The sequence below is a fragment of the Pogona vitticeps genome, chromosome 9, assembly GCF_051106095.1.
Source record: "Pogona vitticeps strain Pit_001003342236 chromosome 9, PviZW2.1, whole genome shotgun sequence".
Classification (NCBI taxonomy): Eukaryota; Metazoa; Chordata; class Lepidosauria; order Squamata; family Agamidae; genus Pogona; species Pogona vitticeps.
Window position 1 is genome coordinate 19840898 of NC_135791.1, and position 285087 is coordinate 20125984.

A 285087-nucleotide genomic window follows, 5' to 3' on the forward strand; every position below is an offset into this window, starting at 1 on the left:
ATTTTAGAAGTCTACAGGAGGGTCCAAGCCCTGGTCAGCTGTTCTTATTCAGTTTAGCATCAACATGTTTTCAGGGAAGAGTAAGAAAGTGCCTCCCATTGCTCCAGTTGTAGGCAGATTTTTTTTAACCGCAAAGAGATTTTCCACTTGCCTTGATGGCTCATCTGATTTGATTGTCTAGTTTTAAATCTTATGAAATGTCATCTGTGGGCCCTAGGTAAAGGTAAATGTTCCCCTTGACATTTTCAGTCCAGTCGTGTCCGACTCTAGGGGGCGGCGCTCATCCCTCTTTTCAAGCCGTAGAGCCAGCGCTTGTCCGAAGACAGTTTCCGTTGTCACATGGCCAGTGTGACGAGGGAACACCGTTTTACCTTCCCACTGAGGTGGTACCCATTTATCTACTCGCATTTACATGCTTTCGAACTGCTAGGTTGGCGAGGAGCTGGGACAAAGCGATGGGAACTCACTCCGTCATGTGGATTCGATCTTTTGACTGCTGGTCTTCTGACCCTGCAGCACAGGCTTCTGCGGTTTAGCCCGCAGCGCCACCAGAAACATGGTCCCTCAGTTGGTGGGAAACCCTCTGCAATGGTTCTTGGTTATGGTCAGAAACAGGCACTTGACATATTATTCATTCATTCATCGTCCAGAATTAGAGCTGAAAGCATGTTAATGTTGGAGAGAGGTGACTGAGGCAATGCTTCTGTTTCTCTGAAATAAACCACCCATTAAACAGAGTAATTAAATCCTGATGGCCAATACCAAACAAGGCAAACTGATTGTCATAATAATGTCATAATAATGGCAGAAGGTGTGACAATCAGCTGCTCATGTTCGTTAAGACTTCCACTTTCCCAGTCATCAGCTATCTGCTGTGCCTCTTTCTGCCCTTTGTCTCCTGCAATGCAACATGCTTTGTTTTGTGATAGGGTCATCTGAAGGTGGACACGGGCTTAATTTGCAGGTCTGATGGTTGAGACACAACTTGTTGAGGAAACCCTATTGCGAGATGGATAGCAGAAAACACAATTTCTTTTGATGTCTACTTTGAGCGACCCATGATGACTGAAAAGGAGTTTGCCAAAGAGGAATTAGAGAATTTAAACTAGGCTTCCCCCTTTTCTGTGTCGATTCAACAAGGAGGAAAGAAGAATAACACCATTTAGGAAGACGGGCTTAGGAAAGTGCAGAAATGTGTTTGCAGGAAGTGTATACTTACAGGCGTGACAAATTCTGGAGAAGGCTAAAAGGAAAGGAAAAGGCCAGAATTATCTTTCAAAATAAAGCAGAAAAGGCAGGTTCGTTTTGAAGGAGATGAATACTCACCCATTCTGGCTGTTCTGAAAAATCCTTAAAAAAAAAAAAGAATTAGGAAAAGTTCATGTATCAAAATTATACAAAAGTTAACTGAAAAATAGAAAACAGTGACATATTCTGGATATTCTAAAACAGCGGTCCCCAACTGTTTTGGGACCGTGGACCGGCTGAGCCTCTGAAGAAGGCAGGGCACCCCCTGCACTTGGGTGCGTGCTCTCGGGTGCATGCATGAAGCAGTGGGGGAGCATGTGCCCACCCACCAGCGCCTGCATGAGCACTCCCTCACCCCTTCATGCATGCACAGGAGTACCTACACACCCGTCCACGCACCCACCCTTTTGTGCGGGCGCTCGGGCGCTCAGGCACATGCGTGAAGGGGTGGGGGAACGCTTATGCTGGTGCTGGCACACGCATGTGTGCGCAAAGCAGCTGTAGGGAGGGGATTGCTTGGGGGGGCAGGAGGTCTGTCTTCACGGCCCAGTCCAGCTCAGGCCACGGGCCGGTACCGGGCCGTGGACCAGGGGTTGATGACCTCTGCTCTAAAAGTTCCAGAAATGTGTTTTATTTTAGAATTATACAAATGCAGGACATCATTGTTTTATGGTGTGTTTTTAAACTGGTTTAACACTGTTTTGGAATTGCTAGTCCTCTAAATACTGTAATGGCTGAAATCCTGTCGCCTAGTATAGTAAGTCACATGCATGATAACATGTCTTTCTGAAACTTAGCAACTTAGCAATAAATACATGAAAAGACACAAGTACTGTAGGCAAACTAAATCAGTCACTCACCATATCATTGACGGGATCAGGACCAAAGAAAGGAGGAGCAAAGCCAGGATCCATCTTCAGAAAGAGACCAAAATCCTATTAGATCCACTTGCAAATAATCATCGTCATCTTAGAACTGCCGAACTGGAGGGGACCCTATGTATCATCAAGTTCAGCCCCTGTTAAGGGGGCAAAATGGGAAATCGAACTCCCAACCTCTATCTCTGCAGCCAGATGCCTAAACCACTGGATTTAGGCATCTGGCTGCAGAGCCAGAGGTTGGGAGTTGGATGCTATATGCCTGCACTGCCTTCTTAACTAGAGGCAGCTCACTAACACAACTTATGCTGACTGCATTATACCAGCATAAAAAATGAACAGGACCTTGGTCAACGATCCTTTTATTTTCCATAAAAAGGAAACATCACTAAGGCCATGAGTGGTGTGTGTGTGTGTTTAAGGTAAAGATAAAGATTCTCCTGGACATTGAGTCCAGTCGTGTCTGACTCTAGGGTGTGGTGCTCATCCCCGTCTCCAAGAGCCAGCGTTTGTCCAAAGACAGTTTCAGTGGTCCCGTGGCCAGCACGACTAGACACGGAATGCTGTGACCTTCCCACTGAGGTAGTACTTATTTATCTACTTGCATGTTTACATGCTTTCAAACTGCTAGGTTGTCAGGAGCTGGGACAAGCGATGTGAGCTCCCTCCGTCACGTGGATTCAATCTTACGACGGTTGGTCTTCTGACCTTGCAGCATAGAGGCTTCTGTGGTTTAACCCGAAGCCACACCATGTCCCACATGTGTGTGTATGGGTCTGTTTAATAGAACATTATCAGTTTATTTCACAGAGCAACATGAGCATAAGAAAATGAATAGATCTGTGCCACAAAGATCTGGTACATCCTTGCTTAGGATGTGAAACTTGTTCATTATATTCTTCATCCCAGTTTATACAGGCTGCAAAATGCATAATTTTGAACCTAAAGTTTAAAAAAATCAGATGGAGGAGAAAGTGAAATAGATTTTTCTTGTCTCTGCAGACTAGTCTCATTTTTCATACTCACAGGGCCATGGGCAAGGCCAAAAGGAAGGTAAGCAATATAGCCAGGTCCACCCTACACAAGAAAGAGAAAATAAACTTATCGTACTGGTTTTTTTAATGACAATAATTAAAAATAAGACAATAAAACCTCATAGAAGGCCATACAGGTTCTTGGAGTTATGAGATATTTGTTTATGCATTTTATCCCATAAGAGACCAATACCTTAAATCCTTAACAATTCGAATCATGAACACTTCCCTTTTGTGTATAGTTTTATTCCTGTTAGTCTGCACAGACTACTATATATCCTCTAGGACCACTAAATTTATTAAATGAGCTATGGAAAGATGCAATGTATTGCCTGCTTCACAAGTTGTTGTTTAGTCGTTAAGTCGTGTCTGACTCTTCGTGACCCCATGGACCAGAGCACGCCAGGCCCTCCTGTCTTCCACTGCCTCCCGGAGTTGGGTCAAAGATATGTTGGTATCTTCGATGACCTTGTCCAATCATCTTGTCCTCTGTCGTCCCCTTCTTCTCTTGCCTTCACACTTTCCTAACATCAGGGTCTTTTCCAGGGAGTCTTCTCTTCTCATGAGATGGCCAAAGTATTGGAGCCTCAGCTTCAGGATCTGTCCTTCCAGTGAGTACTCAGGGTTGATTTCCTTTAGAATGGATAGGTTTGTTCTTCTTGCAGTTGAAAGGACTTTCAAAAGCCTCCTCCAGCACCACAATTCAAAAGCAATCAAGTACTCCAAGGTAATTTCACATCTCAATTTTTTGTGAGTGCTTATTTTATTGTTTTATTACTAATATTGTATCATTTTATGTGCTTGTTTATATGCATTTACATTAGATTACAAATCCTATTTTTAAGACTGGTTTAACCTATACTCTTGTGTACAGCCTGATCAGCTACAAAGCAATAAAGTTTGCATGTATTGCAGTATATGTTTTTTATCCCATTAAAATGTAATTTATTTTAGACAGGCTTCACCTGCTAAAAAATTCATATATTTGTAGACAGCCTTCACTTGCTCCAAATCTTAGAGATGACATGTTTTAAAAATAATGTTTTTCTCGTGACTTTTCCTAAGTAGAAGGGGCAACACTGATAATTTCCAGCTAAGCATAGACCTATTGGTTAAAAGTTCCTGGCACGTTGCAAGAGTAATCCCATTGAATCAACTGGATACAAAACCGTTGATTCAATTGATTCAATGGGCCTACTCTAGTTGTGACTGAGTAGTGCATTTCAGCTAATGGAGTGATTGTTGAATGGTAAGTCAACATGTCTATAAATCAATTTAATTCCGTTTCTAGCCATAGACATTAAATAAATAACAATACTTACTCAAAAGGAGATCTGTTATATGCTAAAAAAACAACACTTACTATAATTACTCGGCCACCAATCCTGGGACGATCATAGGGAATATTTTTCTATATCAAGAAAAAAATGATATTGTTCATTGAATAATATTAATTTTAAAATACCACATAACTCTTGTCATAACTCTTACAACAGTTATAACATGTGGTGAACATTCAGTTACTTTCAGGCAATCAGGCAGTCATTCACAGAATAATATCCTCCACATTTCTCAATGGTGAACAGTAAAGAAGAAATAACCCCAAGTGGAATTTTAAAAATCATCAATAAAGCTTATGAAAACCAAACGCATAAAACTGTCTGCAAGTAAAAACCCACTAAGGGTCTCTCTGTGATGTGTGGAGCTGTCTGGCTGGGGCTCCTTTGCCTGCATGGCCAGAAGAGAAGGATGCAGGCTTCCCGCATCACATCAGGAGAGCAGGCTGGGTGGAAGCAAGCCTTTAAGAAGGCTGCCCTGCATCGCCTTTCCTGTTTGTTCCGGTGTTGACCCACCCACCGTGTGGGGTAAGAAGGAGATTAGCTTTGTGGCTGGATGGGACTTGTTGACTAGCACTGAAAGAGGCCCCGAGAGCGAATGATTTTCCGCCCGTCCCATTCTTGCCAACGAGAGCGGATACAGGCAAGTTTTAAATAGCACATTCACTAAGTCACAATGGTGGGTAGTGGAAAAGGAACAGGGTCCGTTGACTTCCAAAGAGGGCACCCAAGATGTGCAAAGCACCCCTCCGGTCAGAATGGCATCAGCAGAGGTTTAGTGGAGGGGAGGGGAGGTTGGAGAGCCCAGGGGACGCAGGGCTCGGGTGGAGGGTGGCCTTGGGTTACTACAACTATTGGAGACATGAAGGCATGCTGTAGGGTAGGACAGCATCCTTTTGGAAGAGGAACTCGATTGGCCAAGGTCTGGACCAGAAAGTCAAGGCTGACTTTGGTTACAGACCAGTTTTTGCACTAGGGTAGGCCCCCTTGGAAAAGGGGAAATCCAGGCTATAAATAGGTTAATAAAGTTGTGACCCTAATTACCCCATGTTACTGTCTCTCATCTTATTATTCTGGGCTGGGCAGGCAAAGCCCTATTCAGTATTTCTGAAATCTAACATCGTCAAGAAAGATCGAGAAGGGCAGCAAGACCTGCCACACCCCTTGTTATTTCGTTTCGGTGATGGCTCTGAAGAGAAGGATCGTCCTTGCATGCTACAGGAAAGTTACAACCCACATTTATCTGGTTTTCTAGTTTTTTAAATCATGTGTGGAGCCTATATGCAAGCAGAAACTTAACCTTTTCAGACTCATCACTGCTTTTATCAACAAAGCAATAAGACAGAGGGCAGGGCTAACCAATCTTCTCTATTCATGTTGACAGCACTGGGTTTTGAGGAACTGAACTGGCTTTTACTTTGTTTCCAAATTGTTCTATATAGACCAGATTACAGGCCCTTTCAGAAGACCTGTTCTGGAAGCAGAAAGGTATATTGATCACCCTTGCATTGTATGGTATCAGCTGTCTTTCAATAAAGCAGTGCTTCTAAATTCTAAATGTAGGAAGTTAAGGTTGTGGATGTTCTGTTCACATTGTGAACTGGAATTATTTTTATTTATTTTTTTATTGGACTTATTGGACTTATTATCCATGGTCACTCCCCATAATCTGTTCCAACATTTTCCCTATTGCAGGAGTGGGAGCGTTCCACTATCACCTGAGGCCTAACAACTGCAAGCAACAGCCACCAAAGGTCCAAAATGGTAGCTATTCGCATCTAACCGCACCTGTGCCTTAGAGACACTCCAACTTAACAAAGCTTGAAAACATTTATTTAAAATCAATGTGTTTCCCTTAATTCACTGACATTTTCATCAACATCTTAAAATGGTGTTTCCTTCCATCATTACATGTCACTTCTGGGTAATACTGCATGGTGCTGATCAACATTCCTTCTAATCTTCTGGAGCGCTGCATGGGGTCTTCACACCATGCACATGGGGTTCCAGCCACAACCAGAAGCAAATAGATGGAAACGTTAGCTCAATTGCGCAGCCCTGATGCAGCGCTGCACGCCTGCATGCCTGCACAACTTAGAGGGAATGTTGGTGTTGATTATTTTTATTACCAGCCATTTCAAGTTATTCATTTAAGCTCTTCAATAATTTAATTGGGGAACAATTTAGCAAGTCGATTTTATAATCATTTTTAACATGTAAATATAGTTTAACTGTTATGTACGTTTTCATTAAACTGCTTTTATTTAAGATTAACATGAATGCTATCGGTAATTTTTCCAAGATCTTGTTAAGAAAGTTTTATCTGAATATTATTTTAGAAACTTTGTCCATCAGAAGAGAATGGCAAACCACTTCAGAGTACAGTGGACCCTTGACTTACAGATGGCTTGACTTACAGACTTTTTGAGTTACAGACTTCTCTGGCCGCAAAATTTAGGTTTGACTTGCAGACTGAGATTTGACTTACAGACCAGAAAAAAACCAAAATGGAACAAAAACGGCCTGTTACGGGATTAATCGGTTTTCAATGCACTGTAGGTCAATGGAGACTTGACTTACAGACTTTTTGACTTGAGAACCGCCTTCCAATACGGATTAAGTTCTCAAGTCAAGACCCCACTGTACTCTGATAAGTATTGTTATACGTCAGCATCAACTTGATGTCACATGATTATTTAAAGAGTGGATCACATCCAATACTCCTTAGCAGTCTAACCCACCTGGTGTCACTGCTTTGTGACTTTTCCTTCCCTTATTGTCTTAGTGACTACAGCTGGGTGATTGAAGATATCTACTGTGGTACAGCGTATAAGGTATAGGACTGAATCCAGTTGTTGGTTGCCATGAGCAATGGATCCATTAAATAAACTGGACTTCCCATAGCACTAACTGAAGTCATCCCATTCATTCAACAGGTCTCCCATAACTGGAACTAATCCTTAATTTAACCTTGTCCATCATGAGAATAAGACAAGGCACTATGAATTATCCCCCCACTTTCCCTCCAGGACAACTACTCACCAAACTATTGAAAATTCTATCCAAAAGGTTCTTTAAACAAAGGAGAAAGAGAGAGAAAGTCCAGAATTATTATAAATTGTAACTTATTCCAGCATTGCTTCAAATAGCAGTGTTCTGTTATGCCTCTTTGAGACCTTCAGTGCTATTACTTTAACATAACCTGGTCAAAAACACACCGATCACCATAATCACCCATTTCCTGAAAAGGACAAAAGCTGATCCCACAGCTATCAATACTCAACTCCCAAACAAACTGCACCAGAGCACAGAGTGCTGTCCTCTAAAGATGCCGACCACAGAGACTGGTGAAACGTTAGGAAGAACAACTTTCAGAACATGGCCAAAGAGCCCCAAAAAACCCACAACAACCACAAGATTGCTTTTGCAGGCCCCAGGCATCTTCTGGCCTCTTGCGTTGTTTGTTTGACAAAAAGAAAGAAAGAAAAAAGCCGCATTTTCTGGAAGAGTCCCAAAGTGTTGATTTGCCTTTTAAATGGGTCACAGAGCCTGTTGCACTTTTTAACACTCCAGTGTGTAAATTCTCCAAAAGTAGAAATGCAAAGTTTTCAGAACTGGAATTTCCAGCCACTTCCCAGTTCTCTGTTTTGCTTTTTTTTTAAAAAGTGCTACTACAGTGTGCCCCTTCCTATGGCTTCTTTGGGCATAAAACTGACCTCTCTCCAGGCCTGTCAGAATGCTTACCTCTGCTTTAGCCCTGTTAATGCATAATAGTTCGAAAGCCTAGGTTTTGCATCATAGGAAATATATGAGCACACACACAAAAAAACTTGACCCAAATAATCTGCTTCCTGGAAGTCAATCAGACTTTGGGATAATGAGATAAAAAATTTGTAGCACCACTTGCAAGCATGTTTTACTAAAAGATTGCAGAGTCCCAGGGACTGGGAACCATAGGGTTCCTTTTTGGAGAGAGAACACTCATTGTGCAAGATCTGAAAGAGTCTAACTACAAAGAGGTTTCTGCTTTAAGATTATATGAAATAACCTACAAGGAAAACCTGTCCCATATACTTACTCTTATCCAGCCGAAGAGATCACCACCCTGCAAAAAAGAAAGCACAGATTATGTCCCTGGCCAAATGCACAATACAACTTGTTTAGGAAAACAATCTATTATACCAGGTTGCTCAGTAGCTTTTGACACTTCTGATCATAATAACTTTCCAGACAGCTGTTCAGGTTGGAGATTGGAGGCACTGTATTTCAGGGGTTCCATGATTATGCACTTATTTATCACTGGAAATGATCCAAAACAAACTTTTCTCTTTTAGTTTGCCATTAGAGAGAGAGAGCCAACTCAGGATAGAGAGCCACCTCAGGAAACTGGCAAATTATAAACTTCCTCAGCTCTATGGAGGAACAGGCTAGCTTACAAGGTGACGGACTGTCCTTTGTAGGAGCGTTTCAAACAGAGGTTAGATTGTGATCTGTTCAAGGATGCTGAAGCTGTGGATTTCCACCATTTGGAAGGGATTTGGAGTAGTTGGACCCTCAGATATCTTCCAACTCTCTATGATTCTCTGAAATCACACTGGTCATAATTACCGATCTAGGATTGTCAGAGTCACTCAAATTAGGAGGTGGAAATAGAGGAGAAGGATCCTGAGGTGGAGAGGAATCATCAAAGTCAAAGTTCTGTACAGGAAAAAGAGAAAGACATGCATTTATTGGCTTGTGTTTTTTTTCAATCGATGTTGCTGCTGTGTTGAAAAATCCTCCCATCTGAATGTTGACAATTTTACATGGGGTTTTCCATATCATGCAAGCAACAAAGTCCACTTATGTATCGAAGCTTATGAGAAATAAAACATGTTAGTTTTGAGAGTTTCCATGAGATGTTTTATTATTTCAGGGAGTGGCAGAAAGGCAAGGCAGACCTACTACTGTATTACCTATACACGAGGACTGCCATGATCAAATATTTAGACTCAAATCTCGGAACCCACTGTGAAAACTTGGACAGCAACTAGTCAGAGAAGACTTTGACATTGAGGCAGCATGGTGCCAGGAGTGGGCAACTTCTAATCCAGATCTGTTGAACTTCGTGTCCAGTCCAGCACAATGCCCTTATGGCTTTGATCTCCCAAGGAAAAACTGGACAGCGCTTAACCGGATCCAGATCACGGCAGGTGCCAATTTTGGAAACATAAATGGGGGCTGGCCGATAATCCTAATTGTGACTGTGGGTATGTCCCGCAAATTTTACATCACATTGCTTTGGAATGTCCCTTTAGAAGGTCCGCTGGCTCCCTGCAAGAATTACATCATCTTGAGGGCACTGCTGCTCAATGGTTAGATGATTTAGCTGCCCACTCTTAGGCTTAAGTCACTCTAGCTACTCCTCAAATATAATTTATTTCACGAATTATTTACGTTTCTTATTGTGTGTTTTTAAAATCTTGTAGAATGTATTATTTTAATGTTTTACGTTTCATGCATATTTTACATTGTTTTTGCGAAGTCCTACTCAATAATGTTGTACAGAATATTCTACTATGCCATAGGAAATAAACAAAGAAATTTATTTCAGATGAGACGGTGGCTTTTTGTGAGCCATTCGCATGACAAACTTGCTCTCCTGGCCTCCATCTTTAGGAGCTGGTCCTCAGTGACATATATTTGGAAGCAGACTGCATGAAAGTCAGGGGGGTCAGGGGTGATTTCCAGATGTTTTTCTCAAAGGGGAAGGGAAACATGGCCAAAAGATGCAAAGAAATCATCATACTCACTGGAGGAGGAGGATATTCTGGAGGACGGAATGGTGAAGGAGCAAGGTAGCCTTGACCACCGAAGCCACCATAACCTGGACCTTCCTACAGAGCATTTAAGAACATGTATGTTAATTGCTACTCTTTCTAAGCTGGTACTATTTGTTTCCATAATGAAGAGAACTATGTATGTGGACAAAGGTGAGCATCCTAGAACAGGGGATGCTTTATACTCCAACTCCCTGACACTCCAGCCTGCATGGACACTGAAGGGGATCATGGGACCTGTAGTACAAAACAAGTGGAGGGCCAGCTTTTCTGCACCCTTCCTCTGTGGGACTTATTGTACTTTTTAAATGTCCTTCCTGGCAGGTATGCAGATAATTGCAGCTTTTCTGTCACTTATAGAAGTGGGCTCAGTGGCATCCCCACACTTGGAATGCAACTTAAGCTACATTGTTTTTCATCTCTGCCATTCCAGTGGAAGCTGATGACTCCAGTTTCACTGGGCATACTGAATCTGCTCTGGGGTTTTGTCCGGACTTTAAAGGAACAAAGCAAAGCAAATTAAACCTATTTTGGAGATAAGATTCGGCAGCTCAGATAGCTGCCAGCAGGTCTGAACTCTGGAATAAAAGCCAGAGCAGAAATCCCCAGATCGGGGACACCAGCTTTGCCCCTTGTAAGATCAGCCCTAGTGATGTGGAGGTAGGCAAGTACCTTATGATCCAAGTTGTTGGCCTACAGTAAACAAGAAGTAGTAAAATAACAAAAAAATAACCTCAGTTTGAGCTGCTGTGAGTCAGAGTCCTTTATGGGTCTCAAATTGGTCCAGCACTGAAAATGGGGCAATGGAAAAGAGAAACAGCGATAATGGTTCACTTGCCATTGGAAGAGGAGAGCTTTTAAGAGCTGGTTTTGTGTGAGTGTCACAGCAGGAGCTTCTTCCATCTCCTGCAGATTGCAAATTAGCCTGGTTTTTTTTTTGTTTTTTTTTTGAGACTGGTGTTTAGGGTTTCAGTGTGTAATTTCTTTGAAGTCTGATTCCTCTGCCTGAATCATGCCTCGCCAACACTACTTTCCATTGGGCTGTGTGTGTATTACGTGCCACCAAGTCACCTCTAACTTATAGCAACACTAATAAGTTTTCAAGACATTTAAGGAGAGGTTGCTATCCCTCCAGGGAGCCTGCATGTCCAAGTGCAGATTCGAACCCAGGTCTCCTGAGTTCTAGTCCATCACTCTGTCCCACCACACTACACTGGTCTTCGTCTTCTGTTGTAGTGATGGGTTATCTATAAGGCCTCTTTGCATAAACTCATAAAATAGCAGTGCTGGGTGAATTGCGTCTGATTGATCATCCTGTCCTGTTTTCCTTACCTGCCTGTGTTGGGGACTTAGCTTCATAAAAAAGACAGCTCCTAATTTTCCACAGCAGCATGACTTTTGTGCAAATTATATTTTGTGCAAATTATATTTTGTGCAAAAATCATGCCAAAATAACAACACTTTGCTATCATGCTGGACTTGACATCTCCTGCTAGAGTTAAGATCTGTCAGTGAAAAAGGAAATCCTGTAAATAGTCATCATTAGATGAGTAGCTTGCTGAGGGTCTGAAACAGGAGCGTTTATGTTAAGGGGTGAAGACACAGTTGAAAAAAACAGTATGGTATAAGCTGTCAGACAAAAGACGTTATACTTACTGGGCCACCATACCTGGGACCACCATAACGGGGACCGCCATAACGGAGACGACCATACCTGGGATTTCCCTGTAGAAAGTTTTTTTTTAATACTGTTAGTTTTCATGTTTAGAGTAAAAGTAAATCAGGAGAGTTGAAAAAGATTAATTTTTATGAAATATGGGGCAAATTTTTGGAATATGTCCTAATAAGGGGGAAAGGGAAAGCTCCAAATCAAGAATCTATGCAGTTTTGGAGAAGAGGACAATAGAAGAAGAAGAAGAAGAAGAAGAAGAAGAAGAAGAAGAAGAAGAAGAAGAAGAAGAAGAAGAAGAAGAAGAAGAAGAAGAAGAAGAAGAAGAAGAAGAAGAAGAAGAAGAAGAAGAAGAAGAAGAAGAAGAAGAAGAAGAAGAAGAAGAAGGCAAGAGGTCCCGTACATGGTGGTGGGGAACACAGTCATTGTATTTGAGTTTTTATGTTATATGTATATGTTTTTGTTTATGTTATAGTTATAGAAAAAAAGAGTTAAAGTAAATCATTATAGCTTTTGCTAGCAGTCTTTTGAAAGAGCAGGGACTTGTAAACAGGATTTAACTGCTCTTCTACTGTTTGCTTTCTTTCTAATGCATTCTAGACCATCTGGAACTTTAAAGGCTAATAAAAATCTGTTTTTACTGCAGCTCCCAGTCACCCAGCCATTACTGGTATGCAAACTTGGGGTTTCCGAGGAGCTGTTATAGAAAAAGTAACTTCCTTCTGATTTGGATTAGATTAAGAAGAACAAGCACACAGCGGTTTCCCTTCTGGAATCCGGAAATTTCAGCTGGAGAAGACTGGCCGGTACGTTGCCTTGGAATGCAAATAAAGGAATGAATTTTGTTGCCAGTCTCACAGGGCCAACCGTCCCCCATAACTGGGGCTGCCATAACCGAATTCTCTGTACAACAATAAAAATGGAGGCTGCTAGTTTATATATGTGAATGTTCTGTGCAACCAATCAAGTCAGAACCAACTTAAAGCAACCTTAACAGGGCTTTAAAAGTATGTGAGGTATTTAAGGGGTGGTTTTACTAGTTCCACCTTCTCATTGAGTTTCCATGGCTGAGCAAGGATTTTTGGATCCAATCCTCATCATCATTCTCTCCACTACACTTGGTATTGTAACTTATACAGTGAAGCCTCGCAAGATGAAATTAATTCGTTCCGCAAGTCATGTTGTTTTGCGAGATTTTCGTCTTGCGAAGCATGGTGCGAATGGTTGTGCGATTTAAACAAACCCCAAAAAGGGGAAAAAAATTCATCTTGTGAAGCACGGCCATAGAAAAATTCGTCTTGCGAGTCACAAAAAAAAAGCAAAATGCTTTCGTCTTGCGAGTTTTTCGTTGTGTGAGGCATTTTTTTGCGAGGCATCACTGTATATGTGTTACACTTCAACTAAACAACATGGTTCTTACCAGCACCCTGTGTAACAACAACAACAACAACAACAACAACAACAACAACAACAATAGGCTGGCTCTGCTCGCAGGAGGAACAATGGGGAATTTTAAATATTGTCTTTTCAATGATATAAGCCACCTTGGGTCCTTTTTAAGAAGAAAGGCGGGGAGGCGGAGCTTCATCTTGGTGAAGCTAGCAGCTCTCGGGAATAGCTCCCGGGGAAAGCTAGAACCACTTCGGTCTGGGACCCTTCCAGAAATGGGGGGGGGGGGGCAAGGAAGAGTCAGGAGAGACCCTTCTGCAGCAGCTGGTGAGCCACAGAAGTTAGAAGATTGGGCAGCAACTCGATTTGTCTTTCTTCTGGAAATTCACATCAGCACAGACGAAGATGGGTGCCATTTTTGGCAACTAGCCAAAGACAGCTCCGTTCGCCGAGAATAAGAAAACAGAAGCACGGTGAAAGTATACATCAAAGTAAGTGGAAGCCCTTGTTCTATGAAAAACCTCATTAAATGAAGAACAAGTGATTGTGTGCAAATTTATGACCAAATGAGATAAGGAGCGGCATTCCTAGCATTCCAGCTTTACCCAAGCTGAAGGTCGGGTTATTTCGAAAGGAACAGCCAGGCAGAAATAGCTTGTGTCTCCATTAAAGAAGGAAAAATAACTCTTGAAGAATCAACTGACGGGCCTTGAAAAAATAAACTCTGTTGCAAACTGTTCACTTTGGACCCCTTTTCCTCTGTGGGTATATATTTTTAGACTGTGTGGGACTCTGCTTTCCGTGAATAATATATTGCCGGGACTCTGCTGGATCTCCCTGTTCGGGGGAGGAGAAGGAAGCCTTTGAAAGTAAAAGGAAGAAACGGACTGTGAGCTGTGAACTGGGGGCTATGTGGTTTGAACTGAACTGGGATCTTGACAAATGACATTCTAATAATAGAGTCTTGCCGGGTGAAGGTTAAAACAAACTTGGAGAAGAGAAAAGAAGGGGGGAAAAAAAAAGAAGCAACCGGTCTGAAGATATTAGCGACTACAAAGACACTTGAGAGATTTATGTTTTAGATTCCATCTCTTACTTGAATGTACCTGCTATCTTATTGCTAATATGGTATAGTTGTAAGGTGAAATATTAGAAATATTGGATGTGTACTGGGGTAAAGGGGAGAGGGAATTTTAAGTGAAAATAGTGGAAACAGAAAATGGAACCTCCCCCTGAGAAAAATACAGATCGGTGGCTAGACTGGAAAACTTCTTTTCAGATGTCACTGTTGCAAAAATTCATGCAGGTAAATTATTATATTGACCAGATGGAAGACGTGATTGGAGGCTCTAGGGGAGGGAAGGTAGCAGAGGTTAAATTACACCAAAAAGAGATCTCAGAACCGGCTGTATTGATGAAGATATCAGATAATATACAAGGGATAGAGGACCACCCAGTAAGAGATGTAGCGATTGAGGTTGAAAAGCAAACTGAATGATGTTGTTTCCCCCTTTAAAATATGGAAGAAAAAAGAGTCGCAGAAACAAAACAAGCACAGGGAGGAAAGGGGAGGGGAGAGCAGGATTTATATTATTTTGGGTCTGCTGAGTGCATTCTCAAGAAAAAAGGAGGGTGAAAGAGGGGATATATTTCACAATTGGCCTTGGTGTTCTGATGCTGTGGGAATAACATAGATTTAAGCTGTATTACACGTATAAGTTGAAAGCTAAAGAGGTTAATACATAGACAAAATAGTCAAAAGAAGAAGAAGAAAAAGAAGAAGAAAGATGAACCTTTATTGGAACATGAATAGATTAGATATTTATATACTTGATATGTAAGATTGAATGATTATGCATTTGATGTTTTCTTATTCTCAAAACCCTTTTTCCATTCCCCCCCACTGCCCTTTGCCTTTTGTATTCCTTCCCCATTACCCAATAGTTTTGAAAATAAAATTAAAAAATACTGGGAAAAAAAAAAGAAGAAAGGCGGGGTGAAAACATTTTAAATAAATAAATAATAAAGAAAGGAAGCCAGACATAAAAAAAGGAATAAGCACCCATAATAACATGATAAAATACTTCTTAATGCTTCCATCCCCCCCTTCTGCAAACTAGGACCCTCCAAATGTATTGGACTACAAAGCCCACCATTCCAGGTCCATGTCACTGCTGCTTTCTGGGAATGATGGGAATTGTAGCCCAACCAATGTTGGGATCCACTGGACTGGGAAAGGTGTTCCTCTCATCAAGGAAACAAAAATAATCCCAAAATATCATTTCTCATACTTACTTGACGTAAAGGTCCACCAAAATACCGCTGGGAGAAACAAAGGCAAATAGGTTATGGAAATAGGTTTCACCCACAACATATGGTCACAGCAATGCCACATTGAGCACAAAGATCTAAAGAGGACTAACTTGTGAGCTTCCATAAGCAAGAACCCCAACTGGGCAAGGATCCCAGTCACCAAAGTTGTGTAAATCCATTTAGCTCACCTGCATTTTCTCGAATTGCATAAGCAATGCCAGAAGGTCTGACTTACCCTTGGATCAACCTGGTCATTGGAGGGTTATATGTGTCCCTGGGCTTGCACAGCGATTGCAGAAGCAAATCCATTGACATTCAGCTGTCTATCATTTATAAAACTGAACAACATTTATGTCTTTTCAACTTAACTGTGTAACATCCTAACATAACAAATGCAACAGAAGAAGAGCAATCTCAGATCCAGCTGTAAATCTCTCTAATCCTCAGCTTCTGGACAGCTGAACAACTGACAGATGACTTAGAGATCCCGCTCCTCTTTCTAGCTGCCTCTTGGCTTGTAAAATACATTGCTGCCACCATGTGGCAATAGGGCACACAAAATGGTTTTCCCAAGAATAATAACTGAAATCTGGTGCGGTCAAGTCAAATCCAACTTAACCGCGACTCTTTCTGGGATTTTCTGTGTATGGATTACATAGACGTTATTTCCCAGTCTCTTCTTCTGGAGGTCTCCTCGGATTGTGCAACTTTCCTAAGACAGCACAGTGAAAAATCAAACTCACAACCATTACCTAACTCACTGAGCTATCCAGCCAGCGCATTCCCCAATTTCTTTTTTAAAAATACAAGCACACACACCTTTTTTCTGGAGGAGAATAATTGGCTTGCAATGTCCACAGATCACGTCTCCAAAACTTTCAGTGAGATCTTGTCTATTTTTGTCTCAAAGGGGAGATATTCCTCTCTCTGCGGTGAGAGGAAATGGGTGGAAATCACCTAATACAGCTTTCTTCAAACTGGTTGCTTCTTCAGTGTTGGGCCCGAATAGGCATCTTCCCAAGACTGCTTGACAACTTATGTTTTGTGGCAAACAACAGATGTGGTAGTCCAACAGAACTGAAGGGGCCTTGGATTGGGACCAATGTCTTAGTGTGTTAATACAACGAGTAAAGGAGAATCCTTCTAGATCATACATGATCAAATATCCATGGAAGCTACCAGCCATATGCCTCCAGAAGCCCAAGACAGACCCACATGGACTTCTTCTGATGCTGTTGCTCAGAGATAGTTGATACAGTATTTGCAATCTTCGGCACCAGTCTACCCCAAGGAAAATAGGACTGGAATGTAACTGAACATGGACTGGAATATGAACTAAAACCAACAGATCTTACAGCTGTCTGACTTTTAAGACATAGAGAGAATGGAAATGTCTTTAAAAATGAGTGTTTAGAGACAGAATGCATTTTGAAATAGATACAAATACTGTACTTCTAAAATGATCAATGAGCTCAAATATGTGGATTTTTATGCAGATTTTCGAATCCCAAATTCTTTCCATCCCACATGCAAAGAAATTAATGAATTTGAGTAAATGCATATAAAAAATGAACTGAAACTAAATTCATACCCATTTTTAGTCTAGATGTGTTCTGTGTCTGAGAAGTCTTAGTATGGTTTAAAACTTTAGCTGCATCAAATAAAGAAGGTAGTTATACAGATCACACCGATTATTCTCTGGTTTGGAAGCTAAACAGGGTTTAGGGTTTAGGCTTAGATTGCAACTGGATGACCAGTCCTCTCTGAGCAGGGTTAGGAAAGAATCTTATCCCAAACCCTGGAAAGCTGATAATACTGTACTAGGCTATGTTGATTAATGATCTGATACAGTTTAAGGCAATTCCCTGGATCCAGAGCATGTTACCTGCACTTAGTCCCAATTGAAATTAATAGATTTTGATTTTCCTTACTTTTGTCTGATTTTCACACTGGTTTTGATGATATCTCAGTGTGACTAAGGGTGTGCTCAGATAAAGGATGGCGTCTGGTTGTGCTGGGAAGGGTCCCTTTGCTAGGAGTGATCTCCATTAAAGCAATCTTTCCATGCACACAGGAATCCACTACCGCCCAGCTCCAAAAAAAGAGTAGCCCTGCTGATGAACCAAAATGTTCTGCCTTGATTGAAATTAATAGATTTCAATATACAGAACAAGGTTCAGGTTGGTTCACAATCTCCTGCATGGTATGTGGTTTCTGGAAAGCATCACACACTGGACCGTGCCACCAATAGTCCAAAACATGAGCAATATCGCCATCACCCTCACTTAATTTGGATCCACATGGTGAAACCTAGCTGCCAGCACCCGATCCCAATCAACAGAATGGGTACACAGTGTGTTTAGATTCTCAGTAGGTTTCCTCTTCTAAGCACCACCCAATACCCCAGACCAAAGCTGGCTTTCTCCTAGAAGTCCACCTCTGTCTCACCTGCGCGTCCACACAAAGTGCAGAGATGATGAGAACGGCAGCCACAAACAGGAGCTTCATTTTGCCTGGTTTCCGAGGTTCTTCCTCCAGGCGTGAAATGGTTCAAGGCGGGTAGTGTCTGGTTTGGGAACAGTTATTTATTGGCGTGCCATCGCAAGCCACATTACCCAAACTGAAAGCCTCTATTGAGGCCGTTGCCTAATGCTCTTATCAGGACGGAAAGGTCAGAACAGAAAGACACGTTCATCAGGGGACAGGTGTTGAGAGACAGGCTCTCCGCTGCCAAAGTCAACCGCAACATGGATTCTGGAAGCCCATGGGCAGCCCTTCACTCACTTGTGATGAGTGTCGCCACTGTGGCCATCAGGAAGGATCTACATTTTCAAGCATTCTGACTCCTTTGAGGATCCTGCAGGCAAACAGAAGCGTGGAGAAATCTTCTTTGAGGTATAGCTTTGCCCCAAAGAAAGCAATGATCTCAAAGGGCAGGGCAACTTAACACTCCAAATAAATCCAGGTTTGAATAGGGCTTCCAGATCTGGAGCCTCTTGGAGCAAAATAATAGCAAAACGGTGGCCCTCCCTGTTTTCAGCAACAGCAAGCAAACATAGGAATTGTCCTGTTTTTGGGGCAGCGGGGGAGAACAAAAACTATCTGTGATGGTTGATTATATTTAAATGTCATGTGATCAATTGTCTGAAATGCATTGGTTTGGTAAGTATATGATGGTACGACAGGAGCATGAGATGTTGGTAAAAGTCATTCTGAAGGCTGACTGTGTAAAGAGTATTATATGGGCCCGAGTACAGGAGCAAAGCCACACACAGAGAAACAGCTAAAAGTTGGTCACAGCGAAGAAGGCAGAGACGAAACCATTAAAGAAAACACGTTTATTTCTGAAGTTGTTTAAAGGGACTCTTATCTGAATGGTAAAGTGACAAGATGAAGGGAATTTTGAAGTTGGTATTGAGGGTAAGGGTGTGACATGGTTATGTTGGTAGTCCTGAGCTGTGAATCAAATTACAGAAAAGACAAATCACTCCAATTCAACTTTCCAGGATATTTGCACCCTGTGTAATTTTGGATTTGTCTCGATCTGTGGAGTAGCCCTATATTACAGCTTTGTAACAGTGGAAGGAGAAGCAGAATCTAAATCTATGACTGCCACCTAGTGGAAAAATTGGGAGATTGTTATTTGAGCATTGGGCTCCTACACTGTATGAGGCAGAAGTTGGTGGCAATACGCTTCTCAAGAAGAGTATTGGGTTGTGGTCATTTCCCACTGTTGGTTCCTGGGATATTCTCTCAAACCGGAGATTATGCAGAGAACTACATATGTGGATACATTACTCTCCATACTTAACAACATACTTCCTATGATACCTGAATAACCATTTGCTTTCCTGTGATGACACTCCAGACCTGCTCCTTGAGCAGATTCTTCCCTGTGACCAATAGTTGGGCCAACCTCAACTCTTCGACTGGACCCCTATCAGCGTTCCTCTCTTGTATTTCACGTGTGCATCATTTGGCCTTTTTGTCTCATTGTTCCTTAGTAGCCATTGGTTTTAGTAACCTGCAAACAGCATAAGGAGATGGGAGAGTAAGAGTTTCATAAAGGAGGAACAGGTGTGGCTTTTGAAGCAGCAAATATGGGTTCTTCTATTTCCTTTATTGATAGAGGAAGACAAAGGATCTGGTTATTGTTTTCCCAATACCATCTTCTTCCCCTTCCTAAGAAAGAAAATAAACAGGTCTTTTTCTCATTCTGCACCACTTGTTCGCATCACTGTGGTAGTCCCCCTTCTCCCCATTCATCTGTTGTGATGTCACACCAGGGCCATTGTTGTTTCCTAGGTGACTACAGTCAACAATTATTCTCCCACCCACTTCTCTCTGAAACAATGGCTTCCTTAACAGCACCGATTCTGGATAACCCACCTCAGCCTCCAGGTGAAAGAACTAGGTAGAACCCTGCAGGGGGATGAAGGGGCTCGGTCAGTTCCAGGAGGGGCAGAACGGAGGATATGAAGTAGGGATCAGCAATTGACCACCACCGGGCCAAAAATAAAGGAAGTGGGCCAGCTGATCTGAGGTGCGGATGCAGAAAAGTTTGAGGAGGCTGTGCTGGTGGTTCAAATTGAACTATTCAGCTTTGGGGAAAAGGAAAGCCGAAGGGGTCACCCAAACAGTCTTCAACCTCACCTTCGTGATCAGCAATGGCAAAGCTGTTGTTGGGGAATAGAAGGGAATGGCTGATAGTTCCCACGTGTATCTCAGTCACTTTGGTTGAAGTTGATTGCACAGCCCTGGTTGAGAACCACTGATTTAATTCACCTTGGTAAAGAAAGTCATCTCGACGTGTTGTCTATGAACCTCACCAGGGAACAGGTGAGCAGGGCTGGCACCGTCTCCCTTTGGCCCGAGGTGGGAAGCAAAATGTTTTCCCCCCGTATCACTATAAGTGTCCGTGCACATCGCGCATCCCCATCCACTGCGGCCATGCGCGGCAGCACGACCAGCAATCCACCATCCCTTTTACTGGACACGAACCGCCTTCCACAACCTTCCCCATGTGCAATCGGTTTGCACTAAAGCTAGCTATTTTGTGAAAGATCTGGCTCCAGAGATCCTTCGAAGTGCACGTTGGAAATGGTTGCTGCCAGCAACCAGAGGTGGAGGGCTCAAGTTTCGGGACTCACTGTCAAGTCAGACGTAAGTTGCACTGGTGACTCTTGACTTGGATCGACTCAGGAGGAAGGGGGTTCAATAACTCAACTCACGACGTGGAACCCACCCACCCACTCCTCCCTTAGTCCTGCAGAAAAATCTTGTTTTTAATAGGGATTCAGATTTGGGGCTTGGGACTCAAGACTTGGTACCGGAGACTTAGCCTTGGGACTCAAAGACTTGCCAACTTTCCTGCTAGCAACAGACATTCATAATAAGAATCCTATGCCATCAAGTTCATTCTGATTTAGGGTGACCCATTTCAGGGTTTTCTAGGTAGAGAATTACTCAGAAGTGGTTTCCTATTCCCTTCGTCTGGGGGTAGCCCTGGGAATGTGCAGCTTGCCCGAGGCCACCCAGGCTGGCTCTTCTAGTTAGGATAGATAAGAATTTCTGGTTCTATCCCTGCTATTAATAACCTTGGATCTGGGCATTTACAACCACTGGCTCTAACGAGAGTTTGAAGATCCAAAAGAAAGAGGTGAATGAATGAATGAATGAATGAATGAATGAATGAATGAATGGATGGATGGATGGATGGATGGATGGATGGATGGATGGATGGATGGATGGATGAATGAATGAATGAATGAATGAACGAACTCATTCTATAATGACAAGGTATGCAGGTCAGGAAAAGAGAAGGGTAAAGAAGGGAGGGCTGGTTGGATAGCTCGGTGAGTTATCTCACAAGGAAGCCAGAAGTTAGGAGTTCAATTCCCCCGCTGTGCCACCTGCAAAGCAAAACCAGCCTGTGTAGCCTTGAGCCAGCTGAAGTTCCAGGGCAACCTCAGAAAAGAATGGCAAACCACATCTGAATATTGTCTACCTAGAAAACCCTCAAAAGAGTTGCCATGAGTCAGAATTGACTTGACGGCTCATCATTATTATTAAAGGAGGGAGAAGCAAAAATGAAGAAGCTAACATAGGTGATGAATAGAATGAAAGGAAAGGAGGTTAAAAACTAGGAATAAATGAAGCAAAATAACTCCAAAGGGGAAATTGATGGCGTTTGAGGCTGGAAGGGTATGAACTTACTTGCCCCAAGTGTGTAGATTGCCTCCAGACACTCCTTCCAGGCAGAATGAAACACAAAAGCTGTGGTCTCTGAATAGAACAATATGACCGTGCAGTTGACTCAGACTTAACAAACAGAATAGGGAAGCCTCAGACATGAAAATTGCTAGTTGTTACTCTGATGGGAAGGGGGAAATGCACAATCATGGGGTGATCCTATTTTAGGGAAAGGGGGCAAAGGGCCAGGTTTGGCCCAGGAACCTGAGGTTCCATATTTCTTCAGTAAACTTTTTTTTAAAAAAACATCCCCCATAGCACAGTGGAAATGGGATCTCTGGGAGGCAAGGTGATGGATCTGCTTCCCAGAGAGTAAGAACCCTTATTTCTAGTGAGTTAAGTGAGTGGAATGTTGGCTGGTCAATCCTAACTCTGATGTTTATGGGTTCTCCACTCACAGGCGATGGAGGGACATCCGTTCTTCCTGCCCCACTGGCACTGGGCACATCCCTGACTGTTGTAGGAAGTGGTCCCAAATCCGGGGCCGATGCAGGAAACGGCACACAAGACTTCCTGCTGCCACCGCCCCTACCACCAGTTCTTCCTCCACTGCCGCCCCTCTTCAACCAGAGCGCTCCGTCCAACACGCCCCCTGGAATCCTCTACAGCCTCTCCGTCTCCCCGGCGGCCTCTTCTTCTCCGTGGCTGGTTCAAACTCTTCCGGGCTCCTTTCCTGACATTTACGACGGCGACATGAAAAAATGGGAGGAGCATTTCCGCAGCATCCAGAGGGCCTACAAAGAATTGGGCAAAGAGGACGACTTTGCCATCCGGGTCCTGACGGAGGATTTCACCCTTCCTTTCCCTTTTGCCTGGCCCGGTGAAAACGAGGCGTCCCGGCCGCCCGTTTATGATCCCGCCGACTGCTCTGGCTTTGACTTCTTCCTCCATCCCGGGCAACCTGTGCCTCGTCTTCTCCAACCTCTTCATGCCACCACCCAAGCCTTCTTCAAGAAGAGGCACCTGGAAGAGATGGCGCATAGCTTTGCCAACAAGACATCCTTTACCAATGCTTCGGGGCTGCCGTCACCACCAGAAACGAGCTCCTCCTTGAGGCCGGACATCATGGTCATCACCGGCATGCCCTGTGTGGCCACCACAGCGGCTCCCGCCGAGACCACCTTTCTCCTCCAAGATGGCAAAGCTCAACGGAACATCCAACCTGCCCCTGTGGTTATCTCAAGCCCAGCCCCAAGGCAGCCTGTCAACCTTCAGTTTATGAGTCCCACTCATCAGGGGCCCTTTTGAGTCCTTGTGTATATCCCAATATTAATAATGGTCCCCTAAATGGGTAACAATTCTTTGTGGGCGGAAGTGGATGCTGCCTTGTATTTTTCTCCATTATCATCATGACTTTCTAAGAGCTCCAACCAAGCTCTTCCAAACCTGGACGCTGTGAACATTTAATGAAAGCCAGATGCATCATGCTAACGAACTTTTCCCATAGCTACCAATGTGCATCTCAGAGTCTTGAGTCTGTCCCACTATCTAGGGAGGGAATTCATTAAAGACTAGCCTTTTTGACCTCATAGAGCTTTGTGGCTGAGTATCTAGGATGGGGAAAACAATAATCATGTATCAAGCTTTGCTTGCTTTCATGCTAATTTATAAATGACTTGACTACTGCTTTATGCAGAGGATGGGAACTGCCCTTGGAAGCTGCACCCCGGGTGCAGAATCACTGGTCACAAGCAGAGCATACAAAGTATAGGGAGTATGATGGTGAGAAAGGGAACAGAACACGTGTCCCATGACATAGATGTTCAAGCTGTTGATGAGCTTTCGGGCACTTTTTAAGAACCTGAAAGTCTAAAGAAACTGTGCTTTAGTCTCACACATTATCCTTTGTACTCTCAGATTCAACAATGAAACCTTGGTCCCTTAGAGATGTTGCATTAATGAACAGCATACATCCTCCTTGGTGGTACATCTGTACCTCTCTAATGAAGCTTGTTCTTCGCACAACTCATGCTTCATTACAGGGTGAAGACCCACCTATTTCCGAAAGCTTTCACACCTTCAATGACTACTGATTCTCACCAGGTTGTTTATTTTCCTCCAGCTCTTGTGAATAATGTAACTATGTACTTGTTGTGTATTTTGTAAATGATCTTGCTTTTATCTGGATTGCAACTACATTGTTCTGTTACTCAGTATATAAACACTCTAGAAAAGTTACCAACATGTAACAACAATTATGTGTTTGCTATACAGAAGGTAGTAGATAAAAACAACAGAAGCAGACCCTCAATCTGTCAAATCCAAAGATGGGTCAGGTTCCAAACAATCAGGTCTGTGGGGTCGACAGAGTTGTCATCAAATCTACAGGACAGTGAGTAGACTGGGTGGGCCCAAACTGGCACAAGTCACGTTCCAGAAGTAGCAAAGGGGCTAAAATCAGATTCTGTGCAGAATTTGGTGCGCATATATATTTCCAAACTCCTCTATCAATTAGCTATTGCTACTTCAATTTTTAATGCAATTATTTATTCTTTGAAAAACAACATATTCATGCTTTTTAAAAACCCCAGATGCTACATGTCGCTGGTTACCAATATAAAACTTTCCTCCCAGCTACCTTATTTAAGAGCAAGTAGGATTAATAACCACAATGTATCAAAATCGGACCTCTGGACAATTATTTCCTTTCCTGATCAAGAAACAAAACATGCTTTATCAAAGCTCATGGGTGACTTTTTTTTTAAAAAAGTACACTGCTAGTATACTCCATGTAGCTACTCTTCTTTACTCCATGCAATAGAGAAGAATGAAGCTATTTAGGGGTGACATTTTCCAGACATTTTGAACTACGATTCTGTCATTCTCTATTCTGGGAGTTCTACATGACTTAAGAGACACCTCAATGTCTCACTGGGAGAAAAGGCTAAACTGGAGGGCTCCAAAGCCTAGCTAGGCCTTACTCTGCCCAAGCTTCTAGTGCTGGCTGAGAGCTTTCCTTCTGAACAGGAAAGCTAGGAGAAGCTCCGATAGCTTGGCCTTAAGTCTTCTATTTTAGGCCTTTGTCCCTGGCGAGACACATTTAGGTCTCTGTAAAGAATCTGTGAATCGGGCAGAACTGCTAGGATGGAAAATTATGAGATCTGTAATCACCCACTCCCCCGGCCCAAATCTAAAACGACAATCCCTGTGTTGCTTCTCTAACTGGCTTGCTGGCCACCACCCATTCACATGTGCCCAAAGAAACTCTCCTTTCCCCACTAACACCTTTTCAACGTTTCTTACCCATTCCCGGCACCCGCTTACTGAGACTGGGTGCTGCGCCTGGGCAGATTTAACACGCCAGTCAACCACAAGCAAGTTTAGAGATCTATCTTGGTGCCTCTGCCTCCCACAAACTTTCTTGGGGAGCAGATAGGTGAATGGTGGCACCTGATCATACAGCTGTGGGAATGAACAGCTACGTGCAGCCTGGCTCAGAAAGGTGCCAGGTGTGACGTCTGCAGCCATTGTCTAGATCTCCCCAGTAGAGATGTGTACAGTTGTGCCCCGCTTAACGATTACCCCACATTATGACGAATCCACTTCACGATGTTTTTGCGATTGCAATTGCAAAACGATGTTTTAAATAGGGGTTTTTTTTTGCTGTGCAACGATCGGTTCCCTGCTTCGGGAACCGATTCTTTGCATTACAATGATCAAAACAGCTGATTGTTGGGTTTTCAAAATGGCCGCCAGGTGCTTAAAATGGCTCCCCGCTGTGTTTAGGGACGGATTCCTCGCTATACCGAAAATGGCTGCCGTATGGAGGCTCTTCGCTGGATGGTGAGTTTTTAGCCCATTGGAACGCATTAAATGGTTTTCAATGTGTTTCAATGGGCTTTTTAATTTCGCTTTACGTTTTCGCTCTACAGCAATTTCGCTGGAACGAATTAACGTCGTTAAGCGAGGCACCACTGTACCTGAAAAATTGTGGTTCGTGATGGTTTTATTAGCTGGGGGTGGGCGGGCGCAAGGACACAGGCAGCAGGCCTGGTTCCTGGAAGGGAAAGCTGTCCCATCGACTCTGGTGATGGCAGCAAGACCAGGTAAGGAGGCAACAAGGCAGTATGAAGGGAGCGGCAAAACAGGATTTCCAAACTGGGTCACAAACTGAACCACGAATTAGCCTGATTCGTCGGTTTTTCAGGTTCACAGTTTAGTTCATGCGCATCTCTACTCCCCAAAATGCATCTGGGCCTTAGGATGGGATGCGACTAGGGAAAAAGCAAATGATGGAAATTAAAACTCCTGAAATATGCAGCAGGGACAAACAGCCACAGCTGGAAAACTGATGCTTTCATTTAATTAAAAATAAAGCAAAAATATGTGCATTTGATGCAATATGGTATGATTTCATCTGATGGACAAATCAGCAACATCTATCCAAGAGTTTCCTCAGATTAAAAGAGATTAAAAATATAAATATGACATTAAACAAAAATTGATTAAGAATGTATAAATTCTCCAAATGCCAGCAGCCGTCACGTGCATTTTCCACCTGGAAAGAAAAACATTTTAAAGACATTACTTTCCACCCGCAACAAAGACAGAACTTGCTTCTATTCCTCTTCTTGTTTTGGCCGGTTGTTTTTCTTTCTTCTTGTATCTCATTAAGGTAAAGGTTCCCCTTGACAGTTTTTGTCCAGTCGTGTTCGACTCTAGGGGGCGGTGCTCATCCCTGTTTCCAAGCCATAGAGCCAGCGTTTTTGTCCGAAGACAATCTTCCGTGGTCACATGGCCAGTGCTACTTACACACGGAACGCCGTTACGTTCCCACCGAGGTGGTCCCTATTTATCTACTTGCATTTTGCATGCTTTCGAACCGCTAGGTTGGCGGGAGCTGGGACAAGCGACGGGCGCTCACTCCGTTGCGTGGATTCAATCTTACGACTGCTTGGTCTTCTGACCCTGCAGCACAGGCTTCTGTGATTTAGCCCGCAGCAACTCAGAATTAAAAAAAAAAAAAAAGAAATTGAGATGTACTTGCCTCCACCTAAACTTTTTTCTGGAACACAGGAGAATTTAAATAATAATAATAAGGGTAAGTAGTAGTTTTAGAAGAGTTTACTGTGTTATCCTGTACCAGCATGAGGCAAAAACAAAATAAAAAGGAAAGAAGGCAAAAACATTCTAATGTCTTAAAGATTAACTGCTATATTTTAATGTGAGCTTTTGAAGACAAGTCCACTTCTTCAGGAATCTTAATTGCAATAGCAAAATTTTTTCCTTCCCATATCTTGCTTTTACCAGGCAATGAATCAAGCAAGTTCAGTCCATCATCACCGCTGGCTTCTGCCTCTCCAGAGCCCTTGAGAGGTGGGCAAGCACTATCGCATGCCTTTTCCTGCTTTTTATTTTTGGACATCCAAGACTTCTTTAGCTGAGCAAGAAAAATATTGTCAAGTCTAGTGTAAGGCAATAACGAGGGAATTAGAAAATCTCATCAAGGGTAAGGATGAGCCACTGGAGACCAAGATCATCCTCACTCTTGTATTTTTGATCACCAAAAAATCACCAGCTTCACACGTACAAGTGTGAAGCTGGACAGTAAAGAAAGCTGATGGGGGGGAGCACCATATTTTGAAAGATGGTGCGAAAGGAGATCATTGCGAATACCCTGGACTGTCAGAATTCAAAGAAGTGGGTCCTAGAGCAAATCAAGCCTGACCTATCTCTGGAGGCAAAAATGCAGAAACTGGGGCTGTCCTGCTTCCGGCACCTCACGAGAAGGCCGGATTCTCTGGAAAAGACAATGCTGGGGAAGGTGGAAAGCAGCAGGAAAAAGAGGAAGACCAAATATGAGATGAATCAACTCCCTAAAGCAGGGGTCCCCAACCTTGGGCCTCCAGATGTTCTTGGACTTCAACTCCCAGAAATCCTAGCCAGCAGAGGTGCCAGTGAAGGCTCCTGGGAGTTGTAGTCCAAGAACATCTGGAGGCCCAAGATTGAGGGCCACTGCAAAGGAACCCACAAGCTTGAGTTTTCAACAGACGAGCAAAGCTGTTGAGTACAGGACATTTTGCAGATAGCTCATTCATAGAATTGCCATCAATTGGATTTGATGGCACATACGTAAGAAGTGTATGTCAATCAAGCCATCAGATCTTCTGGCTGGCTGCCCTCTAGAGCAGTGGTCCTCAACCTCAGGCCTCCAGATGTTCTTGGACTTCAACTCCCAGAAATCCTAGCCAGCAGAGGTGCCAGTGAAGGCTCCTGGGAGTTGTAGTCCAAAAACATCTGGAGGCCCAAGATTGAGGGCCACTGCAAAGGAACCCACAAGCTTGAGTTTTCAACAGACGAGCAAAGCTGTTGAGTACAGGTCATTTTGCAGATAGCTCATTCATAGAATTGCCATCAATTGGATTTGATGGCACATACGTAAGAAGTGTATGTCAATCAAGCCATCAGATCTTCTGGCTGGCTGCCCTCTAGAGCAGTGGTCCTCAACCTCAGGCCTCCAGATGTTCTTGGACTTCAACTCCCAGAAATCCTGGCCAGCAGAGGTGCCAGTGAAGGCTCCTGGGAGTTGTAGTCCAAGAACACCTGGAGGCCCAAGGTTGGGGACCACTGCTCTAGAGCAAGCTTGAGTAATTCCAGCTCTCCAGGTTTTATTTATTGTTTGGGGAGGGGAGAGACTACAGCTCCCATCCCATCCTAATGCCGAGGGACAGTAGGATCTGTGCCCCCCCTACAAAAAGACTCAAAGACCTGACAGATTACAGTCCCCTGCTTCTGCTTTAGAGCAAGCAGGCAGCTGGAATGAATGCGGCCTTCTAGCTTCTAAGAACACTGCATTCCATGAGACCCATATCAAAGTAAACCCACAAAGGTTTGAGCTGCAGTATCATAAGTCAGAAATATGTACATCAGAGATGAGACTGTGGTTGTCCAGATGTTTGTGGGCCACAACTTGAGTCTTCCCTATCTATCCATCTTGTTACAACTCATGGAAACTGCTCTCCTGTATGCATACATAAAGCCACATACTGTATTCACCACCCGGTAAATCCATGCTTTTCAGCAGAATAGGCTTTGCTGCCCACCTTCCGACCCAAACCTTTTAGAACAAGGAGAGGAAACGGATGGTCTTCCAGCAGATCCCATCCCTCACTGTTGGCTATCCTGGCTATGGCTGATGGGAACTGTAGTCAAACAAAATCGGGAGAGCCAAACATCTCCTGTCTGTCCATTTTGTAAAAAGACACTTAAAGCTACAACCCTGTACACAAGACAGGTGGGCCTTTCAGCAAATGTGAGGCTCTATGAGAAAGGTAAAGCGCTAGCATGTAAATTCCATCTGAAGGCGCTCTAGAGCATGCATGAGGATGGAATAGTCAAGGGTACTTCTGAGCATGTCCAAAGTGCATATCCTAGAATTCCAAAATCTAGGACTTCCCTGAAATGACAAATCTACTGATGGGAGTTGGAACACAATGGCAGTTGAAAGGGCAGAAGCTCCTGCTTCCTGGTCCATCTTTCTAGGGCACCTTTACCTGTCTGTGATTCACGGCTAAACAATCACTGCCTTCCTCCCCTTTTCCCTAAAAACAAGCTCCTCTTGGCTTCCTTTTAAGACGAAGCACAAAAACAGGATTCCATGGGAAAGCAGGTTTCTGTGGCCAGAGACAGAACATGCTCTGAATTACAAAGCAAACAATGGAGGTTTCTCATCTTAACTATTCAGCCATGAATCGTCTAGGAAAACGAACCGAGCACCTGCTCTCCTTAATTAAAAATCCTAGAGTATGAGAAAAATCCAATGACTTCGATTTCCGGTGCATTCAAAGCAAAGCGAGATTTGTTTGACGTCTCTCCTCACACGGAATTAGCTTGCGGGGAAGCGATTCAAACAGAGCGGATCACTCCACCTCCAAAAATAAAATGTCCGGTCATCAGATATACTACGCGGGGATCCTCTAGCCAAGGAGGCTTTTTGCACCTTGGGAACGGGAGGTGGGGATCCTACGGGCTCGCTTTCAAGGGCCGGCCATTGACAGCAATCGTAGGTCCGTTCACGGGCAAGGCAGTCCCGCAACACGCGAGGGGACTGACTCCCAGGTAAAGCGCGCACAAGACCGCGACTCCCCGTCGGCGGGCCGCACACGATCCAGCAGAGCCAAGAGGACACGCGCCGCCGCCGCCGCCGCCGCACCTTACGGGTCGCGTACTCACGGCGCCGGCTTTCTCGTGAACACCTCCGGTACTGCGGGTTTGCGTTACACGGACTACGTGCATCTGTCACACTAATCCAGGAATACGTAGGGAACTCCCTATTCTATTTTAATAAATATTACCCCCCCACTCCGCGCGAGCCAACACGACGCGCATGCGCCCTGCAAACCCCGTCGACGGTGGGAGGAGGGATTTTAAGAAGGGGGGGGTGAAGCCTCGAACTCGGGCTCGCTCCTGCCTCCCCACCCAGTCATCCACCCCCCCGCAAGGTTTTCTTCTCTTCCTCGGCCCTCGTCCACCGCCGGTCCCTTTTGCCATCGACGGCCTGGCGACACCCTTCCCCCCCCCCCCCGTCCCCAATCCTGTTTTTTGTCTCCGCCGCCGAAAACACGTCTTTCACACGACCAACAAAAGACGCGTCCGTGGCCGCCGCCGCCTCCCCTCCCCCCCCCCCGCGCGGCTCCCACGCCCTCCGAACGTTCGAACCGAAGCTCGCAACGTTCCATCCGCGGCGGCGGCGGTGGCGATTGTTCTCAACGTTCCATCGCGCTCCTCCCCCCGCCCCGGATCGTCGTCGCAACGTTCGATTCCCCCCTCCCCCTTCCCCCCCGCCCGCTCCGGGCTTGTTGCAACGTTCCATCCGCCGCGGCTGGTGCGCCGACGTTCCAAAAGCAGGCCGCGGACGTTCCATCGCCTCCTTTCGGCCTCCCGTTTTTCGCTTCCCCCCCCCCCGCTTCACGTGTCCCGGGTTCCCAGCTGGGGAAGGGGAGGGAGGCGAACCCTCGCCTGCCTGCCTGCCTGCTCGCTCGCCTGCCTCTCTCGCTTTCCTCCTCACATGACCCGAGTGTTTGTCCCCGTGATCAGCGCCTCGGCTCCCGTGTCTTCTCCGCGTCCCCTCTACCTCCATCCGGCGTGAGATTTAAAAACTCATCCCCTTCTTTTCCCCTTGCCCCCACCCCCACCCCTTCCCCTCTGGTGCTGCGGGGTCTCTCTTTCCCCCCCTCCCTCCCTCTCCCTCCCTCCCCCCTTTCCCCCCTCCCTCTCCCCCCATGGACATGCTGGATCCCGGCCTGGACACAGCCACCGCCTCCGCTGCTTCCAGGTAAGAGGGAGGACTTCCAGACACCCACCCCCCCCCCCGCCATTCTTTTTCTTCTTCCCGGGGATCCGGCCCTCCCTTCTTTGCACAAGGCCCTGCCGAGGGGGGGGGGGAGGGGAGGAAGGCACCCGCCATGATCCGCCTCCCGTGCTCGTCGTCCTGCGGTTGCAGCGAAAGCAGCAGTCGGGAGAAAAGAGGGGAGAACAAAATGGAGGACGAGGCTTAGCTTGGGAGACCGGTTTTCTGGGGGATCTTGGGGTGTGGGGAGAAGAGAGGAGGGGGGGGAGAAAAGGAAAGCTGGGGAGCTGGTCGTGAGAATGGAGTGCTGGCCCTTAAAATGTGTGTAGAGATTGCCCTAAGCTACCCTGCGAGCAGGGGCGCTCCGCAGGATTATAGGGCGAGGAAGAAAGGATGATGATGAATGTCAGAAGAGATCGGGGGTGACAAGGGAGGGCGAGAGAGCTGGACAAGGACCTAGATACATATTGGGGGGGGGGAGAGTCCATAAATCAGTGGATATGGATGCATCTGTATCGACTTATGGGGGCAGGAGGGAGGAGAAGTGGCGTGACGCCGCATTGTTTTGGTGTCAAACGGGGAGGGGACAAAAAGTGGAGTTGGCTGACAGACAGGAGGTGGGGTCAATAACACCAAGGTTGGCCAGGTGGGTCAAGAAAAGGGTTTCAACCTAGGTGAGGAAAGGTAACAAGGTGGAGCAGAGGAATAAAGAGATTTGATGTGGGCATGCTGGATTGACAGCCCTTTGTGTTGTCCGAGTTAGATGCAACTCTAGGATTGAGGGACCCGAGTTCAGATCCTGTGCTCAGGCATGAAATCCATCCTCCAAACTACCTTACAGATTTGTCATCGGATTGGAAAGCTTTCTTTTCCTACCCAGTCCGGAGCATTCGAGCAGAAAGCAAAATCAAAGTGTGCAGTGGGGTAAATTCTTGAAATAAAGCGGCAGAAGACATAATAGGAGAGAAGAATAGTTGGTCAGGACGGCTGGTTTGGTTTTGGAAGCCGAGATCCACTTTGTGCATCCTGTCCAGTGTACACTTAGCTGAAAATAATTACCATGTGATGCGTGAAACAAACCTGAGTGTATGTAGAGGGACGTTCTGGGTGTGCCCTGTGTTCTCCGACTTTGCAGGGGTGGAAAAAAAAATCATCCTGCTTCACAGAAGGCAGATATTGTATAGGATTTTGGCAAGTCGGCCAAACTGGAGAATTCCTTTCTGTCCTGAAACCTACAGATGTTCATCTGTGGTGAACAAAGAGAGCTTCAAGGTGACCGGACTGGGAAGGTCTTGTAATTTGGAACCAAACTGTGTTTCCCCATTTCTGAGTCCGGGATATGCCACAGAGGAATAACATAAGTGTGTGTTGTGCAATTGCGTACCAGTAACTTCTATGGGCTTAACACCCCTGGTCTGCTCTTCTGGAAAGAAATGTCAATGTTCTTGGTATAGTTCTTTGGGAGCATATATTGGACAGGGAAAGGATATGATCAGCGGCTAGCTTGTGTGTAAACGTGGGGTGGGGGATCCATAAGAAAGGGAGTGGTAGGATATGAACAGATAGCTAACTGTAGGTCTGTGTGTCTCAGTTTTTGTCTGTCCTGAACATGCCAGGTATTGAACTTGGTGCCATTTTGAACACTTGGTGCCTTCACCATTAAGCTACATTAGACTGGCTGAAATCCTCTTGCTCAGTGCAGGCCTATTAGATCAGTAGAACTCACAGGGGAATTAATCCACCAAGCTCTGGCTGATTCAGTGGGTTTACTCTAGTTGTAACTTAGAACTTACAAGAACTGCTGGACAGCTCAGCAGTTGAGGCATCTGGCTGCAGAACCAGAAGCTGGGAGTTCAGTTCCCCACCGTTCCTCCTTGACTGGATGAGCCATAGGGTCCCCTTTGAGCTCTACCGTTCTAAAATTTATTGGATATTTTTCAACCACCACATCTGACATGGCCCTAGAAGGTTGAAGGGTGTGCACATTCAAAGCAAACATACTGTTCTTTGTGGAAGTTTTTTGGACTCCTGCGCCCATCGTTCCCCAGCCACCACTTTGGTCATCGAGCTGGTGGATTCTGGGCATCGGAGTCCCCCCAAAAAGTTACTTTTCCAAGGTCTGGGAGACAGAATGGCAAATCTCCCTCAACCCTTATTAAGGAAACTGAAAGCCAACCTGAGATCATCATTTTTATAAGGCCCATCCCTTGTATAAGAATGACAGATTAAACAGCTGATTATTTGACCTTTTGATAGTACCGAAAATCTGCTGGTTGAAATGGCTGCCTCTCTCTCTAGGACTCACCTTCAGAAAAGGGTGATAGGTGGGAGAACTCCTCCCCTTCAGCCCCCCTTGCCCCATACGTGGCACGTAGTCCCATTAGATTAGCTGATAGGGAATGGTGCTGTCCATTCTTGTTGTCCATTCTTGAACTGGGGAGTTGTCCATTCTTGAACTAGGGAGTTCCTGGCTCAAGCCCCATTAACCCATAAGATGGGGTCACCTTGAGTCCTTAGTTCTGCCTGTCAGTAGAGCTACCTCACAAGGTCGTTGTAATGGGAAGGGGGAAGAGCTGCATTATGCTGCTTTGAGGTCAATGGTGCTCAGAGACATTTATCTTCATCCCTGTGGGTGATGAAATCCTGCAAGATATGAGACTCTGCTCATTATTAAAGCCTGTTATATCTTCGGATACCCTTCCCTGTTAGGTTGTTAAGCTCCCTTCTTCTAAACTGAAGGTGTTTCATAATTTCTGTGCTGCTCCAAACCCGCTGAGTGTAGGAATAATTAGAATACTACTGCATCTCCAGGTGCAAATGAAAATGAAGGCCTCTCTTGGCCTCTGTTCTAGTTTGGTTGACCCAGGTTAGTTTTTTTGAGTGTGCCCAATTTCTCTGTAGGAGGTGGGCAAATGTAGAGAAGAGATGGAGATCCTAAGAAGGCAGGAGAGAGGAGATGAGGAGGTTATGAACGACATCTCCCATCAATCCCACATAGCCTGGCTAAGCATATGGAGTTCTAGGAATTACAGTAGTTCCCAACCTTGGGTCTCCAGATGTTCTTGGTTCAAAACTCCCAGAAGCCTTTGCCACTAGCTGTGCTGGCCAGGATTTCTGGGAGTTGTAGGCCAGGAACATCTGGACACTCAAGGTTGGGAACCACTGATTTAAAACATCTGGAAAGCCAAAGTACTCTACCTCTGGAGAAGAAGTCCATGTCAGATGGGATGAAAGCAGGGTCACAGAACAGAACCATGGAGTTGGAAGGGTGCCTTAGAGGCTATCTAGACCAGCCCCCCTGGTTATTGTAGGAAATCCAGAGCAAGTGGATTTCCTCGAGACAGCTGAGAAGCCACTCCCCCATCTGTGGAATGGTTTCTGTAGCCAAATGGCAATGATTGATGCAAGTTTTTTTCCTAATACATAACTGAAATATGTTTTTCTTGACGATCCAGCTTTAGACCTAGATGTACTTCTTACACTAGGGATGAGAAAGGACAGATCTTAGCTGCTTTTCAAAGGATGAACTAAATGAAATATGTAGCGTGGAAATGGGCAAAATGTAGCCTTCCAGATGTTGATGGATTATGACCCCCGGACGTTTTTGCCCCAGCTGTGTCGGCTGGAGCAGATGGGACCTGCAGTTCCTGAAGAGTTGTACTTAGCCCATTCCTAACATACCATGTAGCTAAGCTTTGCTTTCTGTTTTATATCAAGTAAAGGGGGAACTAACCTGGATCGGGACCACTTTGTGTGTATTGGGAACATTGAACCTACCTGGCCCGGCTTTCTTTTTATTTTTTAAAATTGGGACAGAGATTTAAATCTCCTTTGTTTTACCTGTAAGCCTATCAGGTATGTATCCAGAGTACTTACCTGGAAATTGAAAAGAAAGAATGGAAGGAAGGTAACTTGGTTTTAATTTAAACAGTGGCTACAACTTCAAGCACTATCTGATGAATGTGGGATAAAGTGGACTTAATGCTTCCTATACAGTGGTGCCTCGCTTAACGATGATAATCTGTTCCCGGAAAATCGCCATTAAGTGAAAACATCGTAAAGTTAAATAAAAACCCCCATTGAAACACATTGAAACCCGTTCAATGCGTTCCAGTTGGGTAAAAATTCACCGTCCAGCGAAGATCCTTCATACGGCGGCCATTTTCGCTGCCTGTATAGCGAGGAATCTGTCTCTAAACACAGCGGGGAGCCATTTTAATTACCCGGCGGCCATTTTGAAACCGCCGATCAGCTGTTAGAAAAATGTCGTTTTGCGAAGAATCGGTTCCCAAAGCAGGGAACCGATCATCGCAAAGCAAAATCCCCACATTTAGACCATTGTTTTGCAATCGCAAAAAGATCGTTGTTAAGCGGATTTGTCGTAATGCGGGGCAATCATAAAGCAAGGCACCACTGTATTGTGACGGGCAGAAAATAGCAGGAAAGGAGGAACATCTAATGTTAGGTGGATTGCCTCCATTAAGGAAGCCATAGCCTTGTATTAACAATAGACCTGAGGGTCTTTTCATAGAATCATGAATTAGAAGAGGCCTGTAAGGCCATCAAGTCCAACCCCCTGCTCAAGGCAGGAATCTGAAGCAAAGTACATCTGACAGAGGGTTGTCTAATTTTCTCTTGATTGCCTCCAGCGATGGAGCCCTCACCACCTCCTGAGCTCATTGGTTCCCTTCTTGTATTGCTCTAACCGTTAGGGAGCTTTTTCCTGATACTTTGGAGATCATTAAGCTTGCCATAAGCTGGTAACAACTAAATGGCATATAACAGCAAAAGTCACTTATTTCTTGTTACTTGGAATTAGCCCTTAAAGGCATTTGCCTTTTTTAGGCAATATTATACCATGGCTTGTGGAAAATGCAGATGATGGAGAATGGAAATGAGAAATCCATGTGGATAAGAAGAAACAGTTGTGACAGTGAGCAGAAACTAGCATTGCCCCAGGAGAACCTATATTTTATATTGAAGAGTGATAAATATAAATGTCCTTGATCATAAAGGGTAGTGTCTAGAATATGGTTCCCAACCTTGGGTCACCAGATGTTCTTGGACTAAAACTCCCAGAAGCCTTCACCACTAGCAGTGCTGGCCAGGATTTCTGGGAGTTGTAAGCCAGGAACATCTGGGGATCCAGGGATGAGACCCACCGGGCTAGAGGATTGAACCAGGACTGGGAAGACCAATTTCTCTCTCTCTCTCTCAGCCATGGAGCTTACTGGGTGACTTTGGGAAGCCTGCTTCTCCGAACCTGGCCGACCTCACAGGACTGTTGTGAGAAGGAAAGTAGGAAGGCGAGAGAGCCGTGCGCACCACTTTCAGCTCCTGAGAAGAAAGGGAGGGTGTGGGTATAACGAGGAAAGCAACAATAATGGGAGTGTTGCATAGAGGAGGGTAGCCATTTGTGTAAGCCTGTAATTAGCCCGCAGAAGTTGCTAGTCGGCTAAAACAAGCTTCCTGCGCGTGAGAAGAAGAGGGGGCCAAAAGGTGTGTTACTGTGCTGGGGTGCAGACATGAAGTCCTCCACCAAAAGGCCTGCCTGCCTGCTTCTCTAAAGGATATAAATATTGCAGGTCTCTCGGTCAGTATCAGATTTCTCCCCTGCAACCAGCGTTAACAAACAGGCAAGGAAGAATCATTGCTACTGAAAAAAGCTGGCCCTGTCTTATGAGCCCAGGTGTATGGGGCGAAAAAAAGCTGGAGCAGCCACACAATTTCATTGATGATCACACAATTTCAGCATTGGTTTGGGAGTGGAGAGATCTGGGTTTGAATGCTTAAACTGATCCGGGAAGCTTACACTGTGACATTCTTCTTTTCTTTCCTTCCTTTTCTCTTGTCCTTCTTGCCCTAAGTTACCTGGCAGGTTCGTTGTACAGCAGGAAAACGAGGCCTGCTGCTTGATTTCCCTATAAGGGGAAAGTAACAGTGCAATACAGTGGTGCCTTGCTAGATGATGATAATCCGTTCCACTGAAATCGCTGTTTAGCGAAATCATTGTCTAGTGAAAAGCATTTCCCCATTGGAATGCATTGAAACCTGTTTAATGCGTTCCAATGGGGAAGAATCGTCGTTGTCTAGCGAAGATCGGCCATAGGAAAGCCACTTTGCAAACCGCCACTCAGCTGTTTAAATCGCTGTCTTGTGAAGCTTAGGTCCCGAAAACACCCGTTTTGCGAACGCGGAGGGAGCTGTCAAAATCATCATCTAGCAAAAATCGGTTTGCGAAGCAGGGACCAAACATTGTCCAGCAAAATTCCCCCATAGGAACCACTGTTTTGCGAATTGCTATAGCGATAGCAAAAAGCCAATGTCTAGCGAAAAAACTGTCATGCGGGGTAACTGTCTAGCGAGGCGCCACTGTACATGAAATAAATTCAGTGGTTGTGCCATTGTTCTGAGAGCCCCTTGGGAGTGATGTTGGGAGGTTGTTTTGTAAGCGTTTAAACCTTCAGGGTGAATTTAGGAATGACTGGCCCTTCAGCAACTCCTCACAGGTCATCCGTGGTGTTTAAGGACGTGGAATCTTTAGCTTGTCCTTTCTATAGAATTAGAGAACCTGGAGGCCCTGCCTTAATGTTTTGGTGGGTTGCAAGGAGAAGGCATGGAGGATGAGATAAGATGTTCTTCTCCAATGTTGGTTCTCCACCTTTGCTTGCTTCTAGCCAGTTCTTCCCAACTTTGCATCCCCAGACTACAACTCCCAGAAATCCTGGCCAGCACAGCTAGCAGTGAAGACTTTTGGGAGTTTTAGTCCAAGAACATCTGCGGACCTAAGGTTGGGAACTGCTGGTCTAGACACGGGCTATCCAGAAAAGAAATATGGCCCCCAGGGTGGTCCATGGTGGTCTTCCAGACTTTGGACGGCAGCTCTGATGGAACGTCACTCTTGGGTAGGCCTGTTGGGAGCTGAAGTCCAGGTACAGCTAGAGGACCCCAAACAGCCTCCCCGGTCTTCGAGAGAGTAGGACGCAGCTTCCTCCCAACCCTGGCTTCTAACCTCCTTCCCCCAGCCTTCCTTGCTGTGGGCACCTTCTCTCAGCTGCGTGGCGGTGTCTCTGCGCCAACATCCTGTCTGAGATAGGAGCCTTATCTCCTTCTGCCAGTGCGAAGGATTAAGGCAGTTGAACGCCTTCCAGCTTTGCAGCTGGCCGTGTGCCTTTCCCGCTGTCGATTCGCGGAGAAAGCAAAAGGATATTAATGTTGAACCCTCCCGATAGGCATCAGCTCAGGAATCTCTTGCTTTCAGGAATGTTTGGGTTGAGATCCCTCGGCCGTTGCAGGAAGGAAGGAGGGAGGTTTTCCTGCTTCCTCGATCAGAGATGGGGCTGCACTTTCGTGGGCCCTTGATTTGGTGAAACAGGAGTTGTCAGATCATAAGGGGTCCACTAGGAAGACAAATAATATGGGTTGTATTCTAATATAATTGTTGCATACAGGAAGACAGAATTATGTTAAATTGTGGAGCCAGAGTTCGTTCCATTTTTTATTATTGCTGCTTTTCTATATACAGTAATTGTATTTTGCCGTTTGTTAATTTTTGCATATTATGTCCTGGTTTTGCTCATCTTGGATTCCGGGACCTCTCTATGGTGACTGGAAAGGCTCTCCAGCGGCTTGGGCTTTAGAGAAGCCAGCCATCATTGGATAAGCAGTGGGCAGTCACTTTTGAGGATATCTTCCTGACCATAAGGGCTGGATGCTTAAGATATTTATAATAAATAATAATGATGTATAGTAATAGAATTGCAGAACTGGATCATCAGTCCAGCCCCTATCAAGGAAACACAGTGGGGAATTGAACTCCCAACCTTCGGCTCTTCAACTAGAGTCTGGAACCACGGGACTGTCCAGCAGTTCATGGTTAGAAGGCAGCAATCTTATATGTGGTTATTTGGGGGAAGCAGTACCCTTGTGCTGACTAGGATTTGCTTTAACATGTAGAACAGTGGTCCCCAACCTTGGGCCTCCAGATGTTCTTGGACTTCAACTCCCAGAAACCCTGGCCAGCAGAAATGGTGGTGAAGGCTTCTGGGAGTTGTAGTCAAAGAACATCTGGAAAGACCCATGGTTGGGGACCACTGATGTAGAAGACTAACGCGCCCGTGTGAAGTGGATCAACTCTTTGCTTTCTGTGGGGAAAATGCAAAAAGCAGGAGGTGTGTACAGAATGACATCCGTGTAAAGGGGTTGGGAAAGCCTAAGTAAGAACATACAGCAGAAGGTCTCTCCCGCAAAACCGCTGCCTGTCTCACTCATGGGACAATCCACGGTGTTAAAAATTGTAACACCTAAAGGAGGCCAGAAGAGTGAATAACAGGAATGGAAACCAGGCTTTTTCGGTGGTGGCCCCATATCTCTGAAACAAATGTCCAACAGAGGTGGAGGGCAGGCACCTACTGTCCCTCCCGGTTTTTAAGCAATTCATCAAAACAGAATTATGTGAAGCTGCTGCTTTTTATCTAGTGCTTTGTTCCCTGAGATGTTCAAAGTTGTTTATATTTGTTTGTTTGTTTGTTTGTTTGTTTGTTTATTTAAAGATAGATTTAGTTAGTTACAGTAATTTTATTGATTTTATGATATACAGGATATTTTCATATATCGTACTGTATTAATTCATTTAATGTGGTTTAGTATCACTTTTGTCAAGTATGCTATGGGATGGTTTGCAAGCTAATTAATTAATCTTAGAACTGCAGAGCTGGAAGGGATCCTATGGGTCATTGAGACCAGCCCCTGTCCAGGAGGCACAGTGGGGAATTGAACTACCAACCTCTATCTCCGCAGCCAGATGATTGAACCACTGAGCTATCCAACAGTTCCAACCGTAGATATGTATGTACATACCTCCCTAATACAGTGGTCCCCAACCTTGGGTCTCCAGATGTTCTCGGACTTCAACTCCCAGAAATCCTGGCCAGCAGAGGTGGTGGTGAAGGCTTCTGGGAGTTGTAGTCCAAGAACATCTGGAGGCCCAAGGTTGGGGGCCACTGACCTAATACATATGTTATTTTTAAAAGGCTGGTGTGCCAAGCCCTTTTCTTGAGTTGGGTTACAATTCCCATTATCCTCCATGCCATGTTAGTTGGGGATGATGATGATTGTAGCAGGCCAGATTGGTGAAATCTCCTATGTGTCACTTCCATCTATCTTTTGTGCTCTTCAGATCCTCGTTTCTGCCTTGGAGAAATTTGGTGTGTACTTTCACTCAAACGTGTGCATTTTTCTTCAAATGGTTATATTCTGCAAGGAAAGAAGACCAGCATACCTGGGTCCTAGAGCCCCTTTTAATCTTAGCAGCAACCCCGTGAGATCATTTCAACTGAGGCCAGCCTGCAGCTCCCTAACAAGCTTTCAGGCTGGGTAATAAGGATTCAACCCTGCTTTTCTCCCAGACCTAGTTGTGTGCTAACCACTGTGCTGTGCTATCTTTCTTAAAAGTAAATTACCTTTGAGAAGAACATGGGATGGTGGATGTATTATACATCTTGTGTTTTGATTTAAATTTGTTTCCTCTTAGTTTCATGTTACCGTATTTTTTTGTGTATAAGACACCCCCATGTATAAGATGCCCCCCACTTTTCTAATCCAAAATTAAGAAATTTAAGTGGGGCTTAGCAAGTGCAGGGGGAAAGGGATCAAAGCGCTGCAGGATCGTTTTGATCCCTGCATTCCCATCCACTTGTTTTTGTTTTCTCCTCAGCTTACTTCCCTGTATAGACAACCCTCAATTTTGGTCTAAAGATTTAGACAAAAGTATAGTCTTATACACTGAAAAATACAGTATTTGAATCTTTCCTTGGTTTTGTCTTTATAGTTATATTATTATGTATTATTAACAAAATTAATTTTTAAAATGGAAAAAAAATAGAAAGTAAGTAAAATTAACCCTGATGTGTGTGATTTCACAACTGCACTGGCCAAACCCTCAAGTTCACTCCTAGGTGTCAAGTTTTATGTCCTAAATAATTTTTGTCTCCTGGTTTTACTTCTGAATCCCATGTCTCTCGGCCCTCGGCCCCATACCTCCTTGTCTAGCAGGAAGTGAATGAAGTTTGAAATGCTGGCTTCACATGCTGGTTTAGGGCGATTTGGTTTGATGCTAATGATAGGAGATGATGGGTTTGGTGCAGATGGTTCAAGAGCAGCAGTAATTGAAACAGTTTTCTACAGAAAGTCTGATCTTTCCTGGAACCTTATCAGAAATTTCTCAAAAAGAGTTGCAACAGCGGTCACAAAACTTTTTGCCTGCCATTATTCCTCTTCTGCTTGTAGCCCATAAGTAAAGGTGTTGTACATGCATCATGTGTGTGTCAGACATGTGAGGCTCAGAACTGGATGGTTAGCTCAGTGAGTTAATTATCTGACTATAGAGCCATAGGTTCGGAGTTCAATTCCCCAGTGGGCTTCCCAGGTAGGACTCTGATTTGGCATATAAAATATTTGTTAAGCGACATAAACAAGACAACCACCGAATCAGTGGCCAAATTCTCTTTCTCTGCCCAAACAATACAAAAGACAATTTTCTTTTGCCTCTGCCTAACCCCGTCATAAAAACGATGTCTGGGTAATCTGTTTTATTAACTTATACTGTTTTAGATATCCTGAAATGTTTTAATTGCTTCCATTTATTTTAAAGATTACATGTATGCGTTTTAAAGATTGATTGATTGAAAACACTAGAAAGGGTTACCCTAAGTCAGAACTGACTTGCAGTCACACAGTTGTTATTATTACAGTGGTGCCTCGCAAGACAAATGCCTCGCAGGACAAAAAACTTGCAAGACAAATGGTTTTGGCAATGGTGGTTGATGACTCGCAAGACGAATGTTCCTATGGCCGTGCTTCGCAAGACGAATGTTTTCTGTTTTTTTTTGTTTCTGCCTGATGTTTTCTGATTTTTAAATGTTTTTCTATGATGTTTAAAAAGATAAAAGTTTTTTAATTGAATTTTTTTAAATCATCTGCACAATATGTATGGTTTTAAAGAGCATTTAATAAACCCTTTGTAAACCAAATTTGACTGTATTCCGACTTTTTTTTGCCCATAGGAACACATTAATTAGATTTCAATGCATTCCTATGGGAAAACGCGTTTCGCATGATGAATTTTTCGCAAGACAACATTAACCGTGGAACGAATTAAATTCGTCTTGCGAGGCACCACTGTATTAGGGAAGCTCAGTAAGTGCCATCAGGAGAGAGCTGTGCTTCTCTGGGGGCCGGCCCAGTTCCTTTGCTGTAGAGGGGCAGGTGCCACCGTTGACAGAGCCATGAAGGTGGCAGCATAGCATGCCTGGGTGACGGATGACCTCAGTGCCTCCTTTCCCACATGGCATGCCTCCAGATGTTTTAGATGCCCAGACAGGTAGGGCAGCATTGCCACTTTCTTGGAGGTGGTGCCCAGAACCATCTGTAAATGAAAGCTCTGGTGTGATGTTTAGATGAGGGCAGGGTTGGGAACTTCCTGATACTGCTTGCAGGTTGTTCCTACGAGAACCAGATACAGTGGTGCCTCGCATAATGAGTGCGCCGTTTAACGACAAATCCGCATAGTGATCTATTTTTTTAGATCGCTAATGTGATCGCATTGCGATGTTTTAATGGGCAAAACATCACATTGCAATAATCGGTAAGCGTTTCGCTTACCGATTTTCGCATTGCGATGTTCCTAAAACAGCTGATTGGTGGTTCCAAAATGGCCATTGGGTGCCCAAAATGGCCGCCACAACCATTTTCGCACGGTTTCCTTGCTTACCAAGGGCGCGAAAATGGCGGTGCTATGGAGGAACTTCGCTGAACTGTGAGTTTGGGCCCCATAGGAATGCATTAAACAAAGTTTAATGCGTTCCTGTGGGTTTTTCCGTTCCATTTAGCAATGTTTCCACATAGCGACAATTAATCCTCCAGGATCACTTTGATCCCTGCTTTCCCCTCCACTTGTGTTTGTTCTCAGCTTACTTCCGTGTATAAGACGACCCTCAATTTTTAGTCTTAAGATTTTAGACAAAAGTATAGTCTTATGCACAGAAAAATGCGGTACCTCTGCGATCAGCCTTATCCATACATCTGGGTGCCAGTTTGCATATCTTTCAGTTATATCTGAGGTTTATGTCTGGCTTCTTTTTCTCTGCTCAAGATGGCTTTCAAACCCTGTCCTTGTTGAGTCGTTCTCTTCTCTCTTTGTCACAGCCACGAGAAAGGACAAGAAGTTGAAGAGGGAGTCGAGCTGCCGGAAGGTGAGGAGGGGTCCCGGGCTGGCCCAGAAAATGCCCAACCACCCTGCGCGAGCAAGTTGTAACCCCTGCCTGGGGAGGGATTTCTACTACCAGGCCACCGCCTGATAAGTAAGGCGTATAGCATGTCAGTGTGTGAACGGAAGCTGAGTTATTTTAGGTTTTCCCTGTCGGGATCCCCAGTGGGCAGTTTTGGGGGGCATCTTTCCTCTTCTCCCGGCTCATTACCCACTGAAGATGGGGTTCAGCCATACCCATTGGCTGAAATTGTTTTCAAATATCTACCCTCACATAAGGCTGATGATGTCAGAATCAGCAGTGATTTTGTTCAGAAATTAAAAATTTCCTACCTGTGTCCCAAGGTTTCCAAGGCTCCTGTGTAATTGTCGGGAGGCCATAGAAGCTGTGGGACGGGAGGAGGAAATGTCTGATATGTGAAAAACTGCTGTGATAATGATAGTGTCAGCCTTCCTTGATGTAGCTGCACCAACAGAATTTCAGCCATTAAATGAAAGGTGTGACATTGATTACTCACAAATTAAAATCTAATCGGGACAGCCCACCTCTAGCAATGAAAACAGAACTTAATGGTGTGCAATTAGTTATACACTGGGATTGATTTTCCCAATTATTTAGTAATTTCATTTGTGTTCTGTTTTCCTTTGAAGTGCTCAAGGTGACATGTGTGGCTCTCTTCTTCCCCACCTTATCTTCACAATGACCCTGTAAGGTAGACCATGCTGCAAGAGGGAACGCTTTTTCCAAGGCCGCCAGATGAGTTTTGTTGCTCAAAGAAAACTGGAATCCGGAACTCCCAGACAAACACTGTAATCACTACACCACTCTGCTTCAACTGATGCCTGTCTCTATGTCAGGGATCCTCTAGGCCAGTGGTCTCCAACCTTGGGCCTCCAGATGTTCTTGGAGTTCAACTCTCAGAAATCTTGGCCAGCGGAGGTGGTAGTGAAGACTTCTGGGAGTTGTAGTCCAAGAACACCTTGAGGCTCAAGGTTGGGGACCACTGCTCTAGGCCACCTAACCTTTTTGGGACCACGGACCGGCTGAGCCTCTGAAGGAGGCGGGACACCACCACCCCGCACTTGCACAGGTGCATGCGTGCTCTCAGGTGCATGCATGAAGCGGTGGGGGAGCACGCACACGCCCAACAGCACCGGTGTGAGCACTGCCCCACCCCTTCGCGCATGCTCAGGAGCGCCTGTGGGCCCGCCCACCCCTTTGTGCGGGCACATGCATGAAGGGGTGGGGGAGCGCTCACGCCAGTGCTGGTACGCGCATGTGCCCAAAGCAGCTGTAGGGAGGGGAGTGCATGCGGGGGGGGGGTGGACAGGAGGTGTGTCTTCATGGCCCGGTTCAGCTCAGGCCACGGACCGGCACCGGGCTGCGGACCGGTGGTTGACGACCTCTGCTCTAGGCCAAGGTTTTGAAAAGGTGGCTCTGTGAACATGGCTGAAGTGCAGTTCCTGCCAATGGTGAAGGATGCTCCGGTGGGGAGCCACACACTCCTACCCCCAAAATTGGGCATTAGTTAATTTGCTGTGTCAAAAGTGGAGAGCTTGTGGCTCTCTGTACGGGGTTGGATTCCAAATCTCAGCATTCCCTGCCGCCAGAACTGATGCTCAGGGATGATGGAGGTTGTAGTCCAGCAAGGTTTGGGAGCACAGATTCCCCACTTCATCCTCTACACACATCTCCTTTCCCACCAGGTTGTCCGTGGTGGTGTTTCCAAGTAATGTCTCTTCCCTTGCCTCTTTTATCACAAGGAAATGGGTTTAGTGCCTTCTGCCAAGCCCGCTTTCCCCGCGATGTCCCATTGGCCTGCCCTTTGTTGAGAAGTGGGCAGAACGAGGTACCGTGGTCCACATGTGGGGGGGAGAAGAATTGGGGTAAAAGCAGCCAGTTGCAATCATCTTGACGCTCCCAGAGGGTGGGGCATCCCCAAGTGTTAAGAAGCCGTTTCACCGTCATTCCTTTTTTTTTTTTTTTAAAGACAAACATTATATGAAACTTAAAACAGGCTGGGTGAGCAGAACTGGCCTTTAGATGCCCCGTTGCTCTTCTCTGACTGGTGCAGTTGTCCATTTTTAGGTTAGGGAGAACAAAGTTGTTTGGGATATATCATTGCTTGTTGTGATGTACTGTCAAGTTGCCTCTGATCCTATGAACGAGCGCCCTCCTCAGCTCTTGTAAACTTGAGCCTGTGGCTTCCTTCAGGGAGTCGGTCCACCTCGTATTGCGTCTTCCTCTTTTCCTGCTGTCTTCCGCCTTATAGAAAGATTTCGTTTTGTGTCTCTTAAAGGAAGCTGTATATTGTTGGCTTTCCCCTCTGGGTTGGCGTGGAAACTGGCATGTATGCCAAGTGGCTAGAAACTTCTGGCCTTGATGGCTTCCAGTTGGTGTCTTGCAGTTGGTGTTGGATGTTGGTCCCCGTAGAAGCTTTTGGCTTTTATGGTTTTTCCCTTGGCTTTCTTTCTGCTACTTTTTTTTGTATCCCAAGACCTTTGCCCATGGTTCTCACCTTCTCATATAACCAGGTCAGACCGATGTCTTGGTTTTGCTTGAAACAGGTAGGTCCTCTGGCCCTTCTTAAAAATAACCTTTGCGAATGAAAATACATCTCTGCAGGTTATGTATCTTCTGGGCATCATTCATAAAAGTCTTTGCCACCGGCATCCGCCTGTTCCGCTCGTTGTTGCTGTCTATCGGTAGAGTTTCGCTCAACGTTCAATCTGCGGCCCCTGCTTTTCCAAGACTCTTAGGGGTGTCTTTGCAAGACCTGGGAGTCTCCTGCCCAGATGATTTGGATGGAAAGAGCGGTGGTGGTCTATCTAGAAGAGTTGTAGCTTTCTGTCTTGTCTTGTTTACTTTCTTTGCGTTAACCAGGGCTATGGTTCTTGACAGGAGAGTGTCAGGGTTTTGGAAAAAAAGGGCTCGGTCACAAATGCCCCCTGGACCCCCTGAAGTTTCCATTTTTACTGCCACAGGTTTCTTTTCTGCCCCAGTAGATGGCACAAATGCAGACGAGCAGACGGCCGTGGCCATCGCCAGTGTCCAGCAGGCGGCCTTCACAGATCATAACATCCAGTACCAGTTCCGCACAGAGAACAATGGAGGACAGGTAACGATGCATCTTGACAGCTTGGCTTTTCTTGCAGATGCTTCCAATAAAGCCCGGATGGTAGAGCTGGAGTGGACATATTGTCTTTTGGGGGGGGGGGTCTGCAATCTCACCTTTGACCTCAGAGAGCTTCAGTGCTCCCAAACCCCCACTCCAAAGTTTTTTTTTTACAAAAGCAGCTTTTTTTTTAAATGAAGCCCATTGCTCCTAAAATTTTAAAAAATCTAAAATATGGATGGTGTAGAGCAGTGGTCCCCAACCTTGGGCCTCCAGATGTTCTTGGACTACAACTCCCAGAAGTCTACACCACCACCTCTTCTGGCCAGGATTTCTGGGAGTTGAAGTCCAAGAACATCTGGAGGCTCAAGGTTGAGGACCACTGGTGTAGAGCAGCAGTCCCCAACCTTTTTCAGACTGTGGACCGGTTAGGGGGTGTGGGCTCTGTGTGCGGGGAAGGTGGGAGCACCCCTGCACTCACAGGTGGGTGTGTTGCACTCGCGGGTGGCTGTGTCATGCTTACGTACGTGTGGGCATGGGTGGCAGAGATCCATGTCTGCGGCCCAATTCAAGGAAGCTCACGGACCAGCACCAGGCCGCAGACCGGGGGTTGGGGACCCTTGGTGTAGAGAGCCTAGGATGCAGCTACCAAAATTATCCATTTCATCCCCTAGAGATCACCAGGGGGTGGCATTGTGGGGCAAATTTTCTCTTCCAAATTCCATTTGGGGTTCTGGGACTGCAGGTGGTCCCCCGGCGGCAACGTATCTCTTGCTCGTTCCAGTAGAAGTCATTTGATTTTAGAATATGAGAGAAGGGGGATACAAGTCACCGACGGTCCAGTGTTTTGTTCTGTCTTGCTTCCAATCACATGATTCAATGTTGAATGACTCAGCATACTCCTGAAAACTCGAAAGTCTAAGGAGAAAGAACCTTTCGGAAAGAGATGTTTCAGCTGGACCTTAAATTGCAGGCAGTAGAGTTTTCACCAATTCACATCATTCCATAGAAGCTTGACAAGTAATAGCTTGTCAAGGAAGAGATAATTTGTGCAGAAGGGAACAGTCAGCGATTAAGAAACCACCAATGCTGCAAATCAATTAATCAAAAAAAACCCTCTCCTGTTTAACAACGTGGGAGACTCAGAGGGAAAGAACAAGAAACTGGGCTTTCTTGGCGGTCTCCCCCCTGCCTGGAAACAACCTGCCCATGGAGATCCGCCTGGCACCCTCGCTGAATGAGTTCAAACAAGCATTGAAGACTTGGCTCTTCCGCCAGGCTTTCTCTGAGTAGTAGGTTTTTGAGATCTCAGCCTCCCTTTTTTACCATCCTTTTTGCCACCCTTTTCATCATCCTTTTTTACCACCTTCACTGCCATCTGTTTTAATTTATCCTGCTAGTTATTTTATTTGTTGAACATATGTATTATTTTACAGTGGTGCCTCGCTTGACGATGTTAATTTGTTCCAGCGAAATTGCTGTAGAGCGAAAACGTCGTCAAACAAAATAAAAAAAACCAATTGAAACGCTTTAAAAACCGGTTAATGTGTTCCAATGGGCTGAATAACTCACCATCCAGCAAAGATCCTCCATAGGGCGGCCATTTTCGGATGCCTGTCTTGTGAAAAATGGCTCCTAAAAACAGCGGGTAGCCCTTTTGAGCAGCTGGCGGCCATTTTGAAAACCCGACAATTAGCTGTTTTGATCGTCGTAATGCGAAGAATCGGTTCCTGAAGCAGGGAACCAATCGTTGCAAAGCGGAAAAACCCCATTCAAACCATCGTTTTTCGATCGCAATTGCAATCGCAAAAACATCGTTGTGAAGTGGATTCGTTGTTATACGGGGTAATCGTTAAGCGGGGCACGACTGTATTTGTTTTGTGCTGTCTTTGATATTGCGCTTGCTTATCTTGTTGTTAATTGCCCAGAGTGGCCTGATTGGCAGAGGGTGCGGGGTATAAATCCAGTTAATAATAATAATAATAATAATAATAATAATAATAATAATAATAATAATAATAATAATAATAATAATAATAATAATAATAATAATAATGTCCTTCTATATCCACAATTTAAAATCCCAGGAAATGGCCCGATACTGCTTCACAATATCGTACCCACGTTGCATGCTAATTTTTACATAGCAAAGGGCAGCGTGAATATTGAGAACACCGCTGGTCAAGGTGGTCTACGAGATACCTTCTTCTGCTCACTACCATTCACACTTGTTGATAAAATTCTCCTGACCATTGCTTTGTGTTGAGCGAGGAGCGGCTCACTGCTGAAAAAAAGGAGTCAGTATCACCTTGTGAATAGAAGTGCTTATTTTTGCAGTAATAATCTGCAAGGAAATGGTACCATGAGATGGTGCCAGAGGTGTAGCTCTACTCTTTCCTGCGGTTTTGGGTCTTACAGCTTTTACCACCCTGCAGTTTTTTAAAATGCTTCTCTTTGGTTTCTGAACATATATGAAATCACCCAAGTTCTCGGCCAAGCCACTGGTAGGTGTGGTGGTCTGTATTATGCATGCAGAAAATGCCCCTTTTTGGCTCCAGGTCAATGACTACTACTGTATTTTTCCGTGTATATGACACCCCCCCCCCCCACTTTTCTAACCCAAAATTAAGAAACCTAAGTGGGGCTCAGCAAGTGGAGGGGAAATCAGGATCACTTTGATCCCTCCTTTCCCCTCCATGTATTTTGTTCTTTCCTCATCTTACTTCGGTGTATAAGACGACCCTCAATTTTTAGTCTAAAGATTTTAGACAAAAGTACAGTGGTGCCTCGCAAGACGAATTTAATTCGTTCCACGGTTAATGTTGTCTTGCGAAAAATTCATCTTGCGAAACGTGTTTTTCCATAGGAATGCATTGAAACCTAATTAATGCGTTCCTATGGGCAAAAAAAGTCAAAACAAAGGGTTTATTAAGTGCTCTTTAAAGCTATATGTATTGTGCAGATGATTAAAAAAATTTCAATCAAAAAACTTTTTAAACATCATAGAAAAACATTTGAAAATCAGCGAACATGAGGCAGGAACAAAAAATGGAAAACATTTGTCTTGCAAAGCACGGCCATAGGAACATTTGTCTTGTGAGTCATCAATTCACACCCACACACACACACACACCCATTGCCAAAACCATTTATCCTGTGAGGCATTTGTCTTGCGAGGCACCACTGTATATAGTCTTATAAACAGAAAAATACAGTAATTTTTGGATTAGACGAGCCAGTAGCTGCTGCTTCCTAGATTACATTTAGATGAGGGCCCTCATTTCAAACTGCTGGTTGAGTGGTTTTTACTGCCTTTAACGTAGGCTCTCCGTAAGATAAGACCACCGTTTTCCCTCCGGTAGTAAATCATGGAAGGACTGAGTCTTTTTTTGCTTTCTCTTCTAGGTGACATACAGAGTCGTTCAGGTGACAGACAGTCAGCTGGATGGACAAACAGATGCAACAGGGGCAGTCAGCGTGGTCTCCACGGCAGCCTTCACCAGCGGCCAACAAGCTGTTGCTCAGGTGAGGGAAAAGTTAGGACGCTCCCCCCCCCCCCAGATGAGCAGGAGGTTTGCTTGGCGTTTGCTTCTTTGCATTTAGCAATCTCCACCCCACCTTTCTGGTTGCGGCGCATCTTCCAGGCGGCTTCCAGTTGTGAAATCTCACCCGCCACCATGCACAACGATAAACACATTAAAAGCAGCACTAAAATAAAATACGGTTTGGAAAAACAGCCGTCATGTTGGAACAGCGAAATAACAGTCTCGGATTAGGCAGCTTAGGTAACTTTAAAAAGCCACAACGAGATGGGTCAAAAGGCTTCAAAATGAAGCGGAATAAGGAAGCATTGCTAAATATGTAAAGGTAAAGGTTCCCCTTGACATTTAGCCCAGTCGTGTCTGACTCTAGGGGGTGGTGCTCATCCCTGTTTCTAAGCCGTAGAGCCAGCAGTTTGTCTGTAGACAGTTTCCGTGGTCACGTGGCCAGCGCGACTAGACACAGAATGCCGTGACCTTCCCACTGTGGTGGTACCTATTTATCTACTCCCATTTTTACATGCTTTCGAACTGCTAGGTTGGCAGGAGCTGGGACAAGCGATGGGAGCTCACTCCGTCGCATGGATTCAATCTTACGACGGCTGGTCTTCCAACCTTGCAGTGCAGAGATTTCTGCAGTTAACCCGCAGTGCCACCACGTCCCATTGCTAAAGATCTCAGTGCAGAAAGATAGGCAATATCTTTATAGGCCACTAAAAATGTCATACAATACACAAGCTTTTGTGCACCAAAAGCCACTTCAGCAGGTTTGTACCTGTGTGAGGGAAGTTCATAGCAAGATGGAAGGTTACTCTAAGATGTAAAGTTCAACAGTTCTTGGCATATCCCAGGTTGTTCTAGATCTTGGGATCCTTTGTGTTTGTTTGTTTTTTGTTACAAGTCCCACAATCTCCAGCCACAGGCTCTGTTAACTTGAGAATTCTAGAAACTATTCCAAAAAAGGTCCCAACATCTAGAATAATGTGACCTGTTTAGACCTGTGTTCCGTTATGCATCTTCTCACCTCTTCTTTCTTTGGCAGGCAAAATTAGTGCTTTTACTTTGTCCATTTTTTCCCTTTCCCTTTTTTTGTTTTAAGATGAAAAGCTGAGCTCTTTTCTCTGGGGTTTCCCCACGTTCTTTGCCCCACGCCGTCATTTCTGCTTGGGAAGCTTACCTTCGAGCAGGCAGGAGAAAGACAAAAACTGAAGGAACTCCAGTGGGACACTGGAGAAAGAATTTAAAACTTCTCTAACACTGTGGCTCAGATCTGAATCCTGTTCATACTTTTGACTGTGTACATCGTTTTTCACCCAATAAACAGAGAGATGGATACCCTGTGCTCCTTTTTGTAAAATTGCTAATCTAAATAAGCAGGATCCGTGTTCCTGTTAGGTACAGGAATGTTCAGATGGCAGATCCTCGTGTCTTGGGGGGGGGCGAGTGGACCTGAATCTCCACACATTGGCCAGAATCCTGTTGCATAGCTGTGCCTGCATAACTTGGAAGTTGTGCAAGCCTTCGGAAAATAGGTACCCAGGCGGGTTGCATAGCCTGATATGGGCTGCCCGAGTGAACTTCCACAGTCGTAACCTTAGCCAAGGTCAATTGGATTTCAGCCATCCTCGGCAGGAACTTTTTGTACCCCATCGTCTGTCCTTCACCCCCTAAATTTCTCAGATGTGGTGGAATACTTTGTCCCATTAGCAGTGTTGAGTATAATGTTTGGCTCTTCTGGAATTGACATTTTGACTTGTGCTTCAGGCCAGCAACGTAGATCTTGACTTACTTTGTTCTTGCCGAATGCCTGGGAAACTTCCAAGATGCGTGGGCTTCCTCGGAGATGGTGGGTTCTTTCAGGCAGGGGGTCAGTTTGGAGAAAATGCTCACGTCCACGGAAGCATTGGGTTCAGTTCTGTAAACTGCACCATGTTAGAAAATGCAAGAGGTGCTGCCTTCTTACATGAACTGGTAATTCTAGAAACATTGGATGTTTATTGCCTTGCTCTCCTTGCGCGATGTGCGTGCCTAGCTTTACATAAGGAAAAATCACTAGCGTTGCTCAGAGACAGGAGGGATGTGCAAATGATCTTCCATGCAAACTGGAAGAACAGTAACAAGGGGAGAAAAACGGTGTCTCCGTCTCCTGCTAGAGCCAAGATCTCCCAGTGAGAGGCGGGTGTTGGAGAATCCCTAAGAAGCCAAGAAGGCTGAGTCTAAACCAGAATCTAAGTGGTGGTGAGGCTTCTTCAGGCAGCAAAATGCCTTGAAGCAGCCCTATAAGGAAGACTATTCTGAGGTTTCATGTCAGGAAACAACCAACTCAGAAAAAAAAATCAGAGGTTGATATCTGTAGACAGCTGATACTTCCTTTTCCTTCTTAAAAAAAAATGTGTTGAGTAAACAGTTTTCAGTGTCAAAAATACAAAGCACGTCTCCGGTCTTTAAGTCAGAGGTGAGAAAGAGGCGCACTTCGGTTTTTTGAAAACTTTGGGCTCAGATGAGCAGCGAGTGATAATGTCGCCATTTGGGTATGCAACTGCCTGATGCAGGGTAGATGTGGACCCTGAATGCATCATGCCTTCACCCGTTGCAAAATGCGGCACGCCTCATCTTCCTTTTCACCCAGAAGCCACGGATTCAGCTGCCTGCAAAATGAGCATGTTGGGATCAGCCGTGTCCCAGTTGGTGGACATTGCCAGCCAGAATGTGGTGGCCAGCTTGCTGGAACCCACATTGATCTTCATAAGCTTATTCTTCCCACATGTTCTCTTCCCCTTTCCCACCCCATTCTCCATTCTCAAACCTCTGAGGTCCTATGAAAGGGGCTGTCTTCCTCCCATTCATTTGAAGAAGGAAGAAAATAAGGATCCCGGGAATAACCTTCCAATCTGCCTTCAAGAATGTTACAGTGGACCCTCTACTTAATCCGTAATGGAATGGTGGCTGTAGATCGAAAAGTCTGTAGGTCGAGTCTCCATTGACCTTCAATGCATTGAAAACCAATTAATCCGTAACCGGCCGTTTTTGTTCCATTTTGTTTTTTTCTAGTCTGTAGGTCAATTCTCCGGCTGCAAGTCGAACCTAAATTTTGCAGCCAGAGAAGTCTGTAACTTGAAAAGTCTGTAAGTCGAGGGTCCACTGTATTTGCAATGTAAAGGTGACTAGCCAGCCAAGAACAATTTGCTAGCTGTGTCTACAAGCCTAGTACACTATGCTTCTATGCGGGTCCAGAAGCACAGATATCTAGCCCTTTAGAAAGATTGGATAATCCAGGTATATTCATGGAGTGCAATTCCCAGAAGCCTTCACCACCAGCTGTGCTGACCAGGATTCTGAGAATTGCAGTTCAGGAATACCTTGGTTACCGAAGGTTGGGAACTCTTGCTTTAGAAGGTAGATAACTCAATTTGGGTGGGTGGGGGAACAGTTCTGGCATGTGGTTGCTGGTTTGCAAGATCACCTTTGTATTCGCCAGATACCCAAGATTTGTCAGCAGGAATCGGGTGCAAAAGAAGTACAGTGGTGCCTTGCTTAACGAGCGCACCGTTTAACACCGAATCCGCATAGCGATCGCATTGCGATGTTTTAGGTGGCAAAACATCGCATTGCGACAATCGGTAAGCGTTTCGCTTACCGATCGTCGCATTGAGATGTCTACAAAATAGCTGATCGGCGGTTCCAAAATGGCCGCCGGAAGAAGAAAATGGCCACCCGTTCTTTTTTCGCGCCCTGCCCTCGCTTACTGAGGCAGCGAAAATGGCGGCCGGATGGGGAATCTTCGCTTACTGGTGAGTTTTGTCCCCATAGGAACGCATTAAACTGAGTTTAATGCGTTCCTATGGGGTCCCCCCCTGCCCCCGCATAGCGAAGTTTCCAGATAGCGACGTTTTTCCTGGAACGGATTAACGTCGCTATGCGGGGCACCACTGTAGATCAGTATTTATGTTTCAGAAGGACTTCCGTCTCTTAAACACTAGAGGGCAGGGTGCACTTGAAACAAGATACTTGCACAGCAATTAGTCAAAAGTAAAGAGGTTTGGTCTTAACATATGAAACCGTCAGGTGAGGTTTAGCAGAATCTTAAGACCAGCATCACGAGCTATGACGTTTTAAATGCCACTTTCTCCTGTTAGCTGGCTGGATAGCTCAGTGGTTTAGATAACTAGCTCTGGAGCTAGTAAACCACTTCTGAGTTGTATCTACCTGAAAAATCCTGAAAAGGATCATCTTGACAGCACTTCATGATGATGATTTCTCCTGTTGGATCATCTTCCCTTAGTTCTGCAAGTGAGTTTTCAAGTGTTGACTAACATAGAGGTAGCTGTGTTGGTGCATGAGAATAAAGTTAAATCCACTTGGACTTTGGCCTCTGGTTTCAAGATAAGAAACCATTTTCCTGAAAGGGAAACTGACATGCCAGACGTACAAGAGCTGCACTGTAAAAAAGAGCTTTGTGGTTTACCAACGTACGTGCCAGTCTGCGCAGTCTGGCACAGGACCCAAAGAAATTGCTTACTCTTTGAAAGCAGGAAGAGGATGCGCTTTGCCCCTCTTGAGGGTCTTGGATTTCAGTTCCCAAACGGCATGACCCCCCCAGGAGCAACGGTAAAGGATTCAGAGTGCTTTAGCCCAGAATCTCTGGAAGGTGAAAAGTTCTCCAACCCTCTTTGCAAATATCTGTTTGGCGCCACCTGCCCCGCCCTCCTCCTGGACAGCTGGAACATCAAGGTTGAAAAATGTGTTCTTGAATTACATGGCTTGCTTTTGGTGCTTGTTTAGCATTGAGAAGGAGGAGTCATCCTTGTGTTGAGACAACAGTGTTAGTTACTTCACCCAGATCCGGTGTAGGGGGAAAAAAAGTCTCGATGCAGGATCAAGGAGATCTGTGGAGGAGAAGGGCCAGTAGGATGTGTTTAAATGAGCTTCAGTTTTGAAATCCCAAGACACCAGCCGGGGCTCCTGTTTTTAGAAGCATCCAGGGACGTCGTGGCCAAACTGTCCCACCTTACCCCTGTGTTTCCTCCCCCCCCCACACACAGTTTATCCCACCATGGATCTTTGCTTTCCTCTCATTTGTGAAAGCTCCAATCCTTTCCTGGACCCGGGAATAGAATCGGAAATGGAGAGTGAATAACTTGGTCCTCTTTTGTTTCCTTTGTGCCGTTCCGCTGGCCACAGGCTGTGATCCAGAATCCGTTCAGCAATGGCGGGAGCCCAGCCACGGACGCCGTCAGCGGGGAGGCACGTTTTGCCTACTTCCCTGCCTCGACGGTGGGGGACGCCACGGCAGTGTCGGTGCAGACAACGGATCAGTCGCTCACACAGGCTGGAGGTAGGAAAAGCAAGGGCCTTCTAAGGCAAGGAGGAACAGCTGTAGCTGTCCACCTCCTGCTCAAATACCATAAAAGCAATACAGTGGTGCCTCGCTTTACGATTGCCCTGCATTACGACAAATCTGCTTAAGGACAATCTTTTTGCAATCGCAACTGCGATTGCAAAACAATGGTCTGAATGGGGGAATTTTGCTTTGCAATGATCGGTTCCCTGCTTCAGGAACCGATTCTTCGCAAAACGACGGTTTTTGAACAGCTGATCGGCGGTTTCAAAATGGCTGCTGGGTGCTTAAAATGGCTCCCCACTGTGTTTAGGGATGGATTCCTCGCTATACAGGCAGCAAAAATGGCCGCTGTATGGAGGGTCTTCACTGGACGGTGAGTTTTTACCCCATTGGAATGCATTGAACGGGTTTCAACGAGTTTCAATGGCGTTTTTATTTTCGCTTTACGATGTTTTCGCTTAACGGTGATTTTCCTGGAACGGATTATTGTCGTTAAGCGAGGCACCACTGTAGAAGCGAACAGCAAGCCCGATGAATCAAGCACTTGCTTGTTCCCTAGAAGCATGAAGAATGATAGAATAACGGAGTTGGAAAGCCGTTGAATCCAACCCCCTGCTCAGTATAGGAATCCAAAGCATATTGGACATAACGGTTGTCCAGTTTTCTCTTGAATGCCTCCAGTGTTGGAGTGCTCACCATCTCCCGGGGTAGTTGGTTCCATTGTCATACTGCTCTAACAGTTGAGAAGTTTGTTTCTGATAATCAGGCGAAATCCAGATTCCTGTAACTTGAGCCCAGTATTATGTGTCCTGCACTCCAGGATGATGGATCCAGCCCTCCCTCCATAAGTACTGTTGTATCTCCCTTCAGTCTTCCTTGCTGAAGAAGTAGAAATGGATGTGTTGTAAAGTGAAACTTAAAATATAAGATCATGGGGACAACCTGGTTGCTAATCTAAATGAGTTCGGGGGCAGGTTGACATGACCCAGAAGCATTGCCATATAACCTGGAAAATGAATTGTGTACAAATGTGTGTGTGTGTTTTAATGTATTTTTCCTGATTTGCTATGGAAGGCGTTTGGAGGCCAACTTCGAGCTTCAGAAAGTATCCCACATTGCTTGAGCAGAATTTGTGCCCCATCCAATTTGATTGGTGCCCCTGATGGGTTTTTCAGTTTGTAAAATTGGTGCATTAGAAACCGAAAACGGATGTAACTTTTTCATTTTTGCAGTGATGTGGAGGAAATTGGGAGATGTGATAAACCCTAAAGAGAGAATCAAAGCTGCCAATTTCCATACAGCTTGTTTCCATGGTTTGTGTACTAGGTACCTTAAAATGTGTTTGGTTGTTTTTTTGTTTTTTGTTTTTTTTTTGAAAGAAGAGAGGAGGCCAAAGTAATTCTGAACCCCCCCAAACCTACTGTCCTTTGCAACCCTCCCAACCTCCCCCCTGAATAGTCGAATCCTACACAGTTCGAAAACTTTTCCAGGTGAATCCTCCACAGGAAAGATGCCAGTCAGTAGGAATTCTGCACAGGAATTGTAATACAGTGGTGCCTCGCAAGACGATGTTAATTCGTTTCGTGAAAATCGCTGTCTTACGAAAACATTGTCTTGTGAAATGAAAAAGCCCATTGAAATGCATTGAAACCGGTTCAGTGCGTTCCAGTGGGCTGAAAACTCACCGTCCAGCGAAGATCCTCCATAGGGGCGGCCATTTTCGTTGCCTGTAAAACGGGGAATCCGTTCTGAAAACACAGCGGGGAGCCATTTTGCACAGCGTGCGGCCATTTTAGAACCACCGATCAGCTGTTTCTAAATCGTCGTTTAGCAAAAAATCGGTTCCCGAAGCAAGGAACCGAGCATTGTTAAGCGAATTTTCCCCATAGGAACATCGTTTTGCACTCGCAAAAGCGATCGCAAAAACTTCATCATATAACGGTTTCGTCGTTTAACAAGGCAATCGTTAAGCGAGGCACCACTGTAATCCAGTGCCACTCAGCATTTTTCCTGGATTAAAAATTGGCCACAAAACAAAGAAACAAAATACAACAAAATACAACAACAACAACAACAACAACAACAACAACAACAACAACAACAACAACAACAACAACAACAACAACAACAACAACAACAACAACAACAACAACAACAACATAAACTCGTTGTGAGGAGAAAAGAGGTTCAGGGGCCCCCCTGGTTTCTCTCCAAGAGTGAAAACTTGTATAATTATTATTCATACTAGTAGGCAAAACTGATTTATGTTCCATCCCGTTCTGTTTGTAGCTTGTATCTGAATCAACCGATAAATTCAGTTCTCTTTGTCTCAAAACCTAATATGACAATTCTGCACCCATTCAGACAGTGCAAAGGTAAAACTCAATTTGGCCACTGAAGTTTGGAGTTTGGGATTTTGTCTGAATCTGGTATACCACATTGGTTATATTCCCGATCAGAAGCATTCTGAACTCCAGCATTTTATTGCTGGTCCCTGCTGGTAGCAGATTCATTTCTTCGTTATCTTGCTCCCCATAGGCCAATTCTACGTAATGATGACCCCGCAGGACGTGTTGCAGACTGGAACGCAACGGACGATCGCCCCTCGGACCCACCCTTATTCCCCGTACGTATGGGCTCTGGAAGGCCTTGGAGAAAGGATCAAGCTGGCTCGTGTGGTTACACCCCTGGATTTGGTCATGGGGGTTTCAAAATGGCACCCAGCAAACCAGAGGAGGTTGGGATGGGAAGATAAGCTGTGGATGCCCCTAGCAGATGGAGCAAATTGAAAATAGAGCAAAGAGTAAATGAATCTGTTATAGCAGGGGTGGACAATTAATTTCTATAGGGGACCACATAAAAAATCTGAACTGTGTTTGGGGGCCGAACCAACTTTATTTAAAAATAAAATGAAACAGTGTTGTTATGATTTTTTTTATTTTAAACTTTTTAATCTTCACAAATACTAAAGAGGTTTTTTTGCGGTATGTTAAAGATAAGCAACTGATCAACTTTAGACAAAAAGCTATAAATGGTTTTTGATGTTCAAAACTGTTTGCGGGCCAGACAGGAGCGGTTCGCGGGCTGTACGTGGCCCTCGGGCTGCACTTTACCCAGGTCTGCGTTATAGAGTAATGCTCAGCATGAAATGATAGAATCATGGAGTTGGAAGGGGCCTCTTAAGGCTATCCAGTCCAACCCTGTGCTCAGTGCTGGAATCCAAATCTAAGCAGATCTGACAAGAGCGTTGTCCAGTTTTCTCTTGAACGCCTCCAGCATTCAGTGTAACCCTAAATCGGGGATGAACAAAGCTGGCGCTACAAATCTAGGTCCAGGGCAGGGGAGCAGATAAGATTTGAAATCATGGTTGCATTTCTGTTGTTATGTAAGCATGGCACTGCGGAGTGATTCACAACCAAGGCTGTGAATGGGACTGCCAGGGCCCTCTTTTGATTCTTCCCTATGTTTGCCATTCAAACCTAGAAAAATGGACGGGACGCGGACGCCGCGGGACGAGAGGCGAAGAGCCCAGCACAATGAAGGTGTGTGAAAGAACTAAGCAGCATGTACCACCTCCATCATGGCCATCTTTTTTTTAATGGTCTTCCCTTTCGAGAAGATCAGGGACAACCAGCTTCATCATCTTCTGGAAAGCTGCTAAGGCCAAATTCTCCCAGCTTACCTTCCTTCCAGGGATTTGCCCTGCGTAGCTTTGCAGAGAAGAGTTTGTCCCTGGAGACTGATGACCTAGCTTAGCGATTCCCAACCTTGGGTAACCCAGATGTTCGTGGACTACAACTCCCAGAAATCCAGGCCAGCACAGATCGTGGTGAAGGTTTCTGGGAGTTTTAGTCCAAGAACAGCTGGGGACTGCTGGTCTGGGTGACCCACAAACATGAGAACTTCCACCATTAGGCCAAAGAAGTCTCCAGGATGACTTCTTGTTTCATACTCCAAAGGTGCCTTCTTATTCCAGCTGCACCACGACCTCCCCGCTAGCTTGTAAAGTGTGGCTCCCCAGATGTTCTTATGCTGCCACATCCATCAGACTTGGGCTGTATAGCCCAAGGTGAGGGATGATGGTGTCAGGTCAGAAAGTCTGACACCTGAACATCTCTTTAAGAGTCTTCAGAAAAAATCAGGTGCCTGTGCTCATCACAGCTGCCATTTATCCCACTTCATAACTAAAACAAATTGCACAAGATAGATCAGGGAGATCTCATTTGTAAAGCACCCTTATGTACACTTTCAGGTTTGCTTTTTCTAATACAGTGGTGCCTCGCAAGACGATGTTAATTCGTTCCGTGAAGATCGCTGTCTTGCGAAAACATCATCTTGCGAAACGCGGTTCCCCATTGGAATGCATTGAAATCCATTTAATGCGTTCCAATGGGGAAAAACCGTCGTCTTGTGAAAATTGTCCATAAGAAACCATCGTCTTGCGAAGCGCAACAGCGATCGCAAAAACTAATCGTCTTGCGGATTAATCGTCCCGTGAGGCAATCGTCTTGCGAGGCAACACTGTAATAATAATCGTGTGCCCTCAAGTCAGTTCTGACTTTATGTCAACCTTTTCCAAGGTTTTTCAGGTAGAGAGTACTCAGAAGTACCGTTTCCTTCTGGGGGGGTCTCCTGGGACTGTGCAGCTGGCCCAAGGCCACCCAGGCTGGCTCTACTCACAGTGTGGAATTGAACTGCCAACCTCTGGCTCCACAGCCAGATACCTAAACCTTTTCCAGCACTCATTTAGCACTCTATACATACAAAATCTCAAACATTGGAAGTTGTAGTCCAGGAACATTTAACCACAGTTAAACTGGACTAAATTGATGTAATATCTGTTTTTTTTCTGCTTGATGTGACCACATAGGATGTGAAGGTCTGGTATGTGAGAAGTCCACCCACCCACCCCTTAGACACTAAAGGTTAAATGGGCATTCATGCCATTTGGAAGCAGCCATCCACTATTGCTAATTTTGAAAACTTGGTTCAGTCTACCTCTGCCTCAGCAAGCATAGATATTTTACTCATTTATGAATCAGTGATTTAAACATTTGATAACACACTTCATTAATCAATGAGATGTGATCTGAGGGCTGCTGTGATGTAACAGAGCATTAGGCTGGTACTCAGGAGACCCCAGGTCCAAATCTCTGCTTGGCCCTAGAAATGCACTAGGAGGTAGCCCTGATAAATAACAACGAGGTGCTCTCAAATTAAGTCTGGCTTGCGGCAGCCTTTTTCAGGGTTTTCAGGAATGGCTTACCGTTCCCTTCTGCGGACACCATCCTGGGACTGTGCAGCTTGCCCAAGGCCACACAGGCTGACTCTCCTGAAATGCAGAACAGAGAATTGAACTCTCAGCCTCTGGATCCTCAAATAAACAGATGTCCAACTCACTGAGTGCTGATAAGGGCACTCTTTAAATATCTCAGATACCTTGGAAACCCTGCTAGGCTCACAGTAGATCAGATGGGAGTTGAAGACACACAGTGGACAGTGAGATGAGCCCAAAATCTTGGTGTGTTGTTTTTTTTCCCCCCGTGCACATGTGCAATGGGCTGTCGTGCATGTGGTTACTCTTTCCCCCACTATTATTCAAAGGGGGCTTTTGCTGGAAGCCCTGATGCATCAAACAACTTAGTGGATTGCTGGATGGTGCTTCTTGCAGCCAGGAGATTGCCTAGCTCACTGCGCCTATAGGGCATTAGACTGTCTGTTTCTCCAACACCGGTCTGCCTGTAGAATCTTGCTAAGGTCAGTATTAAAGTCAGCAAATGCTTAGTTAAGTGAGTATGTTTTTGACAAATGTCAAAAGACCATAAAGACTGGCACCTTCGATATTTTTTTTGGGGGGGGGAGGGAGCAGTAAAGGGGGATAGCAGGGTGCCAGACCCGAAAAGGCCCTGCTAAAAGGTGGCCATGTAAGGTCTATGTGGAGGTAAGACAGGCCCCGTCTGCAGCTCTCATTGAAAAGACGGGAGAAGGCAAGTAGCCCAGTTTAAGGTCGTCTTCAGACGTCACCGCAGAGTCACGATGAAGCGCCGGGACGTCTGACCTGGGTCTTCTCCCTTTTATCTAGTTGAACGGAGGAGGCGGGATAAGATCAACAACTGGATCGTCCAGCTGTCGAAAATCATTCCAGACTGCAATACAGACAACAGCAAGACGGGGGCGGTAAGGATGATGGGAGCTGGAACTGGGGAGGAAGGAATGTGGGGTAGGATGATTGGGAGGGTGTGATGGCTGATCTCTTGGGTAGGTGCCTTAGGTCAGAGGTCCCCAAACCCCGGTCTGCAGCCCAGTGCCGGTCTGTAGCCATGGCAGGACCGGACCACGGAGGCAGATCTCCCACCCCACTCCCTGCAAGCACTCCCCGCGCCCACCCCACCTGCACAGAGAGCCTGCCACCTGCACGCACAGGTGGCCTGCCCACCTGTGAGTGTGCCATTCCCCTCCGCGAGCGCTCCTGGCCCACCCACAAGCAAGGGGGAGGCTCCCCGCAAACGGACCTCACCCTCCCCAAAAAAAACCGGTCCGAGACTCAGAAAAGGTTGGGGACCACTGCCTTAGGTCATCCCCCCCCTTCGGTTCCAAGGGGACTAAATACGTAAATACCTGCTTATTTGCTCTTTAGTCCTGACCAGAGGTTGTAAAGCAGGGACCTCCCAGGCCGTGGTGGATTAACAACGCCCGTCCCACCAAGGCACCTTAGCCAGTGGTGAGGAATGATGGGAACTACAATCCAGAGTGAGTCAGACCTCCAACACCACATGCCACCGCCTTCTGTTATCCTCGGCCAGCATTTTTTTCTGCAGCCGCCACCCTTGGAACCGCGTTCCTGGCGGGAGATGGTGCCGAATGGAGCACCAGACCTGGATGCTTGGGCTCCCTTGGCATAATGAAGGGAGGGGAAGGGGTCCAGAGGACTCAGCCTCCCCATCAGGGCAAACTCCTGCCTCAGCTACAAGCCACCTGAATGGAAGGCAAGGTGGCGGCAGCCGTGGGAATATCCATAGGCCTTGCGTGGGCTTCTGAGCCTTGCCTGGTCCTGAGTGCACTGTAGCCCTGTTTCGCCACCCTACTTTCTGGGGATGGGAGAGAGCCGGGGAAAAGCAGCCTTCTCAGCTTTTCAGGAAAGTACCTAAAGATCCAGGAGGTGAAAATGAAGCAGACAAATTATGTCCGTGCTGCTGACGAATATCCTATTTCTCCTTCACGACGGTGTCCCTCCCACCTCCCTCTTGGGTCCTCGCCACAGCCTTACAAGGTTAGGCAGAGGAAAACAGACTGGGCCAAGGTCACCCGGGGAGTAGGACAGAGCTCCAGGTCCCAGCCCAGTTCTCCAGCCACCTCTTGGTTCTCTCGTCCCATCGCACCCACCCTGGCCCTTTTAGTGACACTCACAGGAGCGACACAAACGGCGGGACTTTAGGGGTCGGATCTCCACACGTGGAGAAGTGAACATAGACATTATCTATTGTGCCTACGTTGTGGGACACGGGGCACCCACGATAACGCCTGTGCCCATGTCTTCATACGTTGTTTGTATTACATCGGCGTACGATAAGGATAGGATATGGGCCACTGCCGGGCAAATTAACCATTGTTTGTAAATGACCCATTGCTTGGAAAGTTGCTTAATAAGAAAAATCATGTGCTGTCAAGTCAGTTCTGACTTAAGGCCACTCTTTTTGATGGCATTCCAGGTAGACAGTACTCAGAGGTGATTCCCCATTCTATTCTTCTGGAGGTGTCCTGGGGCTGTGCAGCTTGCCCAAGGCCACACAGGCTGGCTCTACTTGCAGGAGGCACAGTGAGGAATCGAACTCTGAAACCTCTAGCTCCACAGCCTGAAATCTAAACCATTGAGCTATTCAGCCAGCTAATATGCTTAGCTTGGAGGTGAAATGGTACATAGAATTACAAATGCCCAGCCTTGCCCCTTTATTTTCAAAAACCTTTCATGAACCTAGATCTTCCTTCCTCCCTCCCTCCCACCCTCCTTTCCTCCTTCCTTTCCTTCCTTCCCTCCATTCTTCCCTCCCTCCCTCCCTCCCTCCCTCCCTCCCTCCCTTCCTTCCTTCCTTCCTTCCTTCCTTCCTTCCTTCCTTCCTTCCTTCCTTCCTTCCTTCCTTCCTTCCTTCCTTCCTTCCTTCCTTCCTTCCTTCCTTCCTTCCTTCCTTCCTTCCCTCCATTCCTACCTACCTCCTTTCCTTCTTCCCTTCCATCCTTCCCTCCCTCCATTCCTCCCTCCATTCCTTCCTCCTTTTCTTCCTCCCTCCCTCCCTCCCTTCCTCTCATCCTCCCTCCCTCCTTTCCTTTCTTCCCCCCATTCCTCCCTCCCTCCCTCCATTCTTCCCTCCCTTCCTTCCTCTCTCAGACCTGGTGTTCTTGGCTGTTGCTGAGGGAAGGAATACCCATTGTCCCCTTCTAGTGACTGAATTGGTTTTGCTGAGGGACAACCCCCACCCCCAGCCCAAATCTGCTAATCTTTGGATAGTTGAGCTTAGCCAAAGAGGATGACAGCTTATGGAGGAGATAGGAGTTTTTGGGCTTTGTCTGTGAGGGTTCCCGCCCAAAGAGAGGCAGAACACGGGGCGAGGGCAATCTTTGCTGTCCAACCCAAGGAATTACAGAATTGTATTCTCCACCTCCTCCTCTAGAGTAAAGGTGGCATCCTCTCTAAAGCCTGCGACTACATCCGTGAATTGCGCCAGACGAACCAACGCATGCAGGAGACCTTCAAGGAAGCCGAGAGGCTTCAGATGGACAACGATATGCTACGACAGCAGGTAGCTTAGCTCTTGGCACTGCGGCTCCCAGCCTTGTCACAACAACCTGTTAAGGTAGCACAGGCTGAAAAAGAGCAACCGGCCCATTGAATATGACGTCATGGCTTCATGGGGATAAGAGCATGAATTTCCCATGTCCCGCTCCAGTTTTTCTATTGACACTTTTTGACCACACTGTCTCTTACAGTCTTTCACCGTCACTAAATTATGTGTATATAAAAATATATATATAGTATATAAAACAAATATAATTAGCTAATTGTGTGGTGCAGTGGTTAAACTGCAGTACTGCAGACAAGACTCTACTCATGACCTGAGTTCGATCCGAATGGGATGAGGTAGCCGGCTCAAGGTTGACTCAGCCTTCCGTCCTTCCGAGGTTGGTAAACTGAGCATTCCGCTTGCTGGTGGAGGGGGGGGTAGACTATTCCTTGCATAATTAAGTTGTAAACTGCCCAAGAAGTGTTTTAGGACCACAGGGCAGTATATCAGTTAAAAGTGTACATTAATTAAATAAATAAAGTGATACTTCACTGCATGGGTGGGGCTGTGTACAGCCTGCATGTAGCACGTGGTCTCCAGGGCCATTTCGGAGGCCCATCATCCCGCAAAGACAATGACATCAAATCCAGACAGAAGCACACATTTGCTTCTGGAGGCATCCAAGAGTAATTTTGTAGTCAATGAATCTCAGTTGCTAAAGGGGACCGGGAATGGAAGACAATTAAAACCCAAAACCAATGTCTGATTGCATCTTGTTTTGATGCTTTGTTTATTATTTTGGGACCTTTTTGCAGCTGTCACAGGGGGTTAGGGTGGGGCGGGGTGCCTGTAGTAGCAAGCCCCCTGCTTTCCTTTTGGTGAATTAGGTATCTGTCTGTTGATAGAAACAGATAGGTGTTCTCCTAAAAGAACACCTGATGCTTGAACAGAGAGGTTCCAGGCGTAAGTGTACAGTGGTGCCTCGCATAACGAGCGCACCGTTTAACGACAAATCCGCATAGCGATCTATTTTTTGGGATCGCTGATGCAATTGCATTGCAATGTTCTGAATGGGCAAACATCGCATTGCGATGATCGGTAAGCATTTCGCTTACCGATCTTCGCATTGCGATGTTTTTAGAACAGCTGATCGGCGGTTCCAAAATGGCCACCAGGTGCCCAAAATGGTCGCCGCAAGCATTTTCGCGCGCTGCCCTTGCTTACCGAGGCGGAGTAAATGGCAGCTCTATGGAGGATCTTCGCTGAACGGTGAGTTTGGGCCCCATAGGAACGCATTAAATGAAGTTTAATGCGTTCCTATGGGGTTTTTAGTTCCGTTTAGCGACGATTCTGGATAGCGACGATTAATCTGGAACGGATTAACGTCACTATGCGGGGCACCACTGTACTCCTAAAACAGCTGAGCAGAGTCCAGGTAATCCAGCCAGGCAGTACCACTTACCCTTTTCTCAAGTCTGTTCTAAAAAAACAATTAATTGAGAGCAAACAAAACTTAGACTAGAAATGGACTTGAGTAGCATCTCTGTGGCCTGTCACTTTATACTTGCAGATTTGCTGTTCAAGAGACCAAATTTAGGATTTTAAGAATTATTGTTTTATTAGAAAAATAAAGAATTTAGAGATATTCAAAAGCATAGCATGTTAGTACATTTCCATAAATCAAAGCAGTTAGAATCTTAGCAAATTGCAGCTACAAAAATAACATTAAAAACTCTAAAATAGCTTAGAAGGTAGGCTAGGCATAGCCCCACCTTTCTCTAACCTTACTCTGAACTACATCTTAACATAGCAGTAAAAACTAGCATTTGGAACTCAAAAATCCATCTTAAAATCAATAGTAAAAATCATTCTAAAATCCAAGCCCTCTCTCTGTCTTTCATGCTGGGACCCCCCTTCTTCTCCACTGTTCTGTGATGTTAACCGATCAGCGTAAAGGGCTGTCTCTTCACACTCCACCTCCATTTCCCACGGGGATGTGCAGGTGTTGTTGTCCTTGGTCAAGATGTTGTGTCTTGGCTCCTTATCGTCTCTGGCCAAGGCAGCTTCATGGAAATTTCCAGCTCGCTCGAGGAGAAAACAGCTTCTCGAAGCATCCAGTCATGCTAACACAGACCAATATGGATTCCTTCTACAAAATTCCATGACTACAAATCCCATTCATAAACCACATTTTAGCCTTAATATCCTAAACCATGACAGTGGCCAGGATCTCAAAAGAGGGGGATAAATCTGTTTGCTGGGATGGGCCACGGAGGTGGGGGAACTAAGCCTCCCAGCCTTCCACATCGATTATCCTGACAAGGGCTGATGGGAGTTGTGGTCCAACGACCATTAATCCTGTTGTTTTTTGCCTCTCTCCCTTTCCTTTGTCCTCCCCAAACCCCTGACCCCGGAGAACAGATCGAGGAGCTGAAGAACGAGAACGCCCTCCTGAGAGCGCAGATGCAGCAACATGGGATCGAGACTGTGGGGGACACCCCAGGGCAGTAACACACACACACACAAACACACCTTTGCTTTGCCACTGCCTCTCCGTACGGGATCTCCATCTCCAGTTCGACCGGTCCTTTTTGTATAAAGAAAACGCCTCTTTCTGAACGAACTTTGGCTGGATCCCTCTCATTGGGTTGCGGGGGAGATGATGGAAGGGAGGGGAAACTTTGTGTGGGGAGGGGGAGTCAGAGAGCCTGCTCACCTGGACAATTGGCCACACCTGCCCCCCCAAAACACCCGTCCGACTCCCCTGGCCCTCAAATCCATCCCCTGAAATCCTGCTCCCACCCTCCTTCCCTTTCCTTAGGATATATTAATATGAAACAGACAAGACCTACATTTTTATAGTAGATTTTTAACACAGGTTAGCTGATTTTTTTTTTTTACTTTTTCCTCTTTGTTGGATCTCTGGGCAGGGGTATTCCCCCCCCCCCACCTTGTCTGTTTTGAGCCTTGGATTCTCTCTTCTCTGACAGCTGTGCATTTCTCAGTCATGCGAACCAGGGGTCTAACTCGACAGATCCTTTGGGGCGATGGCCGTAAAGACGTTTGGGGGGGGGCAAAGAAAGGAGGAAAGTGTTCAGCTTCTCAGGTTTGGCTGCTGAATGAAGAAAGCAGGGTCTTTTGGCTTCTCCGTCTTGAGGTCCAAAAACAATGAATTAATTTGTTGATGATCTTAAGACAGCCCCCTTGCCACGGTCAAAGCAGTTCGCCTGCTTTGGAAATGCCCCAAAGTAAATGCCTCTTGTGTTCCAAAGCACATGAGGGTTGGCATGCGCAACCTGTGCGCGCATGCACCCGTTGCATCCATTTATACTGCAGTCCACACTCAGTAACACCTTTTGACTCTTCTCTGTCTGTCCACTGACATCTTTCAATACGATGCCAAAACTCAGATGGTTTCTTTTCGAGGCCCGATGGAAAACAATCCATAAAGCCCCCCCCTTTTTTTAATTTAATCCTATCCCTCTCTGTCTCTCTTTTGTTCCCTCTTCTTGTAAGTATTCTTTATTTTATTAGTTTTCAGGTGCGTTTGTATAGAGGTACGTTATTTGTATGATAGCTGAAACCCAGGCTGTTAGGGAAGTTTTTAGTGGTGGATTGAATTGACAACAGGGTTGCTTTTGTGTGTGTTTTTTGATATTATATAATTTTTTAATTCAGCAGTGTTTTAGGAATTCAGGTTTAAAAAAAAAAAGAATAAATCAGGAGATGAGTTTTTAAAAAAAGAAATAATCTCCAATATTTTGGGTTTTTCTCCCCTGCTTCCAGATTTTTTTAAAGAAAAAAAAAAAAAAAAGAAGGAATTGTTCCTAAAATGCTATAATAATAATATTATTGTAATAGCAAGTACTTTAGGTTTGACTTAAAAAAAAAAAAAGGAATATCTATATATACCAGTCCCTCTGAAAAAAAGAAGGAGAGAAAGAAGAATAATCCCAAGATTACAGCTCGGTTTCTAATATTCCAACCTTTTTGAATGTAAAGAGAAGGAGGGGTGAGGTTAAATCAAGGGAAGGCATAAATGGTATATTATAAAAATATAAAAGATTAATGAGTGGCTTGCGGAATTTGATTGTTGGAAAGTAGAAAATAATTCTGTTTATATATAAAAGAAAAAAAATCTTCACAGAAATAACATTGCATCAAATCATTGTGTGGATCTACAGCTTTTGTTTGTGTCTTGAATATGGGGAGAGAATGAAAGGATTGCACCCTTTCTCCTCTTTCCTGCACACCCCCTTCATAGGAATGGGATCCTGGGTAACAGTTGTGAAACCAGCCCATCTGTTTGGGTCCGTATTATAAGAAGAGATGGAGCAATGCGCTCAGAATCTTGCTGGGACTCGGCACTGCGTCCTCGAGATTCGCATTCACTGGGTAAAGTGACAGTGACATACAGTGCTGTTGCACTGGGCAAAGTGAAGACTGGTTTGTTGTTGTTTAGTAGTTCAGTCGTGTCCAACTCTTTGTGACCCCATGGACCAGAGCACGCCAGGCCCTCCTGTCTTCCACGGCCTCACGGAGTTGGGTCAAAGTCATGTTGGTCGCTTCGATGACACCGTCCAACTATCTCGTCCTCTGTCGTCCCCTTCTCCTCTTGCCCTCACACTTTCCTAACATCAGCGTCTTTTCCAGGGAGTCTTCTCTTCTCATGAGATGGCCAAAGTATTGGAGCCTCAGCTTCGGGATCTGTGCTTCCAGTGAGCACTCAGGGTTGATTTCCTTCAGAATGGATGGGTTTGTTCTCCTTGCAGTCCAGGGGACTCTCAAGAGCCTCCTCCAGCACCACAATTGAAAAGCATCAATTCTTCGGCGGTCAGCTTTCTTTATTGTCCAGCTCTTACTTCTATACATCACTACAGGAAAAACCATAGCTTTGATTATGCAAATCTTTGTCAGCAAGGTGACGTCTCTGCTTTTTAAGATGCTGTTGAGGTTTGTCATTGCTTTCCTCCCAAGAAGCAGGCGTCTTTTAATTTCATGGCTGCTGTCACCATCTGCAGTGATCATGGAGCCCAAGAAAGTAAAATCTGTCACTGCCTCCATATCTTCCCCTTCTATTTGCCAGGAGATGATGGGACCAGTGGCCATGATCTTAGTGTTTTTGATGTTGAGCTTCAGACCATTTTTGTGCTCTCCTCTTTCACCTTCATTAAGAGGTTCTTTAATTCCTCCTCACTTTCTGCCATCAGAGTGGTATTATCTGCATATCAGAGGTTGTTGACATTTCTTCCAGCAATCTTAATTCCGTCTTGGGATTCCTCCGGGCCTGCCTTCCACATGATGTATTCTGCATATAAGTTAAATAAGCAGGGGGAAAATATACAGCCTTGTCGTACTCCTTTCCCAATTTTGAACCAATCAGTTGTTCCATATCCAGTTCTAACTGTTGCTTCCTGTCCCACATATAGGTTTCTCAGGAGATAGACAAGGTGGTCAGGCACTCCCATTTCTTTAAGAACTTGCCATAGTTTGCTCTGATCCACACAGTCAAAGGCTTTTGCATAGTCAATGAAGCAGAAGTAGATATTTTTCTGGAACTCTGGCTTTCTCCATAATCCAGCACAAGTTAGCAATTTGGTCTCGAGTGCCTCTGCCTCTTCGGAATCCAGCTTGTACTTCTGGGAGTTCTTGGTCCACATATTGCTGAAGCCTGCCTTGTAGGATTTTGAGCATAACCTTGCTAGCGTGTGAAATGAGTGCAATTGTACGGTAGTTGGAGCATTCTTTGGCATTGCCCTTCCTTGGGATTGGCATGTAGACTGAGCTTTTCCAGTCCTCTGGCCACTGCTGAGTGACTGATAGTACTCTTCAAAGCCCACCAGCACTTTTGACAGTCCTGCACTTCACCAATTTCTCTTTTTAAAAAAAGTGTCTAAACCTCACCCTCTCCTGACTTTTAGGAAATGGTTATGTACCATCTCGTTGCCTCCAGTTTAGGGCACCCATGCTCCACTCTTGAAAACTAATTTCTCCCAGATTGCAGTGGTTCTTCTTGGCCTGTTTTGGGCTCAAGGGGGTGGGGTAGTTCCAAACCAGAAGTGATTATACTTAATTCCTTTTAGGGGCAGGGGAGGCGAGAGACTCCTCCAGGCCTAATCAGGGGGCCTTAAAAAGACTTTAAAATGTGCAGCTCATGGACCTACTAATGCTTCCCATCTGTGCTTTCGACATTGTTCTACTACAGTTCCAATGTGCCCCTACTTAGGTCGGGCCATCCAGTGCTTGAAAATGTTCCTTTTCTTTCTTTTCTTTTCATTTCTTTTATTTATTTATTTGAAACCACAGTTCCCAGAGATCTCCAACCAGCTGCAGAATTTTGGTAGATACGGTGGTTGTTTTTTAAATCACATTTTAAATTTCTACATTTTTTGGAAGTGGCGGTCAAAAGAGGGTGGGATTGAAAATTTAGCTTCTGGAATCCACTCACCTGGGCGGCCCATGGTTAGGAGACTGTGGGAGTTGTGTTTCACAAAAAACAGGTAACTTTCCTGCCCTCTGGGAAGGTTTGTGGCCCACTGTGACGGAGAAATGGTCAGTTTCACTTTCTCGGATGGTCAGTTTCAGAAAAATAAAACTCGGTCTCTTTTCCTCCTCCTGTTGATGGAGCAATGTGTGAATTTGAGTAACTTGGTGTCAGAAATGAACTGAGCAAAACTCTTTCCTGATTGTGCTAGCCGCATTCAATAAGTTATGTTTTTTTCAGGCTCGGGAAAAACATTGGTTGCACCTTCTTGTCGTGGAGGTGTTAAAAATGAAGAACCTGTTCTAGAGGGAAGGAAAGTATCTACTCAAATCCAGCAAAAAATGCTATGAATACGTAAAGCTTGAGTCAGACTTGTGAGCACTCAAAAGTTCTCTTGATTCTGAATAAGTGGGTGAATGTTTCCATTTTGCATTTTCCCACCTTAGATCTTGGAGCTGTTATTAATTTTCCAGAACGATCCACTCTTGGAAGAAACGGGTGAGCTTAATTAATTGGTAAGCAGAATAACGAACTGAAAAAAATTCTCACACCATGCACTCTTTAGTGGTTGTTCTATCAGAGCATTTTCCTTCACCACACTGATGCTGTCTGAAGGCACTTTATTTGATAACAATAACTTACAGTCCCTGTGCAAATATGCACTCTCTAAAAGGCCTTCATTTGAAATGTGCTGGAGGAAAGCTTTGTGGATACCCTGGACTGAAAGAAAGATGAGTGGGTTCTAGATCAGCTCAAACCTGAACAATCTCTGGAGGGAAAGATCTTGAAACAGAGGCTGTCCTACTTTGGGCACACCATGTGAAGGCAGGATTCTGCGGAAAAGACCATAAGGATGGGAAAGGTCGAAGGCAGCAGGAAAAGAGGGAAGACCAAATACGAGATGCACTGACTCCCTAAAGGAAGCCACAAGCTTGAGTCTTCAGGAGCTGAGCAGGCCAGTTGAAGATAGGAGTATTTTGGAGATTGCTCATTCACTGGGGTCACCCTAAGCGAGTTGATGGGACAAAACAACAACAGAACCCCTTTCAGATCTGGATTGACAGGTTGCGGACCTCCCCTGTCCTCCAATCCCTCTGCGTCGGTCTCCTCTTCCAGGCACCACCTCCGTCGTGCTTGCTCGCCTCTCAGCCCGTAGTAACAATGTCCTTGAGCGGCTTCGAAAACAAATGGATCAACATCCCGCCACCCCTGCAAAGGGCGCAGCGGGACAGGCCGCCCGGAGGAACGATGGGACTTGAAAGTTGGCCTGGCCAGCCTGCCTGTCGCCTGTCCGTTTCGGTGCCCGGCGCCACCCGTAATCTGTGATGTTGGCTGTCACTGTCTGTGTCCCGGGGGGGTGGGGGGGTGAGAGAGAGAGAAACCTAGCAAGAGGGCAAAGAGGGTTATGTTGCAACCTTCTGCCTTGTTTGCAGTCGGAGCATCGCGCGGCGGTCCCTTTTGACCTGAATTGAGGCCGACGGCTTTGAGCCTCGTTCTGTAAGGAGAAATTTTTTTTTCCCAAGTGACCTTTCCGGTAGGAATAATTCACTTTGTTCAGTGATGTATATATTAAAAAAAAAAATCAGGGGGTCAAATTATACATTCAAACAAATGTTGATGAGAAGAAACACAAAGATGATCACAGTGGGAGCATTTTTTTTCCAGTTCCCGGCACTTGCTTCGTTTGGTGACTGGGCTTCAACGACTAGAGATGGGCTCAAAAATAATCCCATGACTTGATAAGCTGGGCTGGTTTGTGATTTCTTTCACGACCCCATTCAGAGACCCTTTTTCCCCCCCTTTTGGTGTTTCAAACCACCTGATTTCCAGTTCATGCCCATCTCTGTTCATGACCTAAGCCCCCTTACTTTGCAAATCGGATCTCTGAGCCTTGGGCTCCAGGCTCATCCGTTGAACTCTGACTTAATTCTGATGTAACATTGTTTGTTCATATCCTTTTGCTTTCCCCAAATGGTAGAAACCAGTGAGAGGAATGGGGGAGTTTTGGAGTGGGGAGGGATAGAAACAGGCTGTTTACACTTTTTTAAGAAAAATTTAAACAGATACGTGCAAGATTTTTGGCACATGTCTGCATAATTCTGGGAAATGAATCTATTCGCCTGTTTCTTTAAACACTAAACCAGACACTCGACATTAAGGATTGCACTGATTAGGGTTTCGGGTCCACTAATAATAATTACTATTATTATCATCTTCGTCTTAGAACTGCAGAGCTGGAAGGGATCCTATAGATCAGTGATCCCCAACCTTGGGCCTCCAGATGTTCTTGGACATCAACTCCCAGAAATCCTGGCCAACAGAGGTGGTGGTGAAGGCTTCTGGGAGTTGTAGTCCAAGAACATCTGGAGGCCCAAGGTTGGGGACCACTGCTATAGATCGTTGAGTCCAGCCCCAGTCAAGGAGGCACGGAGGAGAATCCTACTCCCAACCTCTGGCTTCACAGCTGGATGCCTAAACTGCTGAAATGAACAGTAGCAAGGAAGTTAATGCAGTAAAAAATGGTGTATCACTACTGGGTTTTGTTCCCGTGCCCTTAACTGTGCTGCCTTTGACACCCTCCTCAAAGTCACAACTGTGACTCAAGCAGGGTTGAGTAGAGATGGGAATATTCGTATTCGCATACGAATATCCCCACGCAGCTGGACTTAACGAGGGTCCAGCTCCTGAGGCCAGATCACCTACTCACTTGTCCAGCAGCAGCAGCCTTGCTTATCCTTCCAGTCACTCCCAGAGCCCCCCTCTCGTGCCCCTGAGCTGGCCACTCAGCAGCCATGCAGGGAGACTCGTCCTCCCTCCCCCTTCCTGGAGTGGCTCGTCGACCTGGAAGAGAGTGGGGCTCCAGGAGTGATTGGAAGGATGAGCGCCCCTGCTGGACATGTGAGTGGATGGTTTGGTCCCAGAGTCCAGACCCTCATTAAGTCCATCTGTGTGCGGATGTTTGTATACAAATACTCCCATCTCTACTGTTGAGCAGCAGGCTTTAGCTGCTGTGTTAATGTCCCACAATGCACTTCATGCTGCATCTCTCTGATGCATTCTGGGAAATAAAAACGAGAGCTAGATTTGTCCAAATTGTAAGCGGTTGGTTGGCTGGTTGGTTGGTTGGGTTGGTTGGTTGGTTGGTTGGTTGGTTCTAGATTGCTTGACCATCCAACAGTTGGTTGGTTGGTTGGTTGGTTGGTTGGTTGGTTGGTTGGTTGGTTGGTTGGTTGGTTGGTTGGTTGGTTGGTTGGTTGGTTGGTTGGTTGGTTGGTTGGTTGGTTGGTTGGTTGGTTGGTTGGTTTGCTAGACAGTACACTCTGGTTTCTTTCATAGGTGTGAATAGTCTTTTGCAGGACGTACAAACAGATTCTGGCAGAAAGCAGCAATTTGAATATAATGAAGTTGAAAGAAAGTGTGGAACAAGAGCTGCAGTTCAGCATTAAGAGAAAAATCGCGACGACAGAATCTGGAAGTCCAGTCATCATGGCAACTGGACTTCTTTCTTGTTAGGTTGAAATGTTTTGCTAATCCTCCAAGTCACTTCTCCGTTCAACCTCACCTGGGTGACTGAAATGTATCACAGATACATGACTACAGGAGAACGGTATATCTTTAATGCTGACCATGGAGGTGTTAAAATTTATAAAGATTCTAGTATACACCTCAATTCAATCCTCAATCCAAAGGGAGACAAAAACCAAGAAATCAGAAGAGGACTGAGACTCAGAAAGGTAGCTATGACACCTCAAGTGACACTGGAAACCAAAAGCAAAAGTTATGGAACTGAGACTCTCGTACTTTGGGCCCATCATGAGAAACAAGACTTGCTGGAGAAGAAAATAAGGTTAGGAAAAGTTGAAGGTAGCAGGAAAAGAGGAAGACCAAAGATGAGATGGATGGATACCACAAAAGAATCCATAGTGTTGAGGTTGCAAGAGCCGAGCAGGGCTATTCACGACAAAACATTTCGGAATTCCCTATTCAGAGAGTCCCATAGATCAGAGGTGACTTAATAGCCAATGACAGCAACAGCATGCTGATTTCCATTCTAATAAGATTTAGAACTGGAATTTTCTAACGGATTTACCGCATTTTAAAACCTTTTCCCTTAAAGCAGGAGTCGTCAACCTTTAGACTTCCAGGTACTTTTGTCTACAACCTTCCACCGTTTTCCTGTCACCCACGTTGACTGAGATTCCAGCCTGGATAACTGGAGGGTCAAAGATTTCCAGTCCAGATATACAGGCCATGTTACCTATGGGATATATTGATACGAGATACGTTAGTTTCACAGATTTCTCCCCAGATTCTGTTACAACCAACTGCAGGGCTACTTCGTTTCATAATCATGGGATTCTAGACTTTCCTATCAGGTACCTCCGGAGAGCTTTTGAGTCTGGCCCGATTTCCTGCCACCAGTTGACGGGACTGCCTGGAACTGATGCTGCCAAGGACGCTGATCCAGGGCAGAGTACAGGGAAGGGAAGGTGTTGCTGCTCCGGCGCCTTTGGGTCTGCACTTGGCCGACCGAGAGGAGCCAGGTCGGCTGGAGCTCAGCCAAATCGCCAGAGAGATGCAAGCAAATGCAAGACCACAGCAAACAAATCTTTGGCTTTTGGGTCTCTGTGCAAATATATTGACCAAAGAGGTGGCATCTCTCTTGGTTCGTGCAGGACAGCCCCGCGCTCCCTGTCCGGAAAGTGAATGATCTCTCTCATACATTTATAGGACCAAGATTGTTGTTGTTGTTGTTTTTAAGACAACACATCCATGTGTCATCTTTAGTGACGTAAGCTGCCTTGGGTGCTTCTTAAGGGAAAAGACAAGGTCTACATAAAATCCATCAATAAATGAAATTTAATTTTTTTAAAATTCCGCTCTCAAACTTATGCTCCAGGTGTCGATCTCTGTGTTGCTAAAATAGCACGTTCTGCACAGCATGTGGAGGTACAGTCTAATAATGTGCCATTGGGTCAATTCTGACTTAATGGCAACCGTGCTCAGGGGTTTCCAAGTAGAGAATACGCAAAAGTAGTTTCCTCTTCGTAGGGTCCAAAACCCGAGTCTGAGCCTTTGGCACTGAGTCCTGAGTTTGAGTCCCTGTTAAAAACAAGCTGGGTTCTGAGTCGCGAGTCATTGGGGGGCAGGAACTCAAGAGTCGAGTCGGAGTTGAGTCACCTGTGTTGACTTACATTTGACTTGACAGTGAGTCCCATAATTAGAGTCCCCATCCCTAACCATTCCCTTTTTCTGAGAGTGCCCCGGGACTGTACAGCTTACCCAAGGCCACACAGGTTGGCTTCTACTTCACAGGAATCACAGTGGGAGATTCAACACCCAACCCTCTGGCTTCACAGCTAGATCTCTAAACCCCGAGTAGCTAAATCCACAGCATCCTGTTCATTGAAATTTCCGAGTGAAAAAATGAGATCTCAGTAGAATAATTTTGGCGTTTGGGGCGATCGGCAGGAATTCCTATCCACTCTGTCTTGACACATGAGTGTGAGCTCCCACCCCCCAGAAAAGGAGAATATTGCAATACCTTCACCCTTGCAGGAAAGAACAGTAAAAAGTAAGCAGAGTAGGGCTAAGAGATCTCTGCCCCAATTTTGATCAGTAGATTCATCTCTGATTTCAGTGCCCTGGGACAAAGTCCCCAGGATATCCATAGATCGACAGACAGCCCACCGTGACCCAACAGGGAAAGGACTCTTAGCTTAGTGGTTTAGGTCTTTGGCTATGGAGCCCAGAGGTTAAGAGTTCAAATCCCCCCAGCGCCTCCTTGACAGGGGCAGGACCCGATGATCCACAGGGTCCCTTCCAGCTCTGCAGTTCTGAGAGGATGATGAGGATAAAGAAGAAGAAGAATGCAGGGCAGAATCCTACTTACATGAATGGTATAATAAATATGGAATATAGCTATATATGGAATATAGCTATAAATGATAAGCTAACTTGTAATTTAAAGGTTAAGGAGAGATTAAAAAAAAAATTATGATATATGAGGCAGATTTTTGGAATATGTGCTAACAAGAGGAAAAGGGAAAGCTCCAAATCAAGAATCAATGCAGTTCTGGAGAAGAGGACAATAAAAGAAGAAGAAGACTATAGATAGAGGAAGAAGAAGATTATTGCAGGAGGTCCCATCTATGGTGGTCAGGAACACAGTTAATTTGCATTTTGGTTTATGTATTTTGGTTTATGTTGTAATTTTAAAAAAAGAATCCTACTTACAGTATGCCTACACAAAAAGTGTAAATTGAAGTGGCCAGTTCCACAAAGTCAAGAGCTGTATTCCTCATTATGCACCAGTTGTGCTCCTTTGCTATGTGACAGGGAATTAGCAGCAAATTGTCAGTGCAGTTGATGGTAGCTGACTTACACTGCTGTGCATAAATGGTAGGATTCTCACCTCTCTCTGTGTGTCTGAGACAGATGGTGCAGAGGCTCAGGGGTGGATGAATTTCAAGGGGGACATATTTATTCCAGACATAGCTCAGAAGCTTGGGAAATTATGGGAAAAACAAGAGTGTTTCTGAGCATGACTAAATGGTATGGTTGGAAGCCATCTCACAAGGTTTACCAGGGTGACAGCATCCCATTCTTGAATTTTCAGGTTCGAAGCCTGACACCTCCAGATGGACCCCAGAATCTGAAATCAAAACCTCCAAATCTGCTGTTCACTTTCCCGTACGTAAACAACGGTTACTCCTGTTTGTTGAAACAATTACTGTAATTTTGTTCTTACAAAACCTTTAGGAAGAACAGCTACGGACCCTTCCTATAGTGTTCTGGGTCCATTGACCCCACTGTTTACAATCGCCTTCCCTGGTCACTCGGTTGTTAAACTCAGGTCATGGGGGTCAACAAGACTGGAGTCAAACTGGGGCCACCGAAAAGCAAAGGAGAGGTATTGGCATACGGGGGGGGGGGGCTTAATACTGAGAAAATTTCTCAGTTTAAAAATTGGATTTATTTATTTTTAATCTTAGGGAGTGAAAAAAAGAAAGCAATTCTCAAGGGCCAAAGAATGTCTCAATTCAAGGAGTAATCAGCGGGAAGTTTTAGTCATATCCGGAATGGCTCAGAATAAAAACGTACAATGGATACAGAAAAGCCCAAAAATTGCATGTATAAATGCTATTCAATTATAGATGTTTTGCATGATTGTAGTGATCTAAAATATGGCCAAGGATGCAGCAGAATCTACTTCGCTTCCTTTTCTGTCTTCTCTGTTACAACGTTGGATAACCATCTACTGGAGGGTGTTGCAAAAGGCATCTCCTTAAAATTAAAGAAGGCTAAGCCTAAGAGTTTGTTTTAAATGCCAGAAATAAATGGGGTGCACAGTTCTTTCACTCCTGCTTATCCCAAGTGCAGGACGTCCTTCATTTCTGCAGAGCAATTTAGGTCAAGAAGAGGCACACAAACAGGATTTTTTTTTTTGTACTGTTAAATTGAGGGTCAAAAAATTCGTCAGTCCACTGTAAATGAGTCCAAAATCTAGCTGCTAGCTTTGCCTTCAGCTCATGATGATCTCTGATTGAAACAGACGAAAAGTATAAATAAGCAAAAAATGCATGCAATCCATATGATAAAATAGAATGATACATTTAGCATGTAATTAGAAGAGGTGATCCCCTAAATGGTGGAAAAAGTCTGTATGTCGCAACACATGTTTATATATTTATCTTTGCATTCAGCTTTGTGTTTTTGACGGGTGGTGAGGACATATCATTAGAAGGTAACCATGGGTTCAGTTTGTATATCTGAATGCCCAGGCATATATATCTGAGGAAACTGCATTGGGGAGGGGGGTTTAATTACAGAAAAGGAGGGCTAATAGGTACTTTGAAAAAGTTTTTCTTTCTGTTCAGAGGAATCATAAATGTCCCTTCTTTAATTTTCCCCCTTATTAATTTTTGCTCCCTTCTTTGAAAAGAAATCTCTATTAAAATGGTAAGAAAAAAATGGTTTGAAATGAGGAAAAATTAACCAATAAATATAATTGGTTGCATGAGAACAATTAAACAAACTGAAGTGTCATTGCATCAGCTTCCAAAAGAATCTTGTTATGACCTTGCCGCCCACGAAAATAACATGTTAGGTATCAGCTTTCTAAATGCCGCCGAAGAACTGGATCCTAAATGGCTCTTTGAAATCGCTTGAGGAAAACAATTTTTGATGTTGGTTCAGTGGAAGAAAATTGATAACGTTTAACACATTGTTGGTCAACCGCACTGGACGCGTACCTTTCCACTTCTGTGTAACCAAGGGTAAAAGAACAGAATTCCAGGTTATCTATTTCAAAAGCTGTCTATTCACATCTTTTAATTTTACAATCAGATAAGAAATAACATCCTTGTCGATCTGGCTTTTATATTTTAAAACAAACCGATAGGTACCATAGACTGGGGCACTTGAAAAGAGTCTATGGTATCTATTATTTTGTTTTAAAATATAAATGAGGTGGATCGACAAAGGTGCTACTTCTTATCTGATTTTAAAGATAGAAGATATGAATTTTCAGCTTTTGAAAGAGATAAGTTGGAATTCTGTTCTTTTACCCTTGGTTACCCAGAAGCGGAAAAGTACACAGTTGATCGACGATATGTTAAACGTTATCAATTTTCTTCCACTGAACCAACATCAGAAACAAAGGTGCTGTCTACGCAGTGAAATCCTGGCGTTGTATATGGGAAGAAAGTCAACAAGCCTTCTAACTTTGTTCCATGGCAATATTTATGTAGATAGATTGATAGATCAGGCAAGCCAGATAGTGTTGAATCAGTCAAACTCAACGTTGAAAAGCCTAAAGTATATTTAAGAATAGAAATCGGGTTATTAACACTCTATCTGTAATACGGAGATACCCAGTGTGATGTAGCGGATAGAGAGGCAGACTAGGACCTTGCAGGCCTGTGTTCGAATCCCCACTCAGTCATGGAAACTCACTGGGGGAGTGAAACTGGTAAAACCACTCCTTAAATACAGTATCTCACTAACCTTGAAAGCCCTATTAGGGTGTCTATAAGTTAGTTTCTACTTGATATCTTTCATAAGATTGTGCTAAATTTTCTTTTAGGAAAACAAGACTGTCCTATTTCATTCAGAGATCAACAGATCAATTGCAAAGATTTGTAATCCCTTCTTTTAGAATATAAGGAAAATCCTTAAATGACAATAAGTAGATCTTTGTGTACACAGTAAGTGGCAGAAGTTAAATTATAAAAAAAGAAAGTTTCTGCTTTATTAAATAAATCAAAGTGAAGAATGTTAGGTAGTGATATAAATGCTGTTGTAGGTGATCACATCTCTATCTCTTTTCTTTGTGTTTTCCTGCTTTTTATGTTCTTTCCCTTCCTACAATATTTTAAACATAAATATTTTAAAGAAAATATTTTCTGATTAAATAAATATGGCCACTTTGCCAGTTCTTTCTTTCTTTCTTTCTTTCTTTCTTTCTTTCTTTCTTTCTTTCTTTCTTTCTTTCTTTCTTTCTTTCTTTCTTTCTTTCTTTCTTTCTTTCTTTCTTTCTTTCTTTCTTTCTTTCTTTCTTTCTTTCTTTCTTTCTTTACCATTTCTTTCTTTCTTTCTTTACCATTTCTTTCTTTCTTTCTAAACCATTTCTTTCTTTCTTTCTTTCTTTCTTTCTTTCTTTCTTTCTTTCTTTCTTTCTTTCTTTCTTTCTTTCTTTCTTTCTTTCTTTCTTTCTTTCTTTCTTTCTTTCTTTCTTTCTGAGTTTAGTTTATAGGTGTTTTGCTTTCTCGTTTCAGATAAATCAATGGCATAGTATAGCTATTAAATACCCAGAAAATACAATCAGCTATCTGATATTTAGAGCAACCCCATTGTAAAATGGTTATCATCAAGATGGTGTGATAAACGAATGCTCCCTAAACCTGATTCACTTTCTGCCACTTATATGGAGATATTCTAAGAACTGCTAACTTTTTAGATCCCATACTTAAAAATAACAGGATTTTTTCCTAAAGGTTCTGTATAGGATTGCATGGATCTGCCAAATATTAGTCCAGGAACCAGGAACACGTACAGCGTACAATCCTTGCCTCCTACAAGGATATTAGTACTTTAAATTGTTTTACAAAAAATATTACCAAGTGAGAGTTTAAAATGCAACTTTTCATTAGCAGTGTCCATGTTCCTAATTCTATTTTATTTTATAGTTTAAAAAGAATTCTGTCATTTTCAAAATGCTTTCTAAAAATTCCTTCTAATCAAGGCTTGGTTTTTATTAAGTTTCCATACTCTTTTGTCATTTCCAAAGCCTGGAACATCACTCTGTAAAAAACTCTCATTCCTTAAATTCTCATGTGCCATAAAGCTATACTATCTGAATTAAATATAAATGTTCCTAAATATCAATAAAATTTGGATTTTTTTTAGCAATATGGGTGAGTTCCAGCTTTGCATTATAAGTGATCATCTGCTTTTTCAGAAAATTCTCTTGGTTCTTGAAATTTGTGCAATTCAGTTACAAATGTTTACTATAGTCCAATTGAAATCTATTGGATTTTATATTACAAAAACTCTTATAAACATCCAGGAGCAAGCTGTAATTTTAAAAAATATGTCCAATTTTGTCTTTGGGGATTTTTCTTTTAATCAACAAAAATTTTAATTAACAATTTTAATTAACAAAAATTTTCTTAATTTTAATTAGCAAAATTTTAATTAGCAAAAAGAGAGAAACAGGCATATAAAATGTGTAATTCAGAAAAGTGAGCACATAAAATATTTGTTTCAAACATCATGCTTCCAGTTGTTGTTATCAAGTCACCTCCAACATATGGCATTCTTATGATTGAGCAATCTCCAAAATGTTCTGTTGTCAAAAGCCCTGCTCAGCTCTTATAAATGCAAGTCTATGGGTTCCTTTAGAGAATCAATTCATCTCATATTTGGCCTTCCTCTGTTCCTGCTACCTTCCACTTTTTCCAGCATTATTGTCTTTTTCCAGGGAATCCTGCCTTCTGATGAAATGCCCAAAGTAGGACAACCTCAGTCTCAATCTTTTTGCCTATATGCAGTAGACTCAGTTAAATTAATTGAAACTCAGATAATCATTACTAAATGTGACATTTCATAGCTTTCATTGGGTCTTTTAAACATATAACTCTCAGTCTGGGTAGCTCAAAATTACTGTAAAAGTCAGAAATGTGTGGTAGCATCACCCTTTTTTCCCACTTTCGACAAGTGTGCAGGCAATTAAAAAAAACCCAGATTTCTGTCTAATGTGCAGTACAATACGATTTATCTTAATGACTGCTGTTTGCTAACTCAAACAGGTCTACGGCAACACAATGACGATCCTTTCTTCCTATACTATTTTTGATCTTTATCTTCGTTTACTTGTAATGTTTTAAATATTTATTGTTGGTTGATTGTAAGCCGCCTAGAGTGGTCGAATGTGACCAGATAGGTGGGATAGAAATGAAATGAAATGAAATGAAATGAAAAAATAAATAAATAAATAAATAAATAAATAAATAAATAAATAAATAAATAAATAAATAATAATAATAATAATAATAATAATAATAATAATAATAATAATAATAATAATAATAATAATAATAATAATATATAGTTTGAAGAAATTACTTTCATGGATCAAAATATCCAGAATCTTTGCCAGAATGGCCCCCTATCTATGGTGACTGCAGGATTCATGGATTTGTCATCCAAAAAAAAACAAAAACAAAAAAAAACCCAACAACAACAACAACTTTTCTACAGAGTTTGAAAAAGTTACTCTTTTGACCTGCCCTGTCCAGCCCTTCTGTCGAGGGTACAAGTTGGGAGCTGTAGTACACAAAAAGAGGATGTTTTCAAACTCTGCTTTTCCCAACTGTGCTGAACACAAGAGGTTTTGCTCATTTTGTGTTCCAAGTCAAAATTTGAAGTATAAGTTCTTGAAACGTAGAGCCTAAATCCAAAGCTATGTCTTGTTCTTTTTAAGCCTCTTGTGAGCTTTAGTGCAAACTCTGAAGGGCCCCCATCTCCAAGCATTGCCCAATAAGTGTATTCAGAAAACTTATGGTGGTTTCCCCATATTTGGTTCTTAACCATTTCTCTAAATTTGTGGGACTTTTTGTGCTCACTTCCAGGAAGAAATGTTGCAAAACATGGGGGATTTGGAGGTCCGTAAGCATCCCTTCACGTGCTGTTGTTTTTGTTTTACTCACAGTGGTTACAATTTTTAAATAATTATATATCTCTGGTCAGTGAATTACAGTAAATTTGCAATCACTGGGGAAACCCCAGAAAAAGATCAATGATTAAAAACTGGGCAAGAATGGGTTGCACACTGAAACATGTTATTCCTGATGAGGAACATCAGACTCAACCGATACGTTCCGTTTTTGCACACGCTGGCGCAAGTCAAGATGCGAAGTATCATAGAATAACCTTGGATTACGTGAGTTGGGAAATTTGGCCCATTTTCTGTGCTTGGAATACCAGTTTCTGATCCAATGTGATAAACCTATTGACCTGTTTGCTCAGAGGTTATCAGCCGCTAATGTGTTCTTCCTTGGACCACGGTGGATTGGCTGGTTCAGATGCAGGGAGGGACCCTTTGGTCTATAAAAGTAGGTCCCGTTTCCACTGGGACATAACACAAACTCAGCCGGTCTTTGAGCGAGAGGACATCGGAACCTGAAAAGAAAGCAGTCTGCCAAGAAAGGAGCAGAACCCGTCCCAAGAAAGAAAAATGAAATTTCAACTTCTCTGCGTCATCATCCTGCTGCTCTGTGCGGCTATCGGAAACCTCTGCGCCTTCAGAGTTCAGGTAGGAATTACATCCGCGTTCCTCAAATGTTCCCTCTGCCTTAGCCGTGAGGTTACAACCTAGTTTCTCGTCTCTCTGCAATCACCCCACAATATGGGGTGATGATGGTAATGTTGACTGAGCAGACAGTGTTGTGATTAATTACAAGCAAGTAGCATGCAGGATTAGAAGAGGTAGCCAATTTAGTCTGTGCCAGTTTTTCAGGGGAAAACCCAAAGATCATCATATCGACAAAAAAACAGCAACATTTGGAACAGCATATACTATGTTGATATTGAACAGATACTTAGGTTTTTGGGTAAAACATGTATCTATTCTATAAAACCAGTCAATGTTTTTATAATTTTGATTGACTGTGCCTGGTATTTTGGAATAAGTCAAAAACCTGTGGCACCTTAAAGACTATTATAGTTTCATAGAACTGTCCATGAAAGTGCACATTAAAATGTAACAGTCTTTAAGGTGTCATGGGGTTTTGCTTTCTTTTTTATTTTTGTTGTCATTTTTTCTTTGGGGTTAGGCCTGAAAAATATGTAGCATGCAGTTCTATATAACTCTCACTGATATTCTGGCTAAGAGCCCCTGAACTGGAAGACTTTGAGATTTAGGCTTAGCTTCCTGTTCAGAAAGAATACTCTGGGATTGTAGGAGCCTTGGGCCAAGCTAGGCTTAGCTAAGCTTCACCTTAGGCCTTTCTTCCAGGTGAGCCACACTGAGGTGTCTGTAAGGTATGTGTAAATCAGGTAGAACTCAGGTAGAGCCTCGTGGCGCAGTGGTTAAAACGCTGTACTGCAGCTAAAACTGCTCATGACCTGGGGTTCAAATCCCAGGTAGCCGGCTCAAGGTTGACTCAGCCTTCCATCCTTCCGAGGTCGGTAAAATGAGTACCCAGCTTGCTGGGGGGAGGGGCAATGTGTAGCCTGTATAATTAAAAATTGTAAACCGCCCGGAGAGTGCTTGTAGCGCTATGGGGCGGTATATAAGTCCAATAAATAAATAAATAAATAAATAAATAAAATAAATAAATAAATAAATAAATAAATAAAAAATAGGGCAAGACCCACCTTAATGTCCCAGTAGCCAGGATGGAGGACCTGTTCCAGCTGTTGCTGATACAATAGTTCTCGCCAATGTGACTTCATATTGATGGTGTCCATTTGAGTTTCCTGTCACTCATCCATACGACTGGCTGGAATCCTGTTTGTCATTGTGTAGCATATATTCCTGCGTAAACGTGCCAGGTGTCACAACTAGGCAACAAGGAATGAACCATGTACAGCTGCACAGATCCTGGCTCTGCTTCTTGTTACTGACACTTCTTGCTCCTTTAACAGAGACGTGGCAATACCAAGGGTGGAGGGTGAGGGGACTGGTTTATTTTGAAAGCTGAGTTCCTCTTAAAGCCAGAATATATACATTACCAACAGCTAATGATTAGAAGAGGGTATTACTTCAATGCTGAGATAATCTGAAGGCCAGAGCAGGAACTTTTCACGGCTGCTGTAGTTTGCAAGTCCACGAGCTTTGTTTTGTGATTTGTCTTCACTGATAAACATGGACGTTATTTGCAAGTGTGAATGCTCAGTAGTGAAGGTGCAGCAGAAAGATGCACTTCTGGAACGCAAAGGCATTTCCTGCCTCTAATGACAGCCTATCTTTAATGTAGATCTAGGAAGCCACAAAATTCAAATGGGTGATGGAAACTTAACCAGAAGAGCGAGAGGTTCCCCCGCCCCTTGACAAAGATGCTAAGTTAAAAAATTTGATGAATCTGATGACCTACCCATTTCTGCTTAAAAAAACCAAACAAACTTTAAAACACAGTTTCCTTCACTAGATGCAAATGATTGTCTCTGTACCTTGAAATTAAGAATGAGTAGCTTATGGCTTTTCGCTGAATTTCATTAACACTTGCAAGCAATGTATTGCAGGAAAATACAGAAGCAGTAAAATTTGTTTCCCCAGGAGACTGATATTCTCCTGGGGGTGGCATGTAGGAAGGAGAAGAAGCCCTTCCCACTTGTTCCCTCCCCCCCCCCAAAAAAAGCAACCCACCCAATGCATTGCCTTTAGGAGAGAACTGCTGGATAGTTCAGTGGTTTAGATCTCTGGCTGTGGAATCAAAGATTGGGAGTTCAATTCCCGAGTCTGCCTCCTTGGGAGGGGCTGGACTTGATGATCCATAGGGTCCCTTGTAGTTCAGATATGGTATTTATATTATAAATGTCCTCTGCACTTTTTGTTGTAAATAATGCAGGTGATTTTAACATAGACAGCTTAATACCTCTTGCGACGGGCAAAGGCAGGAAACCTGTGTCTGGTTAAAATGGCTGTTATGATAAATAGCACAATCTCCTGAGTTCAAAGACAGAATGAGGCCATTCAGCACAGGAGGGTGTGTGAGAAATCATTGCTGAACAATTCTGTATTATCTTCAGGTGCACTGAAAATGAACCAGATTTCCTTCCCTGCTATGAGCTTTCGTCATTCCCCCATAAATAAATGTGCTAAAGGAACGCCCTTCTTTCTTTCTTTTCCTACAGACAGATGATGCCAGTTTGGACGCACAGCTGGCAGAAACCTCTGGATTGCAGGTAAGAACTATACAGTGTATCTTGACACTCCATGTATTACCGTAGTTGTAAGCAAGGGGGCAGTGTGCTACAGCTTTCTCTCTCTACTCAACTGAGCGATATCTTGGCGTTTTTCTCCATCAGCTCAGGCCAATATACAGTGGTGCCTCGCTAGACAGTTATCCCGCATGATAGTTTTTTCGCTAGACATTGACTTTTGCAATCGCTATAGCGATTCGCAAAACAGTGATTCCTATGGGGGAATTTTTCTGGACAATGTTTGGTCCCTGCTTCGCAAACCAATTTTCACTAGACAATGATTTTGACAGCTCCCTCCGTGCTCGCAAAATGGGTGTTTTCGGGACCTAAGCTTTGCAAGACAGCTATTTAAACAGCTGATCTGTGGTTCACAAAGCGGCTTTCCTATGGCCGATCTTCGCTAGGCAATGATGATTCTTCCCCATTGGACTGCATTAAACAGGTTTCAGTGCATTCCAGTAGGGAAATGCTTTTCGCTAGACGATGATTTAGCTAAACAGTGATTTCAGTGGAACGGATTATCATCGTCTAGCAAGGCACCACTGTATTTTCTGTTGACTTCTATGAGATGTTTTCAAATGGAATGTGCCAGCAAGTGAATCTGGAACCATTTTAAAATAAAGTTTGCCCTCTGCCATTGGGCTGTTGTCCAAGTTTGAATGGACAAGCAATGCCCCCCCCAGCATGGATTGCAAAATAAGAACATTAGAGGATCCTTCCTCACCTTCATTCGTAATCCATAGATACTTCTTTCCTGACTCACAGAAGGATGTAGATCAGGGATGGAGTTATTTGTAATGATCTGGATTCTGTGTTTTGACCTACCACACCCATCCACCCTAGCAAACAGAATTGATGGTGCAGGATAGTGGGAGCTGTAGTTAAAAGAAACATGGAGGGGCACAGTTGCCCACTGGTACTTAAGTTGTATCTCTTGACATTGTGGAGGTCAACCACTCAAAGTCCTGGGCGCCATGGTGGAGACATGCACCTTAATAACTTTTAGACCTTCCCTTATAATGGAAACCTTAGCAAATTCTTCAAGACGGTCTTTAAGTCATCACAGACTTACAGAGATGATGTTTTGCATCTATAAATTTGGAGTGGTTTTGGATCAGGTTTTGTTGTAAGCCTACCTACTCAACCCCATTGAGAGATATTTGTTCCAGGCAAAATTCAAAATGCTGGTTTCAGCCTATAAAGCCCTCAATGGCTTGGATCCAAGCTCTCTCAAGAATAGTGTCACCCTTTATGAGCCTTGGTCCCGTCATCCTCACAGGTGTTCTTGGTGGGCACCCAGGCTCTGTCGCTACTCCCAGACTCTGGAACTCCCTCCCACTGGAGGCTAGCCTGGCCGCACCTTGGCTGCCCTTCTGGATGGATGGATGGATGGATGGATGGATGGATTTGGGTGGAAGGAAGGAAGGAAGGAAGGAAGGAAGGAAGGAAGGAAGGAAGGAAGGAAGGAAGGAAGGAAGGAAGGAAGGGTGGGTGGGTGGGTGGGTGGGTGGAAGGAAGGATGGATGGATGGATGGATGGATGGATGGATGGATGGATGGATGGATGGATGGATGGATGGATGGATGGATGGATGGATGGATGGATGGGGAAAGCTGGATAAAGGGACCCAATCAGTCACTAACAATAGTTTTTGTTTTTCCTCCCCTGCCCCCCTCCTCCGACAGATGCTGCTCCGGAGACCCAAGCGGCACATCCCTCATTTTCCCATCTGCACCTACTGTTGCAATTGCTGCAGGAACAAGGGTTGTGGCCTGTGTTGTCGGACATGAAGTGGGGGAAGACCTTGGCCAGTGACTTCAACACCCTTGGGTGGCATCTCCCATCACAACACCACCCATACTCACACACACCAAGCTCCCCACACAAGCCGTCAACCTGGCTCCCTCCCCACCCTCAAAGCATTCTCCATATTTATTACTTCAGCACTATTTTTGTCTTGTTTGCTTTGTATATTCTTGTTTGTTACTGGGAATTAAATGTGTTTTCAATTTCAAAACTGTCTGGAGCGAATTATTATTCTGTAGGAGAAGGGATGTAAATTAGCCCCCCCGCCCCTTCTGTTAATCCTATTGAAAACAATTTAAACTCTCTTGAAACCTCCAAATTTGGTTTCATTTTGGGCATTAGTGGCTTGAGCTTCTTTATGGTGGGTAGAAATTCAACAGGTGCAGACTAGCTACAGAGATGGATGCAAGGCTGTGGGCTCTGGGTTTTCTGCCTGTCATGTAGCTGTTCAAGGAACGGGAAATAAAATCTGGAAATCTACAGCATACTAGGGAGCAGTTCCCTACAGAGAGATCTCAGTGGGATTCTCCTCACCACTGCCATACCGCCCAATTAATCACAGTAATAAAAGCCACCGGGGACAGGCTGAAAGTACAAAAATAGAGACATATACTTTGAAAGTCTGACAGTAAAATCCACTGACACAATGGGCTCAGCACAGCAGGAAAAGAGCACAGTCTTAGAAAAAAAAAGAAGTAGAAAGGGATTAAAACAGCCACTTCTTCACATCCTTCAGCAGGATGACCCTGCTACCCAACTTATTGCTAACTATACCCTTGACGTAGGAGGTCCAGAAGATGTAGGAGAAGATCAAAAACATTCCCCCCTCTCAAGGAAGAAGTAATGCCATAAATATTTGCCCATGTCTTGGAAGTCAGAAAATCTTGGGGGTTAATGCTAATACTGTTTCCTGGAGCAGGGAGTTCCAAGGATTTATATTATTAACAAGGCTCCCTAGGAAATGGAGGTAGTCCTTGCAAGTCGAGGAACCCCACAAAGTTGTGTCCTCTTGGCCCTCCTTACTGGATACCACTCCTCCCCAGTCCTCCTGTCCGATCACACTCCTTGCTCTAGCTAGTTTTACTTCTAGTTATACAAGCACTTGTTAAATAGGGGAAAAAAGAGATTTGGGCTGCTCCTTTGGCTTCCCCTCTTCTCGGGTCAGACATTGGAGTAGATCTGGTCGTTGCCAGAAGTGGCCTGCCAGCCGCTCCGGTTCCCATAATAGCCGGCAGATGCCCCGGCGGGTAAATTCTCATAATCTTCTGAAATCCCCATGGTCTCGTAGGTCTCAGTGCTGAGGTCCTAAAAAAAAGGGCAATGAGGAGAGAGAAGGAAATAAGAAGCGGGTAGGTCCTTCTCACCTGAGAACTGCTGGACAGGTAAGGCCTTGGGCTGCCAAGCCAGGTTGGGAGTTCATTTTCCCCACTGGGCCTCTTGGATAGGACCTGGATTTCATGATATCCATAGGGTCCCTTCCAGCTTGGCAGTGCTAAGATCATACGGCCAACCTTTCTGTTCTAGAGTTCCTTCGCTGTGTAGGAGAAGCCATAATCGACTTTTTAACGAAGTATTTCTCAACTGGGAGTACATTCTGAGGAGATGAAATCCTATATGCATTTCCCTTCAGTCCCACAGAACACCTTGAGGAGAATGTCATCCTGAGACAATATATAGGATGCTACATTAAAATAATTAAATCTATGAATGACTTTTACCAGGGTAAAGTCTAGGTGAATCTCCGTGCTTTGGGGACCTGCCACAGGCCACACTGCCTTTTAAAAAACTGGGTTGTCCACATCCCCCCCAAAATCAGTTGTGCATGGACATTCACTTCCAATTTTAAAGGCTGAAAAAACCGAACAAAAAAACAGTAGAAAAACGCCTATTAGGCTGAAGAAAAGTTATCAATCCTTATAGAGTGAATACACCATCATTCATGCAAAAGGGAAGGTCTCAGCTCAATGTTTATAGATGGACGAATGCAATGTTTGTTGTGGTGTTAGAAGGGAAACCTTAAAAGGAATGGAGACTTTTATTTAAAAAATCTCCTTTTGTGCTCTGTGCATGCTCAATACAACAGCATATACCGGGGGAAAGAGAGAAAGAAAAGGAAAACCAGGGGTCTGGGTGAGGGAATGGAATGCTGGGATCTTGAAGGACCTACACCAGAATGCAATCTTTTCTTATGCTTCCCATTTGTCTAAGCAGTCAATTAAACGCTGCCATGCTGTTTGAAAATCAGGGCTATAACTAGGGTGGAGCAAATGTGGCTACCAACGTTTGGAGGGTGCCAAACTCTAGAGGTGGATTACTGGGAAAATAATTGGCAACACCTCCCAGCCTTATTCTAGAGGTGGATTGCTGGGAAAATAATTGGCAACACCTCCCAGCCTTATTCTAAAGGTGGATTGCTGGGAAAATAATTGGCAACACCTCCCAGCCTTATTCTAGAGGTGGATTGCTGGGAAAATAATTGGCAACACCTCCCAGCCTTATTCACTCTCCCCCCCCACTTTTTTTTAAAGCATGAACTATGTTTTCATATTGGGGGGATGTTACAGTCTCCTTCTCCTCTGTTAGGAGGGGCTCACTCCCACATTTCATGGCAGAGTGGGTGGGAGACAGCACATCTTGCCCCCGGTGGCACCATGGCTAGCGAGGGCTGTGCTGAAACCCAATCTTGAACTGCAGGCTGCAAGTTACAGGTGACTCTTTCCTTTTGAACTGGTTGCCTACACATGTCCTAGGGGAGCCATGGGGCAGCATAACAAAGGACGAGCCTTACGTTATCAGTTGTTGGGCTCCCTCGTGCTTTGGACTTGCTGTACATATTATACTCTTCCTCTCTTTTTGCTTTGGATGGTTTTTCTGTTTTAAGGGATGCCTTCTGCTCCAAGTTTCCATCCGTAACAAACAGTGTCGGATCTTCCTCCTCTTCCTCCTCCTCTTGCCCCTGATCCTTTTTCCTGGCAACAGAAAAAAAGAGGGGAGAGAGTCTGATGCTGACATTGGTAAAAGAGGGCGTAAAGAGCAGATAGCCAAATACTCAAGAAAACACACACACATACACACACACATCAAAGCAGCATCTGTAGCAGCCACTCTGTATACAGAAATGGGCAGCTAGCATGCTTCCAGGTATGGAAAGAAATGCAATTAACCTCTTGCGCCTGCAGAATACATGCTTCTATTAAAGGTGCAGGAGCAAGGGCTGGAGAAAAAAGTTGGCAACCCAGCACAAGAAAGGAATTGATCTTTACAGAATGCAGAGAGAAAAATTAACAACGAGGGTTTTGGTAAATTAAAACCAGCATCTCTTTAGAGACGGCGCTGTTCTGGATGCGTTCAGTTGCCCTTCCGGCTTTTTCACCTGCTGGTCACCATTTTGTATGCCACAGTCCCCATCAGCGTCAGGAAGAGGAGGCCTCCGACAGCCCCTCCGCCTGCCATGAGCAAAAGCGTCATGTCTCCTGTGGGAAAACAAAACAGACCATAAAACGGGGTGATCCAGATAAAGCTGTGCGTAGACTGGATAGGATGTGTCTTTGCCACCAGGGTGGGCAACAGCTGTGCCCATACACAGCTGGGCATTCCTCCCCCCCACCCCAATGACTTACCGTATTTTTCCATGTATAAGACACTCCCATGTATAAGACGCCCCCACTTTTCTAATCCAAAATTATGAAATCTAAGTGGGGCTTAGCAAGTGTAGGGGGAAAGGGATCAAAGCGCTGCAGAATCGCTTTGATCCCTGCTTTCCCCTCCACTTGCTTTTGTTCTCTCCTCAGCTTACTTCCATGTATAAGACGACCCTCAATTTTTAGTCTCAAGATTTTAGACAAAAGTATAGTCTTATACATGGAAAAAATACGGTAATTACCGCTTGCATGCTCCAATAGTTCCCTCTGGCATGCTTTCCACCAAGCTTCCCCAAACATGGTGACATTTCGGCCTGCCTGTGCCGAGCACAAAGCTTTCGAGCCTTGGCTGCTCTCCTGCTTACCTGCCTGGATGGTGGGCAGCATGATTTGACTGGGGCCGTGCTGGTTGGCGGCTACGCAGGAGACGTTGGCCAGACTGGAGGAGGGGCCCCTCAGCACCCCGATGACCGCTTGCCCCCAAGAAGCTGAAGCCGCCTGCAGCTCGGAGCTGTTGAAGTCCCCAGGGAAGGTGTGGTTCGGGAGACGCCACTCGACGCTGGGTAAAGGGTTTCCCTCTGCTACACAATAACAGGTGATGGTCTCTCCGGTCCTTGAGATGGTACAGTTCCCTTCCGGGAGGATGACAGGTTTGTCTGCAAGGGGGGCAGACAGACTTTTCAAAACAAAATGGTGGGGGCACTCGTGTGGTGGTGTTTCTTTCCTCAATCAAAAACCACCCAGTACCCACCAGATGCACTGGACTAGAACTCCTATTATCCCCCAGGCACCATGGCCACTTACCTCTCTGGCTGGGGATCATGGAAAATATGATCCAGCACATCTGCAGAGTGCTGGGGTGAAGACAATTACCATATTTTTCCGTGTATAAGACACCCCCATATATAAGATTACCCCCCCCCACTTTTCTAACCCAAAATTAAGAAATGTAGGTGGGGCTTAGCAAGTGGAGGGGGAAAGGGATCAAAGCACTGCAGGATCACTTTGATCCCTGCTTTCCCTTCCACTTGTTTTTTTCTCTCCTCAGCTTACTTCCGTGTATAAGACGACCCTCAATTTTTATTCTATTTTAGACAAAAGTATATTTTATCTTATTTGTTTATTTAGTTATTGGATTTTTACCCCGCCCTTCTAGACAATGTCTACTCGGGGTGGCTTACAATTAAAACACATTAATATATACATATAAAATCATAAAAATTTTCAGTATTTACAATTATAATTACAATTACATTTACAATTTAAGCAGTGGATTAGTCTTTCTGTGTATAGTCTTATACACAGAAAAATATGGTAATTCCAACTCTCTCTCTCTCTCTCTCTCTCTCTCTCTCTCTCTCTGTGATCTCCCGAATCCATCTCTTCTCTCTAGATTTATTGTCCCTCAGCAGTCTGGTGGCTGGCTGTTTCATTTTAAGTGGGAACTTTTTACAGCCCAGAATTCAGCTTTTCTCTGGTGAATATCTGTGACTGCTAAAGGAGCCAACCCCTGGAAAAATATGACACCCCTCTTGGTGATCTTGAATTAAGTGCCACTAGTACTTTTAAGATAAAATGTTGGATTGGGCCCCTGGGAGAAATTCAGCAGAGTTTCTTATTTTCTGCCAGAGAAAGGCAGAAGCATAGGTTTTACCCGCTTAGTCACAAAACTGTAAAAAGCATAGGAGCCCTGAACAAATAAAAAGTTGGCAGCTGTCACGGTAGGCTTGCACTTAGTTTGGGCTCATCAGCTTTCCCAAGGCATAAAAGCCGAGCGGAGCATAAATGGAGCCACAGTGACACCAAGCCAAATTTTTAAAACAATCCTCTTACACTCCACGTTAAGGTAGGTGGGTGGCGAATCTTCTCCCATCCCAACGTCATTCTCCGCAACGCAGTGGAACGGCCCCGAGTCCCTCCGGATGTTTGTCAGCCTCACTTCTGGTCCAGTGCCGGCTGCCCGCAGCGGAGCCTTGCGTGGTCCAAAGAACCAGCGATAGCTGATAGGCGGGGGGTTACTTTGGCTGCTGCAACGCAGGGTGACGCTGTCCCCTTCTTTTAGGACTGGGTTTCCCACTACAGAGATGGCCGCGTTTTTTGGAGAATCTGGAAGAGACCATCAGAGACAGGGGCAGTGTTGTATAGTGCTTAGAGTACAAGACTGAGCCTTAGAAATCTCGGTTCTGCTGCAAAGTTTTGACTTTTTGGTTAAATCCCTTTAACTGTGCAGCCGAAGTCTAGGGATTCACGAAACAGAACAGCTTTAAGTTCTCCAGAGTAGCCCACTCCTTTTCTCATTAACTGGCACAGTTTTATTCTTCTGTCTCAGAGTGAGTTTTTGAAACTGAAAGTGGCAAGAAAAAGGGATGGACTACTTTGGAGGAACTTGAAGCTATTTCTGCTCTGTGAATCCCTGCAACTTCTCCTGTGCAGCTAAAAGGAACTTAACAAAAAATTCAAAACTCTGCCACATAAAGTGAAGAGGAAAAAAAATCCACTTTGATCTCACTGGATATAAATACAATTTAGGAAATAATAAATGTCAGGCTTTCTTCTCCCTGACCCTAATCCCGATCATCCCCTCCTGAAAAAAGGGATCTTTTGAAGTCTTAGAAACAGCATAATCTCTAGAATTCTCCCCTGTCTGCACCCAAGTCAGGGTGGCTTGCAGGGTGGACAACTTCAGAGGTTTTGGGACTTCAGGCCCGACCAGCCTCGTGGGCATCGTAGTCTGACAAAATCTATGGATCCTCAGGCTGCCTCTCCCTAATGTACAGTTTGATCAAATGGAAGTAAGGTTCAGTTTTGTTTAAAAAGAAGCCAAAGAGAGGTCGGCAAAGAACGAGCCCTCACGGTTCCAGGAGAAAAGCATCTTTAAAAAGTTTAAATCATTGCCAACTCACGAATGGAGAAGAGCTATAACTCTAAGTTTTGAAAAGATAGCGGCTTGTCCTGATGTTCCCACCCTATCCAGGATCCTGGGTAGGAGCAAAGTTCAGAAAATTTACAGTTTGGACTGCAATCTCCAGCATCCTCCCAGGCTAACTGCCAGTTCCTGAGAGCGGTGGTTCGGACAGGTAGGACACTCACATTTCACTTGCAAGTAGATCCCATTGCGAGACTGCTGCTGGTTCGGGAAAGTGGCCGTGCACTGCAGGTATTTGCCGTGATCCTTATGGGAAGGGGTGTAGTTAAACCCGGATTCTGTCCGCCAGGCTCCCCCCGCGAGGCGCTCCTGGATGGTGACCGGCTTGGCTCCCACAAGGTTCCAGGTGAGGCGAGGCGGCGCCAAGGGGCAGGTGTGCAGGGTTGAACAGGTAACCAGGGTACGATCGCCTTCTGTCATCAAACCCGGGTCGCTCAGTTCCAGTTGGCTTGGGGAATCTGCCACAGAACGGGAAAAGAAAGGGTGAGTCATCACAGACGGATGGAGAGCTTAAGAGTCAAAAAGCCACCTGGCTGAACTTCTGCCTGCAGTGTAGCCCTCGCAAACGGCAGGGGTGATGTGGCAGTGATATTTTTTTGGGCAGTTCAAGGCTCCTCTTCCCCCACCCTGAGGTTCCCAAAGGCTTCCTGAAGCCCAAAGAGGTGGGTGGGGAAAGGATGGTTTCAATTAATTTAAATTAAAAATTGCGAGATGGTTGGACAGTGTCATCGAAGCAGAGTTGGACACGACTTAAGGACTAAACAACAAAATTTGCCAGCACCAGTTGATAACATCACCAGCTTCTGCTGGTTTAAATTTATGCCAACTGGATTTTGGCCATTAATTCCTAATTATTAAAAAGTTGTTTCTTTGGTTAATATTTTTGTGATTACTATTGATATGGCATATCTGCCATGGATGGTGTCTCGTCCCCCTGCTAGCTTTTTCTTCTTCTTCTTGGAATAAGCATATCCATGGGGGGTAAAGAGCGGTTGGTCATTTATTTGAGTTTCCCTTTGTTTCTTTAAGGGATGTGGTGGTGCTGCAGGTTAAACCTCAGAAGCGTCTGTGCTGCAGAGTCTGAAGACCAGCAGTCGTAAGATCGAATCCACGCTTGTCGCTTGTCCCACCTCCTGCCAACCTAGCCATCCGAAAGCATTTAAAAATGCTAGTAGATAAATAGGTACCACCTCAGTGGAAAGGTAATGGCGTTCTGAGTCTAGTTGCGCTGGCCACGTGACCACGGAAACTGTCTTTGGACAAACGCTGGCTCTATGGCTTGGAAATGGGGATGAGCACCGCCCCCTAGAGTTGGACACAACTGGACTAAATATCAAGGGGAACCTTTACCTCACCTTGTTTCTTTATTTAGTGGAAGGCAATAACTTACACATGGCAGCTGTTGCAGGGTGGTGTGGTGGACAGGGTGACAAACTAGGATTCAGGAGGCCTGGGTTCAAATCCTTGCTCAGCCACTGAAACTCACTGGAGAGATGGTGGTGGTAGGAATTGTGAAGCACTCAAACATCTCACATACCCATACCTCAAAGTCCTATTTGGGTTGCCACAAGTTGGAAGCCACGTGAAGGCCCATAACTACACCACCAACCACCACTTACGAATGAGGACCCCCTTCTTACCTACGACTTCCACCTGGACCGTGATGTCATAGAACCGGTGTCTGACGGAATCAGGGTTGATCCAGACATAGTAGCTCATGGAATCGTCTCTGCGCACTGGATTGATGCTGAGGGTGCAGTTCCCCATCTCCAAGTCTCCAAGCACCTCCGTCCGTCCCTGGTACTCAGGCAAGATCGTGTCCGGGCTTTTGCTGTTGTAGATCTCTGGGTAGCCTCTGGAGCGGTACTGGTACCAAGCGACACTGAATTTTCCACCCCAGGAATCCCGGGATCCTGGGTAGGTGAAGGAGCATGGAATGACCACACAAGAGCCCTGGAGGGCTTGGATTGTGCTGGGCAGGGTGGAACTCCACGCTTGAGAGATGGGGCTGTAATGAAGAACTGGAGAAAATGAAAAGATGGAACCAGAAGAGGAGAGAGTCAAAGGAGAGACACTTCAACCTGAATTAAGATCCTAGTATAGACAGCAGGTTGGTAAATCCAGCCATAAAGATCTAACCTTCACCTGTAAGGATGCTTCTATAGGGTGTGAGATTGGTTTCCCTCGTTCCTTTATTTTTTGCACTGCACATCCACTTCTCTCAACTATTTGAGGGATGTGCCTCAAAAATATGGGGAACTGGCCCTCAAAAGAATGAGGACAAGGTACAAGCAAGGAAACACGTCCCACTACCTTTGTACTGCTAAGAGTAAGATGTTAGAGAGATGCGGAAAATTAATTCCTCCCTCCCTCCCTTCTTTTAAAAGGACACAAGGCAACTTCAAGAATTAAAATATAGTATTTTAGTTAGTAACAATGAGTTATGGAGGCAGTGACAGATTTTACTTTCTTGGGTTCCGTGATCACTGCAGATGGGGACAGCAGCCACGAAATTAAAAGACGCCTGCTTCTTGGGAGGAAAGCGAAGACAAACCTCGATAGCATCTTAAAAAGCAGAGACATCACCTTGCTGACAAAGGTCCGCATAGTCAAAGTTATTCCTGTAGGGATGTATGGAAGTGAGATCTGAACCATAAAGAAAGCTGACCGCTGAAGAATTGGTACTTTTGAATTCTGATGCTGGAGGAGGCTCTTGAGAGTCCCCTGGACTGCAAGGGGAACAAACCTATCCATTCTAAAGGAAATCAACCCTGAGTGCTCACTGGAAGGACTGATCCTGAAGCTGAGGCTCCAATCCTATGGCCATCTCATGAGAATAGAAGATTCCCTGGAAAAGACCCTGATGTTGGGAAAGAGTGAAGGCAAGAGGAGAAGGGAACGACAGAGGACGAGATAGCTGGACAGTGTCATCAAAGCAACCAACATGAATTTGATCAAATTCCAGGAGGCAGTGGAAGACAGGAGGGCCTGGCGTGCTCTGGTCCATGGGGTCATGAAGAGTCAGACACGACTAAATGACTAAACAACAACAATGAGTACACAATTCTAAAAGGATCAATGAATACATTACCGACAAACACAAGCAACACTAAAATACATCCAATGAAGGAAGGTACAACTATCCATTTCAAAAATCTCACTTGGCAGCCATTCACTCAGGGAAAGCTTGCCTGAAGAGAAAGGCCTTTGCAATAAAGATGGGGACAGTCTAGTCTCTTGTGGAAAGGAGTTCCAGAGGCTGGGAGCAGCAGCAGAGAAGGCTCTCTCTCATGTCCCCACTGAACACACCTGTGAAGGTGGTGAAACAGATAGGAGGGCCTCTCCTGATGGTTAGACATGGGGATGAATATAAAAATGAATCAGGATATTCGTTAAATATCCCTGATTAATCAGATATTCGTTGCTTTGTATTCTTAGGATCCAGGGACCCCAACGAATACAAATCAACGAATATAACCCTTTTATATTCATCCCTTCATTCCCTATCTGCTTATGCCTGAAGGGCATAGCAAGAGGAGAGAAAGCAAATAATAATAATAATAATAATAATAATAATAATAATAATAATAATAATAATAATAATAATAATAATAATAATAATAATAATAATAATAATAATAATAATAATAATATGTGATGTGACGAATGACAAATTGATTCGTTGTTTGTTGGGTCATTGGGTGGCAATTCGTGGCCTGAGCTGGACCGGGCTGCGGAGACAGACCTCCCGCCCCCCCCAAGCACTCACCCCCGCACAGCTGATTTGTGTGCTTGCACGTGCTCCATTACACCAGTGTGAGCGCTTTGCTGCCATTTGCGCATGCGCAAAAGTGTGCACACCCATGTAAATGCTTCACCACCATTAGGGCATGTGCACAAGTGTGCGCGCCCATGTGATCGTTGCACCGCCAAACATCCAGAATCTGGATTACGTCAAACATTCAGCATCTGGATTACACCAAACGACCAGAATCTGGAAGTTGTCATCCACAAAAGCAACTTTTTCCATAGCTGAGATGTGATCTTCAGGCAGCAATCTAACAACCTTTATTGGCCTCCTTAAAAGGTCTGCAAATAAGGCCATAGAGTGCCAGATCTGCACCACAAACCGGCTTCAGTTTTCCATTTCCTTCATTTGTCCTGAACACCCTCAAATAGGAAGTGTCAATGGTATTGTTTAACCACGAGGTGGCACTGGAATTACTTGCATCTGGGTGGAACAGGCTGGAAACTGCTGTACAGTTCTCCAGAGAATACAGGTGCAAGGAGACAGCGAGAAAGGGATCTCACCTAGCTGCACCAGAAAGATTGGTTTTGCTGAGAGCGATCGCCCTTAAAGCGGTCTTTTGGGAAATCACCCCAAACTCAGCCCCCAGTAAGAGTAGCCCTGCCACGGGACCAAAAAGGTCCAACGTGGACACAGATTGGGGGCAGGCTGGTGCACTAATGCCCATCATGTGACTGCCAAGAAATACGTGCTCTAGATGTGCCACATGGAGTCCAAAATGCAAGTTGTTTCTCCGTTCCATCACATCCAAAATAATGTTCTTGTCTAGTTTTCTGTAGAGCTGGCTGGATAGCTCAGTAGTTTGAGTACCTGGCAGTGGAGCCAGAGGTTGGGAGTTCGATTTCCCGACTGTACCTTCTGCAAGTAGAGCCAGCCTATGTGGCTTTGGGCAAGCTGCATAGTTCCAGGGCATCCCCAGAAGAAGAGAAGGGTAAACCACTTCTGAGTACTCTCTACCTAGGAAAGGGTCACTGTGAGTCAGAATTGACTTGATGGCACATGATGATGATGATGATGATGATGATGATGATGATGATGATGATGATGATGATGATGATGATCTTCCTGTGTAGGACTGCCTGGTACTGAGGAAGAGGCTAGAGTCTCAGGGAATTTCACTGGGTCTCCAGGTCAGCAGACAATGTTTAGGTGAGACGCATTGGAGGAGAAAGTAGTTTGATTCATATAAGATATTAAAGCCTAGGCACCCATTCCTAGCTCATTCCAGGGCTTGTGGGCTCACCATAAAGGTGTTGTGTGTATGGTGTTCAAAAGGCCACAGTGATTGTGCCCTTTTCCCCTGCATCGGGCTTCCTGTCAAAATACTGGACCCACCCCTGCTGTTTGGAGCAAAGCAGGGAGGAGAGCACCAGCATGGGGACTCCTGAGCCTTCTTGTTGCCCCAGCCTTTCCAGCACTGGAACAGAGCCTCGGAACAAACTCCTTGCCTTCCCATTCTTGCCCACTCTGCTTCCACAGCATATCAAAGGCTGGTCCTGTAGTTTCAGGTGCAGGATCCAAAAAACCTCAGTGGAGAGGATGCTGCTGATTGAGCACCTCTGCTCCTGAATGGTCTGGCAGGTGGTTCTCAATCTTTGAGCTTCCAAACATTCTGGAATCCAGCTTCTAGCATCCTGGATCAACAATCATACTGGCTTGGAATATGGGAATTAAAATACACAAGATCTCAACCACCAAAGATAAAAAACTCTTGCTCTATGCCAAACCTTCACCAATCTGGTGCGTTCCAGATATGTGAACTACAACTCCCGTCACTGGCCGGGGATGCTGGGATTTGTAGTCTGACATGCCTGGAGAGCCCCTGATTGAGGGCCAATGCTGCGAGATTCCTAAGACTTAAATTCTGACATTGAAATTTGAGTATTCTCTGTTGGCAATGTTTTTTCTCCTCTTTCTAGTCAGCTAGCAAGTTTCACTACAGATGATTACTCCAGTGTGCATATTCTTTACAGGTCATCTGCAGGTTTTATGCCTGCCTGGAAAAACTCACCTCTTTTGAAACTCCAACAGAGCAACATAAATGCTGTAAATGTGTGGGGTGAAAACAACAGGGCTGCCTAAAAGATAAGGCACTGCAAGGCAATTTAAATGCAAACATTAATTGTGTTCAAGGAAGCAATGATTAAAGGATGGGGAACAGCATTGGAAATAAGATGCAAGTGAAGGGGGGGATTTGGGGGTTCTTTCGATGGTGGGCAGTTTGGAAAGTTTCTACAGATTTCTGTTCCAAGGATGGTGATGATGATATTTGTGCTATCAAGTCGCTTCTGACTTATGGCAACCCTTTTCAGGATTTCCCCGGTAGAGAGTTCTCAGAAATGGTTTATCATTCCCCTTTCCTGGAGGCACCCTGGGATGGGGCAGCTTGCCCCAGGCTACACAGGTTGGTTCTTCTGGGATGTACAGAGGGGAATCCGACTCTGGATCCACAGCCAGATAACTAAACCAATAAGCTCTTCAGCCAAATTTCCATTGTGTCAATGAACTCCACCATAGGTTTAGTGACGGACAGGGTTTCAATGCATCAGCAGTAAGGAAAGCTACCCTGGATCAGAGTTAAGAGGCTCTCTTGCAGAGGCCAGAAAACGAACTTACTCAGAAGAAACGCCACTTGGAGAGACTGGTTGATGGGTTTCATGATGGGCTAACTCTCTGGGACGGCAGCCTCGAGGGCTTGGGGGAAGGGACGTTCCGTTGGCTTGTCTCCACGGAGTCCGTCATGCACAAGCCTGAAGGCGGGGAAGCTAATGAAAACAACAATGTCGGAATTTAATTAAAGAGAACCAAAGGCGATTGAGCACGCAGTGAGTTTAATTCCACAATATGTTGCAGCACAAGCAGCAATGGAAGGCAAACTTCCAAAAGACGATACGTGAGTAAATAATCTTGGGTTGCCAACTTTTTGCTTGCCTCAGCTCCTATACCTTTAGCAGCAACTTGATCTGTAGACAGGACGAGAGCATGCTTATTTCCATGCCATAAAAACCTTCACTTTTGCAACTCCTAAGGCATAACGGACAGATCTACTTAATTCCCCTTTCCTCCCACTCAACTGGCAAAACTGCACATAATGGCCAAAATCTTATTGTACAGTGTAGTAATTTGCACTAGGAAAGGAGCACTGAGTCAATGAGGTTTTAGTGAGTCCACTCCTTTGTATGTTTCTCTAATTCAAACGTGCTTACTTTAACTGTGACTTATGCTACAGAAAGGCTCACTTAGAGTAGGCCCATTTCAATCAATGGAACTTATGGAGGAATTGACTCCCCAAATCACCATTGATTGAACTACTCAAGTGTGGTTTACTACGCTAAGCAGCAGGATTTGGGCCATTTTATATAACGAGCTGTGGAACAGAAGGGAGATTCTCTGGATTGCACCAGTTGCCATAAAGATCTGCCTCTTCAAAAGAATTCCATGACAAATAAATGCTCACGGTGGCCTCATCCATGAATCAAAGGAGAATTCTGTGCTAGAACAAACTCTCGGCTTCCGCACTAGCTTTCCTTTCTTCTATATTCTTTTCTCCTTTTGTTTCATGCCTATTTACCATGTGAGTCTTATCGTTCATTATCTGAATAGTACTCATACCTTTTAGAGGTTTTGAAGATATATAATAACAACAATAATAAGCAGCTTTGAATAGGGAAACCACTAAATCCTTTAAAGCTGGATTCTCTCTGCTGAACTACATATATGTCACATAGCAATATTCACTGCATTCAGCTCAATAATCTTGGCAAGTACGAAATCTGTTGGAGGAAGGTCTCATGACCACCTGATTTTGAGCAGCAGATTTCCATGGGATTGCTGGTTTCCACTTCAACTTTTGATTGTATATCACTTCCTCAAGTCTTTGCATTATGCAGCAGCTCTGGATTTGGGCTTGGCTCACTATTGCACTGCATCATAGCGTCTGTAGTTTTAAGGCAGGCTGACCTTCTCCTTACTCATCTGTGTTTTACTCACAAGAGGGCTCAACACACAAAAAAAAGACCAAGATATTGCAATAATGCAGATAATCTGGTGAAAGACAAAAAGCACTGTAATACTAACGTAGATTTAGCTCAAAAATGTTGAAATAGTTTGAGAATACCTTGTGTGCATCCATGTAAGCAGGGAGGGTCAATGGATGTGTTGAAAGCCGGATGAACCACATAGAGTCATCTGTGCTCTGCGGATTTCCAGGGTTTCACAAACCTTCTGAAACACAGTTTGGATTCAAACTTTGTTGTCTTTCTTCAGCCCAATGCGGGCTGTGCCTTCCCACCCCCTGTCTTAGCCCAAATTCTACAACACAGAGCATTGCTTTCGGTTGCCTTCTAGACAGTTGTACCTCTGCTCCAATATACTGTGCATTCTTAGCCAAGTTTGAAAATCTGGGGATAGGTTGAGAAAAGTCATCTAGCAACAGCCAGCTATCCTCTACTATTTCCATCTGACACGGTGGCTGTAAGAGCTGAACCTTTCAAAATCAGTACCGAAGTTTCTCTGCTTTTTTTCCTCCTCCCTCCCTGTCCAGTTTTCCTTTTGTGTCGTGTCTTTTCGACTTCAAGCCTCAAAGCAGAAACTGTTCTGTTCCTGATCTCTGTAAGGCATGTTCAGAACATGTTTGGCTAAAGAGTGGGTTAATCAAGCCTGAAATTAAAAAAATAAATGGGCAGAGCACAAACAAATCACAGCCACAAGATGTAGTGACAATGAGGTCTTCCTGACACATACGCATGCTATGGTACAGAGCACTATTGATGCCTACGTCTAGGCAGAATAGCCAACACAGCACCAGCCCAACACATGCATGGCGTATCTGAAAGGTTGGGGAAATTCAAGGTCTATAGAAACATATACACAGAGAGAGATTTTCTGGGGGAAACCCAGGAGGGCCCACGGAATGAGGGCTGATGGTGGCACTGGGAATGAACAGCAATGTGTGTGAATGGCAAGGCATGGATCGGCATGGAGTTTTGTAGCCAGCTAAGTCAGCGAGTTAGACAGAATTTGGTCTCCCACTGCGCCTCCTGGGAGAAGCGCCAGCCAGTGTAGCTTTGGGCAAGCTGTACAGTCCCAGGGTGACCCGAGAAGGAGGGAATAGGAAACTGCTTCTTCATACTCTATACCAGCAGTCCCCAACCCTTTTAGCCCCGCGGACCGGCTGGGAAAGGCGGGGCACCCCGCTGCGCTCGTGTGCAGGCACAACGGCACATGTGCACACTTGTGCGCATGTACAAAGGGTGGTGTGGCGCTCATGCAGGCGCAAACAGGCTGTGGAGGGAGTGTGTGCAGGGTGGGGGGGGGAGGTCTCTCTCCGCAGCCCAGTCGCGCTCAGGCCACGGACCGGCACTGGGCCACAGACCAGGGGTTGTGGACTTCTGCTCTATGCTGATAAAAACCTGCAAAAGGTCACCAGGAGTCAGAATAGATTTGAGGGGATGCGGTAATAATGTTCATCACATACAAGACCAAGATCAGCCACACACTTGTGTGTACAGTATATCTGATCACCATGCATGGGTGTGAAAGTTGGACTGTTAAGAAAGTTGTCAGGAAAATATAGCAGGAAAAGAGGAAGAACATATACGAGATGGACCGACTCCCTATAGGAAGCCACAGGCTTGAGCCTGAGGGAGCTAAGCAGGGCTGTTGAGGACAGGACTTTTTGGAAAGCCTTCGTTCACAGCGTTGCCATACGTTGGAGGGGACTTGGGAGTACAAAACAGTGATGATGATGATGATGATGATGATGATGATGATGATGATGATGATGATGATGATGATGATGATGATGATGATGATAGGGGCTAAGTGGAAAGGCGTACTTGAACGCTCCTCTACACTGTACCAATGTGTCACATGTCTCTCCCTTGAATCCCAGTTACTAGTCTTTCAAAACTCTCTCTAGAACGCCAGGATGTGAAACCAAACATTTGATTTCTTTCCTGATTCAGCAAGACCCTCTCTTTTGTTTTCTTAAGAAATCAGCATTTCTTCCACATATTGATTGGCAAATGCTTCCCTTTTCCCCCACACAACTGTTTCAAGCTTTTGCAATCTGCCTGGAGATTTGGAAGAAAGAAAGCTGCCATTATTTGGCGTGTTTTTTTAAATTATTATTATTATTATTATTATTATTGTTGTTGTTGTTGTTGTTGTTGTTGTTGTTGTTTCCAAATCTAAAAAGCCTCCTAAGAGGAAAAGCCTCACGGTGTTTCATCCTGTTGCATTTTTTTAAAAAAATGGCAGAATACTGGATGGATACTCTTTAACACTGCTGTCCTCTGGGGATTGCTTTGTCCTATTGGTCAGCACTGAAGAAAATATCCCCTGCCTATTTGCTTTTTTCCTCCTCCCTCCTTATGCAGTTTTCCTTTCCTTTTCAAAAAACGCTGTACTGCAGCTAAAACTGTGCTCACGACCTGGGGTTCAAATCCCAGGTAGCCGGCTCAAGGTTGACTCAGCCTTCCATCCTTCCGAGATCGGTAAAATGAGTACCCAGCTTGCTGGGGGGGGGGGGCAATGTGTAGCCTGTATAATTAAAATTGTAAACCGCCCGGAGAGTGCTTGTAGCGCTATGGGGCGGTATATAAGTCCAATAAATAAATAAATAAATAAATTCATGCCATGCTTTAATGACCAGACACAGACATTGCCTTCCGCGCTTATCAGGGACGTATTCAAGGACCCCAGCCCCTGAAAAGAGGTTAGGGGATTTAAGCCCCAATGAGCTGTGGTTGTATAGCGTGGAAATGCCTATTGCCTATTGAAGTTGTCTCCGGTGCAGCTTGGCTTGCTTCCTTGAGCAACTTGTAAGCAGAAAGGTTCCCCTCTGTGGTAATGGTAGCTTTTCCCGGCTGGACCTGAAGTTATCTTTGGCAAACCTGCTGCCTTTGTGGAGGCTGCTGGACGCCTGGGAGTCCTGTAGTGCCAAACCACATGAGACCCCCTTGAACTTTGTTGCTTAAAGAGACAGCTGGGAGGGTCAAGCTGCTGGACGAAGCCTCCCTCGCTTGATGAAACTGGGAGAAAGGCCCCTGAAAATTTATTTAGCAGCTTCTTTCCATCAAGGAATTGCAAAGCCATGAGTGAAAAATTGAAAGCAGACAGAGAATTACAATAGGCAATGAATTAGGCTGTTCCACCCACATTGTCTGACTAACTATCTTCCCCTATTCCTCTTCTTCTACTTCTGTCTTTCTAAAATCAAAATCATAACCTAGGAGAGGAGATCTTTATTTGGTTTTTATTTAATTGTTTATTTTTACAAGGTTGTCCCTGGCACAGAGGAGACAGGGCAACAAAGCTACAATCAATTTGCATACATGCCGCCCCCCCCCAATAATCTTGGGTAATATGAAAGGACAATGGCAAAGAGCATCTGGGCATGTCTAGAGCGCCGTTTCCTCACTGTGGAGCAACTGCTGCATACCTAGAATGGAGAATCAAAGCTACTCAGAGCTCTAGAGAAAAGATCATAGAAACAAGACATACAGAATTAGTACGTGTTCTATGCAGCTCTTTAAATCATGTCTAGATGACATTGATAGAAAAACCAGACACATCTTCCCCCATCAAAATTCAAGAGTTGCTTCTTGAATTTCAGGGGTAAAATCACTGTCCCTACTTTTTGCCTCTATTGTAAATCTTTGTCTTATAGCAGTGGCTCCCAACCTTGGGTAACCTAGGTGTTCTTGAACCTCCACCCCCAGAAACCCCAGCCATTTAAAAATTTTTTTTGCTTATTATGTTTTGAATTCTATTCTTTTTCATGCCGTAAGCTGCCTCGGGTCCCCTTATGGGGAGAAAGGCAGGCCTATGAATAAACGAACAGCATCACCTATTTTTACATGTGCGTAATCTAAGGGGAACCACACAGCCTCATCAAGGAGGAAGCGTCAAATTAGCCATGCTTTGAGGAAGATTTGCTGTGGAGTTCATCGACAAGCTTGTAGTGCGCGCACGCGCATACACACGCACACGCAGAGGCGCATGAGCGAGTGCTTGTCCCCGCAAGGTGCTGGCGGGCAGCCAAGACCCTGACTCGGGAGAGCGCACGGCTCCCAGCCTCCCTGGTGCGCTGAAAACCTCCAGCGCCAGGCCGGTCACCTCTAACATGATTCGTGGAATTGTCGCATGGGCGCCGAGAACAAAACCCTGTGGTCTCTGGCATCTCTGTGTCTATCGCCGCCTGGGAACAACACACAGATGCCCACCACTCTCTCCCTCGCATAGCTAGCCCACAGCTGGCCCCGGCCACGTTAGGACCAGGAGCATCACCATCATCATCCACACCACTGATTGCACATAATATCCTAGCCATGTTCCGAGAGGTAACCTTAGGGCAAGCTGAGCTGCTGTCCGCACCGATTTAAAGCCGCTGCCTCTCACCCAGCGCAAGACCCCACTGGCAAAACAGTGCTTAAAATTTTTCCCCTTTAAAAAAATAAGATTAAAGTGAACAGGGCTGCCCTGGGAGCCAGGCCTTTTGAATTAAAAAAATTAAAATGTGGCCGTGACTCATGAAGGATGTTGAAAGTTTGTTTCCCACATGCGTGAAGGACTATCTCATATGACATAACCATGTACATTCAGACTTCTATTCTTCACTGCATCTCTGTAAGCGATGGGAACCCACAGTTTTCTACGGATGACCAACGTGTGTGGTACTGTGTAGATGAGGTTGGCAAAGAAACAAGACAACGTGGTTACCTCTGCAGGCCAAGCTGCTGCTATGGGTTCAGGATCAGGGCTCACCCCAAAGGATGGCACCGTTCTATATTTTCTATGTATTCACAGAAGTTATGCGCCCATGAGCAGCAGGAGTTCCACGCACTAAGCAACAGATGTTCCAACCTCGTCTTATAACGCATGCAGGATTTCCAGGTGTTTCAACCATAAATCTCAAGGAAGGGGACGCTGCCAACCTAACACCCCTAGATTTAGAATGTTGTTCTCTTGACGGAAGGATGTGCCATTGAGACATGCTCAGAAACACCCTTGACTTTTTATTTATCTTCCATGCTGTGGAGTTGCTGTTGTTATTCCTGAAATTCAAAGGTTGGCCTTTAAATTCACCACTGAGGCACTACATTTTCTCTCTCTCTCTCTCTCACACACACACACTCCTATCTATCATTCAGAAGCAGCTGAGAAATTCCAAATCCAGTGTGTCGATTTTGAAGCATGCCATTTATTTGCTGAGCTTAGGAAAAAAAATTGTTCAGAAGGACTTTGGCCTCCAGATCCCCTCGGCCAGGTCGCCAAGGCCCATACTGGGTGGGGGATTCTGGGCTTTGTAGTCCTCCCAAAATTACCTTCTCCATGCATGTGGAAACCTGGGTTCTCCAAACAAGCAAAGACCTGGCATCTAAACCACAAACAGGTTGAAGGCATGCACAACTCCAGCCTGGCCCTGGTTGTGGACGGCTGATGCTCATTTGCTAGGAGCTAACACACACACACACACACACACACACACACACACACACACACACACACACACACACACAGAGAGAGAGAGAGAGAGAGAGAGAGAGAGAGAGAGAGAGAGAGAGAGAGAGAGAGAGCTTTCAAAAACAAAACTGTTAACCGGCCAGCTGTAATTACACACCCTTCGATCCGTTCCTGACACACCCCTTTTCCTCTGTCTATAAAATTCCATCTCGCTGTCCCTGTGAGTCCCCCTCCACCCCCTACCATTCCCACCCATCCTAACCTTCTCTAGCCATCCGCCCATCCTCCTAACACACATTCCACCCCGTGTGTCCATTCATACCATCTGGGGAGGGGGAAAAACCCACATTTCTTCCTGTACACACCTACACAAGCCCATGTCTGGATAATGGGACTGCCGAACAGATTCAGAAAGGTCCTACAGAAAGCAGAAAGTCCAGAAGCAACCTGCCTTGGTCCAATTTGTATGAAGTCCAAAGTGGACTCGGTTCCAGAGCGCAGGAAAGCGTGTGCACACTTGAGATTAGTTCAGATCCTGAGCCCAAACCAAATCATCCAAGAGGTAAAACATTTTGACGACAAATAACTTTTTGTTTTTGTTTTCCATTTTTAAAGCAAACTTTACATTTTCCTCTCGGGCAAACCTCAGAAGCTAGCTATCTGAACTTTGGCAAACTCCTCTGTTTAGGGTCTGTCCCGTTTCCAGATTTCATATACATCACAGCAAAAACAACAACAACAGGAACAGTTATCGCTGTTTTGTTTTTCTAGCATATTGACTTTTAACAGATCAATTGGGATGTGGGGGAGAAATTGGATTGGTTGGGTCACAATCTCCTCTGGACTAAATTGCGATCTGCGTGGAAGCTCCAAACTGGCCTGTAGACGAAAGCAGGAGACCCAGGCAAAGCCCTACTAAAACACCCAGTGCCTGTACTGTATTTTCTGTTTTTTTTCTCCTCTAACAACTTTTCCTTTCAAGCCATGTTTTATTCGCCTTCTTTTCGACCGTCTCCCTCAGGTCTGCACATAAAGACAATGGGCACATGTGTCACAGATCAAGTTCGCCAGAGGAAAGATAGGGTAGACATAGAAAAAACGAAGAAATTAAGGCAAAGGCTGGGGGGGGGGGCTCACAAGAAAGAAAAATGCTAAGCAAAACTGGCCCCATAGTTGCCCTGCTAAGGACAGCCTAGGAAGCCAACTCGATCCACGTCAGCTGAGCAGTTGTGCTGTGTATATCTCTACCAAAAGCAGGACTTTTGTAAAGCTCATAGGTCTTAATGACCCTTTCAAAACCAAGCCATTCCCTTTTCTGTACAAAAGTGACCAGTAACAAGAATATTCTGTGCCTGGGAAAATTCAGCCTCCATCGACAGCTGCTGGACAGATCAGAGAAATGGGCTTCCTTTCGACTGACTAGAATCCTATTGCCGATTTACACATGCGCAAGGGAAATCATCACCGTCTTGGTAGCCTCTTGCTGTTCATTTGCAACGTACTGCTTGTGTTCCTGGGCGTGCGCCCTATGACACGATGGGACACACGCCCCAGGAACGCAACTAGTACCTTGTTCATGAAGAGCAATGTGCCACTATGATTCAACTGGCTTTCCTTTCACTAGAGTAAATCACGAGTAGGATTTGGGTTACTGTTTCTGTCATATCAACACACACAGACAACAGATATATGAGCACAAATAGTCGTCTCACTAAACTTCAGTAGGAGAGCCAAATGAACACACCTTGACCCCTGAAATTGAGCAGCAAATCACTCACTCATGCACACTCCCCCCTCCAGGTAACTGTGTCTCACGTCAGTGAAGTTATCTAGGCTCAAAAAAGCAGAAAATCACACAAGTACCTTTACAAATCACAACAAGATTAAAAAATACAACTACTACTACTACTACAACTACTACAACAGAAGCAACACAGTGACTAAAAATTTGCCACCCTTCTGGTTATTTATTTCTATCCTGCCTTTCCTTCAAAGAGCACAAGGCGATGTAGATGACATTATCTCTATATTTACTTCACAACAATCTTCTAAAGTAGGCCAGGCTGACGGTGAGAGTGGCCTTAAGTCGCCCTGCGAGTGCACCCCTCTGGCTTTCAGCTCTGCTACACCCGGCTGCCTGACGAGGCTCCCTCACGTTCACCCCTGTCCACTTACTTGGGAGGGGATGGATTTGCCTATAGTGAGGGATGCTATTCCTCTAGCTAGCAGAGTATCGTCAGTTTCGGGGGGTCAGCAAAAGAAACATCTGGTAGACCTCTGTCTGGACCATCTCCACAGAGGGGCAAAGATTTCTGCCTTCTGGCTGCTTAATAATAGCAGGAACAAAATGTTTTCTATTCGGCACTAAGTTATCCTGCTTAGCATATGTCTTCTGGTAATCAAATCGAGGTTATAGCTGATGGATCTGGGTGTTCTACTAAAAGACAAAGTACGCCTCACAAGCCCGAGGACCCACCCTTGATCTCTTCTGAAAGGCTGTTGCTTTCGAGGGTCTCAAAGCTGAGATCAACACAGGCTGGAATTTTTCCATTTTCCTTAAATATTTCTAGCACAACAAAGTCTTGATTCTAAGGGTGTCTCTGGATGCATATCCCTGCCTAGCCACAATTACAGAATTTACATACCATCTGCCCAGCAATAATATCACTAGTGCTTAATTTACAATGTGAACACCGCTCAGCATCTGTGAGGACAAGAAGGTGTCTGCGCATTACGTGCCAGTACACATGTGAGCACATGTACCCACAAATTTCTAAAAACTGAAATATTGGGAAACAAACCTGGCAAAATAATTTCAAAGGTCTTCAGAGTGTCTGTTTTTTTAAAAAATATATATATATATAGTCTTCTGCTTGATTAATCAGTGGCTACCCCCCTCTACTACTATCTTTGTCTCTGATCTAACTATTCCTAGTCAATCGATCCAGCTATTGTCTCCCGCCAGGACAGGACTCTAGCTGGACTATCTGGAAGAAATTTAATAGACTTCATGGCGAACTAGGAAGATCAAAGAATAATTGAGTAAAATGGGGCTCCTTGGATACAGGACACATTTTCTGTGACTGTGGGGAAATTCAATCCATGCAGCATTTCTGTAAATGCAATTTATGCCCCACATATACGAATGAAGATCTAGCAAATGGCCAAAATTACGCTATTGAAGTAGCCTTGCTTTATAGTCAAAAATAGTCTTAACCCTCTTAAAATTTTAATATTACCTAGATTTCATATACATCCATCATTTTAAATTGTGTAATGCTCTGAAATAAATAAAGAAGCAATTATATGAGTCAGCATTGCAGCTGTAGAAGCTTCTCTGCTATAAAGCAAGGCATTGAGATGTGATATCAGGGAAGAAGGGTCTAGCAGTTAGAGATAAAGAGAACTGCAAGCACAGAGTCCTTTCAGGATTCTCTGTTTTATCCCTACATCGCAAAGCACTCGGGTGTTTCAGCAAATCCTCTTGCATCGTGTCTTTCACTGCGGGAGCGAGCCGGCACAGCGCTATTCAGCTTTCCCGCATTTAAAGCAAGTTTTCCCAGGTAAAAGCTGGGAGAGTTAAACTCCAGCAATTCAGGGTTCTCGGTTCCCCACCCCTGAAGACAGTTCCTCATGGATTTGTGGACAAGAGGTTGCATGGGGACGTATAGATCTGCCTTCCACTATAGGAGGGAGGATTAAAAACAGAGGGTGAGCTATGAAGACCCACCACTCCCTGCTCCAGCTCTGGAGGTCAGTCAGGCTCTCTTTGTAAACACCAAACACTTCTCCTTCAGGACCACTGAGCCAGCTGTTGCCCATCTCTGCCAAGACCCCCCCTCTTTCCCCCACCAATACCCATTTCTCCAAAGGTCTCACCTGTCACAGTCCAGGGGAACCCCAGTTTGTGCCCCCCTGCATCGGGGCCAGCTTCCTCCTCACGCTCTATTTCTTCCTCTCTCTGACATTCTCTTTACCATTTCATCCCTCCCTCCCTCTCTCACTCTCTCTCTCTCCCTCCCACCCTTGTCCTCTCCCGGGTCCTGCCAACTATAAATAATCACTTCTCTCTCTTGCGCGCTCTCACTGGCTTTCCGGCCTCAGGCGTGCCTTGCAAAGTTTCTGCGCTCTGCTGCTCCCAGCTTTCATCCACAGTCCGGCACCGCTCACCAACCTGCTCGACTACCTGCTGGCAACACGAAATACATACAGTGCTTTGCTGGCTCGGCATTTCTCATGCACTGCCTCTAGCCATGGATGTCCATTTTTCTAAACCGGCGAGCCAATGCCTTTTTTTTTTTGTCCCTTTTAACACTTGCAAATATTTATTTTTTACCAGGGCCGACTCTACTGTTTGGCAGAGTGAAGCGAGGGGCTCAGTAGATGACATATAAAGGCAGCGAAGGGTTATTGGCTTAATTTATTGCATTTTATTAGTAATGTTTATTCTTTACTAGTAGGGAACTGGATGAGTTCTTTTGTGGATTTTCTGCCTCTCACACTCAATAAAGGCTTTATTAATTTATTCGTTAAAGTTATATTTTGCTTTTCCTCACAGGCGCCCAAGGCAGAGAACATAGCCATCATCCTCGGTTTTTTATCCTTACAAGACCCCCTGTGGTGCAGTTAGCACAGAGGGAAAGAGAGAGCGACTAAAAGAGGTAGACAGATGGACTAGCTACCCGAAGTTACCCCATGATTTCATAACTGACTTGATATTTGAACCAAGGTCTTTGGTACTGTGTATATTCATGTTAGAGTGCCTGTTTGCTGCTGGACCTCCGAAAGCAAAATATTTTGGTGTGGCCCTGTGTGGTTGTTTTTCAATCTTTCTGTCTCCCTGTCTATGTAAAGCTGAGTATATTCAGGATTAACTGATATACCGTAGTTGTCCGTGTATAAGACGCCCCCGCGTATAAGACGCCCTCCACTTTTCTAATCCCTGCTTTGATCCCTGCTTTCCCCTCCACTTGTTTTTGTTCTCTCCTCAGCTTACGTCCGTGTATAAGACGACCCTCAATTTTTGGTCTAAAGATTTTAGACAAAAGTATTGTCTTATACATGGAAAGTATACGGTACCTCGGTGAGTTGGAGCGCCTGGCTTCAAAGGGGCCAGGAGTTTGAATCCCGCTTCTTTCTCAGCCAAGACTGGTGGAAGCATGTACGACCGATGGGCTATGTGCTCTATGTGTCAGCTGTGGGCAACCCTGCTCGGCTTTGCCACTTGTGTGGCCTTGGGCAAATTGCAGAATTCCAGAGCAGGGGTTTTCCCGCCTTGGGTCATCCAGATGTTCTTGGATGGCCACTCTCAGAAATCCCGGAGCAATACAGCGGATGGAGGAAGCTTCTGGAAACTATAGTCCAAGAATGCCTCGGTTGCCCGAGGTTGGAAGCCGTTGCTATAGAGGGTTGACAAGAACCAATAAATAGAAAGAGCAGGAAGAAATATCTTAACGGTAACAGCGGTTCAAAAGCAGCGCAGTCTGTCTTGAGAGGTGGTGAGCTCGGAGACTGGACCGCTATCTCTCAGGGATGTTGCAGTTCTAACAATGACAAAAAGACTGCATACCTTCTGCACAATTTTTCCCAGCCCCCATCGCCTGCAGATTCCCTGTAATTCTTCAGTGGTGTGGAAAGCGCCGTCTGCACCCGCTCAGAGGCACTCCTGTCTCAGTTTTAACTCCATGTGTTCCTAGGGTTGACCGCAGAGCGACAGAGGGGCTGATTCTGGCAACCCATGAAGTCCACGGGGCCAGCGCAAACGTTTCAGACAAGTCCAGCCTCTGGCTGGCAGAAGGCCGACGAGGCTCGTTTTACTGCTCTGCAAGCAAAACGAAGCCAAAGTTAAGTCCTTTCACAGGGCAATCCTATGCTCCCTGTTCAGTGGCCTCTCCCTGCTGCCTCAGTGGGTTTTGGAGCGAGACCTTAAAGTCACATTGATTTCACAGACAAAGCTGTGACTATTTTCTCTGTTGCTGGATTTTCACACCTCTGCCTTTACTGCTGTCGTTCTGCTTCTACTAAGCCACAAATGTGTGTGTACATTTGTGAAAGCTGTATGACAAACTAGCAGAACTCGTCCATATCCACAGCATACTGTATCTATAGAAACAGGGAGTTGGGTGGGAACCTCTTCTTTTGTTAATTGCTCTCTCTCTCTCTCTCTCTCTCTCTCTCTCTCTCTCACACACACACACACACACACACACACACACACACACACACACACACACAATCTCCCCAAGTCATAGGTTCCAGCTACCTCTGTCAAACAACAACAGTAATATTCCCCTGATTGCTGATAAAATGTTCTACGAAAATAAATACGGCGACTCCTTTAGGACTGATAAGTTTATTTCCGCATGAGCATTCAAGGAAGACAGTCGGCTTCCTCAGAAGGTAGATTATCGTCCACAAAAACGCGCACCGGACTAAATCTGTCAATCTTAACCCTTTCACAGTATTTTTTGCATTTTGCTTTGTTTTCTGCTGGCTGTTCCTAACACACACCAAGAGGGACACTTTTCTGAAAACTCATTAAGGGAATGAGTTAGGGAGGCCTTAATAATAATCATTATACTGTACAGCAGTGGTCCCCAACCTTGGGCCTCCAGATGTTCTTGAACTTCAACTCCCAGAAATCCTGACCAGCAGAGGTGGTGGTGAAGGCTTCTGGGAGTTGTAGTTCAAGAACATCTGGAGGCCCAAGGTTGGGGACCACAGCTGTACAATATTTATGTGCTGTCAAGTCAATTCTGACTCATGGTGATCCTCTTCAGGGTTTTCTAGGGAGAGAGAACTCAGGAGTGGTCTGCTATTCCCTTCTTTTGAGGAGCCCTGGAACTGCGCAGCTTGCCCAAGGCCACCCAGGCTGGCTCTACTCTCAGTGGGAAATTGAACTGCCAACCTCTGGCTCTGCAGTCCGATACCTAAACCAGCCAACTGTGATTTATTATTCCCCTCGTCTGGGAGCATCCTGTGCAGCTTGCCCAAGGCCACCCAGGCTGGCTCTTCTCCTAGGAGGCACATTGGAAAATCAAACTCCCAACTTCTCACTTTGTAGGCAGATATCTAAACCACTGAACTCTCCAGCCAACTGCAGTTCACTATTCCTTTCTTCTGGAAGCACTCCGGCACTGTGCAGCTTGCCCAGGGCCACCCAGGCTGGCTGTACTCACAGGAAGCACAGCGGGGAATAAAATTCCCTACTTTTGGCTCTGCAGCCAGATAAGTAAACCAATGAGTTATCCAGCCAGCTTATACAACCTTTTTAAAAAAGTAAACTCACAATATTAGGGTGCATATATCTACACCTTAATCTGGCTTCCACCCACACCCTGGGACTATCTGAAAGAGTTTGTGTGTTTGTGCGTGTGTAAAGAGATCCCTTTTCTGTCTTCACTAGCACTGGCTCCCCTTCCTCTCTTTCCCTCCTCCAGATGCTGACCAACACCCTCAGGGAAAGTTTCCTCTGCTGTGCTGGCTTTTTTTTTTTTTTTAACAAACTAAAGATTCTGACATTTTACTATCATGCACAGACAGTAGCTTGAGGCTAATTTATGAGCTCTGTAATAGCTTCTGCCAAAGAACGGGACCCATGTCTTTCCTGAGTGTGGTTTCACTTGACCTGTCAACAAGAAAATGGAAACAACAGTGTTGTGGCACTTTCGGAGCTAGTACACTTCTTTCAGCACACACTTTCGTCGTTTACATCCCTCTTCTGCATAAACAGATCCTGTGCATCTGGAGGAGAGGCTTACAACTCACCAAAACTCACATCGGGAGACACCTGTGATCCTTTAGGCTATCATTCTTAGTGAGCCTGTCTCTAAACGTATTGGTGCATTTGGTACGCATCTTGGTACTTCAAGAATTGCTCTAAGGAATTTAGTCTGAACCCGTTCTATCGGGTCAAAGCAGCTAGATGGAGGCCCTATAAAGGTGCCGTAGAGCAGTGGTTCCCAACCCTGGGCCTCCAGATGTTCTTGGACTTCAACTCCCAGAAATCTTGGCCAGCAGAGGTGGTGGTGAAGGCTTTTGGGAGTTGTCGTTCAAGAACATCTGGGGACCCAAGGTTGGGGACCACTGCTTTAGGCTGCCATAGGTCAGAGTCTGATGGAGGTCTGCTAAAAGGTTTACGTGCCCTGATGCGACTAATTATTTAGTTTATTTGGCTTTTATATCACCCGTCTTAACAAATCTACTCTGCAGCTGGCTGATGGGGCACCGGGGTACGTCTCGGTTGTGCGCCTGATTATGCACCCTGTTGTGCAACTTGGACGTAGTTTGGCACCCCATCAATTAGCAACAGCAAATAATGCAAAACAGAATATGAACAACAATAGGCTTTCAGCCATAAGTATTTTGCGGGCGTTGAAACAGGCTAACAGGGCAGTGCCCTCTAAAATAACCCAAGTTCTCTATTCTGTGAAGTCTTTGAAAAGCACGCTTTCTGGAAATGAAAGAGAAAGAAAGCATCAAGGAAGTCACTTCATTCAATTGTTTGCTGAGACTTACAGTTAAGATGGCTTTCACCCTCAGACTTATTGTATTTAGGTTCCACTTAGTTGACAAATACTCCTCTCCTCCTTTGGCACATACAACCTCTCCAGCAACAAGCCAGGACAAGACTCTAGTTGGACCATCTGGAGTTACCTAATAGACTTGAAAGGGAAGTTTTAACCAAAACCCTAAGTATCTGTTAAATATCGGCACTGTATTGTGGTGTTCCTAATATTGCTGTTTTTGGAGGCATGATGGTGTGATTTCTAAGATCTGCAACCGCTTATAATACTGTGTGAAATTTCTTGACATTGTGCCCAAAGCCCCAATGACCGCAGGTGTGTTTTATCCACAAGTCAGATATTTCGATTGCCAGGTCTCTCTATTTTGTTAGTTTTTCTAATTCTTTATTTTCAACTCTGGCATCCCCTGGAATTGCAATGTCAACGATCCAGACCTATCTTCATTCTGATACTATTATGTGTGGTATAATTATGTTGAAGATATGTATCATTTTGATTCCAGAAATCCCACAAGATCTTGACTTCCTCATTTTCTGACCCCTTCTCTACCTGATGTTCCCATGTGTTTCTGGAGGCTGGCAAGTTATATTTTTTGCAAAGTGACCAGTGCACTACTTTTGCCCCTCTATGATGTCTAACTTTGTAATCTGTTTGTGCAATCTTTGGATGTTCACGGATGAGATGTGACACAGTTTCATCTTTTTCTTGGCAGAGTCGAGATTTGCTGTTAGCACTAATTCCTTGGGTCTTAGCTTGCATCACATTGGTTTGAGGTAGCAGCATTCCAACTGCTTCAAGAACTTCCAAGTCAGGGATATGTGTCCCTCCATGTATCTTGGACTAAAACTCCCATGATCCCCTCCCCCCAAAGCCATAGTGGATGACTGAGTGAAGTGAAATCCATTTGGAAAGCAAACGTTTTCCCACCCTTCCCTTGTGAAATACATCCCCATTCCCTTCTTGGCCCATTTCCCAGAATTATTCCTTCTACAGACCCTTATTTTTACAGCCATTTTTTAAAAAAAGGTTCATTTATTTCTTAGTTATATTTACATATATTCACCTGCAACGAATTCAAGACAGTACGCGTGGCCCTCGTCTTTTGTCTTCGCAACAACTCAGCGAGGTAGGTCAGGAAGCGAGAAGGCGAGATGTCAAAAGATTGCCCCACGAGTTTCTTCTGGAGATGGGGATGTGAATTTCACAAGTCCCAGGCCAATACTTTCAACTGGCATGCTTCTCTGATAAATCTGGATATGCCCCAAAGCCTTAATCCTAGTTGGTACATGTCCACGGATAAAGCTTGGTTCCTTTCCAGCCTTTAGAAGAAATATTGACTCTCTGGGAGTAAAATCTCTCAGGGAGGGGGGCGGGACACGTGCCACATGCATGTAAAATCAATGTGTATCCAGAGCAACAGAAAACCACACCATTGCTTTCCCTCAGTTTAATTCCTCCCTCCCTTCACTCAGCCCTAATCACTAGTACACTCTTTAATCCACTGTTCTTCCAAGTTGCTCAAATGGGCATGGTGTGTGGCGTATGAGTATTGGTACACGTACATATACAAACACATATTTTTCACACACATAAACATATATACTATATTATGATACAAACACATGTACACAGAGTTGCAGAGTCGTTTAAGAGCTTGGCCACGGTGGTTGGGGGATCCTGGGACATGTAGTCCAAAAAAAGTTATTCCCAAACTATACACACACAGAGAGACATACATCATGTACACAAAGATACATGCATGCACATACATGGTCCACTGTATGTGCATATATTCACATATATATACTATACTATTATACATAGAAAGAGAAATAGACACACACTCACAGAGATACACAGCCATGTAAGAGCTTGGCCATGGTGGATTCTGATACTTGTAGTCCAAAACAGTTACATTCCCAAAAGCTATGCGCAAATACACACACATGCATGCAGTGTATACAGATACACAAATACACAGATGTACACATGAACACATATGTACTTACCCACAGCAGTGCATGCATATACACCACATACACCAATAGATACATACCCATAGCCTCTCAGGGAGCAAAATAATTTTTCCCTGAATTGCGATGAAAAATAGGGGGGAAAGCCAATGTCCCCTTTCACACACCCCCATCCCTGTGTGTGATCTATGGATGGGGCTGGAGATCCTGCTGAATTTTATCTCAGTCCTCCCTTAAACTTGAAATTGATTCTGCCAGCCCCCCTCCCACACATCTCCCTTTTCACCCACTAGGAGTTCTCAGAACAGCTGGACTTTATGGCCCAGCGTAATTGCTTTATTATTCCGATTCTGATTCTTAATCATTTCTCAGGCACTTTTCATGTCCCCAAGGGCCTTGTAATTCTTGTCTCGTTTATCCTCCCCGAGACCCGGCCCCCCTGAGGTACTTAAGCTGAAGAGATACTGGCCGGTCAAGGTCAACCAAGGAGCTTGCGGGATGAAGAGGGATTTGAGCCAGAGGCGGCTGGCGCCCAGATGGTGGCAACACTCCCTCCTCCCCACAGCTGATTTAATGTTGTTGTGCTGTGACAGAGTTGCCATTTCTTTTTTTTTTCCCACACAGCTTCTGTGTGACTGTTAACATCTGTTAGATGTTCAACAGCTTAAGCAGAAGGGGGCCATTCAACAGGTGCAGTCGGCACAAAAGAGATGTTTGTCCCTCAGGCTGCCATTCAAAGGGTGGGGTGGGGACTAACAGATAGCAAATACAGTGGTGCCTTGCTTAACGACGTTAATTCGTTCCAGCGAAATTGCTGTAGAGCGAAAATGCCGTAAAGCGAGAATAAAAACCGATTGAAACGCATTGAAAACCGTTCAATGCGTTCCAATGGGCTAAAAACTCACCATCCAGTGAAGATCCTCCATACAGCGGCCATTTTCGGTGCCTGTATAGCGAGGAATCCGTCCCTAAGCCCAGCGGGGAGCCATTTTGAGCACCCGGTGGCCATTTTGAAAACCTGACGACCAGCTGTTTTGATCCTCGTAATGCGAAGAATCAGTTCCCGAAGCAGGGAATCGATATTCGCAAAGCAAAAAAAAAAAAAACCCCTTTAAAACATTGTTTTGCGATCGCAATTGTGATTGCAGTAACATCATCGTGAAGCACATTTGTCGTAGTGTGGGGTAATCATTAAGTGAGGCACGACTGTAACATGTCATGCTCTGGCCCTCCTCCTGGATTTTTAAAAGCAGAGGAACACTATGGGAAGGTGGCCACACAAGGAAAAGACCCTGCAGTTGGGCAGAAGAAGGAATTCCAGCCATCATCCTTTCTTTGCCCACTCAATGTGGTGTCATGGATAGATGGATGTCCTAAAATTAAGGAGATCTGGGTTCGGATCCCTGCTCTGCCACAGCAACTGGCCCTGAGGGTGGCACTGGGACAATCATCATCATCGTCATGCATCATCAAGTCAATTCTGACTTATAGCGCTCCTTTTCAAGGTCTTCCAGGCGGAGAATACTCAAAAATGGTTTACCATTCTCTTCTTCCAGGGGTGTAGATTCCAGGGGTGTTGAAGGCTACATAGGTTCATTCTACTTACAGGAGGATTGAATGGCCAACATCTGGCTCAGCAACCAGATACCTAAACCACTGAGCTATCCAGTTGTAAATATCTCACTTACTTTGAAAGCACTGTTAAGCTTACGATTAGGTCGGTTCTGACTTGATGGCGCATAGTGCACACGCATCCAACACATTGTTTGCATGAAATTCCTTCTTTCGCTCCACTATTAAAGGCGCAGGAGCCCCGTTCTTCTTTTCACGTGGCCACTCTGTACCAGGGCCATATTTGAGTGCTTGAGGAAGAACTGAAATGCGAGGCCCACCCACTCAAGGTGCACAATTCCCAAAGCCGATTAAGTTATTTCTGCTCTTGGAGTGGAAAATCCCACACACATATTTCCCTGTTGCAGAGGGGAGAAAAATATAATAACAAATGAAATACCATTTGTTGTCCTCTCACAATGACCCCAAATTGCTGCCTGAGGAAGTTCACTCACTCTGTCCAATAGTTGGGCCGGTCCTGCAGGAAGCAGCTGAAATATTCAACACGAGTTTACTAATCTGTGAAGATCAATGATATGAATATAAGGCTTGCCAGCTGAACGAAAGGTGGAAGGCCAGGCCGGCCAGACAGCATGTCTTTAGCAGCCACTTAAGCTGCAAATATTAGCCGCAGAAGGATCTTGAAGCATGATAACTCACTGCTGTTTGCAAAGAGCAGTGCTATTAAAGGTGCAGTAGCAGGGGCTGGTAAAATACTTGGCAAATTTATTCAAAACAATAAGAGAAAATTAGTCATCAAATCTATGTGCATAGGAGCAGAACATGAAAACAAACAAGCAGTAATATTAGTCCTGAGGGTTCCCCATATGATTTTTCAATCATCATTATATCACCCCTTTGTATCTCCACCATTCTTATTGGACCCTGGCCCATCTTAGGCTGGATTTGGGCACCGCGAATTAATTGCACATTTTTTCTAAGTGTTTCTCTGACTCCAGATTCCCCTCTCTTCCTATAAGTGGATGACATAATAATAACGATGTGCCATCAAGTCAATTCTAAGTTATGGTGACCTTTCTCACGGTTTCGAGGTAAAAGATTCTCAGAAGTGGTTGACCATTCCCTTCTTCTGAGGAGCCCTGAGACTGTGCAGCTTGCCCAAGGCCACCCAGGCTGGCTCTACTCATAGTGGGAAATTGAACTGCCAACCTCTGGCATACCTAACTCACTTAGCTATCCAGCCAGTGAGTGGTATATAAAGGTAAAGGTAAAGGTTCCCCTTGACAATTTTTGTCCAGTCGTGTTCGACTCTAGGGGGCGGTGCTCATCCCGTTTTCAAGCCGTAGAGCCAGCGTTTTGTCCGAAGACAATCTTCCGTGGTCACATGGCCAGTGGGACTTAGACACAGAACACTGTTACCTTCCCACCGTGGTGGTACCTATTTATCCACTTGCATTTGCATGCTTTCGAACCACTAGGTTGGCGGGTGCTGTGACAAAGCGACGGGAGCTCACTCCATCGTGTGGATTCGATCTTACAACTGCTGGTCTTCTGACCCTGCAACACAGGCTTCTGCGGTTTAGCCCACAGCGCCACCACGTTTAATAAACTGATTTAGCCACCATCATTGGAGAGAGAGAGAGAGGGTAAACAACTTTGGAGTAAACACCTTCAAGTTCAAGAACACTACCTGCCTGCCTGCCTGCCTGCCTGCCTGCCTGCCTGCCTGCCTGCCTGCCTGCCTGCCTGCCTGCCTGCCTGCCTATCTATCTATCTATCTATCTATCTATCTATCTATCTATCTATCTATCTATCTATCTATCTATCTATCTATCTATCTATCTATCTATCTATCTATCTATCTATCTATCTATCTATCTATCTATCTATCTATCTATCTATCTATCTATCTATCTATCTATCTATGATGTGGGGAGAGGGGCTGACACACCTCCACAGGAAGAGCATTCGAAAGCCAGGTGGCCACTACCGAGAAGGCCCAGTTCCTAGCTGATGACTTATGAGTCTCCCTCGGAGTGGCCACCTATAGGTAGGGGGAAGAAATCACCCCATGGTGCACTGTGATCCATGCACAGTGAAGCTGGGTTGGATCCAAGCTTAGTCAAATTTAGAGGAAATCCATGAAGCCATGACTACATTTACAGTGGTGCCTCGCTAGACAGTTACCCGCATGACAGTTTTTTCACTAGACATTGACTTTTTGCGATTGCTATAGTGATTCGCAAAATAGTGATTCCTACGGGGGAATTTTGCTGGACAATGTTTGCTCCCTGCTTTGCAAGCCAATTTTCGCTAGACAACGATTTTGACAGTTCCCTCCGCGCTCGCAAAACGGGTGTTTTCGGGACCTAAGCTTCACAAGACAGCGATTTGAACAGCTGATCGGTGGTTCGCAAAGCGGCTTTCCTATGGCCGATCTTCGCTAGACAACGATGATTCTTCCCCATTGGAACACATTAAACAGGTTTCAATGCATTCCAATGGAGAAATGCTTTTCGCTAGGCAATGATTTCACTAAACAGCGATTTCAGTGGGACGGATTATCATCGTCTAGCGAGGCACCACTGTACATCCCACTCACTATGCACAATGGGGCATATTCCCAGCTAGGTAAGTGTAAATAGTATTCCACCTTTTTGATGGTGCCAGCCTTTATGAGCCAGCACAGGATCCGTAGAAGGGAGTAAGCATTGCTTTATTAGCTCTCTGCCTCCTCCTTGGAGCTAACTGAACGGTCAGCCTTGATTAACTATCAGTTCCTCTAACACTGAGCTGCAGAAATGAAAGATTAGCTGCTTCCTTAGCTCCTTGTTATCAGCTCTTGCGGTCTGTCTCCTTGGACAAAAGTCACGTCCTCCATCTCCCCCTTTTTTGTCGTAACTGATCGCGGCCTTTCCCTAGCCAGAACGCCACCTCTTAATAGAGGCGGGCTCAAAGCTTCAAACAAGTTTCCTTGTTAATAAAAGAATTTTATTAACCAGGCTGTAAAAACAGGCTGCCTGGCACAGCTTGTAACAGAAGCCTGTATGTAGCAAGGTTTCAGTAGACCAACAGATTCTTGACAGTGGGCTCCGTTGTAATGCTCTTCTTGCAATTTCTGTTGTTGCTGCTGAAAAGGTCAGTGTTATTTAATGCACTTGCTTGTTCCTAGAACTTGCCTGGTCTCAAATATCTTGTCAAACCTGTCTCTCTTGTATTTGACAACTTCAGGAAGAGGCCATGGCTTCAGGGTTTTAAAACACAGGAAGAGAGGTGAAGCCAGCCATTTGGCCGTTGGAGGTTGGGCTGGGTTGTAATCCCAAATGGGGTCCTTTACCGATGACTGTAGGAGCTAAAACATTATGGATACCTGTTTTGTTTTCGTCCTCCTCTCCCTCCGCAGATGGCTACTCCTTTAGACTGTTCTCGGCTGATTCAGGAGCACCGGGAACGGCTCCTGCGTTGGATTGAACCCAGCCCAGCCCCGTTGCTCCGTCGACTCTGGGACGGTGGGCTCCTCAGCCAGCTGGAGTACTTCTCCTTGCTGGAAACCAGTCCCAAGACAAACCAAGTCATTGCGCTTCTGGACAGAGTCAGTGGGAAGCTGGAGGACAGCCAGAAATTCCTGGAAGAGCTGAAAGAACTCAACGAGGTGTATTGCCCTGAGCTACAGCAATGGCTGCAGGAACACTGCCCTGAAGAAGAAAAACGAGATGTGCCTCTGATCCAGACAGGTAGCGCTGCAATGACAAAACTAGTCTCCAGGGGGCATCAGTTAGAATTTTGGAAAGCTACTCAGTGTGCCTGGGCTAGGGTGCGAATTCTAATATATAAACAAAACTTTTGGGAAGGAAGAGAGGGGTGGGCAAGGTATTTCTGTGCTAAACCTTATTCTTCGTTTGTCAGTCTGCATCTCTGCTGTGTCACACACTTCAAAACATTTAGAGACTAGAATACCTATCAATTTTGCTTTCTCCAAGCAAAATTGGATTTTTGCGGGGAGGCGGGAGTGGTTGTGTATGAATCAGCCATTTTCCATCCTGGACAAAAAAATTTGCATGTTGTCAGATTCCTGAAAGACAAACTGAAACAAAATTCTTCTCTTCCCCCCCGCCATTGCACTGTACAAATTAAATAAATAAATCTAATTTTAGATTTTAGAATTGCTGAGCTGGAAGCAACCCTATGGATCATTGGATTCAGCTCCTGTCAAGAAAGTGGGTGGGTGGGTGGATTGAACTCCCAACCTACCTAAACTCACTGAGCTACCCAGCAGTTAATTACTCCCATTTTGTATCTGCTTCCCACGTAAACATTTGAGAGGAGGAACCTTTGAGAGAGAGAGAAAAAAAGCATCAACCCTAAAATGGTTACATACACAAGGACTCAAATCCAGAGTCCAGTGAATAAAATATTGCCTGCAGGGTCAGATCTGACAAGCTTTCCCAAGATTTGAATGCTCTAAATCTCTGAAATATGAAGAAGTATTAAAAATGGATTTGAATGCCCGTCTAGCTGGGTTTTACACATTGAATCCAGCGTTTCTGCTCCTTCTAAATCATTGCTTCATTTTCCTTGCAGAGCCTTTTCCCAGACCTTCCAAAAGATCTTTCTTGAAATTTTGGAAATCAAAGAAATACAAGCTTCCAACAACATCTGCAGGCAAGTCAGTCTCCCCCATGACCTCATAAGGATGTTTCTATTTCTTTTTCTGTTTATTATACAGTGGTGCCTCGCATAACGATGTTAATTGGTTCCATTAAAAACATCGTTATGGGAAAACATCGTTAAGCGAAACACCATTTCCCATAGGAATGCATTGAAAACCGGTTAATCCGTTCCAATAGGAGCCTATTCAGTACATTTCAATGGTGAAAAAAAAATCACCAAAAATTCAAAAAGACTCAGAACGAAGCCAAATTACTTTAAAGAAGGTTTTATTAGGTGCACTAACGATTCCAAGCATTTTAAACATTTTTAAACATTTTAGAATATTTTTAAAATAGCAAAAACAGGGCTGTCAAAAAAAACGTTAAGCGAAACAGGGGACCTAAAACTGTCATCGTTAAGTGAAGCAAGGTCCCAAACATCGTTATGCGAAAAACCCCGATAGGAAACATCGTTAGGTGAGGCGGCAAAATTTCCAGCAAAGGCCATCGTTATGTGAATTCATCGTTGAGCGAGGCACTCGTTAAGTGAGGCACCACTGTATTTGTATTCTGCTTAGTGGTGTAGTGGCGCCACAGCTTGCAAGGCTGAAACCCCGGGATTTCCTGTGATATTATCTGTAGCCCCAATTCGGTTTGAGCTTAGTTGCAGTTCTCACAGTATGCTGTGAACGCAATGCATTTTCCTAGAAACAACATACCGTTGCAAGTTCTCTCTTTTATCTCCGGGGATGGTTTGGTCCTGAAGGGGTAGTTAGGAGCCATGAGCTTTACAGAAGACGTGCTCCTTAAGGGTTAGTTTGGTCCATTCACTTGTCCAAATATTTGGACTTTCCGAATAGAGCATGGTGACCTTAGCAGCTGTCATGATGATCTATGGAATTTCGAATTTAGCATGAAAGCAGTGCTTTCTGTTTTTCAGCCAAGATGTGTTTCTAAGTCTCTTACAATTGGATTCATGTACAGTGATGTGACAAGGTGGATCGGACCTGATTCCTTGTAGACAGAGTGTTAAGTAACAGCCCGAGGGTTGGATGTAAGACATGTGGTGTGGGTAGGAAGAAATGGCAGGTTAGCTGTTTGCAAACAGGGGAGCGGAGAGAAAGCATAGATCAGAGGAGGATTATGTCCAGTTGCTACTCTCTGACAATTCCCCTTATATTATGAGACAAGTGGCCAAATTCTGTGCTGCAGCAATGGTTACAGTGGTGCCTCGCTAGACGGTTACCCCGTATGACAGTTTTTTCACTAGATATTGACTTTTTGCGATCGCTATAGCGATTCGCAAAACAGTGATTCCTATGGGGGAATTTCGCTGGACAATGTTTGGTCCCTGCTTCGCAAACCGATTTTTGTTAGACAACGATTTTGACAGCTCCCTCCGCGCTCGCAAAACGGGTGTTTTCGGGACCTAAGCTTTGAAAGGCAGCTATTTAAACAGCTGATCGGAGGTTTGCAAAGCGGCTTTCCTATGACCGATCTTTGCCAGACAACGACGATTCTTCCCCATTGGAACGCATTAAACAGGTTTCAATGCATTCCAATAGGGAAATGCTTTTCGCTAGACAATGATTTCACTAAACAACGATTTCAGCGGAACGGATTATCATCGTCTAGCGAGGCACCACTGTATTCGTAATCAGATGTTTGGGTAGGTGATTTTAGGTGGATAATATAATGCTTTTAATATAACACTGGCTGTGGTTTTACTTATATTAAGGATATATGATGTTATTAAGTGGAAAGTATGGGTTGTTTTATCATGTTTTAATGGAATTTTATTACCCTGACTGACTTTACGAAACTATAATTATATGTATCTATTTTATATTGATTTGGTTTTACTGGTCTTTGACCATAATAAAGTATTAAATTAAAAAGCACAGGGCCGGCAAAGTGAAGCCGATCTCTCAAGCAGCAGATGTGAGGGAAACTGTAGATAAAAGAGTGATTGTGAGGTGCTAGACGACAGCACTGGAGCCCTGTGAGAAATGAACCAGTTGCTCTGTGCTGGAAGAAAAAAAAATTGTATCTCCCAGGGTGCTGACGGAAAGAGAAGAGCTGCCACATACCTGAGGGCAACCCAATAGAGAGAAGCGGTGTTTTGCTGAGAGGTGTCTATGAGATCAGGTAGGATACGTGTTTCATACATAATTTTTTTTTCTCATCTGTTCCAACAGAGGAGGAACAGGGGAACAGCCCAGCTTTTCGGAGAGGTGTGAGCCGACAACTCAGAGGTATTAAAATAATAATAATAATAATAATAATAATAATAATAATAATAATAATAATAATAATAATAATAATAATAATAATAATAATAATAATAATAATAATAATAATGATGATGATGATGATGATGATGATGATGATGATGATGATGATGATGATGATGATGATAATAATAATAATAATAATAATAATAATAATAATAATAATAATAATAATAATAATAATAATAATAATAAATGAATCAAATATTTTATTTTGTGAAGAAATGTCAATTTAGCTGTTTAAGAATAGAGAGTGGTTGTCGTATGAGACAGCTATCTTGAAGGTGAAATCGTCAAAGAGCAATAAACAAGCGAGGTAAACAATAACCCAGGGAAGAGGAAGCCACTGGTGGTATTTTCAGAGGCGGAATGACTGAACAAACCTGGTCCCAGATGTTGCACTTTAGAGAGAAAGGAGAAAAATGGCTGAACAGCATCTGTAATAATGGCCACAATCCTATGGGAGGAAACTGTTGGCAGGCTTTTGAATTCCTGGTAAATTCCTTTTCGTTACGCAGTAGACGTTTAGAGAGCCACGGAGGAGAATAGCTATAAGCTCCCCAGATAGCCCACCCCTTTCTCATTAATTGGCACTTGAAATCTCAATAACTCTCTCCCAGGCATTCGTAGGAGAAAGAATAAAAATCATTTATTTAAGTACAGTTGCTTGACATTACCAATTTTTGTATGCAGCTTTCTTTACGGCCCTCATACTTCGCAACCAGTATGTTGTCTGTACCAGATAACTTGGCTTTTTGCTCTAAAACAAACCAGGAATCAAAAACCAACAAACCAACAAACCCCCAAAGTAGCTTGTGATTCTGGTTTGTGAAAGGAGCACAAACCAGGATAAGATGCAGGGAACTGGACTAGATGACCTTCAAGAAGCCATTGAAATATGTCTCCTGTGTCTTCCATTCCTCTCCGAGCTCTCTCAGACACACAGAGGTTTTTCAAATGGAATTTCGCACTAAAGGGAATGATCCTTTTCCTCTGCAACATTAAAGAGGGCAGAATCCACTGGTAATAAGTGCGAGAGGGCAAGTAATAATAGCAAACTGCTGCTAACTGAAAAGTTGTTGCTTGTATCCCCAGTCATACACCAGCGCATGTGACTGGCACCCTACAGGGCATGCGAGCAATAACTTATTAACTATTGTTGGACTAAGACAAGTTCAGTTTTTTTGGACTGCAGCTCCCAGAATCCCCGAGACAGCTGTGTCCATGCTGGATGGGAGGTTCTTGTAACATCCACGCTCTGACTTTGTTTTATATATTCCATCAGCATCATCTGCTGATAACCATATTTTCTGCCTCTTTCCCCACCCTCTCCCACTCACTAGCTGCCCTCCAGAGCCACCGCCGCTCACTGCTGACTCGCACTGAGAAACTTTGCACCAACGTAGATGACACCGAGTCGTGTGGGCACATCGAGATCCGCTATACTGACCTGCTGCTGTCTGACAACCCTTGCTCCGTCTCTGCTAGCCATGACTACTTGGGCCTGGCTTCTCGCCGTGCGCGTCTTTACTCCTTCCACGGTCCTCGCCGACTGGCTCTCTCTCAGCTGGTCTCCGCACTTCCGGAGGGGAGCACCCCACCTCTCCGTGTGATGCTGAGCGGTGCCGCTGGCATCGGAAAGAGTGTGGCAGCTCAGAAGATCCTCCACGATTGGGCTCTGGGGGCAGCCTTCCAAAGCTGCCTTTGCATCTTGGACTTCTCCTTCCGAGAGCTCAGCCTTGTCAAAACGCCCCTCAGTCTTGAAGATCTGATCCGCAACAAGCACGCCCACTTGAGCGGAGTCCTTCCTGAGCTCCTTGATCGGCCCGGGGAGGTCCTGGTGATTTTGGATGGCCTGGACGAGTTTAGGCATTCACTAGAGAGCAAGAATTCCTGTGTCCGTTCAGACCAATCAGCTCACATCAAAGATCTGGTGTACGGGCTTCTCTATAGGACACTGCTGCCTGAGTCCACCATTGTGGTCACATCCAGACCTTCTGCAAGCCTTCCAGAAGATCTCTTTGACCGCCATGTCGTCATTCTCGGCTTCCAAGAAGACCACGCGAAGGAATATTTCTTCCGTTTTTTCAGAGATCCCAAGCGGGCCTCGGCTGTGTTTGGTTACATCTCCGCCCACGACAACTTAGCCAGCCTCATTTTCATTCCCCTCTACTGCTTCATTCTTTGCACCGCTTTGGGGGAGTTTTTCTCATGTGTTGGGGCGAAGGAAGCCTCTCCCCCCAGCACCATCACTGAGGTCTACCGCCAGTATCTCTGCACCATCCTTCGGTTGCGCAAGCCACCATCTGGAACACCAAATGATGCTTTGGGAAGCACCAAAGACTTGGTCCTTCAGCTGGGCAAGTTTGCTTATGCAGCCACTTTGAGAAACCAAGCCATTTTTTATGGAGATGAGTTACAAAGTTTTGGGTTTGACCCACAGAATCTGCCTGGTACTTTCTTGAACCGCATCTTCTTCAAGGAGGATCAAGTCTATGGGTTCTTCCACTTGACCATACAGGAGTTCTTAGCTGCTTTGTATGCTGTCATCATCTTGGAGCCCAGTGCTCAGGAGCTAACGACGTGCCTGGATCTCTGGTGGGAAGGCAGTGCTGATGGAGATGGAGGGGCAGACAGACACTTGTCTCTACCTGTTGGATCCACTGATGGACTTTTAGGTTACACTAGGGAGTTCTTGAGTGGACCCCAACAGTGGGACCATTTGCAAATGTTCTCCAGGTTCTTTATGGGCCTCTTGACCTCCAGGATAGAGGGCAGGCTGAAAGAATTGGCTGGGGGCCTGACGGGGGATCCTCTTATTCCCCTGGGTGACTGGCTGGGGAGGAAGGTCCAGTACGAATCGGATCGGAAGCTGCTGTCTTTGTTGCATTGCCTGGCGGAGCTCCGCCAGGATGCCGTGACTCAGAGGGCAGCTGCCAAGTTGGATGAAGTGGATTTGTTCAAGGTGACCTTGAACCCAGCAGACTGCGCAGCTCTGGCATACGTTTTAGGATGCTCAGAGAAGAAGATACTCCGGAACTTCAACATCAGCTACAGCAATCTGGGCATCAGGGGATTGAGGCGACTACAGGGGCTCCTCCATCGGTGTGAAACACTGCAGTACGTATCTGCCAATGGTGTCTGAAGCCCATCCAGACTAGTAGGGCATGCTGGCAATGGGAAGAATACCAGCATCAACAGAATAGGATATCTCACAACGCTTGCGTCTCCCCCTTCCTCCTTTGCACTGACACTGTGTAACCCCCATGCCAAAGTTGTGAGATCCAACACTGAAGCAGAAGACAGAATTTTAATATGCAATTTGATCCCCAGTAATTGCCAGACAGATAGGAACCAGTTGTGCATCTAATTTTGGATCAGATGGATGAAAATCTTCCAGTATACAAAGTTCAGGCAAACCCTAGAGATAGAGATATGTTATGACCATGTGGATTTATTTCTGCATTTGAAGAAGAGGTGTAAAGCGTCCAGATGTTCGTATCAGCCATAGAACTTTAAAGCATTGCAACTGCACTACAGTTAATATGAATTTGAAGTTGAGAATCATCCTTTATGTTGGTTTAGTAGGTTCCCCACAATATCATGTTTGTTTCTCTGCTGAAGGCAAGAGGTGGATGATTGTCCAGCACCCTTTCTAGCCACAAGGCAGTGGCCGTGGAGAGAGGATGCTTTAGTTTTCTTAACAGATCATATTCCTGGGTCAGGTTTAGCCGCATATGCAGAGGTCGCTCCAGGACAAGGGTGTTCAATGCCTTGTTTTGCAAGAGAGGTGGGATTTAGGGCTGATCTGCTTTGTGCTCCAGATGTGCTTCACTTTCAAACCACTTTATAACTTCATGGCTTTCCCTAGTGAGAATTCCGGAGGCCACGACTTAGTTGAGAGCCAGCGTAGGGTGGTGGAGAGTGTCTTAATTAGGTCTTGATGCTTTGTAACAAATTGCACACAAACAATGTTTTTCAAAGGTGCCCCTCTGAGCTCTGATTCTGAACGAGCGTCTTAATTTCCAGGCTGCGATACAATTCTCTGGATCAAGAGGCAGCAGCGATAGAAGCGGGAATACTGAGGTCCCCCCAGTGCCGGGTGAAACGTCTACTGTGAGTGATGCTTGCCTCTTGTCCTTCTTCCTTCTTTTTTTGTCTCCTGCAGGCCACAATAGATGTGCTAGGTTTGCTCCACATTACACAGAATCATAGAATGATTGGGTTGGAAGAGGCCTCTAAGACCATCAGGTCCAAGCCCCTGTTCAATACATCTGACAGAGGGTGGTCCAATTTTCTCTTGATTTCCTCCAGTGTTGGAGCACTGCTTCCCACCTCCCAAGGTCGTACTGCTCTAACAGTTAAGAAGCTTTTCCTGATAACTCTGGATGCAGTTCATCTAGCCCTAGGGATTCAAACTCATTTAAAGTACAGTGGTGCCTCGCTTAACAAGCGCACCATTTAACGACAAATCCGCATAACGACGCGTTTTTTGCGATCGCATTGCGATGTTTAAATAGGGTAAACATCACATTGCGATGATCGGTAAGCGTTTCGCTTACCGATCTTCGCATTGCGATGTTTTAGAACAGCTGATCAGCCGGATAAAGAAAATGGCCGCCCGCAGCGTTTTCGCGCCGATTCCTCGCTTACCGAGGCGGCGAAAATGGAGGATTCCCGCTTAGCGGTGAGTTTATTCCCCCATAGGAACACATTAAACGGAGTTTAATGCGTTCCTGTGGGGTTTTTTGCCCCGTATAGCGACGTTTCCGGATAGCGACGATTTATCCGGAACGGATTATCGTCGCTATGCAGGGCACCACTGTAGTAAAGTACTCAATGTATTCTCGAAGGCTTTCACAGCTGGGATCTGATGGTTGTTGTGGGTTTTTCGGACTCTTTGGCCGTGTTCTGAAGGTTCTTCTTCCTGACATTTTGCTTGTTTATCAATCTTTTATCCTTGCATTTGGGCTTCAGTGAGTGTCATATAAGGTCCCCTTCCCAGGTTGCCTTTAGTGGAGTGGGAGTATCTGCAGGGTGACTGTGCACCTCTCTGAACCTCAAAGATGAGAACTATCTCAGAAAACAAACAAAGTACGTAGCAATCTTAATTTCACTTCCTGGTTGGCCCCAGTTCATAGTGGTGCAGTGTGGGATTTCTTCATAATCACAGCAGTTTTAAAAATCATTTTTCTAGAAATCTCTTCTGTCCAAAGAAAACCTTGGGAAAAGCTTGTATCCTTTCAGAATCATTCACAGAGGATTTTTTTTTTTAAAAAAAGCTTTGTACTGGGCTTGTGTTCTAAATCTTGTTGTTTTTAATTTTGCATCTCATGAAAAACTTCTGACCAGGGACTCTGATCATGCGATGAACTTCCACCCTCTTCTGATCCATTAATCAGAAAAATACAAAAATACACCTGGACCTAGTCTCTACTCTGGCACTATTTTTAATTGACCTTGCACTTTAAGAAACATGGCGAAGGCTTCCAACAGGGAAGACGCTATAGTGCTAAACCTCATCCCCATAAACAAGTGGGGGCAAAAATAGCCATCTCTCACCAGAGGAGCAAAGGAGTATGGGAATTCCAGGGTTTTTCACCCCTTTGTCATGGCTGGAACTGAGACAAGACTTGACGTCATGTGGAAGGGGAGGAAAAAAACTGTTATCATCTGCACACACACCTGGGTGGAATCCTGGCGTGTGAATGATGACTGATGGTTGAGGGTAAGCGTGGCAAAATGAGTCTGGAGTAGAGATGGCAGTATTTGTATATGTATATGAATACCCCCACACAGGTGGAGATAACGGGGATCCGGCCCCTTCACTGATCCTTTGCACGCGATCAGATGGAGCGATAGGAGCGATAGAACACTAGCGCGGAGCCCGCGCCAGCAGCAGATCAGTGAGTGAATCGTCCAGCACCATGGGGCCAGACCCTCGTTATCTCCATCTCTAGTCAAGAGAGGAACAATGGAATAGCTTAATAGGAATAGCTTTGGGGTGGAATATATGGTTGTCGGGTTTCCTCTCTTGTGATGATAATGAAGCTGATGTTGATTTCATAGTGCAAACGGGCTAATTATTCCTAAGCTTTGTATGTTAATACACGCACAGTATTGCAAATATCTTTTATCAGTTTGACGTAATCTTTCAGTTCAGTTTCTTAAGGTTTTTTTCTTTATCCTCCCCTCTGCAGGTTTTGTGGGAACTGCTTAGGCTCTGATGGGGTGAGGAGTTTATGGGATGCACTCCAGCATAACGCCACTCTGGAAGAGCTCTACCTAGATATTACTGGCATCACAGACAGTGGCCTGGATAATATCCTGGATTCGCTGACCAGCAACACCACGCTCCGGCTTTTGACGTGAGTTCTCTCCGCTGTCATTTCACTCGGACAGGACCGCAAATCCTGGCAGAGTAGAATTACTACATTCTATAATCCAGAGCCTCAGAGATATAGCCTTTTTTTTTTTACAGTCCAGCACAAACATAGAATGCAAATTAGGTGCAATTAGGTGATAATTAGGGACGTGGTGGTGCTGTGGGTTAAACCACAGAAGCCTCTGTGCTGCAAGGTCAGAAGACCAGCAGTCGTAAGATTGAATCCACGCAACGGAGGGAGCTCCCGTCGCTTGTCCCAGCTCCTGCCAACCTAGCTGTTTGAAAGCATGTAAAAATGCGAGTAGATAAATAGGTACCACCTCGGTGGGAAGGCAACAGTGTTCCGTGTCTAGTTGTGCTGGCCACGTGACCATGGAGGATTGTCTGCAGACAAAACGCTGGCTCGATGGCTTGGAAACGGGGATGAGCACCGCCCCCTAGAGTCGGACATGACTGCAGTAAATGTCAAGGGGAACCTTTATCTTTAGGTGATAACAATTTCATTCTGAATCAGCTTTGATCTATTCTGATCTCTTTGCCCATTGGACCGCAACTCCCAGAATTCTTTGCTATGAGTAGTGCTGTGTAGGACTGATGGGAGCTGCAGTCCAAAATAGATGGCCATACTTTGTGCCACCCTGATATATATATATATTACTATGGGCAACCAGCAGATGTCAGAATCCCACCAATGAACAGGCAGTAGATTCACATCTCAGCTAGAGGGCAGTAGAGGTTTGTATACCTTGTTTCCCTGAAAATAAGACCTAACCTGAAAATGAGCCCTAGTCTGATTTTTCAGGATGCTCGTAATATAAGCCCTGCCCCCCCCAAAATAAGCCCCAGTTAAGTAAAACCCTGCCCTCCACCCTTGTGCAGCAACCAGAAGATGATGACATGACTGTATTTGAATTGTTGTATAGGGAAAAAAAATCCCCTGGAAATAAGCCCTAACGTGCTTTTTTGGAGCAAAAATTAACATAAGACCCTGTCTTATTTTCGGGGAAACACAATACTTGTGTTTTTACACTACAACAGCCAACCGTGCTGTCTATGGAATTTTGGGAGACGTAGTCCAAGCCTACAAACCCATTTGTCGCATAGGGCCCTAGAGAAGGTAAAATTCAGCTCAGGAGACATTCTGGTTCCCTTGTTTCCTTACAAGGCCGGCCCTCCTGTTGGTTAGGCTACACAAAGGGAAGAAACAAAGGCTAAGGCCGTGATTAGAAAAGGGAACGCTATAACTTCTGGAGTATCATAACAGGAGCTTTTCTGACCTCGGTGTAATTTATAAATCGGCTTGCTTCGTTTTGTACTTCTTCTTCAGGACTTAAGAATGGGCTTTCTTTCAAATGTGATTTCTCAGATGCAGAAGTCTGCCTCGTTCATGTCACTCGAACACCTCTCTGCTTTTAGCCCCGGCAACATCTATTTCTGTTTTGAGTCAGCTACCAGGATTGTCAGGAAACAGTACGACATTAATTTCTTGGCGCTGTATTTTAATGCTGGCGAAAGAAGTTTCTCCTTTTCCCTGAGATGCATACTTGGACACGACATGCTATGGGTTTTGGGGGAGGGCAATTTGCTGCTCTGCCACACTCAAGAAGGACTCGGGTGGGCTGGCCCTGTGTCATACAGTTCTTGGCAAATGTGGCCCCTATGAAATATTGGTTCAGCTCAAAGCAGTGTGACTAAAAAAGAACAGGGATGTGAGTAAGAGATTTGAATCAGAAGGAGTAGGAGAGCTGGAGGCTGGAGCTGCTGTGCCACTTTGACTGCTAAGGCCCTTGCCGAATTGGTCTAGGGTTTGGAAGACTCTGCATGTGAAGCTGATTCTTCTGTCTTATGGCTACACAACCCAGTCCGGGAAGATTCCTTGGATTTTTGTCTGAATTAGAATTCAAAAGGAGCACTTGAACTTTTCAATTCTACAAGCCACTTCTGTATTGGTGCTTTTGCCGAGGACTTGGGTGAACAAACTGTAGCCTTTTGTTGTCATTATAACCTCTCATGTTGTTTGTTATGTAACTGAGAATCAGAAGAGACTCATTTTGTGAAATTGTGTTTGTGAGGTTCATTAATAGCTATCTAAGGAAACAAACAGTCCCCTCAAGGTGCTATTTTGAAAATGGTGCACGAGCTCATCACATCTGCTTCCGGGAGGTGGATTTAAAGAACTTGTGAAATACAGTCGTGCCCCGTTTAACGATTACCCCGTATAACGACAAATCCGCTTCATGACAATGTTTTTGCGATCGCAATTGCGATCGCAAAACAATGTTTTAATGTGTTTTTTTCCGCTTTGCGATGATCGGTTCCCTGCTTCGGGAACCAATTCTTCGCATTATGACGATCAAAACAGCTGATTATTGGGTTTTCAAAATGGCCGCCGGCTGCTCAAAATGATTCCCCACTGTTTTTAGGAGGCATTTTTCGCAAGACAGGCACCCGAAAATGCCCTCCGTATGGAGGATCTTCGCTGGACGATTAGGTATTTCACCCATTGGAATGTATTAACCAGTTTTTAATGCGTTTCAATGGGTTTTTTATTTTGTTTGACGACGTTTTCGCTCTACAGCGATTTCGCTGGAAAGAATTAATGTCGTCAAGCGAGGCACCACTGTATAGAAGTAAAGGGGCATGTCAACTGCCTTGATCAAATTGTTCTACTTGATGGCGAGATCCTTTATACATCAGAAACAATCAAAAGTCCCGTCACAGCCTTAGAACCAATGAGTTCTTGAAAAAAATATCTTGGAAAAAATATCAGGTTACTGTGCTTTTCAATACTAATCTCTCTCTCTCTCTCTTTCTCATTTTGGCCAGCATTGTGGGGAACCGGCTAAGCAAAGCGGGGAGAGAAGTCCTCTCTGAGCTCCGTCGCCGGAAACCGGAGCTCAAAATCATCAGCAGTTTCTTGTCCGACATGGGGTTGCTCCAGGCTTATCTGGACTGGGTGGAAGAGATCAAAGCGGACCCGGAACAGATGGAGTCAGTCAAAAACGCTGACGCCCTTCGCTCGGTCCTGGAAGTTTTGGTGGACACTGACGATCCGGGAGCCCGTCAAGAGGCGCGTGAAAAAGCTGCGAAACTGAAGGCGCAGATCACTGCCCTTCTCCTGAGGGAGAACAAAACAGAAGAAAATGGGACTCTGGCTCCATCTGACCTGTAAATGGAGTCAATTCCTGGGGAAAACAAAAGAAAACCGTCTTAGAAATTCAGTTTGCCTTCAGATGACCTTATTTACACCTTTTTTTTTTTGATAAGGTGACCCATTCAAGCACAGATCCTAGGTCACAGTAATATGCAGATAGTGCCTTGTAAAGGCTGGTTGGTTTGCCCATCTCAGCAAGAGTGGCATTTTCTACAAGAACTTGAAAACGGCTCCTTCGTTTGGACTATGGCTAACCATGGTGGCTGAGGGATTCTGGGGCTTGTAGTAGACCCAGCCAGAAGGAAATGTTCACAAGTTCTGGTTCTGATCCGCAGAAGGTCTCCAAAATCTTAGGTGGAGGTCTTCCATGTTTTTGGACCTTTTAAATGGATTTGCCAGGGGATAAAACCTGGAATCTTATGCATGCACAGGAATCATGCATAAATTGAGTACAGTACTTCTGAACTGGGCATGAAAGCTGGACAGAAAAGAAAGGTGACCTGTGGGGGGAAAAATGGATTTGTTTGAAATGTGGTGCAGGAGGAGAGCTTTCAAGATACCCTGGACTGCCAGAAAGACAAACAAGTGGGTCCTAGATCAAATCAAGAGTGAATTTTATGTGTGTGCATGTGTCTGGTCTCTGGGTGTCTGTGAATTTCGTTGTATGTGTATATACTTACAATGACAATAAATTATTATTATTATTATTATTATTATTATTATTATTATTATTATTATTATTATTATTATTATTATTATTATTACTATCTCTGTGGACAAAAATGTTGCGTGAAGGCTGTCATAAAGGCCTGAAGGGTCAGGAGTTGACCTCTCTTTCAAATTTCCCCAATCCATATAGGTTGCCATGCAACTCCCATTATCCCTCTTTGTGTCTACTAGGCAGGCTTGGCACCTGATGGGAACTGTAGTCCAACATTCCTAAGGGAGGCAGTTTTACTGTCATAAAAGGATGGGAATGGGCAGGAACACAAGTGTGTGTGTGTGTGTGTGAATATTTATATATTTATTTGCAGCAGAAACTTGGGAGGTGACCCTTTTTTAAAAATTCTTGCTTCTCTATGCTGAGCTGAAGGCTACGCGAGATCGACCGGTTGAACTTCGGCCCATTAAGCTGCCTTTAAATACACCGTTCCTGGATCTTCGGGTGCATTAGAGAAGCAAGGCGCTGGGGCGGCAATTCAGAAGGATTTAAAAAAATAAAACACCCTTTCCCCAATTAATCCTTTATCAGATCTTCTTGTAGGATGATGATTCTTATTCCTTAAGCATTGCCGCTGCGGGAGGGGGGAGAATGAGGGAGAGCGGACCAAAGAGTCAAGCATAAAAAAATCTCTTAAAACTTTGTGAGATAAGGATGATTGAAACAGCAGCAAGGAGGATGATGAACGACAGGGGCTGTTTTTTTTTGTTTTTTTCTACCAGTGGTACTTATTTTAACGCTGCTTCATTCAGTCCAGCGCTCCCCTTCTCGGCATAAAGGCAACCCGAGGTTCTGCCCCCTCCTCATCTACAATCTCCATCATGATGATGATCATAATGATCTTAACGAACATTTCCCCCCCTTCCTCCCCCGGAGCCACGCCCACCGCCTTCTAAGGGCCAAGCGCGCATGCGCCCGCCTTTCCGCGCGGAGTGGGGAAAGCGGGGCGGTTGAGCGGCTCCAGTCCGAGGGTTTGGCCCCGATCCCCGGCGGCGTCCTCATCGTGGTCGAGCCCCGCCTGCCGCCTGTATGGACGGGAGGCGGGTGGCGCCGTCCCCAAGCAAAGCTCCTTTTAAAAAAAAAAGCCCTAAATGTAAGTCTCCCATAAAGGGCGCCCGATGGGTCTACTTCTGAGTAGAGCAGGCGTAAACCTGCAGTGTAAAGGCGCAACGGCCAGCCTGCTAAGTAAAGACGAGTTGGAAATCTGACTTTTTCCCCCCCCCACTCCTTTTTTTTGGGGGGGGGACGACGACTGCTAGGCACCCCAGCCAGCCTGGGGGATTCTGGGAGTTGTAGTCCAAAAGGACAGGGGTTCTCTGGCCGTTCAGACTGGAGCATTTCCCAGCAAAACTGGCTTGGAACCGTCTGGGAATCTGGACCAGCCTTCCCTGATCCAAGTTTATCTGTTATAGTGTTTTGGGCTATGATTGGTTATTTCATCAGCCTGCTGGGGGAGGATGGGATTTGTAGTCTGACTCAGGCAGGAAGGGTGTAGGGGAGAGGCTGACCTAAAACAGGAGCAAAGGACATTCTTGATACCTCAAAGTGGATAGAGATACACCTAATAGATGCACATTGGCAGGAACTGGGGGGGGGGTGTTAAATCCCATTGAATATGATCTTAAACAAGCTGTACCATCAAGGATGAACAGTAAGTGATGCTCAGGTTATTTGGCAAGGCTGTGCCTTGATCAGTTGCACCTTCTGAGTCTGAGTTCATTTTAATTAAGATATAAGGAGAGGGGTGCAATTTGTGCTCTGCGCAGGTTTAGGAGTGGCTTTTTTTGATGGTTCCAGTCCTTGTAAAAAAAAAATATTTTGAAAATGTGTTATATTATGGCCTGCAAAATACCATCTGGTGAGTCATCTTTGCACGTGATCCAAGAGAGTCAAAAGTCCAGCTTTGCTTTCTCATCAGTGGCCTTGACCCAATTTCAAATTCATTGTGGTAAACCCAGTATTTAGAGTGTCAGATTAATAGTTGGGAGTTGTGGGTTCAAATTCTCCTTTGGCTCTAAAGCTTACTCCATGATCTTGGCCCGATCACCCATTCTTTCGGCCTGACTGACATCACAGGGTTGGTGTGACTGAAAAGTAGGGAAGGGGTAAGTAATTCTCCTCCTACGGAGGAGAAGTAGGATAAAAATATAAACTGAATTTAAAAACATCGGCAAAATTGTAGATTACAAATACCTAAAATTGCAAATTGCTAAAATACAAGAAGGAAGAAGAAGAAGAAAAAACCAAACACTTTTTATGAACAAAATTCATGATTTCTTTTTCCAAAGAAATCCTAAATGCTGGTAATGAGAGCTGTCATGGGAAATTGTGCAAGAGGCTAGAAATATCTTTCTTTGTTGAAATCTCTCTGTCTCATTCCCCTGCCACCTGGGCTTGTTTCATGCCCTTTCGTTTGGGACCCAGTGCTTTACATCTTCTTGGACTACAACTCCCACATGCTCCACCTTGAAAAGTTAATTGTGAGAGATGATGGGAATAGTAGTTCAAGAGCATCTGCAGGATGACAATAGGACCACTCTCTTTTTTTGCTGGTTAATCGCTTTCTAGGCTTCTGAACAGAAATCTTTCCCTATTTTAGCTGGTAATACTATATGGACAGAACTTGAGAGCATCAGTGTTTAAATCAAGTACTCAATCTCTGGCTGCAGTCTCTAAAACAGTAGGTTTGAATGTTCTGCCAGGCCAAAACCTCCTTGTCTATAGAACATGAATATTTCAAACAAAAGCATTTATCTGCCCGAACGTTCTTTTCAGGGAGTTTTGATGCTGGACAGAAAATTACATGCAATTTTACCACCACCCCTTTCCCTCTTGCAGTCTGAAATAATAACAAACTAAGGGAATTCATAACAAAACTTGTATGTTTTAAAGGATATTATTAACTTCCCTGAGGACTCGGATTAACTGGGTGGTCCGAAAGTTGAAAAAAAAGAATGGATAGATGCAGATCAATTTACTTTTCATGGGTAGATTTATTCTTTTTGCTTGGAGAAACTGGGCGAAAACAGCCTATAGACTTTGGGGTGTGATCTCATGGCCCAACAGATTGCAATATGGACCGCTTGTGGAACAATCTGGCGTGATCTTATTTCCCAGTGATCACACAATATACAGTGGTGCCTCGCTTAACGACGATAATCCATTCGAGGATAATGGCTGTTAAGTGAAAAGGTCATAAAGTGAAATTAAAAAACCCATTGAAACGCATTGAAAACTGTTCAGTGCATTCCAATGGGCTAAAAACTCACCGTCCAGCGAAGATCCTCCATGCGGCGGCCATTTTCAGTGCCTGCATAGCGAGGAATCCATCCCTAAGCACATTGGGGAGCCATTTTAGTTACCCGGTGGCCATTTTGAAACCGCCGATCAGCTGTTTAAAAATCATCATTTTGCGAAGAATTGGTTCCCAAAGCTTGAAACTGATCATCGCAAAGCGAAATTCCCCCCATTTAGACCATCGTTTTGTGATCGCAAAAAGATCGTAGTAAAGAGGATTTGTCGTAATGCGGGGCAATTGTAAAGCGAGGCACCACTGTACCGTATTTGTTTGCCAACCAATGAAGTTCTTTAAATTTGTATTACTCTGTTCTTGTCTCCTTTCTGCAGTATCTTCCCACACGTTCCTGTGGTTAAGATCGTAGGGAAGCCCTCATTATACCCATGGCTGAGAAGCGTCCAGGCAACAGCTTTTCTCCAGAGAGAAGACCAGTCTTGATGTCATCAGGTTCCTCTTCTACTGAGCTGTCCACCACTGGATCTTCTGACCTGCAACCCTTTTCTCCGGGCCGTGCATTGTCATCGAACAGCCTTTCCTCCTACACGGTGCCCGTGCGTCTAGATGTCCTTTACTTTTTGCTCAACAGTGCTGCCAAGGGGGCCCAGAATGCCCCGCCTTCGCTGCCTGTCCACGGGGGACAAGTATCTTTGTCCACATGCCATGCTCCAGCTGCTCTTCAGGCAAGGCCAAGCTGCTGCAGCTGCTGCCACGCCATCAGCCATGAGGTGCCAGGTTGTGTGACCACCCAACATCAAACTGGGTCCTGCCATTTTGGACCAGCCCAGGCAAGTTACACTGGACAAGGAGGATTGAACGCTGGAGTCCCGGGAAGACAGAATGATGGAAATCGTTGGGTCCAGACCAACCAACAAAGCAATGGGAAAAGCTGGTCTGGCTGGAACAGAGATCAGTCCATGACGGGCTGGAAGGAGAATCCACGAAGGGGAGGAGGAGGAGGAGGACAAGGACATGGCAGTGGAAACAGCTGGCCAGGGAGGCAGAATAACAGTGGAAGATCTTGGGGGGACAGAAGACAAGACACGGCAGATTCTGTTCCCTGGAAGTCAGGATCACAGGTTTGGAGGAGAGAAGGGTCGCCGTTTGGCTCAAACACACAAAAAGGCAGCAGTCAAAGGAACCAAGAGGGGATCCGTCGCCCGATGGTGTGGGACATCCCAGAAGCCAAACGACGTTCGGACGGTGCTGAAAAGGGATGGCAGAAAAGCCAAGGGAAGCTAGAGCCAGTGTTGGGTAAGAGAGCAGATGCTGGTCCAGCCAAACAAGTGGCTCAGGACAGTGGAGAAGACTGGGATGTGGATTACGAGAGCAAACCAGTAGCCTCTGCTACTGCTCCAGGGAGTGCTTCCCAGCAAACGGGCACTTCCAAAGAATGCAAAAATTCGAGGGATGAATGTACTTCATCCACAGAGCCACCTAAGTTGGGGCCGTTGAGGTCTCCTCCTCCTCCTCTTCCTTCCCCTCCTCCTCCACCTCCACCACCACCTCCACCTCCACCTCCTGCTCCAGAAATGGCCTTCAAAGACCAAGGATCTGCGGCTGCAGAACCAGAACCTGGTGGGTCTCACACTGAGAAGACCAAGAAGAGTGGGTTTCTTGCCTACTTCAATAACCTCTATTCTGACCGGCAAGGGAAATCTAGTTCCGAAGGCTCCACAGACCTGACCATTGACACAGATGTGGAGTCATCCAAGCCCAGTGAGGAAGAGCAGTCGCCCAAGAGTGGGGTCGAAGCTGTCTAAGTAGCTCATGGATAGAACGGTACCATCATACAGTACTTCCTTTTAACGGGGTTGCAGCTGTATCTGCCATCTTGCCTGTGGCGTGACGAAAATGTTGGTTGTGTTTGAAAGAGAAGAAAAGAGTTCTACGAAGCCTCCGTTGGTTCCAGATAGTTGATGTTGAAGTTGGCCTCTTGGGGCTGTTAATTTTAGCGGAAGTCTTTCCCTTGATAAAGATGGGCCCATCATATTTTATTTTTCAATTTTTTTATTTTTATTTTTTTAGTTTAATTTTTTAATTTAATTTTAAAATGTTTTAATTTTTAAATTTATTTATTTTTTTACATTTTTAGCTTTAATTTAAAATTAAACTTTAATTACTTTTAAATCTTTCCATCTTGCAATAAAAGTTGGCATCGGTTTAGCAGTGTGGGCTGTTTCCTTGAACAAAGCAGATGCTATCGGATCTCCCCAGTGGGACAGACCCTGGCTGTCTTTTCCCTTTTTTAAAATTTAAATTTAATTATTTTTATTTTAAATGGAGGAATGCACAATGAGTGGATTTAAAAGAAGGGTGGCGTGGATGCAGACTGACAAGCAAGTCAATGCCCTTGAATTTAATACTGTATAGTAAAATGTATGTATGAAGAAAAGAAAATGAGGGGTAGTACATGAAGGAATATACCATATTTTCCCATGTATAAGACTATACTTTTGTCTAAAATGTTTAGACTAAAAATTGACGGTCGTCTTATACATGGAAGTAAGCTGAGGAGAAAAAACAAGTGGAGGGGAAAGCAGGGATCAAAGTTATCCTGCAGGGCTTTGATCCCTGCTTTCCCCTCCACTTGCTAAGCCTTAGCAAAAAGAAAGCAGGGATCAAAGTGCTGCAGGATGGCTTTGATCCCTGCTTTCTCCCTTTGTGCTAAGCCCCGTGTGGCTTAGCAAAAGGAGGGGGAAAGGGACCGAAATGATAGTGCAGTCGTGGAATTGCTTTGATCCCTTTCTCCCTCCTTTTGCTAAACCACGCGGGGCTTAGCACAAAGGGAGAAAGCAGGGATCAAAGCCATCCTGCAGCACTTTGATCCTTTTTACCCTACATTTGCTAAGCCACACTTAGATTTCTTAATTTTGGGTTAGAAAAGTGGGCGGTATCTTATACATGGGGGCATCTTATACATGGAAAAATACGGTAAGTTGCCACGGTTTCCTGAAAGTTCCTTACAATAAACCTCCATCATTTTCTGAGTCTGTGTTGTGAAGTTTTATCGCCACGATGAGATCTGGAAACTTGATTTTTCAAAGTGACATTGAGACTGGTGTTTTCTACACATGCCACTGCATTAAATCCACCCATCAGGTGGACGCTTCTCTGTGTTAGCCCTGTTTACATTTGAATGGTCTCAAGAACTAAGAGATAGTTATGGGCTGGAAGAATAAAATGTAGCTCAGTGGTTTAGATATCTGGATGTAGAGCCAAAGGTTGGGAGTTCAATTCCCCCATGCCTCCCTGAAGGGGGCTGGACTAGATTCATAGGCTTCCTTCCAATTCTGCAGTTCTAAGACAACGATGACTGCACATTTTTGTATCCTTTGATCGTTTTAAAAACCTAGCAAGGCATACTGAAAACTACACAACATTAGAGGCTGATTCGTATAGAATGACCATTTGGAGACAGTAGCCTCAGGTTAGGAAAAATCAGGAAAAGGTCACATGGTTGTGGAAGCTAAACAAATGCAGGAACACGCCGATGCCGTATTTACAATATAAAACAAACAGCTTTCAATGATAAATCTTCAAGGCTGTTCGTGTTCTTGTGGGTAGTTCCAAACTTATATGCGACTAATGTCCCAGATTCACTTGGCAGATGATGCTGAGGCCAGGTTCACTTAGATGGAGATAGTGCAGTATGCAGATTGGTTTCAGACTCCGCTTTGGCTAGCAGTTTGGCATTTATGACCCATCTCTTAAAACTGAGGACAGTCACCAGCAACTGACTCAGGTTTGGGATGATTTACAATCTGTTGTTGCTTTTTCAAAAACTTTCAAAGATATGACCTGCCATTTCCCTCTTGTGGCTAAATGCGGCAGTGCACCTTTGCATGTTTGCTAAAAAAAAATATTTACAAGTATACAGTGTAAGAGCAGCTGTTTAAAATACTTCTAAATGTTTTATTTCAACATTCCTATACCTGACTTTATAACAACATTCAAGGTGGTTTAAAATGAAGATTGGATAATGCAAAACCCTTTAAAATAAAGCCAATATTGTCAGTCAACAGTTACCGTATGTTGTTGTTGAGTCGTTAAGTCATGTCTGACTCTTCGTGACCCCATGGACCAGAGTACGCCAGGCCCTTCTGTCTTCCACTGCTTTCCGGAGTTGGGTCAAATTCATGTTGGTCATTTTGATGACACTGTCCAGCCATCTCATCCTCTGTCGTCCCCTTCTCCTCTTGCCCTCACACTTTCCCAACATCAGGGTCTTTTCCAGGAAAGACTAAAAGAATTAAAAGACAATAGGGTAATTTAAAAAAGCAGTGGAGAAATCTTCATCAAAACAAAAATAATTGAGGAAAAATCCAGTTCAGTTCATTCCGCTGGACAACATTGTAATATCAATATTCTAATACCTTTTAAGAATAAGAACAGCTATCTGTGCGACAAAAACCAACAATATTAAGAACAGCATACATACTGTGCTGATATTTAACAGATACAGTGATGCCTCGCTTAACTGGCACTCCGTTTGACGACAAAATCGCAAGACGTCGATATTTTTGCGATCGTGGAGCCTCGTGGCGCAGTGGTTAAAACGCTGTACTGCAGCTAAAAACTGTGCTCACGACCTGGGGTTCAAATCCCAGGTAGCCGGCTCAAGGTTGACTCAGCCTTCCATCCTTCCGAGGTCGGTAAAATGAGTACCCAGCTTGCTGGGGGGGCAATGTGTAGCCTGTATAATTAAAAATTGTAAACTGCCCGGAAAGTGCTTGTAGCGCTATGGGGCGGTATATAAGTCCAATAAATAAATAAATAAATAAATAAATGTTCCCTATGGGGGAACTTCGCTTTGCAATGATCGGTTCCGCCCGCTCTTTTCTGGCACAGATTCCTCGCTGCAGAGGCAGCGAAAATGGCCGCGCTGTGGACGATCTTCGCTGGATGGTGAGTTTCAAGCCCCTAGGAACGCATTAATTGGGTTTTAATGCGTTTCTATGGGCTTTAAAAAATCGCATTATGATGTTTTCGTTTTACAGCGATTTCGCTGGAACGAATTAACGTAATGCGAGGCACCACTGTACTTAGATTTTTGGTTAAAACTTGCATATGTTAGAAAATACTAGTAAATGTTTTTGTAGTTTGATTGACTGTGCCTGGAGTTTTTCAACAACAAGAAGAAGCTGTCAAGTCCGTTCTGGCTTATGGTAATCCTTTTTGGGGGTTGGGGACGAATAAAAAAAATGAATTGCGATATTCATTAAAAATTGCTGGTTCGTTTAATATTCATCCCTTTGTATTTGTCAGTTCCAGAGATCCCAACGAATAAGAAGGGATGAATATTGCTCCATTTTTATTCGTCCCCCATATGAAGAGAGGGAAGGCTAGCTTATGGCCTTCCCACTGTGCCTATGGGCCCAATGAATGGCTGATCAGTGGGCCCATAGGCAGCCCCACAGCCTGTCCCCCACCCCTTCCACTCACTTTCTTACCCACCACGCAACGCTGCCATCATCCATCGCTGCCCGCTGTGACGGGCTCTGTCGCCGTGGGACACTGGCTGCCCTTTGCAAAAATGATGGTTGCAGATTCCGTTAGGACAGGGAAGCAGCAGTCACCATCTTTGCAAAGGGCAGCCCGGATTCCCTTAGCCTGCTTTAAAGGAATCTGGGCTGCCCTTTGCAAAGATGGCAACTGCTGCTTCCCTTAGTGCAGAGAAGCCACAGCCACCATTCTTGCAAAGGGCAGCCCAGATTCCCTTAAGGCAGGATGCGTGTTGCGCTTGTGATGGGCGTGTCATGCTCGCGCTGGGGGGTGTCACACTCATGAGCACCCCCGCGTATGGAGCTTGTTCCCCGCCCCAGCCAGTCCGCGGACCCAAAAAGGTTGGGGACCGCTGCCATAAGGGAGACCACGGTGTCAGAGGCCACTGCAGCATGCCGTAACGGATGGTGGCAGTGGAGTCTACGGTGGCTGATGGCAGCGGTGGCGCAGACTCCAAGCGCAGATGGCAGTGGCCAAGGTCAGAAGGTAGTGAGGACAGTGGGAAGGGGGCAGGCTATGGGGATGCAGGGGGGTTCAGTTTGTTTTCAAACAGACTTGGATTGTCTAAAAGCCAACGAACCGATGAACTGATTCGCTTTTCCTCGTTTCGCGGGGAGGAAATTCATGATTCGTGGTTCATCCATTCTGATAGACCACGAACCAGGACGAATCCCCATTTTGGCAGTTCGTCCTCGTCTCCACTCAGAAGTGCTTTCACCTTTCCTTCTGGGGGATGATGCCCTGGGACTGTTCAGCTTGCTCGAGGTCACCCAGGCTGGCTCTTTTTTTCAGAAAGCACCGTGCGGAATTGAACTCCGAACCTCTAAGCCACTGAAAAGGAGGTCATAATAATAATTACATGCCTTCAAGTCAATTCTGAGCTACAATGAGATTTTCTAAATAAACATATGGTTTACCAGCCCCTTCTTCTGGGGGTATTCTTAGCCTGTGCAGCTTGCCCAAGGCTACACAGGCTGGATCTACTCACTGGAGGCACGGTTTAATTAAGAATTGGGTTTAGGCGTTTCTGTTTTAAATGTAACTTCTTTAATAGAGGCTAGCGGTTTGCTCGTAACTGTTCCTCCTTTCTTATGGGGCTAGTGGCCGACGTGTCTTTGCCCTTGAGATGAACCTTAATCGTTTTTCTTCTCTCTTCTTGTGAGCATGCCCAACCCTCGACAAGGGAGGACCTTTGGAGTTTGTTTGCTTTTTATGCCGGAGGAAGCCTTTAAAGAGGTCCAGACCTAGCTGAAGGGCAGGAGAGTCAGCAGGTTTGAGTTGCAGCCAGCGAACGCTCCAGAGGCTGCCTGCTGTCTGTGCACATTCGCTTTCTGGAAGTGGAAGCTCTTTTGTCTGTTGCTCTCTCTCTCTCTCCCCCTCCCATCACTGGTCATTTTCGGTAAGGTACGGGGGAGATTTTGGGCAACGTCAGCAGCATGGCAGGGTCAGAGGTGCTCGGGAAAAAGCCCTCGAGAAGAGAGGAGAGAGGCAAGGTTGGAAGGCGGCTTCGCAGGACGTGGAGGTAAGACCAACAGTTCACAGACATTGTGGCTGGAAAGAAGGAGGGTGGGCTTATTGGACAGAGAAGGCTGTCAATATGGAAGAGCAGGAATGGGCAAATGGGAAGCCATCCCTATGCCAGGCAGCAAAATATCACTCCTAGACAGCTTGGTCAGATGAGGAACAGGTCTTTTGTGCAGCTAATAGTGTTTAATTGCTGGTTCAAGACCAAAACACTCTCAGTACTTTGCATTACGAAAGGGAAAGATAGGTTGCAACCATAGAACACTGCGGGCAAAAATCCATTTGGACTATGCTGGCTGAGGATGATGGGAGTTGCAGCTCTGCCAGATCTAGAGGGCCATCTGGTTCCCCCTCCACTGAGCCAGAGCACAGATTAGTCTGGAGGCAGGAAATGTGTGACCATCTGCGTGATTGCAGGTCCCACAATTAGACTGCCAGCTCCCATCATCCTTAGCCAGGAGAGTCAATGTGAAGGAAAGATGGGAGTTCTAGTTGAATGGCCTCTGGAAGGCCATTATTGATGGCCTGAATATTGCAGGAATGATGCATGCTGACTTTGCTTGGATGGAAATGTGTGTTCTTCCTGAAAAATCGGTCTACTCGAAGACTGCCTGTTACCAAGACTTCACTGAATGCTTGGGATTAAGAGAATCGGTTATCTATGGTGGATGATATCTCAGGGGGCCTCTAGGGGGCCCTATTGCCTTCTCTCCATCCTTGAGATGTCTGCTTTGACGACAATGAGGAGGAAATACACTGTAGACACTTTCTCAGGTGGAACAGTTGAAGGGTGATCACCTGTTATCCTCCAACATGGGTCTGTTGGACAATGATGTCCACCTGGATGGGGATGGTGGGAGTTGTGGTCCTGCACAACTCAAGTGGGGTGTGGGAGACCAGTCTGCTAGACCAGGTTATGATGGTCATACCTTCTCAACAAAAGTTGAGATGGAAGCTTATAGTCTTTCTGTTTGTATCCGTCTGGCAAATTCTGAGAGACAATTTAAAGTTGGCCAAATTGTCAACTGTTGAGTTTATCATAATAATACATTTCCCATAAAAAAGGACAGTGACTTTTTATTTTACTGGTGGCTCTAAAGCAGGGATCAGGGAACTTTTTAACCTTTTACCCCCCCAAAAATTTATATATGTTGACATTACCCCCTTGATTTGAAAGGAAGGAAATCATACATTATTTGAATTCAAAATCTTATTGAATCTATTCAGAATTATTTTGAAAGCTTAAACTTACTTGAAAACTTCAGATTTTGGAGAAATGATGTTGCTTCATCTTGGATATGAGAGCATCAATATTGGGGCTCTGCTCATCCTCATTACCCCCAGGATTTTCATTTTTACCCCATTTGGGGTAATTTACCCCTGTTCCCTGACCACTGCTCTAAAGCGTCCTTTTACCCCAAAGCGTAGGGGCAAATTTGAATGTACTGGTGTTCATTAGGCATCTCCTATAGGCATCCTCCCCATCAAAGAAGAGTCCCAAAAGTACAGGTAGAGCTGGCTCAATCAGTAACAACAAACGAAGAGCAGGTCTTTTCTCAAGCTAATAGCTCTTAACTACTGTTTCAAGATCAAAACACCTCTGAGTACTATGAGAAAAGGGTTTGGTTCCAACAATTTAATGTCCCTGACAAAATCCCTGTCCCCCCCCCCCCCCATAGTGAAGATCGTAGCTAAACCTAGTTGGAACAGAGAAACCTGGAGTTTGGAGTGGAGGATGGGATAGATCCGCCTAATCACAGAGTCCCATGTCTTTGACCCCACAAGCCTGCATACCCTGACATCTTGCCTCTCCTTGTCCCCCTCCCAACCATGAGCTTTACAGAAGTCATGAAGGACAGCCCGTCACGAACAACCTTGAACTCCACCCTCTTCTAACTGCTAAACCCTACTCTTATTCCCTTCCTTGCTCAAAATTAGGAAAGGATGTACAGCTTCATGAGCGGGGGCTTGTTCTGTGCCTCTGTGGCGAACGTCCTTCTGGCAGTGTCCACGGTGACAGATTACTGGATGCAGTACCGGCTAGCTGGCACCTTCGCTCACCAGGGGCTCTGGCGATTTTGCTTCCCCGGGAAATGCTACATGCCGATGGAAAAGATGGGTAAGCTGGGTTGATGCAGGAAGAGAGGGCAGGCGGCGTAGTAGCTGGGAGCAAGGCTCAGATGAGAGGAACTGGGGCAGCTTGTCCCAACATGATGTTGTCTTAATGGGCCATCAAGGTGGAAACCAACTTTTGGTGGCCCTAATAGACCTTTCAAAGTAAGTTAGATATCGAAGGAACAGGTTTAACCCATTCCACAGTCCCAGTGAGTTTCTGTGGCCGAGCGGGGATTCGAACCCAGGCCTCCTGAGTCCTAGTCCATTGTTTTATCCCAGTAGTTCCTAATTTTGGGTCCTCAGATGTTCTTGGACAACAACACTCAGAAGCCTTTATCATTGCCATTTCTGGGAGTGGTAGTCCAAGAACATCTGGAGACCCAAAGTGGGGAAACGTCTGCTTCCTCTACACTGCACTGGGCATCGATTGTTATAATTTTGTGCCATCAAGCCAGAACTGGCTTATAACAATCCTCATAGGGCTCTCAAGGTAAGTGAGACATTTAACGATGCTCTCCGGAAACTGTGGACGGCGATTACCACCAGGTTGGTGGAAAGCTGAGCTGTCTTCTTCTGATTCCCAACATGATGAGTCTATCTACACCAGTGGTCCCCAACCTTGGGCCTTCAGATGTTCTTGGACTACAACTCCCAGAATCCTTCACCACCACCACCTCTGCTGGCCAGGATTTCTGGGAGTTGAAGTCCAAGAACATCTGGAGGCCCAAGGTTGGGGACCACTGATTCTACACCACACAGTTACAATCGCTTGATGCTGCTCTAAGTGTTATGGCTCCATCCTGAAAGTGCGGTGGGGTTCTTGGAACTCCCTGCTGCAGTTCAGGAGAATGAATCTGAACTGCTCTTTTATGTTTTTAGATTGCAACATTTTTAGATGGCTCTATAGAAGGACTTCTTGAAGAACTACTACTGCCCAGAAGTCTCCAAGAATTCCCTGGGCCGAATTCTGGGAATGGCAGCCCCCCCCCCACAACCCTAACTGAAGATGTTCCCCCTAGAGAAGAGCTTCTGCGTTATAGGCAGACTTCATTTCCTGCCACTCATCCCACCCACCCCTTATCCTGTTGCTGGACTTCTTGGGAGTAGTAGTTCTTCAGGAGGCACCCTCTATAGAGCCTGGCAGGCTGTGAGACTACATCTCCCAGTCTCTTCCATATGCTTTCAATGCACCCCAGCAAACCCCACCTGCAAAATACAACAGGCGTTGCATTGGTGCTTCGATAACTGAATTGTTGTTGGTTCATATTAATTCCTTTAGGGCAGTGGTCCCCAACTTTGGGCCTCCAGATGTTTTTGGACTACAACTCCCAGAAGCCTTCACTACCACCTCTGCTGGCCAGGATTTCTGGGAGTTGAAGTCCAAGAACATCTGGAGGCCTAAGGTTGGGGACCATTGCTTTAGGGCAGTGATTTCCAACTTTGGGTCCCCAGGTGTTCTTGGACTACAACTCCCAGAAATCCTGGCCAGCACAGCTAGTGGTGAAGGCTTCTGGGAGTTGTAGTCCAAGAACATCTGGGGACCACTTTAGGGAAAAAGGAAAAGCCCGGTGTCCAGGGAACAAATACTGTGCTTGTGAAGCAAAGCCTGTAACACCTGGATACTCCAGCTGCTACCCACAGGGCAGCCATAAGATGGAGAAAGGGGGCATCTCTACTCTACCCATCAACTTGCAAATCGGAGGTACCCGGAACAACATCATTTATCTCAGTGGTCCCCAACCTTGGGCCTCCAGATGCTCTTAGACTTCAACTCCCAGAAATCCTGGCCAGCAGAGGTCGTGGTGAAGGCTTTTGGGAGTTGTAGTCCAAGAACATCTGGAGGCCCAAGGTTGGGGACCACTAATTTATCTGATAACAAAGGCAGAACCAGGATGGCAATGTAACAGATCTCGTCACCCCCTTTCCAGCACAAGTCCAACCTTTCAGTTACTTTGGCAATTAAAAGGAAATGCCTGGCTACACCGCGACGTAGAGGAGGAAGATCACACAGCGAGAATACTGGCTTGTGTTGTGCCTCACACTGTGCATTAATGGGGTGCCATATAAATAACAGAAATAAATATATTAATAATTGGGTGTGGATGTAACAAGATAGGTGGCTGGAGAGTATATATATTAGCACAGGTATTTATTTATTTATTTATTTATTTATTTATTTATTTATTTATTTATTTATTTATTTAAAAATGCCCCACAGTAACTTTTTAGATAATGATGAAACCACTTCTTCTAAGACAGGAGAAAATTAGGAGTAACTAATTGTATGTATTGGTACCAAGGAAAAATGGTAATCGATTACTTCCTGTAAGTAAAGTTTTAAGCCATGGATTCAACTTTGCAAACTTTTTTTTTTGGGGGGGGGGTAGCGATTAATAATACCTGGCTCTTGCATCCTCCTTCTGTTTCTCTCTAAGCTGGCATCTCAGGCTTGTTCCCTGCAGCCTACCGGAATGCCATCCGAGCCTTCATGATCCTCTCCGCCCTCTCTTGCTTTGCTGGCATCATCACCGGCATCCTCTCCTTCGCCCAGTTCGCCACCTTCAAGCGCTTCAACCGGTCTTTTGCTACCAGCACCCTCTTCTTCATCTCCAGTAAGTGGCTTTTGTTTGGTTGTTGTGGGTTTTTCGGGCTTCTTGGCTGTGTTCTGAAGGTGGTTTTTCCTAACATTTCGCCAGTCTCTGTGGCCGCCATCTTCAGAGGACAGCAAACTGAATTGGGTTTCCATGGTCTTTGAGATATTTCAGGAGTTGGGAAAGTGTGAAGGCAGGAGGAGAAGGGGACGACAGAGGACGAGATAACTGGACAGGGTCATCGAAGCTACCAACATGATTTGACCCAACTCCAGGAGGCAGTAGAAGGCAGGAGGGCCTGGCGTGCTTTGGTCCATGGGGTCACGAAGAGTCGGACACGACTTAACGACTAAACAACAACAAAATTTGCCAGCACCAGCTGATAACATCACCAGCTTCTGCTGGTGTAAATTTATCCCAACTGGATTTTGGCCATTAATTCCTAATTATTAAAAAGTTTAGGAATTATTGTTTAATTAAAAAAATATTGCCTTATTAAAAAGTTGTTTCTTTGGTTAATATTTTTGTGACCATCTCCCAGTAAGTTTCAGGATGAGCAAGGTTTTGAACCCGGATCTCCCGAGTTCTAGTCTAACATTCTCTCTGCGACACCCCACTCATCCTCATACTTTTATTAATCATAACCATGCGCCGTCCAGTCAATTCTGATTTATCATGACCCCTTTTCAGGATTTTCCAGGGAGAGAGTACTGGGAAAGAGAGAGACAGAGATGGATGCGAACTGGCAAAACCAGCTCCCCTGCCTTGCCTTCTCTGGCGCTGCTTCTGAGTGGGTGCCCATGGGATGGGACTGGAAGGCTGAACCACTGGAATCTGTTCAGCCGGTAAACGAACTGGCATGAACCGCCAAACCAGTACAGTGGTGCCTTGCTTAACAGCGATAATCCATTCCAGGAAAATCGCTGTTAAGCGAAAACGTCATAAAGTGAAAATAAAAAGCCCATTGAAACGCATTGAAAACCATTCAATGCATTCCAATGGGCTAAAAACTCACCGTCCAGCGAAGATCCTCCATAGGGGCGGCCATTTTCAGTGCCTGTAAAGTGAGGAACCCGTCCTTAAGCACAGCGGGGAGCCATTTTAAGCACCCGGCGGCCATTTCGAAAACCCAACGATCAGCTGTTTAAAAATAATCGTTTTGCGAAGAATCGGTTCCCAAAGCTTGGAACCGATCATCGCAAAGCAAAATTCCCCCATTTAGACCATCGTCTGTAAAGATCGTCATAATGCGAAGAATCGGTTCCCGAAGCAGGGAAGCGATCATCACAAAGCAAAATTCCTCCATTTAGACCATCGTTTTGCGATCGCAAAAGTTATCGCAAAAATGTCATCATGAAGCAGATTCATTGTAATGAGGGGTAATCGTAAAGCGGGGCACGACTGTAGTTTGTGCCCATATCTACTCAGAAGTGGTTTCCCATTCCCTTCTTCTGGGACCATTCGGGGACTGTGCAGCTTGCCTATAGCCACCCGGACTCTTCTCCCTGGAGACACAGTGGGAAATTGAATTCCCAACCTCTGACTCCACAGCCAGGTCCCTAAACCACTGAGCTATCCAGCCAGCTCACACTTCTATTAAAGTGTCAAAATACGGAACACAGGCAAGCTTTGGAGTCCTTCAATAAAGGTAACACCTACCTTTGTTTTGGGATTTTGTGTAAGGACCACCTGGCTTTCTCTCCCCAGTTTCCTTCTTCATTAGCTATTTCCTTTTCGGGCGGTTCTGAAAGTTAAGATTTGAGATCAAACACTCCAGAATCATAGAACAGATTTGCCACTTATTCAAGCTAGCTGGAGGATTCTGGCAATTTTTCAAAGATCCAATCCCTCTCAGGGGTCAGTGAACTAAGGAAGGAACTCAAAGCAGCCTTCTCCAATCTGGTCACCATTTAGAGATGATGCACTACAATCCCATCATCTCCAGCTAACATAGCCTTGCCAAATACACTAAAACAGAAACCTATGTGAGGGAAAGGGTTGATCTAGAGGCAACGACAGGGATCTTCAGATGCTTCTCAAATGGGAGAAATGCAGGAGACTAAAGCGGTCAGATTGAATGTATAAACTGTATCTAGTGTTGTGTTCCTCAAAATGAATGAATGAATGAATGAATGAATGAATGAATGAATGAATGAATGAATGAATGAATGAATGAATGAATGAATGAATGAATGAATGAATGAATGAATGTGGACATCAAGCCTTGTTCCAGATTCTGAGGGGACTTGGCAGACCTTGGAAAAATTACACCTTCAGACTATATTTCCTCCCATTCTGGCACTTGCTCTGCAATAAGTTACTTTTTCCAAGTTCTGGACTCTGAAGATGCTGTTGTTTGTATCCTCTAGTGGTTGTTGTTGGTGGTGGTTAGAGGTGAAGGGGAAAAAGTTTCAGATTAATAAACATTTGCTTTTGTTCTTTTCTTTCTGTTTTGTCCCTTTTGCCCAGCACTATTCATCCTTCTAGCGATGGGAATTTATACTGGTGTCACCGTCTACTTCCTGGACAAACGTTTTGGCGAGTGGCGCTTCTCCTGGTCTTACATCTTGGGCTGGGTTGCCCTCCTGATGACTTTCTTTGCAGGTAGTAACAGACACAATCGTATCTTGAACTATAATAACCTAATAAGCAAGTGCCATCAAATCAGTTCTACCAGGTTTTCCTGGTAGAGAATACACAGAAGTGGTTTACCATTCCTTTCTTCTGGGGGCATCTTGAGATTGTGCAGCTTGCCCAAGGCCACCCAGGCTGGCTCTCCTCCCAGTGGGCCCCCACTGGGGAATCAAACTCTCAACTAGATACCTAAACCACTGAGCTATCTAGCTGGCCCCATCCTAGAAATTCTGAATGAAAGCTAGTGATGCTGGCTGGGGGATTGGGGCAGTTGTGATCTAAACCACTGGTTCTTAACCTTGGGTTACTCAGGTGTTTTTGAACTGCAACTCCCAGAAACCCCAGCCAGTACAGCTGGTGGTGAAGGCTTCTGGGAGTTGTAGTCCAAAAACACCCGAGTGACCCAAGGTTAAGAACCACTGATCTAAACTGCTAATTTCTTTTTCAAGCTATGTTCTTGACTGCAGCAGGTGAGATTACTCCTAAAATTAAATTAATCCTTGACTGTTACCTGTTCAGGTAAAGGCTGATCTAAAAGAACAAAGTGCGGGCAACCACAAGAAGTGTAATTGTTAAAAATGTGCTAGCGATATTTAAAAGATTGATTCTCTGCAAAACAGCTGGCTGGATAGTTCTGGGGTTTAGTTATCTGGCTGTGGATAGAGGTTGGGAGTTTGATTCCCCCACGGTGCCTCTCCAGGGAGAAGAGCCAGCCTGTGTGTCCTTGGGCCAACTGTGCAATCTCAGGAGAAGAGAAAGTTAAACCACTTCTGGTTACTCTTTACATGGAAAACCTTGAAAAGATTTGTCATAAGTTGGAATTTACTTGACACGATTATTATTATTTTCTTCAAAAATTACAGACTTCCCCAGGGTGGCAATGAGATTTCACTTTAAGTCGTAAAACTCTTTACTTATTTAGTTGTTCGTTGCATTAAAAAAAACCCCTACTTTCCTTTGGTGGTCTCCAGACAGTTTTCATGGTTTACTTCTCCTGTTTTTGCCTCCACAACAAACCATATGAAGTAGGCCAGTTGAGGGAATGACTGGTCGAGAATCGCCCATTGGGTTTCATGGTGGAGTAGAGATTGGAACCTCAATCTCTTAAATCTTAAATGCAACCTGTAACCATTACGCCACACTGGCTTTGCAGTGTTCTGAATGTTGAGCGCTTGGCTTTTATTTAGCCAGAATAATCTGTGAAATTTCCTCCTAAAAGTTCCTGAACTCATATAAATCTTAGCTCCAGATTGCAGCTAATTAGCTTAGTGTCAGTCGTGGGCTTGGCTGTGTATCGGTCCCACGGCCAAGCATGAAACCAGCACTGGGTTAATTTAGCTGCAGTCGCTGGAATGACTTATGCTATTTCACTCACTCCACAGTAACATCCCAGTCGGGTTCTGCCATAATCTCATTTCATTTTACTGTGTCTTTCTGAATGGCATTGTGCACAAGCTGTACTTTTAAAATTAAGTAAAGGGACGTGGTGGCGCTGCGGGTTAAACCGCAGAAGCCTCTGTGCTGCAAGGTCAGAAGACCTGTAGTTGTAAGATCGAATCCACATGGTGGAGTGAGCTCCCGTCGCTTGTCCCAGCTCCCGCCAACCTAGTAGTTTGAAACCATGCAAAATGCGAGTAGATGAATAGGTACCGCCACGGTGGGAAGGTAACGGCGCTCCGTGTCTAGTCGCGCTGGCCACATGACCACGGAAGATTGTCTTCAGAAAAACGCTGGCTCTATGGCTTGGAAACGGGGATGAGCACCGCCCCCTAGAGTCGAACACGACTGGACAAAAATTGTCAAGGGGAACTTTTACCTTTACCTAAAGCTCAGCTTCAGTGTGTTGGACTGGTGCATTAGCTTTCCACTGATTTTATTCTAAAGTGTTTTTTTTTAAATATGATATTTCCCTGTTTTTTCTCTCCTGCAGGTATCTTTTACATGTGTGCCTACAGGATTCATGAATGCCAGCAAATGGCAGGAGACTGCTAAGATTGCAGCATCTTCGAATGTTTACAAGACCTATGAAGGGAGCATAGTCCTGGGTGAAAATATTTCCTTTTTAAAAAACACTAATCTACTAGAGAAACAACACATCTCTTGACCGGTGTAGGTGGAAGCAAAGAAACCTGGAAATCTGTGGTTGAAATGTTATCCCATCCATTATACTCACTGAGTGATTTTATCTTTGTGACTCAGTCCCCATCATCTCTAAAAGGGAATTAATGAGACCCATCTACCTTGCAGGGTTGTTGTTAGGAGTAAGTAAAATGAGATGTGTGCGAAATCCTGGGAGAAGCAACTGTCCAGAATGGAAGTGAAAATGCTATGAAGGTTTGATTCATTAAGAAGATCGTAAAACAGGAGTACGACAAGGCTGTATCTTGTCCCCCTGTTTATTTAACTTATATGCAGAATACATCATGCGAAAGGCTGGACTGGAGGAATCCCAAGCCGGAATCAAGATTGCTGGAAGAAATATCAACAACCTCCGATATGCAGATGATACCACTCTGATGGCAGAAAGTGAGGAGGAATTAAAGAACCTCGCAATGAGGGTGAAAGAGGAAAGTGCAAAAAATGGCCTGAAGCTCAACATTAAAAAAACTAAGATCATGGCCACTGGTCCCATCACCTCCTGGGAAATGGAAGGGGAAGAGATGGAGGCAGTGACAGATTTCACTTTCTTGGGCTCCATGATCACTGCAGATGGTGACAGCAGCCATGAAATTAAAAGATGCGTACTTCTTGGGAGGAAAGCGATGACAAACCTTGACAGCATCTTAAAAAGCAGAGACGTCACCTTGCCGACAAAGGTCTGCGTAGTCAAAGCTATGGTTTTTCCAGTAGTGATGTATTGAAGTGAGAGCTGGATCATAAAGAAGGCTGACTGCAGAAGAATGGATGCTTTTGAACTGTGGTGCTGGAGGAGGATCTTGAGAGTCCCCTGGACTGCAAGGAGAACAAACCTATCCGTTCTGAAGGAAATCAACCCCGAGTGCTCACTGGAAGGACAGATCCTGAAGCTGAGGCTCCAATACTCTGGCCATCTCATGAGAAGACTCCCTGGAAAAGACCCTGATGTTGGGAAAGTGTGAAGGCAAGAGGAGAAGGGGATGACAGAGGACAAGATGGATGGACAGTGTCATCGAAGCAACCAACATGAATTTGACACAACTCTGGGAGGCGGTGGAAGATAGGAGGGCCTGCCGTGCTCTGGTCAATGGGGTCACGAAGAGTCAGATACGATTTAATGACTAAACAACAACAACAAAAGGTAAAGATAAAGGTTCCCTTTGACAATTACGGCCAGTCGTGTCTGACTATAGGAGCCAGTGCTCATCCCTGTTTGTAAGCTGAAGAGCTGGAATTTGTCTGTAGACACTTTCCATGGTCATGTGGCCAACATTACTAGAGACGGAATGCCATTACCTTCCCACTGAGGAGGTACCTATTCATCTACTCACATTTGCATGCTTTTGAACTGCTTGGTTGGCAAGAGCTGGGACAGGCCTTGGGAGTTCGCCCTGTCACGCAGATTCGAACTGCTGACCTTTTGATCAACAGCCCAGTGGCTAAACGACATAACTCTGTCCCAATTGGTTATCATTGCTCAGCTTCATCTCTTTCCATCTTAGCTGCCCCAGAACCTCTGGAGCACATACAGTCAACCCTCGACTTACAAACGGCTCTAGCTACAAACATTTCGACTTGCAAACCACTCTGAAAGAAAAATATTGACTCGACTTGCACACTTAGATTCGACTTACAAACCGAAAAAAACACACGGGACGAACCAAAAAAGGGGGGGGGGAGTGAGAGAGGCATTCTGGCTTGCAAAGCCTGGGTCAATTAACACAACATGCTTTAAAACATGCTTTAAAATTGGCTTCGTTGAAAAAAAAAAGATTTCAAAAGTGCTTTTAAAACTGTTCCCTGCCTCCCCCCTCCTTTCCTGAACTTTTCTTGACCTAAGAAAAAAACAAAAAATATATCCCCCTCTAGTGGCAGAAAGCGGAATAGCAGCCTCCCTTTAGTTTCTATGGACGGAAACGAGCAGATACGGATTAAATGGTTTTCAATGCATTCCTATGGGAAATGCAGATTCGACCTACGAACTTTTCGACTTACAAACTGCCTTCCAATATGGATTAAGTTTGTAAGTCGAGACCCCACTGTAATCATAATCATTAATATCGTTGTCGTCTTGCTAGCGGCACAAGGCAAAAGGAGTGCAGCCAGAACCTGCACAGATTTTCATAGAAGAAAGTGCTGCCAAATAAAATCATAGAATCATAAATGAATGTAGTTGGAAGGGGCCTATAAGGCTATTGAGCCCACACACTCCCAGTCAGTGCAAGAATCCAAATCAAAGCAGATCCGACAGATGGTTTTCCAATTTTTCCTTGAATATCTCCAGTGGAGGACGACTCGCCACCTGCCGAGGCAATTGGTTCATTGTTGCACTGCTCTAGCAGTTAAGAAGTTAATTGTCATATCTCTGCTTATTTAAGTCCATCTTAAATTCAACATTGGTTCTACCAACTGTTCTAGGTTATTTGTTGATTTTATTTTTCCCAGAAGACTTTTATCTTGCTTTGTATCAGTCCCCCATCCCACCCCCAAGTTACCAGACCTTTTTCTTAAAATCTTTGGTTAGTTGGCTGATTGACTGAGTGACTGACTGAGTGATTGATTGATTGATTGATTGATGGGGTTTTTTTGGGGGGGAGGGAGCTGGAATTTAATGCTATGGAACTGTTCTACAATTAAACTCGATGCTGAAGCACAGAAGCTTTTGTTTCCTCTCCAACTTCAAGCTTCTTCTCTTGATTTTTTTTTTAAAGGGAAGAAACTTCCCCTGCTATAGGGGAAACTATCTCATCTCTTGACCACTGCACAAAACACACACTCACACCGGCCTTTGTGCCAGCCTTCCCTCTGCCCTCTTGGACCGTCGCCCTGTTGCTATGAAGAGAGATCTTCACCACAGCCTCCCTCCCCAGTAAAGCAAAACTTTCTTGACTGTAACTTTCAGCAGAGGTGTTGAAGAGGGTTGACAAGTGCTAAAGCACCTTTGCACTAGATAGTTACCAGTTAGCCCCCACTTAACGATTACCCCGCATTACGATGAATCCGCTTCACAACTATGTTTTAAATTGGTTTTTTTCGCTTTGTAAAGATCGGTTCCCTGCTTCGGGAACCGATTCTTCGCATTACGACGATCAAAACAGCTGATTGTCGGGTTTTCAAAATGGCCACCGGGTGCTCAAAATGGCTCCCCGCTGTGCTTAGGGACGGATTCCTCACTATGCAGGTACCAAAAATGGCCGCTATATGGAGGATCTTCGCTGGATGGTGAGATTGTAGCCCATTGGAACGCATTAACTGGGTTTTAATGTGTTTCAATGGTTTTTTTATTTTCGCTTTATGACGTTTTTGCTCTACAGCGATTTCGCTGGAACGAATTAACGTCGTTAAGCAAGGCATCACTATAATTCCAGTAAGAATGTGAAAAGGAAGAAGAAATTACTGCATCTGGAAGAATTCGTCGACAAGCCTGTTAGATAAAGACCGTTTCTTTCTGCTATTTTGCTACAGAGTATAACTTAAAAGCTATCGCACCAATAACCCTCTCGCCCCTAAACTGCATCATCAAGATGCCCTTAAGATTGATTTTAACTTATTTTTGGAGAATAGTTCCAATACTGTAGTGTACTGGAGTCTTGCCAAGGCAAAAGAAATGTTAAAAGGTACAACCACCAGCAAGCAGTTGGTTACACTCTACGTATTTAAAATCTTTACTTCAGCGCTAAAGTTTAGCACAGGTCATGCCAGCAGTTAGTTCCAACAGAAAGCAACCTTGAGGAAGTGGTGAATTAAGGGATTGCTCATCCAGGAGCTTGGAAATAGCAGCTAAAAATATCATGCATGAGAGGTGTTCAGATCTAGTTGCTGAAGCGAAGCAAAGGATGAGGTGAGGAAGGGCAGAAAGAAGCAGAATGGATGGTCCATAAGGAACAATACTGGCTGAGGAAAACCAGCAGTGTTTTTGCAGCTGGGAATGAGTTCACCAAAAATTATACCTGCTTCCTCTAGCTTGTTCGGGAGAAAGCTCTTCCCACTGGGCCTTCATCACCATCTATTTTCCTCCTGCCACTGTAAAAAGATGGAGAAGATTCTCATTGGAGAAGTACTGAGCAAGGTATAAGGACTGTGATCAGCAGAACATAATGCGGGAGGCAATTCCCTCTTCCTTTTACAGACCTCCCTGTGACACCCCTCCCCGTCCCAAAACCTGTGCCAAGCTGGAGAACCCTTTGGCATTATTTTGGGGGCAACTTGTAAGAGGTACACAAGAAGGTCTGTGGAGGAAATTCTCTTGCATGGTTTTGAACCTCTTTGACATTGAATGTTGGCTTTTTCTAAACATTTCTTCTAGACAAATACATCAGCATATGGAAATTTTGAGTAAAAAAGTGTCTTTCATTTGTTCTCTCTGTGTGTGAGAGAGGGGTATTTTCATTTCATGGGTACAACAAGTAAGGAGCCAGGAATCTGGAGGAAATAATTTCCTCTACATTAATTTGTTTCATGGAAGCTTCCGAAGACATGTTAGCCCACAAAGTCCCTTTTCAAGAAAGGAAAAATGGGAACACCATCAGAATCAGAACCCAGAACATGGGGATGTTTCTCTAGTTAGGAACAGATGGAGCAGAGTTTGGAAAAGCTCCTTTATCGACAGCATTTCCCAGACTCCCAGAGCCTGGATGCCCCATGGGCATTTGGGCAGAATGCTTCTGCAATTTGTAATCCTCCAAAATAGGTTTTTTATGAATGGAGGTTCTGGAACTGGATCAATTCTCTTTCAGATGCTTTAATCTTATTTTAAGGACACAGTTGGAGATTGGGAAGGCTAGCAAGGAAGATTCCCCCCCCCCCCAAAAAAAATTCAATTGGGCAAGTGTGAGGAAACAAAGAAGCCATCATTACTTTATCAGGGATGGGACTGAGGCTGGAATCATGTAAGAATGCCAGAATGCCTGGCATGGTAGAGGATGCTTCTAAAATGGCGGATGTCAACTCTTCCCATTGTTTGGCCGCGCAAATCTGATTGGTCAGAAAACGTGCGGAAGGCAGGTTCCTAAGAAGATGATTGGCCAGAATTTACACCACCCAGAAGTAGGCAGGACAACCAGCTCCTATTTCTGAAGAGGTCCCGGCGGCTTCACCTTCGCCCCTTTGTCAAAGATGCCTCTCCAAAATGCAGAAAGGTGTGGATGAGGAAGAACCTATTTTCGGAGGGGGTGTGGTGGAGTTGCAGTCCCAGGAGAAATCCCAAGACTGTGTGAGGGGTTGTGGTGTTACCACAAGGGGACCAAATGCCCCCACCCTCATGTTCATGGGTTTTTCCTTGGATTTGCCGGGTACACCTAAGTCCAGTTTCCCTAACCCAACAGGTGCCATTCCCTGTTTATTCCATGTGTCTGTAAATCACATCTCTATTCCATCAAATCTGCCCCTCTCCCCATGTGCTGGATTCCACCTTTTAATGCCCAGGCTCCTGCCCCTTGAGAGAGCTGGCGCCCAGGCACTCCCACGGCAACTGGCCTCTTCCTTCCATGATTTTTCTCAGTGAGTTGGGCACCCAAATTGCCTGTTTTCCCCAGCTGGCACCACAGGGCTCACAAGGTCGATGTGCTTATGTGTGGCTTCAGGTTGGCACAATGAGCCCAAGTGCCTGGATCCATAAGCCTTCTCTCCAGGACTTTCTCCTCATCCTGGCCTTTCAGCACACCAAGGCGCAGCTCATTGTGCCTTCTGGAGCAAAGCAAGGAGTGGAGCACCAGCCTCATGGTTCCTGAGCCTTCTTGTTGGACGAGAGCTGCCAGCAGTGGTACAGAACCTGGAAAAAATATTCTTCCCTAACTTTGACCCAAAAGCAAAGCAAAGTGTGCTGCTTATACAGTGGACCCTCTACTTACGGAATTAATCTGTATTGGAATGGTGGCTGCAAGTCGAAAAGTCTGTAGGTCGAATCTCCATTGACCTACAATGCATTGAAAACCGATTAATCCCATAACTGGCGGTTTTTATTCTATTTTTGTTCCATTTTGGTTTTTTTCTGGTCTGTAGGTCGATTCTCCGGCTGCAAGTCGAATCTAAATTTTGCGGCCAGAGAAGTCTGTAACTCGAAAAGTCTGTAAGTCGAGCCGTCTGTAAGTCGAGGGTCCACTGTATACCACCCCATAGTGCTTCAAGCACTCTCTGAGCGGTTTACAAGTCAATTCTGTGGCCTACACATTGCCTCTCCCCAACGAGCTGGGTACTCATTTTACCGACCTTGGAAGGATAGAAGGCTGAGTGAACCTTGAGCTGGCTACCTGAGATTGAACCCCAGGTCATGACCACAGTTTTAGCTGCAATACAGCAGTTTAATCACTGCACCATGAGGCCCTTCATGTCAGGAAAAAGGTCTGTTCTTGGTCTCCAGTTTTGGCTGCAAAATTTCAAGGAATGTTATCCTGCTTGTCCTTGTGGCTCCAGTGTTCCTTTACCTTCATGTGTGCGTGTGTGCGCGCGCGCACACACACATCCACATAGATGTGTGGTCTGTGTTGTACTTGGGATGCATCACCTTCTCAAGAGGAAAAGCTGAGCTCTCTAGATACTATTGGGCTGCAATCCCCAGCATTCCTCACCATCAGCTCTCCTGGCTAGGGCTGATAGGAATTGTAGTCCAACCATACTTGGCAGGCTTTACTTTGCCCTCTCCTGTCCTAAAGGCAGAGAGGATAGCTGAATCCAGAGATACTATAACAAAATCATTGACTTCGGGTTAGATTTTGGGGTGCCCCAACAAAATGGAGAACACCTCAGCAGACCCTCACCATCCCAAGAGCTGCCCAGCCTTCCTGCATGTGTGCAAAATGTCACCTGTATCTTTACCTTGAAGCTCTTGATGTATTATCAATGGGTAAACCTGGGAAATGCTCTAATTTTTTTGGTGGGTGGGCTGGTGGGGTGGGGGAAAGACAATGAAATGGGAAATGTATGGGTTGTCAACTCTTAATCCATGGCTAGGCAAGGTGTGGACTGAGCCTCACAAGTAGTTTCTGAGGAGGCTGAAATGAGGTCCCCAACAATTCTACTTGCCAAATACAACTATTATTATTTTTCCCCTCATAAATGTCTGTCATAATCTCTAGGAGGCCCTGGAAGGCCATTGTTTCCTCCTGTAAGCTCCATCAAGTAGACATCCTTCCAAAGCCATTTACAGTAGGACTTCTGTATCCATGAGATCAGTGTCCACGGTTTCAATTATTCTGTGGCCTAAAAATAATAAAAATATTAAGAACCCCCCCCTCAGAAATATATATATTTGCAATGTAGTTACTAGAACTGGCCAATAGAGGGAGCCAGATGCCGTACTAAATACAGCTCGCTATTATCTGCTGTTTCGACATCTGCGCGCGGGTGGGGGGAGATTTGGAACCAATTGCCCTCAGACACAGGGGTCCTAATGTATTTTCTTTTAAAAATGGCTTACAAAGGGCAGAAAAGCAAACAGTGGAGAGGAGATTAATGGGATGTGGAAGAGAGTATGGCTCTCTGAGGCCCAGCATAACCAAATATTGTATTTTAAATGTTGTAAGCCGCCCAGAGACCTTTGGGTAGTGTGGGCGGCATATAAGTCAAATAAATAAATAAATAAATAAATAAATAAATAAATAAATAAATAAATAAATAAATAAATAAATAAATAAATTCATCTCTTGGATCTCTGAAGGGTTCTATGTTTGTGCTGAGGAGTTCTGACCGAGACAGATAATTGAACTCATTAACTGTTCCTTAAAAGGGACGTGGTGGTGCTGCGGGCTAAACCGCAGAAGCCTGTGCTGCAGGGTCAGAAGACCAGCAGTCGTAAGATCGAATCCACGCAATGGAGTGAGCACCCGTCGCTTGTCCCAGCTCCCGCCAACCTAGCGGTTCGAAAGCATGTAAATGCAAGCAGATAAATAGGGGCCATCTCGGTGGGAAGGTAACAGCGTTCCGTGTCTAAGTCGCACTGGCCACGTGACCACGGAAAGATTGTCTTCGGACAAAACGCTGGCTCTACGGCTTGGAAACGGGGATGAGCACCGCCCCCTAGAGTCAAACACGACTGGACAAAAATTGTCAAGGGGAACCTTTGCCTTTACCTTTTAACTGTTCCTTAAGCCTCTTGTACTATCTTTTCCAGCTAGCCATCTTGGCTGGCATGAGGGAGAGGAATCTGGGAGCTGTAGCCCAAAATAGTTCCAGCCTCTATGAAGGATGATAAAAAATGTCCCTCATCCTTCCAGGGGTCCTTCGACCACCGTCAGCCTGAGGTCAGACTTCAGCATGGAGGCCTCACAACAGCTGACGTTCATGTCTTACCCCTTGCGTATCTGCAGTGGGCTTTGCTGTGCTGGAAGTCTTCTGGTCCAATTCACATCTCTGAGCACCTCCTACTGGGTGCTGGAATCCACCCAGAAAGGTCTTGTCCACAGCGGCCTCTGGAAGATCTGCATCAACACAAAGTGCACCATGTACCAGTTTAATTTACTGGGTAAGATCTTTCATGCTACTGTCGTTCCGTGTTGCTACACATACTTGGAAGAATTTGAGCCCCATTTTTCTTCTGAAGTCTGGTATATGGATATAAACACAGGTCTAGATGGTAATGTTGGACTTTGGTTTGCAATCTTGCATGCTATCCATAGTTTGCGTAGCTGGGAGAGGCTTTTCTAGTTTGGGGTGGTTGTATCCTGCACCAGCCAGTCATTCCCTCCAGCCTTTTGAATTGAAAGAGAACCTTGCCTCTCTGCTGAGTGCTCTTTCCCTCTCTTTTCTACATTGGCTGCAGTTGTTTTGTTTGCTGTTGATCTGTTCAGTTGTTTCCTAAATACGTGTGCAGTAAAGAAAGCAGCATACACAACTCTGTAATTTCAAGCAATTCTAAGTAAAGAAATTTGGTTTTCAAAATTCTTTCTCCTACAAATTTCAGAGTGAGTTATTGAGACTTTGGGGGCTAGTTAATGAGAAAGGGGTAGACCCCTGGGGAATTTGTAGCTACTCTCCCGACAGAAAGGGAAACAAACAAATAACAGAAGCAGAAAAAAAAACAAATGGACAGAAAATTAGTTCTAGTTCTGAGAAATGACCTCAGTGTCACTTATTTTGAATTATTGATTCTGGCAAGTCACCTTCCTCCCAATAGAAAAAAATTGCTTGGAAATATGGGGGGCCTCTTCAAAAATAGCAGTGGGTACCCCTTTTTCCTCCCAAGGCACAATTCACCCATCTTTGTTCTACATAATGTTTTCTTCTCTGGATTGCAGCCCTTCATATCCATGTCACCCGAGGCTTCCTCTTGATGGCTTGTTTATGTGGTCTCATATCTCTGCTGTGTGTTTGTTTCTCGTTTGAGCATATGGAGCTATATCACATATCCGTTCTCAAAGCTGCTGTCGTGTTGAGCTTCAGTGGAGGTAACGGCTGTCTCGTTTAAAGATACAAGGGCCGTAGTGGAATGACATAGTGCATGCTTTGTATAGAAAATATCCCAGGTTCAATAGCTAGCATCTTTAGGTAATGCTGGAAAGAACAATCTCTTCCTTCTGAAAGTAAATTTTGCATTAGATGTTAAATCTTAAAGGAATTCTAAGTTCTGATCTTGAAATCTTAAACTATGTAATTCACTAGTTGATATGTTGATTAATCCACTTCATCTTCAAAATAACCTCTGAAAGTGACCGTAAAATTAAGGAGAAATGTTGAATAAAGTGTCTCTTGGACACTTGATACTTAAATGACAGATTTAAAATTAGTTGCTGAAGAACAAATCAGGATAATAAATTTATGTTTAACGAATTATTTCCAAATTGGGTCCGGAATACTGGAGAATCACGACCAAGGTAGAAAATACTCAGCTAGATGGATCAAGGGTATAAAGCAGCTTCTTTGCCTTGCATTTTCAAACTTTCATTAAAAAATATTCTGTAAAAGTAATGCTTTAAGATACAGTGCTTTAGATTTCACAAGCTCTTTACAACTGGGGAGGAGGGTGGAACTGACTGACGGATGGATGGATGGATGGATGGATGGATGGATGGATGGATGGATGGATGGATGGATGGATGGATGGATGGATGGATGGATGGATGGATGGATGGATGGATGGATGGGTTAGTCAATGGATGGATGGATGGATGGGTTAGTCAATGGATGGATGGATGGATGGATGGATGGATGGATGGATGGATGGATGGATGGATGGATGGATGGATGGATGGATGGATGGATGGGTTAGTCAATGGATGGATGGATGGATGGATGGATGGATGGATGGATGGATGGATGGATGGATGGATGGATGGATGGATGGGTTAGTCAATGGATGGACAGATGGATGGATGGATGGATGGATGGATGGATGGATGAGTTAGTCAATGGATGGACGGGTGGGTGGGTGGGTGGATGGATGGATGAATGGGATCAATTCCAAGCACCTTGCATTTCTCTTGCTTTGTCCGTAGGTCTCTTCATCCTAATGGGTATGTCTGTATTCACAGCTGTTTACAGGAACTCCCATTCCTACACCAATTATTTGCTCTACTTTGGTTCTTCCTATGGCTTGGGTTGGGCCTCTCTTCCTATGTATGCCATGACTGGTAAGTTGTGCTTTCTGCAGATAGCCCAAAACATCAGGGAGGACGATTTCTCTGCCAGAGAACTCTTGAAAAATGGAGCCTGAGAACTTCCTCCAGAATTATCCACGTATATGTGTTATCTATCAGCCCATTTCATTGCAGCTGCTACATAGCTGAAGGCAAGAACAACTCTGCATATGGGCAGATGACATTTCCTTCTTCACTGATTAACCATAGAGATTTAAATCCAGACTAATTTCATTCTTTTGTGTTAGACAATCCAGTGTGAGAATGATTCTCTTCTCCGTTGGGTGGCTCTTTTTTTTGGTCACTCACAGCCAGATTTCGCATCTTTTCAAAGTAAGTTGTGAATTTGCAAAACCTAGAAGAGGCAGCCTTGTTGCATAACCTAGTAAAAGCAGTAGAACTGGGTGAATTCTTTGTGTCTCTGTTATCCTTTTTTGCTGGTGCTTAGCTCCAGGAAGGGAGAAGATGCTGGTTTTGCTCAGAAACGCTGACGTGCAAGCTTCAGAAATAATGAAGAAAAAAGGGCCTTGATTTTTTTTGTCTTACAATGGAATTGAGATACCACATGGAGGTTGGAATATCATTGTGTTCAGATGGTCTGTCTCTACTGAATCATAATAATGGCAATGTTCCCACACATCCAATTTAACCAGAGGAATCTCCTGAAAATAAGAGACTAGGAGAGCTGGCATATATTTTCTTGGCATTAGATTATAAATATTATGTGTCTGGCTTTGGGCAGGCTGAATTTTATCTCTGTAACCCTACAGTATCTTTCCCCTTCTTCCTCCTAGGGATACTGCTAATGCTGACTCAAAAAACCATGGTCTCTGAGCTCTGGGTACCCCCTCTTCCATAACAGCTTGAAGAACTCCCAGGGGTTGTCTAACTGATTTCATGTCGTGGAAGACCAGCAATGGACCTTATATCTGGGCAAAGCATAGCTTTATCAGGATGGTGGCAGCCGACAGGATACGGCATGCCTGTATCAGTTCAGATAAAAAGACCAGACGAACAGGCATCAGGGTTACTCCGATACTCTCCCCGCAGTTTCCATTTGGAACGGACCAGCATCATTTACCATGGTGTGCCAAATTAGGCAAGTTATGGTTTGGCAACATGCAAGTTGTCTCTAGATCGGAGCTGGAAACCAGAACTCATTTGGAGGTAAACCACTTTGTACAAGGAATGATTTCCCTGCTTTCGCTCTCCTTGGAAAAACTATAGTTTTCTTGAACCAGGAAGTTAGATCAAAATGGGAAGGAAACATATGACCTTGGTTTGTTTGCGATGCTCACTCATCTATTGGTGATTGGAAAGCAGCAGTAATTCACACAACCAGCTGTTGTTCTGCCCTTGGGCCCATCAAAATTGCTCACTGGTCTTCGTTTATACAGCAGATGAATTGAATAATGCATTAGTCAAAGGAGCAGTGGTCATGTGTACAACTAACAACACACAGAAGACATGAGGAATGTTAAGCCTGGTGGTCCTTGTTCTTGTATCAGGAGGGATGTGGGTGTGTTGAAAATGCATGTGTTTGGTTATCAGTGAATGCATGTGTTTGGTTATCAGTTTATATCTGAATCTCCGGCTGAGTGATCATACAGCGTATGTACACATCTAATCTTGTTTGATAGCTAACACAAGCACCACTAACCAGTCCTTCCATAGCTGAACATCCCACCTCTCTAATTACTCACCCAGCCACCCTCACTAATGTTGTTGCCTGGAGATCTTTTAAGACTTTAACCAGTTTTCATGAGATTAAAGAGGCTATTTTCACTCCTGCTGTGTGATTATTTTCTCCAAAAGTAGGAGTAACAAAATGAATAAGAGAGCTGAAAACAGTTTCAGCAAACTTGAGTTTAAGTCCTGCTCAACTAGGGATCTAGGGACAGTCCTTCTCTCTCAGCTGTTTCATTGTGTAGGTGTAGAAGTAAGTTTCTCCCCACTTCTAATTGTGACAGAGCAGATTTCGCGCTAAGGTGTGCTGGTCCTCTCCACTAATGGTTCTTGGTTCTTTGCTCCACCCTGTGGTTGGCTGAATTACTCCAGATTCTGTTCATTTCCACACACATCATACATGAGACCAGTGTGGTCATGGTTTCTTTTATCGCCCCAGCCAAGATGTGCAGGCAGAATTTCAAGTGGAACTCCTGCCCTTCTTAGTCATTCATTAAACAAAAGATCAAAAGCAAATATGGATTCCTGCCAAGGCTACTCTATCTGCTTTCCACATTGGCTTTTTAGGGCGGTTTTTCTCCAGACAGTGCTGCTGGGCATAAAGCAATCGTGGTGCAGGTCAGCCTGAATGTGGAAGAATAGACCCCTGTTGAAACCGTCCCCAGTTCCACCCCTCCATAGAGAATAAAAATATGCAAGCAGTTGTGTTGATTTATTGACCATGTATTGTTGATTTCTATGAACAAATTTGTTCACCAGGATAAGAACTTTTGTAAAGCTAAATGACTCTATACTTGTCCATTCAAGATCCAATAGTTTGTATTATATTTGCAAGTATGGGTGGAATCCTGTTTATTTTATTTATTTATTTATTTATTTATTTATATCCCACCTATCTGGTCTTGAGACCACTCTAGGCGGCTTACAAACACATAGAACAACAAGTAAATATAACAAAACAGAAATTATTACATGAAATAGCCAGTTCTTCAAGATGGAAAAGAGAAAATAAAAAAATAAACCAAAAAAGAAAAGAGAGGAGGAAAGAATCAAATATTACCTGGAGGGAAGGCTTGCCTGAACATCCATGTTTTTAATTGGTTTTTAAAAATATCCAGCGAAGGGGCTGCACGAATCTCCGGAGGCAGATTGTTCCAGAGGCGAATTTTAGCTGTTTGTCTTCAGCTAAAATTAAGTTACATCTGCATAAGTTTTCTCTGTGCTGTTCCCAGGCAAGAAGAATTGTGCAGTTAGTTGCATGTTCTTTTGTCATGAGTATTGCACAAATGTGCCTGTACAAGTGGTTTCAACTTAACAGTAATACTATGAATGAGCATTCTGCAGAATGCCCTGTCCTCAGTTGACCTGCTTATCTCTTGTAAACTCAAACCTGTGCTTTCTTTTAAGGCGTTGTTCCCTCTCATATTTGGTCTTCCTCTTCTCCTGCTGCCTTCCACATTTCCCAGCATGATTGTTTTGTTTTCCAGAGAATCTTGCCTTCTCATGATGTGCCCAAAGTAGGAAAATTTCAGCCAAAATGCTACTGCTGGGAAAATCAGTCCTCCTCGTGACAGCTCTGAGAATTCCAAAATGGAGGCAAAATGGAAGCCATCTCAGTACCAAGGTGTCACAAAGCCAGTTTTTTTTTTACTGACAAAGTCTCTCTCTGTCCCTGTGTCCATTTTGGAGTTGTCCAATCATGAGATTTACCATCAGCCTCTTTAAGGGTACAGTGGTGCCTCGCAAGACGATATTAATTCATTCTGCAAAAAAGTCATCTTGTGAAAACATTGTCTTGCGAAATGCGGTTCCCCATTGGAATGCATTGAAATCTAATTAATGCATTCCAATTGGGAAAAAATGGTCTTGTGAAAATTGTCCATAGAAAACATCATCTTGCGAAACATGGTTCCCCATTGGAATGCATTCAAATCTGTTTAATGCGTTCCAATGGGGGAAAATCGCTGTCTTGCGAAAATCGTCCATAGAAAACATCATCTTGTGAAGCGCCACAGTGATTGCAAAAACCAATCGTTTTGTGGATTAATCGTCCTGCAAGGCAATCGTCTTGCGAGGCACCACTGTAATTTCAAAATTCTTTATAAATGATGAAGCTAGCAGTTTCTCAGGTTTTCTCCATTAGTAAAGGCACAGGTATTTTCCTTCTTCTTCTTTGCCCTCCTCTGTGGCTCTTCTCTAAGAAGCAGCTATACCAGTATGTAGATGGACCTCCACACCTCCACACACCACAATGCCCTGAATCCAACATGACTTCTGGCGCCTTGTGAGATGAGGAAGCTCATGACTCAGGTTTTGCAAGACCTGAACAGAGTGGCTAGTGATAGGACCTTTTGGAGATATCATCACCACCACCATCATAATCATCATCTTAGAATTGTGAAGCTGGGAGGGATCTTATGGATCCTCGAGTCCAGCGCCTGCAAGGGAAACACAGTGGGAATCAAACTCTTAACCTCTGGTTTCACTGAACTGCCCAGCAGTTCCTTAATTCAAGGCTCACCATTAAGTCCACAACAACCCCACAACACATAACAACAACAAAGGATTCTTGCTCGCATGCATAGCATAGTCACTCTGCACTTAAGTTTGTGGAGTATATCTAGGCAGGAATTAACTTAGAGGGGCTGATAAATTCAAATGGAACCAGTAAATTACAAATTTCCAGCTTCAAGCAGTAGAGGCTAAGTTTGCGGTTAGTTTCAGACCAGCTCTGCCCTCTCTTTACTCTTTTTGAAATAGTGATTCCTGTCTGGTATCAGAAGGAAATTTGAAACAGGGTTGGTAAATGTTGCTCAATTTCTAGGCAGCTTGTGTGAGTGTTTCTGGTTCTCCTGCGGTTACATTTCCTGTCGTTTATGTACTTGCCTTTTAATCAATGTCACGACTACATGAGTACAAAGGGGTAACATTCTAAGATTTTTTCATTACGGGCAGAACTAGCTATGCAGGTTGCACTGCCATAGATTCTCTTGGGGTGTGGTCAGGCAACTGGAAAGGTGCACATCCAATTACACTGGTAAGGGCTGATTTTCAGGGACTGATTCCCATTAAAAGTGGTCCTTCTGGGGGCTGCTGGGGGCACACTCTGGCCTGTTCCCCAAAAGCAATAGCCCTTCAGCTGGACCAAACAGGCCCACCTTGGAGATGGATTGGAATATAGGTGGAGTGCAATTCAATGTATGTCAGATATAAATCAATGCTCTAAGCAACAATCAATACAATTTTGGAAAGGACGTTTGTAATAAAAGCATTGCTCCAAAGGGTCCCGTGGGTATGGGGATGCACTGTGGTTTAGATTGTATTAGTAAGTATTTTGTATTTTTTAATATATTTTTTGAAATTTTAAATAAATAAAAAAGGATGGGAAAAGAATAGAAAGGAACATGTGTACATGTTAAAATAGCAAGGAATAAATCAGTACATCATGGGTACAATTCTAAATTTTCCTCCTGGCAAGGGATAAAACTAGAAATAAATCGCTTGCTGGGAAAATGAATCGCTGTTGGTTGTGTGTCGTGTGCTGGAAAAGTATAAAACAATCTAAAAAAAACCAGTCAGGTGTGATTGAAACCTTTAGTGCTTTCTAGGCGGATTATAAGTGTGCTGTATAATGGTGTACATGCAGTCTATGCTGCATAATACATATACATATACACATATGTATATATATTTTATGTATATCTGTATATTATTATATGTATATGTATACATATAGCAGCATAGTCACCATTATACATGGTGTTTATGTATAATATACATATACATACAGTATATGTATATATATTAGATGCATATATATGTATATTATTATATGTATATGTATACATATAGCAGCATAGACACCATTTTACATGGTGTCTATGTATAATATACATATAAATGGACCAGGATTAAAATGAATGGGGAACAAAGCTTGGTGAGGAGAGGTAGAATTCACATATATTTTAAAAATACCTTAAGTGATTCTTCAAGAAGGTTGTTAAATGCTGTCCAAAGATCACAAATGTGCCATTATCTGGGTGGAGACCATCCTGAAGGCTCATTGCAGTGTTATTTTACCTGAAGAACAAAGGAAGAATTAGTTCTGATAGCCTTGATGATGGTAGCATTTCCAGAAGAAATACACTTTGCACATTTTTGAAGACTTGTAGGTCATTTCAGATAAATAAATGTTGGGAGAAGCAAAGCCACAGGTGACCAACTGGGAAAAAAAGATAGGCACCAGCACTCCTCCCTCGATGGTGTGTGCTTGGGGAAGAATTGTGTAATTTAGCTAACGTGTAAATCAATGCCCATATGGGGAAGAACAAGATGTGGAGGAAATTGTGGAAAGGGGGGGGGGAAGCAAAGTATTGCAATGTGATGAGAAATAGGATGTGCAATTCAGAGAAAGTAACAAGAATTAAAAGGTGGGTTTTCTTTTTCATTACTGTAACTGCCTATGAAGCAATACCCATTTATAGGTGGAAACCATTGTTGTTGTTTAGACCAGTGGTTCTTAACCTTTTTGAAAGAAACGCCCCCTTGAGCCATTGAGGAAGTTATCATCGCCCCCCTCCCTGCGGTGATGATATCTTTTTTTAATTAATTAATTAATTAATTAATTTAAGACACTTAAATCCAATGACCCCTGAAAACAAAATTAAATTCCAAGAAAATGAAATGCCCCCCAAAAAGTAACATTTAATGATTTAGTTGCAAGTGAATTTTAAGACGCAAAAAGAAATATTAAAAGGGCATAAAAACAAATGCAGGAACTAAAAATTTCAAGACAAAAAGTCTGAAACTAAATTAAAATTGGAGGAAAATATATATTCATGCACACTGTAAAAAGGCTGCAGCCATCTTCACAGGTTTGGCTTCTACAGCGCCCCCCTACCGCCCCCTTCTGCTCCAGCGCCCCCACACCGCCCCTTTTTGTTCTACCGCCCCCCTGAAAAATGAAATCGCCCCCTGGGGGGCATTATCGCCCACGTTAAGAACCACTGGTTTAGACATTAAGTCACGTCCGGCTCTTCGTGACCCCATGGACCAGAGCACGCCAGGCCCTCCTGTCTTCCACTGCCTCCCAGAGTTGGGTCAAATTCATGTTGGTTGCTTCGATGACACTGTCCAACCATCTCATCCTCTGTCATCCCCTTCTCCTCTTGCCTTCACACTTTCCCAACGTCAGGGTCTTTTCCAGATAATCTTCTCTTCTCATGAGATGGCCAAAGGATTGGAGCCTCAGCTTCAGGATCTGTCCTTCCAGTGAGCACTCAAGGTTGATTTCCTTTAGAATGGATAGGTTTGTTCTCCTTGCAGTCCAGGGGACTCTCAAGACCCTCCTCCAGCACCACAATTCAAAAGCATCAATTCTTAGGTGGTCAGCCTTCTTTATGGTCCAGCTCTCACTTCCATACATCGCTACTGGAAAAACCATAGCTTTGACTATGCAGATGTTTGTCAGCAAAGTGATGTCAGAGAGCATGGACAGAGTTCCTACTCCAGTCCTCTGAAGATGCCGGCCACAGAGACTGGCAAAACGTCAGGAAGAACAACCTTCAGAACACACCCAAAGAGCTTGAAAAACCCCAACAACCATGAGATCCCATCGCTTGTCCGAGGTCCTGCCAATCTAGCAGTTTGAAAGCATGCAAATGCAAGTAGATAAATAGGTACCACCTCAGTGGGAAGGTAATGGCACTGCATGTCTAGTCGCGTTGGCCACATGACCATGGAAGATTGTCTTCAGACAAACCCTCTCTTTCGTCGATTGGTGTCATTTGTCATTTTGCTGTTGATCTGTTCAGTCGGTTGCCATTATGTGTGCTGTAAAAAAAGCAGTATACACAAGTCTGTAATTTCACTGAACTGTAAGTAAAGACACAATTATTTTTCATAGAAATTCAAAACTCCACAACATTTTCTAGATAGGGAGTACCCAGAAAAATTTAAGCCTAATCGTTGTTTGCTCTAATTATTACTACTATAACTCTTTATAAAATGTTTCATGTCATTTTAATGAACTGGATATTATAATGTATTGTTTTAACTCCTTGCTTCATGAACTTTGGTAGGGGGCCTTCACCCCAAAAGGCAGAAGAGAAATCAACTCAATAAACCAATAATGTAATAAGCATGTAGGAACATTCTTGGGGAATGCCTGACATTTGACAGCCAGGATGGCAGGATCCAGAGGGTGAGGTGTGGTGGCTCTTTCAGAACAATCTATCTCAACCACGTAGAACTGGGAGGCTCAAAGGAAGGAGTGATCCAGGTAGGAATCCCTCAACACCTGAATCAGGAGGAAGAGGGAGGATGTTAGCTTACTTGTATGTCATGAGCCAAGAAGTCTCTCCTCAATAGAAGAGCCAACACAGCTGCCAGTCACCTCCTGCGTTTGACCATGGTGTTTTTAAATAAGTGACGGGTTTAAGTAAATAAACTTGGCTTTCATTAATCTGACTTGAGTCATTTCCCACCCTAGTATTGCCACACATATCAAAGTCGTTCTCAATACCAGTTTCCTGGAACTATATAGAAAAAAGAGTCTGCTCCTCCCTAGCAGGTCTAGAAAAGGTGGAGTCAACCTCAGTGGAGTATATAGGAAGGGGTGCTAACCCGTTAGATGATCTTCCTCCTTGCTTTTCTTTCTTATTATTATTCTTGGAGACACTGACATTTTCTGAACCATCAGGTGCTGCCATAGTTGGAGATATCCGTCAAAGAAGAGAAGGGGCTGTAACTGTAAGTTCGGAGGCCAATTTCTTGGAACATCTTTAACAGATGGCTTAATTCAGATTGTTTACCTCAAATTTATTCATTGCGTTTGACTGAAAAATGTAATATGACTTTTTTTTCCTGAAGCCTTTTCCAGCTCAGAGAAAAAACCCACATGAAATTATTAGATATTTGTCCTTTTTGAATGAATAAATTTTTTTTTTAAAAAGAATGTTGAATTCTAACACTGTAGTGCCAGTGGTATTCAGTTACAGTTTGTTTTGGGTTCAGTATGCTTGAAATTAATTTTAAAAATACCTGTCTACATGATGGACAGCTGAACGTACTTTGGAGGGGTTGCTAGGAATTATGTTCTTTTTGTTAGTTAAGTGAGGTAGTAAGCAGCCCAGAGGAGACTTTGTATTTTAGCTCGATTTATTTTAAATCATCGTGACATGTGTGATTGCCTGTGTCTTAGAAAACTGTGTCTGTTGAGTTTATCAAGGAAGAGATACTGTGTCACAGTTCCCAAGCTGCAGGAGACCTTGCAGTCCAATCTGATTTATTTATTTTCTATCTGTAATACTGAACTAGTGCTATTTCAGTTTGGAAAAAAAACACAGGTGGTAGCAGTGGCTGTGAGAGACAGCTCGCACAAGGGCAGGCAGGTGCCACAAACATATTGCATTTGAGACTTAATCCTGCACTCACCCACCTCCATGGTGGCTGCCTCTCACAGCCACTCTCTGCTGCTTCTACCAGCAGTATTATTTTAAACCAAATTCGGATAGCTCTAGTTCAGTATGGCAGATGGGGAAAAAAACAAACAAACCCAGACTGGACAGCAAGGATTCCCTGCATCCTCAAACTCATGATCCTGTTTTCCATCATTTGACAAACCCCACACCGTTGAGCACACATGCTGGTGGGAAGGGCAAGAGTGTGCAGGAAAAAAGCCTCAAATGCAATGAATTTAAAAGAGTGATACACAGCACAGCTTAAACATGGATTAAAAGTTGTCCAAAGAGGACACACCAAGCCAAAAAACTACCCGGTTTCCCCGAAAATAAGACCTAACCTGAAAATAAGCCCCAGTGAAGTGAAACCCTGCCCTCTACATTGACATGGCTGTATTTGAATAAATGTTAATTTTTGTACACGAAAAAAAAAGACATCTCCTGAAAATAAGCCCTAATGTGTTTCTTTGGAGCAAAAATTAATATGAGACCCTCTCTTATTTTTGGGGAAACACGGTATGTGACTTTCACGTGACTTTCAACTAACTTCAAAACCCCCAACTGACCATTTGATATACTTCAATAGCATAACCATACCCTAAGTCAGTGGTCCCCAACCTTGGGCCTTCAGATGTTCTTGGATAACAATTCCCAGAAGCCTTCACCACCACCTCTGCTGGCCAGGATTTCTGGGAGTTGAAGTCCAAGAACATCTGGAGGCCCAAGGTTGGGGACCACTGCCCTAAGTAAATGGCAACCCAGTAAGTATGTTAAACTGAAAAGGAGAAAACAAAGAAGAGCATATAAATCATCCATATTGCACTGGGACTAAATAGAGACATCCTTAGAAAATTGAATATGATTTAAATTGGTCAAAGCAAAGCTCCCACCGAGACTTAAAATGGTCATAAATAAGTTTCCCATTGGGACTTAAATTTGTCATAGGTAATTAAAGTCCCAGCGGTCTCAATCGGGTCTACTGGAAGCATGACTGTGGATCCAACTCAGAATGAATGATTTTTTAGATTTGTTGCTTAATCTCTGCCAAGTAACCACCCTTACCATGTTAGTATACCATGAATGAGACAGAGAAGAATCCTATTTGAAGTTTAAGATGTGATGCTCGGAAAGATATGCAGAGATCATAACCAAAAGGAAAACTCAGAACGGGGGAGGTTAGTTCCCTGCTACAGTAGTCCCACTGAAATAAATGAGCATCCACTTATGTTAACACCCACTGATTTTAGAAGGTATGTTGGGAATAATGTTGGCTGTTGCCAACAATGCTGTCTGAATAGCTCAGTAGCTCTGCAGCTCTAGAGGTTGGGAGTTCAATTCCCCCACTGGGATTCCAGAGAGAAGAGCCAGCCCGTGTAGCCTTGGGCAAGCTGCACAGTCTTAGAGCGCCCCCTGGAGGAAGGGAAGGGTCAACCACTGGTTAAGACAAAGAGACTATGGGGCAGCCTATAATTAAAGGGACTTAATAAAATACAGGATTGTAGCAAGAAGGATAAAACTGCAGGAATAATGGCTGATAACTAGATAAGCTGAACAATCCAAAGTGGCTTTTCAAAACCACAACCAAGACTTTGTTGAAGGTCTTGAATAGGGCTATTTTCCTCTGCCCCAGCTTTATAATGAGTCATGTGTTCTTAATAAACATAGTAAGAGTGCGATCACACAGAGAAATGGATAGCAATTTGGCCTGCTTGTGGAGTGTTTCTGGTGCAATGTATTTCCTAGCGCAGGAGGAAATGCATTCCAGCCTGTCCCTGATCCATGCTCAAGCTGGATCTTTTTTGGCTATAGGGCTTCTATTTTGACAGGGCTGCAGTGATTCCCAGGCACATGGAAAGTTCACCTCAAAGGAGATTGCTCCTGTTAAAGAAGCAGTTTCTGGTGCAATAAGGCACACCGTTTTGAAATTCTTTGATTACACTCCTAAGATGTGGCACAACGTTGTAGACAAGGTTTCACAATTCACATATTCTTGCTTCAGGCAAGCTGTTGTAAAAGGAGCCTTCGGATGTGTGTGTGTGTGTGTGCTTCTGATTGGCACCAGCAAGCTGCAGAGATGGCACAGGGATGCCCAAAAAAGGAGTGATGAGTTGACAAATATAGAGGAATCAATGAATAAAAGCAGGTAAATATTTGTCGCTTTATATTCACCGAGGTCTCCAGAACTGATGAATACGAAGTGACAAATATATGATGGATCAGCGATATTTGTTGGAAATCATGATTCATTTACTAAAAAAATAAAGACATGTTTCCAACCTGCAGTATTTCCTGTTGTTCTATGTTTGTATTTCTGCACTGCATCTCCTAGAATTCCACAGGCAGTTTAGTTCCTGGGGAATTTCGGGGAATTATCATCTAACACTCCCCTGCCCAAATCTGCTGACCTCTAATTTAGATCCTCTTAGTGTCACTAAGTGCTGTTTCTTCTGTGCAGGATACCATTTATGAGCATGTGCTGGGGTGACCAAGGAATGGTCCGGGAACTTACACTGAGGTGTTACCTGGACGGAGGCAGAGATCTCTAGCACAGCCCATCGCTTTGTGACAGAATTTGCTTGAATCCATGCAATGTGCTGTAAACTGCCCTCTCCATATGTGCAAAATTAGAGTGGCCTTTCTATGGCTCCTTGGCCATGGCTGATGAGGAACTGCCATCATCGAGGGCCACTTATTTCTGATATCAACACTGATAATATTTAAAACTGTCTGTATTTCCTAGGTTTCTTCCCGTGGCGCTGTCTGGTCAGATCCCACCATGAATGTCCTGCAAATCTCCTCCGTGGTCTGCTCTTTTGTCAGCCTCCTGCTCCTCCTCCTTTCCCTCGGCTCAAACTACTGGGTGATGAACGGCGATCGGCATGCGGGTCTGTGGAACCTTTGCGACTCGACTGCTTGCGTTTCATTTGGGCTGCATGTAGGAGGTAAGAATGTACGAGTCTTTGCACTGGAAAAATAGCCGTTTTGACAATAGCTTCATGACTTAGATCTGTAAGCCCTGTAGGGCAGTTTATGGTCCTTCAGTCCATTAAGAGTCAAATGTGCCTGTGACAAACCCAGACCTACTGGGATATGCCACACGTTAACTAAGCTGCCACCAACCATTCCCTATAAGAAGTCACACAGACCAGGGATGGTTTTCATTGTCTTTAACCATTGCAGTGGTGAATGGTCAGTGCACAGAACAAAATGTCTTCCCCAGATGTAAGGCTTGGCCTTCTGGATCGCGTAGACTATTGCCAGGCACTCCTTCTCCACGGTTGCCAAATGTCTCTCACCTTTCTGGAGTTTCCTACTCAGGTAGGACACTGGATGCTGGTCACCATTCTCATCCTCCTGGCAAAGAACTGCTCCTACCCCGCTGTTAGACGCATCGGTGTAGATGATGAACTCCCGGTCGAAGTCTGGAGCACGCAGCACTGGATAGTTGATGAGCGCCTGCTTCAACCTCTGGAACGCCTCCTCACAGTCGCTGGTCCACGGGATGCGGTCATCAGCCTTCTTCCTCGTCAGATCGGTCAGCGGAGCCGCAATCTCGCTAAACCTCGGGATGAACTTTCTGTAGTAGCCCACCAACCCAAGAAATGATTTGACTTTTTTCTTGGTGTTGGGTCTAGGCCAATCGCGAACTGCTTCTATTTTGGCCTCCAGGGGTTTTATCACTCCTCCCCCTACCATGTGACCCAAGTATTTTATTTCTGGGCTACCCAGCTGCATTTTGTTCTCTTTGCAGGGCCTAGGCCAAAGCACTTCCTCCCCTGGATTAAAGTGCCTCTCCCTGCCTTCCTGGTCATCCCAAGCTTTCTTTCTGACCTTTTGAGCTTGCAGGGTCTCTGCTGCTAGCTCTAGGTTTCTCTTTAGGTCATTTCTTACAGAGTCTATATATGTCACAACGTCTTGTGGGTCATCCTGGGTGATCTGCTCCCAATTTTGTTTGATCAAATCAAGGGGCCCTTTCACCCTTCTGCCAAATAAAAGTTCAAACGGACTGAACCCGGTACTGGCTTGTGGCACTGATCGATAAGCAAACAAAAGGGATTGCAGCTTCTGGTCCCAATTGTTTGGATTCTCTGCCAAGTAAGCCCTCATCATGCGCATTAGAGTCCCATTGAACTTCTCAGTTAACCCATTACTTTCAGGGTGATAGGCAGTGGTTTCCTTGTGCTTAATTCCACAGATTTGCCATAAGCGTTTCATGAGCTTCGATGTAAATGATGCTCCCAAATCTGTGATTATTTCTGAGGCAAATCCCATCCTGGACATATACCCCACCAAGGCATCCGCCACTGTGTTAGTTTCAATGTTAGTCAAGGGTATGGCTTCAGGGTACCTCGTGGCATGGTCCACAATGGTGAGAATGAACCTGTTCCCCCTCTTTGTGGCCTTGGGCAAAGGTCCCACAATATCCACCCCTATGCATTTGAACGGAGTGTCAATCACAGGCAAAGGGCACAACTTTGCTTTGGTCCTGTCGCGGCTATTCCCCTGCCTTTGACACACATCACATTGTTTACAGAACTCCCTGATCTGCTTCCCTATGTCAGGCCAGTAAAAATTCTGTGTGATTCTTTGCTGTGTTTTGTTCACCCCTAAGTGCGCAGCAAACATGTCAGAGTGTCCCCTTTGTAAGATCATGGGGCGATACTTTTCAGGTACCACTAGCTGACTTCTGATCCCATCTCCCCCTTTTGAGATATTCCTCAGGGTCTCTCTATACAAAATCCCCTTTTTCTCTAGAAATCTGACTGGGGTTTCAGGTGTTAGCTGGGCGTCTGTCACCTGTTCAAAACACTTTTGGAGAGTGGCGTCTGCCTTTTGCTCTTGTCCAAATCTGCTGTCTGTGGTTAAGGTTTCCACCACAGCTTCTGAACTCCCCCCACCTGCTTCCGTCTCTGGCTCATCATTACCCCCCTGAACTGTCCCCGTGGTGGCTTGTGAACGTGTAATCACTAGCACCCGTTTCACATGTTCAGCCAGGTCATTTCCCACGAGCACGGCTGCTGGCAGAGTCGATGAAATCGCTAGCCGCCAAACTCCCCTCCAGCCTTGAAAGTTCACAGGTACCTCCGCTACTGGCAGTGAGATCACCTGCCCCTCAATCCCTGCCACCTTCATGCTCTCATTTGGGATTACATACTCCCTAGGAATAATATCTGGATGGCACAGGGTCACCTGGGAACAAGTGTCCCGCAGCCCCCGATACCGATGGCCAAGTATTCCTACGTCCACCCCTGCTGTCTCAAACAACTGAGAATCTGTTCTCACCAGTAGGCAGCGCCTGACCTCTACAAGAGGACCATTTTCCTCAGCCTGATCAGCAGATGTAGCTGTTCCAGATTGAGTAGCCATGGCAACAGGCTCCCTCAGTGACAATGAGCCTTGCTCTTTCTGGACACAGAACACAGCTTTTGGCTTGGTTCCACTCGAATCCTGAGGCACAATTCCTTTTAGCTGCTTTAATTTCTCACACTCTGAGATTAGATGGCCCTTTCCCTGACAGAAATAACATTTTCTGGTGTATTTTGAGTCTTTCTCATCTTGTTTTGGTTTTCCCTCCAAAATCTGAGGTCTTGGTTTCATGTCTGAGGGCTTCCCTTCACCATGGGCCCCTCCCCCTTGCTGGCTTTTCCCTGGTCCCTGAGAGTACTTGCTGTAGGTTTCTTTAGGTTTCCCCACAGATTTCTCCTCACCTAAGGGCTTTCTTATCTGGTAAATAAAATCTGCGACCTCGGCTGCTTCTGCCACAGATTTAGGTTTCCTTTCCCTCACCTGGAATTTCAGTTCCCCATGCAGGACTGAATAGAACTGTTCCAGCGCTATCAAGTCTTTGAGCTGCTGAAAGGTCTCTGTCCCCTCCTGAGATAGCCATTTCTCTAGCAGCCTCACCAATTGGGCCCCCACTTGGGTAAAAGTTTGCTCTGGTTTCTTGGTGATTGACCTGAATCTTTGCCTCAGCTGTTCCGCATTTATCCCATGTCTTGCAAACACCAGTTTTTTAAACTCTGCAAAATCAGTTCCTGTGGCATCTCTGAATAAACTTCAGCAAGGCTGCCACTGATTAAAGATCGCATGATGGTCATCTTCTCAGTTTCCCTCACTGAGAAGTCCACAAACGCTCTTTCCACTAGGGAAAAGAACACCTCAGGACAATCTCCCTTGTGGTACACAGGGAATTTCTTCAGGTCAGTTTTAGACAGTTGGCCTCCCTCAGAATCCCTATTGTTATTATTGTTCTGGTTCATCATTTCCAATTTTCTTAACTCATACGCCATCCTTTCTTTTTCCAGAGCAATTTTCTCTCTCTCTAATCTTTCTTCTCTTTCCAATCTCTCTATTTCAAATTGCCTTCTTTCTCTCTCTAATCTTTCCTCCATTTCCCTCACCCTCAGTTCATGCTGTTGGGCTAGGAGCAATTTTCTGAGTTCTGGGTTCTGCTCTCCTGTGCTGTCACCCTGCACTGAGCCAAATTCATCCTCAGAACCTTGGTCAACCTGGGGGTCTTTCACTTCACCCATTTCTGCCATTTGGCTTCGAGTCAAGGGCATACTCCCCCCCAGAACAGGCTGCTTTCAAAAGTCAAGCCTCAAAATAAAGCGACCACTTTTTTTTTTTTTGCCTCAGAACCAGCTTTCTCTATAGATTGCTGCTGTCCTTCAGCACTACTTGCAACAGTTGCGAGCTAGAGTCTACCCCCCTCTGCTGGGCCTCGCAGCAGGCAGGCTAAATCACTTCTACTTTACAGTTTTGCCTCAGCTTTTTCCCGCCAAAACAGGCTGCCTCAGAGCTCCCTAATCTAGCCCCCAATCTGAGGTTACACGTTCTTCTACTAGTGCACCTCCCCGTGAGGCACACCTAGAAGAATACCTACGCGCTCTCAGATTGTCCCTGACTAGACCCCCCTTGCTCTGGGCACACTTGCCAAGGCTTTGCTGCACCACTGGACAACTGGACCAGTCGTATCCCACACGCTGGACACCAATCAATGTGACAAACCCAGACCTACTGGGATATGCCACACGTTAACTAAGCTGCCACCAACCATTCCCTATAAGAAGTCACACAGACCAGGGATGGATTTTCAACAAATAAAAAAATAAGGTTTATTTAAATCACACACAGGGAAAATAAAAAGATTAGGTGAATAAGATACAGTAACGTGTCTTAGTCTCATTCATACATGCACACAGTTTGGTTCACACAGAACACTTAACTTGAAGCACAGACCCTGAACCTATCAGTTCTGGCTAACCATACAGACACCTGAACCTATCAGGTTGGTACTGACTGACACACCGTAGTACCCTGTCTGACACACAGACTCCCACACCAGCTTCTTCTTCCCAGCTGCTGCTTCGTCTCTTTTCTCCTTCTAACTTCTCCACACAGGATCCACATATATATACAGTACAGCCCCTCCTCCTGATGTCCCGCCTTCCACTCCCCATAGGATGGAACTTTCCCTCCAAACCCATGACAGACAGGTAACATCAGTGCTGTATGTAACACACATCAGCTATTTTCAAAGGTTTAACCTTCTGGGAAGGCTTCAAAGCATCAAAACATCTTAGTGTTGGATCTCACCTATCACTGCATGAGAACTGAGGATGCAATCAGGTAGTGAAATAGCTCACATTTCGGACTGCTTGTGGCATAGTCTGGTGCAAGCCCCTGATGTATCCCATATCTTCCCAGTTCCTGCTAGGCGATAACCCAGGTATATGGAGACCTGTGTCTCCCTGCTACACAGGGGCAAGGCCATGTTTGTGTTCCCCCCTCCCACAAGTTGGGGGGGGGGACTCCTGAACCCTGGGCCCTGGTAGGGGTTCCTTATCAACAGAGGCCGGCTGGTCCCCGCCTGCCATCCATCGCTCTCCTGGATCCATCACAAGGCTTCTGAAATGCCAATAAGCTGTGATGAGAATTAAAAGGAAACAGTTAAGAAACACAACATGTCATTAAAAAAAACTCAGAACCCCTTGTTATTTGGGTTGAAGCACTGGGAGAAAGTTGCCTGGCAGCCAACTCCTCTGAAATACTGGGCTGATGGACAAGACTGGAAACTCCTCCCTCTGGGTTCACCTCCAGGTGCTGGCCCCACCCACTGCCCATGCTGACCAATCAGGGAGTGCTTGGCACCATTTTGAGATTAGCTAGGGAGCAGGAAACCCCAACCACCACTTCCTCCACAATGGGGCCCTCCTGTAATTCTTGGGACAACTTCCTCCTTGAGACCGGATGCTGTTGGGTCTATCTTGACTTCAGATGCTTTGGGACAAAGATAGACAATCCAAGTTGTCCAGCCTCCTTTTGGATTATGTTGGACATGGAAGTTGCTTCTGAATACTTGTGGGAAAATGCTAGCATTTGGTCTAGGATGCAAACTTGGGACGTCTGGAAAGTTATCTAATGCCATTCATGTATTTAACTCTCTTTTGTCTTTCTCTGTCCCTTTCTTTCTATCTCTGAAGTTGTGGACCACATCGCTCGAGCTTTAATGCTGCTGGGGATGATCGGTGGTGCTGTCTCTTTCTTTGGTCTATGTGCCACATTCTTTAAATCTCAAGTTGGCTCCATGTCCCTGATGAAGACCTCAGCTAACGCCAGTATCCTAGCAGGTACACTGGAAGGAATATTCTCAATTGTTCTAGCCAGATATTGGAGTGGCCACCAGGAGGATCTGGTGGAGCAGGTAGATGAACTGTGGGAGAAGGCGCTCCGACAAGTGCCGGAGTCCCAAACCGTGAAGAACTTTGTAAGTAAGCATCAAAACTTTGAGCCCAGTCGGGGACATGACAGTTAGCCAGTGCAGGAGAGTCAGAACTGGGAGGTGTGCTCAGACTTGCTCAAACTAGCCATCAGTCTAGTTGCTATATTCTGGACCTGCAATCATATCATCATTCTCAGGGTATATATATTATAATGTTAGCCACCATGCCTTTGGGTCTCAGTTTCTCAAGAGCACCATAGGGATGTTCCTGTCGCCTTCATGTCCAGTTTCTGGACTACAGTGGTGCCTCGCAAGACAATGTTAATCTGTTCCATTGAAATCGCTGTCTTATGAAAACATCGTCTTGCGAAATGCGCTTCCCCATTGGAATGCATTGAAATCCGTTTAATGCTTTCCAATGGGGACAAGTCGTTGTTGTTTTGCGAAAATCGCCCATAGGGAAGCCATTTTGCGAAGCACCGATCAGCTGTTAAAATTGCTGGCTTGCGAAGCATTGGTCCCGAAAACACCCATTTTGCAAAGTGCCGATCAGCTGTTAAAATCATCATCTTGCGAAAATCGGTTTTAAAAAAACCGTATTGCAAATCACAGACCTAAACATCATATAGCGAAAATCGCCCATAGGAAATACTGTTTTGTGAAGCCCTATAGCAATCACAAAAACTCATCATGCGAATTTGTCATTTTGCGAGGTAATCGTCTAACAGGGCACCACTGTACCTGTAGTCATCTGGTTGATGGGTACAACAACTAGGATGCGTGACTGAACCAGTCTTTGGTCTGATCACAGAGAATACATCTATTTATGCTTCCTTTTTATTTCCTAGCCTTTTGGGCCCTGATTGCCATGGCCAGCTTCACAGGCGTTACAAGTCATCTGACTGTTTCTTATGGATGGTCTTTCAGCTTGGGATGGGCTTCTTGTCTTCTGTTCCTGATAACAGGTAAATACATGCAGAAGGGGGATGCTGAACTGTACCCCTTTATTTCAACATTTGGCATTCACATTCAATTACTAGGTGCACTTTTTAAAAATATGACAAACTGTGTGTCTGGCCATCTGTTTGTTTATTTATTTGATTTATATACCACTCAATTAGGGTAAGCACTAATCTGTACAATTTACAGGTTAAAACCTAAAACCCTGTAAGACCCCATAAACCAACATACCTTCAAAGAATATGGCGATCCACAACCAAGTCTAAAATTGATGCGAAAATATTAGAGGAGAAAAAAAAATAAAGTATCCCAACGATTCAGTTGTTGAAGGCAGCTTTGAATAATTCCATTTTTACCAATTTCCTGAATGCAAAGAGGCAAGGAGTGTGGCATATCTCATTTGGTAACTTGTCCCAGAGACTGGGGGCCACCACCGAATAGGCACAAATCCCTGTCGTCACTTTTTGGACCTCTCTCAGTGTATCTCCTTTTAGCAACATGGATCGAGAGGAGCAAGTGGAGCCGGCCCCTGATTTCTAGGAGAGAAATTCCATCAAATACCAAGGTCTTAAACCATTGAGGGCTTTATAGGTCATTGATAGCAACTTGAATTGACCATAGAAATGGGCAGGGAGAGAATGAAGGCACACCAAGACCAAGATTTCTGGGAGTTGTAGTCCAAGAACATCTGGAGATTTGAGGTTGGGAACCACTGCTCTAAAAGCATCAGCCATGTGGTTTTGCGGACAATCGCATGTCCTGGATTGTGAGGAGGTTATGCCACAGAGGGGGCAGAAAATGACGGTGGAATTGGCCGTCCAGGTATATCTAGTGCCATTTTATTCTCCTTCCTTAATTGCTGGCCTAATCAATCCCTTTTCTCTCCTGACAGGTGTGCTGGGTCACCTAGCCCGAAGAGAATTGTCAGGTGCTGAGTCCTTTTAAGATGACAACCCCCCCCCACACACACTCTTTTATGGGTAGAATGGGGACGCGGAGAGAGGCTACAATGAACTTGAGCTCATTTGGATGAGACTGTATCTCCAAGAGGCCCCTGACTTCGAAGGCAGTGGAAGGGGACAGAACCACAGAGGTTGGTGACTAGAATTTTACAGGGGAAATGAATCTGCTCCTGGTTTTCCTTTACTATGTACATGAACTGTATGGCAGACAGCCCTCCACCTTCCCACCCACCTTGAAGAGCTCCTGTAAAGTTCTTACTAAAACCAGGAAGGGATTCCCTCCCGCTGCACCAGCCTCTGCTTCTGGTCCGAGAGATGCCTGCTCTTCAGTCGATGGAGTTGCTCTTCTCTTCTCTTCCCCTCTTTGTCTCCTTCATCTAAGGTGCGTGAGTTCTTCTGAGAAACAAACTGGTTCCTGATAAATTCCCTGCTAGTGTCTGAGTCAAAGGCATGTGTGACTTTATTTCTTTGCTCCCTTGTTCATGTTCTTCTTCCTAACCAAGTGTGCATTCTAAGAAACTCCTCAAAAGCCACCATTCGTCCATTTTGATTTGTTTTTCGTTGCATCAGAGCCCCGTGCCAATGACTGGGCAAAGGTCTTTGCACTGTACCAGAACAGCTGCTTGAGAGCCATTTTTTAAAGTGCAGGATCCATCATTTTTTAAAGTGCAGGATCCATCATTTTTTAAAGTGCAGGATCCATCCCCCGTCCTTTTTGTAATGCTTTTACCTAACATTCTAAATATCATGTGATTGATTGTTCTTTCCTACTGAATAATTTGCTCTGTTTAGCTTTTCATATTGCACTTTTAATTATCTAAGCCGCCTTGGGTCCTTTTTCTAAGGAGAAAGTTAGGGTAAATATATTATAAATAACAAAATAAAAAATATTTTTTTAAAATTGTCAGTATCCTCTTCTTCTTCACCAGCCATGAGCGTTGCCAAATCAAGACCCCTGAAAAGGAGTCCAAAAAGGCTCTTGGATCTGTTCATGCCTAGTAGCAAATCTGTTCCAACAATCTATGTTCCTACTAGGAGCAGGTGGAGTGTGCTTGTTTTGTTTTTCTTTCTTGGCACAGCCGGTGGTTCTGAATTGTCTTCTCAGAATGAGGCTCCGCCCTGGATACGTTGGATCGCAAGAAGGACCTTTCAGAAACAGGCATCACTGCTGGACAAATCCGAATCCCCTCGCCTGCAACCATTATTGTGAATGCAGCCATGTTAACAGGGATGTTTTGCTGCGGACAAAACAACTAGAATTGCATACACCTGGGAGGCAGGAAAGTTTTAAGGGTCGGATCATACTTCTGCACTATTAGAGAGCAGGCTGGGTAGGTGGGACTCGTCATCCATGGAAGGCAACCCATCAAGGATGAGGGATTGGGGTTTTTGATCAGTTTAAAATCACGTAGTAGTCACAAAGCTTTTGGGATGGTATGTTTGTCCTCTTTGGATAACCTTTCATCCATGTTTAATATGGCTACACAGGCTTTTAAAATCATTGCATCTGAGGCTTTGTCGTGCACCCACCTGTCCTCCAACTGGTATGTGTACTCAATTGTGTGATGTTTGTCAAATGATGGAAAATAAGTTTGAGGTTCCAGGGAAACCCAATTTATTTCAATAGTGGAACTGCAAACGAAGTAAATGGCCACCAAGTAAGTACATTAAAGCGTGTATACTAACATGGTAAGTATGGCTAATTGGATGAGATTATACAAAAAAAGCTAATAAACTAACAAGAAAACTAAGAACATATAAATCGTCCACATAGCACTAGAAACAAACAGAGACATCCTTAGAAAATGTAAAATAGTCATATCAAAGTTTCCCATTGGGACTTAAATTTGTCATAGATAATTTAAGTCCAAGTGGTCTCAATGGGTCTACTGTAAGCATAAGTGTGGATCCAATACCTGTGAATGAGTTACTAGCTTTTTTGTTTAATCTCTTCCAATTAATCATACTTACTGTTTTAGTACACAGTGAATGCGATGGAAAAGAATCCTATTTGAAGTTTTAAATGTGATGCTCAGAAATATATGCAGAGATCATAACCAAGATGAAAACTAAGAATGGAAGGGAGCATAATTGGGCTAACTCAGTATTAGTTGCCTGCTAGAGTAGATCAATTGGAACAAATGGGCATCCAGTTATGTAATGCCTACTGATATTGGCTTTAGCCAACAATGCTGTCTGAACAGCTCAGGAGTTTAGGCATGAGCCAGGGGATGGGAGTTTGATTCCCCACTGTGCCTCCAGGGAGAACAGCCAGCCTGTGTGGCCTTGGGCAAGCTGCACAGTCCCAGGGCACCCCCCCCCCCCAGACGAAGGGAATGGCCAACCACCTGTGAGTATTCTTTACCAGGAAAGCTCTGGGTAGGACCACCATATGACAGCACATGATCGTTATAATTACTACTAGCCAACAATACCCAATGGAGGATATTAAAAATAGAGAAGTGAGCATTTAACTGAACAATGTTGCCCTGCAGAGAAATTATGAACTCAGAGTTGCCGTTCAGAGATTATGAATCTCTGTTAAAATTTGGAGGAAACGAGAATAGAAAATCCTGTCTATCTGCAACTTGAGATTTCAGTTCTTGGAACCTCCTCGTCGGAACGAAATAGAAATATGCAATCTCTTCATAAGATATGTTTTCTTGTGGCTGACATTTTAAATTGATTTAAATGGATTTATTTATGTTTAAATTCTTGTTATCGTTTCGTCATAATTTTATATGCAAACTGCCCAGAGTAGTGATTCAATATGTTGGGTGGTAGATAAATTCCACTAATTAACCATTAATTAATTAATTGTAATTTGTCCTTCTTTATATAATTTTGACTACTTTTCATAGAGCTTTAATATTCATTGGAAATATGTTTAGAAAAGCCATGAAGAGGAGAGAGATTGGAAGAAAGAAACAGAAATTAACACCTGTCTTACCCTGTGATCCATCTGATAACCAAATCCTGTAAAGTTCCTCTCCTCTTAGAGATACTGGCCAAAGTTATATCAGTTCCCCCTGCTGGCCGAATGCAGATAGTATAAAACTTGATGGTGAATTTCCAGGAGTCAAGAAGTTAGAGAAAGCATTTCCTGTTGTGCATGTACACTCACTCTGCACAACTGCAAAAGCAATGCTAACTTTTTAACTTGTGACAATTTGCCACTGGAAGTTATGTGTTATGATAATGTAAGAAAATTCGGGGTTTTCACCTTTAGAGCAAGCCCGTATTTCTGATGACTGTTGTAAGTTGTCTAAGGGCTAAATTTGTGGCTTGATTTTTTTAGATTTCTCATCCTTTTGTGAAATTAATTAAGGCAAGTAGATTATAGGTTAGCATTTATTTAAAGGGACTTCTTAAAAGAGAGGGTTCCAGCAAAACAGATAAGAGTATAAATCACAGAATTTATTCTCTTTACCTGTGAGGTCTGTAAATCTTTGTAGGACTCCTGGGGGAGTCATTTATCCAAACTGGGGTCTGACCAATGACAATTTATTTACTTTGAGAAGGGGGTCAGGTTTTGGGCACTGTGTCCACTTCATGGCCACTGTGCTTGTACCTTTAAAAAAACTTAAAGGTAGGCCAGGATATCAGGAGGCAAATTCAGCAGAATATGTGTTTTTGTCTTTAAATAGCTGTCTAAAAGGATTTCATTCTGGAGCAATAGAGAACACACATACGTACAGAGGTTGAGGGGTCCCTACACAAAATCCAAAACCAAGGGGGACCGCTATGCCATTAGTTGGCCTCTCAGCTGAATTACGACAGCCAGCCACTGCAAATGCTGCTGTGTGTTCCTTTGAGACTGTCTAGTGTTTTTTTCTGTGCAAGTTGGCTTTGTTTTAGTAACCCTGGTTTGCTCCTGGATAGATCAAAACTCTTGCAGTGATACACAGTCCAGGTTTACAAAGGACTCTTTGCTTTTTTTGTTGTAAAGAAAATTGTGCAGCCAGGTAGAAATAGCCAAAAAGTGAAGTCCCATAGTGAAATCATTTTACATCCATTGTGGTTCCATTTTGGAACTGATTTTAAACCGGTGCACCTGGGCTCAGCCTCTGGACAAGATAAACGTTTCGGTCCCGGGCATTTCCCTTCACTCCACCCACCCCATTTCTGCCCAGCCTGTTGGAAAGTCCTGCAGGACTCAAAAGCACCTCAGTCTTGTCTGGATTAAATTTCAGTTTTTTCACCCTCATCCAGTCCATTACTGACACCAGACACTGTCGTGGAAGACCAGCAATGGACCTTATAACTAGGCAAAGCATAACTTTATCAGGATGGTGGTCGCTGACATGACACGACATTCCTGTATCAGTTCAGATAAAATGACCAGACCAACAGGCATCAAGTTTACTCTGATACTATCACCGCAGTTTCCATTTGGACCAGCATTGTTTACTGTGGTGTGCCTAATTAGGCAAATTATGGTTTGGCAGCATGTAATCAGAACTAGAAACCAGAACTCATTTGGAGGTAAACCACTTTGTACAATGAATCATTTCCCTGCTTGTGTTCTCCTTGAGAAACTACAGTATGTATAATTTGCTCAAACCAGGAAGTCAGATCAAAATGAAATGGAAACATATGACCTTGGTCTGTTTGCAATGCTCACTCATCTATTGGTGATTGGAAAGCAGCAGTAATTCACACAACCAGCTGTTCTGCCCTTGTGCCCACCACAATTTCTCACTGGTCTTCGTTAATAGAGCAAATGAACTGAATAATGCATTAGTCAAAGGAGCAGTGGTCATGTGTACTACTAAAAACACACAGAAGACGATCCTTGTTCTTGTATCAGGAAGGATGTGGGTGTGTTGAAAAGACAGTGTGAATGCATTTGTTTGGTTATCACTTTACATCTGAATCTCTGGTTGAGTGAGCATACAGTGTATGTACACATCTAATCTTGTTTGATAGCTAACACAAGTACCGCTCACCATGCCCTCCATAAATGAACATTCAACCTCTCTAATTACTCACCCAGCCACCCTCACTAATGTTGTTGCCTGGAGACCCTTTAAGAACTTGACCGGTTCTCATGAAATTAAAGAGGCTTTTTTCACTCCTGGTGTGTGATTATTTTCTCCAAAGGTAGGAGTAACAAAACGAGTAAGAGAGCTGAATTTAGTTTCAGCAGACTTGAGTTTAAGTCCTGCTCAACTATAAAGCTTATGGTCGGATCTAAGGACAGTCCTTCTCTCTCAGCTGTTTCATTGTGTAGTTGTAGAAGTAAGTTTCTCCTCACTTCTAATTGTGACAGAGCAGATTTCATGCTAAGGGTCCATAGGTGTGCTGGTCCTCTTCACTAATGGTTCTTGGTTTTCTGCTCCACCCTGTGGTTGGCTGAACTTGGGTGGAGCAAAGGGCGGGTTCTGTTCATTTCCATACACATCAAACATGATACAAGTGTGGGCATGGTTTCTTTTATAAAACGTTTTTATATATTTATATTCTTAAATTCAAGGTAGAATTTCCAATGGTACTCCTGCCCTTCTTAATCATTATTTAAACAAAAGATCAAAAGCAAATATGGATTCCTGCCAAGGCTACTCTATCTGCTTTCCACATTGGCTTTTTAGGGCGGTCTTTCTCCAGACAGTGCTGCTGGGCATAAAGTGATCATGGTGCAAGTCAGCCTGAATGTGGAAGAATAGACCCCTGTTGTAACAGTCCCCAGTTCCACCTCTCCATAGAGAATCCAAATATGCAAGCAGTTGTGTTGATTTATTGTCCATGTATTGTTGATTTTTATCAACAAACTTGTCCACTAGAAGTCTCTCTCTGTCCCTGTGTCCATGTTGGAGCTGTCCAACAATAAGCCTCATGATATTTACCACCAATCTATTTAAGGGTAATTTAAAAAAAAATCTCTACAGATTTAGCAGTTTCTTAGAAGAGGGTTTTCTCCATTAGTTAAAGGCATACAGTAGTTCTTTGTCCTCCTCTGTGGCCCTTCCTCTAAGAAGCAGCTATAGCAGTAGGTAGGTGGACCGCACACTGCATCCTCCACTATGCCCTGAATCCAACATTACTTGTGGGACCTAGTGGAATGAAGAAGCTTATGACTCAGGTTTTGCAAGCATTCCAACGGGAGACTGAGTCTCAAGATTTTTTTTTAAATGGTAGCAATGCAGATGTTATTCTTATCTAAAAAGTCCAGGCTCGACATATTTTGGGGGTGGCCTTCTTCAAGAGCTAAGCAAAAAATTAAATAAACATATATTAATTTAGAAACAGCTGTCTTGGGACAGTTACAGGGCCTTTTTCTTATCTGTTTAGTTAACAATATAAAATATTGATAAATATGCACAGAACAAGATACATAAACTCTAATACAGCTTAATGACAGCATATAAAATACACACCAGGCTTTTAGAACTTTTGCTTCTCATTTGGCCTATACCAGCGCCACTGTTAAACCCACAGTGGAAATGTGAAAGGGATGGTATCTATTTATTCTCAGCTAGCAGCCAAGTCAAGGCCAATGAGATAGATCATCAGCATCTATTATTTATTTAATGTTGATTTTATTAATTATTCCATTTTATTTTATTTTATTTTATTTTATTTTAATCTATCTATCTATCTATCTATCTATCTATCTATCTATCTATCTATCTATCTATCTATCTATCTATCTATCTATCTGTCTGTCTGTCTGTCTGTCTGTCTGTCTGTCCGTCCGTCCGTCCGTCCGTCCGTCCGTCCGTCCGTCCGTCCGTCCGTCCGTCCGTCCGTCTATCTGTTTGTTTATCTGTCTGCCTGCCTGCCTGCCTGCCTGCCTGCCTGCCTGCCTGCCTGTCTGTCTGTCTGTCTATCTATCTATCTATCTATCTATCTATCTATCTATCTATCTATCTATCTATCTATCTATCTATCTATCTATCTATCTATCTATCTATCTATCTATCTATCTATCTATCTATCTATCTATCTATCTATCTATCTATCTATCTATCTATCTATCTCCCTTTGTAATGCAAACTGTTTAAGGGTGGTTTGTTCCTGGACAGACCATCAGAAGCCATTGACTTTACAAAAGACCTGCTCTTCATTTGTTGATGTGGAGTAATCTAGCTGCCCTCATTTTCCTTTGTGGAGCTGTCTATGGGACCCTGCAGTTCCAAATTTACTCCTCCAGGACTGAGAGCTGAAACATCATCACCCCTTCACGCAACACTGAATTGATTTGCTACTTTGGACAAGCTCCAGAGAAAAAGGGTCAGAGCAGACTTTTTAAAAAACAATTTATATCATCCATCCATCCATCCATCCATCCATCCATCCATCCATCCATCCATCCATCCATCCATCTATCTATCTATCTATCTATCTATCTATCTATCTATCTATCTATCTATCTATCTATCTATCTATCTATCTATCTATCTATCTATCTATCTATCTATCTATCTATCTATCTATCTATCTATCTATCTATCTATCTATCTAAAAGATTTGATTTATTTGATTTAAAACTCAGTGTAAAAGACACTAACCAAAACCCAGTTCTGTGCAAGCCCTACCTTGTGTTGTAATATATGGGTACCCGTGGAAGGGGAAAATCCAAACAATGGAGGTCCGGCTACTGCGCTTGGCTGAGTCATGCCAACATCCAACAAGAAAGGAGGGGGTGGGGGGCACTCCAAACTAATGCCGAAAACATGCTTAAAAGAAAATCACCCAGCGCCATCAACCCAATCCTGCCCTCTCTCCCTGATGTCCTTATTATTTCTATTATTCTCATATAAACTTTTATAATTATTCTAAACTTATTTATCAATTAATAGAGCAATAAGAGATGAACCATTCGCACCTCAGTGCGACTGGCGCAACCGCCCCACCACTGCAGCCCGCTTCCCCTTAGAGCACTATATACACTGCAAATAAATATAGTAAAAGAGGGAACCTTCCCCAAGTAAATGAATTATAAACGAGAGCACAATCGTGGGAGGGAGCTGATGCTGCCCTCCCATCCTTCAGGAACACGGGACCGCTTTGTCACCCAGGAAAGTTAGCCGACCAAGCTGAGACCTCTTTCTCTTGCAATGCCAGAAAAAGAAGAGGATGGAAAGAAGGGGTAAAGCCTCCTACATAGCCACACGTTCCCATTTCTCTTCCAACAATTCTCGTGAGACCTGTAGGGTCCCGCGCCATCCGTGGGGGGGGGGCAAAGGCTGAGTTGTGCCACCCCTAGCCTCGGCTTGGCAGCGACTCCAGCATTCTCTATGCTGGGAATAGTTTCCATTAGAGATGGAGACAAATTTTTAAAAATGGTGATTCATTTTGATCTGTTATTCGTCAAGGTTAATGGATCAAGAAATACGAATATACGAATATTTTCTGATGAATCGACAGATCGATCTGTCAATTTGTCTGCACTTTAAATGACGATAACACTGGCTCCCAACCACCTAGAGACACCAGATGTGCAGGGAAGATTCCTCAGATGTTTTTCTACAAGGCCTGAATGTTTGGTGAACATTGGATCATGGACCCCTTGAGTTATATAGTCACAAACAGGACCCCCCAGGAAAGCTCTCCCTGGGTACTTAGAGAATCCAGAATCACAACAGAACTTCCTATGTCTTTCCCCAACACTGCCAACTTTGGTGAAGATTGGATATCGGACATCTGGGTTATTCACCCACAAATTGCCCCCCCAGGAGAGTTTACCACACTGTACAGAAGCCTGTTCTGCCTGCCAGCCACCGATCAACTATCAGAAGCTGATAGGCAGCCACCCCCCACACACACAGCCAGCTACCCCAACAGCCTACCCCCACACCCTCTTCCTTTCCCTACCTTAGCCCACATCCCACTCCCACCGACATCCCCTTACCTTAATAGCTCCTCCATCAGGCCTCCATAGCCACGACGTGTAAAAAGGGAGACTGGCTGTCCTTTGCAAAGATGGCGGCTGTAGCTTCATTTAGGGTAGGGAAGCTGCAGCCGCCAACTTTGCAAAGGGCAGCCTGGATTCCCTTAAGATCTTGGCAGTAGCGATGAAAGTAAGAGGTGTCAGTGGGAGTGATGTGTTGGGCATAGGGCCTAAGGTAGGGAAACAAAGGGGGGTGGGGTAGGCTCTGGTATTGGGTGGCTATGCAGGGTGGTGGCTGCCTTTCTGCCGCCGATCAGCTGATCGGCCACCGGTAGGCAGAGTGGGTTTTTTGTTTTCTTTTTAATACGAAGGATGGATAAAAACAAGTAAATATTTGTCCGCTCGTATTCGTGGGGGTCTCTGGAACCCGCAAATACGGATCAACGGATATTTAATGAATCGGCTATTTTTGTCGGAAAAACCAACACGTTTTTATATTCGTCCCCATCTCTAGTTTCCATGTAAAAACCATAGAACAATGGTTAAACAAAAAAGCATTTCCATGATTTCATGCTTCTCCTCAAGCTATGGGAAATTCCCAGAATGATCTATTACGTCAGCCAGTTCACCTGTACATAAACATGATGTAAAGTAACAGTAGTGCAGGCTTAGCATTGTTTCGTAATATTTATACATTTATAGCACTATGAGTCAGCCAGCACGATCCGAATTATGATCTGTTTCCTGGAAATCACATGACGTACATGAAATTGGGCTCCACCCCAACTTGAATCCATGCACAAGCTGGACTTTTTTGATCTAGTTGTTGAGCTTTTTGGAATATGCTCAAATCATGGCCAAAATATTGTCTGGCAACGACAATGACACGACAAAAGACATGACAAGCCAACCGGACTTGGACTACTGTAACCAATTGTTAATCGATCAAAATCTGACTACTACAGAACTGGTAGCGAAATTTTGGGTGGCATGCCATAGTAGCCAGAATAGATAGCCAAACCCTTAGACATTGGTCTTCTATTGTTATATTTGTAGTTTTATTGCTTTTTGCTTATTTGGTTTGGCTTTATATGTCAGTACTTGAAGCTCTGTATTCAATTTTGTTTTCTGTATGGCTTGATGCTGTAATAATGAAGTATGTATGTATGTATCTGTCTGGACCTTTCTCACAGGAGAAGAAACATCAGTCAGTGTGAACCAAAGGACCAATCGAGTGAAAAATAAAATAGATTGCTCTAAAGACAATATTTTAAGCACTAATTAGAATGCTCCAACCTCCCATGTCTGGACATGCCCAAGAGGCAAGGGGGGAACAAAGTCTAGAAAGAATGCACAATCCCACACCTGTCAAGGTAGAAGAGGCTTTGCAAAGGTATTGGTTGCAAAACATAAAATATTTGCTTTTCCAGGCTGGTGTTTCCTTTGCGTACATACTGCTTGTTCCTGTTGTACTTTGCATATTTACAGGAAATGATTAATCTCTATGCAAAAGTGCCACTTGCTTGCTAGCTAGTCAAATCTAATTCAAGGAGATGGTTTATAATATGGACAGAGCAGACGATGCCACAGTCATTCTCAATTTCCCCCTTCCGTTATAGAGGCCCTTCAAGCAGCTTAGCCCACTGTGTTTCTTGAGCAGGCAGTATCTCCTCCTGAACTAGATTAAATCAACTGAGGTCAGAGTGTGGCCCTCCAAGGTTGTGTTGGACTGCAGTTCCTTTTGGCCCTAGACAACATAGTCAACGGTGAGGAATGCTGGGAACTGCAGTCCAACAGAAAATGGAAAACTGCAATTTGCCCGCCTCTTGACTAAACACAGATGGTTTAGCCCCAATCATAGTAGACCCACGGAGTCAATGAGGCTTACATACCTGTTAACTTCCATCAGTGGTGGGTCATTGTATTTTATTGTTTTTATTTTCTGTTCTGTTAAATTGCGTTTTATTTAGGCTGCTTATACATGTCGTAAACCACCCAGAATGGTCTTTGGTCAGATGGGCAGTATAAAACAAAACAAGACAAAATGTAAACATTTCTTTCCCTTGAAGAGCAAAGCATGCTGACTTAATCTGATTCTGGTTCAGTTATAGAATTCTAAAGGAAAAGGTAAAGGTAAAGGTTCCCCTTGACGTTTAGTCCAGTCGTGTCTGACTCCAAGCCGTAGAGCCAGCGTTTGTCTGTAGACAGTTTCCATGGTCATGTGGCCAGCGCGACTAGACATGGAACGCCGTTACCTTCACACCATGTTGGTACCTATTTATCTACTCGCATTTTACATGCTTTCGAACTGCTAGGTTGGCCGGAGCTGGGACAAGTGACGAGAGCTCACCCCGTCGCATGGATTCAATCTTACGACTGCTGGTCTTCTGACCTTGCAGCACAGAGGCTTCTGCATTTTAACCCATAGCACCACCACATCCCTTTCTAAAGGAAAGTCAGGATCAAAATGATTGAAGAACAAAGCTGATTGGGGAGAGGGACAAGCCACCCATGTTTTAATGCTTTCTGAGCTAAGAGTGGGGTCAGCTGAAGGAGGTTTTCCCGAGGTCTCAAAATATGCCATCATGTTGGTGGAGATCATCCTGAAGGCTCATTCTAGCATGCTAAAGGTAAAGGTTCCCCTTCACATTGTTAGTCCAGTCGTGTCCGACTCTAGGGGGCGGTGCTCATCCCATTTTCAAACCATAGAGCCAGCGCTTGTCCAAAGACAGTTTCTGTTGTCACGTGGCCAGTGCGACTAGACATGGAACGCCATTACCTTCCCACCGAGGTGGTACCTATTTATCTACTCACATTTGCATGCTTTTGAACTGCTAGGTTGGTGAGGAGCTTTAGCTAAAGAATAAGGGGAAAAAACTAATTTGATCACCCCAGTGATCATAGCATTTGCACATTTTTGAGTACAGATCACTTCAGAGAAATAAACATCATGCAAAACTAAGTGTGTATCTTAAAATGTGAGCAACCAAAAGGTGTGCAATTGAAAAAGAATGCCTCAGCACTCTTCACTCACTTGTTTCGTCTTGGGGAGGAATTATATAAGTTAGCTAAAAAATGTAAATCGATGCACATATGAAGAAGAAAATGGTGCCTAGAAAGTTCATTGTGGGCGTAGGCGGAAAACACATAGTATTGTAATGTGATGAGAAAGAACCTGAAAGAGAAATTGGATCTGGGAGTTAGAGGAATGGACAAGAATTGAAAGTGAAAGGTTCTATTAGATGGGTTTCTGGTTCCAACTCTCGTAAGGTGTGGCTGTGGTGTTTCCCCTCTTGCGGCTTCTTGGTTTTATCTAGTTTTTAATTTTGTAGTTTTCTTGGTGTAGAGTGGTTCTAGTGAAATACCTTTTTAAAGTAAATGTTTTTCTAGTTAATGCTTTTTAAAAGGAAGAGGATTGTGGAGAAGACCATCCAGAGACCTTTGCTTTGTATGATTTTATGCTCTAGCCTGAATTCCAAATTAGCCACAATAACAAACTGCACGATGGAAGAAGAAAAATAATAAGCAAAACTTTATTTGTTCTCCTGAGAGAGGAAGACAGCATCTGTGGGAGAGGACTCAAGGTAGTGGGAAGCCACAACCTGATAAGACGAAACAGGTTGGCCATTTTTGTGTGGAAGCCTCATAGTCTGAATTCATATATTAATGGGAAGTAAATGACAGAGATCCAGATCAAGTCAGTCTCATGCCAATGCAGTGAAACAAGGGGAAACAGATGAACTTTTTAGTTGTTCTATGAGTAATTTGCCTATTTCACCGGTTATTAATTTAAGCCAGGGGTTCCCAACCTTGGGTAACCCAAGTGTTCTTGGACTGCAACTCCCAGAATGCCAGAGAGCACAGCTAGTGGTCAAGGCTCTTGGGAATTGCAGTCCAAGGACACTTGGGTAACTCAAGGTGGAGAATTGTTGCATCACAGAACTCTGTAAGCCATTCTCAAGAAAACTAACCTTGAAGAACCAAAATCAAATCCTAGATTTTCGGCCAGTCTGTCAGCAGCAACACAGTTAATGAACTCACAGAATAATTGAGTTGGAAGGGACCTATAAGATCATCAAGCCCAGTGCTCTGATCAATTCAGGAATTCAGATCAAAGCTGATTTGACAGAGTTTTCCAATTTTCTCTTGGATGCCTCCAGTGTTGAAGCGCTTACCCACCTCCCAAGGAAATTGGTTCCATTGTAGTACTGCTCCAACAGTTAAAACGTTTTTCCTCATGTTCAGCCTATATTTGACTTCCTGTAGCTTGAGTCCAATATTACCGTATTTTTGTGTATAAGACTATACTTTTGTCTAGAATTTTTAGACTAAAAATTGAGGGTCATGTTATACATGGAAGTAAGGTGCAGATAGTAAAAAAACAAGCGGAGGGGAAAGCAGGGATCAAATTGTTCCTGCAGGGCTTTGATCCCTGCTTTCCCCTCCACATGCTAATCCTTAGCAAAAGGAAAGGTAAAGGTTCCCCTTGACAATTTTTGTCCAGTCGTGTTCGACTCTAGGGGATGGTGCTCATCCCCATTTTCCAGGCCATAGAGCCAGCGTTTTGTCCGAAGACAATCTTCCGTGGTCACATGTCCAGTGCGACTTAGACACGGAATGCTGTTACCTTCCCACCGAAGTGGTCGCTATTTATCTACTTGCATTTGCATGCTTTTGAACTGCGAGGTTGGCGGGAGCTGGGACAAGCGACAGGCGCTCACTCCGTCGCGTGGATTCGATCTTACGACTGCTTGGTCTTCTGACCCTGCAGCACAGGCTTCTGTGGTTTAGCCCACAGCGCCACCACATCCGTATAGCAAAAGGAAAGCAGGGATCAAAGCACTGCAGGATCGCTTTGATCCCTGCTTTCCCCTCTGCTTGCTAAGCTTAACGAAAGGACGGGGGAAGAATCAAAGCAATCCCATGGTTGTATAAGGGGGAAAGGGATCAAAATTAGCACGAAGGGAGAAAGCAGGGATCAAAGTGATCCTGCAGTGCTTTGATCCCTTCTCCCCCTATACTTGCTAAGCCCTATTTAGATTTCTTAATTTTTGTATAGAAAAGTGGGGGCGTCTTATACACACAAAAATACGGTACATGTCCTGCACTCTGGGATAATTGAGAACAGATTTTGCCTCTCCTCTATATGGCTACTTTTCAAGCATCTGAAAAGTGCTATCATATCTCTCCTTAGCCTTCTTTTTCTCACGACTAGACATGGCTAGTTTTTTCATTCTTTCCTCAAATCAGGGCTTAGTTTCCAGCCCGTGATCATCCTTATATCATCCTTATTGCCCTCCTCTGAGTTTGTTCAGGTTTGTTGGCATCCCTCTTGAAGTCAAGGTGAGGCGTAACCAATGCCAAATAGAGGAGAACTAGTACTCTTATGTGCAAAAAACACAGAGGGTAAGGCTTCTCTATGGAATGCCTTCTCTGCGTGGTATCTGATTGCAGCTGGACTGGCCCTAAAAATATTGCAGGGTTCAAGAGCCAACACAACGTAGGCCCAGCCTCAAACAATATTCTGATGGGGAGAGCATTGCTGCCTTTTAAACCAGCTGATGATTTTTCTTTACTTTCAATGCAAAAGCACTGTAGAGTTTTCACTCTTGCCTGGATCAGTCCTCTGCCATCAGCTGTCTGGGAGGCGAAGTTTAAAAAGAGCTCATTCTGCTCATACATCATAGGCATCCTTCAGTCTCGAGAGACTATGGTAGCATGCTCTGTATGGAGGACTTGGAACAGCGTCTAGTGTTTTGACGCTGTACGCGAAGCTGGAGTGTCCTCTCCAGGGCATCAAGCCTGGGTAAAATAATATGGAGGATAAGCTGTTACCCAACCAGCAAATCCCCCCTCTCCACATCACTGAAATAGTCCAATGGAAAGGCAAGAGCCAATACAACTGGTTTCAGCGACGTCACAGGAGTTGACAGAACAACACGAACTGCCTCTGGGACTCCAGCTCCGGATTTTGCCTCGAGGTTTACTCTTGAAGCCTCTTCCATCAGTGGATATAGCCACAAGGCAGTGGAGGTTTGAAATCAGGGTTTTTCTTCTCCTAGATGGGCTGCCTTCCAAGGCTGACGAGCCTCACCTAGCCCCACCTACCCGTTCTACCACCTATCATACAAATAATGACTTTTGCCCTGTTTTCTTGAGATTTGAAAACTGTTACTGAACCTCGTTTTAAGGTTATTTCCAGGTCATTCTGAGGCACATCTCACATTTTTATTGCTTTCAAGGTGGAATAGAAGTATGCTCTTTAATGTGGCAAAATTTTGCACAGCCGTACTCAATTTCACAAAGGAAGCGTTTTACATACATTTATAATTTGACATAGGTAAGAGCAGCAGCATTCTAAGAAGTGGATACATGCAGTACTAATTATGCTGCTAGGGGAATTTCCAGTTATTTTATTTTTATATTTTGGGGCGTAGCTTTGGAAGAACATATTTTATGTATTTATGGTTTATTTGAATATTGGTCATTGACCGCAATAAAGTTTATCTATCTCTGCTGACTAGTTCTTTCAGTTACAGAGTTATAGAGGGGGAAGCGAGGAGAAAAATGAATGGGGAACAAAGCTGGGTGGGGAGAGGAAGAAGTCACACCGTATTTTTTAAACGGCCTTGTTCAGTTATTGCTCAAGGGGTTTGCTAATGCATTACAAAGGTCGCAAATGTGCCATTGCGTGGGTGGAGACTGTCCTGAAGGCTCATTCCAGTGTGCTTTTACCTGAAGAACAAGGAATGAGTTAAATTTGCTTCCGAAATTTCCTTAGGAATTTGCACGTCATTTCAGAGAAATAAATGTTGAACAAAGCACGGTGCATATTTTAAAACGTGAGCAACCCAAAGGTGACCAACTGAAAAACAAAGATATGGACTATATCTTCCCTCGATGGTGTGTGCTTGGGGAGGAATTGTGCAGGTTAGCAGGAAAAGGTGTGTAGGAAACTCATTGTGGGAAGAGGTAGGAGAGAGCAAAGTTTTACAACGTGATGAAAAATAAGACGAGAGAGAAATAGGGTTCGGGATTGAGAGAAATGAAGAAGAATTAAAAGCAATTTTTTTTACATTGCTGTAACTGCCTGTGAAGCAATGTCCATTTATAGGTGGAAACCACAGGTCGAGCAATAAAACTACTTTACCTTCCTCTTAAACAATGCACTTGGCTTTTAGTTGGTTCCTTTAAGTATACAGTTGTGCCCCGCATTACGACGAATCCGCTTCATGATGATCGCAAACGATGTTTTAAATGTTTTTTTTCACTTTGCGAAGATCAGTTCCCTGCTTCGGGAACTGATTCTTCGCATTACGACGATCAAAACAGCTGATCGTCAGGTTTTCAAAATGGCCACCCGGTGCTCAAAATGGCTCCCCGCTGCGCTTAGGGACAGATTCCTCGCTATGCAGGCACCGAAAATGGCCGCCGTATGGAGGATCTTAGCTGGACAGTGAGTTTTTAGCCCATTGGAACGCATTAACCAGGTTTTAATGCATTTCAATGGGTTTTTTATTTCCGCTTTACGACGTTTTCGCTCTACAGCGATTTTGCTGGAACAAATTAAAGTTGTTAAGCGAGGCACCACTGTACTTTGTCAATGTTATTTTCCATTTGTGTTGTAGCAGCAGAGGTGGAAGGGGCTACAGGCTGGCTGCTTGCTTGTGTGGCTTGTTGCACAACTAGTTGTCAAAGGTGCTAACACACAACCTGGCAAGGGACTGAGCCTCTAAACGGTGCCATAGTCACTTCCACCTTTCCAATCCTGAGTGCATCTCTGGTCAGTACGCTGATCTGTATGTCGAGACAGGGACGTTGGAATGTTTTCACCCAGTTCTCTGCTTCTAATGCTATAGAAATAGCCAGAATGATGAGCACAGTTTGGAAGGCAGTGGTGGGCAGAGAGTGGAGAATTTAACTTTTTTTGGGTGGGGGAGACTACAAATCCCATGATCCCCCAGATAGCACAGACACAGACCTTATGGGAGGCAACAGTGCAAAATCTCTAGGCTGTGTTAAGCTGCCTGCAACAGCCCTCGAATATATTGCAATATACAGCTTTCTAGAATGATTCCGTAAATTTTATTGAACTAACACCATCCTTGGGAGATGGTCAATGTTCCAATGCTGTAAGCATAGAAGAGAAAATTGGAGAACCACCTGCTTTGATTTGGATTCCTGTTGGACTTGATGGCCTTATAGGTCCCTTCCAACTCCATTATTCTATGATTGTTCTCTTAGTAGGTTAGCACAGACTTAATTCGGGGAGTGTTGCTGGTTTTTGTCACTGGGAGATATGGCTCACCTGTAAAGACCTTTGTGGCTGGATTGAGGTTTAACTAGAATCAAACCAATAAACATTCTGTTTGCAGCTGGCTAGCAAGACGGAGTCTTGTAAGGGAGCATGTGGGAGTGGGTGTGTTCATGGACATGTTCTTTTCCTTCTCTTGATCAGCCAGTGCAATGTGCCGTCGGAATCTGGGTTGAACTCAGCTTTTATATCCGAAAAAAAAAACCAGATGGAAATGAAGCCCAATCCTTGTCTTGCCTTGTAAGACTAAGTTAAAAAAAGTAAAAAGTGAGTTTAAAAAAAGCTTCTTCTTCATAATTTCCATAAAGTCAATTTTGTCGTGCAAAGTGATTCGATTGTGTGTCATTTAATACTGGCCATTGTTGTGTTAGTCATTTGTCCCAAGCCAGGTCCAACGGCGTTCATCACAGTGACTAAACTGCTGCTGCTAAACAAGCCACCACTTTATCTTGCACCAGGTCACAAGACAAGTGTGTGATGATAACGACGCCAATGATGACTGATTAACTAGCACCAATATGCTGATGCGACTTTCATTGTTGCACTTACCACAGCATCATCACATTATGCGTGTTGATGGTTAGCCATCTTGAATGTAGGGTTTACCTGCTGAATGTGGATATGTAGGCCCTGTTAGAAAGGCAGGGAACAAATGCCGAAGACAGATGTTTTAGACACTAAAGAAGGGAAGTTACAGAAGCCACAGAGTAGATGAAACCAACCAACCAACCAAAAACTCTGTAGGTGAATCCTTAGGCCAAGACAGGCCAAAGTCTTACTACCGCCTGAAACAGAACAAGAAGCACTGCCCCCCATTGGCCACACCCTGTCTATGCCACCATTCTCGCTGCACGATTCCACATCCACACGGATGAGGAGCATCTAGAGTTAGGTGAGCAGTGGCCCATCTGCTCAGGCAGCCGTGAGGTCCCAGCTTCTTGGTTTAACAATGAACCAGTTGCCTGGAGTTATAGCAAGCTGATGGGTGGTCCTTTGTGAAAGGTTGTCCATCGCCTGAGGATGTTCTACCCCCAGATATCCTGCACTGGGCAAGTTGTTAGACGACAGCCCTATAGCTGAAAACCAGACCGTTCCACCTCCATTGGTGTGTTCGTCGTGGTTTCAGTGTCAAGTCTGAAGAGAACAGTTCTGCTCATTTGTAGGCAGTAAATGGTTACTTTTGGGCAATTACTAGCAGATACAAAGGTTCCTAGTATATGTGCAGTAAAGAAAGCAGTATAAAGAAGTCCGTCATTTCAATGAACTACGTATAAGTAAAGACACATTAATTATTTTTCATAGAAATGTCTCAGAGTAAGTTATTAAGACTTGAAGTGCCAGCTAATAAGAAAGGAAGGGTGGATGCTGGGGAACTTGACACTGTTCTTCTCTGTGGATCTCTGTACTTCTATTGTGTAGCAAAAAAGAGAGAATTTTATCAAAAATTCAAAATTCTGCAACATTTTATAGATACAGAGTACTCAGAAAAATTTAAGCCTAATCGTTGTTTGCTCTGATTATTACTACTATGGCTCTTTATAAAATGTTTTATGTCATTTTAATGAACTGGATATTAGAGTATATTATTTTAACTCCTTGCTTCATGAACTTTGGTAGGGAGCCTTCACCCCAAAAGGCAGAAGAGAAATCAACTCAATAGACCAATAATGTAATAAGCACGTAGGAACATTCTTGGGGAACGCCTGACATTTGACAGCCAAGATGGCAGGATCCAGAGGGTGAGGTGTGGTGGCTCTTTGAGAACAATCTATCTCAACCACGTAGAACTGGAAGCCTCAAAGGAAGGAGTGATCCAGGTAGGAATCCCTCAACACCTGAATCAGGAGGAAGAGGGAGGATGTTAGCTTAATTGCAACTCATGAGTTAGTAAGTCTCTCCCCAATAGAAGATCCAAGACAGCTGCCAGCCACCTCCTGCATTTGACCATGGTGTTTTTAAAGAAGTGACAGGTTTAAGTAAATAAACTTGGCTTTCATTAATCTGACTTGAGTCATTTCCCACCCTAGTATTGCCACACATATCAAAGTCGTTCTCGATACCAGTTTCCTGGAAGTATGTAGAAAATAGTGTGCTCCTCCCTAGCAGGTCTAGAGAAGGTGGAGTCAACCTCAGTGGACTATATAGGAAGGGGTGCTAACCCGTTAGATGGTCTTTCTCCTTGCTTTTCTCTCTTCTTCTTATTCTTTGAGGCGCTGACATTTTCTGAACCACCAGGTGCTGCCATAGTTGGAGATATCCGTCAAAGAAGAGAAGGGACTGTAACTGTAAGTTCAGAGGCCAATTTCTTGAAACATCTTTGACAGATGGCTTAATTCAGGTTGTTTACCTCAAATTTATTCAATGTGTTTGACTAAAAAGCTTATGCAACTCTATTTTTCCTTACGCAGTTGGACAATTGAACACCCTCTCTCTTTTTTTGGCTGGGAAGTGTGGGTTTTTTTGGTTGGAAAGGAAGGTAATTAAACAGCCCAGAGGGGGCTGTGTATTTTAACCCAATTGTGGATGTGATTTATTCTGAATCGTTTTGACATCTGTGTTTGCCTGTGTGGGGAATAAATTGTTTTTGTGGGGGTTGTTAAGAAAGGGATGTCAGGATCACAGTTCCCAAGCTGCAGGAAACCTTGCAGTCCAATTTGATTTATTTATTTTCTATCTGTAATGCTGAACTGCAAGGACGTGGTGGCGCTGTGAGCTAAACCGCAGAAGCCTGTGCTGCAGGGTCAGAAGACCTGCAGTTGTAAGTTCGAATCCACGTGTCGGAGTGAGCGCCCGTTGCTTGTCCCAGCTCCTGCCAACATAGTGGTTCGAAAGCATGCAAATGCAAGTAGATAAATAGGGACCACCTCGGTGGGAAGGTAAACAGCGTTCCGTGTCTAAATCACACTGGCCATGTGACCATGGAAGATTGTCTTCGGACAAACGCTGGCTCTATGGCTTGAAGAGTGGGATGAGCGCCGCCCCCTAGAGTCGGACACGACTGGACAAAAAATTGTCAAGGGGAACCTTTACCTATTTAATGCTGAACTAGTGCTATTCCAGTTTGAAAGGAACAAGAGAAAAATGAAAGAAAATATTAAAAATAACACGGGTGGTGGCCATGGCAAGTGGTTGTGAGAGACAGCCTGAACAAGGGCAGGCAGGTGCCACAAACGTATTGCATTTAAGGCTTAATCCTGCACTCACCCACCTCCATGGTGGCCGCCTCTCACAGCCACTCTCTGCTGCTTCCACCAGCAGTATTATTTTAAATATTTTTTATTTCTTTCAAACTGGGATAGCTCTAGTTCAGTATTACAGATGGGAAAAATACCAGAGTAGGCTGCAAAGTTTCCCTCCAGCCTCAAACCCATGATGTAGGCATCCATACTTGACAAACTCCACACATGCCAGTGGGAAGGGCAGGAGGGTTCAGGACAAAGCCTCAAATGCAATGATTGTAAAAGTGTGTGTAGCCACACTGACTGATATACAGCACAGCTTAAAATGGATTAAAAGTTGTCCAAAGAGGACACACTAACCAAAAAAATTATGTGACTACCACGTGACTTTTAACTGACTTCAGAAACTCCAGGCTATTATCCAATTTATTTGGATAGTATAACCGCACCCTAAGTAAATGTTAGCAAAGTAAGTATGTTGAACTGAAAAGGAGAAAACAAAGAAGAGCATATAAATCATCCATATTGCCCTGGGACTAAATAGAGACATTCTTAGAAAAATGAATATGATTTAAATTGGACAAAGCAAAGCTCCCACTGAGACTTAAAATGGTCATAAATAAGTTTCTCATTGGGACTTAAATTTGTCATAGGAAATTTAAGTCCTAGTGGTCTCAATGGGTCTACTGTAAGCAGAAGTGTGGATCTAATACCTGTGAATGAGTTACTAGCTTTTTTTGTTTAATCTCTTCCAATTAACCATGCTTACCGTTTTAGTATACAATGAATGAGATGGAAAAGAAACCTATTTGAAGTTTAAGACGTGGCATTCAGAAACATATGCAGAAATCATAACCAAGAAGAAAAGCAAGAACAGGAAGGAGCTTAATGGGGCTAACTCAGTATTAGTTGCCCGCTAGAGCAGATCAATTGGAATACGTGGGCATCCACTTAAGTAATGCCTACTGATTTCAGAAGCTATGTTGGTAATGATATTGGCTTTAGCCAACAATGCGGTCTAAATAGCTCAGAAGTGTAGGTATTTGTCTATGGATTGAGAGGTTGGGAGTTTGATTCCCCACTGTGCCTTCAGGGAGAAGACCCAGCCTGTGTGGCCTTGGGCAAGCTGCACAGTCCCAGGGCTCCCCCAGATGAAGGGAATGGCCAACCACCTCTGAGTATTCTTTACTGGGAAAACTCTGGACAGGGTCACTGTAAGTCAGACAGCACATGATTATTATGATTATTACTAGCCAACAATGTCTTATGGACCAGTGGTCCCCAACCTTGGGCCTCCATATGTTCTTGGACTACAACTTCCAAAATCCTTCACCACCACCTCTGTTGGCCAAGATTTCTGGGAGCTGAAGTCCAAGAACATCTGGAGGCCCAAGGTTGGGGAACCACTGTTATGGACGATATTATATATAGAGAAGTGGGCATTTAACTGAACCATGTTGCTTTGCAGAGAGATTACTAACTCAGAGTTGCCCTACAAAGATTATCTGTCTTTGTTAAAATATGGAAGAAACTAGGAAAATAGAAAACTCTGTCTAGCTGAAACTTGAGGTTTCAATGCTTGGAATTTCCCTCGCTGAAAGAAACAGAAATGGGGCACCACATTTGCTCTCTTGAATAGGTTTCCTTGGAATAAAATATAATTTTAACAACTCTTAGTAATAACATCTTCTAGTTCATAATTTTTAGAAACTTCCGATTTTTCATTTAAAAAAAAAATTATTTCTGAATATTTGCCATTCGTTGTTCCTGTAGTTGATGTTTCGAGTTGATTTAACTGGATTAATTTATATTTACTTTGTTGTTATCATTTCATCATGATTTTATGTGCAAACTATTATGTCGAGGCTTAGAAAAATTCCGTCAGTTAATGAATTTATATTTGCCCCGAATTAAATAGTTTTGAGTTCTTTTTGTATGACATTAATAATAATGGCAAATGTGTTTAGAAAAGCCATAGAATGGAGAGTGAAAAAGAAAAGCAGAAGCAAATGCCCCTCTTATCCTGTGATCTAGCCTATAACCAAGCCCCATAAATATTGCTAATGGCTGTTAGCAATAATGGCCAGAATCTTATCAGTTCCACCTGCCTGTAGAATGCAGACAGGGCAAAACTTGATAGTGAACTCCCACGGGTTATTCAGTTAGAGCAAATATTTGCTGTTGTATGTTTGCTGACTTTGTGCAACTGCAAAAGCAAAAACTGCAGGGTTGTCACAATTAAAGAAAGTCCATATTTTCATAAGCTATCTAAGGGTTTAGTTTCTAACTAGAGATGGGGATGAAGTGCCAAAACGGTACTTCACTTTGGTTTGTAGGTCATCATCCTTGATGACCCACGAACCACGAATTTTCCCCTAGTGGCCTGACGAACCACGAATCAGTTCACTAGTTCATTGGGTCTTTTATTTTTTTTAAGACAGCCCCTGGGGCTATATAAAAAAAGCTGAGCCCCTGAGCCCATAGCCTGCCCCTACCTCCTTCCCATCGCTTCCTCCTTACCTTGCCCAGCTTCCTCCTCCGCTCCACCGCTGCTTCCTCCAAAACAGAAGCTAGACCACAGGAACCGCTTTGGTCAGGCGTCCCCCATCTTTCTGTGCCCAGGTGGGCATAGAAAGACAAGGGAAGTTGGACCCAAGCAATCCCAATCTCTGCTGTCTTTACAAAGACAGTTGGGGGGGAACCTTGTGTGGTTCAGACTTCCTCTTTCTATGCCCCCGTGGCATAGATTAGGGAAGCCTGACCGAAGCGACCCCCCCCCCACATTGTTTGCAAAGACAATGGGGGAATTTCTTTGGTCAGTCTTCCCTTGTCTATGCTGTGGGGGCACAGAAAGACTGGGGAAACTTGACCAAAGTGATCCCCTCCATCTTTGTAAATGGGGGGGGTTCTCTTTGGGCAGGCTTTAGCAAGCTGCCCAAAAGGAAAACTCTCTGCTTTTGGGGGGCATAAACAGAGAGAGATAGAGGAAGGGACGGATATAGAAGGGTTATATTTAGAGACGGGGGTATTCATATTCGTATACGAATATCCCTGCACAGGTGGCGTTAATGAGGGTCCAGCCCCATCGGGCTGGCTGGTCCACTCACTGATCCATTGCGGATGTGGACAATGCGATTCTACCAATGGCTCCGCAGTGTGCGATCCGCTCGCTACTCTTTGACCTTGCAGCGAGGCTTGTCCTTCCACCGCCTGCTAGTAGTGGCAAGCAGATTGTGCGCTGTGGAGCCATTGGTAGAATCATGCCATCCGTGCCCACGCAGGTCAATGACGCATGGGACTGGACCCTCATTAATGCCACCTGTGTGGGGATATTCGTATTCATATACGAATATGAATACCCTCCTTTCTAGTTATATTCATTGCTTTGTATTTGTCAGGGCCTCTGGATCTCAAGAATATGAATCCACTAATATCAGTGATATTCATGGAATATTGCGATTCATTTTTATATTCACCCCCCATGTCTATTTGTGAATTTTTGCAGAGTCATATCTCATCCTTCCGTTAAATTTATAAGGGCAATTAGACCGTAGGGTGGCCTATAATTAAGGGGACTTAATAAAATAAAGGGTTTCTAGCAAGAAGGATAAAACTGCAGGAATGACAGTCAATAACTAGATGACCTGAGCATCTGAAAGTTTGGCTTTTCAAAACACCAGCGAAGACTTTCCTTGAAGGTCTTGAATAAGGTTATTTCCCCATCCCCCAGCTTTATAATCAGCCATGTGTTCTTAATAAAACAGTAAGAGTTTGACCACACAGAAAAATACATTGTACAGTGGTGCCCCGCATAGCGATGTTAATTCATTCCGGATTAATCGTCGCTATCCGGAAACATCGCTATACGGATAGGAAAACCCCATAGGAATGCATTAAGCTCCATTTAATGCATTACTGGGGGGCGAAAACTCACCGTTGAGCGAAGATCCTCCATAGTGTCGCCATTTTCTCCGCCTCGGTAAGTGAGGGCAAGGTGTGAAAATGCTTGCGGTGGCCATTTTGGTTACCTGGCGGCCATTTTGGAACCGCCGATCAGCTGTTCTAAAAACATCGCAATGCGAAGATCGGTAAGCGAAACGCTTACTGATCAGCGCAATGCGATGTTTGCCCTATCTAAACATCGCAATGCGATCACATTAGCGATCGCAAAAACCAGATCGCTATGCGGATTCGTCGTTAAACGGTGCATTCGTTATGCGAGGCACCACTGTAATTTCACCAGGTGTACACTGGTCTGATGTGATCTGTTTCCCAGTTCATTGGGATCCTGATCCGTGCCCAAGATGGATCCTTTTTGGCTTAACGGCTTTTATTTTGGGAGGTGGGGTGGGGGCTAGACTGGAGTGATTCCCTGGCACATGAAAGGTTCACTTCAAGGGACATTGCTCCCATTAAAGTGGCTGTTTCTGATGCAAACAGGCACACACCTTAAGCTGTGTGATAGCACCCCTAAGATGTGGCATAACATTGTGCACAGGCTTTCATGCTTCCTATATTCCTGCTTCAGGCAAGTTGTTGCAAAAGGCAGGAGTGGGAGAGATGGCTAAAGAAAGGGAAGCAACAAAGACAAAAGCAAACAAATAAAAAAACCTGCCCAAATAGTTGTGGGAGAGGAAGAGAAATGGCAGATGTTGAGATGAGGGGTGAGCGTAAAATAACACACCTTAGCACGTCTTTCAGCTGCTTCTCTGCAATTATGAGCAGAAGAAAAACAAAACACTGAAACCCTATAAAAGAATTAAGTGCAGGTGCGCCTTTTAGCTGCTTCCTCTAATTCAGCAAAGATGATACTGGAACAAACTCTGAACTCATTCCCCTTAAGTATATATAAAAAAGAACAGAAATCCCACAGGGAAGAAAGTGAACTTTCAGTAATTCAGATACATGAGTACAGACTTGTCAACATGCAGTATTACTGTTCTTCCATGTTCACATTAAACAAAAATAGATAGATAGATGGATAGATAGATAGATAGATAGATAGATAGATAGATAGATAGAGAGAGAGAGAGAGAGAGAGAGAGAGAGAGAAAGAGAGAGAGAGAGAGAGAGAGAGAGAATTTAAATTGCTATACTAGTTGATTAGCTAAGAATGCTATTCCGGGTGATGTACACCAGTGGTCTCCAACCTTGGGTCTCCAGATGTTCTTGGACTTCAACTCCCAGAAATCCTGACCAGCAGAGGTGGTGGTGAAGGCTTCTGGGAGTTGAAGTCCAAGAACATCTGGAGGCCCAAGGTTGGGGACCACTGGTGTACACAATAAGACAACAGCACCTTGTCTTACCCACTCTCATGGCCAAAATGAAACTCCATGTTATTTCAAAGCAATAAAATATGTGTAGTCGATTACAAAGTACCGTATTTTTCTGTGTATCAGACGCCCCCATGTATAAGACACCCACCACTTTTCTAACCCAAAAGTAAGAAATCTAAGTGGGGCTTAGCAAGTGGAGGGGAAAGCAGGGATCAAAGCGCTGCAGGTTCACTTTGATCCCTGCTTTCCCCTTCACTTATTTTTGTTCTTTCCCCAGCTTACTTCCATGTATAAGATGGCCCTCAATTTTTAGTCTAAATATTTTAGACAAAAGTATAGTCTTATACATGGAAAATTACAGTAATTGTATTCTCAAAGGCATTCACAGCTGGGATCTGATGGTTGTTGTAGGTTTTTTGGGCTCTTTGGCCCAGAACCCACAACAACTGAACAGAATAATTGTTGGCCCTTTGTTCTTGAGAGTGAGGTGTAAAAGATCACAAGCCATGCTGCAATGATGCTTGAGAATGCAACCTCAAGAGGACTGGATCCATCAAATTTTACACCCTTACTAAAATGGGTTGGGTTTTGTTTTTGTTTTTTTGCACTATCCATTAAGGGGCTGTGCTGAGCCTGATGAAATGGGCTGAGCGCCACAAAAACCTGTGATTTGTATGATTTTATAGTAGTCCAATAAAAGCTATTACCCACCCTTACCTTTCCATGAAATGAGGAGTCCAAAGAACAGAGCAAAGTAAATATTTGTACTGAAATTTTCTTTATGGAAATGACTGAGAATCAAGCAACACAATTATGACCACCCTTGTTTCTGCCACATCAGCAGGCATGTGTAGTTTACACAAGGCAGAATAAAGTAAATATGTTTTTGCCTTTTAAAAGCCATCTAAAAAGGAGGTGTTCATCCTGGAGCAATAGAGAACACACGCACGCACACACTCACAGAGAGAGAGAGAGAGAGGTTGTGCAAAATCCAAAAACAAGGACGAGTGCTATGCCATGAAAATCTCAAAGACAGGGGAGTTTCCAACAGGCTGGGCAGAAATGGGGTGGTGGTGGAGGTGAAAGGAAATGCCCGGAACCGAAACATTTATCTTGGCCAGAGGCTGAGCCCAGGAGCACCAGTTTAAAATCAGTTCCAAAATGGAACCACAATTGATGTAAAACAATTTCACTATGGAACTTCACTTTTTGGCGGTTTCTACCTGGTTGCACAATTTTCTTTACAAAGGAAAAGCAAAGAGTCCTTTGTAAACCTGGACTGTGTCACTGCAAGAGTTTTGATCTATCCAGGAGCAAACCAGGGTTACTAAAACAAAGCCAAGTTGCACACAGAAAAACACTAGACAGTCTCAAAGACACACACAGCAGCAATTGCAATGGCTGGCTGTTGTAATTCAGCTGAGACGCCAACTAAAGTCAAGACTCTTATCTTGAAGGTTGCAAGACCAACTGCCATTGGGATCAGAGATGGGAAGATTTGTGTTTCTGGACTACATCTCCCAGAATTCCACAGGCAGCTTAGTTTTGGTGGATTTCTATGAACTGTCATTGAAAACCCCAAATCTAAAGACCTCTAATTTAGATCCTCTTAGTGTCACTGCCATCTCTTCTGTGCAGGATATCATTTATGACAGAGGGTTGGGGGCCAAGGAATGGTCAGGGAATTGACACTGAGATGCTCAGTGGACGGAGGCAGAGATCATAGCAGAGGCCCATAGCTTGGTGACATAAATCGGCTTGAATCTACACAATCAGTTGTAAACTGCCCATGTATGCAATGTGAATATGGCCTTTCTACTCCTCCTTGGCCACAGCTGGTTAGGAACTGGCATGGTGGAGGGCTGCACATTCCTTGTATTGACAATTGATAATACAGTAATGTTTCTGTTTTCTAGGATTGTTCCCGTGGCGCTGTCTGGTCAGATCCCGCCATGAATGTCCTGCAGATCTGCTCAGCGATCTGCTCTTTTGTCAGCCTCCTCCTGCTCCTCATTTCCCTTGGCTCAGACTACTGGGTGGTAAATGGCACTGTGCATGCGGGTCTGTGGAACTTTTGCGTCTCAAGTGTGTGCAATCCATTTGGAATGGACGTGGCAGGTAAGATTATATGCATTTTTGCAGTGGAAAAATAGCCATTTTGACAACAGCTTCACGACTTAGATCTGCAAGACTTGTAGGGCAGTTTATGGTTCTTCCGTCCATGAAGAGTCAACTGTGATGGGGAATAACTATTCCTGTTGCACACAGTTTTAAACTTTTACCTTCAAGGGAGGCTTCAAAGCATCAAAGTATCTGCTAAGGCAGTGGTCCCCAACCTTGGGCCTCCAGATGTTCTTGGCCTACAACTCCCAGAAGCCTTCACCACCACCTCTGCTGGCCAGGATTTCTGGGAGTTGAAGTCCAAGAACATCTGGAGGCCCAAGGTTGGGGACCACTGCGCTAAGGTACAGGTGGTAGATCCCACCTATCAATGCATTGGAACTGAGCATGCAATCAGGTGGGGAAATAGCTCGCATTTCGGACTGCTTGTAGCAAGGTCTGGTGCAGGCTCTTCTCCTGCAATCACAGGAGACTAGCAAACACTGGCAAACAAACACTAGCAACATTTCAGATGACTCCTCCAAGTCTTCTTGAGTGAAAAAGGCTGGCTTCTAGACTAGCTCTGGAGGTGAAATAACTTCTCAACCTCTTTTTCCCTGTGGGCCTATCACCAGTAGGCCCACTCCCCCCCCACCAAACAAGACATATTGACACACAACTGGAATAAAAAAGGCCACAGCTTTATGGATAACAACATGCTGTTCCCCTGGCTTGAGCACTGCAGTTGGATCCAGTCCAATCAGGGGACACAAATGGCCCCTGATGTATCCCATATCTTCCCAGTTCCTGCTGGGTGATAAAACAGGAATGGCATCGATTTTATTTTATTTTATTTATTAGATTTTTATCCCACCCTTCTAGACAATGTCTACTCAGGGCGGCTCCACTTATCAAGTGGAGACCTGTAGGCAATAGACCACTCAGTGTCTCCTTGTCACCGAGGGTTAAGGCTATGTTTGCATCTCCATCCCTTCAGGTCCACCTCTAGCTGCTGGCCCCACCCACTGCCCATGCTGACCAATCAGGGTGCGCTTGTCGCCATTTTGAGATTAGCTGGGGAGTGGAGAAGCCCAGCCACCACCGCCTCCACAATGGGTCCCTCCAGTAATTCTTGGGCCAACTTCCTCCTTGAGACTGGATGCTGTTGGGTCTATCTTGACTTCGGATGCTTTGGGACGAAGATAGACAATCCAAGTTGTCCAGCCTCCTTTTGGATTATGTTGAACATGGAAGTTGCTTCTGAATACTTGCGGGAAAATGCTAGCATTTGGTCTAGGATGCAGGCTTGGGATGTACGGAAAGTTCCTGTCTAACGCCACTCATGTATTTAACCCTCTTTTTCCTTTCTCTCCCCCTCCCTTTCTTGGTATCTCCGCAGCTGGGGACCACGCCACTCGAGCATTTATGCTGCTAGGGATGATCGCTGGCGCTGTCTCTTTCTTTGGTCTATGTGCCACATTCTTTAAATCTCAAGTCGGCTCCATGTCCCTGATCAAGACTTCAGCTGACGTCAGTATTGTTGCAGGTATAATGGAGAGATGTGTCTTCCGGTTTCACAGTCGCTTTCACCTCCTCGGTTCCAGTAACGCCATGCCACAATCAGTGTTTCGAAACTGGCAAACTCTGTGCTGGAGCACTCTGCACTTTGGCCTCTAGAGCGGCTGCAGAGGCCGTCATATAAAAGACCATACCGCATGGGAGCCGGGGAGGCGTCTTTCTGCTTCCATATCATGCCCCCAATAGAAATCTAGTTTTAGAAGAGGCAGCCATGTCAGTCTGCAGGGGCATATCAGGCACAACCCAAAGGAAAGCAAAATAATATAAAACAGTGGTTCTTAACCTTTGTTACTCGGATGTTTTTGAACTGCAACTCCCAGAAACCCCTGCCAGCACATTTGGTGGTGAAGGCTTCTGGGAGTTGCAGTCCAAAACTCCTGAGTAACCCAAGGTTAAGAACCAGTGATATAAAAGACCAAACCTTTGTGACTCTTTGAGAACAAACTATTTTATTTTAATGTGAGCTTTTGTGGACAAATCCCTTTCTTCAGACATAGGAGGAAAAACAGTACACGTTACACAGTAAAACATTGCTCCTCTGCCGCCTCCTTCAATTGTGTTACTGTGTCCAGTTGGTCTTTAAAAACAAAAACAAAAAAACCCTTCCCTCATTTTTTTGCTCTTGCCTTGTTTTCTGTTTTCTGTCTTATTTGTAGGAATGTTTACAAAAGCAGACTTTGGAAGAACCGAACACCAAACATAGGTCATCATAGATTACTGCATGTGTGAAAAGCAACTACAGTGGTGCCTCGCTTAGCGACGTTAATCCATTCCAGGGAAAATGTCACTAAGGGATTTTGTCGCTAAGGGAAATAAAAAAGCCCATAGAAACGCATTAAAATGTGTTTAATGCGTTCCTATGGGCTTGAAAACTGACCTTATGTGAAGATCCTCCATTGCGGTGGCCATTTTGGGTCCCTCTAAAATGAGGCAACACAGCGAGTGGCCATTTTGTTTACCCGGCGGCCATTTTGGAACCGCTGATCAGCTGGCCGAAAACGGGGGCTTTGCGATGGTCGCTTCTGCGCGATAATCGCAAAGTGAAATTCCCCCATAGGAAACATCGGAAAGTGATCGCTTTTGCGATCACAAAAACAGCGTCGCAAAGTGATTTCGTTGCTCAACGGAGCGATTGGTAAGCGAGGCACCACTGTATGCAACGCTGTCTCACAAGTCACTAAATCTTTCTCAACTCCACCTGTTTCCCCTCTGAAAACAACCTTTAAATATGTTTAACATGCAAACCGGTGCCACTTCTGAATTTGGACTGCTTTATTCCCTGATGTTTTATTGTTCAGTTTGGTTTTCATCTCGTTTTTAATCTCAGTTATTCTAGCCAAATGTTGCGGTAGGGAAGGATGGGAATGTTCAAACAGAGAGTACATCTATTTACGAATTCTTTTTATTTCCTAGCTATTTGTGCCATGATCGCCATGTCCGTCTTCACAGGATTATCATCTGGTTCACGTGGTTTTTATGGATGGTCTTTTGGCTTGGGATGGGCCTCATTTCCTCTCTTCCTAATAACAGGTATATATGTGCAGAAGCAGGATGCTGAATTGTACCCTTTATTTAAACATTTGGCATTCACATTTACCGTATTTCTCAGTGTATAAGACTATACTTTTGTCTAAAATCTGTAGAATAAAAATTGAGGGTCGTCTTATACACAGAAGTAAGCTGAGAACAGAACAAAAACAAGTGGAAGGGAAAGCAGGATCAAAGTGATCCTGCAGCGCTTTGATCCCTTTCCCCCTACACTTGCTAAGTCCCACTTAGATTTCTTACTTTTGGGTTAGAAAAGTGGGGGGCATCTTATTCATGGGGGCATCTTATACATGGAAAAATGCAGTAATTGCTAGGTGCACTATTTAAAATATTGCTGTATGTATGTATGTATGTATGTATGTATGTATGTATGTATGTATGTATGTATGTATGTATGTATGTATGTATGTATGTATGTAGGTAGGTAGGTATGTAGGTATGTAGGTATGTAGGTATGTAGGTATGTAGGTATGTAGGTATGTAGGTATGTAGGTAGGTATGTATGTAGGTATGTAGGTATGTAGGTATGTATGTAGGTATGTAGGTATGTAGGTATGTAGGTATGTAGGTATGTATATAGTTAGGTAGGTAGGTAGGTAGGTAAGTAGGTAGGTAGGTAGGCAGGTAGGCAGGTAGGCAGGTAGGCAGGCAGGCAGGCAGGCAGGCAGGCAAGCAGGCAGGCAGGCAGGCAGACATAATTCTTGGTTGGTTTCTGTCTATTTTTAAAATTATTTATTTGATTTATTTGATTTTCATACTGCCCCTTAGGGTAAGCACTACTCTGGTCAGTTTACAGGTTAAATCTTAAGCCCCATAAGACCTCGCATAGCAATGTATGTTCAAACAAAATGACAACCCACAACTATAAAATCTAAAATTCATACAAAAAGGACAGAGGGAAAAAAATTAGAGTATCCCAAAGATTCAGTTGCCAAAGGCAGCTTTGAATAATTCCATTTTCACCAATTTCCTGTCATCACCTTTTGGACCTCCCTCGGTGTGGCTGCTTTTAGCAACATGGATTAAGAGAAGCCGGTGACATAGGTAGCTGATTTCTAGGAGAGATATTCCAACAAGGGTCAAGGTCTCAAACTATTGAGAGCTTTATCAGTCATTAATAGCACCTTGAATTGACCATAGAAATTGGCAGGGAGCCAATGAAGGAACATTAAGGCTAAGATTTTGGAGAGTTTTAATCCAAGAACATCTGGAGATTCAAGGTTGGGAACCACTGTTTTAAACGCACCAGCCATGTGGTTCTGCAGTCACATGTCCTGGACATTGAGGAAGTTATCGTCATAGAGTAATAAAGATTACTGGCCTAATGGATCCTTTTTCTCTCCTGAAAGGTGTGCTGGCTTACCTATCACGAACTCTATCGCCAGAATGATTGTAATGGAAAGGTGCTGAGGCCTTTTGAGATGACACCCCAAGCTCTTCTATTGGAACGGTGGACGCATGGAGAGAAGCCACAGTAGAACTGAACTCTATTTGGAAGAGACTGTATCTCCAAGAGGCTCCTGATTACGAAGGCAGCAATTTAGAATTTGGAACCACAGAGGTTGATAGCCACAATTTTACAGAAGTGAATCTGCTCCTGGTTTTCCTTTTTTCTTCTTCTTGACCCTGTACATGTGTACAGGAACGGTGTGGTGGATACACTCCCTGCAATTGGTTCAGCACCTTGGAAAGCTCCTTTAAAGTTTTTAGTAAAACCAGGAATGGATTCCCTCCTCCTGCACCTTTGGGCTCACCAGCCTGCTTCTGGTCCCAGACAGACCTGTTGTTCAGTCAATGAAGCTACTCTTCTCTTTTCTTCCCCCATTTTCCCCTTGAGTGAGTTCTTCTGAGAATCAAACTGCTCCCTGGTAAATGACATTATTTCTTTGCTCCCTTTTTCTTGGTCTTCTTCTTAACCAAGTGTGCATGCTAAGAAACTCCTCAAAAGCCACCATCCACCCATTTTCTGTTGTATCAGAGCAAAGGTCTTTGCGCTGTACCAGAACAGCTGCTTGAGAGCCATTATTTTAAGTGCAGGGTCCATCATGACAGCTGATCACCTTGATCCTTTTCATAATGGTTTTATCTAACATTTTTAATATCATGTTACTGATTGTTCTTTCGTACTGAATAATTTACTGTGTTTAGCTTTTCATATTGCGCTTTTAATTATGTCAGCCGCCTTGAGTCCTTTTTCTAAGAAGAAAGGCAGGATAAATGTATTATAAATAAAAAATAAAACATGAAAAAAATGTCATTATCATCGTCGTCTTCATTAGCTCTGAGGGTTGCCAAGTTGGGAGCCCCAAAAAGAGTCCAAAGATCTGTTCATGCCTAGTAGCAAATCTGTTCCAACAATCTATGTTCCTACCAGGAGCACGTAGAGTGTGCTTGCTTTGTTTTCGTTTCTTGGCACAGCCGGTGGTTCTGAATTGCCTACTCAGAACGAGGCTCTGCCCTGCATACCTTGGATTGCAAGAAGGACTTTTCAGAAACAGGCGTCATTGCTGGGCAAATCCAAATCCACTCGCCCGCAGCCATTATTGTGATTGCAACCATGTTAACAGGGGTGTTTTGTGGGTGAGAGATGATGTCGATGTCTCTGGTACTCCTTGGTACACTCAGAGGTCCAGAAAAGGGACTCTGCAAAGCTTTCCACTCTAATATTCTTTTTATGTGCTGTCAAGTCTCCTCCAACATACGGTGAGTCTATGAATGAGAAGTCTTACAAACTCAAGTTTGTGGCTTCCTTTAGCGAGTCGGTCCATCTTGTATTTGGTCATCCTCTTTTCTTGTTGTCTTCCACCTTTACCAGCATTATTGTCTTTTGCGGAAAACCCTGCCTTCTCAAGATGTGCCCAAAGTAGGAGAGCCTCAGTTTCGACTTTTTTGCTTCAAGAGATAGTACAGGCTTGATTTGATCTAGGACTCATTCATCTTCCTGGCAGTCCAGAGTATCTGCAAAGCACTCCTCCAGGACCACAAGTCAAAATTCCTTAAATCTCTAGTTTTCACACTAATACATCAGAAATATAAGAATGTGGATGATCTTGATCTCAGTCTCTAGTGAGCACTTTAAGAGGGCACATGCACAATTTGTAGCACATATAAATTTACTTTGAGGGTACATTCAGTCTGAGTAAAGCTACTGCCAGATTGACTGACTGGCTGTCCTTCTAGGTCAGTGATGGGGAAATACCATATTTCCCCCATGTATAAGACGACCCCCAATTTTCTAACCCAAGGATCAGGAATCAATATTTTGAACATTAGAAAGGAACACATTTTATTTAGTAATTAGGCAACATTTAAATACCAGTACTATGATCTTGTGCATCACACTTAGCTGAGCAAATAACTTCATCTTTATTTGCATAACTGATTACATTCAGTTTTTATTTTGGAGAGTAAGACATTCACTTATTTATTTTTTCTGACATTTTTATGGGTTCAGATTGCTCCGACATTACCAGTCACTGTTGCATCCACGCACTGCCTACAAGCTCTTCTCTGCATCAGCTGACATCAGTTACATAAGGCTCGTGATTGGAGGAAGCCTGTTTGCAGAGACAAGCTATCAGAAGTTTCACTCGTGACTACAGGCAGGCTGGTTTGCTGAGACATGGGTAGTTTTGCATCCGCTCAATTTTCTCCTGGGAACACTGAACAACAAAGCCTGGATCCCAGCAGTGAAAAATACAGCCTGCAAAAAGGTCAAAAGACTAGCTAACAACACCCATCAATCACAGCGACAGGTCATTTCCCCACTTATCACAATAAACTCCCATAACAAAAAAACACCCTGTTCACAAGAATCACCCAATCTCCTGAAAAGAACAAAACGTGATCCCACAGTTACAGATACTCAACAATCGCACACACTACACCAGAACACAGACAGAGTTCTAGCTCCTGTCCTCTGAAGATGCCAGCCACAGAGATTTGCGAAAAACCTTCAGAACACAGCCAAACAGCCTGAAAAACCTACAACAACCATCAGATCCTGGCTGTGAAAGGTTTTAACACATTTTCAGAATTTGCTGAAAGGACCACAGTGAAGGAGCCAGGCGAATCTCGGTTGGAAGTTTATCCCCAAGGTGTGGTGGAACTTCCAAAAAGGTCCATGTCCTGGTCTTCTCTCAGGATCAATGTCCTCAACTGACCAGGTTGGGACAAATGAGCAGGTTCAGCAGATCTCATTGGAAAAAGGTGTTCTGCCAGGTATCGAGGTCCCAAACCATTTAGGGCTGTGTATGTTAACATCATCACCTTGAAGCTGGCATGGAAACAAACAGGTAGCCAATACAAGGCAGCTAAAATGGAGGAGATGTGATGATATTTATTTACTTTCCAGAACAAACTGGCTGCTATGTTTTGGACCTGCTGAAGTTTCCATGGGCAGCCCCATGTAGAGAGCATTACAATAGTTTAATCTCAAGACTGCCAGCGCATGGAACAGCATGGTGAGGAACCCAATGTCAAGGTAGGGACACAGCTGTGCAATCCGACACATATGGAAATAGGCAGAGCGGACCACTGATGCCACCTGGGTTTCCATGGTGAACCCCAGATCCAGATGGACCCCCAAGCTGCGAACCTCACTCTTCACAGTGAGAGTCACTCCCCCCAAAAGAGAGGGAGTTTCCCAAACCACCAATGGAGGGGCCACCTACCTTCAGGACCTCTGTCTTGTCCAGGTTCAGCCTCAGTCCATTCTCCTGCATACATTGCGATACAGCCTCCAGGCAGCGCTGAAGGGATGGAACAGCATCCACTGTGGTTGGAGAAAAGGAGATGTAGAGCTGGGTGTCATCAGCGTACTGATGGCATGAAGCCCCACACTCCCTGATGACCCCACCCAACGGCCTCATGTAGATATTAAGCAGCATTGGGGCAAGGAAAATAGTTGCAGTAGCAAAGAAGCTGACTGCAACAGTTGCCAAAAGATTACGAAAAAAAGCTGCAAAGGAACCGTAAAAGAAGCTGCAGCAAACAAAAATAAACTGCAGTGTGACCGCAAAAAAAAAAGCAGAGAATAAATGAACCAAAACAAAGAGCACAACAGGCAAGATAAGCAGATTAACGAAAGAGGAGAAAAAACGGAGAACAAAACACGAAAAAACCAACCAACCAAAAAGAACAAAAACCAAACCATGCTGGAGGAAAAATGCAGACCTCCAATAACTGGTCACAGATATCCAGGCCATATGTCATTTTAAAAGAACCAAATAGAAATTGTTTATTGATACAGATGTTGACAGAATAAGCAATGTTATTAACTCTCAAACAAACATTCTTCTTTATCCATCCTCTAACACTATTTCCCTGCCCAAACTCCAAAACTCTCTCAACTCTCTCACACTTTAACTCTCCATCTCAAAATGTTATTTCTGTCTATCTTAATTCTCTTCCTATATATTGATATTATTATTCATATATAGCATATTTTTTATTTATTTATTTATTTATTTATTTATTTATTTATTTATTTATTTATTTATTTATTTATTTATTTATTTATATGCCGCCCATCCATTTTCGAACCGCTGATCAGCTGTTTTTAAAACATCACAATGCGAAGATCGGTAAGCGAAAAGCTTACCGATCATCGCAATACGATTTTTGCCCATTTAGAACATCACAATGCAATTGCTTTTGCGATTGCAAAATCCGCATCGCTATGCGGATTCGTCGTTAAACGGGGCGCTCACTATGCAGGGCACCACTGTATTAAACATTGTTGATATAACCAACTAGTGGCAGCTGAAAGGCACATAGCATGAGCTCTTAATTTGGTGAAACAAGCAGGGGCCACATGGAGATCATGACACACAGCACAATGTGATGCCTTTGCATGATGGAATGGATATATCTGGCTGTTTTTTGAGTAAGTTCCTTATTAGTACCACTTGGCAGGTGCAAGATTTTATCTGGGTCACCTCAGCCAGAGTGGGAGAAAAGGAAGGCTCTCAAGTATTGCGGGCGGATATCCTGATACCACATACAGTAAAAGAACATGTGGTGCAATGATTCAACTGCTCCCTTGCCACAATGGCACACTCTTTCATTTTAAGGTTCTTTCTCACACTGTGGATAGTTCCTCCGTTGCCCGTAGCTTCCTGCAGGTTCCGAGAAACTACAAGTTCATTGGTCCTCAGAGGATATATTGCTTCTGCATCTCATTTCCAAAGCCCCAGGGCACTTTTCTTGTTGGATGTGAAGGTAGGAGAGCCAAAAAAATTTGGCTCAAGTTGCTTGGCTTTTGTTGCATTGTCTTCTTTTCAGCGAAGGGAAGTTAAGCAACACCACACTTGTTTTGTAATTACTATTTCTAAGTTCTGTCTTAAGGTCTTGCTTGTGTTTTCAATGCATTTTGCAACACTGCGTTTCCAAGTACTGGGTGGCTTTTAGCTTTCAAAAAAAGAAAGACTGAAGTGGGAGGCTCCAAGAAGAGCCAGTAGTAGCACCAGGGAACTTCTGCTGTTGGATGTGAAGGTAGGATAATAATTTTTGGCTTCAGTAGGTTGGCTTTCCCCCCTTTGACTTCAATGCATTTTTGCAACACTGCATTTTCTAGTACTGATATTGGATTATTTGGACTAACTTTGTGCTTAGCAGGGTGGCTGTGTCCCTGGACTGGAGGAGGTTTAGACCTTCTACAACAGAGCCCTTCCATCCCCTTGCTCTTTTTTCACTCTTCTGCAATGCACAGATGCATTGTTCCAATCCGTCTGACAGATACAGACATAAATGTGTTTGGTCTTCTCATCTACTCAATCAAGGTAGGGTGGTCATTTGAAGAGGAGGACAGAGCTTCTGTATTGCGTGGCAGGGCCTAGGATGGGCTAGTAAATGGGTTTTCTCCTGTACCTTCCAGAACAGGACTAAGACAGGACACCTTGCTAAGGTACTGGCCTCAGATGCTAGCTTGGTTAGAGAAGAGAGGGAAGCTCAAGGTGCCGATGGAGGAAGACTTCGTACCCATAGGGTACCAATGGTAGGTGTTCTGGGAGGAGGGTTGCCCACTGATAAAGGATGATCTGTGGGAAAGCACTAGAGATAAGGGACCCCTATCTCCAAAGACATTCACTAGAGATGTGCAGCACGAGGGCAGGGTGGAGAACAGGAAGTGGATGGTAAAAAAGGGAGGAAGCAGAAGAGCAGGGGCTGGGCAAGGACCTAGCGACCGAGTCTCAGAAGGAGGAGGAGAACAAAGCACATGTTCTACATTGGTTGACCATAACTGCTCAACATGGAGGTTTTCTGTGCACTAGTGGTCTGGCCTTGACCGTCCAACCTTGCCACTCTAGGCCTCTGAGCTCCTGAGGTCAGGGACAGATGTATTTTGAAAGTAAAGGTAAAGGTAAAGATTCCCCTTGACAATTTTTTGTCCAGTCGTGTTCGACTCTAGGGGGCGGTGCTCATCTCCGTTTCCAACCCATAGAGCCAGCATTTTTGTCCAAAGACAATCTTCCATGGTCACATGGCCAGTGCGACTTCGACACAGAACACTGTTACCTTCCCACCGAGGTGGTCCCTATTTATCTACTTGCATTTGCATGCTTTCAAACCACTAGGATGACAGGAGCTGGGACAAGCGACGGGAGCTCACTCCGTTGCGTGGACTCGATCGTACGACTGCTTGGTCTTCTGACCCTACAGCACAGGCTTCTGCGGTTTAGCTTGCAGGTCTCCTAATCCCAGAAGAGTTCCAGAAGTGGCTTTAGCGATCTGTTGTGGAACAACCTCACTGAAGATATTATTCATTACCAAGACCTCATTGCTGGGTACAAAGGGCCCCCCATAACAGTTCAAGCATCAGGGGTCCAAAAATGTACGTCAGCCACTGCCTGAGGATGTAGCAGCAGGACCTCCAGATGTAGAAATGCTGCTGGAGGCAGGAGAGACATCTGGTACAGCCCGGATCATTATTGGAGACCCTGGCAGGGCAGGAGAAAATACACAACCCTTGACACCCGTTTACGTATGGAGGACCGCAATCACATGGACAAAGGTGCAGCTCACTGCGAGAAATAGAAAACCCTTTCCTCCATAGATTTTCTGATCTCCAGAGAAAGAGGCAAAAATAGGAGGGAAGATGAGTAAAATGTCCCCCATAGATTCCTCGGGTGTTGGGAGGGGGGGCTGGGAAGTGGATTTTTTTGGTTCAGAAAGCAAGGGATTTAAACAGCTGTTTAGAGGCGGCTGTGCATTTTAAGGTGATTGTGGATGCAAATTTTTTGCGTCTTTTTAAAATCACCTGTGTTGGAGTAAATTGTGTCTGTGGAGTCTGTCAAGTAATGTGTTCTAGGGTCATAGGTAGAGATGGGGGTATTCATATTCGTATACAAAGATCCCCCCACAGGGTGCAGATAACAAGGGTCTGCTCCCCTGGGGCCAGACCACCCACTCACAATTCCACCCCTGCTGTGAGCTCCTCGCACCGTTCCTATCACTCCGGAGCTCACGATGGATTAGCCACTCCTGGCAGAAGGCAGGATGATGAGCCTCTCTGCCAGGTCAAAGAGTGGCTCACTGATCGTGATAGGAAAGCACCATGGAGCTTGCAGCAGCAGAGTCATGAGTGGTCAGTCTGGCCCCAGGAGGCTGGACCCTCGTTATCGCCACCTGTGCAAGGGTATTCATATATTAATACCCCCCATCTCTAGCCATAGGTTTTGGGCAGCAAGAAACCTTTGTAGTCTGATCTGTCACATTAACTGTAATAATGAACTAGTGCTATCCCAGACTGAAAGAAAGGAAAGAAATTGTCAGCCTGTCAGAACCTTTATTGGCAATCAAAAACAAAAATCGCAAATACAAACAAATGTAACAAACTATTAATTAACTGAATCTACATATTTGTTGTGTCCGAGACTGTGGCTCAGTCTGTAGTTCCATTGGAATAAATGGGCATCCACTTACATAACTCCCAGTGATTTCAGGAGGTATGTTGGGAACCATATCGGTTTCAGCCAAGAGTGCTGGCTGAATAGCTCAGTGTTTTAGGTACCTGGGTTGGGAGCTTGAATCCCACTTTGCCTCCGGAGACAAGAGCCAGTTTGTGTGGCCGTGGGCAAGCTGCACAGTCCAAGAGGACCTCTGGAAGAAGGAAATGCTAGGGCAGGCCACTTCCATGTATTCCTTTCCTGGATGACCTTGGACAGTGTTACCATAAGTCGAACAGCACATGATTATTATGATCATTACTAGCCAACAATGTCGTATGAAGGATATTAAATATAGAGAATGGGGCATGCAACAAGAGTGTTGACCTGCAGAGAGATTAATTAGTCAGAGTTCCCTTTTAGAGATTATTTCTCTTTGTTAAAACATGAAGGAAACTAAGAGAACAGGAAATGCGGTCTAGCTGCAGCTTTTGATTTTAGGGCTTGGCATTTCCTCCGCAGAAATCAAGTAGAAATGTGCAGTCCATTCTTCACATTTGCACTCTTAAATATGTATCCTTGGAATACAATACCATTTTAACAACTCTTAATAACAATATCTACTAGTTCATTTTTCTTAACATCTAATTTTTCTTTTAAAAAAAATTCATTCTGAATACTTTCCTTTTTTTGTAGTTGATGTTCTGAATTGATTCAAATGGGTTTATTTATACTTACATTGTTGTTATTGCTTTGTTGTGATTTTATGTGCAAACTGCTCAGCGTAGTGGTTCACTCCGTCCGGTGGTAGACAAATGCAATTAATTAATTAATTGTTAACTCATATTTCCCCCCTGCTTCTGAGTTCTTTTGGATAACATTGATAATCATTACAAAACTGTTTATTTATAGTATTGATAATTGATAATAGAGTCACTTGAATGTCTCTGTTTCCTAGATCTGTTCCTGTGGCGCTGTCTGGTCAGATCCCACCATGAATGTCCTGCAGATCTGCTCAGTGATCTGCTCTTTTGTCAGCCTTCTGCTGTTCCTTATATCCCTTTGCTCAAACTACTGGGTGGTAAATAGTACTGTGCATGCGGGTCTTTGGAGGTATTGTGTCTTGAATGCTTGTTCTTTATTTGGGATGAAGCTGGGAGGTAAGAATGTACATGCCTTTGCACTGGAAAAGTAGCCATTTGGTATGTTCCTCATTTCTTAGACCTGCAAAACTTATGGGGCAGTTTATGGTCCTTCAGTCCATTAATAGTCAACTGTAACTGGGAATAACTTTATTCCTGTTGCACAGACCAGTCAGTTTCAAAGGTTTTTACCTTCAAGGGAGGCTTCAAAGCATCAAAGTATCTGCTAAGGCTGTGGTCTCCAACCTTGGGCCTCCAGATGTTCTTGGCCTACAACTCCCAGAAACCTTCACCACCACCTCTGCTGGCCAGGATTTCTGGGAGTTGAAGTCCAAGAACATCTGGAGGCCCAAGGTTGGGGACCACTGTGCTAAGGTACAGGTGGTAGATCCCACCTATCACTGCATGGGAACTGAGCATGCAATCAGGTGGGGAAATAGCTCGCATTTCGGACTGCTTGTAGCACGGTCTGGTGCAAGCTCTTCTCCTGCAATCACATGATGCACAGAACCAGCCTGACCTGTTCTGTGCCCAAGTTGGACCTCTTTGGTCCAGCAGGAGGGCTTCTGAGTTTTGGAACTGGGCTGCTGCATTTCCTGCATGGACAGAAAGAGTAGGTGCGAGGGAGATCAGCATGATCAGATGCAATGATTTTGGATCCCACCTTAAGTGTATAGTTTAAGACATCACAGGGCATGTCTGCAGGGTCGGAGGCAAAATATTTTTCAGAGAAATGTGAATGGTCACATCTGACCAGTAGTGGGTGTGAAATCTAAAACATCTGGAGAGGCCCAGTTTGGGAAAGGCTAGGTGGATATTCTGTATTAGATTGTAGGCTCCAAATGTACCAGGAAACCTCATCTCAAACTTAGAATTATTCATGCCTATCCGTGACAACACAGGAGCCAACCTTGAAGCTGGACTTCAGCAAAGTATACTGTATATATTGCCTTTATCCCTATAGAGAACCCCATGTGACTCGGGGTAGATAAAACAATAGATTTAAAAATACGCGTGCCTTGTTTAACACCAAATCCGCATAGCGATGAAGAATTTACAATCACTTTTGCGATCGCAAGTGGACTTGGGGGCAGTCGAGAGGGCGCAGGATCCTGCAAACATCAGCGGGAGCTGGGAGGTCGCCGGAGCGTGGGAACGCGGGCGCCATGTTGGAGATTCCCCCTCCAGCTCCTTCTTCCCTTGCCTGCCTCTCTCCCTCAGCCTGCTTGTTCCCAACTGATTTCCCCCCAATTGGTTCTTTAAGGGGGGAAATGGCAGGGTCCAAACTTTTTACAGCTTGCCTGCTAGTGCTTTTGACCCTGCCCTGTGACCATATTGAGACCTCTGAGCCCGTTCTTGTGACTTGGGACTCCTGCCCTGTTAATGAAACGCCACGGACTTCAGTTCCATCTAAAGGGACTTCAGTTCCATCTAAAGGGACAAAATCAATTGGCAGAGCAAAACAACTTTTGGCTATAAGTGGGGGATAACTTTTGGGGGAATTCTGTAGCTATATTGTGACTTTTTTTTCTTTCCTTTAAATGTTTGATTAATTGATACTGTTATTATTTTTTGTTAGATTACTTTTGTTTATTTTATAATTGTATAAGTTATTTATTGTGGGTTAATTGATTGTTTGTACTGTTTTTTTTTCCTTTCTTTCCTCCTTTCTTCTCCTTTGATATGGTTTGGAAGGCCTGCCTTCCCAGCGAGGGGCCCCAGAACATTTCTGTGATTACGGGTAGAGGGAGATATGGCGTTGGCTCCGTCTCTGCTCATGTTAGAAGAACTAGGGACAGATGTTTAAAGGCTGTTCCTTGTTCTGAGACGGAGACCAGCCCCCAGCATCGAGGTAGCCAGACCAGCCAGCCTTCCACTCTACGCCTGGTGTTGTTGAACGCCAGGTCTGTATCCAATAAGGCCCAGGTAATTCAAGACCTTATCCTGGAGGAGGATACAGACCTGGCTTGCATAACCGAAACTTGGATTGGCGGAGAGGGGGGTCCCCCTCTAGCTCTCATCTGTCCGCCCGGTTATGCTGTCCAACACCAGGGTAGACTGGAGGGTCGGGGGGGAGTAGCCATTGTCCATAAGTCCAGCTTGGAGGTCACTAGGCGCTCCTCGGTGATAAAGCCGGGTCTTGAGGCCCTCCACGTGTCTATCGGGGCCAGGGATGGTATTGGGATCTTGCTGGGCTACCGTGCTCCCCGCGACCCAGCCACCTCCCTACCGGAGCTGGTGGACTTCGTCTCCGCGGCACTGTTGGGTTCCCCGAACCTTTTGGTGCTGGGGGATTTCAACGTGCATGCGGGGGCGGAGACCTCTGGTCCAGCTCTTGAGTTCTTGGAGACCATGGCCTTCTTGAACATGTCCCAACATGTCAACGGCCCCACTCACGTGGGGGGTCATACACTTGACCTGGTTCTTTCTACCAATGGGAGTGAGAGTGGTCCGATGGTGACTGACCTTGAGTCGGTACCCTTGTCATGGTCGGATCACCACCTAATAAAGTGTACCATTAAAATGGCTCTCCCCCCCCCCCGCAGGGAGCAGGGATCTATTGTTATGGTCCGCCCTCGAAGGCTACTGGATCCTGTTGGATTCCAGGATGCCATGAGAGGTGTTACGGCTGACCTGGCTGGCGCTCCTGTCGAGGCTCTGGTAGATGGCTGGTTTGCCGCTGCGACTAGGGCTGCTGACATGATCGCACCTAAACGCCCTCTCCGCCGCAGAGATCGCCCGGCTCCCTGGTTTAACCGGGACCTCCGGGTGAGGAAGCGGGTCAGGAGACGGCTAGAGCGCAGATGGAGAAGGGCCCCGACGGATTTTAATAAGATAGCTGTCAGGGTCGCTACTAACCTTTATCTAGCTAAGGTAAAGGCTGCTACTAGATCATACCTCGCTAACCGGATAAGCGAGGCGTCCAACCAGCAGGCGGAGTTATTCCGTATAGTACGCGACCTCTCCGGAGTTGGTCCGGGCGATGGGCCTCCCCCTAGTTTCTCGCCGGACCAATTTGCAGCATTTTTTAAATCAAAAGTGGAGGCCATCCGCCGGGACCTCTCTCCTTTTTTGAGTACAGTGAGTCGAGCTGAGATGTCCAGCGCTCCGTCTTGCCCGGTGATCTTGGACACCTTTCAGCCTGTTACGCCTGACACTGTCTCCAGGGCGCTTGATCGCTGTCGTGCCACCACCTCCTCTTTGGACCCTTGCCCGGCCTGGCTAATCAAGGCAGCCAGGCCGTTAACAACGGAGTGGGCCACGGCTATTATAAATGGGTCTCTCCTTGAGGGCAGATTTCCATCTGCCCTGAAGGACACACTCATTAGGCCCATCAGGAAGAAACCTAGTTTGGCGGCAGACGAAATTGGCAATTACAGGCCCGTCGCCAATGTTTCCTTCCTTAGCAAGGTAGTCGAGAGGGTGGTGGCCGACCAGCTTCAGGCGCTCCTGGAAGAAACAGATGCCCTGGACCCATTCCAGTCGGGCTTCAGGCCCCGCCATGGCACAGAAACGGCTTTGGTCGCCCTGTGTGATGACCTACTGAGGGAGGCCGATAGGGGCAAAGTGTCCCTGCTGGTCCTCCTCGACATCTCAGCGGCCTTTGATACCATTGACCACGGTATCCTCCTGGGGAGGCTCTCCGAGCTGGGAATAGGTGGCCTGGCTTTGTCCTGGCTCCGCTCCTTCTTGGAGGACCGTCCCCAGAGAGTTCAGCTTGGGGAGAGAGTCTCGGCCCCGTGGAGCCTCAATTGTGGGATTCCACAGGGGTCGATTATCTCCCCAATGCTATTTAACATCTATATGAGGCCGCTGGGTGGGGTCATCAGGAGGTGTGGGGCTTCGTGTCACCAGTACGCGGACGACACGCAGCTCTACATCTCCTTTTTGCCAACCGCAGGAGAAGCCGTCCTGTGCCTCCAGCGCTGCCTGGGGACTATACTGGAATGGATGCAGGAGAACGGACTTAGGCTGAACCCGGACAAGACGGAAGTACTGAGGGTGGGCCCCCCCACAGTCCGGGATTTGGGAAACTCCCTCTCTTTTGGGGGGGTGACCCTCCCTGCAAAGGATGGGGTACGCAGCTTGGGGATCCATCTGGACCCGGTGCTCTCCATGGAGTCACAGGTGGCGTCGGTGGTCCGCACCGCCTTTTTTCATCTCAGGCGGATAGCCCAGCTGCGGCCCTACCTGGAGGTGGGGGCGCTCACCACCTTAGTACACGCGCTCGTAATCTCGAGATTAGACCACTGTAATGTGCTCTACGTGGGGCTTCCTTTGAGGTTGCTGCGGAAATTACAGGTGGTGCAGAATGCGGCGGCCAGATTACTCAGTGGAGTGAAAAAATTCCAACATATTTCGCCCACTCTGGCCGCATTGCATTGGCTGCCCATCAAGTTCCGCATTGACTTCAAAGTGCTAATGCTTACGTATAAAGCCCTAAACGGTTTAGGGCCTCGATATCTGGCGGAACGCCTTCTCCCACCAAGTTCTACCCGGGTCACACGGGCAAGCCAGGAGGTGAGGCTGAGGAGCCTAACGCCGAGGGAGGCCCGAAAAGAGAAAACAAGAAATAGGGCCTTCTCGGCGGTCGCTCCTCGCCTGTGGAATAATTTACCTCCTGGTATTCGCGGAGCTCCCTCGCTGGGCACTTTTAAGAATCTACTAAAGACCTGGATGTTTCGGCAGGCCTTCTCACCAGATTACTTCTGATTTTCTTATCTTTTATTGTTTCTTACTTTTATCTGTTTTGTAATTTGTTGTTTTATTTTTATTGTATTCTTCCCTGTTGTAAGCCGCCTAGAGTAGTCCTTTGCGACTAGATAGGCGGGATATAAATTAAATAAATAAATAAATAAATAAATAAATAAATAAATAAATAAATAAATAAATAACGATGTTTCCTTTGGGGGGGAAATCGCTTTGCGATGATCGGTACACTGTTTCGCTTACCGATCATTGTATAGTGATGATTTTTCCTCAGCTGATTGGCGGTTCCAAAATGGCCACCAGGTAAAACAGGAATGGATTCCTCGCAGTGAAAATGGCCGCCGTATGGAGGATTTTCGCTTAAAACATAAGTTTTAAGCCCATAGGAATGGACTAAAGGGGTTTCAATGCATTCCTATGGGCTTTTTAATTTCGCATAGCAATGAAATAACTTTGCAGCAATTTTTGCTGCACAGATTATCGTTGCTATGCGGGGCACCACTGTACAGTATAAGTATCACATTTAAAAACCATTAAAGAAATATTAAGACTGACATTTTTTCTTTTAAGCACTAGCAACTTTTCCAATGTTGGATGAAAATGATTCTTCCCAGTTCGGCTTCTAGACTAGCTCTGGAGGTGAAATCAATGCTTTTCTGCCTCTGTTTCCTTTTGTCTGAGGCTGGATGCTGTTGGGTCTATCTTGACTTCGGATGCTTTGGGATGAAGATAGACAATCCAAGTTGTCCAGCCTCCTTTTGGCTTATGTTGAACATGGAAGTTGCTTCTGAATACTTTTGGAACAACACTAGCATTTGGTCTAGATGCAAACTTGGGACGTCCGGAAAATTCCTGTTTAACCCTCTTTTTCCTTTCTCCCTCCCTCCCTTTCTTTGGATCTCTGCAGCTGCAGGCCACGCCGTTCGAGCATTTATGCTGCTGGGGCTGATCGCTGGTGCTGTTTCTTTCTTTGGTCTTTGCACCTCATTCTTTAAATCTAAAGTCAGCTCCATGTCCCTGATCAAGACCTCAGCTAACGCCAGTATCCTTGCAGGTATAAGGGAGTGATATTGCATCTTCCGGTTTCACAGTCGCTTTCACCTCCTCGGTTCCAGTAACGCCATGCCACAACCAGTGTTTCGAAACTGGCAAACTCTGTGCTGGAGCACTCTGCACTTTGGCCTCTAGAGCTGCTACAGAGGCTGTCATATAAAAGACCATAGCACATGGGGGCCAGGGAGGCGTCTTTCTGCTTCCATATCATGCCCCCAATAGAAATCTAGTTTTAGAAGAGGTAACTGTGTCAGTCTGCAGGGGCATATCAGGCACAACCCAAAGGAAAGCAAAATAATGAAAAAGAAAAAAGGCCAAACCTTTGTGACTCTTTCAGGACAAACTGTTATATTTTTCTATGCGCTTTTCTGGACAAGTCCTTCAGATATATGAGGTAAAATGCAGAGTTAGTAAAACATATAAGCACACATTGTTCCTCTGCCATCTTCTTCAACCGTATTACTGTTTCAAGTTGGTTTTTAAGGTACCACAAATAAAACCGTTCCTCTTTTTTTTTTTTTTTTTTTTTTGCTCGTGCCTTGTTTTCTGTTTTCTCTCTTGTTTGAGGAAATGTTTGCAAAAGCAGGCTTTAGGAGAACTGAACACCAAACTTCAGTCAGCATAGATTACTGCAGTTGTGAAAAGCAACCATATACCACTGTGTCTCACAAGTCACTAAATCTCCCTCATTTTCTCCTGAAAACAACAACCTCTAAATATTTTTTTAACATGCAAACTGGTGACACTGTCTGAAATTCGGCTGCTTTGTTCCCTGATATTTTATTGTTCACTTGTTTACAGCTTGGTTTTTAGCTAGTTTAGCTGCCTTGAGGACTCTTTTGTAGTGGTAAGGAAGGGTGGAAATGTTATGGATGGATGGATGGATGGACGGACGGACGGACGGACGGACGGACGGATGGATTGAGTGATTGATTGATTGATTGGATTTGCAAACCACCCTATTAATGCAAGGTGGCAGGTAAGGCTGGCAATGTTATTATCAATCGATTGGTTTGATTGCATTTGATTTGATTTGCACACCACCCCATTAGTGCAAAGTGCTATTCTGGGTGGATTACAGCATAATAACAAAACATGACAAAGAATGAGTAAAACCAAGAAGAGATAAAACAAATAGTGCAAGAGGTGTAATCTCCAGATAAACGGCGGCACAAGAGGCATACAAATCAGGTCAGGCTGCTTTGGAAGGCAGTTCTGGAAAACAGCAGCTCCAGATGCCTTCTAAAGGTAAGGAGGGAGGGAGCCAAGTGCAGCTCCACTAGGAGCTGATTTCACAGTTCTGGTGCCACAGCGAAGAAGGCCCCGCTTCTCGTGGTTGGCTTCCCAGTAGATGAGCTTGAGGAAAGGTGCTCTCACAAGCCACCAGTCTGGCGGCTGTATTTTGGACCTGCAAGCATATTGTTGTTGTTGTTGTTGTTGTTGTTGTTGTTGTTGTTGTTGTTGTTGTTGTTGTTGTTGTTGTTGTTGTCGTCGTCGTCGTCGTCGTCGTCGTCGTCGTCGTCGTCGTCGTCGTCCTCCTCCTCCTCCTCCTCCTCCTCCTCCTCCTCCTCCTCCTCATCATCATCATCATCATCATCATCATCATCATCATCATCAGGGTACACTTATCATCCTAATGATGACCACCATGCCTTTGAGTCTCAGTTTCTCAAGAGCACCATTGGGATGTTCGTGTCACCTTCGTGTCCAGTTTCTGGACTACCTGTAGTCACCTGGTTGATGGGTTCAATAATCAGGATGCAGGACTGAACCAGTCTTTGGCCTGATCACCCAGAGAGTACATCTATTTATGCTTCCTTTTTATTTCCTAGCACTTTGTGTCATGATTGCCATGGCCATTTTCACAGGAGCTTCATCTGCCCCAGGATTTGTTTACGGCTGGTCTTTCATCTTCGGATGGGCTTCTTTTCCTGTGTTTTTGATAACAGGTAAATACATGGAGAAGGGGGATGTTTGACTGTACCCCTTTATTCATACATTCACTAGATGTATTTTAAAAAATATTACAATATGTATGTATGTATGTATGGTATGTATGTATGTATGTATGTATGTATGAATGTATGTATGTATGGTATGTATGTATGTATGTATGTATGAATGTATGTATGTATGTATGCATGCATGCATGTATTTTTGTTTGTTTGTTTGTTTTTGTGATTTATATATTGGTCCATTAGAGTAAGCACTACTCTGGACAGTTTACAGATTAAATCTTAAAACCCCACAATGTAGGTTCAAACAATATGGCGAAACACAACTAGAAACTCTAGAATCCATTAAAAAAATAGAGAAGAACAAATACAGAATCCTAAAGATTCCATTGTTGAAGGCAGCTTTGAATAATTCCATTTTTACCAATTTCCTAAATATAAAGAGGAAAGGATTGTGGCGTATCTCAGTTGGTCACTTGTTCCAGAGATGTGGGGGCCACTACCGATTAGGCGTGATTCCTTGTCGTTGCCATTTGGACCTCTCTCGGTGTGGTTACTTTTAGCAAGATGGATTGAGAAGAGCAGGTGAAGCAGGCAGCTGGTTTCTAGGAGAGACATTCCAACAAGTATCAAGGTCTTTGAGGGCTTTATAGGTCATTAATAGCAACTGGAATTGACCACAGAAATGGGCAGGGAGAGAATGAAGGCACACCAAGGCCAAAATTTCTGGGAGTTGTAATCCAAGATCATCTGGAGAGTTAAGGTTGGGAACCACTGATCTAAATGTATCTGCCATGTAGTTCTGCAGACAGTCACATGTCCTGGACTTTGAGGAAGTTATTGACATAGAGGGGGCATAAAGATGACAGTGGAATTGGCAATCCAAGCATATCTATTGGCATTTTATTGTGCTTCATTAATTGCCAGCCTAATCAATCCATTTTCTCTCCTGACAGGTGTGGTGACTAACCTATCACGAAGTCGATCATAGGAGTCATCATGCAGAAAAGGTGCTGAAGCTTTGTGAGATGACACAAATTACAAGCATTTGCAGATGACTTGGTGTTTATTTTGGAAGATCCGTTGGGAACAACATTGAGACTACTGGAGAAAATTGATGAATTCAGAGAAATGGCAAGACTGAAGATAAATCAAGAAAAAACTAAAGTTATGGAGCTAAACAAAAAATAAACTCTCAGAGACATCAGACCTACAAATGGTTTAAAAAGTTAAATGCCTTGCAATATACAGTATCTAACTGCCAGATGTGTAACTATTAAAAAAGATATTTATATAAAACTACTTAACCAAATAAAAATGGACCTAGAAAAATAGAAAAATCTACAATTATCACTATTAGGAAGAATTGCAACAATCAAAATGAACATATTGCCAGAACTACTCTTTCTGTTTCAAACAGTGGCAGTGAAAATAGAGAAGAAATACTGTGATGATCTAAGCAAGGCGATATTAAATTTTATTTGGCAAGGGAAGAAAGCCAGAATCAAATTGAAAATGTTCCAAGAATCCAAGGAAAAAGGAGGCTTTGGTTTACCGGACTGGACCTTATATTACCAATGATCTGTCCTAATGTGGCTGAAAGAATGGATTAATCTGAAAAACAAAAGACTTTTGTATTTAGAGGGGCATGATTTACAATTGGGTTGGCATGCCTTTTTATGGTTTCAGAAAGCTGAAACCCACAGGTATTTCCAAAACCACTATACAGTGGTGCCCCTCATAGCGACGATAATCCGTGCAGCAAAAATTGCTGCAAAGCGATTTCGTTGCTATGCGGTTTTAAAAAGCCCATAGGAATGCATTGAAACCCCTTCAATGCACTCCTATGTGCTTAAAACTCACCTTTAAGCGAAAATCCTCCGTACAGCGGCCAGTTTTGCTGCCCGGTAAGCGAGGAATCCGGGCGAAAACACAGCAGGCGGCCATTTTATTTACCTGGTGGCCATTTTGGAACTGCCGATCAGCTGTGGGAAAATCATTGCTATGTGATGATCAGTATGTGAAACAGGGTACTGATCATCGCAAAGTGATTTTTCCCTATATAAAACATTGCAATGTGATTGCAAAAGCGATCGCAAAAAATTGTCGCTATGCTGATTCGTCGTTAAATGGGGTGCCCATTAAGCGAGGCACCACTGTATTAGAAACTCCTTGTATATAATAAGGGAAAAAAATTAAAATGTACACAAAAATACCAGGATGGGTTTCACCTGTAGAAGCATTTGTTCATCCCAGTCTTCTAAATTTTGAAATTTATTTTACTTATGCAAATATCTTAGATATAGACAGGAGATTAAAGCCAAAACAAGACATCCCAAGATCTTCTGTTGGTAGCATGGGAGTGCAGAGAGAGGCCACAGTGGAATTGAACTTGGTTTGGAAGGGGCTGTATCTCCAAGAAGCACCTGTGTATGAAGGCAGTAAAATGGGACCGGATTTAGAATTCGGAACCACGGACGTTGGTTACAACAATTTTACAGGGGAAATTAATCTGCTCCTGATTTATCCTATGACATGTCTCGTCCCAGACGTGCCCGCTGTTCAGTCAATACGGCTACTCTTCTCTTCTCTTCCCTTGTTTTTCCCTTCCTCAAAAGCATGTGAGTTATTTTGAGAATCAAATTGGTCCCCGTAAATTCAATGCTGAGGTTTGAATCAAAGCCAAGTGTGACTTTATTTTTTCTCTCCCTTTTTCTTTATTTTTTAAAAATCTAAGTGTGCTTCCTAAGAAAACCAAGAAAAGTGTGCTTTCTAAGAAAACAAAACAAAACAAAAGTTGGCTTTGTGTTGTCTCTCCTTCATTGTATCAGAATCTTGTGCAAGTTACTGGGCAAACTTATAATTAACAGCTAATCTTAGAACTGCAGAGCTGGAAGGGACGCTATGAATCATCATCTTGAGCATCTGTGAAAGAGGCCCAATGAGGGAATCATATTCCCAAGCTCTGGCTCCACAGCCAGATGCCTAAACTACCGAGTTGTCCTTCAGAGGGCTGTTATTGTTGTTGTTTTGTATTGTTTGTGCTGTGGGAGAACAGCTTCGTAATCACAATAGGGTTTGGGCAAGTCAATATTTATGGGGAGGGTCTGGAGACTCAAAACAAAGGGGAAGAAAAGGGGCTGTTCTAAAAGTGGGCACAGGTTGCTGATAGTGTAGACCATCCCATCTTGTAACTGTTATCCCAAGTCTAACTTTAACTTTTGAAAGGAAGCAGTTAAGATTGTTAAAATCTCACTTTTGTCTCTTCTGTCTTTTTGTCCAAATGTTCAAGTAGGACACTGCAGAGTTGTGCAACATGCTCAATCAGGTACATGCTCAGATAAGTGGACTGCCTAGGTGTAACTGCCTGTGAATCGACTTCCAGCAGGCAGAACATTGCACTATGCCTTGTGTGATAGGATTTTAGCCAACATCTGTTGCTTTGATTAGCAGCCTGCCTTGGTGCTTCCTAACCTTTGATCCTCCAGATATTTTGGACTTTAACTTTCAGGATGAATCATCATTGGCCCTGTACTTTCAGGTTTTGGGGAGCAGGGGCCAAAGGTCGAGACTGATCGAACTACATGCAGTTTGGAAAATTAAAAGGAGTATCCTTATAATTTCCTGAATGGGGCTTTGCTGTCTCCTTAGGTATGTCTGTTGCAGAGTTATTTTTATTTTTCGTTCAATTCTTCTAGCTGCGCAGCAGAAGTGCAGGGATTTACAGAGCAGAATAGCTTCAAGTTTCCCAGATGAGACCACCCCTTCCTCTTATTAAGTGGCATTTACAGTCTCAGCAACTTTGGGACATTAGTGAGAGAAGGAACGTGAACGTTTTACTACTTACAGTTGAACAGAACAAACAGCAAACTGATCAGACATGACTGCTTTAAGCAACAGGCCTCAACAGAGTGACTGCTTCGAACAGACAACAGAGAAGGAAAAGAAGCAGAGCAGAGAGCCAGGGCTCTCCTTGAATCAGAGGCAAGGGAAAAAAATAATTGGTTAGTGCTGGGTAAATTGATGGTCACCCCTGTCCAGAAAGGTCCCTCTCAGCCAAACCTACTAAAGGCAGCATGCAAGGTTATGGGGGAAAAACAACAGTATTATCTCTCCCCCCCCCCCCAAAAAAAAGTTCTCTCAGTATTGATTGCCATGGCTACCTTCAAAGGGGTTCCCTCTGAACTCTGTGCAAGGAAATCTGGGCCGTAGTACGACTGGTCCCTTCATCTGGGTTGGTCTTCTGGCCCTCTGTTTCTTCTTCTCGTAACTGGCGAGTGTGTGAGTAACAGGAAAGTTGAACTCTGTTTCACATCTACTGTCTCTGCAGGGCACTGGCACACACATACTGTACCTTTTTTTAATTGAAGCTCTTCTATCACAGCACCTTTTATTACACAAAAGTTACACTGCAGCCTGCATGTAATGTCCTGTTTCTTTCTAGAGCCAGACTAAATACCCAACCTTTATTAATTTTTTTTTTTTTGCTTGTAAAGAAACCGATGTTCAACTCTTTAAGAGAAATTTCTCTGGCAATGCATTTACAGCATTTCAAACAGTATACGTTGGTATCCAAAACTAGCAGAATTTGGAGTTTCACCTTTTTCCCTTGCAGTTCTCCATGAGCTCTAAATATGTGCACCGGAGGGCTTTCCAGACAGCATCCCAACGGTATGTTGCATGGGGGTCACAAGAGGAAAGAAGTGCTATCAATTCTGCTGGAAATGAGAGAATTCAGGGGAAATGAACCACTTTTCCTTCCTTCCTTCCTTCCTTCCTTCCTTCCTTCCTTCCTTCCTTCCTTCCTTCCTTCCTTCCTTCCTTCCTTTCTTTTTCTTTCTTTCTTTCTTTCTTTCTTTCTTTCTTTCTTTCTTTCTTTCTTTCTTTCTCTCTCTCTCTCTCTCTCTCTCTCTCTCTCTCTCTCTCTCTCTCCCTCCCTCCCTCCCTCCCTCCCTCCCTCCCTCTCTCCTTCCTTCCTTCCTTCCTTCCTTCCTTCCTTCCTTCCTTCCTTCCTTCCTTCCTTCCTTCCTTCCTTCCTTCCTTCCTTCCTTCCTGCCTGCCTGCCTGCCTGCCTGCCTGCCTGCCTGCCTGCCTGCCTTCCTTCCTTCCTTCCTTCCTTCCTTTGGATTCTTGCTCAGATCTATCGTACTCCTAGATGGCTCAGTGGTTTAGATATCTGGGGTCAGGAGTTTGATTCCCCCCCCACCCGATGCCTCCCCGACAGGACCTGACTTCATGATCCACAGGGTCCTTTCCAGCTCTGCAGTTCTGAGATTATTGTTATCATCATCTCCTATTCCTGACAGGTGCACTGGCCTACAAAGTCCAAACAAAGACGGTGATAAGAGGAAGGAGAAAAGATTGCCAGCTGCGGGAGTTACATAGATGTTCCCCAACACTTTCTTCCTAATCTCCACAAAAGTAGACAAACAACCGAGTGAGAACCATAAAAAATTGTGAACAATTCCAGAAGTACCAAATTTGAAATGAAATGGCAGGCTTTTATTTTTTTCAAATAAAATAAGAGACTCTCTCTCCCCCCACCCCATGAAATCTGAGGTGTTTTAACAACTGTCAAGCTTCCCAGAGGGCTTTTGTATTTCCAGAAAGAAATAAGGAAGAAAAAAAGGAAAGGAAAGCACATAACTCACTTTTGTTTGAAAAGGAAATAAGGACTGTGACAATTAAATATTTGCTTCTGTTACTATTCTACAAAATCCTATTGTAAAAAATGTATGCAAAAGGAAAACCCTGCAGAGGCTCTTCCTTTTCACCTATTGCACTTCACACGTTGTGTTGTGTGATCAGTCACACGCTTGGTCTCCCAATTGGTGCGTGTCCAGGTTTATGTACACTAGCCTGCCAGCCTGGGAAACTGGGTATGGGACCGCCTATGCACGCCACAGTTCCTCAACAGAATTGGGCTCAGGAAATTACACAGCCCCCTCTATCAAAGCTAGCATTTTCCCCACATTATGTCACAGGCTTTTGTTGAGGTGGGCAAACTCTTTCCTCCCCCAGATCATGTCATCCCTGATCGTCAGCTGTGCGATTGATGTAGTCCTAGAACTCTACAAAAGGCCATCAGGCTGATGATCACAGTCCTGAGATACAGAAGGGCCAAGAAACAGAACGTCCAGAAGGAACATTGCAGGGATGACTGGAAAGAAGGGTCACATTCTGCCTACTGGTCACGAAGAAATGCAGACGGAGTCTAGACGGTGGTGTACGTACTTTGTTCCATGAGCCACCCTGATATTCTGAATGCTAAAGCACATCTTGCAAACATTTATGGGAGGCTTATTACAGGCAAAGGTTGGAAATGACAGAGAGGCAGAAGGCAAGGGACAGTAAGTCTGCTGGATCAGCACCCAGGGTTTCACTTATCTGCTGCCTGGAAAAAAATTAATTAATTAATTAAACACACACACACACACACACACACACACACACACACACACACACACACACACACAACCTGTGTGTGTGTGTGTGTGTGTGTGTCTGTGTGTGTGTGTCTTGGAATGGATCGTCCATGAATAACGCTGTCCTACTGTAGAAGCAAAAGTAAGAAAGCAGTACAAAACATTTAACTTCGTTTTTTTAACTCAGTGATCCTTGGTGACAGGAGATCACAGGCTTTATTGGGACTTGCATCCTGACTGTTGTCTAACAGGAGTTATCAATACAGTGGTGCCTCGCTAGACGATGATAATCCGTTCCACTGAAATCGCTGTTTAGTGAAATCATTGTCTCTAGCGAAAAGCATTTCCCCATTGGAATGCATTGAAACCTGTTTAATGCGTTCCAATGGGGAAGAATCGTCGTTGTCTAGCGAAGATCGGCCATAGGAAAGCCGCTTTGCGAACTGCCGATCAGCTGTTTAAATCGCTGTCTTGTGAAGCTTAGGTCCCAAAAACACCTGTTTTGCGAGCGCGGAGGGAGCTGTGAAAATCGATGTCTAGCGAAAATCGGTTTGCGAAGCAGGGAGCAATCATTGTCTAGCGAAATTCCCCCATAGGAATCACTGTTTTGCGAATCACTATAGCGATCGCAAAAAGTCAATGTCTAGCGAAAAAACTGTCATGCGGGGTAACTGTCTAGCGAGGCACCACTGTATTAAACCTCCCGTTGACTATCTTTGACGTATCTGAAAAGCACTATGGAAGTTCTTCAAGGGTCAGGAGTGACTTGGTGGTACAAAGCAGCAACCATTTTCTGCTCAGCTCACAGCCCTGAGATATCGGCAGCATCGGCAGGGCTGGTTCAAGAAACGTTGCAGCCCGAGGCAGTGGGCTGGACCTTCCTTCCATGTACCGGACTGGCGGATGAACCCTCTTTTAACACTGATGGTGGAGTAGCATCATCTAAACACTTAGAGCTGTCTGGATAGCTCCAGGAGTTAGGTCTCGAGCTGCAGAGCCAGAGTTTGGGAGTTGGATGCCTAACGGTGCTTCCTGGGGGAAGAACCAGCCTGGGTAGCCTTGGGCAAACCGCCCAGTCTCAGCAAAGAAAAGGAACAGTAAACTACTTTTGGCTACCCTCTACATAGTAACAACTGGCTAATTTAGGGGGGCAGGGGATGTGGTGCCTTCAACATCTGTCTCTCAATAGAGCAGAAAACAAAACCAAATATATAAACGACAAGTGGCTACCTGGATTCTTCCTGATATGTTGCTATCTTTATTAGCTGAAAGCTGCAGCTTATGGCAAGAGACAAGAGGGCCAAAAATAGCCCGAAGCCCTCTGAGGTTGCTCTCCCTGGTAAAGAAGCAATTCCAACACTCCGCCCTTTTCTCCCCACATCACTGAGTCAGCTATTGAGTAGGGAGGGGAAATCCTAGTGTTGAAACTTTAAGTGCTTTTTAATTCCTCCTCTAGGGAAGTCCAGTATGTCAGAAATCAAGGGAACAGACTGAAGGGGATGTTGGAGCCAGCTGTCAAACTTGGAACACACTCCATAATTATAAATATGTCGACAAGATAAGGGTCACCACTGTTCATGTCAGCTTTGGAAACCTTTTTCAGGAAAAAAAACAATGAGTAATGCTCAGAAACATATAAACTCAGTTACCTTTATGCCCTGCTAACTTGGTGCCATAAATATAGAAGTGGGCGTGTTTCCAAAGCTTTTTTTTTAAGCATCATTTATAAAAACCCCTCTTCAGGACTGATATAGTCAAACTGTTTCAGAGGTTTGAATTTCTGGTTAAATTCCTCTAGGTGCACAGCAGATGTTTCAGGGATTCACAGAGCAGAATAACTTCAGGTTCCCCCAGATTTTAATCCACCCCTTTTTTCATCAACTGGCACTTTACGTCTCAATAACTCACTCTGAGACACGAGGAGAAAGAATAAAAGGCTTTGTCACTTACAACTGAATTGGCAAATGGAACTGTTTTTCATCAACAGAATTCAACCAACCAGAGAGAGGGAAAAAAAACAGAGGAGAGAAACAAGACTCTTTTTGAATTCGCAGGTAGGGAAGGAACAATTGGTCAGTGCAATCTCCCCAGTTCAGAAAGGTCCCTCTTAACCAAACCTACTAAAGTCAGCAAGCAAGGTTGCAAAAACTCCAACACAAACTGTGTTGATTACACACAAGTGTATCACTCCTACGCCTTCCCAAATTCTGGTGTGCCCTGATCCGTTGTTCTGAGAGGACTCGGAGAGAACACATAGTGAGGAAAACGGGGTAGCCCTGGCTCATTTTTGTGGCTGATCTTCATCCTGTCATCATCTCTTTACTCACCAGAATTTATTTATTTATTTCCATTTTTATCCCACCCAATGGGTGGCAAACCAAGCAAGATCAAAACCAAGCAAGATCAAAACCAAGCAAGATCAAAACCAAGCAAGATCAAAATAACATAACATAACATAATAACAACACAAACAACACTAAAAAATTCAAAATAGGGATCATGATAAGCATGATCCGTGAAAGTACGATAAAATTACAAAGGACAATGAAATTGCAAAAATAGTTGGGAGAGGGCAGAGAGAAGTACACAAATTCAAAACAGAATTAGTCAAAAACCAAAAGTAATTAAAATTAAACCGGGGTAAGGCTAGGAAAAAGCTTGTGAAAAGCGCCAGCTCTTAATTTGCCTCCTTAAACCAAGGAGAAGATGGGGCCAGCTGCACCTCTGATGGGAGAGAATTCTAAAGTGATGTGGGCTTCACAGAGAGGGCTTGGTTTTGGGTGACAGATTTCTGGGCCTCCCTTGGGGTGGCCACCCGAAGCATCCCCGAATAAGAGGTGCAGGTGGGATGGGTAGACACCTGGAGGAGGAGGAGTTGTTGCAGCTGCTTAGGCCACTCATGGGAGCATAAACATCAGGCTTCTGGCTCACGTGGAGTGGCTCCATGGACGCTAGATGTGGGCATATTTGCGTCTGTGGTTTCCCACAGCATCCTAGGGAATTATGGGAGCTATCGTTCCGAACCACAGATCCGCACATCTGTAACAAATACAACAAGTTCTGCCATCTTCAAAATTCGTGGGGTGGAAGCCACGAGGGAAAGGTAGCTAACAAACCTCCCAGCCTGACCACATAATTCTGCCAGCTCTCTCCAGCATTTTATATATTTGCAGAAGTAACCAGGCAGAATCCGGAAACTGATCTCTCATTTGGCCTTAGAACGTAGATAATAAAGTGATTAGTAATAATAGTCAAAACCTTTGTACTGTGTTGATGAGAGCCTCCTAGCTCAAGACACTCCCTGTCGTAACGGATTTGGCTTTACATGTTCTGCTTTACGTGCTCTCCTTCACCTTGGGTCCCCTGCCTTTCCTGTGTATCTCAATCCAAGATCGCAACTCTTGTGTGATGAGAAGCGTCTGAAGAGTCATCCTGAGGTTTCCGGCAATGAGGCTGGCCCTTTTTCTCAGGATTTCTGCCCTCGTTCTTCTGTCCATCCACTCCGCATTACTCGTGCCTGCCCTTGTCAAGAATGACTGGGTCATCTATCAGACCGTTTTTGGCCCCATTCGTGAAGGTCTGCTGTGGTCTGTCTCACCGATGGGAGACAGATACTTGGATCGAGGATGGGGTAAGTGGCGCATGGGAAACTATTTTACGGAATCCTAGAATTGTCGTGTGGAAGGTCCCCTAAAGGTCATTGAGTCCAACCCTCTGTCAGTGGAGACATCCACTGCTAAATTAAGAGACCTTGGTTGACAAACCCCCAGCCTTTCAAACTGGTTGTTCCTTACATTTGGTCAACATCTTCTTCCTTGTGAGTTCGGTCTTATAATTTGGTTCAGGAGCCACAGAAAACAAGCTTGTTCCTTCTTATTTGTGAGATGTTTTCAAACTTTTGAAGATGGGTTTTATTATTCAACTTTTGTTGTTGATTTGTTATGAGTTATCAAGTCACTTCTGACTTGCTGACCCTGTGATCTCCGTGGGTCTTGTAAATTGAAGGCTGTCGCTTCTTTTATGGAGTCGATTCATCTCTTTTTCCTTTCCTACTGCCTTCAACTTTACTAGCAGATTTTTCTAGCTATGTATATTCTGTTTGTACCTCATCTTTCTCCACAATTGTTATCCAAGGTGCCTTAAAATGAAACAAAGCAAGGGAATTCAAATGTAAAGAGCAATTTCTACTTGCTAGCTAGTCTCAACTGGAGTAGATTCAAAGGACGAATCAACCTTGTTGAATCAACAGTGATGTAAGTCCCATTGATTTAATGGGCCTCCTCTACTTGGGCTTCAAAATTAAATTTTTTAAAATATAGGCCCATTCCTACCTCTTCAATGTTAAAGTGAGGTGAGCTGACAGAAGCCTCCCTCCATAAAAGGTTTCTGTACTAATAAGTCAGGATAGTTTCAGCCGAACCATTTTTGGGATGAAGTTCCAGATTCTACAGCAGTCATCATGTAGACCAACCTTTTTCAAAGACCGCAGGTCACTCAGACACCTTGTATGCCAGGAAGCCATTAATTTGTATGAGCAGACATAGCATAATAGACTGTTTCCAATTTTTTCTTGCTTCTTTGTTCTCCCCCCCCCCTCTCTTTTTGCTTCTTTTAATGGTTTGTTTTCTTGCATTTAATACCATGTCTGTAATTTGTGACTTTCAATGTTTGTGGTTTTCGGTGTTTTGCAGTTTGTGTCTTGAAGATTTGTTTTCTGGCCATGATTCTCAACCTTGGGTCCCCAGATGTGGTTGGACTACAATTCCCAGAAATCCTGAAGGCTTCTAGGAGTTGTATTTCAAGGACACCTGAGGACCTAAAATTGCGAACCACTGTTTTATGGGGATTATTAAGTATTTTGTGAGGAAAGCTAAAGTATACATTGTGTGTATACACACACACACACACACACACACACACAAAATAAATAAATAAATAAATAAATAAATAAATAAATAAATAAATAAATAAATAAATAAATAAATAAATAAATAAATAAATAAATAAATAAATAACACATTGCTGTATTTTTCTCTCTTCAGTGTACACCGTATTCGTTCAGATGTTTTTGATCCTAGCAGCAGTAGATGGAATTCTCCTCGTGGTTTGCTTTCTGTTGCTTTTCATCTTTAAGAAACAGAAATACCTCTCTCGATATATAGACAGATCCTGTCTCCTTCCAGGTACCTCTGACACAAAGTTTGTCTGTTTATCCAGTAAAGGGGCACATTGCCTTCCCACAGCTACCTCTGGCATCGGTCAAAGTGACATTTCAATTTGATTCAGATTCTTCCTGTGATATCCTTGGGAGTGTTCTGTACTAAAACAAGGGATCTCCTCTCATGTGTTTATCTGTTGGGCAGTACTGTAATGCTACCTGTGCTTTAAGTGTTGTAGGATTAAAAAGGCATATCCGAGCACCTGAAGCAAAAAAATCAAAAATCAAAATTTAAAAAAAGATGACAAAAATGTGCCACTTTAGAGATTCATTGCCATATTTTAATGTAAGCTCTCGTTGACAAGTCTGTTCCTTCAGAAATGAGAGTGGGACTGCGTGGCAAACATTTATTACAATTATACATGCCCTCCAAACAAGCAGACTGTTTCCTTGGCAAAATAACTGATGATGTGGCTGTAACCTTTAAACCCCCTGTTGATATTCAGTTCCCATGAAGCGTTGTTCAGTAACTTTCCAAGTTGGGTATGCACACTACAGCAATGAGCTCCAGTTTGGTGCCGTTTAGCACATGGTCAGTGTCACATCTCCATTTGCTCCTTTGTAGGGTTGATGATGTTGGTCGCAATGTCTGTGTACACAGGACATTTCACGAGCCATGTTAGTGTGGAATCGCGTGGATGGTGCTTCTGGGTGGCCTGGTTTTGCTTCCCCTGCTCTCTCGCTGCTGGTGAGTTAAACAGAGGTGAAAATCCGGATCCTGTTGTGGGAAGGTAGAGCACAAGAGCAACATCACAAATGGGCCCCCATCTCAGGCCCAGCTTCGAGGCATCCAGTCTGGGTCTGGTCGCGAAATCAGACACACTGCTGATTTCACGAAAGAGAGACGCCAGAAGGGAAAGTTTTTCTTCATAGGCAGCTTAAAGCATTAAATAGAAACAATATTAAAGGTGAAACACCATAACTTATTACAATATTAAAAGAGATTTAACCATTGTAATCTTAAAACTAATAGATGAAAGCTATACTCAAAGTTCATTAAAAGCAACAGAAGCACAACAGTTTCATTTTTTAAAAAAGCCCTTTTAGGCAGATGGTCCTTGAGAAAAAGTTTACCTGAAGGGCAGCAAAGATGGGGCCAGCGTGGGAGGGAGTCCCACAATTTGAGAGCAGCGACAGAGAAGGCCCTCTCCCCTGTGCCCACCTAGTCCACTGTGAGTCTTACACAGTGTTATTCAGAGCTTTGTGCTTGGAGCGCATATTTATACAATGTTGCCTCGCTAGACGATGATAATCCGTTCCACTGAAATCGCTGCTTAGCGAAATCGTTGTCTAGTGAAAAGCATTTCCCCATTGGAATGCATTATAACCTGTTTAATGTGTTCCAATGGGGAAGAATCATTGTTGTCTAGCGAAGATCGGCCATAGGAAAGCCACTTTGCGAACCGCCGATCAGCTGTTGAAATCGCTGTCTTGCAAAGCTTAGGTCCCGAAAACACCTGTTTGTGAGCGCGGAGGGAGCTGTCAAAATCGCCGTATAGCGCAAATCAGTTTGTGAAGCAGGGACCAAACATTGTCCAGCAAAATTCCCCCATAGGAATCACTGTTTTGTGAATTGTTATAGCGATCACAAAAAGCCAATGTCTAGCAAAAAAACTGTCATGCAGGATAACTGTCTAGCGAGGCACCACTGTAGAGTGGGCACTGGGGTTTCTATGCCAGTCCAGGCTCTTGCCCTGAACACAGCCCTTCAAACCAGCAACCAAATGCCAATGCACGATTCCATTTCCCTCCAGATTCCCGAGATACTGATGCACACTTCATCTTTCTCCTTCTTCTCTCTCCCCCTCCGTCCCTTGTTCCCTGCTTCTCTTTCCCGTATAGGTATAATCGAAGTCTGTCAACAAATAGAGCAAGAACATGAAGAAGAAGAAGAAGAAGTAGTAGTAGTAGCACATGTAACAGCAATCACACATTGAAGGGAAAAAAGGGTGAAGAACAGGAGACCCTAAGCAGAACTAGGTGGAGAAAGCTCTCTTTCTGTTGGAATGAGTGCAGGAATTCTCCAAGGTTTTTCAGTTTCTCTACATTTCCATGTCCCCCGGATTTCAATGCCAGCAAGGACTTTGGAGAAACTCAAGATTTTGCAGGTGGAATTTCCATAACTTTCTTCCTCTCCATCTCTGCAACTCGCTACGTCACTAAAAAATACCGACTATGTAGGATTTTGCAGCCCGCAAACCAATTTTAGGGAAAGGGAATTGTCTGCTGGGTTCTACCCTTCTTCTTCCAGAAGTTCACTAATGGATTCTAGCCTTAATGTTGTGTTTTTGTTGCTCTTTTTCCTCCCTCCTAAAGTAGAACTGGCTGGCTGAAGAGTTCAGTGGTTTAAGTATCTGTCTTTGGAGCCAGATGTTGGGAGTTTGATTCCCCCACTGTGCCTCCTACAAACGGAGCCAGCCTGTGTAGCCATGGGCAAACTGCACAGAGCCAATGCACTCCCAGAAAAAGGAACTGCTAAACCAATTCTAAGTATTCTTTAACTGGGAAACCCTGGAAAGGATCATCATAAGTCACAACTGGCTTGATGGCGCATGGTTATTATTATTCAAATAGAACTGGTGCATTAAAATGTGTAATTATTTTGAATAATGTCTGAAATGCTGCCTACAGTTCCTTCCAATTTGCGGTTAGAGTTAGATATTTTGACTTATGATTAGAGATGGGTATGAATCAGGAAAATGGTGACTCAATTAGATTCGTCATTTATCAAGGTCAATCAATCGCAAATCATTAATCCATGAACTTCTTTTCAGATGAATCGACAAATCGGTTTGTCAATTCTTCTTTGCCTTGAAAGTAGACATGGTCTAGAGGGGCGGGGGTATAAATTAAATAAATAAATAAATAAATAAATAAATAAATAAATAAATAAATAAATAAATAAATAAATAAATAAATAAATAAATAAAGCCCTATAAGACCGCCCCCCAAGCACCTGGAGACACCAAATTCACAGTGAAGCTTCCCCTGGCTCTCCTCTAGGATCCTTCCAAGTTAATCACCCACAAAGTGGGTCCCCCCCCAGGAAAGGCTTCACTAAACAGTCTTGTTTTGAGCATCCTCTTAAAGGTGGTGAGGGAGGAGGCCAGGCACAGCTCCACCAGGAGAGCATTCCAAAGAGATGGGACCATCGACAAGAAGTCCCTGTTTCTAGTAGATGGCTTCCTGGCCACCTTAGTGTGGCTACCAGGAGGAGCATGGCTTGATAGGATCAGGTCCCTGTGAGGGTTCAACTTTAGGCTCCTTTCTCACCTCGAAGAAATCAAGAGATGTTTGCTGTTTTGAAACAGGTGAAATATCTATTGGAGTGTTCAACAAATAACCAGTGTCCATAACATGATCCCATCGTCTTTCTCCTTCCAACAACAACCTCCTTCCAAGGGGTTTCGAATCATCATCCAAGAACGGGTTTCTCTCACCGGAGTTCCAAGGACCCGGCCAGTCCGTAAAGAAGGTGGTGGTTATAGTCTGTCCTGCTTCATCTTCCAACAAGGGCACGGTCTCATCATCCCAGCCGTCACCCCACATGGGGCATCCTTCTGATGCAGGAGCCTTCCAGGGTCCTCCCTGATCCCCTTCCTCCTCAACTCGCTTATTCTCCATTCCAGTCTCTCTCTCCTTTCTCTGTTCTTTCCTTTTCTTCTCTAAGCTTCCTTCTCCTTTCCTTAGCCTCTGCCTCTCCCAAATAAGATGGTCTGGGGGGGGGGGAATCTCCCTTCTTTTCCTATAATCCGCCTCTTCCTTGGGCACTCTCAGCCTTTCCCAAGCTCCAGTCCATGGATCTTCCATCCAAAGCAACTCCCAACCTGGCGGTAGCTGTTCTTCCCTCCTTTTTATATCTGCTGTTCCTGCCTCTTTCTCCATCCTCCTCTCCTGCTCCATTCTCACCATTTCTCCCTGAACCTTTTCAACGGTTAGTCTTTGCATCTCTCCTTCTAGCTCATCTGTCTCTATCCCTCGCTGCTCTGTCTTTTTGAGTGTTGGGACAGGCTGGGTTTATGCTTCCTTCTCTTCTGTACGGAGGAGGGATGGCTCTCCGGCGAGTCGGATACTCCTCTCGCCTCCTGTCTCACAGTGGCATGGCTGGATGTCTTAGGGAAAGAGAAGTACCAAGGTCACAAGCTGTGGAGGGTGTAATTACTAAAAATCTGACCCAGTGCAACAATAAAACATTTCCGTCCAGAAAACTAAGATTTGTTGTATTTGTCAGGGGGAAAATTTGTGCAAATTGTGCAGTTGCACAAATTGCGCAAAATGCGCAAAATCATGATTCTTGTCCTTTGCTTCAGGACGTTCAAACACTGGAAACATCAGATGAGCTGTTTGCATCTTTTTGATCAATCAGCCCTTTCATCCATTTACATTTTCATCTACAAAAGGGAAAAACACCAGTTTTGTGCAGCGACATTTTCCTCAAACGGCAGAAACCTTAACAGAAAGAACGTGCTCTTTGTCTCATTCTCTGTCTGTAGTCAATAAAACTCTGGTAGATCAGCAGTTTCTCTGCAACTTCTCTCATGGAGAATGAGTAATTTTTCAAGAATTCTTCACATTTCTAGTCTTAAGCAGAACAAGAAAGACCTTTTTTTTTTGATGTTGTTCATGCACCAAGCACTTAGACCTGGGTGAGAATTTCATTTGGTTCCTATTTTTAGAGAATCGCTTTCTACAATGCACAGTTTTCTCCGTGCGTCATCAGAGAAATTTGACATTAAGAAAGCCAACTGTGATAGAAAGCAAAAGTCATTTATTATAGTAAAACACAGGGACAAACAGCCCAACACCTCACTTGGGGCTGATGAAAAGAAGGTGTAGAATTTGACGTGTCACTCACGTACTAGGAACGCTCCAAAGTGCAAACCCACAAGCTTTTTTTTTTTGGAATTTGGTGTAAGTTCTGAAGAGCATGGAGGAGCCCTGTGCAACTCCAAAGTCTGGCCATCACAGGGAAAAGCAGGACCTGGGAACTTGAGCTGGTTCCCGATGTGGATGCCGGAGTGCGGATCAGGGCCGGTTATAGGGCAGATATAACTCCCATGCTACAACAGCTGCACTGGCTGCCAGCCCATTTCCAGGTCCAATTTAAAGTTCTGATCATGACCTAGAAAGCCCTATAAGGGTTGGGTCCAGGCTGTTTGGAGAACTGTGTCCCCCCACCCCCACGTGAGCCTACTCAGCTCTTAACATATTGAAACAATCTTCACATGCAGTTTAGTAAAATGCATGTCACATGCAGGGGTCATGTGCACCTCCAGCACCTTCTTAATGAAACTCAGTTCACTATCATGATCCCTGCAATTTTATTTAGGTAAAGGTAAAGGTTCCCCTTGACAATTTTTGTCCAGTCGTGTCCGACTCTAGGGGGCGGCGCTCATCCCGCTCTTCAAGCCATAGAGCCAGCGTTTGTCCGAAGACAATCTTTCCGTGGTCACATGGCCAGTGTGAATTAGACACGGAACGCTGTTTAACTTCCCACCGAGATGGTCCCTATTTATCTACTCGCATTTGCATGCTTTCGAACCGCTAGGTTGGCGGGAGCTGGGACAAGCAACGTGCGCTCACTCCGTCACGTGGATTCGATCTTACGACTGCTTGGTCTTCTGACCCTGCAGCACAGGCTTCTGCGGTTTAGCCCACAGCACCACCACGTCCCTTGCAATTTTATTTACTTTGGAGTTAATATACAATAGGATTCTGCCCAATAAGTTTCCTTGTGCACCACTTTGGGGAAAAGGGTGGGCATAAAAGATATTTTTGAAATTAGAGTGGATGGATGGATGGATGGATGGATGGATGGATGGATGGATGGATGGATGGATGGATGGATGGATGGAGTAGAACCATAACCCAACAATCAAAAGTTCATTGGATAACTCTTGTGCCAATGCACCAAGAAAATAGACTACAGACCTGTTCTACATTCAAATGTAAATCTTCTCTTTATTTTTGCATGCAGCAGCAAAAATGTTCAAAGGTTTGTCTTCACCGGGCAAGATTATGAAAAAGTGTCCTTTTTTGGACACAGGAATTTTGAGGCTAATCATCTGCAGAAGTGCCTCTTACACAAAAACCTGAATTCTTCCAAGGGATGTTTGTATTTTTCACCAAATTCAAACTTTGTTTTTGTTTTTTTTGCCAAAAATGCAAGCTTTTTTCTGTAAAATCTGTAAGATGTTTTTGAGAGGGCAGCTGCTGCTGGAAACAGCGGCGGTATTTGACTTTTTGCACTGAAATAAAAAAAAAATCTTGCTACAGTTTCCCGTGTGTGTGTGTGTGTGTGTGTGTGTGCGCGCGCGCGCACGCGTGCGTGTGCGTGCGTGCGTGCACGCGCACGCTTGTTGATTGATTTATTGAATTTGTGTACTGTCCATCTAGTGGCATGCCTGTTCTCTGGGTGGTTTACACAGAAAAAACAGACAGTGTGTTTATAGGATACACATTTATTTTAGTTTCCCACGTTTTATTTTCCAGTGACTAGAAATGCAGAGTCCTGGATGACCCAAATCTTTCTTCTCTTTCTTCTTTCTCTTAATTCAAATATTCCAGTATTTATCAACATATTCAAGGGTACTGCACAGCCCTGCTTTTTAATTTTGCTCATGGGGTAAAGAATCGCTGTGAATCAAGCAATCTACTCAGGGGTGTGTTTTTTGTGACATATCAAATATTCTGAGTCCTGTCCCCAAAACAGGTTCAGTTCCTGGATACTTGTTTCACAAAATCTAGAATGGAGTCACCATCTAACAACACGGCCATCACCAGCCTTTGCTGCCAGAAAACTAAGTTTCATTTCCTTTTTTAAATTTCTGATTGTAGGTGGGACTCTTGTTTTTCTTGAGTTATCATTGCCATCATTGTCCTGCTCAGAAATACCAAAATGTTTACTAATTATCTCCCACCTAAAATAATTGTATCCTTTCTGTCTCCTCAAAAGGACCCATGGGGCCATCTTGCCTGCTGCCTCAGGCTGCAATATTCCTTGGATCAGCCTTGCCAAAGCTGCTGATATCTCAGGACTGTGAGCAGAGCATTGGCATAGTGCATATAGAAGTAGGCATGTTTCTGAAGTGTTTTTGTGAACTGTCATTTACACAAGCCCTGTTCAGGGCTGATGTGTTAAACTGTGTAAATTTAGCACGTAAGTGGCCAACAAGAGCCCTGATCAGTTGTTCTGAGAGGATATGGAGAGCACACACAGTGAGGAAAGGGGGCGAGTCTTGGACCCCTTCTTTGGTTAATCTTTATGCAAACAAATGTAACAGTCAGAAGGAGAGGCTGTTGTAGTTGATTAAGCCACTCCTGTGAGCCTGTGCATGGAAATGTAAGGGGTTCTAGCTCAGGTGGAGCGTCTCCATGGACAGATGTGCAGATGTGTGTCTATTTGTTTCCCACAGCTGCCTAGGGAATTATGGGAGCTGTAGAATCACTTGCTAATCAGAATATCATAGGGTACTTTGACAGAAGGTTTGCTGAAGTCAAGATATACTATGTCTACAGCATTCCCTCTGTCTATCAGGGAAATTACCTGACCACTTTATAATCTGTTCCAGAATTTTCCTGAGATTCATGTCAGGCTAACAGGTCTGTAGTTCCCAGGTTCCTCCTTTTTGCCCTTTTTGAAGATAGGGACAACACTATCCCTCCTCCACTCATCTAGCAGCTCACCCATTTCCCATGATGTAGTCCAGAAACAAATCCAACCACCTGCAATGAGTGCAACAAACTCTGGTGTCTTCAAAATGTTGCATTCATGGGGTGAAAGCCACACGGGAAAGGTAGCTAGCAAATTTCCCAGCCCGACCACATAATTCTGCCAGTTATCACCAGCATTTTTTATATTTACAGAAGTAAGCAGGCAGATCCGGAAACTGACCTCTCACTGAGCCCTAAAATGTAGATAATAAAGTGATTAGTAATAATAGCCAAAACCTTTGTACTATGTTAATGAGAGCTTCCTAGCTCAAGACACTCCCTGTTGCAATGCTTTTGGCTTTACATGTTCTGCTTTACCTGCTCTCCTTCATCTTGGGTCCCCTGCCTTTCCTGTGTATCTCAACCCAAGATCGCAACTCTTGTGTGATGAGAAGCGTCTGAAGAGTCATCTTGAGGTATCCGGCAATGAGGCTGGCCCTTTTTCTCAGGGTTTCTGCCCTCATTCTTCTGTCCATCCACTCCGCATTACTCGTGCCTGCCCTTGTCAAGAATGACTGGGTCATTCATCAGAACATTTCTGGCCCTTGTCAGGAAGGTCTGCTGTGGTCTGTCTCACCAACGGGACACGGATACTTGGATCGAGGATGGGGTAAGTGAGACATGGTGGAAGTGGAAGCTACAATTCCATTTCATAGAATCATAAAACTGTAGAGTGGAAGAAGCCCTAAGGGGCCATTTAGTCCAACCCTCTTCTCAGTGGAGACATCCACAGCTAAACTGAGAGACCTTGGTTGGTGTTCAGGTTTGCAGCCAGGGAGTTCTTCTGGACCCGGCTCTTTCTTGGGACTCCCAGATTTTTATTTATTTTATTTATTTTATTTATTTATTGTATTTATACCCCGCCTATCTAGTCATTTCGACCACTCTAGGCGGCTTACAACATAAAGGATAACAAGTTCAAGAAAAATTTATAACAATTAATTAATTAAATGATTCTGCACATCTGTGTCCAGATCGACCTTCAACCAGTTTAGGCTTGTTGCCAGACACCACCCATACTTTGACAAAGGCTCCCTCGGAATGTTGGTGCAGGCACTGGTTAGCTCCCAGAGTGACTACTGCAATACTGCCTATGTGGGGCTTCCCTTGAGGCTGACCTGGAGACTACATTAGGTCCAGAACACAGTGGCCAAACTGGTGGTTGGTGCAAACAAATTTAATCACATCACTCCAGTTCTGGCCAGTCTCCACTGGTTACTTGTTGTGTGCTGGATCAGGTTCAAGGTTTAAAGCCCTTCACAGTTTGGGACCACATTATCTATTGCAGCATCTTTTCTCAATGTCATCTACCTGACCCGCCACATCATCTCAGACTAGGTTCCATCCTGAGAGAGGCCCAAAGGTCACGTACCAGAGGTAGAGCCTTCTCTGTGGTGGCATCAAGACAATGGAGGACCTATGCCTGCCCCCCTCCCTGTATTCTTTTAGGAGACAGCTGAAAACATTTCTTTACAGGGAGGCTTTCCAATCTGACCACGGATGAGCATTTCGCTTCCAGTTCTGCTTTTTTGAGATAGTTTGTTGGTCTCACTGCTCTTGAGTCTCACCACGTTATTGCTTTTTGTGTTATGTTTTAGTGTTTTGTTGCGTAGTTTTGTTTATAATCTTTGTAAACTGTCAAGCATAGTGCTTCGGCACTACTGCAGTTGTTGTTGTTGTTGTTCAAAAACTCCAGGTACAGTCAAAATAATAGAACATTGACTGGTATTATATAACAGATACAAGTTTTAACCGAAAACCTGAGTATCTGTTAAATATCGACACAGTATTTATGCTGTTCCTAATATTGCCATTTTTTGTAGCTCTGATGGTGTGATTTCTCAGATCTGCAACTGCTTATAGTACTGAGTGAAATTTCTTGATATTGTTCCCAAAGCCCCAAGGGCTACGGTACTTTGTTAGTTTTCAAAATCTTTATTTTTTCATCTCTGGCAGATGATGATGATGATAATATCTGTAATTTGTGATTTTTGATGTTTGTGATTTTTGGTATTTGCATTTTATGGCTTGAAGTGTTATTTTATGGCACCGGTTCGCAACCTTGGGCCTCCAAATGTTCTTGGACTACAACTCCCAGAAATCCTGGCCAGCACAGCTAGTAGTGAGGGCTTCTGGGAGTTTCAGTCCAAGAACATCTGGGGACCCAAAGTTGGGAACCACTGCTTTATGACGATTGTTCAGAGACCTGGTCTTCTGGGAGGAAAGCTGGGGCATTATTCAAATAAATAAATAAATAAACAAATGACACACCACAGCATTTTTCTCTCTTCAGTGTACATCGTATTTGTTGTGATCTTCTTGGCAGCAGCAGCAGCTGATGGATTTCTCCTTGTGATTTGTTTTCTGTTGCTTCTCATCATTAAGAAATGGAAGCAGCTCTCCCTGTATGTAGGTGTGACATGTCTCCTTCCAGGTACCTCTGACATAAAGTTTGTCTGTTTATCCAGTAAATGGGGCACACTGCCTCCCCACAGCTACCTCTGGCAAGGTCAAAGTGACATTTAAGATTGATTCAGATTCCTCCAGTGATATCCTTGGGAGTGTTCTGTATTAAAACAAGGCATCTCCTCTCGTGTGTTTATCTATTGGGCAGTACTGGAATGACATATCATTTTGAAATATTGTAGAAATAAAAGGCATATCCTGGCATTTGACACAAAAACAAAACAAAAATTTAAAAAATTAAGAAGACAGAAACATGGTGGCACCTTAAAGACTAACTGCTATATTTTAATGTGAGCTTTCATAGACAAATCCACTTCTTCAGACATGAGGGTGGGACTGCTTAGCAAATATTTATACAGTTAGACATGGCTCCAGAAGAAAGAGACTGTTTCCTGGGCAAAAGGATGTGATCATTTTGCATTTCACACCTGGCAACAATAATTAAGACTAGAGATGGGCATGAACCTTAGTTTGAAGATTTGTGCCACAGGTGCAGCACATTCCATTCACCCACCCCGGCTGGATTCCCCACTCACCAGCTGGCCCACACTGCTGTTCTCCTCCTCTTTGGGCATACATCCCATCCTGGCAGGAGCATCTACTTCACCCCTTCTCCACCTCCTACAGCAGCTGCCCACTAAAGGTAGCACAGCAGAAATCCCTGCCCTGCCTCATTGTTTGAGTGGGTGGCTGCTGGAGGAGGCAGAGGAGGGAGGCAAGCATTCCTGCCAGTACTGGACAAACACCCAAAGAGGAGGAGAAAAGCAGCACACACTGGTTGGAGGCTGGAGAATCCAGCTGGGGGGGGGGGGTGAGGGATGGGAATGAGAGGGACCTGTGGTGCCAGGCTGACAAAGTGGTACAAACATTCATGCTCATTTCTAATTAAGACCCTGCTTGATATCCAATTCTTCTTCCAGACAGCATTGTTCAGTAGCTTTCCAAGTTGTGTATACACCCTACAGCAATGATCTGCTGCTGAATGGTGACATTTAGCACATTGTCATTGTCACATCTTCATCTGCTCCTTTGTAGGGTTGTTGATGTTGGTCGCAATGTCTGTGTACACAGGACATTTCACGAACCACATTCCTGTGGAATCGCGTGGGTGGTGCTTCTGGGTGGCGTGGTTTTGCTTCCCCTGCTCTCTCGCTGCTGGTGAGTTAAACAGAGGTGAAACTCAGGAGGATCCTGTTGCCGGAAGGCAGAGTACCAGAGCAGCATCACAAATGGGCCCCCATCCCCATCCCAAGTCCTGTCTTCAAGGCATCCAGTCAGGCTCTGGTTGAGAAATGAGGCTCATGACATTTCACGAAGGAGAGCCACCAGATGGGGAAAAACATTTCCATGATTATCCTGGTCTAGGCAGTGAATCTACATAGAATTTTGGTTGGCACTGTGGACGATTTAGAACTGCACCTGCATTTGACAACAAGGGTCCATTCTTCTGTCTGTTCTCTTTGCATTTGCTAAAATGGCCAGACCTCAGAAAGTCCCTTTTTGAACTACAATTCCAGTCATCTGATGATGAAGTGACAAAGGGATGCAACCTGGTGATCATCAGCTGATTCGGACTGCTGATCCATTTCTGGGCACAATTCAGTGTGCTGGTTTTAACTTACAAAGCCCTAAATGGCCTACGTCCAAGGCATCTCAAAGGCCGTGTCTCCTCTTATGAGCCGGCTCGTGTGTTAAGGTCATCAGGGGAGGTTTCTCTCATTCCCACCACCTTCACCAGCTGATGAGGGCACAGGGGAGTGCCTTCCCTCTTGCTTCTCTCAGACACTGGAACTCCCTCCCACAGAAGGCCAGGCTGACCCCCATCTTTACTGTCCTTCTGTAAGCAGGCGAAGACCTTTTTCTTCAGGCGAGGTTTCCCTCAGTGACTGGCTAAATCAGTGTGACTTTTCGACAGATTGTTATGCATTGCTGCTCTGACCAGGTCATCAGTTCTACTTGTGCTTACCATCTCTCAGTGTTGTATTTGTTTGTTCCTTTTAAATATTTTTATACCTCTGGTTTTAGGTTTTATATTGTCTTCTAATGATGTAAGCTGCCTCTTTATACTCATTGTTCTCAGCTTTAAATATTGTCTTTTAATGATGCAAATCACTGTTGTATATTCATTGTTTTCAGCTTTAAATACTGCCCTTCAATGGTGGAATCCACCTTGGGTCCTTTTTAAGGAGAGAGACAGGGTAAAAATATTTAAAATAAATAAATAAAATCTCTCTCTCATCAACCCTGACTATTAAGCAGGCTTCCTGGTTACAGGAGCTCTTTTCAGCCACGTTGGTTGGTTGGTTGGTTGGTTGGTTGATTGGTTGGTTGGTTGGTTGGTTGGTTGGTTGGTTGGTTGGTTGGTTGGTTGGTTGGTTGGCTGGCTGGCTGGCTGGCTGGTTGGCTGGCTGGCTGGCTGGCTGGCTGGTTGGCTGGTTGGCTGGCTGGCTGGCTGGTTGGCTGGTTGGCTGGCTGGCTGGCTAGCTGGGTGAAAATATTTATTCCTTGCCTTTCCCCTAAAAAGTGTCCAAGGCAGGTTACAGTGTTAAACACAATATTTAAAGCTAAACAAAATAAATTGTAATATTAAAATCAGTGGATGGAAACAGTACTCAAAGCACATGAAAAGGAACACAAGGACAACTGTTTTTTTTTTTAATCCTCTTAGACAGCCAGTCATTAAGGAAAAGCCTGCCTGAAGAGAAATGTCTTTTACTGCTTGCAGAAGAACATCAAAGATGGGGCCAGCCTGGCCTCCCGTGGGAAGCCGTTCCAGAGTTTGGGAGCAGCAACAGAGAAGGCCCTCTTCCCTGTCCCCACCTAGTACAGCTGTGAGTCTTACATGGTGTTATTTAGAGCTTTGTGCTCAGTGTGCATATTTCTAACAGTGGACATTGAGGTTTCTCTGCCAGTCCATGCCTTCAACCTTCAAACCAGCAAGCAAACGCCAAAGCAGGATTTCATTTCCCTCCAGAATCCTAAGATACTGATGTACGGTTTCTCTCTCCCTCTCCTTCTCTTATTCCATGTTTCTCTCTCCCTTATAGGTATATGTGAAGTCTATCATCAAATAAAGCAAGAATATGAAGAAGAATAGTGAAATTTACTAATGGATTCTGGCTTTAATATTGTGTTTTTGTTGCTCCTTTTCCTCCTTCCTAAAGTAAAACTGCCTGGATCAATGGTTTAGGTATCTGGTTGGGAGTTTGATTCCCCACTTTGCCTCCTGGGAGGAGAGCCACCCTGTGTGGCCTTGGGCAAGCTGCACAATCCCAGGGCACCCCCAGAAGAGGAGAATAGTAAACCACTTCTGAGTATTGGTACATGATTATTATTATTAAAATAGAACCAAAGCATTAAAATGTGTTATCATCCTGATTAACGTCTTAATTGCTATCTACAATTTCTTTTAATTTCCAATTAGAATGAGGGAGGAAAGTGATGAAAAACCTAGACAGCATCTTAAAAAGCAGAGATATCACCTTGCCGACAAAGGTCCGCATAGTCAAAGCTATGGTTTTTCCAGTAGCGATGTATGGAAGTGAGAACTGGACCATAAAGAAGGCTGACTGCCGAAGAATTCATGCTTTTGAGTTGTGGTTCTGGAGGAGACTCTTGAGAGTCCCTTGGACTGCAAAGAGAACAAACCTGTCCATTTTGAAAGAAATCAGCCCTGAGTGCTCACTGGAAGGACAGATCCTGAAGCGGAGGCTCCAATACTTTGGCCATCTCATGAGAAGAGAAGACTCCCTGGAAAAGACCCTGATGTTGGGAAAGTGTGAAGGCAAGAGGAGAAGGGGACGGCAGAGGACGAGATGGATGGACAGTGTCATCGAAGCTACCAACATGAATTTGACCCAACTCCGGGAGGCAGTGGAAGACAGGAGGGCCTGGTGTGCTCTGTCCATGGAGTCAGGAAAAATCGGACATGACTTAAAGACTAAACAACAAAATTTTGATTTATGATAAATCGTAATGTTATGCAGCTATAGCAGAATTCTATTTTTCTCATCACATTATTCTTGCAAAAGTGTGCCGCAATGATCTTGTGCTGGCAGAAGAAATCAGGCAATTCTAATAATGGGGCAGCCCATTAATAATAATAATAATAATAATAATAATAATAATAATAATAATAATAATAATAATAATAATAATAATAATAATAATAATAATAATAATAATAATAATAATAGTGTAAAATTTCATGATATTGTTCCCAAACCCCAATGAGCATTGACTAGATCAGGAAATTGTCCAGGGTCCTTAATGGCATTCCCTAGCTATTGTTCACCAAATATAAGGATTTCTTTGCCAAAATGTAAGAGCTTTCTGTGAATACAGCCACTACTGAAAACTATACTGTTGCTTGACTTTTTGCATCTGAATGAGAAATTTTGCTGCTGTTTCCCTGATGTGTTTGAGACACCCCTTTTCACTGCATAGGGATATAAATCTAAGAATGGGAAAATGTAAGTGATTCACCATATCTGTACCTTTGCAGAGTTTGTATTTCCCAGATGTTTTTCTTATCACAAAAATTAGCTGTCGAAAAGCAATAGTCCAGTACAGAGGTGGGAGGTACAATTCCCTGAATCACCCTAGACACCATAGTGAATGGCTAGACTATTCAGGAAATTAGAGACTTCAAAAAATCTCTTTCCTCGGCTCTCATCCAATATCTTTAAAAGCAGCCGAGGAGTTTAATAGCAAACGTTCAGCTGTTCTGCCAGGCTATTCCAGCTGCAGAATGGAAATTCCGTGACAGTTGGAGTCTCAGACGCTTGAGCATTGACTAGAAAGGGGAATTATCCAGAGTCCTTCTTGGCTTTTCCTGGCTCTCTTTCAAAGCGGCTGCTGTTTTCTTTTTTTAAAGAACGTGTTGGATGTAACAGAAATCCAAGGAAAGCCAATTACAGGATTGGGATCAATGATTCACTATAGACTCATAAGTGTTTCTATTTCCCTTGTTAATGTTCTCCTCTTAATGGTAAGCCATGCCTCCCACGGCTGGACCGTATACACCCGTAATGCTGATATTTATAATTCTGGACTCTGGATCGTGTGCACGCTGAAATTCGGATGCCACTCCATGCCGTCTACTGATGGTATGTTATATGGGGCAGAGTGGGAATAATAAGTGAGGGTGGGAGTTTGGTTTAAGCTTGCTTTCTTGGTATAAATGTGCCAACGTACATGGATTTCTCCACCCTGAGTCCTGTTGGTTGTTGGACTCGTGGAGCCAACAAGATGTACATAAATGTTGGCTCAGCAGTCAACAATCAATTTATTGAGTCTACCTTAGTTGAGGATGAGGACTTTATATCACAGACTGAAAGAACATGAGAAACTGAAGCATACAAATGTTTCTCTATCTAACTAAAAATCCACCCTTCTGTTTTCCTATTGGCTGTTTTGGTGCTGATTTTATCTTGGTCACTCCAGAGAAAGGAACATTTTGGGAACATTTTGAACATTTTCTCCCAGAGTGTTACAGGATGATGCAAAAAAAGTTACTGTTTTGTACCAGAATTCTTTAAGATCCCTGACATTTTGGATGATCTCTGGGATAGCCCAGGTATATTCTGGACAATCCCAGACATCAGGATATTCAAAATGTAATTTTTTTGTATCTCTAGGACTACGGACAGCTCTCCAGCCTTGGAAGGATGAAACAATGCTGTCCATGCTGGCAACGCAGTTACTTGGACTGACTCAAATGATTTCCCAGGGAAATAGCTATCATGATTTGAAGTTACATCAACACCTCACTCCATCTCTCATGTCCACTTTCTCTAACCAGAAAGTGGAAGTTCTTTCTCTGTCTCAATTTCTGTATCACCTTCATCCATGAGAGAGGGCAGATAATAAGCTAGAAACAGAGACAATAGAACTGGCATTTTCATTTTCTTTGTTTTTCTAGTGTACCTGGATATTACTCGAAGCTTCATGGTGTTAGGTCTTCTTGCATCTATTATAGCTATGGTATGGGCCATAGACTGGGACCATGTCATCCACTGCAACTTCACCTTCGTGCCCAAATCTCTGATGACTTCCATCTTCAGCTTCCTTTCAGGTATCGTTGTAAACCATGTACACAACAGCTGGGCATTCTGTGTGTCCCCATGCATCCTGATGCTATTTGGGTACAATAGGAAAGTATGTGTGTGCCCAGTGTGGTGCTTATCCACCCCTAAAGGTAGCCGAAGACATTATGGTGCCTGAGGCAATGGACAAAATGGTACCTTTCTCCCCTTCTATAATAATAACTAGAAGCTGGTCAGTCTGATGGCTGGATCTTGATTAAGAACTCGTTTCCCACCATCCTTGGCTAGCAACAATTTATGCCTAGGTGGAGATGAGCCAGGCCATGTCTCTGTCCTCTGACATCTTTCCTGACCTGCCTTCCTTTTTATCAGCATCTTCCACCTGAAGTAGCCACCTTGTTCTGCTTTGTGTTAGTACAGTTTGCTCAACATCTACAATGGAAGAAGATTTTAGCACAGGGTGTATAGTTGTTTGAAATCAGGAAGTTGACCTTTACTTGGGAACACAACTGACAAAAAGGAAATGGGAGAAAACAAGACACACCGAGATACGTTTATCCATATTTGAACTTTGCTAAGGTTTATTATTTTTTATTATTGCAATCGTTGTTTTTTTTTAAAATGCAAAGGTGGATTTTGTATTCCTACTATGAAAGGGGATATTTACATTAAAATCACACAACACAGGTGCTTTGATTTTGTTGGTTAGGTAGGATTTAGCCGGTCTCTTCATATATTGGCATGATGTGGCAGAAGGACAGAAGCCCAGATAGCCAAGAGGGCTTAGGGCTAGATAAGGCGATCCTAGGCCAGCTGAAGCTACAGTGGTGCCCAGCATAGCGAGCACCCCATTTAATGACGAATCCGCATAGCGATGCGGATTTTGCGATCTCATAGTGGTGAGCTTTTTCCCCATAGGAACGCATTAAATGTGTTTTAATGCGTTCCTATGGGTCTTTTTGCCCCGCATAGCGACGAATCCGGATAGCGACGATTTTTTTGGAATGGATTATCGTCGCTATGCGGGGCACCACTGTATTCCCAGCCTCAACTGCTCCCCAGAGTAGGGATGTTGGAAATTATTTATGAGTGTCCTTAGCTTGATCTATCTCGGTGACAACATAGTATTTTGTCCATGTGTATTAGAGGAAGCTCCTCCCTTATGGAGCTTCTGTTTCCCCTCAATGCTTTTTCTCTTCCACTGGCTGACCTATGAGAGCAGCCAACACAAGGATAACTATGCTGGCTCAAGTAGCTTTCATCCCTTCGAAACCCACTAAAGACAGTGAATTTTCTACTGGCAGTGCACTGTAAGGCTATCTTTTCATTTCCAAAATATTCCTTCCCTCAAAGTGCAGAGTGAAAGAAACGAAACATTGAGATCCAAGAGAGATTGTAGTGGGCAGCAGGATTAAAAGTAGGGCATTACAAATAATACAGTTACTTTGGTGACAATTGTGCGGAAAAAGCTGCATCTCCAAAGTAATGCAATGACTGGGAATGACGCTATTCTTTCATGCGGAGAATGCTGCCATGTGTAATGTTTCCTAGTTTTCTTTCTTTTTTTGTTAATTAGCAGGAAATAGAATAAGTTACTAATTAGTATTGCATGGTATTACATTATAAATTAGTTTTAATAGCCGACAATGGAATGAGCTACTAATTCCTTTTCTTTTAACTTTAACTAGTTAGGTGTTTTTTTTGGAGGGAATTGTAACAGTTTCCATAACACATTATTTTTGAAAGGTAACTTTCTGTGTTCTGGTAGGTGGTGGTGGACCAATCAGGAAACAGACATGAGCTAGTTAGCAACTGGCAGAATATAAATGGTGCCTGCCAGAATCTGTCTTCTTTAGAGACAATGCCAGTTATAGCACGAAACACTGTTTATTGGTCAGTCCAGAAATATGGACTGGCTGGTGGATCTTTGCCAGTCTTAATGAGCATCTGGGTCAGAAAAACTATTTAAGCATAGTTCCTGTGAAATGCAACCCACGAGGGTTCACTTCTAACCTGTGTCACGCATGAAAAAAGAACATATCCATGCGCACAAATATTTCCAGGAGAATTTGGCTTTCATATGCAGATGAATGCAGAATTGTAGGTAAAAGCAAGAGGTTGGCTGTAAATTGACATCTAAATGTGGTCTGATTTCTGGCGTGGTGCCCAGCACAGTTGCCATGAATAGCTGGTATACTGAAGGAGGGGTAAGTAAATGTGTTAATGTTTTACCGAATCCACTTGTCCAAAGGTTGACGAAATTAATTTCTCGGCTTGCAAGTAGTCACCAAGCTGGTCCCCACTTAGAGCAGGTATATGAACACTACTGTAAACAATTAAGGTGGTGGTGAGAAGGTTAACCTGATTGTTACCCACAGTATGACACGGAAAAATCAGTGTCATGGATATATTACAGCCACGGCACTATTGCTGTTCGAGAGCTCTGGAAACTGTAAGATCTGAACCCGCCACCTGAAACTCTTTCCATTCTGTCTTCTAGGAATCTGTGTGCTACTTGCTCTGTTGGTGTTTGAATTTAAGCTGAACCAGAAATCTAAATCTGTGCCCAATTCTAAAAAATGGGCTTTTTACTTAACCTTTCCTGTCTGTGGCTTATGCTTCTTGTCAGGTGGGTATGAAGAAGAGGAAAGCTGTGTTCCTAAAAGGGTGAAATAATTATTTAGAAATCTCTGCCAGTCTGTGATTCTCCAAATACTTCTTCTAAACTTTGTGGGCCAGGTCTGTGGGTGGTCCCTGGACAACTCCACTCCGAAAACTCTTTCAGAATGAAAGTTTACAATTGTTGGCCAGCACGGATAAGGTTTTCAGATTTTCTGGACTACAAATTCCATAATTCTCAATTCTGGGAGTTCTGCCTACCTTGCAGGCAGCTTAACAACAACTCAGTGTGATGTACAGTGGTGCCTCGCTCGATGATGTTAATTCGTTCCAGCGAAATCGCTGTAGAGCGAAAACATCATCAAACGAAACAAAAAACCCCATTGAAACGCATTGAAACCTGTTCAATGCGTTCCAATGGGCTGAATACCTGCTCTTCCAATGAAGATCCTCCATACGGCGGCCATTTTAAAGCGAGGAATCCATCCTGGAAAACAGCAGGGGGGGGGCATTTTGAGCAGCCGGCGGCCATTTTGAAACCCGACGATCAGCTGTTTCCTGATCATCATAAAGCGAAAATCGGTTCCCGAAGCAGGGAACCAATCATCGCTAAGTGAAATTCCCCCATTTAAACAATCGCTTTGCGATTGCAAAAGCGATCGGAAAAACATCAGCGTAATGCGGATTCGTCTTAGAGCGGGGTAATCGTCCAGCGGGGCACAACTGTACCTGGGGGAAAGGCCTAAATAGGAAGGCACTGAAGCTTAGCTAGGCCAAGTCTCACTCCTGCTTCCTGTTCCTGCCCCAGTGCTATCTGGGAGTTTTCTTTCTGGGAAAGAAGCTGGAATGGAGTTAGTCCTAGCTAAGCAAACAGAAAAAACATTTCTATGTCGAGCTCACCCGTGCTAATTTTTTCAGTCCAAGTGAAATCCACTGTTTGCTCTCTGGATCTGCTTCCTTATAAAACTGCTCCCTCTCACCTACAATAAAAAGCACCAAAATATTGAAAGGAGCAGTTCACATAGACTGAAATCATGATTAAGTAATGTGTCCTTCTCTTTTATGGGCCTAAATCCCATTATTAGTCTCATCTAGAGTGAATTCATTGCTTCCATTGCTGAATGGTAAGCCAATGCTAATACAAGTTCCACAGGCCCGAAATCCTGTTGCACAGCTCCGCAGGCACAATGGGAACACTACCGTCATCAGCGGCGAACCATCGCTAGTTAAAGGCAAATCACCAAAGAAAACCTTTAATCATCAGCTCTTTGCTACTCTTGCTGATGTCATCACCAATATCTCCATCCCATAAATAACTTTCCGTGTTGAATTTGGTTGACGCAGGTAGTATAGCAGGAGGGCAATATGCTGAAGGTTCCAGGTTCAACCTCAGCATCTCCAGGTAAATCACGCAGGGTGATTTCTCATGTGAAATGCTGGGGAGCTGCTACCCATCAGTTTGGACATTGCAGGTTTGAACAGACCAATAATCTGTCGTCTCCTTAGGGCAAAAATTCCTGCAAGTGAGATGTTAAGAGCAGCTGTGAAATGGCCTAATGTCTTCTCCTCGCTCTCTTTCCAAGGCATTTTCAACTTAGTCACCTACAAGATGCATCTCTGGGGAACAGGAAAATCATGCACCCACATGGGTCCAGATGGCATCAGCGCTGCTGATGAAGATGATCCACACATTGTTAAAATGACCCCTTCTCTGCTCTGAACCGAGTCAGCTCCAATTGCATGGACATCTTAAGTCAAGATGTCAGCTACACATGAGGCAGTTTACAACGGGTACGAACCTCCTTGGGAGATACTTGGCCAAGGAACAGATTCTGGCACATCTTTCTTTTTTTTTGAGGGGAGGGAAAGGTTGGCTTCCTCAGCACCTCCTCTGTTTCATGCTGATTAGCATTGCCAGAGATTTCTTCATTTAAAAGAATCCTTCCCCTCTTCATTAAACATCTGTTTATTCAATATGATTCTCCAGAGATAGCAATTTGATGGCTCAACAGATGATTAGATGTTCTTCCTCACCCCGATCCCTGGTCAGAACTATTTACTGCTATTAAATACCACATTGATGAAAAAACAAATACTGTGGGCTCCTGTCTTTTAAGCTACTATGGTCTCTTCTGTTGTGTGTGCATACTACACTAGATAGCCCAACGTTTGGGTCAAAATAAGATAGATGCCCCCGTCTTCAAGTGCTCTAGCATGTTTACTCAATATTTTATCCTAGTCCTTTCTATTTGTTTACATGAAAAACAAACCTTGAGAAGATGGAGATCCTGTTCTTGGGAGGGCATCCTGATCAGTTAAGGGGGCCTGTTACACGATCTTGATGAGGTCACTCTCCCCTTGAAGGATCAGGTGTGAAATCTGGGTGTGCTTCTGGATCTGGCCCTCTTGATGGAGAAACAGATCCTGGCTGTGGCCAAATCTGAGGCAGAGTGCACAACTCCATCCCCTTCTCGACAGGCAATCCCTAATAACACTGGTTCATCCATTGGTAATCTCAAGGACTGACTACTGCAATGCTCTCTATGTGGGGCTGCCCTTGAAGGTGGTTAGATAGCTGCAGCAAGTGCAAAATGCAGCAGCCAGGCAGGTTACTGATACAGTGGTGCCTCGCTTGATGACGTTAATTCATTCCAGCAAAATCGCTGTAGAGCGAAAACATCGTAAAGTGAAATTTAAAAGCCCATTGAAAACCATTCAGTGTGTTCCAATGGGCTGAAAACTCACCAACCAGTGAAGATCCTCCATAGGGGCGGCCATTTTCCATGCCTGTGCAGCAAGGAATCCGTCACTAAGCACAGTGGGGGGGGGCATTTTTTCCAGCCGGCGGCCATTTTGAAACCCGACGATCAGTCATTTTTGATCATCGTAAAGCAAAAATTGGTTCCCGAAGCAGGGAATTGATCATCACAAAGCGGAAAAAAAACCATTCAAACCATAGTTTTGCGATCACAAAAGCATTAGTCAAGCAGATTCGTTGTTAAACGGGGTAATCGTAAAGCGGGGCATGACTGTACAACTAAATTTGACCATATTTTACCTGTCCTGGCTCGCTTTCACTGGCTACCGGGCCAAATTCAAGGTCTTGATGCTAACTTATAAAGCCCTTTATGGTTTAGGACCTTGCTACCTGTCAGAGCGTCTCTCCCTGAGGTCATCTTCCCATCCCACCCACACCTCCCAGTCATTAATGATGGAGGTGACCACTCCAAAAGAGGCCCAAAAGGCATCAATGAGAAACTGGGCCTTGTTGGTAGTGGACGCTGTGCTCTGGAACTCTCTTCCTGTGGAGGTGCAACTGGCCCCCACCCTCCTGAGCTTCCACAAGCAAATTAAAGCTCGGCTTTTTATCCTGAAATCGCAAAAGGAAACCTTTAATCAGTGACCATCTGCTACTGCCAATGACATCTTTCCCCATGTGCAGGTGGCATTGCGCAATAGGATTTCAACCAACCAATGACTCACCATGATCATCTGGAGGGATTGCTCTTATTCATAGCCATAAGCTCACCTTACCAGCCGGCTGCACTCTGCTAACATAATTAGCACAAATTGCTACAATGCAGCCTATTCATAGAATTGAATAGATATTCACCTTCCATGCTCCACCGCAGATTATAAATGTTGCTTAATATTTATGTTCTTTTATTTGAGAGCATGCAGGTTACAATACTTTCATTGAGAAGATGTAGTGTGGTGCCCATGATTAATTGCAACTATAATTGTATCTGAAAAGAAGGGATGGAAAACACTGCTTTAATACCAGTAACTGCTTCTGGGGTTAGAACTGTAATTCTTAACTAATTAATTTTTTAAAAATTACTTTCAAGGTTCTGACTGACACCCGTCCACCTACACACAAAAATCCTTTTCTTACCTGAAGCCATGGTGTTGAGGTTGCATTCCATTTGGAAACAGTAGATCCAGAATCCTGTTGTAAATTCACTTTCCCCTAAAGTGGGTTCCAGATAATTTTTTCTTCCATCCTCCTTGGAAGAGGAATTGAAAGAGAAAGGAAGATCCTTTGGGTGAATGACTGGCTATGAAGGTGGAGTCGACGAGAGGGATTTGGTTTTTTGTATGATGGGAGAAGCTTCCTGGAAGAAGGACTGCTAGCAAGAGATGGCTTGCACCTAACAAGGACTGGGAAGAATGTGTTTGCCCACAACATGAAGAACTTCATCAGGAGGGCTTTAAACTGAATTGGAAGCGGGAGGGAGACCCAAACACAGAGTTAAGGGTAGATGAAGCCTTACACACAATAAGAGGAATGAACCAACCTGATCAAAAGTGCAACAATAATAACATTAACAATAATAAATATAACAATAATAATAAAAATAACAATCATAATATTTATAAAAATGTACAAAGATAAACAGGCCACAAATCACACACTCTCCGGTGTCTGTATATCAATGTCAGGAGTATGGGAAACAAACAAGAAGAACTGGAAATTTTAATTCAGGAGGGTAAGTATGACTTGATAAGAATAATTTAAACTTGGTGGGATGACTCCCATGACTGGAATACAGCAACTGAGGGATATAACAGAAGGCTTTTAATTTAAATAACATCAACTGTGGGTCCTGATGGCAATTTTAATTGTATTTTAATCATTTTATCTTTTATTGTATTTTAATTGAATTTTAATTTGTTGTAAGCTGCCCAGAGACCTTTGGGTAGAGTGGGCGGCATATAAGTTAAATAAATAAATAAATAAATAAATAAATAAATAAATAAATAAATAAATAAATAAATAAATAAATAAATAAATAAATAAATAAATAAATAAATAAATAAATAAATATAAACTGATCAAAAAGAACAGAGAGAATAAAAAGGGAGGTGGAGTTGCAGTATATGTCAAAAATACACATTCCTGCACAGAAGTACAGGAGGAGAGTGGCTGACCCATTGAGATCATCTGGATCAATCTAGGTGGGGCAAAAAGGACCTTGGTAGCTGGAATCTACTACCAACTGCCCAATCAAAGAGAGGAAGCGGGTGAAACTTCTGAAAACCAAATTACAGGGTTTTCAAAGAGGCACAATGTAGTAGTGATGAGAGATTTCATCTATCCAGATATATGTTGGGAGGCAAATTCTGCCAAGTATGGCCCAAAAAATTCCTGGCTTGTGTGGCTGACCATTTTCTCCTACAGAAAGTGGAGAAAGAAACTAAAGGATTTGCTATCCTTGACTTGGTTCTGACCAACAAAGATGAATTGTTGGGGGAAGTGGCAGTAAGGGGAACTTTAGGTGAGAGTGACCATGTCCTTCTAGAATTCTTGATTTCAAAGAAAACAAAAGCAGTGTAGCCACACTGTCTGCTGGATTTTTTTAAAAAAAGCCAAGTTTAATAATCTCAGAATATGATAGAAAGTCTAGTTCCAATGTTGGGAACTGGCACTTAATATATATATATTTAATGGAGTGTGTGTAGAGTGCTTAAACTGTTTAATAATTAAATCATATAGGCTTAGCGCTCTTGTGAACATATATAGTAGTGATTCCGAGCCTTGAATCCCCAGATGTACTTGGACTGAAATTCCCAGAAGCCTTCACCACTAGCTGTGCTGGTCAGGATTTCTGGGAGTTGTAGTCCAAGAACATTTGGGGACCCAAGGTGGGGAACCACTAGTGTACAGATGATAGCCTTCTTGATAGTATTTCACAGGCAGAGAATCACATTAGCTTGAAGTTTTGAAGGAGCTATCCACAGTGCTGAAATTCATCCTTCGAAAGAGATGAGCAGTCTGGAATCTGGAGTGCTTCTATAAAGCTCAGACTAAACTCAATGTGGTTTCACTGTTCCACTGATGTCAGTCGCACCAGGTTCTCCACTGTGATCTCAGGAAAAAAATCTGCAATGCTATCACTACTACAACATCCTGACTTTGCCATACAGGAGCCTGCAGTGCCAGTATTTGCCAGAAGGCCACAAAACGTTGTCCAGGATATTGATGGCCCTGCCTCCCATCTTCACCCAAATCCAGGGGATTATAGAAGCTTCAAATCAACAGCCAGGATCCGTGAATGTGTGGGAAAATAAACTGGAGCTTATTAATCGAAACAGCACAATATTACGAAGAAGGATGACTGATTTTGAAAGAGGAGTTCAATCTGTGCTAAATTATTTTTTTTCTTTTAAAGATTATTTAGACTTTCTTACTAGATCCAGCTTTGTTTCTAAATAGACAGGCAGTAGTTATGTCCACTAACAGTGCTCTCATTCAGCTTCAGCAGAACACCAGTTGCAACTAGAGAAAGCAAATCTCCCCTTGATTTGTTTCTGATCTACGCTGAAGACTATGGAGACTGGCTGCCAATTAGGTTAGATAATACAGAATCAAAGGGATCAAGCCCCCGAATTAGCATAAATACCTCTCATAAACAGTATCTGTCACGATAAGGAGGGGAGACTTGTTTAAGCACACCAAATAACTTCAGAGCTAAATAAACCAGGGCTGGATAATCTGCAGAGGTCCAGGAGCAGAACATGCCGATTGCTGGTATCTTCAAGGCTCCATCTGCTCCCAAGACCCTCACACCCGTTAAAATTTCTCCTCACAATGTTTTTTAAAAATGGAAAACCCCTAGCCACCATCTACAGGCAAAAGAAGAAGAAGAAAAGGACATGAAATGAAATAAAGCTTGGGGTATTGTAGTGAGCTCAAGGACTGCTGGGGGGGCTTCAAAAATGGCTCCTATGCTCTCTATAGGACACAATGAGACTTTGGGGTTCAGTGTAGAAGTCCTGGGGGTGGGGAGGCATAAGGCCCTGCAGGTCTCTGGGGCTCTGTGGACATCACTCAGGACCCACCGCTTCCATCCTGCCTACTTGGCGGAACGCCTCCTCCCACCAAGGTCTACCCGGATCACCCCCGCGAGTCAAGAGGTGAGGCTGAGGAGCCTGACGCCGAGAGAGGCCCAGAAGGAGAAGACATGAAACCGGGCCTTCTCGACAGTGGCTCCTCGCCTCTGGAACAATCTCCCTCCGGCGTTTCGCGCGGCCCCCATGCTGGGCACCTTTAAAACCCAATTAAAAACATGGCTGTTTATTCAGGCCTTCCCTCCAGCCAACTCTTGATTTTTTCTTACTTTCCCTTTTTATTTTTACTGCTGTTCTTGTTTAATTATTATGTATTTGTCTATGTTTTATTATTTGATTTTATATTTGGAAGCCGCCTAGAGTGGTCCGTGGGCCAGATAGGCGGGGTATAAATTAATTAAATAAATAAATAAATAAATAAATAAATAAATAAATAAATAAATAAATAAATAAATAAATAAATAAATAAATACTCGAGTATCAACATATTATTATAGAATGGCTTGTTTTCTGCCTTTGAAGAGAGACCTTGAGAAAAAATAACTGAAGAATTGTGTAGGACCTAATAGGTAGCAAGTTTGATGGGGCACAATTGGGCTTTCTTGGGGTGCAGCCCACTCCACCAGATGGAGCAGGTCTGGAATCCATGAAACCTTAGGCCCTCAAAATGCTCATTCATCTTTAAAGGGTCACCATACACTTTTCTGATCTTAGAAAACAATGACTTTTGGATTGAATCTCCCAGAATCTCCCATGTAGCAGAGCCAGTGGTCACGTTGACTGGGGGAATTGTGGGGGAAGCTATCTTTGAAACCTCTTCATCATTTTTGCCATAAATCAGTGGTTTCCAGCCTTGGGTCCCCAGATGTTCTTGAAATAAAGCTTCCAGAAGCCTTCACCACTAGCTGCGCTGGCCAGGATTTCTGGGAATAGCAGTCCAAGAACATCTGGGGACCCAAAGTTGGGAACCATTGTAATAGACTAATATGGTTACCCGATCCCCACCACTGTCAGCCATCTTGGATTTTTTTTTTTAATTGTGGGGAAACCTTTGACATCTTGTGGAATAAACAGGAAGGAGACCTGTGGGTTTCTGCTGGATGGGGACAGACGTCCAGTCCTGTTTCCACCAGTGGTCTTTCTCAGACCTTTCTACATCCCCTTACAGGCAGCTCTAACTGCCATGGAATTTTTCTCCCTAGACTTGGGGACTTGTGAGAAGGGCAACTTGTGAGACTGGACAACACTGAAGATTTTAAAACATGTTTTCCAGTGTCTCCATCCTCCAAATTCACTGAGTGTCCTCAGGAGGATGGTTCCCTGTCAGCATCATCACATCATACTGCAACACCCACATTTGCTTTTCAGATACTTTCCCACTTCCTTCTGTAACTTGATTTGACTAAGAAACATTAAGTTCAACTAGGGATTTATTTTTAATGTTTTCAAGGGCCCTCCTAAGTGGAAGTTGTTCTTATCCTGGAAAAGAAGACAAATCTTCCACGGGGAGCCAATGTATTTTCATATAGCTGGAAAATAAAGTATCCTATTTATGAATGAGCTACTTCAGGAGTTCCAACAAGGCAGTTTGGAGAAGATGATGTTAAAAGCAAAAGGTTGCAAAGGCGCCCATCGGTATCTCAAAGGGAACCTTCCACGTCTTGATGGCTCCTGGTTAAATGACATTGCCACTTAAAATCCTCATTGTTTGCCCAATCAGGCTCCAGGATCTGGTCTGGGGTCAGCAAAAAGGGAAGCCAGTGCTTGTGGGTATGATTGATGGACTAAATAGGAATGATTCGTGAAGTCTCCTTGCTAGACCTCTTCCAGATGTCTTTCTGTGTTCATCTTTTCTTCTTCTGAGGACTTATGCTCTATCATGGCCTGTGTACCTGGTGAATTAAAAAAAAGGTTAGAAAGCAAGACAGGCTATGTTTTGCCCTACACAACCAGAGAAGGTGTGGAATCTATTTAACAAGATCTTGTGGCAAGTCACAAGAAATCGTTGACCGATCGTTAAAGGTTTCCGACTCTCCCTTATGACAACCATTTAAAATCTCTCCTCACTTTCTTTTTTTTGGTCCTTCGGGGAAAGCAAGAGGAGTGTTTTGGTTTAAGAGGACCTGTGATTGTGGTTCTACTAGTATGAATCACAAATATCCAGGCTCAGCATGTGCTGTTGGACAGTTCTGGTTGATGGACCCAATGGTTCCAAGGCAAAATCGAGTAGATCTGGCAAGCGTGAACACATTGAATGTAATGGATCCATAGTTTGGATCCACAAATTGGCTGAAACTGAACTGGGCCTCCTGAAATTTGGTACTCTCCCTTTCTTGTGTTTGAGGCAGGCAGAGATACCGAGTTTACAAAGCCCTCATAGGTTACTAAGCTTAGCTAATGGGTCCTTTCAGTTTTACTGCGTCACAAAGCTTCTTCCAATCATTGGCATCTGCTGATGGTTTGTTTTCTCATGGACTGTGCATTTCCCTGGGTACATCATCTAGGCCCTTTCAGTGAAGATGGACCACCGTGGCCACCAACAGTCTGAAGCCTACATCCATAAATCTCTTGGTGGCCAGTTCAGACCCTTGTCAAAAACCACCTGGCCCTTCCCTAGCAGCAATCTGGACCAAGAGAAGGAAAGAGATGGATTGGGTGTCTGAATGGAAGACAGAGAAATGGGGGCAACCCTAAACATTTTCTGTCCAGGCTCCACCCACATCTCAGATGGTATTTGTGGATGCCATGGACTGACCACAAGACAAACAAGTGGTTCCTAAATCAAATCGAGCTTGAACTATCTTGAGAAACAAAAATGATAAAATTAAGAATGCCATATTTAGGACACACACTGAGAAGACAAGACTTGCGGAAGGGGACAATAAGGCTAGTGAAATTTGAAAGCAGCAGGAAAAGAGGAAGACCAAATATGAGATGGACAGACTACATAAAAGAAGCCATGACCTTGAGTTTATGATAGCTGGGTAGGTCTGTTCATGATAGGACCTTCTGGAGGTCACTTTCTCATTGGTTTGTTGTAAGTAGGAGATGATTTGACAACACAGAACAACAACAATCACCCACCATTTTCTCTCAGCTCATCCACTTCTGGCACAGATCAAGAGGCAGGTTGTTCCTCTCCCAAATGATTCTAATTCTTATCCTAATTTGTCAGTGTTGCTGCCATACCTCTACCTACTCCCACCCACGTTTTGGCCCCAATGGTTCCATACTATCAGTAGAAGGGGCTGACCTAAGACGAAGCTCAAAAGGCAGACAATGCAGCCCATGTAGAAACCACAGAACAGCCATAGTTGATTGCCTGTTACATCCACTTCAGTTCTAAGCTTGAGGTATACAATCAGCAGAGTTCCCAGCAGGAAGACTCCTGTAGCCAAGGAAGAGGAAGTCACGATTATTGTTTGAACCTTGATTCTGTTTCAGTTCCTACTGATGATCTTAGCTACATCAAGACTCCATCACCATTGACCAACTTAGGCTGTCGTATTCCTTTCTTTGATTAGAAACCTTTCTGGGTCATGTGGCTTGCACGATACCTGTGTGGAAGTTAGCCAGACAAGAGACCAGATCTTTACTGATGTCGAAGTTTACAAAGCGATTATGTAGATCCCACTCGGAAAGCAAAGCAACGAAGTCAGCAAAAGTGGCGAGCAGTGAAAGGCCTCGAGCAACATCCAGAAATACTAGAGGAAATGTAAAACAAACAAACAAACATTTACATATTGCAACTCATATAAACTTCCCCCCCTTCTTTTTAAATTAAAGTTATTATAAACAGCCAGGCACATGAAGACCTCAGTTTACAGGTCTAAAAACATTTCAAGATGACTGTGACCACAGAGGACACTTGGTGGGTAAATGATCAACTAATGTGGTTGATGACCTTGTATTTCCTTCTCTAGGAAATCCCCAACCTCTTCCTCCAGGAATACCTTAAAATAGACTACCAATGTCATCTTGATATTGGCAGCAAAGTTCTCCTTGACCTGCAGGAGATCTCCTTCCCTCAAAAGCTATTTTGGGGGCTTATCAGTTCAGGTGAGATGTTTCAACAAACGAAAAAAGCTGCAGAGGTGATACAATGGCCATCTTCAAACACCTGAAGGATGGTCTCATGTGGTAGATGGATGAAGCTTCCCCACCACCACCACCCCACCGCCCATGGTGCCAGAGGGCAAGACCTGAACCACTCAAATTCAAACGATGGTAAAGGATATTCTGACTAAATATTACAAGGAACTTCCTGATGGCAAGAACTGTTTGACAGAGAGATGGCATACCTCGAAGGGTGGTGGATTCACCTTCATTGGACGTTTTGGGATGGAGGGCCATCGGGCAGAGATGCTGGGGCTATAGGACTCCTGCATTGGGAGGGCTTAGGGTAGAATGTGGTTCCCAGCCTTGGGTTTCCAACCTTGGACTATAACTCCCAGAAATCCTGGCCAGCACAGCAAGTGGTGAAAGCTTCTGAAAATTTTAGTCCAAGAACATCTGGGGACCCAAAGTTGGGAAATACTGGATGACATGTTCCTTGGGGCTCCTCCCAACTTCTATTTATTACTTTCCCCCACCCCACATTTATACTCTGTTTTACCGCCAAAAGATAGCATTCAAGGCAGCTTACAAACTTTTAAAAGAATAGAATTCTTTTTAAAGAATTTTAAAAAATAGATGAAATTACATTTAGCTAAAAAAAAAAAATGATAACATCATATGAACTGGCCCCATGATAAAAACAATTAAAAGTAAGCAAATACATTAAAGCTGCTCAGAGTGGTCGCATAGACCAGATGGGTGGGATACAAATCAAATCAAATCAAATCAAATCACATCACATCAAATCAAATCAAATCAAATCAAATCAAATCAATCAATCAATCAATCAATCAATCAATCAATCAAATTAAAAGGCATGAAAATCAGCCAAAGATTCAGATTAAAAACCACATAGCAGGGCAGGATTGATGATTCTAAGGTCCCCGGGATCCTGACCCATTTAAGTTAGCTATTGGTTCATTTGTGCATTTTGTTATGTAAGTGACTTTTTCTGAACTTCTCTTTGCTTGGTTTTTTTAAGCAAACATATTTAAATTTAAAACTGGAGTTGTTTTGACTTTTTTTACATATTTGGAGGGCTTGCTCCACTCAGACATCAGCTATGTTAACCTTGCTAGTAGGGAGTTTAAAATATCCTCTGAAAAGATGCTTATTTCCCCCACATCAGTCTTTAAGCCTGCATTCTCCCTTATCCAGAATAGTTAATAAACAGGCGGGATTTGCACACTGAAAGCTGTGCTGCTCTATAATCTAAAAAAAGGTAAGTGCAAGTGTACTTCGACATGATGAACAAAACGAGAATGTCTCATGCAAAATAGTTGAAAACATATTATAAAACAGATTCAAAATAGTTGAAAATTGATAACATTTCATATATGTGTGTTCATTTGCCCATATAATTAGTATATAATAGGACTCCTTATCTGCAGGATCTGTTGATTCACTTATCCACAGTCTGAAAATATTAAAAATATTAAGAGAAAAATCATAAAAATATATATTTCTAAAGATGATGTTACCAGAAACGGCCACTGAAAGGAGCCAGAGATCATGTTATGCATAGTGTTCACTATGAAAATAGGGTGTTTGCTCTAATCCATGCTTTTCAGCATATACAGAGAGGCTTGGAACCCATACCCTACAGATATGGGATACGGGGGTCCTACTCTAATTAATAATTCAGCTTTACGGGCTTGCCTTCTCCTCTTGCCCTCCCCCACCTGGGGAATGAAAAATCCATTTGACCCAGTTCTTTTTTTAAAAGAACAATTAAACCATCAACATCTCTTACCACCACTGTGGAAAAGCGAAATGCACCCTAAGTGGTCGCAAACAGTCCACAGACCCCTGAAGAAATAACCGTATGAGGACTTGTACCACAGCAATAAAGGTGATCCGGTGGCAATTATGAGCAGTGCAAAGCTGACGGAGGATAAGATACGGCGTGTCCTTTTCTGGAATGTTGCTGGACAGATCTTGGCAATGCACTGCAGGAAGAGGAAAATCCAGCGTCAGACATCCCAAGGATGCTAATTTATGTTTGAGAATAGTCAAAAGACCATCTTTTCTCAGAATATTATTATGACAATCCTGCACAGTACGCTAGGATGATTATTTCCTCCACATCAGGTACAGGGAGAAGGACACTCCTCGGATATTGTGAAGGAGGAGGATCAAAGAATGGTTAGTCCGCTCCAGGTTTTAGTTTGAACTTTATAGATGGCATCCAAAGTGCTGAAAAGCAAAGCATGCTGCTTATATACCACACCAAAGCACTCTCTGAGCGGTTTACAGTTTAATTATGCAGGCTGCGCATGGCTCCCCCTGCCCCAAGTGAGGTGGGTACTCAATTTACCAACCTCAGAAGGATGGAAGGCTGAGTGAACCTCGAGCTGGCTACCTGGGATTGAACCCCAAGTTGTGAGCAGAGTTGGGTTGCAGTACAGCAGTTTAACCACTGTGCCACAAGCCTCTTGTTGGGGATAGGTTTTGGCCTTGTAAATAGCTTCTCTAAAATTGAGACTACGAAACAGAATGGATTCAGCACCCCCACGAGATTGGAGTCACCAGCCCCCACTCCTTGGTTGAAGGAAGTAGGGGAAGCTTGTATTATTGAGCACGGAGTTAATAGTTCTTGCCAGAAGTTGTAACTTGGTAAAATTTGAACTGCAGACAATCATCCTGACACTCCACACAGCCATATCTCCAGAGCAGTTCAAAAATGCAGGACGATGCATTGATCAATATCAACCAACCTAACAGTTTTCATTCCAGTGGGTCTTTTGTAAAGCTAATGGGTCTGAATTACCTGTATGAGACCAAGCCCCCCCTCCCCAAGTTATTTGTATTCCAATATGGCTGACAAATATATTGCTGGGGAAATACATGTATCTCTTTCCTTTGTAACCAATCTATAGATAGCAGACATGTTCCAAGTGAGGAGGGAAATCTGAATTGGCCCATATAACATGATTTCTGCGATAAGAAACTTCTGGTACTTTGACCTTGCCCACTCTGGCTTCACTAGACCACTGCTCGCCTATCTTAATACTCTCTGATAAACATGCTCAACAATTATGGTCTAAGTGGAAATCAGAGTCTCCCGGTCTTAGGGCATTCGTTATGCTTCTTTGTGTCTCCTGACGCAGAACAGAAGAGCAGCGAGTGAAAGGAGCAGAGTTAGTATGCAAGAAAGGAACTTCTCTGTGCTTGACTCTTGCCTTCTGGCTCCTCCAGTTCTGCTTGGGAGTCCTAGCAGATTCCTTTCTCCAGGGCCTCTAGGCAAGTCCATGAAGTGCCTTCCTCTGCAGGGCCACCCAAGAGTTAAAAGGGGGTGGAGCAAGAGACAAAGACATTCCGCAAACAGCATGTTGGCCCTTGGAACTGGCAAGCCCATCTTACTCTGATCATCGCCTCAAATTCCTGATAGATTTCTGCATCCGATAACAAATGGCACCGTGCTTCCCTCTATGGCTAGAGTGCCGACTTAGCACTCAGAGCCACGAATAGTGTCCACGCCTGCCTTTGTGATATTTCCAGTGATGTCATGGATTCTATAGATACATCTTCTCTTTTCTCATTTGCTCTGAGAAATCCTAGTTCTGGCAGGAGTAATTTAAAAAGCACGTGAATGCCAAGGAACTGCTTGCTTTTACTCCAATCTTCTATGTACTTCCTAAAGGGAAGCGCGAATCAAAAGGCTTTTGGCAATGAATCTTTGAATTGGCACAGCGACAGGGCGGGAGAAGGTGGCAAGAGAACAGGCCTGCTTCTGAGCCAGCCGGTTTTGGATCCGATAACTTCATTCCTCCCTTGATCCAAATGGCATAAGAGGCCCCACCAACACTCTCCTTAGCCTTCCACCCTCGTTCATGAGTTTTTGCTGTGCTAACACTGTGAAAACACTACACACACATACACAAACACTTGGTGTCAACTGTGAATGGGTGAAGATGGGTGCCCAAGAGAGAGAGAGAAAATATTTGTATTAGTTTTCAATAATGTAACAACAAATAAACAAAACATGTGTTCACCTACAAACAATAATAAAGTAATTTTAAAAAGTTTTAAAAAACTCCACACAGTTATAACATATATTTATAACTCCCCCCCCCCCTTGTTGCTATTTATCTTGGTTGTTGTGGGTTTTTCGGGCTCTTTGGCTGTGTTCTGAAGGTTGTTCTTCCTAATGTTTTGCCAGTCCCTGTGGCCGGCATCTTCAGAGGACAGCATGCCGGCCACAGAGACTGGCAAAATGTTAGGAAAAACAACCTTCAGAACACAGTCAAAGAGCCCGGAAAACCCACAACAACCATTAGATCCTGGCCGTGAAAGCCTTCGCGAGTGCTATTTATCTTATTTGTTTATATTATTATTTAGTTATTTATTTTCCATTTTGTATTGCGCTATTCCTCTCCAGAAATAAATGGATTCTTCTCTGGTGGTAAATTGTTTCCCTTTCACAAGTACATATACCAAAAAAATAAAAAATAAAATTCTGTTTTTCTTTCGAAATGTTTAATATTTGACATTCCTTTGTTGTTAGAGACGAGGAGCAGATCGTGGATCTTAGAAACAGAGCTTCTAACTGCAGTTGGTCGTGATCACAGGTTAAGTGAGTGGGAAGGAGGTTTTTTTCTGAGAGGTGGTGAGAGAAAAGCATTCTAAGGCAGTTAGAGAGCGATCTGGAACCTGAGGACGGGATTCCAGGCAACTGAGATGCAATGCTGAAGTTCCAAGGAAACATATGTGTCTCATGAAGCCCGAGCTTTTGGCTGGAGGAGTGGTCACCTTTGATCCCTACCAGCAAGAATCTTAAGAAGCACGACTGGTGGATAGGCCTTTTCACTAAGGGAGACATCTATCAAAACAAGGTGCTAAGGTAGGGGCTTTTAACAACTGATTCTGTACTTACAGTGGTGCCTCGCTAGATGATGATAATCTGTTCCACTGAAATCACTGTTTAGCGAAGTCATTGTCTAGCGAAAAGCATTTCCCCATTGGAATGCATTGAAACCTGTTTAATGTGTTCCAATGGGGAAGAATCGTCGTTGTCTAGTGAAGATCGGCCGTAGGAAAGCCGCTTTGCGAACCGCCGATCAGCTGTTGAAATCGCTGTCTTGCGAAGCTTAGGTCCCGAAAACACCTGTTTTGCGAGTGCGGAGGGAGCTGTCAAAATTGTCGTATAGTGAAAATTGGTTTGCGAAGCAGGGACCAAACATTGTCCAGCGAAATTCCCCCATAGGAATCACTGTTTTGCGAATCGCTATAGCGATCGCAAAAAGTCAATGTCTAGCGAAAAAACTGTCATGCGGGGTAACTGTCTAGAGCGGCACCACTGTATTTAAAAACTGGGGTTTTGTGAAATCAAGTAGTGTTTTAACACTGGAAATTGTTCACCTGTGTGTTCTCAAAACCTTTCTTTCTCAAAACCTGACGGTTCATTTTCTGTTTGTCCCTTTTGATAGGGCCTTTTCTCTGATTGCACCTCAAGATGCATATGATGGGAACAGGTAAGCATGGGAAAGGTTGGTGGTTTTTTGTTTTGTTTTGTTTTGTTTTTTTATGGCTCTCTTGCCTCACCAGCTTTATCTACCCGAGGCTTCCCGAGAAAGGTCAGGCTGGGAGTGTGCGTGATGATGATGATGATGATGATGATGATGATGATGATGATGATGATGATGATGATGATGATGATGATGATGATGATGATGATATACCATGTTTCCCCGAAAATAAGACAGGGTCTCATATTAATTTTTGCTCCAAAAATGCATTAGGGCTTATTTTCAGGGGATGATTTTTTTTCATGCACAACAATCAACATTGATTCACAGACAGTCATGTCATCTTCTTCTGGCTGCTGCACAGAAGGCGGTGGTCTCACTTCACTGGGGCTTATTTTTGGGGTAGGGCTTATATTATGAACATTCTCAAAAATCATACTAGGGCTTATTTTCAGGTTGGGTGTTATTTTGGGGAAACAGGGTAATCACTAGTCCTTCATCATCATCATCAAGCAAAAAAAAAAAAAGCAAAGCATGCTGCTTCAAGCATTCTCTGGGCAGTTTACAAGTTAATTATGCAGGCTACACATTGCCTCCCCCCGCGCACGCTGGGCACTCATTTTACCGACCTCAGAAGGATAGGAAGGCTGAGTCAACCTTGAGCTGGCTACAGTACCTGGGATTGAACCCCAGGTCATGAGCACAGTTTTGGCTCCAGTACAGCAGTTTAACCATTGTGCCATGAGGCTCTTGCAACAACAACAACAACAACAACAATGACGACGATGACCCTAGGGGGCGGTGCTCATCCACGTTTCCAAGCCATAGAGCCAGCGTTTTTGTCCGAAGACAATCTTCCGTGGTCACATGGCCAGTGCAACTTAGACACGGAACGCTGTTACCTTCCCACCGAGGTGGTCCCTATTAATCTACTTGCATTTGTGTGCTTTCGAACCGCTAGGTTGGCAGAAGCTGGGACAAGCGACGGGCGCTCACTCCGTGGCGTGGATTCGATCTTACGACTGCTTGGTCTTCTGAACCTGCAGCACACAAAGGCTTCTGCGGTTTAGCCCACAGCGCCACCACGTCCCTTTCGCACAGGCTGTGCAAATTCAGATTTTAAACTATTCAAAACCCTGACTGAATAGGGGCCATCAGTTTCTCTTTTGCCAACACTTAAAAAAACCCAACAAATTATTTCCATCCCTAAATAATAAATGCTGAAAAATGAAAATGCTGAAAATCTTTTGGCAGCGTACTAGAACAACAGACCTGTAAACAATGATTGTGATGAATACGCTGCATTTCCATATTTGTTTCTGCATCTTGTATTTCAATAAAGTTGCTTTAGATGCAAATAGAAAAATATAAAAAGAAAAGAAAATGTGTGAGTGGTTGTTGCTTTGGAAAGACTAGCTAACGACACCCATCAATCACAGTGACAGATCATATCTCCCCCCCCATTACAACAATATACCCATAACAAAAAAACACCCCGATCACCATAATCACCCAATCTCCTGAAAAGAACAAAAACCTGATCCCACAGCTACAAATACTCAACTATCCTACACACTACACCAGAACACAGAGTTCTAACTCCTTGTCCTCTGAAGATGCCGGCCACAGAGATTGGCGAAACATTAGGAAGAAAAATCTCCAAGACATGGCCAAACAGCCCAAAAAACCTACAACAACTATCGGATCCCGGCCATGAAAGCCTTCAAGAATACAAAATGTGTGAGTGTCTGAAAGTTCTTAAATTAAAAAATCAAGAGCACAGTGAAATTCTTCCTCATCTCTAGTATGTATGTATATCGTTGGAGGATGGGTTATACTGGCAGTTTATGGGTTCTTCAGATAATATGTTTAGATATGTGTTGTGTAGAATTTTTAAGCTGCTTCCAATTTGGGAAAGAGGTAAATGTTCTGGTGAAATAAATAAATGAGCATCTCGTTTTGTTTGTCCCCCACCCCCCCAGGAAACAATCACTCTTCTGAAGACACACAGCTGGTGTTTCGCTACCAGTCCTTTGGTCGCATCTTCAGCTTCTTGGGTCTTGTTTGCTTGTTCACTGCGATGGTCTCTCCCCATTGGGTTGTGGTCGTCGGCACCCGGCACACGATCAATGTGGGCCTCTGGACTATGTGCAGATACAAAAACTGCAGGAAATATGTGGGAGCCGCCAGTAAGCTATCCCTGTTTCTCATTTCTCTTTCTGTTGAGCTGCACTATGCCCACTGGATCTGTAACATTCAAAGGTGCATGGGATCTCATGCAAATATTTTCTTTCTCATGCACACATGCTCCTGGTTGGTAAGAAGTGT

The 285087-nt window shown here is 44.2% G+C and overlaps 11 protein-coding genes and 3 long non-coding RNA genes across 26 annotated transcripts in view; 11 read left to right on the forward strand and 3 right to left on the reverse strand.

The window, feature by feature from the left end:
- Positions 1-10289: 10289 nt before the first annotated feature.
- On the reverse strand, positions 10290-13142 carry LOC144584327 (uncharacterized). The gene is made up of 2 exons (XR_013538507.1): positions 11973-13142; positions 10290-10373 (listed from the first exon to the last, which is right to left on the reverse strand). It is a non-coding gene; the product is annotated as an uncharacterized LOC144584327 (long non-coding RNA).
- Positions 13143-16745: 3603 nt separating this feature from the next.
- Positions 16746-24606, forward strand: C9H8orf90 (chromosome 9 C8orf90 homolog). The gene has a single exon (XM_078380292.1). It carries the CDS (start codon positions 22315-22317, stop codon positions 23185-23187), a length of 873 nt encoding a protein of 290 aa, XP_078236418.1. The 5' UTR covers positions 16746-22314; the 3' UTR covers positions 23188-24606.
- A 6104-nt stretch (positions 24607-30710) lies between these two features.
- USF2 (upstream transcription factor 2, c-fos interacting) lies at positions 30711-68419 on the forward strand. Of its 6 annotated transcripts, none has more exons than XM_072980176.2 (10): positions 30711-31213; positions 43433-43479; positions 46479-46612; positions 50015-50134; positions 55330-55483; positions 58028-58115; positions 58973-59031; positions 61572-61666; positions 64156-64284; positions 66688-68419. In XM_072980176.2, the coding sequence occupies exons 1-10, from the start codon at positions 31161-31163 to the stop codon at positions 66775-66777; spliced, it is 969 nt and encodes a 322-aa protein (XP_072836277.2). In that variant the 5' UTR covers positions 30711-31160; the 3' UTR covers positions 66778-68419. The 6 variants fall into 6 exon arrangements, with proteins under 6 accessions (XP_072836277.2, XP_072836278.2, XP_072836279.2 ...); XM_072980177.2 differs by having other exon boundaries at positions 30712-31213; positions 46497-46612; XM_072980178.2 differs by having other exon boundaries at positions 30713-31213; positions 46500-46612.
- Positions 68420-76692: 8273 nt separating this feature from the next.
- On the forward strand, positions 76693-81163 carry LOC144584328 (uncharacterized). The gene is made up of 2 exons (XR_013538508.1): positions 76693-77443; positions 77746-81163. It is a non-coding gene; the product is annotated as an uncharacterized LOC144584328 (long non-coding RNA).
- Positions 81164-82291: 1128 nt separating this feature from the next.
- HAMP (hepcidin antimicrobial peptide) lies at positions 82292-88196 on the forward strand. Its single transcript, XM_020777882.3, has 3 exons — positions 82292-83567; positions 86111-86161; positions 87865-88196. The coding sequence occupies exons 1-3, from the start codon at positions 83490-83492 to the stop codon at positions 87967-87969; spliced, it is 234 nt and encodes a 77-aa protein (XP_020633541.3). The 5' UTR covers positions 82292-83489; the 3' UTR covers positions 87970-88196.
- A 375-nt stretch (positions 88197-88571) lies between these two features.
- On the reverse strand, positions 88572-115428 carry LOC110070229 (B-cell receptor CD22). 3 transcript variants are annotated; one of them, XM_020777880.3, is made up of 10 exons: positions 111708-115428; positions 102478-102581; positions 100977-101125; positions 96193-96573; positions 94717-95010; positions 93460-93732; positions 91992-92282; positions 91359-91458; positions 90774-90954; positions 88572-89290 (listed from the first exon to the last, which is right to left on the reverse strand). In XM_020777880.3, exons 3-10 carry the CDS (start codon positions 101017-101019, stop codon positions 89147-89149), a joined length of 1707 nt encoding a protein of 568 aa, XP_020633539.3. In that variant the 5' UTR covers positions 101020-101125; positions 102478-102581; positions 111708-115428; the 3' UTR covers positions 88572-89146. The 3 variants fall into 3 exon arrangements, with proteins under 3 accessions (XP_020633539.3, XP_020633538.3, XP_020633540.3); XM_020777879.3 differs by having other exon boundaries at positions 102478-102584; XM_020777881.3 differs by lacking the exon at positions 102478-102581.
- Positions 115429-122861: 7433 nt separating this feature from the next.
- Positions 122862-137123, forward strand: LOC110070225 (NACHT, LRR and PYD domains-containing protein 12). Its single transcript, XM_078380293.1, has 8 exons — positions 122862-123036; positions 123302-123632; positions 124480-124556; positions 126748-126802; positions 128182-129958; positions 130868-130954; positions 133039-133206; positions 136050-137123. The coding sequence occupies exons 2-8, from the start codon at positions 123302-123304 to the stop codon at positions 136393-136395; spliced, it is 2841 nt and encodes a 946-aa protein (XP_078236419.1). The 5' UTR covers positions 122862-123036; the 3' UTR covers positions 136396-137123.
- A 302-nt stretch (positions 137124-137425) lies between these two features.
- On the forward strand, positions 137426-142559 carry LOC144584284 (uncharacterized). Its single transcript, XR_013538439.1, has 2 exons — positions 137426-138191; positions 140726-142559. It is a non-coding gene; the product is annotated as an uncharacterized LOC144584284 (long non-coding RNA).
- A 3890-nt stretch (positions 142560-146449) lies between these two features.
- Positions 146450-160886, forward strand: LIM2 (lens intrinsic membrane protein 2). The gene is made up of 5 exons (XM_072979891.2): positions 146450-147420; positions 149361-149541; positions 151973-152149; positions 154598-154732; positions 156693-160886. The coding sequence occupies exons 2-5, from the start codon at positions 149367-149369 to the stop codon at positions 156752-156754; spliced, it is 549 nt and encodes a 182-aa protein (XP_072835992.2). The 5' UTR covers positions 146450-147420; positions 149361-149366; the 3' UTR covers positions 156755-160886.
- Positions 160887-165077: 4191 nt separating this feature from the next.
- On the forward strand, positions 165078-168325 carry LOC110086527 (protein NKG7). Its single transcript, XM_020807483.3, has 4 exons — positions 165078-165356; positions 166129-166278; positions 167326-167460; positions 168261-168325. Exons 1-4 carry the CDS (start codon positions 165080-165082, stop codon positions 168323-168325), a joined length of 627 nt encoding a protein of 208 aa, XP_020663142.3. The 5' UTR covers positions 165078-165079.
- A 7459-nt stretch (positions 168326-175784) lies between these two features.
- Positions 175785-220339, forward strand: LOC140701964 (lens fiber membrane intrinsic protein-like). The gene is made up of 6 exons (XM_072979615.2): positions 175785-175902; positions 179353-179554; positions 185099-185245; positions 186186-186302; positions 187190-187855; positions 220073-220339. Exons 2-5 carry the CDS (start codon positions 179389-179391, stop codon positions 187240-187242), a joined length of 483 nt encoding a protein of 160 aa, XP_072835716.2. The 5' UTR covers positions 175785-175902; positions 179353-179388; the 3' UTR covers positions 187243-187855; positions 220073-220339.
- On the forward strand, positions 201012-220339 carry LOC110086514 (protein NKG7). Its single transcript, XM_020807460.3, has 5 exons — positions 201012-206691; positions 214778-214979; positions 216361-216507; positions 217953-218069; positions 219437-220339. Exons 2-5 carry the CDS (start codon positions 214814-214816, stop codon positions 219475-219477), a joined length of 471 nt encoding a protein of 156 aa, XP_020663119.3. The 5' UTR covers positions 201012-206691; positions 214778-214813; the 3' UTR covers positions 219478-220339.
- Positions 220340-224182: 3843 nt separating this feature from the next.
- Positions 224183-239090, forward strand: LOC110086513 (lens fiber membrane intrinsic protein). Of its 3 annotated transcripts, XM_020807459.3 has the most exons (5): positions 224183-224582; positions 227934-228135; positions 233735-233881; positions 235713-235829; positions 236792-239090. In XM_020807459.3, exons 2-5 carry the CDS (start codon positions 227970-227972, stop codon positions 236824-236826), a joined length of 465 nt encoding a protein of 154 aa, XP_020663118.3. In that variant the 5' UTR covers positions 224183-224582; positions 227934-227969; the 3' UTR covers positions 236827-239090. The 3 variants fall into 3 exon arrangements, 2 of the variants coding, with proteins under 2 accessions (XP_020663118.3, XP_078236422.1); XR_013538514.1 differs by lacking the exon at positions 227934-228135; XM_078380296.1 differs by having other exon boundaries at positions 224261-228135.
- Positions 239091-268165: 29075 nt separating this feature from the next.
- The window catches only part of LOC144584329 (uncharacterized), a 44305-nt gene continuing 27383 nt past the window's right edge, over positions 268166-285087 (reverse strand). For 2 of the 4 annotated variants that reach the window (XR_013538511.1, XR_013538510.1), the window contains 4 exons: positions 279045-279240; positions 276733-276879; positions 276429-276563; positions 268166-275067 (listed from right to left, as the gene is read on the reverse strand). Coding sequence is in view for 1 of the 4 variants with exons in the window: in XM_078380294.1 (XP_078236420.1) it covers positions 274991-275067; positions 276429-276563; positions 276733-276879 (359 nt within the window). In the remaining 3 variants the exon portion in view is untranslated. The remainder of the gene's footprint in view (positions 275068-276428; positions 276564-276732; positions 276880-279044; positions 279241-285087) is intronic. The other 2 variants (XR_013538512.1, XM_078380294.1) reach the window with 2 other exon arrangements.

What these genes read in the sequence shown, in the direction of transcription:
- C9H8orf90 (XM_078380292.1), top strand. Translation starts at nt 22,315, where the DNA reads ATGTTTATGGGTTCTCCACTCACAGGCGATGGAGGGACATCCGTTCTT.
- USF2 (XM_020777875.3), top strand. Translation starts at nt 40,332, where the DNA reads ATGATGATGATTGTAGCAGGCCAGATTGGTGAAATCTCCTATGTGTCA. An exon ending in GTCGCTCACACAGGCTGGAG is followed by an intron (nt 55,484 to 58,027) that starts GTAGGAAAAGCA and finishes TGCTCCCCATAG; the next exon opens with GCCAATTCTACGTAATGATG. An exon ending in ACGATATGCTACGACAGCAG is followed by an intron (nt 64,285 to 66,687) that starts GTAGCTTAGCTC and finishes CCCGGAGAACAG; the next exon opens with ATCGAGGAGCTGAAGAACGA.
- HAMP (XM_020777882.3), top strand. Translation starts at nt 83,490, where the DNA reads ATGAAATTTCAACTTCTCTGCGTCATCATCCTGCTGCTCTGTGCGGCT. An exon ending in TCTGCGCCTTCAGAGTTCAG is followed by an intron (nt 83,568 to 86,110) that starts GTAGGAATTACA and finishes CTTTTCCTACAG; the next exon opens with ACAGATGATGCCAGTTTGGA. An exon ending in CAGAAACCTCTGGATTGCAG is followed by an intron (nt 86,162 to 87,864) that starts GTAAGAACTATA and finishes CTCCTCCGACAG; the next exon opens with ATGCTGCTCCGGAGACCCAA.
- LOC110070229 (XM_020777881.3), bottom strand. Translation starts at nt 101,019, where the DNA reads ATGAAACCCATCAACCAGTCTCTCCAAGTGGCGTTTCTTCTGA. An exon ending in GGTCCAGGTGGAAGTCGTAG is followed by an intron (nt 95,011 to 96,192) that starts GTAAGAAGGGGG and finishes GTTCTGTGGCAG; the next exon opens with ATTCCCCAAGCCAACTGGAA. An exon ending in GATCTACTTGCAAGTGAAAT is followed by an intron (nt 93,733 to 94,716) that starts GTGAGTGTCCTA and finishes GGTCTCTTCCAG; the next exon opens with ATTCTCCAAAAAACGCGGCC.
- LOC110070225 (XM_078380293.1), top strand. Translation starts at nt 123,302, where the DNA reads ATGGCTACTCCTTTAGACTGTTCTCGGCTGATTCAGGAGCACCGGGAA. An exon ending in TGTGCCTCTGATCCAGACAG is followed by an intron (nt 123,633 to 124,479) that starts GTAGCGCTGCAA and finishes TTTTCCTTGCAG; the next exon opens with AGCCTTTTCCCAGACCTTCC. An exon ending in TGTGAGCCGACAACTCAGAG is followed by an intron (nt 126,803 to 128,181) that starts GTATTAAAATAA and finishes CCCACTCACTAG; the next exon opens with CTGCCCTCCAGAGCCACCGC.
- LIM2 (XM_072979891.2), top strand. Translation starts at nt 149,367, where the DNA reads ATGTACAGCTTCATGAGCGGGGGCTTGTTCTGTGCCTCTGTGGCGAAC. An exon ending in CACCCTCTTCTTCATCTCCA is followed by an intron (nt 152,150 to 154,597) that starts GTAAGTGGCTTT and finishes CCTTTTGCCCAG; the next exon opens with CACTATTCATCCTTCTAGCG. An exon ending in CCTGATGACTTTCTTTGCAG is followed by an intron (nt 154,733 to 156,692) that starts GTAGTAACAGAC and finishes TCTCTCCTGCAG; the next exon opens with GTATCTTTTACATGTGTGCC.
- LOC110086527 (XM_020807483.3), top strand. Translation starts at nt 165,080, where the DNA reads ATGATAAAAAATGTCCCTCATCCTTCCAGGGGTCCTTCGACCACCGTC. An exon ending in CGTGTTGAGCTTCAGTGGAG is followed by an intron (nt 166,279 to 167,325) that starts GTAACGGCTGTC and finishes CTTTGTCCGTAG; the next exon opens with GTCTCTTCATCCTAATGGGT. An exon ending in TCCTATGTATGCCATGACTG is followed by an intron (nt 167,461 to 168,260) that starts GTAAGTTGTGCT and finishes TCTTCCTCCTAG; the next exon opens with GGATACTGCTAATGCTGACT.
- LOC140701964 (XM_072979615.2), top strand. Translation starts at nt 179,389, where the DNA reads ATGAATGTCCTGCAAATCTCCTCCGTGGTCTGCTCTTTTGTCAGCCTC. An exon ending in ATTTGGGCTGCATGTAGGAG is followed by an intron (nt 179,555 to 185,098) that starts GTAAGAATGTAC and finishes CTATCTCTGAAG; the next exon opens with TTGTGGACCACATCGCTCGA. An exon ending in TCTTCTGTTCCTGATAACAG is followed by an intron (nt 186,303 to 187,189) that starts GTAAATACATGC and finishes CTCTCCTGACAG; the next exon opens with GTGTGCTGGGTCACCTAGCC.
- LOC110086514 (XM_020807460.3), top strand. Translation starts at nt 214,814, where the DNA reads ATGAATGTCCTGCAGATCTGCTCAGCGATCTGCTCTTTTGTCAGCCTC. An exon ending in ATTTGGAATGGACGTGGCAG is followed by an intron (nt 214,980 to 216,360) that starts GTAAGATTATAT and finishes GTATCTCCGCAG; the next exon opens with CTGGGGACCACGCCACTCGA. An exon ending in TCCTCTCTTCCTAATAACAG is followed by an intron (nt 218,070 to 219,436) that starts GTATATATGTGC and finishes CTCTCCTGAAAG; the next exon opens with GTGTGCTGGCTTACCTATCA.
- LOC110086513 (XM_020807459.3), top strand. Translation starts at nt 227,970, where the DNA reads ATGAATGTCCTGCAGATCTGCTCAGTGATCTGCTCTTTTGTCAGCCTT. An exon ending in ATTTGGGATGAAGCTGGGAG is followed by an intron (nt 228,136 to 233,734) that starts GTAAGAATGTAC and finishes GGATCTCTGCAG; the next exon opens with CTGCAGGCCACGCCGTTCGA. An exon ending in TCCTGTGTTTTTGATAACAG is followed by an intron (nt 235,830 to 236,791) that starts GTAAATACATGG and finishes CTCTCCTGACAG; the next exon opens with GTGTGGTGACTAACCTATCA.